At 37.0% G+C, this 288,358-nt stretch overlaps 3 protein-coding genes across 6 annotated transcripts; all 3 read left to right on the top strand.

Moving 5' to 3' along the window:
• The first annotated feature begins 129,703 nt into the window (after positions 1-129,703).
• Positions 129,704-142,558, top strand: LOC121314348 (translocating chain-associated membrane protein 1-like). The gene is made up of 11 exons (XM_041247500.1): positions 129,704-129,983; positions 132,927-132,990; positions 133,439-133,554; positions 133,682-133,798; positions 136,223-136,281; positions 136,748-136,832; positions 137,370-137,440; positions 137,534-137,638; positions 138,714-138,857; positions 139,172-139,329; positions 141,045-142,558. The coding sequence occupies exons 1-11, from the start codon at positions 129,861-129,863 to the stop codon at positions 141,107-141,109; spliced, it is 1,107 nt and encodes a 368-aa protein (XP_041103434.1). The 5' UTR covers positions 129,704-129,860; the 3' UTR covers positions 141,110-142,558.
• A 5,891-nt stretch (positions 142,559-148,449) lies between these two features.
• LOC121314347 (nuclear receptor coactivator 2-like) lies at positions 148,450-262,719 on the top strand. Of its 4 annotated transcripts, none has more exons than XM_041247497.1 (23): positions 148,450-148,554; positions 191,929-192,012; positions 215,693-215,800; positions 218,855-219,027; positions 226,244-226,347; positions 230,732-230,909; positions 231,815-232,003; positions 233,397-233,498; positions 234,366-234,506; positions 235,055-235,202; positions 236,336-237,623; positions 243,277-243,472; positions 245,352-245,546; positions 246,976-247,191; positions 247,574-247,703; positions 248,647-248,863; positions 249,536-249,826; positions 250,473-250,550; positions 251,066-251,318; positions 256,529-256,706; positions 257,866-258,055; positions 258,334-258,432; positions 261,492-262,719. In XM_041247497.1, exons 3-23 carry the CDS (start codon positions 215,712-215,714, stop codon positions 261,501-261,503), a joined length of 4,467 nt encoding a protein of 1,488 aa, XP_041103431.1. In that variant the 5' UTR covers positions 148,450-148,554; positions 191,929-192,012; positions 215,693-215,711; the 3' UTR covers positions 261,504-262,719. The 4 variants fall into 4 exon arrangements, with proteins under 4 accessions (XP_041103431.1, XP_041103430.1, XP_041103433.1 ...); XM_041247496.1 differs by having other exon boundaries at positions 246,976-247,197; XM_041247499.1 differs by having other exon boundaries at positions 148,451-148,554; positions 246,976-247,197; positions 248,647-248,812.
• Positions 262,720-273,998: 11,279 nt separating this feature from the next.
• LOC121313910 (PR domain zinc finger protein 14-like) lies at positions 273,999-278,311 on the top strand. Its single transcript, XM_041246692.1, has 8 exons — positions 273,999-274,623; positions 274,953-275,006; positions 275,105-275,265; positions 275,807-276,077; positions 276,699-276,901; positions 277,266-277,367; positions 277,537-277,756; positions 278,103-278,311. Exons 1-8 carry the CDS (start codon positions 273,999-274,001, stop codon positions 278,309-278,311), a joined length of 1,845 nt encoding a protein of 614 aa, XP_041102626.1.
• Positions 278,312-288,358: the final 10,047 nt, after the last annotated feature.

Here is a 288,358-nt window from a genome sequence, read left to right as displayed (position 1 = left end):
TATAGGTTTTTTTTTAGGTTTTTTTTTTTTTTTTTTTTTAAATTGGTCTAAATCTTAAAATTATAGATGATACAAAACTTGTGGCCATAGCTGTATAAATAGAGAATTAGGCTGGAGATTTAAATTCAACTGATGGTTAGATTGGATGACAGAAAATGTAAAAATGGGTCATCCCTCCATTTTTTTAAATTGCAGCAGTGCTCTAAAGGTGTTATGCCTAATGATTTAATGTATTGCATAAATACAATAGAGATACTGATTAATATGTATATATATATCACTTTTGTCTGGGCATTTGATTGATACATTTTAACATTCTACAAAAGGTAAATTTATACACAGCATTCTTTCATAGAATTCCTTATTTTTCTTGCTACTTTTACCAGACCCTCAGAAGGTGCAAATGGTCTTCTAAAACCTGCAGAGGCAAAAAAAAAAAAAAAAAAAAAAAAGAGAGCAACTGTATCTAGGTTTGCAATATTTAGTTTTTCATATGAGCATCAACATTTTTTACTCAACAGATGTAGGAAGCACTGGGCACAGAATGCATAATTTATTTTAACACAATGAAAGTAGTTCTTCTTCAACTGCAAGAATAGCATTACACCATTATAGTCTTTTCACCTGAAAGACAATGTATCTTCCTTTATTTTGCCTCACTTCCTTTCTTTGTCAGTAAGAGGTGTTTGTGTATTTTGCAGCACAACCTAGATGACATCCACAAATAATTGAATCACTGAATTATTTGTTTGTTTGTTTAGCATTAGGAGTTTGTGCCAGTTCTGTATCCCTTACTTCACAGCACAACATAGATGACATGCAAAAATGTGATGCCACCATTTTATTTATTTTCAAAACTCTGTTGTAGACATCCCATCAGGCCTCATCCTCTGCCCATGCAGATGAAAAGTGTATTGGAAATAGTGAGTGCGAGAAACCTTGGTCCCAAATGAATTCTGTGTACTATACTTACAGATCAACATTCTGTTGATTATTAGAAGTATGCCTGTCTATCTGAAGTGAGGTGAGTGACAGAGTGAGAGAAGTACAGTCATGGAAAAGTTCAGAGCTGTTTAGAAGCAGTAAGGAGAAATTACATCTTTAACTGCTTTAATCAGAAAATACATTAATTGGGAAATTGCTGCAGCTTAAATTCTAACAGTTGTGTGTCTTTCTCTTATAACAAGCTGAATCTCAGAGCAGCTGATTCAAATTCGGTGCCTTTCTGAGACAAGGGTGCAAGGCGGAGCTACAGGCACCTACAGACACAAACAGAAACAAGGTAGTTCACACAGTGACAGCGTGGGGAGAAGTAGTGGTGGAAAAGTTTAGAAGCAGTTAGAAATAAGGTTGATAGCTGCAGAAACTACACTTAAACTTACAAAAAAATTAACATGGCCTTCAAGCCAGTAATCTGTGACACCTGCATGATGTGTGAAATGTGAAAAAAGCCAGCACCGCTAAACCAAGTGTGTGTAAAGTTCTGCAAGATCCAGGACGTGCTTCAGCGAGTAAGTATGCTAGAAATGGAGCTGCAGGATATGAGCGAGCAACAGGAGTTTGAGGAGCTGGCACACCCGAAATTCTTGGAAATTTACACCCCTAACAGACAGAAAGCCACCAGGGAGATAGAAGAGGGTCGAAACAGCTGGGTTCAGGTAGGCAGAGGCAGGGGAAAAACACAACCACCAGAAATCAAAACGTCAAACAGATTTCGCCTACTTCAAAATTTAGATGATCAAAACCAACATCAAGAGAATAAAAGGCAACATCCAGGACCCCATAAACAATGCTGGCCAGGCAGCAAAAAGAAGGGAGGTCATGATTTTTGGGGACTCCATATTGAGAAACACAGCAAGTTCAGTGCGTAGTCTGGAACCCTTACTACAACAGTGTGCTGCCTTCTGGGAACCTTTATCACACACATCACTGAGAATGTGGACAGACTCCTAGATGAACAGGAGTCAACCCGGTAGTAGTTATCCACATCGGTACAAACAACATCGGGAGAGACTGACCAAAATCCCTGCAAAACAAATTCAGAGAGCTAGGAAAGAAATTAAAAGACAAGACCAAAACTGGTATTTTCTGGGATATGTGAACGTATGGGTTGCTGTGATTAGTGAAAGGGTGATGCAGGTGCTCCAAACAAAGACAAACAAAAAGTTCACCATTCAAGTTGATAATTTAATTCTCCTTAACAGCTTTCACCGATCAAGATATTAAAGCTGGCTCTACCCAACAAAGCGCCAAAATAAGGGGTTATAGTCCCGAAATAATGAATACAAAAACACAAACAGACACGTCTCCGGACAGTGCATGCTCTTAGTGTAGGTGCAGGGCTGGAACAGTGATGCTGGTTAGTGCAGGTGAATCGCTGGCCCAAGGCTGCAGCACCCAGCTCCATGCTTGATCAGTCTGTTGACAACAAAACTCACACGGTTGCAAAACAAAACACACACTTAACTCCGTTTCCCAAAACAGTCCTCGTTTCCTCCGATCAACCACAACAAAGGAACCGATCACGATGTTATATCCCCCTAATGTACCCTCAGCCCCGCCCCCTCCTATAGCTAGTTTAATCACATCTCCTCCATGAAATTTCGCTCACCGTACTAGGGCGATGACTCCTGGTACTGTGACGCCGTCCCTTTCCTGAATGGCCGGCTTCGGACTCCCCCCGGAATGAACGGCCCAACCATTCAGTACGGGGCACATAATTCCTGCTGTGCTGTGCTCTCACAGGTCAAGAGGGAGATTGTTGATTCAGATTCATTCGCTCTTTGTCAGATACTGCCGGCACCTTGCAAAGCACCATACGGACAGCTGGAAATAAATAAACTAAATGTACAGCTGAAATCGTGGTGCACACAGGAAGGCTTCACCTTCCTTGAACATTGGCCCACATTCTACAAAAAGGACTATCTATATAGGCGGGACGGACTGCACTTAAATAAATAGGGAACCATTCTATTGGGTGAAAGGATCCTCAAGGAAGTTAAGAAGCATTTAAACTAGAAAGGAAAGGCGGGACGGACTGCACTTAAATAAATAGGGAACCAATCTATTGGGTGAAGTGCAGGAAGTTAAGAAGCATTTAAACTAGAAAGGAAAGGGGGAGGAATCAACAAAAAAACAGAAGGGAGACTACATCAAAACAAGGACTACAACTCAGGTAAGATAGCCATTAAATATATTTATTTAAATGCTAGAAGTCTCGAAAACAAAATGTTAGAACTTTAAGCTACTGCACTAACAACTAACTACGATGTGATAGGTGTCACAGAAACTTGGTTATCTGAGAGTGATGGAGACAAATATAATATTAGTCGGTATACACTGTATTGGAAAGACAGGCAAAGGGGTAGCGCTATTCATCAAAAATATTCTTGAAGCCCAGGTGTTAAATCTGGAAGAAAAGAACAACGCAGAATCAATATGGGTCAGAATAACGGACAACAATTCAAAGGGAATAATAATAGGGACATAATATAGATCGCCAAATTCAGGCACCAAGCAAAATAATCTGTTATACAATGACATTAAAAATGTGTGCTGCAAAGGAGAAGCCATATCAATGGGGGAATTCAACTTCCCCCATATAAAATGGGAAACCAGGTGGGGAGCACGACAGACAAAATTGAAATTGTGGAAATGACAAATGACTGCTTCCTAACACAATTTGTCAAGGCACCGACTAGAGGGGAGGCATGCCTTCATTTAGTCTTTTCAAATAACGAAGGCAGAATAACTAAAATAGAGGTCAGAGAACCATTGGCAAACTCAGACCACAACATGGTCTCATTTGAAGTGCTTTTTAAAACCCCAAAAGTAATGACTAAAGCTAATGTTTACAATTTTAAAAAGGCAAACTATGAAGGAATGAAACAAAGACTAACAGAAGTAGATTGGAGTAAAATAGAGAAAACATTCACAGAAAGAGGATGGCTATTTTTAAAAAATGTAATACTAGAGGTGAAAAACAATTACATCCCAAAAGTAAACAAATCAAAAGCTAAAACAAAATGGCCAAAATGGTTTAATAGCTCAATTAAAAAAAAATATTCAGAGAAAAAAGGCACTTTACAGAGCATTTAAAAAGGACCAAGAACAAAGTACACCGGAAGAGTACTTGGAACTCCAAATGCAAGTCAAAAAGGAAGTTAGAAAGGCCAAGAGAAAGATAGAAATTGTTAAAACCAATTCAGAAAAGTTTTTCAAATATTATAACAGCAAAAGAACATTCAAATCGAACGTAAAATGTCTAAGAGTTACACATGGCAAAAACATGGATGAAGAGAAAAAAACAGCAAATATATTAAATAATTGCTTTTCACAAGTTTTTACAATGGAGGATACGGACAACATGCCCCTCATGTCAACCTGTTCCTATCCAGTTTTTAACAACTTTAGCATAACCGAGGCAGAAGTGTTAAAGGGAGTAGGACCTCTTAAAATAAACTAATCCCCTGGGCCAATACTCAGTACTCAAAGAAATGAAAGAAGTTATTTATAAACCACTAACCAAGGTCATGCAGCAGTCTCTTGACACAGGTTCTACCAACAGACTTGAGAATCGCAAACATAATACCAATCCACAAAAAGGGAGAAAAAAACGAACCAGGTAACTATAGACCTTTAAGTCTGACTTCTATTATAAGTAAATGTATCGAAACTATAATAAGATCCAAAATGGAAAATTACCTATATGGTAACAGTATCCTGGGAGACAGCATGGTTTTAGGAAAGGGAGATCATGTCTAACTAACCTGCTTGATTTTTTTGAGGATGCAACATTGACAATGGATAATCCGTAACCTATTGTTCCCTTTCAATTCGAAGACGACCACCAGCCATACTTTTGGGAAAAAGTATACCAAAGCCGTCGCAAGGGGGTGTGAGCGGACAGCATATGAGGGACATGTTGCTGCTGCCAACTAGTGTTGGTGGCGTGAGTGTGCAACCTCAAGAACCCTTGTGCCTAATGAATGCAGAGAGGGATCTACCACATTAAGTCGATAGCCCAGCTAGCCGCAATACAAATATCAGTCAATGAAGCTCCTCTAGAGAGGGCCCATGATGTAGCCACACCTCTGGTAGAGTGCGTGGCCACTCTCCCAGGTGGGGGTGGGCCGGCATTAGTGTAGGCAGTCGAGACTGTGTCCACAATCTAATGGGACAGTCACTGCTTAGAGTGGGCTTGACCTTGGGTCCTTTCACCATGACAGGCGAAGAGCTGGTCAGACTGATGCAGTGCTCTTGTCCTAGCCACATAACCTCTCAATGCCCTAAAAGGGCAGAGGGAATTCAATCTCCAGTCCTTTTCCTCCACAAAGGGAGGGGGATGGAAAGCCTCTAGTTTCACTAACTGATTCAAGTGAAAAGCTGTAATCACCTTAGGGAGGAAAGCAGGGTTTGTGCGCAACAACATTCAGTTTCCATTATCCCAAATACTTATACAGGAACTGTGCACTGACAGAGCCTGTTGCTCACTGACCCTCTTAGCGAAGGTGATGGCTAATAGAAAGGCTGTCTTCATAGAGAGATATTTCAACTCTATGGAAACTATAGGCAAACGTGGTCTTAGTGAGAGCCTCCAGTACCACATCTAGCACCCTTCAGAAAACAGGTCGCTAATATATGAGCGCCTGGGGACACTGAGTCAATGGGGACATGGCATACAGATATGGCTGCTAGGTATACTTTCAACATAGAAGGGGATCTACGCTAACAGATCTTGAACTGCAAAATAGTTGCAATAAGGACATAAATGGGGTTATTCATCAATTTCGAATATATACAAAACAGAGCGTACAATGAGGCCTGTAACAGACTGAATTCCGTTTCCAACTCAAAGACATTATAAACTTTGTAGCGAACACATTGCAATTCTTTATACATTCCTGTATACAGTTTTAAAAGAAAAAAGAAAAACATCTGACCGTTTGAAATTCTAAAAAACAATAAAATCATATGGTAAATTGTAAATATAGTATAGATATTTATCAACGATGCACTGATGTTTTATTTTTCAAAATAAACAAATGTTCATTTTTTTGGTTTTTTTTTAACAGAGGATCTAATAACTAAAAACATTATTGTGCACAATAGTTAAACAAAAAGGCACGATACTGTGATGTACTTTAGATACTGTGATGTATTTTAGTTTTTATCTGTGATCTTTTGTTGCTTTTGTGCATTTTCTTTTGCAAGTGAACTGTAAAATTAGGGCCTCATCAAGCACTATATTATGCAATTTTGACTACTGACTTGGGGTACTGTTTTAATTCTGGAAAGTGTGTTGTTATATATATATATATATATATATATATATATATATATATATATATATATATATATATATATATATATAGGTTTTTATAAATTGCATTGCCTTTTGTGTTTTACTCAGTTCTGTCCATGGATAATATTTAGATTTAGGTGTTTAGCTGTTAGGTCATTAAAGGGAAATTTTACATACCATCACAATACGTATAGATTTAAAAGTATGTATTGTATTACAGTTAATGTGTCGCCTCTAGTTTTGGCAAGTGATATTTTCAGGATCATATCGTTCTAAATTAAAATATACTTCTGTTGAAAATATAGTACTGTACCAACAAAACCAATACAGCACATCTAAATGGAAGCCTACTTATTTTAAACCAAAGTCCTTTCAGATATGTATTTTTTGTGTTCCCTGAAAAACGGGCAGGGGTTGGAACGGTCCAAAATGAAATAATCAGATGTGTGTCACACGCGTTTAACCGTCACAAGACAAAATTTTGTAGGGTCGGATATGTGAGTGCTGACTGCATATCTTTCAATATCTTCTAATATTGGTTGACTCGCATATAAAAATTCCAGAATTACAGTTAGTGCTGTTTTTAATAACCGCTTCTGAGTCTTTGTTCATACTTAATTCCTCATCTGAGGGTTGTGGAAATTCTTATGTGGTGAGAACTTCACCCAAGGGTTCAGACATTCTGCAAGAGACGTTATGAAGGGGAAGGCGAGCGGGGGTGTGACATCACAGGGATATAGTCAATGAGTCATACAGATTTCAGGCAGGGCAATAATAATATTCACACATATTATTCAATTACTAACAATTCATTGCAGCAATTCATCATTCCACAAATTGTATATACAGCACCAATAATCTATAGCAATGTCAAGCAAAAGAGGATCTTAAGAAAGCAAGATTTGTATTAAAATGTGTTAGAGAGCTTGCAGGCTATACATTGGCAGGCAAAGTTAGTTTTACAATGAGGGACAATATTGAGTTGTCCTCAGATCTTGAAGAACGTGCTGTGTGAGCAGCAGGAGAGATATTTTGGACAGTGACTATTTGAACATTTATATACTAGAAATAACCAATGGTACCTTCTTCTGACAGACATAGGAAGTCAAGTTAAAGCAGAACACAGATCAGAATGGTGTTTGAGATAATCACAGAAAACAATATATCTGAATAGTCTGCTTTGCAAAACAGAAGTCATTGTTTTTCAATATAAAGTCTACTGCAGTGGTTTTCAACTTTTATTTTAAATGAATATATGTGTACCCTTTTTTTTCCCGATCAGTCTTAGAATGTTTTAAATGTAAGGAACACATGACCTGAAGATGAAGATAGAGATCTCTGATATATGCAGAGACGAACATTGCTTTCAGGAGAACGTATTTGTATGGGGTGAAGCAGCTGAAGCGAAGAACGTTGACAAGGGATTCCAGGACTTCTTTAGTAATGGGCTGTTTGGAGGATGGACAACGGGTAGCAGGTCATTGCGTGCCTCATAGCAGCATTTGGTTGGAGGGGGAAAAATAACTCTAATTAAATTAAAGTAAAATTGTAATCTTGATAAGTAGCACTGTATGGCAGGGAGGGACAATTGTCAGTTTGAGTTATAGGTCGCTCGGGTAGTTTGAGAACCGAGTTAGCCCTTAGATTGAGGGTGGATTCGCAAATAAGGCAATCTTAGGAAGGGCACTTGATTAATAGAGAATGAGATCCTTGAAGATTGGACATGGTACTGATGGAGGGTCTCCCAGTATTTGACATGACCGAGCATGATTGAACTGTAATTACAATATATGAATGTACTGCCTTGCTAAATAATACAAATGACGATATTGAAAAGGGAACAATGAAGTTACATTTTTGTAAATGAGTGGATATCTGTAATGAGAAGCAGGTGTCTGGACGAGAATGAACGTCACTGCAATAGCTGCATGTATGATAAAATGCACAGTTTGTTTGCTTGATGGTATTGTTTGACGGTAACTTTGCTGTTCCGGATAATATTGTCTGACTTTTGTGCACAAGCAAGGTGTTGAAGTCCAGAACTCAATGTCATAAATTTTGAGGAGGAACTAACAATATGACTACATTTACGTGCCTACCTTGGTGAATTTTGAGCATGGAGTTTGTTGGAGCGAGGATGTTCAGCAACATCGAGTCCATAATGCGAAGGTAAGAGACACCACAAACACGACCTGCGGGCATACGAAACCAAATAAAGAAATGACAAGGAGACATAGACGAGAGGGCTATTTAAAGGAGCATTTTGATTACATATCTGATTAGTGGGAGGATTCCCCTTTTAGGTTCAGTGGGTATCCTCCAATCCCATGAGCAAGGCAGCTTTCCCTTTTACACCCTGGAACTCGAGAGTGGATGTCAGCGAGCTATCGACCTCCGAAGGACAAAAGCCTGCCCTGCAGGTATCTACTTGAAGATCACTGGGTGCCTGGCAAGCAGAGTTTGCTGTAGTGGAAACAGTTCTTGTCGGTTTTGTCTCCCTAAACCATGGGAAAGTCAGAGCAAATGCAATGCTCCCTTCGGAATCCCCATCAAAGATACTTCACACAGCCAGGACAGGAACCTGCACTGTATGACTCGCCCTGCACACCCAATGGCTATGCTTTAAACTGTAACTCTTTTAAAGTCAGATCAGTGTGTAAATTTTAGGTTTTGATGAGTTCAACACTGTCATGTGGTCCTAACCTAAATATTGTATTAAAAAATGTCTCCCATAACATAACACATAACTGTCCTAAAACATAACTGTTTATCTACTGTGTAAAACTAAACTAGCCTTTTAACAGACAGCTTTACTTGCTGAAGCAGATAGGAGTGGACACTACACTCTAGTAATTGAGACACAAGCAATAATTCTAACAGGCAATAAAAATAAAACACTTTACTAATCGTGTATTCTCTTTACAGCTGGCTCAAGTACTTATAACAACACTTCAGGACTGAAAATGCTTCTGAAATCCTAAGAGAGCATTTCAAAAACATCAAACCCTATTGCCACAGGGAGTTGAGTTAGTTTAAATAACACATGAACAATATTTATGAGCTCAATTTTATGAGGTGGTCAAAGAAAAGACCATCCAGTTTGTAACATAAGACTGGATGAAGAATAAAGATTTTTTTTTTCTTTCTAATCGCATTGGAGAATTAAGCATGCATGGAATTTTATTTAAACCCCTTACTCTTTAATATTTAAATGATGTTTTCAGATGGTGCCTAAATGATAATGCAGAGCAATGTACGGCAGCCAGGAGCAGCAATTTACTTGTCTGCTATTGCCCTTGCAAACTTTGTATGATTTTTAAGCCAAAGTGAGTTTCCGAACCTTTGCCTTTTTAAAAGAACAGCTAAGATTTTCTAATAGGTTTCATCATTAAACAGGTTCATCTGTGTGTTGTTTTCTATTGATTCATTACAGCTACAGTATAATGATATCAGACATAGCTGAAGATACATATAGTCCAATAGCTTCTTCAAATTTTGAAGCCTTCAGTATGGCAGTTGGCTCAATGAAACAAGGGGCCATATTTGTATGATTTTCAATTGGTGGAATGCAGTTAAGCTAAAGTTATATGAAAATACACCATACAATATGTGATATTTATTTTAATATCATACATAGACCTTTACTAACCACAAAACTAAATTAGCCACTCATATAAAATATGAATTTACTTTATTATAGCATCTAGCAGACAATTCATATTTCATAGACTTTTACCGGTGATATGAAATAAACTTTTTTAAATGATTTCTTCAAGGATATTTAGCCATAGAAGTCAACATTACATGAGGCAGTCTGCTGCCCAGCAGGGACATCTTTGCCCAGACACCACCCATAAATCCATAGCACGATGATAAACAACACTTGAGTGATTTATTGAAATACTCAGACAGAAATTTCATGCAGATTTACATTGAGAGTCACCAAGTTTAGAGTACCCCTATTAAAAAATATTATATTACAAATATATCAAACACAAGAACTTGATCCTATTGAGTTTCTCTACAACCAGAAATAGTTTTTTTAATAGTTGCATGTTACCTCAAACAGTTTCAATAATGTAGTTAAAGTCCTTTGTTATGTGAACAAGTCCTATTGTAAGCTTTTGAAAAATACTGTTTTTAAAAAAGCATGGAATATAAATTTGTGTTTGCAAGCTGCCTCTAAGTTTGTTCAGTGTTTTATGTACACCTGAGTGGTTTCTCATGTTGCATCAGGCTCCCAAGCAAAGCAAGTCAATTTGACATACAGGAACCACTAAAAAACACTTTGGGAACCATTAACCCCTGAAAGCAATGCATGGTGTTTCATGCCAATTGGATAAGGTTTTTTTATGTACATTAAGCTTCAACAATAACATGTATATGTGCATAAAGAGTCAACTTGAATTACTTGTGCTAAAGTATGTTCATAGCAAGTCAGACAGATGTATGGATAAATGAACAGACATATGGCCGGCCCCTCTAAATCCCTGTTCTCAGGAATAAAAACTTAACAGCTCTTACTAGCTTTCAAATAGTTTGAGGATCAACAATCCCCACCACCCTTACTGGGCAGTTTTAAAGATGTAATAGGCAAAGGTGCAGTGAAATACTTGTGTTTTTGTGTTTGAGGTGTACGTAAAAATGAATTGTTACAGAGTTTGAACAAAGCAAATGAATACAAATTTATTTTAAAATCAACAAACACTGATAGGTTACTGGGTAATTTTATTGAAAATGACAACAAACAAAAAACACCTTGTTGTAAGGCGCGTGTGATTAGAATGACAGCAAACACGTTTGTTTTGTAATGCGAACAGCCTCGAACAAGCTCATACAATGTTTCTTTTGGCACTGTTTGTAAAAAAAGATGCGTGTATGTTCAAATTCACACCTCAAGCTCTATAAACTGTGGACCTTGACTACATTTTTGCACGCATCCTCAGCTCATCTGTATTCAGGAAGTATGACATGATCGCAAGCTGTTGTTGCCACTGTAACGTTCACACTGCTTTTTGAAGAAGCAGGGTCATCAGTTAAAAACAATTCAGTATGTCAGTCACCTTAACTCACACTAACATGATGGTTTTTTTGGAAGTAGGTTGCAAACTCCTATCTCGCTTCAAAATGGCTTAGGGTAGGGGGACCCATTTTTCTCTCTAAAATACTGGGGAAAAATAAACAGGCTTCCTAGCTAAATCGGCACGTTTGTAAGTTTTCTTTCTGGCAAAAAGATGTTATCTCAGATTAAACTGATTACATATCTGCTGTTTAAGAGTATATTTATGCCGTGATGTGGACAAAATCCACTTTTTACTTTATTTATTTTATGTGTATATATATATATATAAGGCTACCTTTACGATATTACCATTTCTAAATTAGATTATAGATAATCAAGGTGTCTTAAATACAGCGCTCCATTTGGAAGTCCAGCCTACTTTGTACAATCAGTAGATTATTTAATAGGCGACATTTTATTCACCTCTGCTTGTCTGAGCAATGTAATGAGGACGAAACAGTTTGACATTGGTCAGTTGTATGTGCTATACAGTGATAAAAGTAATCAGAATGGAATCAGATGGGGGCTCCCCACGTGGTGCATCCAGTAAAAGCACTTGCATAGAGTGCAGGATGCACCCTTTAGTTTAGTTCGAGTCCTGGCTATTCCTTTGCCGATAGAGAACAGGAGCTCCCAGGGGGCGGCGCACAATTGGCCGAGCGCCGCCCAGGGGGAGGGAGGGCAGGTCGGCCAGGGCATCCTCGGCTCACCGCACACCAGCGAGTCCTGGCTGAATAGTGCATTTTCTTTGCAAACAGGGAAGAAAAGCATAACATACAAGAAGACAGGTTAACAAGGGACTATTCAGATAATGGAGGGGTTCTGATCATTTAAGTTTTACTGTAGTTTAAAATGCTGCAGTGGAAAGAGGGGTTTAGGTGTTTTTTCTCTGTTTTTTTTATTAACTCGAGCGCGAATCTCCATAGACTATTAGTGAGCTCAAAAGAAGCCTGTTTGCGAACAGCATAGAGCTTTTGAGATTAAGACTCGAGCCGTATAACAGGCCGAACACTAAAAACTTGTATAGCTCTACTTGTGATATAATGAGGTAACCTTTTTTTTTTTGTAATAATATTGGTCCCTATTTGTTATTTTACTGCTGTAATGACAGTGGCCTCACTGGCCTCACTTAGCAGATCAAAAGTTTTGCTTCCTCATATTTGTGCTGTGAGGTTCTGCCCCTCTGGGGGGCTTAATTTTACACAAGGACCTCCCTGGCTGGTGTTAATTGGTTCTGCACTCTTATGTTATGACTCTGATTCAAGCTCTCACTCATTAGCTTGAACCTCCCTGTGAGTTTAAAAATGCTATGTCCTCCAACTATTAACAAAAATAAGCTTTTTTTATGTTATTTTTTATTCCAGAACATCAAACGCAAAGCTTAATTTGACACTGCCACATTTTTCCTTCTGTCTGCAGTTTCCAGTTGTGTTTAAACGAGCTGAAAAGAATAATAAAACTATATGAAGTATTTTACAGTCTACCATTTGATCGAACCTGCCATTTATCATTTCTGGTGGCATCACAAACCAGCCCAGCAGTTTAAGTGTACTAGCCAATGTTTACTGTTTGGGAAAAGGAAGACAGACCCTATTTTGTTTATTGTAGAGTGCTTGTTTATTTCAGTCATCTAGCATAACTGAAATGGATCACAGGGTAAACTCAAACAAGATCAGGTAGATATTCTTGCGTGGACGATCCACATGTTAAGCCCCTTTCACAGTGGCATGTTCCACCTGGGTCGGACCCTGCCCGGGTCACGGCCCAGTCATGTGGGTCGGCTATTCACTTTTACATTGCTTTTTGAAGTAACAGGGTCAATAAGGGTTACAGAAGCAAGTACACAATGCCATGGAAGCAGCAACATTCACGTGACCACCCTTTCATCTGTTTGGTCTTTCAAGATGGCACGCTTGTTATCTACGCTTCCATCCAAGCTTCTCTGTCATCGACCCAAATGTTCATTAGAGCAAATGTTTCTTCATCCCTGCTGCAATCTGCCTCATGGTTTGTTTCAATCAACACAAATGTGGCTAAGCAGAATAAACAGAAATGTTCCTTTCAGAAGTGAAACCTTTAGCTGTGGCTGTTTGTTACTTCGTCTGGGGTACAATTCGTATAAGTGGCTTCACACTACACATGATTATGACTCAGGTACCAAAAAACCCGGGTAGGCGTGCCAGTGTGAAAGGGGCTTTAGAGATCTAAAATGAATAACTGCATGCATTTTTATTATGGCAAGTCATGCAAGCTTACTTTTATAGAAATGTCTTAATAATTATTTGTGATGACAGCTTTGTATTTATTTTTCTCTTTTTTCTTGGCTGTAATAGATCTCACTTCAAGTTGTTAGCATTGGAAGTCATAAATGCTGATACCTACTGAGTGTGTAATCATTGGGCTGAAAGCAGCAGTCCGACAGCAGCAAACAAAACTGATTAGGTTCTGCTCTGGCAGCAAGCCTTGTTTAATTGCTCACATATATTGTGGTTTCATGCAAGAATTACTGATTCTGGAGTATTGCATAATCTTTTTCATGTCTGTATTCAGAGCTGATGTGTGTCCAGACTGATTTTCCGAGCAATAAAAGCAGTAGTTTGGCTTGTCTGTTTCTTGAATGAGAATAACATGGTGCCCCACCATGAGAAATTCCTCCTGCAGTGCAAATAATGCATGAGGATACAAATATATTTAACAAATAGAATAATAGATGGGGTTTATGGTGAATTCACCGGAACCCTGAGATGCATTTATAACCTAAACTAATTCACTTCAGCACCATTTGTTATTTTTTATAATATATGGATTCCATGACTTTAAAGGTTTATAATCGAAGGCAGTTTTCTTTGTGGATTTTATTTCTTGGTCTCCAATGACTGATTCTCTAGCTTCTAGTGTAGGAAGTTCAAAAAGGACAGTCATCAGTTTTAAAGATTGTGACAGGGTGCTCGTGTCACATGTGTGAGTAACGGCATTGCAAGACAGAGGGACATGGGAGTTGGAGTTGAAACACCAGCACAGGCACGCAGGATTTCTTAAATACAAAAGAAAGTAAATAAACAAAAGGGGTCATGTGACGTTACCAGCAATGGTAATGCACAGACACATACAGCAAGCTGTGTAAAAGGCAAAATAAAACACAGTACATAAACTACAAATAAAAGTTGCCGCACAGGGTGAGCGCTAGCCTTAAAAATGAGGTGTCCCGCTCAAGGAACAGGCTACACTATGTAACCCTCACTATACATTACTTGGGATCCCCTAAACTAACCTACTTATGAGCCGGTATTCATACGACAACTCCTGCTGCTTCATATGGCCTTGGCTGGGGATTGACTTCACAAGAACAGCTTGCAGAGCGGACTCTCTCTTCCTGAGTATATGCAGCTCCTTTCGGTAGCATGGCAGTGCAGTCGCCCAGAGCGATCCCCACCGGATGTTTTTATGCTGACGGACATGCAGTCGAGACCCACCCACCAGTTGATTGCGGACCGGCACAGCCAATCAATCACTGCCCTTCCTCTCAACCAAACCGAGCAGACAGCAATTCTTAACTGAGTGCCTGTCTGTAAACAATAATTTAATCACACACAACAAACCAGTTACCCCATATTAATTACCAACACAAACTTTCCCATGTGCAGGACAATCGCCCTGCCACAAAGATGTACAGAAAATTTCAAGAACAATTGTTGAGAAAGTCATAAATACTCAATGTGTCGTCACATCACCTAATTATAATTTTTTGATGTAACATCGCTTCATTATGGTTTTGTTTTGTATTAGCTGAGATGCAATTATAGTACTTAGACATATATTATATACAGTATATACTGAATGAGATTTTGCTTGTGTTGGGGTATGAAAGAGAGGGGGGTGATACCAAAAAAAGTAAAACATATTTGGGGACATGTGTTAAGATCAAGTGATGTAGTGTAAAGTAGCACTCTGTCGCGGCACAAATTTAACCCCATCCCGAATGTATTAACTAGCCCAAAATTAATGAGGCACAGTGTAAACTGCTACATTTAAATGCAAAAATTCCTTTGCATCTGTGTTCTGAAACCTTCAGAATGGGCTACTGGTTGCACACATTAACAGACTAATATGAAAAATAGTGTCTCCCCTCCAAATGGGCTACCTCAATTAAACAATAGGTAGGTCATTTGGAGAGGCAACGACATGTGTTGACTAACAACCTGTTCCCTTTAAATTCAAAGATGACCACCAAGCAAAACTTTGGGGCTATGCCTGCCTTAGGTAGGTATTTGCTGAGCATTTTATGTCACCAGACACAACATAAGCTGCACTATTGGTGCAATTGCACCTCGGACTCCTGGGTGCTCACCACTGTGCACACCGGTTACGCATGGCAGTTCCACACAGGACCTCTTCCCTTTTTCGAGGGATCATGGTTACATCCATAAACGACCCTCTTCAGGCTCTGGCACTCAGGCAAGATGTAGAGAAACTACTTCTCAAACAAGCCATCCGTCTCGTAGAATGCACCTCTCAAGAAGAGGGGTTCTGCTCTTTTTGTTGCCAAAAAAGGATGCCGGCTTTTGCCCCATCCTAATTTAATGTACTACTTCATGTGTTATGCTACTATCATGTATTATGTATTTTCCACTGTATAACATGTATTATGCATTTCTCCTTATTTGAAGTATTATGGATTTTCTTGTTGTTACTGCATCTTGTAAAGCACTTTGTGATGGTGGTCCACTATGAAAGGTGTTATATTAAATAAAGATTGATTGATTTACTGTAGCAAAGCAATTATTTTATAGTTTCTACAAGATCTGCTAGAGGTGGGCAGGTCCCCCTCTATGTTGAAAGTGTACTTGGCAGCTGTATGCATGCCATGTCCCTGTAGACTCAGAATCCCAGGGAGCCCATATTTTAGCAACCCATTTTCTAAAGGACCCCCCCACCCACCCCCAGAGTGGAGTCTTTTTATTGGCCATCACGTCCTCTAAGTGGGTCAGTGTATGCACGTCAGGGATAATGGAAACAGGATATCATTACGCACAAACCCTGCGTTCCTACCTAAGGTGATTACGGCTTTCCACATGAAACCAATTAGTGGAACTAGAGGATAGGGAACTTGAATTCTCTCTGCCTAGTGAGGGCATTGAGATGTTATGAGGTTAAGTGAATAGGACAAAAGAGCTACGTCAGTCTGACCAGCTCTTCGTTTGCTATGGTGAATGAACCCTGGGGCAAGCCCTCTTGAAGTAGCAATTGGCCCACTGGACTGTGGGCACAGTATCGACTGTATATAATGAGGCCAGGCTACCCACACCTGGGAGGGTGGCTGCGCATTCTTTCGAGGTGCATCACTGAATGACATTTGTACTGCAGTTAGCTGTGCTACTCCACATACATTCACCGGGTTCTATCAAATCAATGTGGTAGTACCATCTAAACCTTCATTAGACACAAGGGTCCTTGAGGGTGCACATGTGCCCCATGAACACTAGTTGGCGGTAGCGAGGTGTCTCTCGTATGCTGCACGCTCATGCTCCCTCGTGACGGCACTAGTATACTTTCCCAAAAGTAATGGTTGGTGGTCGTCTTTGAATTGAAAGGGAACGTTATGTTACTTATCGTAACCCTGATCCCCACAATTCTCCCGTGATTAATATTTTGGGATTAGAGGTGTCAACATGTTTTAAAGGTTTACAAAACTCGAAAATGTCATTTTGTCATTCCGGGTTTTTTTTTTTAAAATCTATTTTGTCTACTTAATACTTCTTTTCGCCGCCAACACTGACCATTTTATACGTCTTGTTTCCAGTAGATGTTTGTTACATTTTCAAAGATTGTTTCAATAGTGAATCTAGTTACAATGTACATTTTTTAAGAGTTGACTCAGTATAGGCTAAATGTTAAAATGGGTGCTGTTCTTGATTAACTATCAATGATAACAGATTTTAGGCAACTTACATCAGTAGAATATAATGTAAATAGATTTTTTTTTTCTAAAAGAAAACGTTTTTTCAGCATTTTGGTGGTGCTAAAACAGCCTTAACTTGCCAAAATTGTTGTATTGTTGTAAGCATTATGGCCTTACTACCATTGCAAAGGCTTGATACATGTCCCCATTGTTTTTAGAGAGAATATTAGGTGACTCACCAGTCAGGGTATGTTTGCAGGGAAATGCTACATGCATAATTTAAAACATTGCTGTATCAATGGATGTTCTAACTAGAACAGACTGGTCTATTTGTTGTATATGGTGTTATGTATAAAAGTAATGTATTGTTTTAATATGAGATTATTAAAATAGAGCATTCAAATTCATATTATTTTCATGTATACGAAAGCAATGAGTCTTCTTACACATTATCGCGCTAAAGTAATAAAAACAGAGCAGTGCACGCATGATTAGTTCGAAATTATGTATCACTTCTCTGTGAAAAGGTTTGTTTCCTAGATAAAGCCCTTTTGTTGTTTTCGTTGATTTTATGATTGATAGTTTAAAGTTACGGCTTGAACTTTAGGAATCTATGAGTACATTGATATATGTATGCATATACTGTATGTACTGTAAGTATATAAGTATGTGTGTATGCAGTGTTTTCTATACATACAAACATATTGCATAGATTCAATAAAATGTCAACCCTGCTGAAAAGGAACTGTTGTGCAAATATGATTGCATTCTATAAGGGTTTAACGGGCGGATGAAGGAAGGAATGTGGTAACTGGCATTTCTGGTCTGGGAATATGGCAATCAGCAATATGGACACTGGCCAAATCCTCTCATAAGCCTGAAAATGCTAAAAGCTTTGGCGAGTGTAAACAAACTCTGCGTTCTGAAGAGAGGAGTCTTCTGGGACAGATCTGTTAACCATCAGTGGCCACGTTTCATCTCACCGCAGGTTTCAGGCATGTTAAAGGGAGCTTTGTGTACCTGCCTGCAGACAGGAGCTGGGAATCTGTGGCACAGGAAGCCATGGCCCTCCCCGTAGGCCTTGAAACAGACAATACGTACAGTATGCTATTCTTCACATCCCTTCCCCTTGGTTACCATTTAGGAACACAAACAAATAGCAAGAAAATTTACATTTTTAGGTCAGGGAAAAGGGATTATTTTCTTTAAGCAACATTTAATGCTAATAAATGCAAATAATATAATTCCATATTATGTTTTTGTTACAAACCAACACAAGAAAGGAAGGCACAGTTTTGAGTCTTTAAATTAACGTTTGATAAAGTTAACTTTTTCTTTTTTTTTAAAGAATATTAAGTAATTTGGCACTCAGATCACTTCATAAACCTTAAATCTTTTAAGCGATCACATGAAAAAATTATATTATATATATATATATATATATATATATATATATATATATATATATATATATATATATATATATATATATATATATATATATAACAACAGAACTGGCAGAAGGCACAGTTATTGTCCATTAAATCAACAGGATGATGGTCACTTTTGAAATCAGGTCTTAAAGGATGTTTTGCTTTAAGAATACCACTATTAAGAAATGGGAACAAGACTAAAAGGATAAAATATGCACAAGAACACAGAAACTGGACTATGGAACAATGGTCAAAGGTGCTTTGGACTGTTGATTGATGGACAACAACACCTGTGCCTTCTGCCAGTTCTGTTGTCAAATTCAACGCTTATCTTCAAGTATTGCTCATGCTTATTAGACAGCTTCCAGTCCTGGGTTTGTCAATTACAGATGATGTTTCTCTGTGCTTATTGATTATGCTTCAGATACCACACCTTGGAAATCAATAGATGCAAGCTATTTCACTCAGTGTTTCTCCTTCTTTATGCAAGTCAAGGTTGTTATAATAGTAGAAAACACTAGCGGAGGCTTTAAGTAAATTGTTGATGCTCATAATGCATCAGAGTAGAAAAATGCAACATGTCTAAGACTTTTGTACAGCAGAAATATGTTTCTTATATTCACTAAAGTATTTTTCTTTTTTTTTCTTATTTGAATGATTTATTGAGAATAGAATTGACAGGTGTGGTCCAAGATCTTTGTGGGGCAAGACCAGCAAAGGAGGTGGAAAGAACCAACACAACAGATTGAAAGAGGTACTGGAGGTACTGCAGATGGCTGTTTAAGAACAGTTTTAATGTTCATCACATTTACTAATGTTGCAAGGATCCAAAAAAATGTACTGTGTCTATTTTAAACCTCACACCTTCAGACATAATAGTTTCCTAGTGCTGTTGAAAGTGTAAATGAGTAAATGGGGTTTCACAGTAACATATTTTCTATTACTTACAAAAGCTGGTATCTTCCAACTCTGTGATGTGGTCTATGACAACATTCTTCAAATATGCAAGGCTCGACTAATTCACATTACAGGAAAGTTCAAAAATACTATTGGCATACCTGAATGTAATACCAGATTATTACCCCAAATGAACCACAGCAGACCCACTGTATTCCAGCAAAGGAAACACAATGGATTTGGAACAAATATTGCACACTGGTCCTGTACTCATATAAAAAGAGGTGACTTTGAAACAACATCTTTTTTTTGCCTTAGAAAAAAAGGAGACACAATATCCCTTATTTGACATAAATACATATCCAATAAGTAATTAGATACTTTGTCGCAAAACTTTCTAAATTATAAACCTACCATCACATGACTTTAATGGTGTGCTGTATCTGGTAGCCCAGCTATCTTCAACAGTTTGTGCACTTCATGCAGCTCTCACTATTTAGGGTATAATAGTTAGAAGTACATCATACTACACCAAAGCTCATGCTCAGCCAGCTTGATTGTCAGTCTTCATTTAAAAAATATCCAGGAAGAATACATTACCTTTTTAACCTTAACATAAGAGGATCCCCTAGGCGAGGCTGAGGGGACATTCACAGTCCTGACATTAAGTCTGTTAGTTCTACCCCTCATGAAATAAAGATATGTGGAGGGCATTAGTCTCTAGAGCTGACTTTTTCTTGCCCTTCACAAGCAATGTGATGTCCCTCTCAAACTGAGGGTATACATTCTTTCAAAGAGAAATACTCAATTAAAGACTCACATGTACTGTGAAGACCTTCGTTTTCTGAACCTTGGTACAAAAAGGGCCCTTTTCAATGATGACTGTGCAGTGGTATAGTTATTTTTCTTGCCATAATTAGATAGTGCTGTTTCAGTACATAAATAAAAGACTTTGACTTTTTTTTTTTAGGAAGACATTAATCTACATTAACAATCTTTGAAAACAGGAAATGTATTCATAAAATGGTTTAAGAAACTTATATATTTTTTTTTAATTACAAAGTAAAATATAGCTAATATGAAACAGTTCAAATACTTTTTATTTCTGCCTAAGTTGCAGAAAGATATGCAAAGTTGTTAAAATACTGAACAAGGTAAAACAGGGATGGGGATGGGGTTAAATCCCCTACCTGCCTGGGTCGATTGTGTTCAGGTGGCTGGGGTTGATTAGTTGATTAGTATAATTAATTATCAATCAGCACCTAGCCACCTGACATAAAAGGAGGCCTCTGCTTTCCATTAGGAGGAGGGGGCTGAGGAAGCAGGTTGGTGTTTGTGGGTTAGAAATTTTCTAAATCCAGTGTTATTTTTGAGAATTTTGCTTTTTGTTTTATTTGTGTTTAAATATCTTTATTTTGGCCCTTGTATTTTGTGTTTTTTGTAATAAAAGTATATATTTTTTTGAACTGCAGTCTGTCTCTGGGCCTCTATCCACTCGTCAGCCTGCCACACCATCCCTAATATTTTTTTTTTCCCTAATAAGTCTAAACAGTGTTCTGAACGGCTGCAGATCTAACTACTAATTCCCATTTAGATAATTAACAGGATCTGTTGTGTGCCTATGCTTTGTTCTCCAAAAGCTAATGTGTATAACAAGGTTGCATGACATAGTACAAGATTAGAGCCAATTGGGGTCTGTGAAACCAAACATTGCAGTAGTTAGCTTTTTAAATGTTTTTTAACCAAAGATTTTACACAGTCTGAAATCTTGTATGTCTGAAATTCACATCTTAAATGCCATAGTCTTCATATCTGAATGTAATATAATAGGATCAAATATTTCATAAGATCTCAATTCAGTCCAACCACAAAAGGCTTTTATTGTATTGTACACATATATGACAACACCAATCAGGAATCAGCTGGCATAAACTCTATTAGCAGGTAACTGTGTGAATAATTCCAAACCTTATTTTTTTTAATTTATTTTTTTTACAATCTATTTGTTTCTAATCCTACCCTAAAGTTTTTCAAATTATTAAGAAAATATAATTAGCAAGGGACACGCTAGGTGTTAACTTTTTTTCAGCCAATCAGACAAAATGAAATTTGTCATGGATCCTTGACAATGCTGAGAAGGATCAGTCAATCACAGGGTACCCTTGCTGATTGTTTTTGACCTGGTAATTTGAGAAGCATGTTCTCGCAAGGCTGCTTTTTTCACACGGCAATCCCTTTTGAATCCGTCACCTGCATCGCTTGGATGCCTGTAGGGATTTGTTTTTTTGTGTTTGTGCAAATAAAGTGGACCTGTTAATTCCCTTCAAAGAAAGGTTTGGCTGCCTTTGCTGAAGGTGGCACTAACTATTATTGACACAATTCACAGCCTGAAATTTAATCTGCAAGAACAGTACGACTACATCCTGCTTATTTATGTTTCAGAGAAAAAATGTGTTGCTGTTGTTGACAGGTACAGTAATGTTTTGACAGGTGAGTGTGTGTTAGGACCTATCTAAATTAAAAATACTCACTTGCACCAAATAAATTATGATGTGGAGAGGAGAGGTTTCGCAAAGCACTGTACAGTACATAGCACAAAAAAAGAACAAACCACAATGCATCTGTATAGCATATCACACACACACTGCCACAATCAGCCCATTTAAATAACATACTTAAATAACAGTATATACAATAGAAAAGCAGCAATTTTAAAGTTACATTAAAACCCACTAAGATAAGAAAGCCATTTTATAAAAGTGTGTTTTTAGTCTTGACTGTAATGGTTCCAGCTTCCCTAACAAACGAAGGCAGAGCAACCCATAATTTTGGAGCTCTACAAGAAAAAGCCCTATCTCTCGTGTTGCTTTTGTTAACCCTAGGAATAACCAGCAGCCCTGCATCCTGTGATCTCAGAGTGCAGTTTGGAAAATACAGGGTCAGTGATTCATGCAAATAACTAAGGCCTAATCCATTCAGGGCCTTGTAAGTTAACAGCAAAATCTTAAAATCAATTCTATACTGCACAGGGAGCCTGTGTAAATAGGCCAAAACAAGGGTTATATGTTCACTTTTCCTTGTTTTAATTCTAGCGGAGGTATTCTGTACAAGCTGCAAGCGGGATACCACATGTTGGGACACCAGAAAAAAGTGCATTGCAATAATCATTTCTCAAGGCATGCATTAGTCTCTCAGCATCAGATACAGAAATAATTGGTCTAAGTTTGGCTATATTTCTCAAATGGTAAAAAGATACTTCAGTAACTTCCTTAATATGAGTCTCAAATGAGAGATCAGGATCAAAGATGACCCCCAAACTCTTAATTTCTAGTTTAAGGGGTGTTTGGTAGGAGGTCATTTCAGATTGCTGTCACTGCAGGGATCTCAGAGGTGACAGAAAACAGGTAAAAGTGCAGATAAAAGTATTAACTAATATGTTACATCATGTTACAATATTCTTAACCAATATGTTAAATCTCGTTGCTGAAATCTGGGCTCATTCTGCCTTGCATATTTCCTTCAGCTCAGACAAATTGGATACACAATGCTTGATCACAGTTTCTTTTCAGATCAGTTCTGTGGTACTTCTTGATTATTGCTCCGATTGTGGATTTTGGTATATCATATTTCTTAAGGCTGTGTTCAAAGGTTCGAAGGTTTGTTCGGTATCCAGGAATTTGAAGACAGTTCTAAACCTTTGAAGGTTTGTCAGGCAGCATTCACACAGATGTGTATGTTTTTTTTCTGTTAACAGAAACAGTTTGACAATGTATGAATAACTAAAATCACACATTAAATGCAAAATTCCATCTTTTGATTTGAACAATGCATATTACTTAACAAAAGTTGTTGTATTGAAATCTACTACCAGATTGTTATACGCAGCAACTCTACATGGCGCAATGCATTGGAGCAAGTTATATTATGCCAAAGCACTGGGGCGGGGTAATGGGTTCCAGACCTTTGTAGGTCAAAATATACCCTTCGTTACAGCCCTAATAATTCTTTGATATTTTTCTGTAGTCATGCCCTTTGTTGTAGTTTGCTATCCTACTTCTTTATCTTGAACATCATCTAATGCAGTAGTCCCCAAAGTGGTGCCAGCGAAGCCAGGCCATCGTGCCCACGGCAGCTGTTCTTAACTTATGGGTCATGAACACATTTCTGGCAGGTCGTAGCGTGTGAAAATAAAGAAAGTTAAATACGTTTTCCAACAAAAGCGCCACAGCACTCAGGCTGACAGTGCTGCTCACTTATGATGTGTTTGTACGTACTCGACATTTTTTTTTTTTTTTCTCCCAAAAGGGCTTCTGCGTTACGATCAACCAATTGAATGTCTGCATTGTCTCTGCAGTAGCCAAATCATAAGTTAGCTGGGTGGGACATAAACTGTGTCTGTTTCAGTTACAGGTAGTGACAGTAAGTATAACCAATAGGAGAGTCAAATATCTGCCAAGTTTTACGCAGCTATCCAATCATAAGCAAGCAGAGCAAGCAAATGCCGTTCATGGTATTCTGCATGAAAATTGAAGGCGGGTCAGTAGCCAATGGGAAGCAGAGGTGGGTGTTATTATGCCGGGTAAGTACTGAATTTCGCCGAATGTTATTGAGAAAAATAATACATTTCAGTATGTAGAATTTAATTTTCTATCTCTATTTTTTTATTTTACCAGACAGTGGAAACACTGTAGTATATTTAGTTACGAATCCACTTTCTCTGAATAATCGTACTGGAGATGAGCGATCTTTAAAACAGAGTAGTGTTGACAAATTTGTCAAAATGAAACAAAGCAAGACGCTATCTATCCTCTTTTAGTTTATTCACGGTTATCAGTGTAAACATGCTATTTAAAAAATGTTTGCACTGCATATTTTATTTAAATTATTTAGAGAATAAGCGCAGCACTCACAATTACTGCCTGAGACTTGGCTTTATCACTGTGAGCCAAGAATAACTCCCGCTATATATATATATATATATATATATATATATATATATATATATATATATATATATATATATATAGAATATAGTTATATATATCCCTATATAATATATATATAATTACACACACACTCTGTGTATGTCACGAGAAGGCACTGTATAAGATAAGAACCTATGCAATGGTCAGTGTGCCCGCAAACAGCCAAGTAAGATCAATTTATGCCGTGCCCAAATTACTTTGAGGACCACTGATCTAATGTGTTGCCAAAACATTTTTCTTCAACAGATGTTAGACATAATTACCCCTTTTTTTGGCTATTGACTAATTAGTGGCTAATGTTCACTAAATGCTTATATTGAACATGTTTTCTTGAATTAGCGTTATAATATGTAGTTAGCCAATACTTTTATCTGAGACTGTACATTGTGTATATATATATATATATATATATATATATATATATATATATATATATATATGTGTGTGTGTGTATATATATATATATATCATTAAAGGGTATTTAAACGCTTTCTTGTGGACTTGTTAATGTTAACCCACCAAGACTGTAGTGTTTGGTGTTTTCTCTTTAATCTTTCATTAAAAAATTATTTTGTTTAAATTTGATGCCTGAAGACAAAAGGCAATTCATACAATATACAGTGGTGAATCTAAATACCACTGCTCTTTTTAAAATCCAGCTGAGGTGCTGCATACAGTCAAACTGTACTGTACACAAAGACATGGCTTAAATGTAGTAATAGCTACATTTCCTGTCTCATGCGTCCCCTTCCCCCACAACTCATACAAATGAATGTTTGATGGCTCAATGACTTTCATTTACTTTACAACCGAATGTGAAAGGAAAAGTGATAAATGAAAGCAATTAGTCACTGTCATGTCAGCAGATACTTTTTTGTACATCTCAAGCCAACCTGTCAAAGTTACTAATCAGTAAATCACAGCTTTCTCAATCTTTGAATTATTACACTGTAATGGCAAGGATGGAGGGTATGTCTCAATAAGCATTGCGAAATTACCACCGGAGTCAAAGGTTTTCCTCCCTTTTTATACATGTGGCCATTCCCCAGTTACCACTCAATTATCTAATCAGGGAATAGCCACGTTCCACCAGTGATTGTTGGCCGTTTAGTTTAGTGATTGTTTAGCCCTATCCCTGCCAAACTTACATTCAAGCGTAATACTATTTACTCCAGCAGGGCTTCCCCTCTGCCACACCCACCACTGACTAAATAGCTTCAGCCGCGCTGCCCATATGCAGAACTGGAAACACTATAGGGGGCACTCCACCTGAACCATTACAATACGTTACAGTATATTTTGTCTTGGAGACATTTCAGAGATGTATCGGACAAGCGTTGTTTCCTCTGGAGTTTAACATAATTCACAGAATTTCCTTTATTCACTTCCTGGGATTTAAAATGCCTGCCTCAGAACCTCAAAAGGTGTAAATGCAATTAAATCAACAGAGACAGTTACTGTTTCTGTACTCATTTGGTCAAACATTACACTTTGGTCAACACCCTGTATTGACCTGGATAAGTATTTTAATCTACGTATAGATTATAAACAACCCACAAAATCTTATTCTTTTGTTTTTCTTTCTAATACTGTATGCTTTCAATAAAGCTTTATTTTAACCCTAATTACCAGCAATTAGGTCTGATCATGCCACCTCTAGTTAATACACAAACATTTTTACCAACTTTGCCTCCGAACAGAGCAACAGACAAGCAGATCAAAATAACATCCAGATTTCAAATTATTTTCATATATTAGGTGGCATTCAAATTCAAGAAAATGCAACAAAAAATGTAATACAAATGTAAGGAACTAGAGAAATAAATTGTTATCAGTAACCAGTTATACAAATAACTGACACACTACTATAAGGCTGCAATCGTCAGACCTTGTGATTTTCTTTATGACGTTTCTATGTAATTAATACATCTTTGTCCCTTCATGTACGTTTTAAATAGGGAATGTTGGTTGTACTATGCCTTGATATGAATATGATAAATGTGTCTATCCTCTAAAAGAGAACACAAAACTCATGTCCATTCTTGACTATGGAATGTAATAGTAAAGTTTATGCAATCTTTTTTTCTGTCAATCAAATGTATCCCATTTCTTAATTTCCGGATTTGGCTCAAACCGAATAAAAACACAGCAACAGCTTCAGGCCTCTCTTCAACACGACTGTCATTTTTAATTTTAGCATACCCCTGTGACAGACTCAGTCTATTTAGATATAGAAAGATTGAAATACTGTTGCCAATTTTTATATCCTTTGGGATAAAAGTGCAACATGTTAAAACTGGGCCCGGTGCTTATCCCCCTCGACTAAAGCGATATACACCTCAACCAAAATTATTAGAAGAGCTACAGGCTGCCTCTTACTATATCATTTCCAGCTGCCTAGTGTGGTGCATCCTGAGGAAGGCCTAGTTATTTACTTCCTGCTACTGCTGCCTAATGGAAACTCACTTGTCAAGCTGTCATGCTAGAGGACAGCATTACCTGGGGCTGCTGGGCCCACTTCTTGTCTCGGAGCCAGTGAGAGCAGTTCATTCACACAGCCCTGTCAGCTTCAAGTCAGGGCATGTAATCGGTACCCTGACACAGCCCACCTTTCATTTCTCTGAGAAGTGCTCAGGGGTAGTGCAACGTGAAAAAAAGCCTTTCTGTCTATGGATTTTTTTTTTAATTTTTTTTTTGTCAACCAGCCAACATTTAAGTGTTCATAGCTCATGTCAACCTGTAACATTTTTACATTTGTTTCCCAGGCTTCAAAAGAAGACACAAACAAAGGACTTGTGACTTCAGGGTGTACATAGGTAGCCAAGAGTCTATTAGCTATCTCATATTTATGTTGCTGGCACTAGTTTAAATATTTTACTGGGTGGAGGTGGATGTTTAGGAAGGAAACAGAATTGTTAGTGGTTTCTCAGACTGCATGTTTGACGCCCGGGGATATTTTCTGGTTTTCTCAGGTTAGGTGCTACCGGTACAGGTAAAACAGAGGGCAGCTCCTCATTAAAGTATTTCAGAAGTGTGGTTTAAAAGAGGCTCTATGACTGTGTGTAATTAAAGAAGAGCCATTTTTAAAAATATTCTTTAGATGTCCTTTTAATAACACAGACAGTAGATTAAAAAAATGAAAAGTAAGACTGTCCTTCTGAAGGAAAATCAATAAAGGGTTTTTAAATGCTTTCCTGTGGACTCATTAATACCCACCAGAGATTGTCTGATTGTTGTTTTTAATACAAGTGTTTTGATTCTCTTTAATCTTTGATTAGTTTCATTTTGTGTAAATGTAATTCCTAGAGACGTTTCATTATCATTTACTGTTTATTGAAGAATATTTCTTTAGTAAAAATGATTTTATTTAAAAAAACAAAAAAATGATTAATTGTATTCTATTGTGGAAGGGTGGTGGGCAATTCATTGACACACACAGGAGACAGAAGGTTTCGTTGCAACACACGTGCTTTTGCCCAATTTTATTATTTTCATTCTTTTTTTTTTCTTTTTTTCTCTGTAGCCCGCAGAGGGCGCTGTTGTCCGTGGCCTGAGTACCGACAACGGTAGTCAGGTCCACAGTAATACCAATACCGGTACAGTCCAATGCTTTCGCACTCACAGGTGCTCAAATGAATAATGAAAACAAAAGACGAAAGAAAAAAGCAAAAATAAAACACAGTAATAAAACTACAAACAAAAGTGCTGCTTACGCAGTGCCCCACTGCTGCTATGCTGGTCAGCTCGGGTCTCCAGCCTATGCTTCTCTGTGCACTATACACTGGGGTGGCCAAGGTTCCCCTCACTGCACACGTCCCCTCGGATACATAACCATATATTTTAATAACTGGTTTGTTCAAGGCTGGCTGTCTTCCTCAGCTGTACTTGTCTGATTTTGGTCGCTCGTTCCAACCACTTGCATTCCTGTCTGGTCTATGTTTACACCGGCCTTCTCCGATGTCATCTCTGTGTATTCACAATCACGGCCACCCGAATGCATAACCAAGCACAGTACTTATGGGCCGAGCAATCCCCCAAGGCCCGCCTCTCAGCCACTCAGAGATGGAAAGCCAACACACCCTCTTCCCCACCTCTCCATGTCATCGTCATGACTGATAAGCTTTTTTATCGCGGAGGCCAGAGTAGCAGAGAAAATGCATCATTAGAGGAATTCACCAAACAATTAATTATAAACAAATTGTGTATTGGGTATGGAGTTCTATCATCATTTTAAAAGCTTTACTTATAAATATATATATATATATATATATATATATATATATATATATATATATATATATATATAAGCTATTATATATATATATAATGGAGTATATGTTACAGTACATGGTATACATGTTTAATAACTAATAACTACAAATACCAATGGCAATTGAAATGTATGTATTTATATACAGCGTACAATCGTCCATACTAAAATACATACTGAAGTAGATTTCATCATAAGAAAATAAATTCCAATCAATATACATAGATGACTTATGGTATTTTTTTTCTTTTTAACCAAAAAAAAAATCAGTGCCATCTGATAATAGTAAATCAGCATTTTATATGTGAGATGTTCTAAATAAAATATTAGTTTTTCTCTGCACGTGTGTGTGGCATATCCAGTTCCCATAATGCTGCCCTGCAAGCAGCTCCCCATCCCTCAACAAACTGACAGCTCACAGGTGCAGTGTGCTGTTGGTGCCACCCCTACCATTATACTAGACCTGTCTAAGCAGTGCCCAGATATACGCACAGTGCATGTATGCACACAAAAAGAACATTCATTTTGACGTGTCATCTTAGAGAAAGTAAACAGAGATGATGTTTAACAACATATATACAGTATTGGCTCACAAAGTGAACAGTATTAACTTAAATGGCCCTTGTTGCCAGATTTTTCCATTGAAACTAATTTTCATAGCCAAGTAATTCAGAAAGATGTATTTATTTCGTATTAGTGAATCAGATGAACAAATCTGTGGAAACACTATACTGCATGAATCAAACTAATCGAGCCAGTAAAAAGAATCGAACTGCACATCACTAGTTTTCAGGCCAGAAAAAGAGTGCGCCTATCAGTGGTTAAAGCCTGTTTCCAATACCACTAATAAATTATAACTTTAATACGCACACTTAAATTAACATCCTTTAGTAAATACCATGTGAATACAGCTCACCTCATTATTCTGAGCTGGATGCTTATTTAAGTACATAATGCATTACCATACAAATCACATATTAATTCTGAATAGAATTGCAATAGTAAATACGGAAATCATTAACGTGCACAGTAATTATCGCACACCATAAAGTTTAGCGCCCTTTCGTAAATGAGGCCCTTTGTTAGTGCTAAGAATTGTTATTTTGTGAGACCAGTCACAAAATGGACAGGTAATGTTAGTCAGTTTTACAGAGTCACAGTTATATAGAGGCATTTTTTAGTTTATAGTTGTGGGTGACAAACCGGACCAGCCATATGGTGTCATTACTCAAACCTACACAATTGACATTGAGTAAATTTATTATATTTTGGCATGCCATTGGTGCCTAAAAGGCTTTGCCATTGTATTTTCTTAGGGCTTGTCACAGAGGCTGATATATTTTCCCCTCTGTAGCCAGGTTTTATGATGGAAAATGATACAACTTCATGATTGAATTTCTGGATAAATTATTCACGCTTTGAACGCTTTCTGCACACAGAGCCTTGGAAAGAGTCCATCTCATTTAGAAAATGTTTGTTTCTCTTGTACTTGTACTTTTTTAAAAAATGTTGCTGATTTTTTTTTGTTATAAAATTGCTAAACTAAATTTACATAGAAGCGTTGTTACATTTTTCCCACCATGTCATATCCTAATACGCAATTAAATTGCTTAGACACAGTGATGAAACTGATCCTTCCAAGAGACGACATACCATCTGGGCCAGATTCTCATCAAGTAAGCTCTTCCCTGTGTCTTACAGTTTGAAATACTGCATTACACGCAGAATGATTTATCATCTAATTCCTGAAATTTCTCAATATTTGTTGTTATAGACATAGACCCCTTTCTAATGCCAATACCATCTGTAAGGATAGATTCTTAATTGAAAAGAATTTCAGAGCTGATGTGAGCGAGTCAGACAAATTCATCACCATCCCCAGGAGAAACGATTAATGTAAAGAAAACAGCTTTTTCTCCCTTTTACTACCTGTAGAAGCAATAAAAGATCAAGACACAGTGATATTGTAGTCTGTGCCATATTGTGTGGGTGAATAACTCTAGCATTACATAGTACATCTGCTAAGGAGTTTACAGTACGAAGCAGCCAATTAGTTTATATGTTATTGCCATTTTGCTTTCAATGTCTTTTGCAACACAGCACTTCACATAACATTTTTGTCTGATGTAGTTAAAGGCAACAGTTATCTATTTTTTATTTAATCTACCACCCACTCTATAAATCCCTCCTCTCAGAATGGGATCTAAGCATTCTTCTTTCAGAAAAAGAGGCACCAGAGTACAGGACAACTTACTGGAAACCACAAAAATGCAACCCACTTCTAAGAGGATAATTGATGATTCTAACAGCGTAGCATATGGTTATGCCAACAAGACACAAAAGGCTTGTTCCAAGAGATCAGCTTGCTCTGACCAAACAAAAAAAGAAACACAAGATTATTGTAAATGTGACCTGTTTTAATGAGTGCAGGGAGCCAGTCTTGAAAACTTTAAGCTTTGGGCAGGTGGCCTCTCTCTAGCATATACAGTAAGGTTTACAATTAGAAGCCTTTCAGGTTTGTCTGAAGATGTAAGATTAATATATTACAATCAATATACTGATGGACCTTATTTACATATACAGAAGTATGTTTTGAAATGTAGCAATTGTACCTAATTGTACAGAGGGCTTTACGTGCTACAATAGATAACTGAATATGACAATAGTGAAGCACCCAAAGAGCAAGACAAAAGCAGTTAACTGAAGACAAGGGCTATTAATTAACAGTGCTATTAATCCAAAAGAAAATATGTTATCAATATAAAGTTCCTCCCCCTAATCTGCTATATATATACCGTCGTTATAGGTATCTGTGCTGTAGTTTTTAAGTTACAGAATCGCAAAAAGTTCTCACAAATGAATAAAATTTGACCTTGTTTAAATATTTGCAGCCAACATATTAGTCAGTATATATTTAGTTTATATGCATTTTATATACTTTAAACCATAAGCATAAGCATAGTGTGTGTATATATATATATATATATATATATATATATATATATATATATATATATTCGTAATAGATCCTGTTGACCATGATCATTAGGCTATTTTGTTTACATTAAGGGATGACATGGTTGAATCGATTGTATGAAACTGTATCATTCTCCTGCTAATGACGTCATCTGATTAAATGTACATTTTTAAACAAGGTATAAATATAACTATAAATATAAATACATTAATGAATATATTCATGTTTTTATTAATAATCAATCACATAGATAAAGTAATATAAACGTAACTAAAGTATTCATATTTTAAAAAATTGCTAAAAATGTAATAGCCTAATAACAATAGCTTGTTTTATATATTAGAAGTCTATGTACACCCACCCCCTCACTATACCCTCACTATACTGCGGATTCGGATATATCGCGGTCATGGCGTTGGCTCCCCATTTTAACTGTCTAACTGCGCATGCCTTAACTGCAATATACATAGGCACTTATAATTACTGTTTGTTTTATTTTGTACTGCACACCACAAACAAAAATATACCAAACAATTAAAAACAAACCGTTATCATATACACATGCATTGCACAATAACACTAGCAAAAGTCACAGGGCAGTGACGTCAGCTCCCTAGCAACAAGCCTGTTTGGAGTGGATTCTTTCAATGTAGCGGGTGTGAGACTGAAGTTGATGAGAAGCAATTGCCCTCCGCTGTTCGAATTATAACGGTGCGCTGCATTTTATACAAAAAATGAGAAAAAGCGGGTTCCGTAGAGGACTTATATTGGACCCTGACACCCCAGATAAAACGAGGGCATGGTTTTACAGTATTTTTTATTAGCCTATTTGTTTTTCTGGGAGTCTCTCGCTATATCGGGGCCCTCGATCTATAACGGATTTGTATAGGACCCCGAAACCCGCCATATAGAGTGGGTGGTGTATATGTGTATAAGGTATCCAAAATGCGGTCCTACTTGGGAATGTTTGTTACAATAGTAGAGAATTGTTCTTACACAAAAACCAAGAGTTGCACCACAAATAAAAAAAATAAAAACCAAACTACGCTACGGTGCTGGGGGTTTTATTAAACAAACAAAAATAAATATTTAAACAGAACAAAAAAACACTGATATAAACAAAAGGGCACAAGGGCCAAAACAAAACAACACAGAACAATAAATACAAGTAGTATGCTGGTTACAACTCCCAGCATACATAGCAATTGTATTTTATATATTTTCAATAGACTTGTGGCTCATGTCACGTGTCTCGTCGACTGTGCAGCCAAACTGCAGGTCTTTTATGTTACGGCCGAGGGGTTAACTAGCTATTAAAAAATAATACAAATACTAATATAAACAAAGGGGCTGAACACTCCGCCACAATTGTTGTCGGGTTTTATTTTATATTTCATGCCTTATTAAAACTGAAAGCTTTGCTAAATGTTAGATTTTTATATTAGTATATTATATATATATATATATATATATAGATATTATATATATATATATATTATATATATATATACTATAGCGTTATGATATCGGTTTTATTACTACTTTAATTTCAGAAAATGTGGCTTTAGTTAGGGTTCTCATTTTAACTCGAGTTAGTACAGTAAATCTTCTACTTAGTCTGAAGAGTTTGATGGTTTCATTTAGTCCCGTATATATGGGGAACATCTTGGGGGCAGGAGTCATCTAATGGAGTTCGTTGCAATTGTGAACATTTTTTAATCTGCACATGGGGACTATCTGGAAGTTCTTCGTTTGTTGCAATTGATGCTAACTAGGATACTAGTTTAGTATCCTGGCGTACTCCACGAGATCGTCCACAGCTTTTTGTTTGTTGCAAATGACCCAACAAGTGCAAATGAAACCAAAATACTAATATAATAAATACAAAAGGAACCAAAACAAAATGTGCACAACCCCAACTAATTAAAGCAACTCATGACATTAGTACAAGCATGTAGTCAGTGTGTTACTTTGGCAGCTTTAACCTTGCAAGAATATCAGTTCATAATCCTGTTTTTATTTTTGTTTAAAAGGCATAACAAAGTTATCTTAAATCCAATGGACACAGGAATAAACATTTGCTGGATTGGTTTCACAAACATATACATATTTGCCAGGTGTATATAAATCCCAAATAGAAAGGCCTCTATTTTGGACTTCTTTGAATTGACTACATTGTTATTTTATGCCAGTGGATTATTTTTATTAATTGATTTTTTAAAGTGAATATTTTGTACTGTGTTTGTTTGGCACTAGATTGCATTCGTTGTAGTCAACTGATTAGTTTTAGACATTATAAAAGAATGGTACCAATTCTATAGGTGACCTGGAAACCGTAGGCATTGACAATGTCTTTGGGTACTGCAAGACTAGGGTACCTTGTTTGCCTTTTACAATTCTGAATTGAGTTTGGAAGGACGATGTAATAAAAAAGACTTTGAGAATATACAGTAAAACAATATACATTACAAACCCACACAGTAAACAGTAAATTACCAGTAGTAATTTTATTGTTACATTCGTCCCTAAATTAAAAGCCTATGTTTGGTTGGCAGGTATTCTTGACTTTTAGGGCTTCTGAAATATATAAAGCTTGTTAGATTCAGCCCAATTCAACCATATAAGGAGATGTTTCAGTCTTTAAAATCTGGCCAAAAATTTACCTCATACCTCAGACATCTAGAGGCGTCCTCTACCAAAATGAACCAAAATCTAGTTCTGCTAAATAATAGTTTTACATGTCTCTATTTATGATGAGTTAAAGTTAGCAGAATTAATTCCAGTTTACTTATTTTAATTTCAACAGGAATAGTGCTAAAGGACAAACTACGTGTACATGTAATGTCAATGGCAATGCTGTTGTCCAAGCACACTCACAAACCACATGTGTTATTACAGCACAATTACGTAATGTGTTTACTGAACTCATAAAATTGAATTCCTTATGAAATGAAATAGTAATAACTGAAAGTAATAATGCTTCCCCAACCACATGTTTATGTAATTACAATGTAATAATGTAGTGCATTTTGAGTGGTCTATGTTAATGAGATATACAGAGACAGATCTTTATACTATTGCTCATGAACCTGTTAGGAGTTTCCCCTCATGTGGCATTTGTGACCATTTATCTAAAGGAGTTGTTCCTGGTAAACTGACCAATAAAGCTTACACTATACACAAGGGTTTACCAGCAGTGTTATGGTACATCAGTCAAAAATGGTCCATTTTTTACATTATTGTAAAGAATGGTTAGGGAGGATGTTCATTAGGGAACAATGGTTAAAGGAAAGGGACTGTTTTGACTGCTGCACCCTGACACTACAGGCAGGAAAGCTGAAGTGTACACTATTAAATCAGTGAAATCCAATCTAATATGATGAAACAAAAATAAATATACAGTCAATTCTCATTAAAACAAACTTGAATTAGACAAATTTCTTGATAGTATGAATTTTCTGGGCAAAAAAGTCGTGGGCAAATTTAATAGTTGTTATTGTAAGTTACTCCTTATAATTCAAATTCACTGAACACAAATTTCCTGCTTGTGCAAATTATATCTACACACCATACTCCACACTGTTCGGGAAAAAAAAGATTTAATTGAGAAAAAAATTATATATTAAAAATACAAAACTGAAAGATCATAATTGGATAAGTCTCCACCCCCCTGAGTTAATACTTGGTGGAAGCAATTACAGCTGTGAGTCTGTTGGGATAGGTCTCTACCAACTTATCACACCTAGATTTGACAATATTTGACCATTTTTCTTTACAAAACTGTTCAAGTTCTGTCAAGTTCCTTGGGGAGCGTTGATGGACAGCAATCTTCATGTCATGCCACAAATTTTCGATTGGATTTATGTCAGGGTTCTGACTGGGCCACTCAAGGACATTTACCTTTTTATTCCTTAGCCACTCCAATGTAGCTTTGCCTGTGTGCTTTGGGTCGTTGTCATGCTGAAAGGTGAACTTCCGTCCCAATTTCAGCTTTCTTGCAAAGGGCAGCAGGTTTCCCTCAAGGACTTCTCTGTACTTTGCTGCATTCATTTTCCTATTGTCCTGACAAGTGCCCCAGTCCCTGCCGATGAGAAACATCTCCATAACATGCTGCTGCCACCACCATGCTTCACAGTTAGGATGATGTTCTTTGGGTGATGCTCTGTGTTGGGTTTGCGCCAAACATAACGCTTTGCATTTAGGCCAAAAAGTTCAATTTTAGTTTCGTCAGACTACAAAATCTTTTTGCCACATGACTACAGAATCTCCTGAGTGTTTTTGCTGCTTACTTCAACTGGGATTCAAGGTGGGCTTTCTTGAGTAATGGCTTCCTTCTTGACACCCTACTATACAGGTCAGATTTGTGGAGTGCTTGGGATATTGTTGTCTCATGCACGCTTTGACCAGTCTTGGTCATAAAAGCCTGTAGCTCTTGCAAAATTTCCTTTGGCCTCTGGTAGCCTCTCTGTTCAGTTTCTTTCTTGCTCGGTCATCCAGTTTGGATGGGCAGCCTGATCTAGCCATGGTCTTGATCTTCCACTTCTTAATAATCGTCTTGACCGTGCTCCAAGGGATATTCAAGGCCTTTGATATTTTTTTATACCCATCCCCTGATCTTTGCCTTTCAACAACTTTGTTCAGCAAAAGTGCCTTGGTGGACATGGTTGAGTCTTTGCTTTGAAATGCACTACCCAGCAGAGGGAACCTACAGGAACTGCTGACTTTATCCTGAAATCATGTGAATCCCTACAATTTAACACAGGCCACTTAATTTGGTGTGTGATTTTGAAGGTGATTGGTTACACCTGAGCTATTTAGGATTGCTATTGCAAGGGGGGTGGACACTTATCCAACCAAGCTATTTCAGTTTTTATTTTTAACTAATTTTCTACAAATTTGTAGAATTTTTTTTTTCATTTGGAAGTTGTGTGGTAGGATGTGTAGATAAATGAAAACATTTTTTTAATGCATTTTAGGCTATAATGCAACAAAATCCGATATTACGGGGTGTTTGACACTTGTAAAACTTTCCCCCACCTATTAACTGGATAAATTACCAGTATTCCATGTAGTATATATATATATATATATATATATATATATATATATATATATATATATATATATATATATATATATATATATATATGCTCTGGAAAAATATAAGAGATCACTGCAAAATTATCAGTTTCTCTGGTTTTACTATTTGTAGCTATGTGTTTGGGTAAAATGAACATTTGAGTTTTATTCTATAAACTACTGACAACATTTCTCCCAAATTCGAAATAAAAATATTGTCATTTAGAGCATTTATTTGCAGCAAATGACAACTGGTCAAAATAACAAAAAAGATGCATTGTTGTCAGACCTCGAATAATGCAAAGAAAATAAGTTCATTTTCATTTTTAAACAACACAATACTAATGTTTTAACTTAGGAAGAGTTCAGATATCAATATTTGGTGGAATAAATCTGATTTTCAAGCACAGCTTTCATACGTTTTGGCATGCTCTCCACCAGTCTTTCACATTGATGTTGGGTGACTTTATGCCACTCCTGGCGCAAAAATTCAAGCAGCTCGGCTTTGCTTGATGGCTTGTGACCATCCATCTTCCTCCTGATCACATTCCAGAAGTTTTCAATGGGGTTCAGGTCTGGAGATTGGGCTGGCCATGACAGAGTCTTGATCTGGTGGTCCTCCATCCACACCTTGATTGATCTGGCTGTGTGGCATGGATCATTGTCCTGCTGGAAAAACCAATCCTCAGAGTTGGGAAACATTGTCAGAGCAGAAGGAAGCAAGTTTTCTTCCAGGACAACCTTGTACTTGGTTTGATTCATGCCAAAGTTGCCTGATTCCAGCCTTGCTGAAGCACCCCTAGATCATCATCGATCCTCCACCTCATTTCACAGTGGGTGCGAGACACTGTGGCTTGTAGACCTCTCTCCGTCTAACCATTAGACGACCAGGTGTTGGGCAAAGCTGAATATTGGACTCATATGGGGGTGCTTCAGCAAGGCTGGAATCGGGCAGAATTGTCTTTGTGCAGGGCGCATGAATCAAGCCAAGTACAAGGTTGTCCTGGAAGAAAACTTGCTTCCTTCTGCTCTGACAATGTTCCCCAACTCTGAGGATTGGTTTTTCCAGCAGGACAATGATCCATGCCACACAGCCAGATCAATCAAGGTGTGGATGGAGGACCACCAGATCAAGACCCTGTCATGGCCAGCCCAATCTCCAGACCTGAACCCCATTGAAAACTTCTGGAATGTGATCAGGAGGAAGATGGATGGTCACAAGCCATCAAGCAAAGCCGAGCTGCTTGAATTTTTGCGCCAGGAGTGGCATAAAGTCACCCAACATCAATGTGAAAGACTGGTGGAGAGCATGCCAAGACATATGAAAGCTGTGCTTGAAAATCAGATTTATTCCACCAAATATTGATTTCTGAACTCTTCCTAAGTTAAAACATTAGTATTGTGTTGTTTAAAAATGAAAATGAACTTATTTTCTTTGCATTATTCGAGGTCTGACAACAATGCATCTTTTTTGTTATTTTGACCAGTTGTCATTTGCTGCAAATAAACGCTCTAAATGACAATATTTTTATTTGGAATTTGGGAGAAATGTTGTCAGTAGTTTATAGAATAAAACAAAAATGTTAATTTTACCCAAACACATACCTATAAAAAGTAAAACCAGAGAAACTGATAATTTTGCAGTGGTCTCTTAATTTTTTCCAGAGCTGTGTGTGTGTGTGTGTATATATATATATATATATATATATATATATATATATATATATATATATATATATATATATATATATATATATACTGTACTTACATACCTTTAAACCATTTAAATAGGTCACTCAGTTATTGAATTATTTCCATACGTCCCTCACATAGCCAGATGAATACTCTATTTACATTTATTCTTAAAATAATAATACCATTTGAAAATAGATTTTTAAACCTAATAAAAATGGTTACGTTCTGGGAATCCGTCTATAATGGTGTAAGTTTTTAAATTGGTTGAGACTGGCTGCCTGTCTCAAAAGACTGTATGGTAATGGATTTCAGCTGAAGTAATATGAGTTTTGTTTTGTTTTTTAAACATTTAGTATTTAAGAAGGATATGAAAAATGTGTGGTCCACAACTAACTGCCAATTACATTGCTCTGATCAGAAATCCGCTCACTGCCTGACAATCAGCTACAGTTTCCAGTTCACGTCACACACCCACACTCTTGGGGACCTTCCTTTTAATCCCTTGCATTTTCTTTAGCTTTTTCTTTGATGTCACAGCTTTAAAAAAGTAATATCTCTTGCTAGTGTAAATGCCTTGTCTCTGAACAAATGATCAGTGTCACCATATTTTATAAATCATAGCATGTGGCTCATTATAAGTCTATTCTTTGTTTATTGAAAATATGATCTATGCACCGTATAACAAGCATTATCACTACTACGTTATTTACATTGATACTAGTAAATCTACACAGATGGAACCGATTTTTCTCTCTCTACTGAGGAACATGGTGATTCCTTATATACATATAATCAAAAGTTAAAAAGGTACACAGTTCATATTATAAAAAAAATAATAACGAAGGCCAGGAAGTTTAATGTTCTACTTCTAACTCAAGAAACTGATGAAGATTGAGATAATTGTTTTATTACTCCAGAAGATCCTCAAGATGGAATTATGCTTAACTAAGGTGACACCCATCCCTAAATGGGCAGGACATTCCCGAAATGTAAAGATCAAGTCCCAGTCCCGGGCTTAATGCCTCTGGGACAGCATTTGTCCCGAATTCATAGACACAGTTCAATCATGCAGTTTAGCGCCAGTCAAACCATAGCATATCTGTTTATAGCGCATCATAGCACCGCCCCTGCCCCATTATTTTGCAATGCCCGACACTCGCTCGCTCGCCAGTTAAAAAAAAAAAAGTATGTTTTTATCCAGGCGTGCGCCCAGAAACCTTTCACATGGTACTCACAACTAACCACACCGACATCTCATCTCATCTCATCTCATGCCGATAACGACTCTGCATCAATATACTGTGAAGTGTTTCAGTCAGAGTGCTACATTTCTGTTCTTTCCTGAGTTTCTATTTTGAAAATGAATAAACACAGCGCACTGCCATCGAGACAGAACAGCAACTGCAGTGACAGCCAAATAGTCCACAACAATAAAAGCTACAAATAAACGTATTTGAAATACTGATTTAAAGGAAAAACTAGCTCAAAAATATTTTATGCTGGTTCCATTTCTAATCATTTTGATCACCCTATGCTTAACCTGTCAGTGTACAGGAAGTAAAACCCCCAGAATTCTAATAAATGAGGCCTACCGAAAATATACTTTTGAGTATATTACACTCTCAGAGCTTGTCTGACTTAGTTAAATGTGAGACAGCTGCAGACAAACGTATTGGCACCCTACACTTAATATAAGATAATTCAAGAAAAGATCTTAAATACAAGCATTTAGTGAACATCAGCAACTAATTAATATAACAAAGACCAAAATACTTTTAAGAAGTTTAACAAACCATCTTTGTAAAAAAATCAAAAGCACTTAAGGAATTTCAAATATTTGTTCATGATGAAAGTATTGGTACCCCTACTTTAGTATTTAGTGTGCCCTCCTTTTGCTTTTCTTAGGGCTTTCAGACATTGATGATAACTCTTAACCAGTATGTTACTTCTTGTTGGTGGTATCAGGACACATTCTGTATCATGGGTTAGGCCCTGTGAAAATCGCGGAAATTATCTTTAAAATTCACGGCAGGGTCATGGGTAAAGTATCGTATTTCACAGAATGTGCACAGAACTATATTATTAATTGTGTACAGGTTATTATTATTTTTTAAAACATCAAATACAGAGAAAAATGCACTGACATCGTTATTCAAGCACTTTATAATAGCTTGTGAAACGGTGTTGTAATTAACAGCCTGTAGGTAAAGTGTATCTGAAAGGATAGCTTTCAGTTGTAGTACGTCAGATGCATGTTCACCATTTAGTTATTGCAAAACAAATACAATGTGTAGCTCGTACTGATCTTGGGTATCAGTCAACACGTCAGTGACCACTAACAAGCAACCAGACTGTTTTACCAATTCCATAATCTCCTGCTTGTGATACTCGACAACTTTAGTTAAGTATTCATGTCTCAGCTGGGCTGATGAAGGAATCACTCCACCATTTGCTATACTCAGTCTGAAGAATTTACTTGTTTTTTCAAGAGGGATATTTGCACAAAGAAACGCCCCTGTCATGTCAAAATTTATTGTGTTTCGTGCTTCACGGTTTTCAGTGGAATTTTGGAACATGGAAGTCGCCGCTTTTTGTTTCTTTGCAAGCAGTCGCAGTACTGCTCTGGATTTCTCTCTTTCTCTTTCAGTGAATACTTGAATCTAAATGCCTGTCAACAGCCGATTCTCAACAGTGATCTACAGTAACGTTGCAGTTACTCCATCGTTATGTAAACCCCTGCTGGATGCTGCTTTACGTGATCTGCTGCAGATACATTTTTAGCCTTTTTAGAGACATCCATTTTCTTGTTTACAATGTGTAGTATTTTAATTTCCCGCCTAGATTGCATATAGTCACATGACATAATCACTGCACAGCACTGTGTGCATGGTGAATAGTACACGCAGGCACACAGCAGAGCTGTGCAGTTTCGTTAATGTGATTTTCTTTTGTATGAAATACAAATAATAATTATGACTTTTTTTTCTTAAGAATATTGTAAAAATAACTGTATTGGGCTAATTTCATGATTTCTGCATAGCCTGTGAATTCACGATTTACACGGGGCCTTAATCATGGGTCATTGTCGTGTTGGAAGATAAACATTCTGCCAATCAGCCTACGAACAGATGGTATCATTGTACTTTGTACAATGTTTTAATACATGTCTACATTCCTTCGATCTTCAATCACATCAATGTCTCCAGTTCCTGAGCTGCTAAAGCACCCCCATATCATGATCAAACCATCATGTTTAACTGTAGGTACAAGGTTTTCTTCATTGAAGGCATTCTCCTTTTTTCTCCAAATAATCTGTGGTCCATTTTTGTGGGAAAGTTCTAGTTTAGACATCAGACCAGAGAATTTAGTTGAAAAATGTATCAGATTCCTGATCATATTTATTAGCTTATTTAAGATGGTGTGTTTTATGAATAAGACAGGTTCTTAGCAGTGGTCTACATGTATACAACTCTTCTGTGTTCTGTGTCCTTCATACGGTTCTTTCATGCACTATTATGCCTGGTGCTTCTAAATCTTTCTTTAAGACCTTGGCTTTTAATCTTGGATTTTTTTACCTGCTCGGACGATTCTCCGATTTCCACTTTGTTCAAGCATTTCAGTTGAATTTGTTCTTTGATAATTGCTCTGATTTGTGGATTTTGGTATTCATATTTCTTTTATACTGTTCTGTAGCCATTTCCTTTGTTGTAGTTTGCTACAAGAGCTTTTCTCAGATGTGAATTCAACTCTTGTCTTGACCATCATCTCCTGTGTTGCCAAAACCTTTTTTCTTCAACAGATTTTGGAAATAATGACCTCTTCTCTGGCTATTAACTTTAATGCTGCTTAGTTACTGTGTAATGGTTTTAAATCAATATATATATATATATATATATATATATATATATATATATGATATAATATATATATAATATATATATATATATATTAGTTAGTTCTATACATTTTTATTGGACCATGTAAATGGTCCAATACTTTTTTAAACTGAACCTTTGTATTTTCAAAACAGTTGTAGTTGTCATTGTTAAAATATTCAACTTTATAAATTATAACTTAAACTGTAGTTTTATTCTCCTTTGAATGTTTTTGAACAGCTACTTCTCTAACAAATGAAAACAAATCAAACCTGCAATACAGTAGTGTGGCTGTCAGTTAAATATACAGCTAAAGAGATTTGGGGACCCAGACCAAATAAACTTCCAGTTTCTTAAGCAAACATTCCCAGCGAACAGTCCAGTTGGTAGGCTTAATTACATTTTCTCCCTACCAGTGCAATCAGTTTTGTGTGCTTTTTTTGTACATGATTGTAGGTTCTGAAAGCCGACTGAAAAAATATTCTACCTCCTTGTAATTTGGGTTTTTATTTTGTTTACAAGTAAAGCAGTATTGTATAAATACTGTGCATGGTTTTGATTTTACATAAAATTTGATGGCAAGACTCATCTACTTCAGATTCTTTACTAGAATCAGTGTGAAGAAGTTTGTCATCCAAGATATCTTCTTCTCCTTCTCTGCTGTAAAAATATTTCAGGTTGGTAAGCATTATCGGTTATGTAGAGAGATCTTGTATGCTGTTCAGTAATTCATGCGTTTTGAAGCCATGGTATACGGTAATCGGAACAATAGCTACTGAAATACTGCACCACATAAAAACAAAGTATCTCTAATGGCTTGGAGCTTTCGTGAAATGCGTTTTGATTAGGGAGTCATCCCTGAAGTTTCTCCAATGGGTATTTCACTGCAGTAAATATTTTTGGGTTTATTAACATTTTGGGCAATTTAGCATGATTTCAGTTGAGCTTTGTACTTTGGATAGCTAGATCTCCTGGCAGAAAACAAAAGAAAATAAAACTTTATCAACGCAATTCTAAGAAATATCCCAAACCCCAAACCAAAAATTAGGGTTTGTATGACATATATGACTACAAGAGCATTCTATTGCCCCATCAAGTTAGACATTTTCTGCCACCATATTGTAGCATACAAACCCTACAATATGGTGACAGAAAATGTCAAACTGTATTTTAAATCTTTTTTTTTTTTTTTTTTTTTTTTTAGTGTGATCAAGTTCAAGGAATTATGTTCTGTATATGTCATGAACTGTAGTACTATTAGCAGTAATCCACATACAGAGCACCAGTTAGCTCATCTGCTTTTTGATGGTTATGAGGTCACATGTCAGAATTATTTGGAAGGCTTCAATGTAATGTTACTAACTTAGTAACTTGGTAATTTCAGCAAGCACATTTAACAATTTAGCCTTGTTGTCAATTATATAACATAGAAGTTGTTATTGACAAGTATACTTCAAAGTCCACAACTGACCCTATGCATTAGCTGCATTGTGTGATATGTTATTGTTTCATACACAGCAGAGGGTTTTGTTATCTTTGCTTTACTGCAATTGCCATGTTTCTGTTATTCTGAAACAAACAATGCATTAAGAGAATTGCTAAAAATTCAGCTCAAATTGTCTTCAAGAATGAAAACTGTTTTTTGGGATCAGTCCATTTTTAATAGCTGCTGTGTGTACAGTAAGTTTCCATGGTCACAGTGTATAAGCAAGTATATCGCCACTGAAAAAAAATAAGTTTTCACAGTTAAATACATTTTCCTAGTAGATGGGTAATTTCACAGTTGGTCCAGATGTACACTGTAATATCTTTGTACTGTAAAAATTGTACTGTACAATATAATTTGGTTTTGGAGCACTTGTAAAATAATGCAAGATATTTACTGACAAGATATATAGTATACGTTTTTTTTTTCTTTCTTTCTTTTTTGGAGATAGTGCTGAAATGTACATGAGGATAAAATCAACTCTCCAAGCAACATTCAGGTTAACCAGTATCCACATTTTTTATAGGAACGTGATCATTTGCTGTTCAGAATAAAATATCTGTGTTCAGTTAATATTAAATCATTAGCTTTTTTATAATTGGTTCAAGGTATAAGTAATATAAATTATTGTAGCTGTTCCTTCATAATTTATTGTTTATTTTGTAAATGGATCTGGGATTTCCTCTAACCTAATTGGTCAATAGAACCTCAAATGTTTTCCTTCAAACTGTGTTTATTCTCTGTTCCAAATCAATCTGCCAGAAATTATGTATATATTCCTTTTTCTAATTTACCCTTTTCTGCTTGATTAAGAAAATCTCCAATGTAGTACACACCCACAGAATCTTGTCTTTCAAATCATATGGACTAAAAAAAGGCTGCTTCTGCGTCCTATACATTCAAGCTATCTTAAACTGAGTTTAGTAAATTAAGTAAAATAAATAAGTTAATAAATCGAGAATAATCTTTGGTGTGTCAGTGGAGATACAGTAACCTCAACAGCATTAGTAACTTTATTACAGCACATCATAACAACACAGGCACTGTGCTCCCTTCTCCAACACATTTGCATTTAAATATTGAATCTTACACAAATACACAAACTTGAACTCAAATCCTAAATAAAAAATAAAACATGTACTCTTGCTCTTTTATATGTTAAGCGGCAGATAAAATCAAACAGGCCACAAACCGTGCTCACATTTGTGTACAAGGTGGCTGAAATGAAGAAAAGCTACATATAAGTGAAATATTTTTTTAGTAAGTTATTATTTCTCTATAGTTATGGCCGTAAGTTTTATATCAGCCTATAGAATTAACTCATTTTGCTTCAAGAAGTGGAATGAAACCTACTGAATAATATTACTTTAGCATATTTAAATTACCATTGTAGTTTTCCATATACTTAAAAAGAAACTGACAAAAATTGAAAATGGTACTATTATTGTGGCTTCCAGTAGACTTTTGCGATATCATTTTGTAGTTTCTTTGATTACACGATGTTAAATAAAATATCTAAATTGTGTTCATACAGTTTTTTTTTTTTTTTTTTTTTTTTTTTTTTTTTTTTTTTTAATTATGCCTCAGTCCTAAAATTCTAGGTGATGCAAAACTTTTGGCCATAGCTGTATACCCATGACACAACATTGTGACCCCATCTTGGAAAAATGTAGAAGAAATACAGAGAAACTCAATTTTAATATTGTAAAGGCTTTCAAATTAAACATTTCTAACTGGGATATTGATGCCAGGAGGCAACCAAACCACACGTGGAATTCTGAGCAAACTGAATTACTCCTGGAATACGTGTTTGTATTCATTAGCAACTAAAACTAGGGCTGCATAATATAAAAAAAAAATCTAACCAAACAGAAAAACTTAAAATGTTTTTTTTTTTTCTTTTACTCAGCCATTTTCTAATAGCAATAGAGCCCTCATAAGAGGTCTTTACCATCTGGTAAGACTCTTCTCGCTATGTTAAATGCCCTTGTCTTTGTGTTAAATAGCTTAATATTAGTATTATGTTTATAAATATAAATAGAGATAACTGGTAAGATGCCTAGCCAAGTTAAATGACATACACAATGAGTGCTGATAAAAGCGATATTGTAAAGTGTTGCCATTTTTCATATTTTTTTTTTAATTCTTTCAATCACAATACACAGCAGAGACATAGAAGGGCAGTGTATGGGCTTTACTGAATTTTGCAGCAAACCCCTAATCTCTAATCAGGTAGTTCTAAAGTTCCGTTGCACCTTGGTTTAGATGCTCAGCCATCCCACTAGGTATTTATTTCAATCCTGAGCCCCAATGCACCCTTTATAAACTTTTCTTAGCTTTTTTTTTTTTTTTTTTTTTTTTTTTTTTAACACACTTAGACCATAATGCGTTGCTAGCTAATTTAAATACATCAATCTAGATTGATTCATCTGTTTAAAAAACCAGAGCAGAAAGTTCAATAGGAGGTCCCTATTACATATTGCTTTACTGTTATTATACGAGCTGAATAATTCCACCATACTTTTTCATTAAAAAGAGGGTCAGGTTGAAGAAAATAATAATGTTAAGTCACTATAATATCCCTGTTTTGAATTAAATTTGCAGTTAAAAAGAATTCCAAATTCTCTTTTTTTAAGCAAGTGATGTCAACCTTACCAATATGGAGAATAAAGCATGGTAGAAACTCAGTTTAGCATGGCTGATGTCATGAATGGGGAACTAACTATCTGACTGGCTGAAAGATCCTGAGCAGTCTATCGTTTTTTCTTCTGTTTCTTATAATGATTTTTTTTTTTTAAATTGCATAAAAAACCTCTTTGATGTGCACTAATGCTAAAACAAAACTGGTTTACTAAACTTTTTGTTTCTAATAGTTAGATAAACCCATTAAGTTTCAGAACTAAAAACATTCTACTCTAAATAAAAAAAAGTGATGGAAAATATGTGCAGGGGCCAAAAAATAAAAGAGGGATAAGTAAAACAAAACATAAAAAAAGAATAAATAACAACTTGCTTTATTACAACTGAACTAAACTTCCATCAGCACAATCAACCTTGTTCAAGAAATTTGCAGAGATGTAACAGCACAACATAAAGAGAAACTCAAGTAGGATGAAAGGCCCACGATGGTCCCATAAGAAGAAGCCTCAGACTAGGCAGGCTTAGGTTTCCTTCTCCCGGAAGTGAACTTTTTTCCCCCAGTGAAAAGACTTTCCTAAAAAATAAAGAAAGCATTTGAAAAGATGACAGGTATTTAATGCATTAAAACACTTATGGGGACAAGGGATGGAAGTGGTATTTTACTGTTAGTTCATAAATTCCTACTTAACAATGAATTAATGACTATATTCAAAGTAATTGTAGGGGAATAAGGGAATTATCTCATTAACAACATATATTATCATATTAAAATCCCATTGGCATCAAATTATTTCCTTAATAACTGAAAATAACCTATGAGTAGCAAAAAAAGCTTTATACAAGTTTTATAGCTGATACCATTTCAGCTTTTTATTGTAACGATTTCCATTAAGCTCCTTGATCAGCGTTGAGTTTACGAATCCACAGTCAGCAAGTCTGTCACACCAGTAAGCTTGAGATGACATCTGCAGGGCTGGCCTTTGTCATCCAGGGGACGGTAGATTGTCAACATCCACTGTCAAGCTCCTTGGCAGTGGGATTAGAGGACGTTCTACTGATCTTCAGTTCTCCTAGTGGGGAGCTGCTGCGAGGAGAGAATGTAATTCAGCATTCAAAATTGGGGAGAAAAATGAGTGGTAATCTCTGTCACCAAAGAAAAAATAATAATAATAATTGTCCTCCTTTTTGTAAGTAGTACGTAAACATGTATAATGACCTGTCAGGATGTGATGTGGTAGGTGAAAAAAATGCTGACCCCTTTGGGTGTCACAAGTTAATGAGCTCTTAAATACCCATGCAAAATACTCTGGCACTTCTGTCCATTGCTTAACACATGAGGTAGCCCAGCCTCTACCAGTTACATGAGCAAGCATTCACAATAGAATAATTTTGCCAGATATATCTTACATCGTTGAATTTCTCTGGACATTGTTACTTTTACACAATGGGGTGGCTTGGTCTCTTCCTAAAAGGGCTTTCAATGGTTATAACTGTCTGAAAGTGAACCCTTTGGGTATTTGGAGTCTCTGATTTTCAAAACAATTACTCACTGACATCAGAATATCACAGCGACTTCATGACTCCATAAATTAGATCAAATAATGGGCTAAAGGTCTTTGCGTTTTAAGTCACAAGCAATCAGACTCACTTGCTTTTCTTCAGCTCTGATGTCAAGAAACTAATTTTAAGAGCTGACATTCTCAAAGAGGTTAAACGTACAGTGATTATGTAATTATGATACATGGGATCTGTCAGGCTTAAGTTTAACATCACACAAGACATTTTTTTGTACACATTTTTACCTCATAATGGTTTTTTTCAATATGGTTAGAGGGTAGAGTAGAGTTAAGTACTAGTATGTACTTTGTATTATAGCTTAGAATAAATCTAAACAATGTATTTTTAGCTCTTCAGTATATCTTGTAATTGAGTGTTTAAACTTGGGGTGTACTAACACTTTGGTTAAAGCATGTTAAAGAGATCATAAATAGGTCTATAAAAAAAAAAAAATCAGTTTTTACCTATGCGTTGTTTCAACTTTCTGTAATTTCAAGTTTTCAATTTTCATATGCTGAGGATATTTTAGACTTCAAGGTTAAAATGCTGCGCTTCAAGGGTCTTGTCTCAAAGTAAAGGGGTGTGGTTTTCTGGCTACCAACACCTCACCCTCCCCTCTCCCCCTTCACTTCAACACATCAGCGTTGTTGTTTTTTAGTTGTTTGTACAATTTGTCAGCAAAGATATAGCCTATGTTTATCTAAAACTTAATCCTAGGTTGAAAGCTTCAGAACAGTAGACAGATGGTACTTTGCTGGGCATGTCGATATGAGACTTCTGAATAAACAGGTTTCAGGGCATAGAAAAGTCGATGTACATATTCAATTTTGTTTTTGTTCCCAACAACACAAAAATATAATGACTACATATTTTTAGTTTTGTTTTGTTTTGTTAAAAATATGGCTGTCATAAATCAAACAGGATTGTGTGTGTATAATTGCTTCCTCCCTCACAAACTAAAGAAGTCCTCTAGTCTTACTGTATGTACGAAATTATGAAATAGATTAATAATAATTTATTCTTTTTGGGGGGGTGTAAGTGGCTATATTAAAATACATGTGCACCAATCACCCATAATGAACTCTTCCATACAATACTGTAAAAAAAAAAAACGTTTTTCAGAAAGCAAGCAAACCTAGTAATTGTTTAGGTTCTGTTATCCTTTTAATATTTTTGCATTTCTGTAAACGTATTTATCTTATAATTAGGATATGATACTGTAAACTAATATCCCAGTATGTAAATGGTCATGTTTTTTTTTTATTACCATTGTGTGCTACAGAGCCAGCTGAAATGAACTGCTTTATTTATACTCTATGCCTCTACTTGTGTAAAAAAAAAAACAGTTTTAGAATGCAATAATTGTTATCACCAAAACAAAGTAGGCTACTGTACCAAGCTTGCTCAATGCACCCCCCCCCCCCCCCCTTGATGAACACGTGACACGTGAGTACCTTAGACATCGTAAATGTCTCCCTCTGACAACATAAATATTTCACAGAGACAAAAAATAATAATTAAATTCTAAAAGTTGGGTGACGGGTGATCAACTTTCACCCAGGGGGTTTAATATATACTGTATGATTTGTAGTCCCTGTAGATCTTGTGCAATTCTCCCAGGAGACAGATTGTTTCACACTCCTGAGTCAAGCCTTTGTTTGAGTTCCATTTTATTTTTTGTGGAAGTGGATGATAGCAAGTAGACACAGATGTTTTGTCCCAGCCCAGATGCTGATCACTTGGCCTGCATTGACAATGTAAGAAACACGGGCCCCCACACTTGCAGATGATCACATGAGGGGATGTATGCACAGTAATAATCCATTCAGAATGGAGAGCCCTTTCTTTCCTTGCAAAAACTGCAGTGGTGAGAGACCTATATATATCTTGGGCACTTGTGATCTCAAGCCATGAAATGTACAGTATTTATCATGTGCTTCTGAGATACATATGAGTCACTGTATGCATATATTGTTTATTGGGATGTTCAATAGTTGCATTTAAAAAGTAATGTAATATTGAAAAAATTAATTTTGATGAGTTGTTTTTATTTTGAGCTTTTGATATACAAAGTACAAATTTCAAGGGACCAGTAGTTCGGTAATCAAATCAAATCAAATCATTACTGTCATTTTTCATTGAAGTACTGTAATAGTAACACTGAAATCTAATTTCAATTACAGAACAATGAAAAGTATTATAAATGTAAAAGTACAGTGCATTTTATTGAAAATACTGTTGTAAGTGAACTTTAAAAAAGTATACATTGTAAAGGAACTGAACTTGAAATCTGCATGTCCCATTCTGATGGCAACTCTATCGCAACGTGATATACATCATAGGATCAGTAGTCCCAAAACAGCATTATAACACAGCGCGTTAATGTGGGGGCAAGTTAATGCATTTACCAATATCCTTCACACTCAGCCGTTCAAACTAGGACAATGAGTTTAATATGTATTCTTGTTCTTAACCAAAAATGTTTTTCATTATTGAACATAGAAGATTATTTTCAAATAATTGCAATCATGTGGTTTCTAATACTGTATACATTCCATTCTATTTCTATGCAGTTTATACAAATGAATTGTTTGTGTAGGTAGACCAAAGGCCCAAATTATCAATGTTAGAAACAGGTATGGGCAAGAAGCAACGTAGGTGATGGAAATAGATTCAAATAGTAAATGAAAAGTCTCAAAATACTGGCATGTTCCAATTGAAGTACTTAAAGATTTAGCTTTGGCAACTGATTTTGTATTATCCTAGTTCCAGTGGGATCATAACCAAGGGGTACCAGGAATGCAAAATCTAGAACACCATATGAACCCTCTAAAAATTGGGTAAAATTACCCTCTGGTTACATATTCCCTTGGTCCTGAATGTACATAGCTGTGCCTAAGTGCCATCACTTTACGAATGGAAAAAGTGTTATACACATTGAACCAAGAATTCCACAGGGGAGGAAAAGTAAAAATGTGGAAACCATTATTAGACCTCTTGCAAAAAAGTAGCTTTGATTAATATGTGCCATAATCTAGTAGATTGTTTTCTTCATGATTTTTATAGTTATTGTATGTGTGATTTATGGACTATTTTATTTTGTACTGTCTTTGTGCAATGTTATGGAAATACATTTAAACCTTTTACATAAGTGATATCTTTTGCACTATATTTCAACACTGGAATACTATTTTCCAAGAGTAAGGATGCTCGAGATATCATAGTTCTGCCTCACTGAGCACAAATGTTTCTAATTATTACACCAAAGATTCTTTAACATGTATTTTTAGGTAGTGACTGTAAAATCCATTGGGACACTAAGCCAATAATGGGCATGAATTTTTAAATAAGACAGGTAAGCTGACAATCACTAAACCAATTGCTTTTTAGAGGGATTTAACTTTATCGGGCAAAACGCTCATCTGTAGCAAATCACCCACATGTTGTTAATTATCAGGCTATTAGCCACAGGGATATTCTGAGTTTCAAAAGACATGTTCCCTTTCTGTCTGTGTGTGTACGTGTGCATAGGAATGTCTAGCAGTGTATACGTATTGAGGGGTTGGACAGAATATGAAAATATTGGATTACCAATGTTGTATTGACTTTACTAACAACATCTACATTGTGATGAAAGTCTTTGTCAATGGGTTAATTTTTTAATGGAATACATCATCCTTGTACCTGAGCAGGAATCACATTGTATCTGAAATGACTGCATGTGCCAAATTAAAGTATTAAAACAACCAAGTAACCAATATATTTTCAATACAAGAAAAGGGGGAGTGGGTAATGGGGACAATGCTAATTGGAGGTACAGAACTTGATTTTAAGACTGGTTAGCACTCCTTAAAGTGAGCTGAGAAAAAAGCAAAGCCCAAGTAAACTTCACCATCCAGAGTTTACCAAAGTTATATTTACGTTATGGTTATACTATCAATAAGAAAACGTACTTAGCAATTTCTGGTTCCAATTATTAATTTTCACTATCCAGCAAAGGCTCTCCACGTGGATGTGCCTTATAGCCTAGGGATTGCCGGTTCGAGTCCAGGCTATGTCACAGCCAACCGTGACCAGGAGTTCCTAGGGAGTGGTGCACAATTGGCCGAGCGCTGCCTGGGTAGGGTGGTCAGCAGGGGAATCCACAGCTCACCGTGCATCAATGACCACTGTGGCCAATAGGGCGCCTGTGATTCTGCAGTGGAGCCTCCAGATCTGTGTTGTCCTCCGGCACTATAGGTCTGGGGGCCTAACTGTGGATCCGCAGTGTGAAAAACGATGGATTGGCAAGAGCACGTTTCAGAGGACACGTGCTCCAGCCTCCGTTCCCCGAGCCGGTGGGGGGGTTGCGAGCGGTGAGCAGAGGATACAGATAATAATCGGGCACACTAAATTGGGGAGAAAATCGGGATAAAAAATTGGAGACGACTAAATTAATAAAAATTAATTAATTAATTAATTAATTAATTAAGAAATAACATTGTAATTTCATATGAACAAAGACATGATTTCCAACTAAATTGTTTAATTCATATGGAGTTTTGCTGAAGTAAAAAATGACTGCTACATTAGATTCCTATAATAATAATCTTTATATATCGCCTTTCATAATGGACCACCATCACGAAGCACTTTACAAGACTAGGCAGTGTGAACTATGCATCAATTACAGAGTCACTTACAACAACGTCTTACCCGAAAGACGGAGCACAAGGAGTTTAAGTGACTTGCTCAGGGTCACACAGTGAGTCAGTGGCTGAGCTGGGATTTGAACCGGGGACTTCCTAGTTACAAGCCCGTTTATATTAGCAACCTCATGAGGAATTCACATTTGCAGTGTATTTCAAACAGCCCAATGAGGAATGATTAACTGGGTCCAAGACAAGCAAACAATAAAGGATTTGGGTACCCAAACAGAGTTCAGAAGCAGTGCCCCAGTTAATAGGGACCCAGCACATGTAAACTATCAAAATGTTTAAAAAAAACAGTACAGCAATAAGTAGGCCGCACAGCAAGATGCAGTAATAAAGTACAATGTGTGCTAAAACAAATTAAATAAGCTCTTCTGTTCCTGTTAATGTTTTATAGGTTGGTTAGTTTCATTGATGTTGTCATTATAGTCTGCAAATGTTTTTTCTCAATATGTGCAGAGAGTTATTAAAACTTAAAGAAATGCATTTGAATCTGTCTGTATTTAAACACTACATTTTGCTTTGCTTACTATATGATTTAGTATAATCCAAACCTCTGAATCAAAACTAAGCCTGGGTTTTGCAAAACATGCCTTTTAATTTTCCATTGTTTACTTAAATTGCCTTCATATAATTTGCATGCTAGCTAAATTATCGTATAAATACAGTCTGCACAGGACATCTGTTGGTGATTGTTTAGCACTATGCCTCTCAAAACTGAATATGAAAATGTTGTTTTATTAACACTGTCAGGTTGGACTAATGTGCACTGTCCTTTCACTCAGATTTTAAATACTGAAAACGATTATTTAGAAAAATGATCATGATGTGTAAATCCTACATGGATGTCCATTGTTATTAGTTGAATGTTTACTTTAGAAAGGTCTGTGTGGATCAGTTTGCATGCAGTCACACGTCACTGCATGTCTTTTTGCAGGGGAACAAACTCCCCTGTGGATGTTTATAAAAGTTAAGTTAAAGTCTGTAATATAACTCTTACTTCAAGCACGTACTCAAAGTAAAAGTAATTAAAGACTTAGCAGAGTTACATACAATTACATAGCACTGATAAATAACCCCTTTAAAAAAATTGCTAAATTGTATAGTCGTTACTTTGAGGGATAACTATTTTAAGAAAAACACTAGAAAAACATTTTATTTTATAGTTTAACCATCTGCAGTAACAGTAGAAAAAAACTGTGATTTGGCAGTAGGTCCGTAGATACCTTAAGGTACAATGTTAAGATATTATAAGCAGAAGGCCTATTCCATTTGTTTTTTGTGCAACGCTACATAAATGACACCTTTTACCATTATAAGGGAAATTATGAATGTTGACACTTTTTTAAATTTTATTTTACAACCATACAAAACGTGTTGTTTGTGAAATATTCTGAATGTTTGTATAATGCTATTAAAGATCCAGTATCAAAGATCAACCTTCATAGTGTTCTACATGCATTATTTTTCAATGAGCCAGGCAGTTCAGGTTCGTTTTCTGGTTGTGCCAAGTTGCTGATCTTGATTTATTGTTCATATTTATTCAGTTTAAACATTGTTGTAATTACATTTCAAATGGTGTCAATGCGTAGCAGAATGCCACCAGGTGGAAAAAATGATTTAATGTCTGTAAGTAATTAAAGGGAATGAAAAAGCATGTGTTTATTTACTTAAGAGGCTCAGTCGTCAGTGTGTTAAATTCAAAGGATCTTTTTCATTACTTTAGGCCCTCAGTGTCCTTGTGCCAATACCCAAGTACAGTATTTGTCCTCTCAGTGACTTTCTAATCTATTTATATCTAAATCAGCACCAGCTTCCAGAAGGTAGGCATACTCCTGACCCCAATTAAAAGGCAAACATAAAAATAGCAGATTGGAGACCAGCAGAGCAGTATATAAGATTTTATGGAATGATAGGCTAAAATGGAAAGTCTCAATTAAGTTGTATTTTCTTCCAGGCTTTCAAAATCGTTTAAATATGTTAAAGTCCATTTCCAGATGCCTCCAGATAAAACATCTGCCAACAATAGTTGCTCAGAAGACTAAATATGCTGATAGCCAGCCAAATTCAATTTGTCATGTCATGATTGCATGGGTACAGTATCAGAAAGATAAAGTTATATTTTGGTTATATGCTTGTAATTAATTTTAATATGGATGTTATAATTCTGGATCACATGCACGTGTTATGGATTCTGATGAAAGGTCTTTATATGAATACTGGTTTAATATGAACGAATTGCATGTACCAGATAATGGAAGGAGAGATGCAGATGTGAAGATGTAGAGTGACTAGGCCATTACTATCACTCACCAGGTCAATTTCGAAAAAGGTTAACAGGACAACATCACTGGCAAGGCTGTTACGCCCAGGAAGGCAGACTCAGACACAGAAGTTGCAACTTTAAGCGCTGGTGCACACACTGAATAATAAATAATAAAACAATAAACAAAACACTGAAACAAAATAAACAGGCACGGAGGCCAAAATAAACAGTTAAACAGAAACAATACAAACACTTTTAAATACACGTGGTTTCAAGCCAAGCCACCACTTCCACTGAAACATGGCACTGTAAACTTCCCTAAACACCATCTCTACACCAATACACTAATGCACAGCACACTAAAACGAACCTTCACCTTCACTAGCACTAACATTAACACCCGTGATCACCCTTTCTATACACCTGTGACTGTGACTTAATTATCATCACGTATTCAATTTACGGCTCCAGCCACATTCCCAAGTGTTTCTGCAGGAAGGAATTTAAGCCCCTCCCTGCCAATCCAATATTTTCCACATCTTATACCAGCAGGGCTTTCACCTTGCCACAGTCTCTTATGTTTCAATATGTTCATTGAGCTGGTACAGACATCTTCAAGGTCCTGAAATTTGAGCTGGTTTAATTTGAGCAATCAAATATCAGCCTTACATATTTGAGTATCACAGATACAGAATTTACTTCTTTATTGTGAACCTTGAGGCCCACAACAAAGATACAAACAAACAATGTTACTTGAAGATGTGCCATCCAAGTACTGATCAGACCTGATCTGCTTTGACTCTGATGCACAGGGTCTTCTAGCCATCAACCTCTGAAGAAGTTCATCACAATAAATAATGATATTCACCACACAATAACTCACTTTAATAAAACTCATGCTGTTCATATTGAAGCATATAGATTCCTATTCCCCTGCAAACATGCCATGTTTGTTTTCTTTACAGATGAGCAGTATGCTAATCAAGGTAGTCAAATTAAGTGTTCTGTTTATTGATCTAATACAGGCAGCTCATATTTTCATACAAGCATTTTGAAATTTGTTTATCCGAAAGTCTGTTCCTGCTATTTTGTTACTAACAAAATTTTACTTGGGGTGTAATTAGGACAATTTTCAAACCACGTCACCCAAGAATCCAATCTTTCTTTTTCCTTCAACACAGCCTCATGTTTCACTCCTATGCTAACGACACCCAGCTCTACTTAAAACTCGACCCTGGAAGCCCCTCTGCCATGGTTTGGCTCTTGACTTGCATTCAAGACATCGAGGCCTGGATGTCTGACACTTTTCTTCAGCTGAACACTAGCAAATCTGAACTCCTTCTAATAGGATATAAAACTCAACTTAAGAATCTCAACATAGCTTCCCTGAACCTCAGAAACTGTTTGCTGCTGCTGTCTTTCCCCACAGTACGAAGCCTTGGTGTACTTCTTGACAGCAAACTCTCCTTTGATGCCCACATTTCCTCTGTGGTCAAATCTTCCTTCTATCATCTTCAAAACATCTCCAAAGTTAGGATCATTACCCCCCCCCCTGCCCACAAGCTGAGGCCTGATTGTTATCCCGAAGCGAAAAAGTGTATCACACTTGGAGAAAGCTTGTTTAGCTTCATGGCTCCATCTCTTTGGAACTCTCACCCAAGCTGGGTGTATGATGCTCCAACTGTCGCTCGCTATAAATCAACACTTAACCCACGTGTTCTTTTTTTTTACTGTGTAGCATGTATTATGCATTTCTCTGTATTTACAGTATTATGGATTTTCTTGTTCATGCACCTTGTAAAGCGCTTTGTGATTTCTACTATGAAAGCCATTATATAAAATAAAGATTGATTGACTGATTGATTGATTGAACTATTGTATGATATTTGCTGTCTTTCTAAAGGATTGAAACCATGTCATTTTTTCAACTGTTGTGCCCGTTAACTTTCTGTCTATAAACAGGTGGAGCTAGCAGAGTTGAAAGGTTATACTGTCACATTTAAATGGAATTCAATTTTATATTTCAGGTGGGGATTTATCTCTGCTGAGCCAGCAAAAGTTTTAATTTCCACTATGTGGATAAAGGAAATTCAAGTTTCGCTTCATACATGGGTATTTGATATTTTATATTTAAAGGTCAAACACTTCATATTCCATTAACTGTCTACGGAGCCACCAAGCCCCAGCTTTATCTCAATTTCTAAATTAAGAGGGGAGGAGAGATCAGAAACATCTGTTTGCCCACCAGAGTTAAAACTCGTTCTGTTCAGATTTGAATTGAAAATATATTCAAATATGTGTATCTAAATATGAATTTGTTTAAAATGTTAATAAATTGCATTCAAATATGAAATACATTTGTCAGTACTGTAGAGGAGAATGGGGGGGAATTGGAAAGAGTGCACACAAAATATCTGGGATCCAAATCGAGTATCTTCTTGATCTTGTTCTGATCCCTGGACCACACCTCCTAAAAGATGAATGATTAAGTTTTCTGGGTCCCATCCCTCATTGCCAATGCCAGATTAAACTATTTCGGGGCTCTGTACATTACTGTAACAGGGGATGGGTTGTAGCTAACTCCAGTCCTTCACATTCCATTGACTCCCACCTTTTACTCAAAATCATTCACATCAAATCAATTTGCAGCAGCAGGGAGATATGAATATGCTTCTCCAATATGACTGGATATGACATATGTCAATATACTGAGATCTGGTCATGTCAACACAATCCCTGTCAGACAGTGCCATGCACGAGGGTCAGCAGCCACTAAAGAGATAAAAAAAAAGGAAACAAAACAGAACTGACATGACAGCGAAAGCCCTAGAGCTGTGAAAAATTTCCAAGGATAAATATCTGGACTTTCTTCCTATGCACTGGGACACGAGACATTTGCTAGAACACTGGGACTCTCCCGATCATCTAGTGACTGCTGGCATGTATGCCCATTGCAATCCCTTATGATCTTTTTAAAAGTCTCTAAACTGAATGAAGATCATTCAGGCACCTTGAATCATAGTAACTAGTATAAAACCATAATTCATCTCTGATTTGACGCTCCTTTTGCCATTACATTGGCAAGACATATTGAACTAGATATAATTTCCTACAATTATTTGTTGTCTAGGATTATTATTATAAGAAGTAGAATTATAAAGGCGTAATCATGTTTTCCTGTTACTACATTGGCTGGATTGATTTTGGGCTAAACTCCAGTATGAATGATATTATGACATAATAAAGACATTTAATCAGATGGTCAGGAAAATAATTAGGAACCCATTAGAGTAAGAGCAGATGATTTTAAGCAGTTGTGTTTCTATTCATGTAATGGTGGCTGCTTTATGCATTTTACTCTGGAAGCCCTAATGCACATTAACTAACTGTAGTAAAATACTGTAAATCCAGAAATATTTGCAACCCTTTTATTATGCGTTTTTCGCGTATCAAAAAAAATCTCAAACATTTTTGGCGCATATACAAATGCTTCCAATGGTTGACGCATATTAAATTCATCCGACCACTAGAGGGCGTAAGTAGCCGACATTGCCAATATTGATGCAGACCTGAAAACTTCCATAATAAAGCCAAAGCATGCAAACTGGCATATGTTTGTAGTTAAGGAGAGCCATACTACAAGCACAAGTGATATTCCAGTGTAAAAAAAAACAAAAAAACAAAAAACAAAACCGAACTGGATTTGAAATTGTTTTTTCAGAATGGTTTACAGTACAGTAGCTTCGTATTTGGTACAATTTAGACTATCTTCTAAATAATAAATAAAAGCTACTGTACATGTATTCATTTTCATGTTTTGCTATGGTGTAGTATAATTCTGTCAAATCCATGCTCTTTTTTTTTTTTTTTTTTTAACATTCTACATAACTTTTCAGTGACCCTCTGTTGTAAATTAAAAAATAGAATGTACGGTTTTAAGATGCTATAAAAAAAAAATAAAAAAAATAAAAAAAACCAAAAACAAAACTGCTTTAACTTTGGTAAACACTTTCTAGTAGTATTTTGTTGATTTACTATGATATCAGAATTTGCATTCAGTTCTGTTTTGGAGTTAATATTGCACTAGTAGGCCTATACACTGTATACAGCACTTTAAATGCCTCTGAAGTTGTTTGTGTAGTTCTTGCATTAGAACCAGTTTTGGTTGATTGATTTTCATATTAATTTTCCTGTCAGTAAATTGTATTTTGAATGCAGTGTTGTGTGTATTTTTCTTTCTTTCAAACCCTGTGATAACCTATCGTGTTACATTTAGCCTACGTGTAAATACACAAAAAATGTTTGATTTTATTTTTTTTAATTTTTTTTCAGGCACATAAGGTAATATTAACCATCATCAGGTCTTCATGTTGTACATACAGTATTATGACATAGTATACAACTTTCAGGGCAACAGGTCGTCAACATTTCTGGAGTGAAATTGATCTCTAGGTGTGATTCGACAAATATTTTGGCCACAAATATTTCTGGGTTTACAGTATCTAAAAAAAAAATTCTAGTGGTTTAAAGAACAGTAAAACCTTAGTGGAAGCTTGGTAAAGCCAGGCTGATTTAATTAAAGCAGTGTAAAAAAAAAACAAACAAACATGGCTATCCATGGAAAAAACTTGGAAAACTGTAAAATAACGTGTATTATTGCAAACTTTAATAAGGGTATGGGCTCCACGTTCACCAGTTTATTTATGATTCTTGCTCAATAGGGCAGCCCTTTGATTACCGCTAATGCGGAAACTCTGAATGGTTTGAAGCTTGCACAGTGCATAATAAAGCTTTATAGCACCGGGCCTGAAACATTATAAAAGATGCTATTGACCTCAAGGTTAACTTATGTCAGGTAAGCCTCAGAGATAATAGACAAAGAGCATTTGTTTTACAGGAGGAATGACGAAGCATATCCTTGCAGTTCAGCATCCATTGCAATGACGGATTTTCTAATTCACTGCAGATTCTCATAAAACTGGGTGGCCAGAGCTCAGGGGATCCAACAGAGAGTCCATTGATACTGGGTGGGATAGAAGTAAATCCAAATGAACCTGGATTAATCTAAAGTAGTAAAGAGCCTTTACATCAGAATAAAATGAAGATCAATAAATGTAATGTTAGGGCATGATGCCAAGTCACTGTGATGAAAAGCCAACATTTGTGTGTTAGAATTTGTAGGAGAAAAAGTTTACTTTCACAAATCGATGTGTCTTTTTTACATAAATATTTACATGAGATAAACTTGTATGATTTATTTTCTGATTTACTTACACTTTTTTGAACATGTAGTTTTTACAGCACAGTATGTATTTATTGTGATATATTTTTTCTAATTTTTAAATTAATTTAATAATAATTTAATTAAGTTTTTAAATTAAACAAATAAACCAGTGAGGGTTAAAAGAATGTAAGTTATTTATATTTTAAATCTAATTAAAGCCAATTATATAATGATTTGTTTAAGGAAAAGTATACATTAACTTAGTACATAGGCTATTATGGTAATTTGTTTCCGGTCTGCTTCAATCCATGGGAAATCAGAAATGAGTTGATGCATACCTAACCAAGCTTAAAAAATGAATAAACAGTTAGCCTGCAGAAGCACAAACACAACTGTGAACAGCGGTCTAAAAGTGACATGCATTCACAAAAGCTAAAATCAAGTATTATTATGATCTATAAAAAATTGTTCATATGAGCTGTCCATAAAACTATTCTTCTATTTAGATAGTCATTATGAAGGAGTGAGCTGTGGATACACATACAGCAAATATTATTCGTCTAAATGTCAAGTCACAAATATATATATATATATATATATATATATATATATATATATATATATATATATATATATATAAGAAAGAGATAATCCATGACAGGGTGTGCGCTAAGACAATTCATGCCGCACGCCCTGGGTGCGTTGTGTGTCTTCAACCACCCAGGAAGTGCGAAAAGAATTGTCTTGATGTACAACCTGGAGTGGGTTATTTCGCTTATAAAATGGCAACAAAAAAAAAATTGAAAATAATTACACAAACTGGCTTTTTTAAGGAAAAAAAAAAGAAATATATTATGTATCCTTCCACTTGGAAAAAATAGTCGTTGAGATTGATTGTAACATATATTTTGATTACATTGAACATTGCCATTTATAGTAACATGTTTCGAGATGAGAAGACATTTGTGAATTGAATGCAGATTGATTTCTCACTTCTGAGGGAGGATTCAAGGAACAGCCCAACACTGCACTGCATTGGCACTCGATGGAGGGGCTTCTGAGTGTTTTTGGTTTTTTTGTAAGAAATTATCCTACTCAGGCTTTGCAGTCTTCAAGAGAAGCAGACAAATAATTTATGAGGCTGTTTTCACACTGATGCCGGTAACCGGCATAATTTCCCTACATTATAAACCAGCATTAGATGATATGTGGACTAAATGACTTCTGTGTCAGTTTGTATAGTGCTGCAGTCCTTCCCGTCCACGGAGAGCACAATAGAATTCTATTCCAAACCCGACCTTGTTTAAAAGGCCAACGGTTGTGTCAGCAGAGAGCAGGAGAGATTTTAATTTCGGAGGGAAATCGGAGGGTAGTGGTGTGATGAAGCTGTTGTGTTGAGTTTAAATATTGCATGCTGGCTAGTCAGTTTTATAAGGCCCTATTTAGTTTAATAAGTAGATGCAGCTGCTGCATATACAGTATATTACATGCTGAGTGAAACTCACTTGGTGATTTCTCAGATGGCTTTTGAATAGTGTTACTGCTACTGCTTGCCTCTGAGTTTTCTTTGTTCTGTTCTCTGACTAAATAAATACCACAGTATATTTGCCAATTTTTCTGTAATTCTTAGTAACAGAGATGAAAACAAACAGATTGCTGAGTGATTTAAATGCTGTTTCAGTTATATGTTGACATTTTTACCCTCAGAAACACTGTTTAGATATTTGTTACTATTACGGTATAATAATAGTAATAGATCAGGTAAGTAAGTTGGTCTATGATGTAATAGCTGTGCGGTAAGACAACTATTATCGCACGGTCATGTAATCTTGTTCAGCCAATCACAGCACTGCATTAATCTAAGCCATTTTATAAAAAGATTATAACAAACAGTTTACTAACAAGGTATATAATCACAAATACTTCTGAAAAAATAAACACAAAGGCCTATCAGTCAACTTTAATTCTCTGTGCAAACTCCTATATCACACCCGAATTTTCCATAATAGACTTGACTGGTTAAAAAAAAAAGCTAAGCTAACTTTTCCACAGTTGTGGTAATAGGTACATAGTATGGTATATATTTTTTCAGTGACAATGTGCACACCATCAAAAACATGATTTACTTTCTTTGACATGTTTTAATGGAATTCATTTACTCATCTTAACTCAACGCGTAATTCAAAGTTATACACGGGACTACTTTATAAGGATATTTAATAAAAAACACAACATTTTTTGCCTTAAACATGATTTTTTTTTCTTCAAATCCGCTGTTTTACCTGGATTATAAATGCAATAAGGCCCTTTAGGGCGTTCCTATACGTCAGGGCTTCTCAAACTCATGTCTAAACAACTTCTGCTTAGAAAGCACGGAAGTTCCCATTGAAGTCTGGTACTGTGAACAGACTGGCTGGGGGTGACGTCATTCCAGGAAGTGCCCATGTCACTGAATGACAATTTAGCGTTTCCAGCCCAGTCTCCATTTTCGCTTTGTTTATATTTTAAATAACACCTTCTTTTATTGGTTTATCACATATTTAACTGTTGTTTTTGTTGTGAGAGCACCTTATTACTTATTTGTTTGAAGCACATTTATTCATTTTATGTAAGTTACTTACCTCTTTTGTTTGTATTGCACGGAGCACTGTGACTGAGGAGAAACAGGAGTGTGACGTCATCAACCCACGCCTTATATAGACATTTCGTGTTAGATTTTGGGAAATGTAGTTTTTGAGCCAGTGCTAGTGCCGGTTAGATATTGGGGGCATCTGATTGGTCTTGAGCAGGAATAGGAGTGGCCAGCTAGGTTTATAAGCAGCACAGTATGAACCGGGAGACAGAGACACCAGGATACAGACTGGGAGAACTGGGAAGACTCATTGTACACCTTGTGATTGCTGACTGAAGTATTATTGGAATATTGGAATACTAGAGCTGGATCTGGATCTGGAACTGGAATTATTGGACAAGGCTGCGTTGGACTGTGGCTTCTACCTGGACAACGGGGTGTACTAAGCAAGTAAAGGAAATTGTGGTATGATTTTCTAATTGTCAGCAAACCTAGTTGTTACAGTGAACCGTGGTGCACCCTTTCTTCCCATTGTTTGTATTGATTCTGATTTGGAAGTGCTTCTATTTTTTTGTAGGATTTTACATATGTTTTTAATTTACCCTTTTTATATTGCCATTTTTTTCGTCTGTTTGGCAAGGTGTGTGATTGAAAAGAGCTTAGTCACTGTTAGAATAGATTACTGCTGCTGTTTTCTTTCTTTCCCTTTTCTCCAGGAGGGGGCACGTGTTAATGGGGGATTGTTCTGGTCGTGGAACAAAAGATGGGGATTTTGCAGAGTCGGCAAGACGCTGTTTACCTGCTCCTGGGGACTCAAGTGGAGATTGAGCGAATTGAAACTTTAGCACTTCAACTATTACAGGAGAGTTTTATTAATGTATCTTGTTACTTTGCTCTCTAGCCACTGTGTGGGGGCTTTTATTTTGTTACTTTACACCTTAGCTACTGACGTGGGTGTTATGGTCCGGGTTTTTATTTTGTGATTTTATTTACTGGTTTATTGTGCTGTTTTAATGAACTGTTTTATACAATGTAATTTGTGTTCGCCTATTGGTGTGGTGAATGTCTGTGGTGGTTCTCAACTTATCACATTTTAAAACTAACCTGTGTAAGCGTATTGAAATTCGAGTCCTGATGCCCGACTATCACCATCTGGCGTAGTTGGTTACCGGTAAACCAAAAATTTACTATAAATAAGGTATTAGAAAATAAATAAATTTCCACTTTCAGAATGATTGTTGGTGCCACTGTACATTGCTGATAACATAAAATTTTATTCAAACTTAAACTGCAGACTTGGCAAACTATAAAACTGCTAGTTGGTGCCTTAACCCAGTTCCTTGTTTAGTTGGAAGAAAAGCAAAGACTTTGAGCACAAACTCATTTTCCATTCTGTATCAAGTTTGCTGGCCTTGTGCAACTATATGCTGTGCATAATTTATTAGGCTGCAAGCCTCATTTTAGTAATAAAAAAGAAAACATACTTGGATTGAATAGCTTTGAAATCCAATTTGTTAATAAATAATTCCCTTTTACTTTATGCATCGTGTGCAGTGTATCCCTCCTGAGCTTATCGGAAAGTAACTAAATAAAATAATAGATTGCTGTGGAGACAAATTTTACAAATATGCAAACAAAATACTTCCACAGATTACCGTCGTTGTTTATGTAGGACACTCTTAATCTGATCCACAAGGAAAATACCTGTACAGTGTCAAAGTCATATATTGTATTACATACTCAACATTGCTGCTAGGTACAGAATAAAATATGATCTACTGGTTCCAGAGAGAGGCTTGCTTTGCTCCTGATATGCCAGCATTGGAACAGATTAGCTTGTTCCTTGCCAGCAGAAAAGCCTGGCAAATGCACATTAACATCCTTCCTTCTTCTTTGGACATACTTGTGTAATTGCTTGTCTTCAGGTACAAGGTGCTCACAGGAAGTCATCAATCTTTCATGAAACTGGTCTACCATTTCTTAATTCAGGCCAATACAAACTCAGGGAGGCATGCATACTCCTGCCATTGTATGCTTCAAGAGAAGGGATGTTTTAATGGAGGATACTTTTGATGAAATGATAGCTGAAAATAATAAAGCAGTTGTGTTAAAGACAGTAGGGGGGGGGGGGGGGGGGGGGGGGGGGGGGGCACCATTATTATTATTATTTCTATTCCACACACTTGGCAAACCCAGATGACATCCTAGTCAGCTATTAAATATTACAGCTACTGGAGATGGGACTGCTCCAGAACATATGTGCACTGTCTAAGACACTGCGTGCAGGTGCAGTACTGAACAGATTTTGTAGTCCATCTGGACAGTCTCGTCAGACAGATGCCCCATACAAAAAGCTTAAGTACACACCGCCTGCCTTCAGGAAATAAAAACAATAAGGAATACCTTCTGCATTTTGTTTAAGTTTCTAAATTTAAAGATTGATAGTGAAAATCGAGTCGCAAGAATTAACTGTTATAGCAACAAAAAGACACCTTTCCAGTAATCTTAAATAATCACTCACCCTAGAATCACATTTTAAACATATTAAACATACCTCATGTTTTGCTTTAAATAATTCTGCACATCATGTTTTTTTTTGTTATTTGGTACTTTTTAAAATCTGCTACGAGAATAGGTGACCACTAATTTAAATATATTCCAAGGGTATGACTCTATATCCTACATTGCACACACATTACTTTATTTTTTTATTTTTTTTTAATGGCTTAAAAATTGGTTTGCTTCAGCAACCACACTGCCTTCACTGAAAGCAGGTAGCTCATATTCACAAAGGGGCCTTTCATTTTCTGGGTCGTGCTTGAAGCTTCAGCTTTCACTGTATTATCTAGGTATTCTGCAAGTGTATTCATGCTGAAAATTCAAACAGAACTGGAAAAGCCCTTCAAAGTTTAGCTATGCTTTCAACACTCCTCTTTGTTTCTTTCACTTTCTTTTGCATTTTGTATTATTTGTTCGAAACTATGACTCTGGCTATAATAAGTGCTTGTTATTGTGCAAGGTAGTGTATGATTGTTTTTCTAAAAGAAAGTTCATGTGTGTTTTTAATTTAAGATTACCTATCAAACAGTAAGTAGTGCAGGTGCATCAAAGAGTGTTTAATTTCTAGTTTTGCAAAATTATTAGTATTTTCTTTTTCAAAAAGCAATACCACAAAATGGATATTTAATTGCATCCTGCATACCACCTAATGTGTCCAGCACGAGTCAATGTAATCCATTCCAGACATATGCACAACACTAGAAAAATAGGTGCAAGCAATTGAGCAGCTGTCAGTAAGATGCAGTGATCTCTTTAGATATCTTAATTGTTAGTCAATCCAAGTGCAACTTTGGTAACATCAATGTCAGAGCAGACTGTTCCCCACGCATCTGTGATTTATTTTTCTTTCATAGAAGGCTGATAAGTGTGAGAGTTCACAAAATGTTGGCAAGCTGAAGGAGTAAATTAGGCATGATTGCAGTAGTTTGCGGTTCCCCACAGCCCAGTCAGATAGTTGACGAATGTTCATAATTGCTACAGGTTTACTACTGTTTGTCATCTGCCACACCAGCTGAGCCTTTGTGCATTCTTTAAAAAAAATGTGTTTATGAACATTAAGGTTATTCACCGTTAACGCACTTTTACAACACATTGAGCAGCAGCGTTTTAATGTAGTAATTATTCTTAATAAAAATATATATGTACTATAGAAACAAAAAATCCCCCCTCCCCCGGCCCCCTCAGTAAGGTACAGTAGGCTGACACCGACAGTTGCTATCTACTAGAGATGCTGTAAAAATCAAGGTTACTTTCTTCATATATTATCAAAGGAATCACAGACCCATTGATGATCCTCTACTAATCCACAAATTATGTAACAGTTTTTTTTTTCTTTTGAAAACAAAAATAGTCAATTTTATAAACATCATTGACAAAAACCTTTCTTTAATCACCCATCTTCTATCCAATCCCAGTAACTCTAGTGATGACCTTACACCTAAAGTGAATATAAACTGACATCATGTCAGGATTCAGCTCCAAGCAGTCTGGAAAAGCATAAGTATCGTAATGCACAGAGATATGGTAAAGCACATTAAAAAGCAAGCCAAACCAGGGTAAACTATCATAAAGTATAACCACTGAAAGAGCACTGTGATATAAAAGTGCGAAGATATGATGCAAAAATACTGTGGTCAACTTCTCACACATCTTCCAACCTTATCTTAAACTCCTAGCACTAGAGATTGTACATCTCTCATTAAAACGGGAAAAAATACTTTTTTGTCAGAATCTGCGCACGTGGGATGAAACATGTTTAGTTTTCCCATGATCTTAGTTTACTCATGATTTAAGCGCAAAGACCATTGCCCCTATACATTCTTGGAAAAAAAAAAACATTAAAGTTATGATACTAATTGTTTGTACCATACGTTGAAGGTTTTGAGCACGAGAAACAGTTGGTTTGTTAATTGCTTGCATCTCTCTATTGGAAATGTACATGTTTTAATTGCAATTCATATTATATTAAAATCCTTAGACTATCATTATTATTAATATAGTTCAAAATATATTATAAATCAAATGTAAAAAAAATGACATCACATTTGCAATACAATCTTTTTAGCATGTCAATGCATTTTAATTTCAGTAACTGCATTATTAATATACTTCAAAACATATTATAAATCAAATGGCAATTCCATATAAACAAAATGGCATCACATTTGCATTGCAATTTTATTAACACGTCAAATCATAATTTCAGTAATCACATTACTCATAGAATTTTAATTGCATTTTAAATCAAATGGCAACATATTTCTATGTGATTAAAAAACAAGTATTACTACAATTTATAAAACAACTCACCCATTGTGTTCAGATTTTAACAACAAAATGACACAGATTTCACACTTATATATACATCTGTATTGCTTTAGTTATTACAATATCATACTGTAAATTTGTTTTCCTATTGTCAAGTATTTATGTTGTATCTATACACATATTTAAAATCATACATATTCCGATCGCTGTTACAGGTTTATCTGGATTTGAAATAATAACTAAAACTATTGCAGTCAAATGCCTTACCATTAAGCCAACCACTGATCAGCACCCAAAAGAATATTATATGGATATAAAGGCCCTTCCCTCACCTTTGTGTGGTTGACATATCAACTTCCATATTAACAGGAATCATCATTATAGATATTATTGACTTTTTTTTTTTTTTTTTTTTTTTTTTTTAATTGGCAAAAATGCTTCCAGTCCAGGACAAAACTGCTCGTACCGGCCATTAAAAGGGGTCTGATTTTCATAAACCCTGTATTGAAGAACAGCTCCCTGTAACAGTAAAATCTAAAATAGACAAAAGGCAGATACGAAATAGGAAACAACTCAAGTAACGTAAGATGAGGAAGCTTTATTGTCTCTGTGTCCATGTTGCAGGATAGAACACAGCCCTGCACATGAATCGGGGGCAGTGGATTATTATTTAAAAGAAATGTATTTTGTTTTTATTTTACAAAGTGTTTGTGTGTATTGTTTGGCAGCATGGATGGGGAAGCCCCATCCCACAAAAAATGGTCCAATTTTAACCAATTAAATAAATTTACCTGCTCGTTAGGAGGAGAAATAAAAGCAAAGGAAAAATGGGAGTGAGAGGGTGGTGTGGCAAGAATGAGAGCACTGTGTTGAACGCATCATTAGAAGCAGAGAAAATGAAACTGTGCACTCCATGTTATAGGGCACGGCATATAGAAAGTTTGGAATCAGGACACTTGCAGTTTGGAGCATCCAGAAAACCAACAGCGAATTCTGACTCAGTTGTTGTTCCAGTGGATTACCGTTGCCGGTATACAGGCTACAGACAACAGCACCCCCTGCTGGCTAAAATAAATTGAAAAAATAAATAAATAAAAATGGGCACCTTTGCTGTGTTTTCCAATACCAGCTTCTGTCTTCCATGTCAGTGAATACCTCACCCTTCCACACTCTCCCTTAGCAGTGTTTTGACATTCTCCCACGAATAGTACTGCTTGTTGTGTATCTAAAAACACTAACTATATCATACCTTATCTGAACGGGGCGGGATATCTTAAAAAAGGTTATGTTCAGTGATATTGCAGTCTTGTAGCCAGATTTGTTGTTGCTACTGACTACTAGAACTCGGGCGGGGGGTCGTGTTGATTGCCGACTGGAGTTGGCGCAGCCTACAGGGGTTTGCAGGTGAGTTTGTGTGTTTTATACTTCACTATTAAGATTTATTATTTTGAGTTGTTGTTTTGTATTATGATTTCTATTATGCTTTGAGTTGGTTTAGTGCAGGGCTTCTCAAACTCGGTCCTGGGGGCCTCCTGTGGCTGCTGGTTTTCATTCCAACCAAGCTCTCAATTACTGAACTAGACCCTTAACTGAACTGATAATTTACTTGTCTTCAGCTCTTAAACAGTTGCATATTTCAAGTTAGCTAGAACATTTAATAAGTAACTTGAACTGCAATTGTTTAAGAGCTGAAAACAAGTAAAAAGGTCTAATTAAGCAAATTATCAGTTCAGTTAAGGGTCTAGTTCAGTAATTGAGAGCTCAGTTGTAATGAAAACAAGCAGCCATAGGGGGTCCCCAGGACTGAGTTTGAGAAGCCCTGGTTTAGTGTGTGTTTTTATGCTTAGATGAGTTATAGTTTGGTTTTATATAACAAGCGCTTAAATATTGATTTAGTTCTCCTGTTAAAACCCCACTATGTGCGCCCACACTTATTGTGCGCATTTAACTTCCACTATATTGTATAATATACTGTACAACATAATTTTGTATTTCTGCTACTGTTTATGATTATTTACTGTATATAGGTTTTAACACATGGCATGTGATTGCAGATTTTAATTAGACTATTAAATAAACATTATTGACTTTTGTGCTTGTCTGTCGTTGGCATTCTTTGAGCACCCAGGTTCCTTCATTTTGTTTAGTACAGCCAGACCTTACTAGGCATCAAAGGTGGTGGCAGCGGCTGCGCTACCTGAACCTGTACGACCTCCCCTGTACTCAAGGAGTGATCGTTACACGTGTGTGTGTGAGAGAGACGGGATGCAGGAGACAGAAAGCAAAGCAAAACAAAACAAAAGTAAAAACAAAACAAATGCTACGAGTGCTGTAAGCTACAGCAGCATATTTGTTTAGTTGAGGTTCTTTGGTGAGCGAGATTTATTTTTGTTTAATCTTTTATTTTATCTTTGTGAGCAGTGTTTTCTGTTTATTCAATACCTGTGTGTGGTATTTATTCACCCGAGTAGCTTTGGTTTCTGTTTATTCACCCGAGCGCTGCGTGTGGTATCTGTTTATTCACCCGAGTAGCTGTGTGTGGTATCTGTTTATTCACCCGAGTAGCTGTGTGTGGTATCTGTTTATTCACCCGAGTAGCTGTGTGTGGTATCTGTTTATTCACCCGAGCTGTGTGTGGTATCTGTTTATTCACCCGAGTACCTGTGTGTGGTATCTGTTTATTCACCCGAGTAGCTGTGTGTGGTATCTGTTTATTCACCCGAGTACCTGTGTGTGGTATCTGTTTATTCACCCGAGTAGCTGTGTGTGGTATCTGTTTATTCACCCGAGTAGCTGTGTGTGGTATCTGTTTATTCACCCGAGTACCTGTGTGTGGTATCTGTTTATTCACCCGAGTAGCTGTGTGTGGTATCTGTTTATTCACCCGAGTAGCTGTGTGTGGTATCTGTTTATTCACCCGAGTAGCTGTGTGTGGTATCTGTTTATTCACCCGAGTACCTGTGTGTGGTATCTGTTTATTCACCCGAGTACCTGTGTGTGGTATCTGTTTATTCACCCGAGTACCTGTGTGTGGTATCTGTTGCTGGCCTGATGTCACTGCCCTGGCTACCCTATCACAGACTCTCGTATACAATTAAAGTAATCGTTGTGGTAGCAGTAGTAATAATAATAATAAAGTATACACAGTGGCAATAGAGTATCAGCTAAGCTCCGGACAGGCCTGGACAGGGCAGTTAATTCAACTTAAATAACACTCTTCATATGATACGTGTTATTTAAGTTGAATTAACTGCTTCCATATGTGTATGGAGCAAATAATACAGTTAATATATCTAAATAAATCTTGACTACGGCAGGACTCAAACCACAGTCATCATGATTTGCTTTCTGTCACCCTAGCAACTGTAGTTACAGCAGGTATTGCGTTACAAATTAAAATGTAGAGGTGACATTTCTGAAACTATCTCGCTGCTCTCAGTTTGTTTTGCCCCTCAAACAAAAGTTTTATTTAGATACATTTATTGTAACAGAATGTGTTTATGAAAGATAAAGCTTCACTAGACTGTTAGCGCTTACATAGATTCTAAAGGTCCAATACCAGACAGCATCAAAACAAATCCTTTTCAGAGACATGCCCCCTGACCCTACCCGTTATGGCTTCGCACCTTCGGCACTTGCTTTCATGGCTTTGCCACTCATTTCTTTTCTCCAAAAGCATCATCCCCCTGAATTCCTGCCTATGCCACTGCAAATACTGTTTAAAAATAACTTCAGAAAAATCCAATCAAGTTCAGCTATAGGGAAATAGTCTTCTGATAGAGCCCCTTGTTACAGTTTTTTAAGCAAACACTCTTACATTGGGTTCTGAACACCAGAGGATATATTTGTGTTCAGAACCGAAACAGAGCAAGGGGGAGCATATGAAGCATTGCAAGAACCTGTAATGTAACGGTGCTTCAAATGGACCGGTACTTATCTATATTCAATTTCTTAACCCGAAATATATCTAAAGTGCTTACAGAGGTTTTTGAAAGTTGACGCTACGTGCTTGAAAGCATAGAGCTCCTCGGGAGTTGTATTTCCCAAGCGTACAGTACATGATTCTGCTCCCAACCCACACACACACACACACACACACACACACACACACACACACACACACACAATGTTATGTATTATGGAATGGAGAACAGCTACTGGTATGGGGTATTCAATATATGACAATATTCCACATCAAGAAAATGTTTAGACCTATTCATAAAGCTTTAACAAATGTTTTAATAAAAGTTAATTAAATAAAAAAGAATGTTATAGAAAAGCTTATGCATGTCAAAGTTTATTAAAGTATACTTTTGTAGGAGGAGTTTGGCAATTGTTAGGGTCTCTGTAGCACCTGTTGATGAAAGTGAAACAGAAGAGATTGGTTTATTTTTCTAAAATTGTATAGTATGTCTCCATATAGTGTGTCAAATGTTTGAGTCTCAGATTGGCTTTTGAGATTATATATATATATATATATATATATATATATATATATATATATATATATATATATATATATATATATATATATAAAGTTTTTCTTTCACAAAGTAAAAGGGAATAGCTGGACTTGAAGGATGTTTTCACTGAATTAAGTGATTTGCTTGCTGACTACCCTATTTACTCATTTGCACCATTTTGTGAAAAGAAAACATAAAATAATGTTCAGAATCCTTAAATAGCTTGTAGTTTATTTCACGCTGAGTTTGTAACCTTGCCAGTTGTATTATCCTTTGGTAAATTGTACACAAGAAGAAAAAAGGGTAACCAGGAACCTGTGAAATGGTATAGGTCACGTGGTGTGACCATGGTGGTATCTCTTGCCATGCTCAGACCATTATTGAATAAACAAGGCAACTTATTTTTTTCTGTCAGTCAATTAGCACCCCATTACCAGGCAGGGGAGCTGAGAACAGCCGATCCTGCCACAAGGCCATAGTCTCTTCCAATTCCAGTAAACATAATAAACCTGCATGTCAAGTACAGTGGTTGCAGAAGTATTCACCCCCCTGCAAAGTTTTCACGTTTTGTTGGCACCTGAGCGTACTCCACGATGCTTTCAAATTAGACTTTACATGTAGAATCTACACAAACTACTCCACATTGATAAAGTTTAAAAAAATGCATATATAATTTAAACAAATAAGATGTACAGAAAAAAACATTATTCTCAGATGCATAAGTATTCGACTCCTTTGCTATTGCAGCCCTAAATCAGCTCAGGCGCAAGTGATTTGTTTAATAGGTCACAACATTAGTGAAATGGTTTTAGCCTGTATGTACTCATAAGAACATAAGAAGAACATAAGAAAGTTTACAAACGAGAGGAGGCCATTTGGCCTATCTTGCTCGTTTGGTTGTTAGTAGCTTATTGATCCCAGAATCTCATCTAGCAGCTTCTTGAAGGATCCCAGGGTCTCTGCTTCAACAACATTACTGGGTAGTTGGTTCCAGACCCTCACAATTCTCTGTGTAAAAAAGTGCCTCCTATTTTCTGTTCTGAATGCCCCTTTGTCTAATCTCCATTTGTGACCCCTGGTCCTTGTTTCTTTTTTCAGGTCAAAAAAGTCCCTTGGGTCGACATTGTCAATATCTTTTAGAATTTTGAATGCTTGAATAAGGTCGCCACATATTCTTCTTTGTTCAAGACTGAATAGATTAAATTCTTTTAGCCTGTCTGCATATGACATGCCTTTTAAACCCAGAGTAATCCTGGTTGCTCCTCTTTGCACTCTTTCTAGGCAGCAGTATCCTTTTTTATAGCGAGGTGACCAGAACTGAACACAGTTTTCAAGATGAGGTCTTACTAATGCATTGTACAGTTTTAACATTACTTCCCTTGATTTAAATTCAACACTTTTCACAATATAGCCAAGCATATTGTTGGCCTTTTTTTATAGCTTCCCCACATTGTCTAGATGAAGACATTTCTGAGTCAACAGAAACTCCTAGGTCTTTTTCATAGATTCCTTCTTCAATGTGGTTTAACTTGTAAATAATCAGGTATATAAAGACTTTCAAGCTGCAACTCACATAATGATCCAACAAAACAACCATTAAAAACAAGTCAGGGATAAAGTGGTAGAGAGAAGAAAATTTCAAAGGTGCTGATTTTCTCTCAGCACAGTGAAGTCCATCATTAAGAAATGGAAGATGCATCATACCACCCAGACACTACCCAGATCAGGTCGCCCTCCCAAACTGAGCAGCTGGGCAAGAAGGAAACTGCTTTGGAAACCCCAGTGTGTGCAGTAAAGTGGGACATGTTTGATGGGATGTCAAAATAAAAAAAATATTAATATTAAAAGAGATAACACTAAATCTGACTGCAAGCTCACTGCAAAATAGTGCAGATGTACTACATTTTTTTTTTCTTTTTTTTTTTTGTAAATCTGTTATGCCTTTAGTGGACTTTATTTGCAATTCTATTTAATATGTCCATTTGTTCTGGTAACATCTGTATCCATTTTGTTTCCAGAAAACATAAGAACAACATGTCTATATAGATTTCAATGTGTTAGCAAACATAATTCTGTAATGTCCTACTTTGCCAAGCACGCTGTCCCATTATAACTGAATCTCCAGATAATCTGGGCAAGGGATCTTCATGCAGCAAATTGCAGATTGTTACTTTTCAACAGCAAACCGTGTTTTAGTTCTTCACAAACAAAATAGAACACTTGAATTAAATACAATCTAACGTTTTTTTCTGTAAAGGTTTGACTTCACTGTGGGAAAACGTTAGAAAACTAAGTCGAGCAGACAAATATTTTGGTAGAAGTCTTTATCAGTGGCTTTACTGTTACAACCAATCATTTGATTAACTTGATTAGGGGTACTATATATGAAATATTTGTCTGCTTGACCTTTTTTTCTTATATTTCTACTTCTGATTTACTGTTTAAAGTTATGGATAAACAGTTTATAGTAAAGTTTAGCTGAGTTCACTCTATTCATGTACCCATGTTGTATCATCTTCTAATGCTACATCTCGTGAACTTTAAAGCATTTTATTTAAAAAAAAAAAGCTGTGTTTAAAATGTCTCATCGCATTGGCTCTGCCGCTCCTGGGGTTGGGGAGGTGGACTCCAGCTTAGACTGTTTCTCCTCACCGCTCTGCAGCGACCCCTACAGGCCAGTCGCTGAGTGAGCTTGGGGGCAAAGATTTACTCGTCTGGTCTTTGTCCTCCAGACGCTGGTAACGGTAACCCTAACCCTAACCCTAACCCTAACCCTTGAGTTCCTGGGTGTAAAAAGATGCCGATTGGCTGATGGGATCGAAGGACGCCCACTGAGCCTCAGGTCCCTGAGATGTGTGAGGAATCACCGTGGTGAAAGAGAAAAATGGTAATAATTGGGCATTCCAAATTGGGAGAAAATCAGGGGTAAAAATAATTGCAGATTCTAAATTAAATAAAACTAAATACATTGACTCACACTTTGCAAAACCAGTAAATCAGTGCAAAGATGGACTTATGATTATTATCAAAATGATGTATTACGTTAGGGAAAACAACGTTTGTGTTAGAATATTTTTTTATTTTATTTGCATTTATTTTTGTATTGTTGTAGACTGAGCAAACTTATAATTTAATACTGGAGCACTCTGTACTTATGAACAAAACAAACAAACAAACAAAAATCACCTTAATTTTCACATGCTTGAATAAGGCAGGATAACATCAAGTTTTAGTTGAAACTACTGGTGCTATTTTAATCAAATCTAGGCGGCAAAGTTTCCTCTGGAATGCAATTTTATACATCATGGAAAAGTCTTAATGTAAGGAACAGAGTGGATTTCATTAAATATACTGTTCACATGTTTAAATGCTTTTCAAATGCCTTTTTCATATGAGGTTGTGGCATTACCTGAGAGTGATGTATTTTTTTTTTATCATATTTTTGTTTGTATTTCAAATGCATGCTGAAGAAAATCACATTAAAACTCATTACATCATATCAAAATAACATTTATTGGATTTAAATTGCAATTAAAACATGTACATGTCCAGTAGGGCTGATTTACAAAAATCATCGTCACCTGGCTTCATCTGCTTGTCAAAACAATCTGTTGATGTATCTTGCATGCCCATAATCTATGTAATCAGATCTCCAGCAACCGAGGCATAGCTAGTTAATTTCTCACACCTCTTTTTGCATTTTATACAAAACTAAAAGCATATTTTATTTATTTATGAACCAAACAAAATAACAATAAACTGTGGGATACCATTTCTTGACAACCACGCTTTACTCTGATTAGAAGTTGTTTCCTATGACTGGTAAAATAATGAAACTGATGGAATCTGGTCTCCAACCATAGATGGTCTTTAACACACGCTTTACTGGTACCAGTGGAAAATGGTACAGGCAGTGGGAAAGTAAGAGCATCATGTTATATCACGAATTCCTACTGGTTGCTGTGGCTACACATCCTATACAGTGAATGGAAGATCACACAGGGGAGTGCATGGGATTGTTTTGTTAGCTGTAACCAGTGTTGGGGAAGTTGCTTTTAAAAAGTAATCTGTTACCGTTACAAGTTTCTTGAACAAAAATGTAACTAGCAACAGTTACTTCTCAGGCACAGTTTAGATTTTGCAGAGTTGCTGCAGAGTTGCTTTTTTGTTTGTTTGTTTTTTTGGTCAGGCTGCTATCCAGCTGTCAACCCACTCATTCCCTCCTCTTCCACCTTTTTTTAGCAAGGTGGTATAAAAGGGTGGTCATGTGCCAATAATTTCGATTATTGGTTAGATAGATAAATATAGATACCGCTCCAGGCAGAATTTGTAAATTAAAAGACAACTTCATAACCACGCATTATTGAAAAACAAAAATGAGATCTTTAAAAAAGGCTCAGATTCAGCAGATGGTTTCCTATTTTACTATTAGGATGAGCTCTAAACTAGTTGTAGAAAACCCTAACATTTCAAGATCACAGAGGTCTCTTCATCAGGTAGGCAAATATGCAACTGATCTTTAATTACCTTCTTAGGAAATAAATATAATAATAACTTATCTGGTAACAATTATTATTATTATTATTATTATTATTATTATTATTATTATTATTATTATTATTATTATTATTATTATTATTAGTGAAGATCTGAGGAATGTTTATTTTGGATTAACCTTTTTTTTAATTATGCTAGTCTATCATCAACACTGAAAAATATTAGATAGCATGTGGATTACAATATAAAATTACACGATAACAGAGTTTAATGTTTTATATATATGTGTGTGTGTGTGTGTGTGTGTGTGTGTGTGTGTGTGTGTGTGTGTGTGTGTGTGTGTGTGTGTGTGTGTGTGTATATATATATTATGCCGCTGTTATGATAACCCAGGACAACTGTAAGGTTCCTGTGTGGCATATAATCAACAAAAAAAAGAATGCAAGCACCCTTTTTGTAAGGATGCAATGGTGGAGAGTTGCTGTTGTAAAGATTATTACTCATGATAATAGCGCATAGTAACATCTATATACTTCCATATAACTTAAACAGTCACAGAAATCACATTGTTTCAATATACTAAATAATGTACTGAAATGGATTACAGTGCTTAAAATCCTAATTCAAACTTGTTTTTCTACTGCATCCCCACTTTGTGAGTCACCAGACAGACTGCAAGTCCAATAGCTGCTGGTTACCTGCACACATCTGATATTGCTGAAGCCCAGTGGAGCAGATGGCTATCACTTTTCATTTGTGAAAATGTAGCTCAAACAAACATAGCCTAAGTGAGGGTGCCTTTTATAACGTTTTAAATGTTGACATTGGTGAAACTGAAAGAAGCAAATGAGGGAAATCCCTTTGACAGTTGGCCCAGTAGGCCTGTAAAGATTACAAAGCTGCAATATCAAGCAGGCACAGCACGGTGCAATAGGGGAGATTATGTTTGAATGAATTTCATGCACTTGTTTTTTGTTTTGTTTGTTTTTGTTTGTTTTTTATTTGACATGGAAACTGTGTGATGGCACATCATGTGCACAGTGAAGTTCTCTTGTAATGAAGTTTTTCAGTGGTCAGCCAAAAAGCATGAGGTCTCCAACAGGTCCAGACCAACATGGAGGAGCGGGCTAGTGTTATACTATACCTTCAGAGACTTTTAAAGAGCAAAGAGAATGTATCCAAAATACAAACTTCACAATGATGATAATAGCCCAACTCTGATAATATCAGGTCCCAAGGTGTTGGGTAAAGCTCTGCAGACTTTGTCATCTGTTTTTATTGTCTTCTTGGAATGTTTATATGGTTTTCGACTAGTATTATGAATAGGTTAGTTAAAATGTAAAAAGACTCCCCACCTCCACAGTGTTGATTTAGGAAGAGCATCAGGGAATGTGCAGCACAGGATGCAACTTCAATATAAAATGGGCTTGCTGTTGTAACTTAGTTACCATCTCTGGATATTTATTTGTGTACAGGTTTTAAAGTTATCAACTGACACATTCATGGATTATGTGTTACAAGATGAGTCAGCTCCTCCGAGCCACTGCAACAGAGATTAGCAACGAATCAGTTAAGCGAAGATGAAGGAAGTGATTCATTTAACAAATAATAATAATAATGTATGGTAGAACAAAGTCAAAGCACTCACACATCTAGAAAAGGAAGACTGCCAGCTTTAACCTCAGCCATGTGAGGGAAAAAAAAAAAAGCGGAGTGAGTAATTCCAAAAACCGTGGTAGTGGTTAAGACAAAACCAAATCGTATAGCTTGGGGACATGTAGAGTATATAAAACTTGCTATATGTGTGGTGTAAAGTAGATGACATAACCAGGGAGTACTTGACAGAATAGGACCCAAATTAAAAAAGTGAAACTTAAGAGAAATACTGTATCTACAAAGGGACAATGGAAATAAATTAGGAGTAGAGAGTACAGGTACACACAGCTTGTCTTTGAGAGTCTAGCTACAGGGAAACATCATAGAGATATTTTTCAAGAATTCTAAATTCTCTCTACAACTGTAAATTGACCACCAACACAGTTTTTCCATTAATAATATATTAATACACTTACTTATTGTGACGTCAATCAGATATTAAGTTCTTCTGAGAAATTGGTTTAAATTGAATTGAAGTCAAAACCCAGTATGCTAATTAAAGCAACACTGAGTAATTTATGAGATATAATCAAAATGAATTATTTTTAGTCATGTCATCTGATCACATATCTCATATTACAGTGTTGTGGCACACCACTATATATATATATATATATATATATATATATATATATATAATATATATAGATATATATATATATATATATCTATATTTCCAAAGATAACTATTTCACACCATAAAAGAAACATATTGGGTAAAAAAACATCAAGGGAAAAAAATAATAATTTGATTTAGTTGATCTATTTTAACATTTCGATTGGCATGCAATACATTTATAGACATAAGATGTAGCCTTAAACTCATCCCTACAAACTACCAAATAAAAAACATAATTTGAAACCATTCAGCAGTATGCTCCTCATGTAGGGTGATAATATCCACAGTATACCTGAAACTGGAGTTAAACGCCTCTGTCTATGCACTGACATTACTTACCTCATAGTGAGCTCTCACAAGGAGTATGTGTTTACTGTCACTCAAATAAAAAGAAAATAACACAATTTATATATGTGGTTTATATTAGTAATGTGATCTAATAGCTGGAGCTTTGACACCTTTTCATCTTTCGGTAGTTAGGGTATATTACTGGTAAAGCTGGTTAATTCAAAGTTTATCCCAGTCCAAAATTGTTTAGGACTAGAATTGCCTTGCTAGTTATAATAGATATACCAGACTGCATAATCGCAGTTTTAAATGACATCTAACCTTAACAGTAATATTTACACATGATAAACAGACACATAGGGAGAGCTTGACAAGAATGCATTTACCTGACACATTTCATGTGAAAATGTGTGTGAAAAACAAAAACAACACCCCAAAAAAATCTATGCTAGTTTCTCCTGTGGTTCGATTAAAAATTGAGGGGGGGGGGGGGTTAACAGAAAGAAATGTGCAGGAATTGCAGCTAGCAAAGAATGTCTAATGCTGTAATGAAAAGAGTGCAGTTTTCATGTCGATCACACATTCCATGCAGATGTAGTGCCATCTTCTGGCAAAGCTGAGTAGCACAAGTGTTTCACACAGTTGCAGTTTATTCATGAAACATCTGTTTCAGAAACTATATGTAATAGGGCAACATTGGCTATGTTCACAACAACTTGTGGCACCCAGAGTGAATCATTCTTCTTCTAGATAGTTGATATTATGATACAGTATTTTTTTTTTAGATATTAGAGATGTGTGTTCTAAATGTGAAACGACTTGAGAGAGCAGACCAGTGCACGTCTGGCTCTGGTTTCTTGGGTCAAAATGCATCAAATGATCGTGTTAGGAAATGCTTATCGCACAACAAAACTGAAGGTTCAATAAAGCGTGCAATGAAAAAAAAAAGTCCATGATTGTCAAAAGTACATTCTCAGGCATTTCACGATAGACTTATCTGAGTAATCTCATAACATTAAAATGTTTGCATACATTTCTTTAAAAAAAAAAAAAAAATGCAAATACATTATAAAAAAAAAAAGCAAGGATGACAAGTAGAAGGCTCGAGTTACATCTGTTGTAAACCAAGATGGCCACTGACAGGTACGTAACTTTTGGCACCCATAATGAAACGTTCTTTTCTAGAATTTTGATGTCATCGTACGGTTATCATACTTTACTTTCTAGATTTTGGAAGTGTGCACTCTATGTGTGGAACTCCTGAAAGGGGTAGGCCTGTGTCAGTTTGGTACGATTAAAATCGTCCAATGGGTAAAAATGGGCCCAATTCAAGGGACAGATTAAAGAATCATCTTACTGAGACATAAATACACGTCCTTGTCTCCTGTAATCCCGTTGATGAGGGCCAATGAAATTCAATATAAAAAAATAAATAAATTCCAACCAGCAAATGAACATTGTTAGGAATTTCACAGACTTCTTTGAATAATCTCAAAACAGGTTCATCTGTTTATTCTGCACATTTTTTTATACATAACAATTATAAATACAATAAACATATTTTGGTGGGTGGAATAAGAACCAGTAATACAACCTTAAGCATAAACTTTACATGATAAGCAATGCAACAGAATTAAGACGGACAGCAGGTTTCATTGTCTAGGTATAAAGTCTTCTGTTTGACAATGTTTATGCACATTCTGAGTACAAACATAAATATGCAAAGGTTTTAACTGGGCGGGGGTCTGTAAAGCAGATGTTATATGATTATATGGCTCTTTGGGAGAGGAATCGGGAACCAATTAAATGTTTCTGATTGAACAAGCTGGATTCCAGCAGCCCATGTTATGAATTCAGAAGACATTTTGACAGGAAGACTCAATGCACAACCAGTGTGAAATGAAAATAACTGGTCAAATTTATAACCAGGGATATGTCAATAAAAATATCAAAACAACTGTGATTATGTTGAAAAAGATATTGCGGGAATGTATACAACAGAGCAGAAAGCTAGGGAAAGTAATGTATTGTGTGTTAACCTCTATAGCCTGATCAGTTACACACTTTAAGATCATAGCATTGAACCCTCCCATTGAAAACCATTTTAATACAAAATACTTCTCTTACAATAATTACTGTCGTTATAGCCTATTAAGAATAGTACATTTTTCACCAGACACATTGTTTTATGAAGTTCTGATGGTCACAATGCTGAAAAAACAAACAAAAAAAAAAAAAAAAACCCAAAGCACATAGTAACTTACATAATTAAAAAATAAACTTAAGTTGAATTAGTAGTAATGTTATGTTGACACAACTTTAGCACAGCACATTAAGAAAACTCTTACAACATGTGCTATGAGGAAATCTTAATGGAAACACATGACAAATAATTGAATCCTAGGAGATAAAAAAAAAAGCAGTGATGACCAGTAGAACACTCCAGTTACATCTGCTGTAAACCCGGGTGGTCACAATGAGGCTAGAAAAGCTGGAACCTTTCTATTATAGCATTCTAAAATCTTACAAAAGAAAAACACCCATTTTAATAAAATGCATGTTTAATTAAGGATATGTTCTTATGATACGTGATATCTGAAATATTAGCATATCCTTCCCTTGAGTACCATAAAATGACATCCACTGACACGGCACTTGGAAGTTTGTTTAAATCCATGTCAAAATGAAAAAAGAATAGGGTCAAGGGATTTTTTTTTTCCCTGGAATTATAGAGATACAACCATTGCTTGCAACCTTTACTTTCATTGTAAATGTAGTCTTTGGAAGTTTTTTGGTAATATCAATCTAAAATCTTACAGTCAATTTAAACACCCTTTTTAATGCAATGTGGGTTTGATTAATAATACAGTTCTTATGATGTGTGACATCCGAAATATTAGCACACCCATAAAGTGACACCCACTGGTGCGGGACTTAGGCGTTTGTTGAAAACCCATGTCACAAAGGAAAAATACAGGTTTTCAAGAATAATAATGCTGCTATCATAGCGTGCTACTTCTATTTTTGTGGTAAACAGCCATTCTCCAAAGTGTTCGTAACTCGTTTCTTAGTAATAAAAACAAACTTAAAAAAAAAAAAAAGTTCTGACTCAAAAAATCCACAGATGCCGGGAGTCATGGAAAATAAAAGGTCACAATTTGGCAGATCTTACAAAGTGCATCATATAAAATGTACTTTTCACCTTGTTTGGTAGAAGGTAAAGTATGTCAGCAAAGAGCATAATATTTTCTACATGGGAAACTATATTATCCATTCTCCAGTTTGCCTTGACAGAGAAGGGTAACAGAATTGGAAACTACAGTATACTGTACAAGGGCATGAATGGTTTGAGCACTTTTCTTAAATTGTTCATGGCCCTTTGTGAAAATGCATTTCATGTACTTAGTCCTCTGATGCTGATGGGTTAAATATGACATCAAAGGGGCTTTAATGCTTCACAGAAGTACTTCTCAGATTTCATCCTGGTATCAGGTTCAAAACTACTGCACGGTCCATTTTTTACAGTAGATTTAATGGATAACAGTTCATAATCAGATTAGCACTGGCTTAATGTATAACAAATTTCAGCAGACCAGCATCAAAGACTAGGTTATATTGTAATTGTGCTTAGCATCTTTTTCATAATTTAATATTTTACTGGTATCGAAGAAGAGTCTCCAACAAAAGTACAGTATATTCTTTGTGTCAAAAACAGGAAAGTACTGGGAGTGTAAATTTGAGATTAATTCAGTTTACTAACTGTATAAGATTTCTGAAAAAAAAAAAAAAAAAAGATTCAGTAAGATATTTAAGTAACATGACAGGTTTGGTCCTATTCTGCTTTTTCTTTCATTTGGAATCGGCAATTATTTTTTTTCCCCAATTATTTTTTTTATTTCAACCGGGCTGGCATGGGAGAGACGAAGACAGTTTCTTTTCACCCGCCATGCAGCTATCTCAGAGCTACAGCATCAGAGGACCATGCAACTCCGGACAACTTACAGGCAGGCCCGCAGGCACCCGGTCAGTCTAAAGGGGTCGCTGGTGCATCATGAACCGAGGACGGCTTGGTCAAGCTAGGCCCTCCCCACCCGCTCAGGCAATTGTACGCCACCCCTTGGGAACTCCCGTCCACGGTTGGCAGTGGAATAGCCTGGACTCGAACCATCCTGCACTCCACACAGCGTGCCTTTACCAGATGCGCCACTTGGGAGCCCCATAATCTGCTTTTTAAACAGTGGTGGGATGTAGATCCACGACAGTTTAATGCAATCTAATAGACCTCCAGGTAACTAAAAAATGAAACAGGATTAGACAGCATTACACCTGCCACAAGACTGTTATGGTTGTAGGGCTGATCGTGAGCAGCAAGGATACTTATAATTGAATCTAACTAGTCAGCAAAGTGCATATTTATTTATTTTTGATTCTCCTTAATTACAATTATCTACTATTGTTATAGTGTTATACGTACATGAATGTGTTTTGAAAATACAAAATCAGGATTTTTTTTTTTTTTTCTGCAGAAGACATCAACATATGTGGGATCAGTCAGTGCTATGGAACAAATGCTGTTCAGAAGCAAAGGGAACGTGAGTTTATCTTCAGGCTAGAAACTTTGGAACCTCTTGGAATGAACATTCTATTCTGACATAATCATGACATCATGCACAGAACTCTTGAAAAATAAGAAGTCTACTGCGCTGTGTTTACTTTTCTTTCTACACAGCTGAAGAATGGCTTTTATCAAAAACATCCTGAAATAAATATTTTTTAACCCTTTAGCCTTTTATGCACATGCAAAAATTATTATTATTTTTTTTTTTTTTTTCATTTTGTATATGTACTGCTATGGCCAAAAGTTTTGCGTCACCTAGAATTTTAGGACTGAGTAAATATATGATCATAATTTAGATATTTGATTTAATATCATGTACTCACGAAAAAACAAAATTATATTTCAAAAGTCTACCGGGGTCATAACAGTAGTACAGTATTTCATGTTAGGTTATAAAATATCACATAATTTAATTTGAAACAAAATAATAAGTGCTAGCTACAGTACAGTTAATGTACCTGTATTTTGAAGTGTATCTGAATAATTTATTGCAGCATTTTAAAAAGCAGAGGTTATATCAATAATTACACGCTGGTGACTTGGATGAATTTGAGCCACGGATCGTTCCATAATTTCCATTTCCATTCTACAGTTAGCAGGGTAGCAAATAAAATAGCTGAATTATTTTAGCAAATAAAATAATAATAATGCTTTATTACAAGAACACTAGCTAAGAGGTACAAGAATTATTAGTTAATTCATTTTAAATGTGTGGTCTCAAAGCAAAAGCACTGCCATATTGCCCCTACCAGCTTGCACAAGTTACTTTTGGACAAGGCAGATGCATTTAATACTGAAGAAGGCGCAATCCAACGTACAGGCAGAGACTGTGGTGCAAAATTAGTAACAAACTTGGTAACTTGCACTCGTCAGACCAGTGTCTCATAGAGCAACTTGGTGTGAGTAAGATATATCACAGGTATTTCAATTAATGTATTCTTGTTGTTGTTTAGAATCCCTTTTCATATGTTTTTCCGTTTCTCTTATTACACCATGTTGACTTTTTAAAACTCAGAGGTTTAAAGCACCCCTGTGGCCTCAAAGAGGCTCTCCAAATACTGCTGGTGCCAGAGTGTAACCATTAACCTGTCCCTCTGCAACTATACCCAAGATCCAGACCCACCTTAATCTCCTGTACATCACAGGGGTCTGTCTTGCATCCATGCTCGCTGCACCTCATTCCCTCCATGTGTAACGGGCAGTGTTGTGTAGTGCACTGCCATTATGAGTTCTGTTTCCTGCCAGCTATATCAGATGAGGTTCGAAGCTCTATAACCACAAATGCAGATGAGCCTGTCTCTTTTGCATAGTGGTTAAGATGCTTGCCTCCTGTGGGAAAGGTCTCTGGTTTGAACACTGCCTCCGTCTTGCTGCACATGTCATTTACAGATTAGCAAAAACTGCTGTTTTTAGTTTTGATTGAACTAAAACTTCAACAGATAAAGACATAATTAAAAAATAACAGTGCATTAAATTATTCTTGATTTATTTTTGAGGCAGCTTTATTATATCTTTATTATATGCCACTATACTTCTTTATTTTAGACTTATTAGAAAACAAGAAGAATATAAGATTGCTCCAGCTGGCTATATTGGTAGCTGGCTACCAGTAAATATCAAATCAGCAAGCAAGCAGTCCTCTTAATCAAGCTGGGGTTCTATGACTGCCAGGCAGGATGTGTTGATTTTGCCATTGCTGATTTCATGATGTATATTCCTCTATTGTAGGTGATTGCTGCGTGGGACAGACGTATGCTGGAGGTTTTGCCCAATCCTTCAAACTGGCCTAAGATAAATAAACAAAGGCAAACTACAATCCATCATGCTCTGTGTTGCAAAAACATAACCAAGGAATATGAAGCTTCTGTTTTCTATCTTTACAAACGGAACGGGTAAGACATCCTTGAAACAGTAAAACATGTCACATTGACTCAGGCCCTTTGTGGAGATTGTGGTGAAACACAAAACTCATTTGCACTCTGATTATAGCAGTAAGGTTTTTTATTTCAGAGTTATTTTTGTTTTTATACATGTGCTGTTTTAAATCTTAGCTAACATGTTATAATTCTTTCCATCTATACAGAAATCTTTGGCCTGCACATGTCGTCCACCAGCAATGTGCATGACAGTTTGGTGGGCCTTTTTAAATTGTTCAATATGCCTCTCATACCCAGAAAGCCTATTCTACAAGTTATTTGTACATGTTATGTTTTCCAAAGTGAAAACAGAAATGCTGAACTGAAGTCAATTAAACCCCTTCCCCCTTAATAACCATGTTTTTTGATAAGTGACTTGCTTCTGTCCTGGCCACAGAAGAAATTTTCAGCCTAGTGTATAGAGCATGGCTTCCCAAACCCAGACCTTGGGACCCCAGTGTCTTTTTGTTTGCATTCTAGATAAGCTCCCAATTACTTAACTAAACCCTTAATTAAACAATCATTTGCTTAATTTTAACTTTAACATTTTTCTCTGGTCCCAAAACGTTGCATACAAACAACCAACAAATGTATGTAACTTGAAATCTTTTTAAGAGCTGAGAACAATTAAAAAGGTAAAATTAAGCAAACTATTAGTTCAATTAAGGGTTTAGTTAAGTAATTGTGAAGTCCTGGTATAGAGCAAGTACATTTTAGTTTACTGGCCCCTCCTCTATTCCCCCTTTAGAAGAATTCAGCGAGTCAATGAGAAGCCATCAAGTCTATCTTGACTGCAACAGAGCAATAAAGATCCAGAACGTTCTGGTAGGTAGAATAGCCAATGCCACAATTACCACAGAGACTGACTTGAAACCAATTTGAAATCAGTCCTGTTCGTTTCCATGGGCAGCCTACCAATATCAAAACCATTTAAATTTGGACTGGTGGAGGAAGTTGTCTGTTTTGTATCCAAGACAGGTTTCAAATCTTGGTCTGCAGAAAAAAAAATGAAAAAAAAAACATGTAGGCAGAATGGAGGGCTGTGAATTAATTATATTATTGGGGAAGGTAGGTGAATTAATTTAATTTATAAATAGCAATAACATAAAAATGTGATACATACAGGAGATGAGAGTTCTGGAAAAAATATTCCTCTGTTCTTTACATTAGAGTTATTAAAAAAAAGAACAAAAAGTACAACTTACAGGTGGCATTTTCAGTCTCTGTGATAGTTGATTGGTAATAGATTATAAAAGTCACATCAAAGACAGATTATAAAGTCACATCGAAGATAGATTATAAAAGTCGCATCGAAGATAGATTATAAAAGTCGCATCGAAGATAGATTATCGAATAGTTTAGCGTCCGCTATTGCATGTCTACTGTTTTATTTATTTAAAAAGTTTTTTTAGTATAGTTTTACTCAGAATTAAAGACTGCAAAAGCAAATCAGTAGGTTCTGCAGTGCAGTTCAGAGCAATCGAAAGGTGAAATCAGATGATATGTTGGAAATGTTGGCAAGTATAAAAGATAAATTTGCCAAAATGTTATTATAGTAAGTAGATTTATATGATTATATACCTAGACACCTAGAAGCTGAGATATCAAGGGTACTTGTCAGACAGGAACTTGTGTGTTATTGTTCATCATCTCAAACATTCCCCATGATGAACTGAAGTTTAACTGGTCTCGATTTTGACTTATTACAGAGATTGCAGTAATCTCATTCTGGGAACAGGCGTGGACATTCTGAATACTGTATTACCAAGAACACCAATGGCAATATAGACTGTTGGTACTACAGTACGTGTCATAGGTGAAACAACCAGGGAATACAAATTGATCAATAGACAACCTTCCCTGAAATTGTATTGTAACCTGCAATATTTGTTGTGTGTACATCAGACAACAAAGTACGTTTAAATCAACAATTAAAGGACACAGAAACAAAAACCTGAACTGTTAATGTTTTTGGGGAAGGCGAATTACATTAAAATTTGATACATAATAATCTTCATGTATCTTTACAATCACCTCAACTAGACAGTCACTCGCTCTTTTGTGAGTGGAGGGGTTTGCTACAGAAGCTCATTGGTGGTTGGGCCGTGAAGTTAGTTATTAAGGGAGTGGAGAGTTAGCTAAACAAAAGGTAGTCAGAACTGAATGGAGCAGGTCATGAAGAGGCTGAACGGGTGCGCCATAAAGACTTCTATCTTTATATTTTCAGAAATTATAATTAGAAAGATACAAGCAGGCTACCCGAACCATATCATGTAGCTGATTAGCTAAAGTGGTGCTGCTTCAGTGAGAGAGAGAAAGAGTAAAAGGTGAGACAGTATGTACAGTTTAACTAATCACATCGAAACCAACGCAATAGCTTTTAGGATTACACACTCACAAGGGAGTACCACTGCCTCCTCCTCAAATCATAAATCCTGAAAGAAACTGAAAACAGTGTTTTGGAGACAGGTGAATGAAAACCATGTGTATGCCCAAGGCAACTTACCAGTCTGTCCTTCTGTCTGTCTGTCTGCCATTACCTACCTCTCTTTCTACATATATACATATCTGTCTGTATATGTACGTTACTCTGCCTCTCTGTGGGTCTTCGGTCTTGTCTAGTTATGCCCATTAGTTATATCAGTTGGCAACAATGTTTAGTGTGTTATCTTTGCTGTACTGCAAGTACCTACGTTTCTTAAAAAAAAAATAAAGCTATGTGTGCAAACAGAAACCATTAGCAGTGATTGATGGGTCCTTTATGTCGTTTCTGTGTGGAGTCCCTTCTGTTCATTAAAATGATTTAAAAACATAATCGCCATGCCACATTATACAAAAACACCCCAACCATGTCAGTCAGCATGCCGAAATAGGCTGCTTTTTCTCCTCTTCATATTTTTTTAAAAGTAAGTCCCCCGGTGTTGCATATGGTCTTTATTTACTGAAGAACACTGTGCCATTCTATAATCAGCAACAAACGGATTGCATTTAACTTACCTTTTTCATTGACCAATCTGTCATTGACAGGGCTAATTTGTTGTTGCATGTTCTGTGATTATCGAGGGCCAGAACACCACTGCTCTGTTTGCCACTAAATCTGTAAAACCTCAGAGTTAGGCAAACCCCCATCAGTAAGATCCCTACAAGACATTTATAAATTGCACATACTGCAAGTGTATCTCTGTATGTACTGGTGGAGGCTAGTCATAATAACTAAAGACATAGTTTATAGCAGTAATGATAAACAGCCTTTGAAAGTTGACTTTCAAGTTTATCATGTCTGTATAAATTGTGGTGAGGCTATTTTAGTTTAATCGATTGCTTGCATAATTTTGCAACAGAAAAAAATATATAATGTTAACACTGCTTTCTGATTGAAAACTATACTACGAAAGACTGATATATAATATATATATATTATATATATATATATAATATATATATGTATATATATGTATTAAAAAAAAAGTTGTATTTAGTTGCAGTGGTACCAAGTACAAACACACTCAATTTACCTAATGATGAGGATTCATGATACACAGTTTGAGGCAAAACTAAACATAATATTGTAATAAAAACCTGATTACCGTTGTTGGTATTCAGGCCACAGGCAAGAGAGCTCTCTGCGGGCAAAAATAAATCTGTGTACCCCAATGGTGTTTCAAAAGAAATTTCTGACTCCTGTGTCAATGAATTCCCCACACCCCTTTCACAGTACCATAATAAGGATTCCTGTTAAATACATTTGTAGTTTGTTTTTTATTACACTTCCTCTTTTTTTGTTGTTTGTTTGTTTTTTAAACAACAATGGTAATAAAAACACAAACCGCTCTTTAAAAGCTTTCAGTACAGCCACTGTTAATTTAAAAAATGTGTCGGATTAATTAACAGACAGTGAAGCAAACCTTTTTTTCAGGTGATATAATTAAGTATATTTGCAAGCAAAGGTGATTGAAATTTTCTTGACTTGGGTTTTAAGCTATAGCACCTGATAAAATCGTCATGAATCAGGATACTACGCGAGCAGTCACACACCCTTAAAATGTGTTCTAGTTTGTTCCACACACATTTACATTTCCCACGGGGACTGACTTGAAAACAATTTGGCAGAACATGGGTACTGTGAATACATTAGTTCCAGCAGTGATGTCAAACTGTGATGGGTAAACTGAGCAAATGCTCAGGGCCCCCAACTGAAAAGGGGGGCCCAGCAGTGATCTGTAAAAACATCATCCAATCTTTGAAGTCATATATTCAACACCTGAGAGTCTGCTTTGATAAATATGAATGCAAGGCCAATGCAAAAGCTCCAGAGGCGGATCACAGTGACAGCAGTAGAAACAACTAAGCTATCTCCTAACTCACTTTGAAAGAACTGCTAGTGACATTGTTCTTCAAGGAAGCAAGTAGAAACATACTTACCAGTCATCGACTCATTTATTGATAGTTTTGCAAGACAAAACGATACATACAAAGATATCAATGGTCGATTTGGTTTCTTTATGAAACTGAGGGATATGACTATCGAGGAAACCACAGAAGCTTGCCTCTCTTTATTACAATGACCTGAATAAAGCAGACCTAATTTCTAAATGTCAACATATCAAACAGTATGTCTCAGCAGAAGCAAAAAAATCAATATCCATGTCCAATCTTTATTCGAAGATAAAGACTGACAAGTTGAATTCCACATTCCCTAAAATTGAAATTGCTTCAGAGTTATGATGGTAACAAACGCAGTGAACAGTCAATTGGCTTTTAAAACACACAATGCAGAGGTGAATTGCCACTGATTGGTACTCAATTGTAAAGGTGAGGGAAGGACAGCTTTTCTTGTTTCAAAATCAACATGCTAATGAATGGGTTTACTGAATACCTGCCAATAAATACTTCTTAAAAGCCAATTCTGAGTAGGACCATCAGCACACCCCTAAATATTTGATTTTTATGCATGTTGTTCTCTCGTAAGAAATGGAAAACTTGTTTTGCGGAAGTATAAATCAGCAGTTCTCAAACTTTTTGTTGCTGCGCACCCCTTCCCCTCCCCACCCCCCCTCGCGCCCAACACACACACATACACACACACACACACACACACGCACACACACACATTTTCAAGTAAGGATGTACATGACCTGTGGCTTCTCTGTATGTGGAGGTGTTTTTTGGGTGTTTTTTTTTTTTTTTTTTTTTTTTGCTTTAACCAGTCACCGATCCATTGTAATAAGATCAAACTTAATTGTAACCAATGCTTACTGCAAACTTTGACATGCCTGGAGGTGTCAGCATAAAGATTTGTTTTAAGTTAATATATAATGTAGAACAGGAAATTTTGGCTGGTATTAAATTCGGCGGATTTATACGTTTTCACATCACATTCAGATTTATACTTTTAATTCCAAAAACATTTAAATAAATGTTTACTTAATTCACTGGTCGCTTACAAGGGCTTGAGTAGAGTAGTATAAAAGGGGTTTGATTTGAGGAACGGGGTTGCTTGTGTAAAAAGGAATTAGAGACATAAAGCTAGACAGCTTGAGAAGAAAATAGCTAGACAAGACTATTGATAATGAGAGACAGAACAAATAAAGACAAAGCTCTCAGTCCAGGTCGTTAGCCAGGCAGCATCTCTTAGCTGCTGGTTGAACAAGGAGAATGAGAAGACAAATATAAAAGACACTCACGATGAGAGACATAAAAGACAAAGGGATAGATCCGTCACTACTCAGTGTAGCATCCTCGGGCAGCGTGGCTGGCAGCTGGGCGGCGTGGAGAGTTAGGATAAAGTGTCTCTGGTATGTGTTGGAGAGACGAAAATAGAGAACCCCCCCCACCCTTGGCGGGGCCCAGCTCGGCAGGTGGGGACTCTGCCAACCAGAAAGGGCAGAAAGGTGCTTGGACCTGAAAAGAAACTAGGGAGATGGGATAGCAAGGTTGTGGACTTGGTGAGGCTAGCGCATAAGCAGCGACAGAATAGTTGTGGCCGGGGGTCCCCTCTAGCCAGTGAGGAACCGCTGGGGACGGCAGTGACTTGGGCTGGAGGCCACCCGGTCGGTCGGAGGACTGAAACTCACTTCCCCCCCAAAAGAAGGACCCCCGGCTCCCCGCAGCACCTCACCGTGAAGATAGGGAAGAGACCGCTGAGCCACACTCATAGATAAGAGAAAGCTGTAAAGAAGAGAAAATACTGGGAGAGGTTAGTATGACGGGCTATGGATTGGAGGCCATCCATGCTGTGGAGAGGAAAAAAACCCTCTATTGGGATACAATGTCTGAAGGGGAGGATCTGATGTACAACTCGACTTCTGAAGAGGACCACCACTCCATGTTTTTTATCAGGTGCTGATTGACTCCTGCTCATGCTATGGATGTAGCTGCTCTGATCCAGAAAGAGTGAGAGGAGTAGAGACTTGAGTATAGCCCAGTCTGAGTCAGGAGGGAGTTGAGGTGAGAGAAAAACCAGTGTCTCGTAATGATTGTTCTTGAGGAGTCAATAAAAAGAGGATCTGTAGGAAGACAGGAAATCCTGGAGGCGAGGTATTTGGTTAATGCAGAACTAGGACAGAGACACTAGTCAGTTTTTGAGAACTGAACGTACTGACTCTTATGGAGCTGATCTGTTTTGGAAGATCTGATAAAGAGAATGTAATGTCACACAATCCTAATGCTGCGAAACTTGCGGATGTTGGCACAGAGAACTCTGAGCAGCAAAGGAATCTGAAAAAAGCAGCTAAGCATAGTCCTTCCATAACGATGTCATCGAAAGGAGTGAAGCAACTAAGGCAAAGAGTGGAGATGAGAAGAAGAAGAAGAATATCCAAAGAAATGGGCTGTCTAGAAGTGAAGGAAAGAGAGAGGCTCTTCTCCATGTCTCGGATCGTTAGGCAAACCTCAGGAATGGAAAGGAGAGGGGGAGAAGGAATGGACTGAAGGCGAAACTGATATTGAATGCCTGATAGGTAGTGTCTGATGGAGGAAGAAGCGAGGTTGCGGGACAGTCTGAGATATGCGATAAAGGCCAGTAGGTGTTAAAGGTGGAGAGAGAGATCCGATTCTGGGCACAGAAGGAGGTGAAGGAGGACCAGGCAGTAGAGTAAGCCAAGCATGCAGATGGGGCTAGAGCGCTCTCCATAAAACAGCAGGCAGAATGGAGGAGATCAGAGAGAGAGGAGTTTAGATGAATATTAGCTGGCTGAACGGAGGCACCTGCTGCAGGTTGGGATCTGCTACTGGAACTAGGCTGTGAAACCTTGGGACCTGCAGGCGAGATAAAGCATCAGCGGCATTATTAAAGGAACCAGGGATGTGGCGGGCCTGAATAGTGACGTTATTGGTCACTGAGATCCAGACCAGGCAGCGGAGAAGCTGCATGATTGTGGGGGATGACGGGCGCCCGTTGTTCACTATTTGAACTGTAGAGGAGTTATCACTGAAGAATACGATTGATTTTCTGGGCCATAGGTGGCTCCAGAGCAGGGAGGCTACTACAATAGGATAAAGTTCCAAAAGGGGGGAAGATTTCAACTGAGGAAACAGGGAACGAATTTCCTGGGGCCAGGGACTTGAAAACCATTGTGATCCAAAGAATCCTCCAAACCCTGTGTGCGAGGCATCTGTAAACAGGAGCATGTCCGGAGCTGATCTGGCATCATCGTAAAACAGAGAAAGTCCATTCCAGTGGTTAAGGAGGATGGACCACATATCAATGTCTTTCCTTGCTTTGTCTGGGATGATGATGGAGGCATCGAGAGACTTCGTAGTGGTAGAAAGAGCGAGCAGATGGGAGATGAAAGTGCGACCTTGCAGAATGATGCAAATTGCATAATTGAAATGGCCCAAAAGAGATAGAAGGTTAGAAGAAATCAGCTTTAGACATATAACTTCCAAGGTCAGCTCATTGAATAGACAAGAGCAGCCTTTTCTGAGGGTAAAGATTAAAGAGTGAAGGATATCTATATATATAGGAAGCCAGGAAGGAGCAGCAGAGGGGCTCTTGAGGATCTCTCTGAGTGTCACGCAAACTGATGGGATAGAAAGAACTGTTGGGGAAGGGATGGAGTTGAGGCGTTAGAAATACTGAATTCTGGAGATGTAGGCTTTAATGGTGGGGGGGCTAAGAGAGGAGAATCCCTTGCAAGGCTAGAATCCGATGCTCATTAAATCGTCATGGGATGTAGTTGGTTTTTGAGTGCAGAAAGTTGGTAATGTTTCTATCCGGTACGATGGTTTGGTCGCTGGGGCTAAGGCTGTAGCCATGTTTTGGTGAGCAGACTGCAGAAGGTTGGAGAGTGCTGTATTTAGTTAAATAGCAGATGTTGCGAAGTTTGGTGAGGGCTGAGGTGGCAGCTGGAGCTGAACAAATATATGAAATCAAGCGCTGAAGAAGCTCAGCGTTTTTTGCGCCCGATTCTGGAAACAAAGGCAGAGAGATAAGATGCCGACCATCCTATGAGTTAGCGAATACGTACGAATACATAGATTTGGGTTTCACAACTCCAGTCATTCTCCTAATAGTGGAACTCTAACTCAAAATCAAGGCAGATTTCCAGTCTCGTACCACGTCTCTCACCATGTATTAATGCTTGTAGTATCTGAGAGGATGAGCGGACATATGACTAAATTGCTAAAGAAAAGCTGGAAGCTCTGGAAGAGGGCAGTTGTAGATTTAAACAGTAAACTAAAGTAACTTTCACATGCTGCAATAGTGAGCAGATCTGAAAAGGGAGCCAAGACTTGCTGTAGTGAGGAGATATTAACAGTAGAGGCAAGATCTGCTGAACGGGCAGAGATCCGAGGTTGTAAACGATGGAATGCTGTCAGTAGTGTGCAGTGGCCTGCTGTAAAGAGCAGAGAGCTGCTGAATGTGGTGGAAATTGATATTTGAGAGTTAAGGTTTTTTTTTTTTTTTTTTTAAGATGATGTTAGAGATGGGGCTGCCTTTGGGCAGAGATGAAGAATGCATAGATCTGATGCAGCTGCAGAACCTGAGAGGATGGGAATGCTTTGCTCTGAGGCTGCTGTAAAACCTATTGATTTGATCAGGAGCAGTCTATGAGGGTATTGCCTATTGCGGTGTAGGAGGAAGGTTTGACTGAAATGTTGAAAATCGTAGGAAACAGTTTCCGAATGTGACTGGTAACTCAAATTGAATGAAATGGACTTTGGAAGTTGTATTAAGTACCTTGATGAAGTTGGGGTAAATGAGGAAGAGCAAATCCAGGAACAGGAAGGTTGCAGGAATGGTCTGAAGCAGGGAAGCTGGAAACTAATGTGACGGTGGATTCTTAGCATCTGAGAAAGCTGATAAGGTTGGCTTCATGACCAGGTCCTCAAGGGGAGGGGCTTGGATTTGAAGAATTCAAGTTAATATGTAGCAAAAAGCTTGAGGCAGGAGGGGACTGAGAATCCCTCAGACTGACAACGAACTGCAGTAACTGATAGAAAGATTGGAGTGTGTGGGATTTGCAACGATAACAAAAAATTTTTATATAGCTTATGGTGTTATTCTGCCATATAGAGGTTAGATTGAAATTGAAACAATTGGCTTCAGTGAAGCAGGGTATATTTCGTTATTGCAATTAAAATCCTTGTTTGTGTATAAAACATTCGCTTTAGAACGGTTAGTGGTGTATACAAATAAGTTAACATAGGTCTACAAGAGGAGCTTGCAGTATTTAGATGTCACAGTTCAACGAGTTGAACTCGCTCTCACGTTTCAAAAGCGCAGCATAAGGAGCCAGAGGACTGCAGTACTGAGGCACAGAGTGCCTGTCGAATCTGCCTGGTCGCCAATGGCAACTTACCACTCGCAGTAGAATGCGATGAAGCATAGCCATGGTAACCATGGTGTGTGAGGCCTGGTGGAACATAGTTGTAATATAGCGGTGTCGTTGGAGCCAGTCTTTCTGATGAAAACGCAGACCAATTTCAGTAATGAAGCTGCGCTTTGAACGACGCTGTAGCCGGACTGGAGACTGTATGGAGCAGGAAAGATTAACACTGGAGCTCAAGCAGCTGAACAGAGAAGCTGAATGATGGGAAGAAGCAGGTAGGAAATAGTTGATAATATCTTGGCAGTCCTGTGCAGTAAAATGACCAACAGAAAAGGAGCAAGGTTTTAAATATTAAGCAAAGATTTTAAGTTGAAGCAGGAATTAACGGGTCTTTGCGTTTTTTATAAAATAAAAATAAACACAGACGGAGGGTTGAAGCAGTGCTGAGTGTATAAATAACATAAACTGACCCCCACCCCACACGGAAGTAGTTTGCCTGGCTAATCCTGCCCCCACTGAATATTGCCATGGAGGCGAGAGATGCTGAATCAAGCTATAAAACCTGAAAGCTACAGCGTCCACCTAAGGTTATCATTTAAATGTGTCTGCTAAAACCGTATCTCATTTACAGTGACTCTTTATAGCATCTAAATTACTCAAACCCTGTGGCTGCTATTTTTTATTGCAACTGAGCTCTCAATTACTGAACTAGACACTTAATTGAACTGATAATTTACTTAATTAGACCTTTTTACTTGTTTTCAGCTCTTGAATAGTTGCATATTTCAAGTTAGCTATAACTTTTAATAAGTAACTTGAACTGCAACTGTTTAAGAGCTGAAAACAAGTAAAAAGGTCTAATTAAGCAAATTATCAGTTCAATTAAGTGTCTAGTTCAGTAATTGATTACTAGGTTGAAATGAAATCCTGCAGCCACAGGGGGACCCCAGGACCGAGTTTGAGAAGCCCTGCTCTACAATGTCACTGCAGCAACTTGGAGAACAACAAGAAGGCCTTCTAATTATTTACTGTATTCATCGCTCTTATAATTTAATTTAATTTTTAAGAACCAGTGGAACGATCACAGTACTGCCATGCAGTAATTGTAGGGCAGTAATGCCACGTGTGAAATCTTTAACAATAAAGCCGAAATGAAAATGCTTTTATTTGCTTCAAAATCATTTCAAACTGGTTAATAGGCTGGCAAGCACTGTCAAAATCAGCTCAGTTTTATACGGGGCAAAACGTTTTAACGTTTTGTTTATTTTCTGGACTTTGGGGTACCTGCACGATGCCTGCATTAAAAGTCGTATCTACAACGTATCGACAATAACAAGCAACCATTTCAACAAGTCTGACACAACATAGTTGGCTGTTACTTAATTAAAATATTCTAAAAAATAACACAAAAATAATTAACATAAAAAAGAACTGTCCCAGTACCAGTTTCTGATCGTATCATCAATTCCACATTTTTTAAATCCATTGATGGAAATGTCGGGTCTACTTTTAATGCTTTCAAACCACTTAATGCTTTCAAGCCATTCTCGTATCCACTTTGACATGATGTTATTCCCCTTGTACTGTATGCGACCCTCTGATTGGTGGAAATATTATTGGCGATCCAATCAAAATAGCCAATAAAGCCCAAATAAAGTATCCACCCATTATATGGTATAGCCTAGGTTAAGATGTGCGCTGTAATAAAAAAAAATCAAAAACCCTGAACCTTCTTCTAACATCATATGGTTTTGACTTTGCGTGTGTTTTTTGGTGGGTTGGCAATGGGTATGCTCAACACCATTTGCATTATTACATTAAAGATTGCTTTGTGTGGTAAAACAATGTGTTTCTGTTATGCAAATTAATTGTGCAATGTTTTAAAATCAGTGAATACAATTTTAAGAGTCACTTGAAGCAACCACCAGGTTTTTTTTTTTTTTTTTTAACTGCCTCCTTAGCTGTTTATGATGTCAGCAATCATAGTGTTTTTGTTGCAGTTTACTCAAGTATTGTGTAATGTTTTGACTTTGAGTATGTGTTGGGGTGCTTTTAAAACTGAGATGATTGTTTTGGATTCAAGTAAGATCTAAATATATATCATATTACTGTTTGCAGATCCAGTCTCAGATACATATTAAGTACCGTACGTGGGCTCTTGTCAAGTTACAATTAGCTTGTGTGCCAAGCACAAGCTAATTGTACTGGAATCTTCTCCAGTCAGAATTTAATAATATTAGATCAGTATTGAATCCACAACCTTTCCCTCCATAGCCCATGCTAACCTTGAAGTCATTTAATTGGAAGCTGGAAAATTGCTTCCACCATTGTGACATGTTCTTGGAAACAGTTTTCCATATTAACAGACAGTGGAAAATTAAAAAAAATATATATATTTTAGAGAAATATGTGTATTGAAAGAAATGTGAGTTGGCCATAGAGTTCTTCCTAAAAACTGAAACCCAACACTTGATTGTAACAACCTTCTAGTGGTTTACCGCTGCACAATTTCTTCATTAAACCTTGTAGCTTTATAGGGTGCTCTTGACAGCAGACAATCGTTTGATGAAAGCTAAGTGCTCTTTTAAATAAACAAATAAAGAAGAATTGGATTCAAACTGAAAGAGTCTGTGTTTATTTGAAAAGCAACTACTGTTTCAGGAATCTGAGGTTCATCGACGTGTTTTGTAGGTGAGCTCACCAGCTCCACAGATGTCAGCCCATATATAAATATCCTAAAGGAAACGTTGTGCGTGGATTTCTTTTTTTTGGCTTCCACAATATTTTCACGATAGTCAAAACAAAATGAAATTTGTTTATTATCTAAAACTAATTCATCAGTTCTTGAGAGCATCCGACGTCCCCCCAGCATCAAATTAAACTTACTTGTTTTCTGGGACTGTCAATAAAACACACACCCACTAGAAATTTGTACAAATTTGACAATGTATCGTGTTCAGACATCAAGGATGTGAACATCATACACAAAACAACGAAAATGACGGTGAAATCTAGCAGCCAAAAAATGAATGTCAACATATACACATTCTAAGCATTTTGAAGTGGTCTGTCATTTTTAAAAGTTTTTTACAACAATTTTTTTTTTTCTGAAAGCAGTACAAAAAAAAAAAAAAGTTATAAACCTATGCTATACATAAAATGATTTGTTGAGATATGACAATATTATTCTTGTCCTTTGTGTATTTTTGTCATTTTTGAATGTAAATTGGAAATCTGAATTGCTATCATTTTCTTCTAACCAGGGTCTGGTTTTTCAAAATTTAGGAAATCTGATTTGTGTTTTTATCAGGATTATATCTTGAAATTGAGTTTTTCAACTAGCATTATCTTCCTGGGTGTGCACCTTAGCTTTTTAGAACTGTAGTTTAATTTATGCTGAAGTAAAGACAGGTTGGACCTCTTACTGTATTTAGATAATACAGTAAGATTATCTTTGCACTACAGTCCAGGTTTCTTATGGTTCTGTTCTGGGTGCACTTTAATGATCTGAAATAACAGTAAACAAAAATACAATTATAGTTTAATTCCACAAATATGTACAGTTTTGTATCCTTCACATTTCACCATCCATGTCTGTCTGAAGCCTGTTTATTCTACCACTTCATATACAGTAAAGCCAGAGCCATGATTGTTTTCTAATAGAAAACCTTATCAAAGCACCTTTACATTTTAATAGGAAAGACCCAGCCCAAATATCTACAATACCATTAACAAAATAAAATAATCTCAACCTGGCTGACATAATACTCTAACGCAACAGTCTGAATTGAAAACAAAATAAATAACATAGATAGATAGATAGATAGATAGATAGATAGATAGATAGATAGATAGATAGATAGATAGATAGATAAATAAATAATATATGTTTGGTTATTAACAGGTATTGTTTTATAATGTATTCTGTATTATATCAGATGCAAATGGTGTAGAAGCACTGCACCTTCTATAGAAATGGCTTGATAAAGTGTTTATTATTTACTTATTTATTTATTTATTTATTTGTGTTATTTCCAACAGGAATGGGAAGTAGCTTTTAGTTCAGTCTAGAATCACACTACCAGATTATTCTATAACATTGGTGCCACCTAGCGAGCACTCTTTGTAATTGCACATTTCGTACAGTACTTACATCCCCCTCTAACAATTGTTTGGAAGCACTGTACTTGATACCTTCCATCAGTATTTTTACATGCTAGACATATTGAGAATACTTCAGGCCCTATGCAATGATAGAATTGCAAGAGGTTTTTTTTTTTTTTTACAATCTTGTAAAGCGCTTTGTGATGGTGGTCCACTATGAAAGGCACTATATAAAAATAAAGATTATTATTATTATTATTATTATTATTATTATTATTATTATTATTATGTAAAATGAGTTATTTGATATTATGTAGACTATTACTTATAAAACGTAAACACTACACAGACCATCTCAGCATGGATGCAACTTTACATCTGAAAAATAAAGTACAAAGAAGAGAGATACAGTAAGATTCCTAATGTAGCAGTTTTATATTTTACTTTATTAATCAAAACAGACTTTTGTAATATGAGCTTCTGGAAAACTTGAATTCCAGGCTTAATTAATGGATTACCCATATTGGGTCTGATTTACTAAACTTTTCCAATGCAAAATTTTGCTCCACTGTTTTCTAAGTGATACATTCACAAAGCTTTAACTCATGACTTGTTTAAAGCATGTTTTCATGAATAAAATAAGTTTGATATTTATGAAACTGTAGCTTCCAGGGTGTCGGGATTGATGGTTTCATTAAAAACAGTTATAAACTGTTTTAGGAATATGAAACTTGATGTTATTCATAAAAACATTCCTTAAATAACCAAAGTCTTTGAAGATTAACATTAACAAATGGTACAAAGGCCCACTGTCTCACTGTAAATTTATTTAAGGTTATGTGAGAAAGTTGGGTGGATCTCAAAAGTATTCACAAACCTTGGAGTTTTCCACATTTTATTGTGTCACAACATGGAATCAAAATGGATTTAATTAGGAGTTTTTGCCACTGATGAACACAAAAAAAGTCCATAATGACAAAGTGAAAAATAAAATCTAGAAATTGTTCTAAATTAATTACAAATACAAAGCAGAAAATAATTGATTGTATAAGTATTCACCTCCTTGAGTCAATATTTGGTAGAGGCACCTTTGGCAGCAATTACAGCCATGAGTCTATTTGGATAAGGCTCTACCAGCTTTGCACATCTGAACACTACAATTTTTGCCCATTCTTCTTTGCAGAATTTCTCAAGCTCCGTCAAGTTGGATGGGAACCTTTGGTGAACAGCAATTTTCAACTTTTTCCACATATTGTCAATTGGATTGAGATCCGGGCTTTGACTGGGCCACTCCAGGACATTGACCTTTTTGTTTTTAAGCCACTCCAGTGTGGCTTTGTTTGTATGTTTGGGGTCATTGTCCTGCTGGAAGATGAATCTTCTCCCAAGTCAGAGGTCTCTTGCAAACTTCAGCAGGTTTTCCTCCAGGATTTCTATGTACTTTGCTGCTTCCATTTTGCTCTCTATCTTCACAAGCTTTCCAGGCCCTGACGCAGAGAAGCATCCCCATAGCATGATGCTGCCACCACCATGCTTCACGTTAGGGATGGTGTTCTAATGATGATGTGCGGTGTTAGGCTTGCGCCAAACATAGCGCTTAGCGTTGAGGCCAAAAAGCTCTATTTTGGTCTCATCAGACCATAGAATCTTCTTCCACTTGGTCTCAGAGTCTCCCACATGCCTTCTGGCAAACACTAGCTGAGATTTGATGTGAGTTTTTTTCAACAATGGCTTTCTTTTTGCCACTCTCCCATAAAGGCCAGTTTTGTGAAGCACCTGGGCTATTGTTGCCGTATGCACAGTGTCTCCCAGCTCAGCCATGGAAGACTGTAACTCCTTTAGAGTTGCCATAGGCCTCTTGGTGGTCTCCCTGACTAGTGCCCTTCTTGCCTGGATACTCAGTTTATGAGGACGGTCTGTTCTAGACAGATTCACAGTTGTGCCATATTCTCTCCATTTCTTAATAACGGACTTTACTGTGGTCCAGGGGATATTCAATGCCTTGGAAATGTTCTTATATCCTACCCCTGATTGGTGCTTTTGAAGAACCTTATTCAGGATTTGCTTTGAATGTTCCTTCATCTTCATGATGTAGTTTTTGTTAGGAAATGTACTGACCAACTGTGGGACCTCCCAGAGACAGGTGTATTTAACCTGAATCATATGAAACACCCTAATTGCACACAGATGGACTCCATTCAACTAATTATGTGACTTCTAAAGACAATTGGTTGCACCAGAGCTTATTTAGGTATGTCATAGCAAAGGGGGTGAATACTTATGCAATCAATTATTTTCTGTTTTGTATTTGTAATTAATTTAGTATAGTATATTAATTTGTAGATTTTATTTTTCACTTTGTGTTGATCAGTGGCAAAAACTCCTAGTTAAATCCATTTTGATTCCATGTTGTAATACTATAAAATGTGGAAAAGTCTAAGGGGGGTGAATACTTTTGGTGAATACTTTTGAGAGCCACTGTATAGCACTAGACCAATAATTACTATTTCCCCTCCTGCATTCCCGCTGTTTCTACTATAATTCCCGTCTGTATTACCTGCTGTAATTGTATGGGTCCCCCCTGTCCCCATCCCCCGCTCTGTATTCTCCACCGCTTCTTTGTTTACCTCTGTCTGTGTGAGTCAGCCTGCTTGTGCTTGTGATTGGTCCTGTCTGTGTGTGTTCCCATTGGTCCGAAGTGCACGGCTGAGGACCAATACGATGTGTCACTCTTTCCCTGATCTACATACGAGGGTGGAGCTAATGGTATAAGAAGGGGCTGGGCCTGGCATTACATTGTCTTAGTTGCTGTGGTTGTAAATGTCTTGTATCCTGAGTTGCTGTTCGGAGCTGTGGACTGGTGGGTGCTAAGAGAGCGTCCAATTAAAGGATTGGAACAAGGAACAAGCATCTCTCTGTTTCCTGCATCCTGTGAAACACTACAATATGTACTTCAGTACTGCGTGTGAAAATAAAAGTCAAGTTTAAAATACATGCACAAGTTAAATTTTTCTATCCTAGGTGAACGTTACCATGTGTGATTTGTTAGTACTGTTGACAAAAAACAAGGCCTTGATATCAACCCTTACTTTTCCTCTCCTTCAGCTAGTACAACTTACACTGAATGGAAAGCCTTTTTTTGTGATCAGAGGCGACTCGTGGCTGGAAAAACTGGTGGGGCATAGCACCGCCCCCCCCCCAAAAAAAAAAAAATTAAAAAAAGAAACTAAAGAAGTGAAACCTCACTCAAACCCGATGCACAATTTTGATAATTTGTTTTTATGCAAACATTAAGCTAGCTTTCTAACATTACCAGATTTCTCATCACAAACAGTTATACACCAGATTGTCACAATCAACAGAGCAGCAAACAACACTTTACAGTCAATGGAAGTATCGTTCCACGAACTACAGAAGTCAGGTTCGGTTTCTGTTGATGTCTCTGCAGTCGGTGGTTTAGCTTTTTTGTTGTAGAAAAAATGTACCTGTCTTTTTTCAAATCCTGACTAATTTAATTACTGTTTGACTGGCGCAGGACTGCTGGTGGTAGCTGCTAGCTTGTTGTCTTCAGACAGTTCATCAACAGTTTTTTGACGTTTAGACCAAAACAAATAGCAATTTTTTATATTATTTTTTCCTTTCCCCTACCGCTGGCCATACTTCATGTCTCTCACTCAGTGTTCCGTCACGTTGCGCGTCCGCAAACAGTAAAGTAAAGTGTAAGCTGTGTGCGTTGTCCAATCAGAAGAGTTCAAGGTTGAACCTCTTGTGAATGACAGTAAATAGCCCAATCACAAATAAAAATTTGAAACACGTACTTTGGCAGACAGCAACTATGTCATTGGTCAGTTGTGAGTAGCGATTCATGTTTACTAATTGGAAGCGGTACCGATTGAAGCATATTGAGGCCACCAAAAAAAATAATGTTTTTTTTTTTCCTGTAACGCAGTGGCTAAACCACGGCCTGGCAGAAATCTGCAGGGGCACATGACCAGCCGTGCCCCCCCTACGCATTGCCTCTATTTGTGATCCAGGATGATGTAGATCTGCAATATGAGCTGAGGGGTATTTCCAGGAAGGTCTCAAACAGTCTTAACATACTCAAGTCAGTTATTATGTTGAATACATCATTGTGGATATCTTGGCTGGACTGATTAATTGCCTTGAATCCCTTATGAAGAACGTCCTTGTACCTTGTAAAGGGAAAGAAAACAGCAAATGCAAGTTAGAATGAGCCATGACTCTCAACTGCACTTCAAACATTTCAATCAAGCAGCTTTAAAGTAAGCCCCTTATATTATTCTGAAAATAATCTCTGCCTTGGCTAAGCTGCTTAGCAACTGTAACCACAACACAACTGTTTCTCAAGTAACTAGTAACTTACAGTTATAAGACTGAGAAAATAATGTGGATGGAAAATCACTTTACTGTTACACTAATAATATAGATATTATAGTGATTAAATATATATATATATATATATATATATATATATATATATATATATATATATATATATATAGAGAGAGAGAGAGAGAGAGAGAGAGAGAGAGAGAGAGAGAGAGAGAGAGAGAGAGTGAGAGAGGTCCAGTCCCCAGGGGGGGTAATTCCCTCCCCCTGCTGAGAAAAGAAGAAACATGTGCAAATGCACATTTGTTTAATTGTTTTGTTAATTCTTTTATTAGTAATAATCCCCTGCACCTGGCTATCATTGTAAATTAGAGTCAGGTGCAGGGTATTTAAAGAAAGCAGCCAGTCTCTTCAGGGCTGCTGGTGTGCGCAAGTATAGAAAAGAAAGGTCGAGTAAAAACCTTTGGAAGTATGAAACTGTGTGTTTTTGTTTCTTTGTGTCAGGTAAATGCAAAATAGTTTAGGTTCCTTTTTGTGTTTTTAGATAGTGCTCAAAAATGAGGTAGATGTTTTGTTTATTTTTGTTTGGTGTGTGTGTGGAAGGGGTGTGGGTAATTCACTGACCAGGAGACAGACAGGTGTATTTGGGAAACACCACACAGGTGCCCAGTTTTATTTTTAGACCGGTTCTTATTTCTCTCCGGCAGAGGGCACTGTTGACCGTGGGCTGCCTATCAACGATGATAGACAGCACCACGGAAATACCACAGCTTGTACACGAACAGCAAATGCACTCGCAGGTGCTCAAAGAAATAATAATGAAAACAGAAGGCGAAAAGAACAAGGGAAAATAAAACAGTAATAAAACTACAAATAAAAGGTGCTGCACTCGGCAGCGTTATCCCGGTCGCCGCTACCCGCACGACCCGGATCACCGTCCTACTCTCTCGGCTATCTAGCCTGCTCTTTCACAATACGCCGGGGTCAGCACAGATCTCTCCCTGTTACATATCCTTCCCCTCAGAATGACACCACCGGTTCATTCGAAAATCTTACACCCCCATGCCTTCCCGAGAGAAAAAGTCTGCGTTTTGATGCAGCTTTCCTGCTCGGTGGACTACCCTGAAGGCATAGGGCTGCAAGGCCAAGTACCACCGTGTGATTCTGGCGTTGTTATCTTTCATCCGGTGAAGCCATGCTAAGGGGGCATGATCTGTAACCAGGGTGAAGTGTCGCCCCAGGAGGTAGTACCGGAGTGACTTGACTGCCCATTTTACCGCGAGACACTCCTTCTCGATGGTGCTATAATTTTTCTCGCGGGGAAGGAGCTTCCTGCTGATATACAGGACTGGGTGCTCGCTTCCCCGAACCTCCTGAGACAACACTGCCCCGAGACCTGTCTCTGACGCATCCGTCTGCAGGGTGAACCTCTTACCAAAATCCGGGCTGCATAGTACTGGCTTACTACACAGCCTCCGCTTCAAGGCGAGAAAGGCCCTCTGGCACGACTCCGTCCACTGAACCGTATTTGGGGCAGCCTTCCGGGTGAGGTCTGTCAAGGGAGCAGCGAGCGTAGCGAAACTCGGGATGAACTTTCTATAATAGCCCGCTAGTCCCAAGAAAGAGCGCACCTGGGTTTTGGTTGTAGGAACCGGCCAGTCAGCCAAGGCTTTCACCTTAGCAACTAGCGGTCTGATCTGGCCGCCCCCTACTCGATACCCCAAATACTCCGACTCACTCTTCCCAATGGCACACTTCTTTGGGTTAGCAGTGAGCCCCGCCTCCCGCAAGGATTGCAGCACCGCCGCTACCTTACACAGATGACTCGGCCAATCCTCACTGTGGATAACCACGTCATCTATGTAAGCAGCGGCGTACTGCTGATGGGGCCGCAAGATGCGATCCATCATCCGCTGGAAAGTGGCGGGGGCTCCGTGCAACCCAAAGGGCATGGTCCTGAATTGGTATAACCCGAAGGGAGTCGAAAACGCCGTCCTCTCTCTAGATTCCGGGGTCAGGGGTATCTGCCAGTACCCCTTCGTTAAATCCAGTGTCGTCATAAAATGAGCCGTGCCTAGACGCTCCAGCAACTCATCTACTCGGGGCATCGGATAAGCGTCAAATTTCGATTTCTCATTGATTCGTCTGAAATCAATGCAAAATCGAGTTGACCCGTCTGGCTTATCGACTAAAACGATTGGACTGTTCCAGTCACTTTGGGACTCTTCTATTACCCCCAGTCTCAGCATTTCGTCAATTTCCGCTTTTATTACCTGTCTTTTACGCTCAGGTATACGGTACGGCCTCTGGCGAACTAGCGCCCCCGGCTCAATATCAATGTGATGATGGGCTACTCGAGTCTGCCCCGGGACGGAAGAGAACACGTCAGGAAACTCCGCCACCAGACCGTGAGCCTGACATTTCTGCGTTGGTGTCAGATTCTCAGCAATCTGTACCGATCCTTTTCTTGCCAACACAGAAAGATCAGGTCCCAGGTCCGTGACGTCATCTGCATGCGCCACTAACAACGCCTCTGGTTGTAACCAAGGCTTTAAGAGATTGATATGATAAATGTGTTTCTCTGTCCGTCGCTCCGGCTGGCAGATCTCATAGTCCACCTTCCCAACCTGGCGTGTAACCTCAAAGGGTCCTTGCCACTTAGCCAAGAGTTTTGACTCAGAACTGGGTAATAACAGAAGTACCTTATCCCCCGGCTGAAATGTGCGCAACCGGGCTCCTCGGTTATACTGAGTCTCCTGTCTGTGCTGTGCCTGCTGCAAATTGTCATGCGCCCATTTTCCAACAGACTCAAGACGTTTGCGCAGGTCCAACACATACCGGACGGTATTGGTCGAATTGTCCTGCTGCTCCTCCCACATCTCTCTGACCAGGTCGAGCACGCCCCGGGGTCTCCGCCCATACAGCAGCTCGAATGGTGAAAACCCCGTGGAAGCCTGGGGAACCTCTCTGATCGCAAAGAGAAGGGGAGGAATCAGCTGGTCCCAGTAACGCACATCACTACGAATAAATCTGCGCAACATGTTCTTAAGGGTCTTATTAAAGCGTTCCACCAAACCGTCGGTCTGAGGATGAAACACCGAGGTCCTAATGGTCTTAATTCCCAAAAGCTTACATGTTCCGCGGATTAGCCGGGACATAAAATTGGTGCCTTGATCGGTTAGTATCTCTTTGGGAATCCCCACCCGGGAGAAAACCTTCACAAGCTCGTTGGCAACAGACTTAGCGGACATAGATCGGAGGGGAATTGCCTCTGGATAACGCGTAGCGTAATCCAGAATGACAAGTAGGTGGGTGTATCCTGCCGCACTCCTTTCTAGTGGCCAAACTATGTCCATCCCAATACGCTCAAACGGAGCTTCCACTAGGGGCAAAGGCACCAGAGGGGCTCGTGGAACGGCTTTAGGGCTGGCTTTCTGACATTCCCCACAACGCTCACAAAACCGCTTAACATCGCCATCCAGCCCCAGCCAGAAGAACCGTGACACAAGCCTTGCTTTAGTTTTATCCCTTCCCAAATGACCAGACAGGGGAATAGCGTGAGCCAGCTGCAACAAATCCTCCTTAAAGGGCTGAGGAATGAACAACTGATGACGCACTTCACCGGTCTGGGGTAATTTATCAACACGGTACAGTAGGTCTCGATCAATTTCAAAGTGGGGGTACGTGGTGGCGCGTCTGGGCTCGACCACCCGACTATTAACCACCGCCGCTTGGTCAAAGAGCCTGCCCAGCACGTCGTCACGCCCTTGCTCGAGTCGGAAGTCAAGGGAGCGAGCTAAGAAATCAGCTCCCATGGCTTCCAACTCGGGGTCAGGTCGGTCCCGAGCAGAGGCAGCCGAGCCAGACCCCTGCGCTGGCTCCGCGACCTCCCCCCCGGACTCTTCACCAACCGCCCCCACCTGAAACTTCTCCGACTCCCTCCATTGCCAGCCCTCATTCTTAGCGATCCGACGCTCCCGTTTAGTTTTACGGGGTTTAAATCTATGGCAAAACCATTCTGGATCGCGAAAGGGAAAAATCTCTCCAATTACTTCCTCTTTCTTAGCCAATAAGGAAGAGGGGGCTGTCAGGGCAGCCAACCAATCTTTAAACTGCTCACAGTCCCGTCCCAGAACTACTGGTACCGGCAATCGAGGACATAATCCTACCTGCACCTGCGTCACCTGCTGGCCAATAGTCATACACACATTTATCTTGGGATAGGAGCGGACATCCCCATGAATACATTTAATATGCACCCGTCCCAATATACGTTTATGCCCCGGTGAGACTAGGCTCTCCTGTACTAGAGACTGACCACACCCTGAGTCCAGGAGAGCCTGGGTTTTTGTACCATCCACTGTCACAGGAATAACAAAACCCGTGTGCTGAAGCGACTGAGGTAATTGAACGTGCTTACCTGGTCGGCTGAGGTCACACTCCATCACGGGGCAGTCCCGGGAGAGGTGGCCCACCTCCCTGCACGTCCAACACCTCGGTGGGCTGGTTTCTCTCCCCGAAGTTTTGGAAAGAGGGGAAAACACTGGAGCCATAAAAGGGGCTCGCCGATAAGGCGTCCGCGCGAGACCCCGGTCCGACACTGCAGCAGCCCGTGGGTATCCCCACCCTGCCCCAGTACCCGGGCCGGGAGCTCCCGCCGACACCCCCCGACCAAATCCTGGACTACCCCTTCCCCCCAGTCCCTTCGCCCTTTCCGGGGCCAGTTGAGGGGACGATCCAGCAGCCACACTCCTCCCGGGCAGTTTCGCAGGCGTTGGCTCCGCTGCCTGGTACTGCTCGGCAAGTTCGACCGCCCGGTCCAGCGTGTCTGGCGCCTGCCGCTGGACCCACAGCCGAGGTCCCGAGGCTAGACACTCCAGGAAGCGCTCCACCACGATCATCTCCACCACCCTGGCTTTGGTGTTTAGATCTGGATTCAACCAACCCATGGCGTAATCCTTCAGCCGGTGGGCGATGGTTCGTGGGTGCTCCCCTGCCGCAAATTGCTCCTCCCGGAATTTCTTCCGGTAGCCCTCCGGTGTGGCCCCCACACGATTTAGGATGGCTGCCTTCAGCAAGGGGTAATCCAGCATGTGCTCCGGGGACAGCGTCCTCGCAGCTGCTTGAGCCTCCCCGGTGAGTTGGGGCAACACATAGCTAGCCCACTGGGCTTGGGGCCATCCGGCCGAGATCACCATAGCCTCGAACACCTCCAAGTAGGCGTCCGGTCGATCCTCGGCCGTCATTTTGGTGGGTCTCTGGATGGAGTGGTCTGGAGCTGCGGGTCTAGCCGCCCCCTGTACTGCCGCGGTGAGCGTCTGGCGCAGGAGGTCCATCATTGCGGCAAACTGAGTCGCATCCATCGCTAGTCTGCTCCTTCTATAGTTGCACTGCTTGGGGCAGTGCCAGTGAATCCCACTTCTGACACCACGTGTGGAAGGGGTGTGGGTAATTCACTGACACAGGAGACAGACAGGTGTATTTGGGAAACACCACACAGGTGCCCAGTTTTATTTTAGACCGGTTCTTATTTCTCTCCGGCAGAGGGCACTGTTGACCGTGGGCTGCCTATCAACGATGATAGACAGCACCACGGAAATACCACAGCTGGTACACGAACAGCAAATGCACTCGCAGGTGCTCAAAGAAATAATAATGAAAACAGAAGGCGAAAAGAACAAGGGAAAATAAAACAGTAATAAAACTACAAATAAAAGGTGCTGCACTCGGCAGCGTTATCCCGGTCGCCGCTACCCGCACGACCCGGATCACCGTCCTACTCTCTCGGCTATCTAGCCTGCTCTTTCACAATACGCCGGGGTCTGCCCAAGGGTTCCCCGCTCTCTCTCTCTCTGTCTCGCTGTGGTTCTTTATTTTTCTCCCGGCTGATTCCCGGTCCCGAATCAAAGCTTCCGCACCCTTAGCGCGTCTAAGTGGGCAGACCTGAAGAAACAACAGAGCGTTATTTTATAGGACCAACAATCACCCAAGACCCACCTCCCAGCCATTCAGAGAGGGGGAAAGTCCACACACACCCTTTCCCACCTCCCCGTGTCATTGCCATGACTCACAGGCGTCTGTTGGGCGACTGCCGCCCTCTTCCTGCAGCCCGTGAACACGCCAGCAGAGTCAGCACAGATCTCTCCCTGTTACAGTGTGATTAAAAATAGTGTGTCAGCGCCGTAAAACTTCAGTGTCTAAGTCTGCAGGCCATGAAGGCGGGGGGGGGGGGGGGGGGGGGAGACAAGCTGCCAGCCACGAAGAAGTGGGGGGTGAAGGACCTCCCTCCATGGCCACCCCCATGGACACTGTGCCCTCCCTCTTCCAGGACTTTGGGACTGAGAGGGGTGGTGGCTGTTGGGGAGATGTGTGCATTGCACAAGGTGGGAGATAGGAGGCAGGGCGGTAGAGAGCCTTGCACATTATTAAAAAAGGGGCAGGACAAAGCCCTGCTATAAAATATTTTTATATGTGGAGGACTAGCAAGGTGCTGTCTGCCACGATATTGTATTGTTTTTATTTTGTATTTATTTTTAGAACTGGGTCTCCCCCTCCACCTCTGTGTTATTTTGTGTTGATTTATTATTTATTTGTATATATGACGGCGCAGCCATGTTTTTATAATTGTATTGTATTTATTTAAGACAGAAAGAGCCGTGTGTGTGTTTTGGCAGCTCGTCTTCTGCCAGTGTAATTAATAAACTTGTGCAGATTGTGGCCGATGGGTAATAGAATAATTACCAGCTAGTTAAACCCCTCGGCCATGGTATAGAAACCCTGTAGTTTTCCCTGCTCGAGGTGGGTGTTCGGAGGAGGAAAGGAAAGCGAGAGAAGAGAGAAAGTTAAATGTATAGGCTCAGTGAAGGCGATTGCCCAGCCTGACCTGTGTTTTTGTGTTCATGATTTGTTTTTGTTCATCTTTTGCTCTGTGAGCAGTGTTTTTGTTAAATTTTATGCCTTTAATAAAAGGCGCGCGCAGCGTCTTTTTCACTGCAGTACCTTGCCCTTGTTTCTTTCTCACATTCTGGCCTGATGTCACCACACACGTCATCCTGTCACACTGTTCAATTAAGTTCTCTATTGAAAACTGCAACAGAACAGTACAAGTTATTGTCAGTTGTGCTTGAACTAGCGATATGAAAATAGTGACAAATTACTGCAAACAGCAAATGAGAGAATTAATTGTTTGAGGATGTCCATGAGAATTACTCTTTTTATCATTTATCATATAATCATAGGCCTTTTGGTTACAGTACACTTAACTCACACACTCAAATAGAAGATTCTGACAATTTTTTGCTCGTTAAGTTTTAATAAGTCATTTTAAGAGAAATAAAGTGAGGAAAATACAGAAATTGTGGATTTAGTTCTAGGCTGTGAGTATCAGGTGTAGTAGCCACTAGAGGCTGCTAGAGGGTCCAAAAGAAACGGTGTTGAAATAATAGTAAGTTAGTTTGATAGTGACAATTAGGGTTAGAGTAGAGGTTAGGGTGAGGATCAGTTTTAGGGGTTGGGGCTAGGTTTAGGGGTTAGGGGTAGAGGTTAGGTTTAGGTGTTAGATGTAGGAGTTAAGTGTAAGTCACACATGATGTGGCATAGTCTGAAGTTGCAGCTGTATTTTGTTTTACTATTTTTTTGTAAATTTAGATTTTTTTTCGCATTTTTTTTCTTTAATAAAGGTCAAGGATGAAAAATTTGGTAGAATTTTGTGTCTTTGAGTGAGTGTTAAGTTCTTTTGCACCCTTTAGCAGCCTCGTGGCTACTACCTGGATACTGAAAGGTAATACGCAGTAATGTTTTCACCTATATTTCTTAAACCAATTAATCATTTCTGTATTTTCCTCACTTTATTGTTCTTAAAATGACCTATTAAAGCTTAACAAGCAAAAAAGAAATTGGTAGAATTTTCTATTTTTGAGTGTGTGAATTAAGTGTACCGTACCCAAATTTTGATCGCCCGGGAGGGCAGCTGCTCAATGCGGGGAAGAATGATTGTCATGTTAAAGGTAGTACGCTGGTACTCCTAGATCACTTCTATTTTCAGTGGTGCTGCTTCGGTAAATTACACGGCATAAAAAATTCAAAGACTCCCCTGCCTTTTCACTGTCGCACAAAAAGTGTGTCTACTACTACTTGTCACTTCACCTGTCGTATGCTAGATGGAGTGTTTTGATTTTCCTATGACATACTTGCGCGAAACAAAACAGTTCCCCCTGCAGGAATGCAAGAGAAGACTGGTGCCTCAGTGGTGGTACGGTAAGACTAAAGGGCTTTCTTAACATTTATTTTCGTATGTCAAAGTAGATAATGAAGATGTTTAACATATTGGAAAAGTCATCTAAATATTCAGTATACTCTATTAATATTTGCACTATTTTATTTTGTAAAATTACGCAAGCATCAACTGTGTTTGAGGAACTGCTGGAACAGAACAAGCCACAGAAGAGAACAAAATAATACATTCTTTTGTGAGGTTTTTGTTTTGTAATGCCTTTCTTTTTAGATATAAAGTTATTTTCAAAGCAGTTAGAGTTTTAGTAAGCTGACATTTTTCTGCAACACTTTATGTATATGGTACATGTATTATACTACAAAATGTTAATTTCAATTTAAATACAAAAATATCCTGAAAGTATACTTTTTTTCAGTTTTGTTTTATTTCTTTATTTATTCACCATCTCATCTGCACATAAACCCTCCGGGATTGATAATAAACTCAGTATATCAGAAAATTTACCAGCAGTTAAGGAATTAATATCCTGAGATGTAAGTGTATGTATGTTCCATGGATTTTGTAGTTACTGGTATGCGGACATCAAAAAGAATAGCAAGATGGTCAGAAATGGTGAGCTCTGTAGTTAATACATTTTTAACAACTAAACCACGAGAGATTGCCAGGTCTAGAGTATGACCATGATTGTGTGTGGGACCTTTTACATGCTGGATATAATCGAAGGAATCCAGTGGCCTCATACATTTCACAGAAGTGGAGTCAGATTCTGTATCAACATGTAGGTTAAAATCACCCAGTAGAGGAATCTTGTCATAGTTGACTGCAAGTCACTAAATTCAGCTAAAAATAACGGGTTTGACTTAGGTGATCAATATGAACAGGTAGTGTGACTGATGCAAATGGATTGCACTTCCTGTCATCTATCCACCCCTTCCTGTCTATTTGTTCAGGTAAGAATCAGGTGAAATTAGAGGGCTGCACCGCTGCGTGCATCAAGGACTGGGCTTTTTGTTTCTTTTTCATTGGTAATGATGCAACGGTAGAAGTTAAGTCATATATAATGTCTTTGTTATATAAGATACATTTCTTATATACTGTACATGCAGTACTGTGCATTGTTTGTTTTATGCACTGAACGTATACTTTTACTTGGATTGTGTAAATAGATTTCTGTGAAAAACTAAAAATTCTCACTTGCATACTGTTGCCTACTGTATCTGTGGAATATTATAAACAAATATTTCACGCCATAGCACATGATAAATGCCAGCTGTTTGCAGACACCAAGGCCACCTGTTATTTGTGAAAGGAAAACAAACCAGTAATCATTCGAAACTAGCTGCAAATCACTTTCACTTCCTTAAAACTAAACCACTACTTTTCTAGTAATAATATAGCAGATGTTATAAAATGAAATATGTCCCTTTCCTAGCTGTTTTATAATATACCTCTCTTGTAAGTTAGCACATTTTGCTGTTTATGCCCAGCCTATGCCTGAGTCATGCCTCAGCATGGTTAGCACTCAAGCGGCCTAGCACTACCAGATAATACTGGTTACCTTGTTTGGAATATTCAAGTGATTGAGCTAAAAATGAGTTGGAACAGAGGTTGAAAACGTTTGTGCTTTGCTTGAAGGGATCCTTTTCACACCTGGCCATATGGATGACCACATGGCTTTAGTGCTCAAAGAAGATAAAACAGTGTTTCCAGAGACTGTATTCTTGGGGAAGGGACAGCAGTGTTTGATCAACCTCTACGAGTAAGATCACCTCTACCTCTAAGCTGCTAAATGCCAGAACTGAAATTGATATATCCAGGTTTAGTGTTTCCCTTGACTGGCTACTGTAAAAGCTACTCCAGGAACTTAAGGCAGCATATGGCACTGATAAAGGTATTGAATCATACCTTGATGTACTGTTAGGTGTAAAGTTAGTTATTATAAATGCCAAACAATTAAGAATGACAACAGAAACGGGTTTCAAAAAACTGTTTAGTAGAAAGTTATAAACGTACAGCAATTAATAAATGACCAATATTAATCTTGCATTTCTAAAAGTGTACTTTTACAAAGATAATGAACCAGGAAAGAATACCTAATATAATGTGTGTAAGGCTAGCAATTATGGCACACTTGTATTCCAAACTGCTATAACAAAATATCAACATTGTAATAAATATATATTTTTAGATGTGAACATTTAGCATGACAACATAAATGAAATGTTTAAGTTTTAGGAATTTTGTAGTTCTGAAGTACTCAGTCAGCAATACAAAACTATATGTGTAATGCAGGTTCTAACTAGCAGGTAGTTTGAAGTACAAAAGATAAAATATGAACAATGAGTTGCGTGACTGTATAACAGCCTTAAATACAAACTCATAATATCAAGTCAGTAATGCATAGCCACAAGCATCTCGTCTCTGTTTTAGCTGCTGTAAAAACTCAAGTGATTTCACTATATGTTTGTGAATCCCACGAGTTTGAACATAAACACGTTATCTTAACTTCTTGCTTCTGTTTATTCAACCACAAGTCATGGACCAGTTGTACCAAGTGCTGGTAAAGAGCACAGATCGCTAACAGAAACTTACACGAACAGTAGATTCTGACTGTTCTCCGAGAGCACTCTGGAAACTTCACATCCACGGACCTTCTAAAAATTGTTTATAAGGTATTTTCATCTCACAATTCCAACATCTGCAGAAAGCAGTGAAAGGATGGGGACAGCTACCAAGACCCTTTTGTGCTATTAGGAAACTCCTGAATATCTACATAACGTAGGTAAACCTTGTGCATCATTTAAAGAAGCTGGAAAAAGAAGGGAGGTTATGTATGTTTTATTTTTCCTGAACATGATAGTATAACTGTTGGTATCTCAGTAGAACTATGACCATATAAGCATGAGCTTCGTAGTGGTCAATAAACCCTGAGCAGATGGGGTCATTTTTCTGCTTGAGATCCAACTGTAAATATTACATTGCAGGTTTTTTTTTTTTTTGTAATAAAGGAATAGCATATAAGTGAAGATGAGTGAAACCCTAGAATTGTGTTTTTTAAAGTTCTTTAATAATTTCTCTTTTTTTTAACTATATCTAGATATGGGTGAAATATGGCTGTTTATTTTTGCAAATGAATATGTCTTGCTTGTCCTTAAAGTAACAACCTCTGCATTGTGTTAAAGACTGATAATATTAAGTAACAAATACAGTGAAAGTTGTTTCTTGTTTGTTGTTTAACAGTATAGTTGTGTTATCCAAGGTGTAAATAGACCACTAGGAGTTCGAAAGCAAGAGAAGCATCACCTCAAGTAAAATGGAAAAGCAATCTATAATTTGTCTAATGGGCTCTTAGGTTTGTGTTTTTTTTCTCTTTACAATGTGCCTTATAATGTGAAGTTAGCATTTATGCATTGTTTTCCTTTGTATGGTATCTTTTTTATACAATCATGTATAAATTCTATTATATGAGCGAGTACAGACATGGTCATTTTTTGCCGCACATTTCAATACATACATTTAAGCAGTCTTTGCTTGAATATTCAAATATTTGACCCAGCACTCATTCAAACAAAGTCCTAATAGAGAACCTTCATAATTGCAACATTGCAAGACATTAACTTTGTACTTGTTTTTTTTTTTTTTTTATAATGCAGATTTAAAATGTTTGTTTTTGGAACACGATATCTTATTTAATAATTGATGTAAATAAAACACGATCTTATAATATAAATGTTTTTAATTGCATGTTAAAATCCATTTGATTAGTGAACCATTATTTTACAGCATGCATATTTGTTTGGAGTGTGGTGTGTAGGCAATAGATAATTCAGACATTTGTCACATTCAAAAACACCTTCATCAAAGCATTTGTTAGTACTGAAAGAAATACATTTAAATGTAATCTTTTGAAAAGTATATTATTGAGATACGGATTTGTTTTCCTTAAATTCAAGTTTGCTGCTTACTTTCAAAGCAAGAATCCGGAACTTACAGATTTATTAAGGTCTTTACTAAAAGGCTATTTACTTTCATTTTTGTTTATGTAAACTGAAACTATTAATCTTACAAGATAAGTTACATACAACTTAATTTTAATTAAGGACTGTTTGTATTTATTAACAATGTATTTATTGTTTATTTGTTTGCTTGTCTGAAATCTTTTAACTATAAATTAACTATGAGCAAGGCTCAAGAGTCTGTGTAAAGCATTTCATTAGTAAGCAGTGTTTTTTGAACAGGTATCTTTAATTAGTGTCAGCTCAGCCGTGTTTTATTTGTTGTTCCTTTATTGAGTGATAACACAACAGCTGTCCTCCAGAGAAAATAATTGGAGGGAGGTGTTTGATTATTGTATAATATGACATATATCTCGTTAAAATAAGACGACTTTGTCTCTAATGACTGTTATCTGTTAACACTTTACTATTCTACATCTGAGGATTAGGGGTGCAACAATTAATGAATGTATCGATTATTGATCATCTGTCCTTAAATTTCCCGAGCTTCCATTACATATTGGTGAATTGATGCATCAAATTAGAACCCAGTTTGAAGTTGCCGGGTTGCATTAAAAGCTTTGTGTGTGAGGGTGCGCTTCTTTTAGTGCTTGTACAGTAGATTAGCACGTAGATGCTAGGCCTCTACATTCGCGTTGGTCAAGTCAGATCAGAAGTAGGCCTATTGTATTCATGTTTTTTGATTAAAAATTTAAGGTAATACAGTTATAGTATTTTTTTTATTATAATGTTAAAGGGACATCCAATGCAGATGGACGCATATTCTTTTCATTTGTTAAAAACTCCAGTACTTTGAATTTCTTTTTTTTTACAATCGGAAGTGTTCTAATTTGAATATAAGTTGTGCTTTTTTCTTTAACTATTATGCAAAACAATATTTTCAATTGTTGGATCTTCTGTTAAAAAAAAAAAAAAACTAATGTTTGTTCTTTATTTTGAAAAATAAAACGTCAGTGCATCAATTATCATTGACAAATGTCTATACGATAATCGAATGGGGATCTATGTCAAACTTACCTATCTCTAACCTTATTTCTAGTATCCAATCAGCACAGTTGATTTACAGAATGCTGCTGTGCCTCTTCTTCTCACAAACAGTCTTGATAGCTTCCGAAAAACAAACAACACAACCCAGAAACAAATATGCAAGTGCTTATTTGATAGGGAACCACTGCTATTTTTTGCTGCCTGTAAACGGGGTGCAGTAAGGAACAACCCCCAAAAAAACACAGACGATGGATATTATTTTAGATTTCTCTCATATGGCTTACAAAATACATTTCTTTTTATTAGATACAAAAAATAATTTAAATATTTTTTATATAAATAATTTACCTGTCAAGGTTGCAGTATGTGGGTTACAGGTTATTTTGATTGCGATCAGTAGGTACATCTTGATCCCTGCATCATCTGTTTAGTTTGCAGCCACAGCCCAGCTCTTGCAGCTACTTTTAAAAGCTGTGGAATCTACTGTCTGTGCAGCCAGCTTGCTGGAGCTGTGTGTGACGATATTCAGTTAGCCCTGTCGAGTTGGCTGCACAGATCTGCAACAATCTATGAGACTAAAATGGCATCTTGTTACTAGCTAATTACATCTGTACACCATGAGCTTAACAATAGATGACAGCGAACTAATGACCCCTGGAATACAAAGACAAGCCTTTGTCGGCTAAACCTCACCAAGTGCCTGGCCTGAGGTGACACAGTCCCTGTCGTTTTTACCTTCGCCACCCCATGACCCCCCCCCCCCTACCTGTAGTCCCAGTCTCAAGATCGACAAGTTGGCACAGCCAGGAAGCAAACCTGTGCTCATCTGACTGTATGACCCTGCACACCACGCATCATGCCTTAGCCATCCATGGAACACACATTTTTTGACTGTGGCTATACGGTATGTGTGTTCTTAAATGGACACATTGAGAATACAGTAAAACCTGCACTACCGAACAGTATGTATTATTAAAGTGTGACCAGAATGATGGTTTGGACATATAGCCTGCATGGGTGAAAAGCTGCAAAAGCATGTTTTTTCATAGGATACAAAAGGAAAAAGCGTCTTTTTGGTGTTTGTTTCATTTTCTGCAAAATAATAAAAAAAAAAAAATACTGTAAGTAGGTGAAATCCTATATCTCGATGGGATGGAACATAAACAAAGTGTAGCAATTAGGAAAGACCACATTTATTATTATTATATTATGTTTTACAAAATTAAAAAAAAAAGTATAGGATATTGCCTTTCTTGTCAAATTCCAAATCGGTCTCATTAAAAAGCCATGAACAACAGTGCACCCCACAGTATATCACAACTAAATATCTTCCCAATCATTAGGCGTTCGCAGTGGAAGTCAGACATGCATATTATACTCTTATAACCAGTGCATTCCTCATGCCAACACTGTTCAGATTCAGAGCACCTAATTGAGTTGTCAAGCTGAGGATCCTCTAATGGGGTGAAACACACCAGAACTGCCACAATTATATTATCTCAATATATCTTTCAAAAATAGCTTTTTAATTGCCCAAGGCAGGAGTAAGTACTGGATAACATGTGCAAGGATTAAGTGTTTATAAATCATCTGTCCTTTTAAAATAGCATCCTTTCAGCACAATTAACAACATATCTGCCCATACATGTAACTGACAAGCAATTCCTGCAGTCAAATTAAAAGACATTTTCTTTAATTCTTTAAAAAATATATTTTAAGACCATTTCAATCCCTTTTAACTATTAAGAGACCAGTGGTTTCAAAATGCAATTCCAGAATTGATAATAATGCCTTTTACCCGTATTTATCTGGGATCGCTTGGTGTTTTTAGTTGAATGAATGATTGGGCTCTATTTGTAGTTCTGACTGCATCTGCAATTTAAGATGAACTGCAGACAGGAATCAATTAAACCAACAAAAAGGGCAGAACAATGAAAAAAAGTTTGCTATGTATATAGAGATAAAGGTTAACTTTTTTTTATCATAATCAGTAATGACTAAGTAGGTTTTCTTATACGTTTACAAAAAATATATATTTGGAATTTCTCCTGAGACCACTGGAAATGTTTTATACCGTTGATGATCATCTCTGCACTAGAATTATGGGGTTCTGGAACAGCACAAAAAAAAAAAAAAAAAAACTGCCTAAAGAGTTTCAGGTTCTGAAGATGAACTATTTAACAGCTTTTCTTGTTCATTTTTTAATTAATAAGGATAATATAATTACTATCAGAAGGAGTGCTCCTCCCTGAAAACAAATCAGCCCCCCAAAACCAAAATGATCTAAAATAAATCCACTATAGGTGTTCACTTGTTGTGGCCAGGGTAAAATACTTCTCTGAAATCATAACTATAAACCCAATGTTCTCTTTAAGACCATTGACCAAATCCTAGATCCAGCCACAGACAGATCTAACTCCCGCCCATCCTCCTTTCTTACATGTCATGTTTTCTCCTCTTTCTTTTGGAATAAAATCTACAACTATTCTACACTCGCCCACCACAAACCCAGTCTACTACTTGACCACCTTGACGCTTCTCCGGTTGCCCCTCCTGACCTCTTCTCCTTCTCTCTCCATTGCTGATGTTTCTGGCTTACTGTTGAAATCAACTACTGCCACATGCCCCCTAGACCCCTGGCCTACTAACCTTGTCCGTCTCTGTGCTTCTGATCTTGCTTCCTCCATTATGCACACTCTCAACCTGTCCCTGGACTCTGGCTCGGTTCCTGCTGCCCTTAAGCTGAGTTACGCAGGTACTCAAAAAACATTCCCTTGACCCGGCTGACTTATCTAATGTCCCATCTCCAATCTCCCCTTTCTCTCAAAAACTCTCGAAAGGGCTGCAGCCAGTCAGCTGATGAAACATCTCACGCACAACAATCTGCATAAATCTCTACAGTCTGGTTTCTGGCCGCATCACAGTACTGAAACTGCTCTGCTCCATATTGTGAATGATCTCCTGCTCAATGCTGATGCTGGTGCTCCCTCTGTGTTTCTCCTCCTTGACCTAACAGCTGCTTTTAACACCATAGATCATGGCATTCTTCTTGACCACCTTCAGAAGTATGTTGGGATCTCTGGAACCTGTCTCCTGGATGTCCTCTTACCTGTCTGGATGCATGCGGTCTGTTTTCTATGCTGGACGCAGTGGTGTTGCAAACCCAGTCATTTGCAGAGACCCCCAAGGATCTGTTCTTGGACCCCTTCTCTTCAATATCTACATTCTTCCCTTGGGTCACCTCATCCACCAACACAGCCTCATGTTTCACTCCTATGCTGATGACACCCAGCTCTACTTAAAACTCGACCTTGGTAGCCTCTCTGCCATAGTCCGTCTCTCGGCTTGCATTCAAGACATCGAGGCTTGGATGTCTGCCAATTTTCTTCAGCTGAACACTAGCAAATCTGAACTAGTAGGATCTAAAACTCAACTTAAGAATCTAAATATAGCTGCCCTGAACCTCGAAAACTGTCTGCTGCTGCCTTCCCCCACAGTATGAAGCCTTGGTGTACTTCTTGACAGCAGCCTCTCCTTTGATGCCCACATCTCCTCTATAGTCAAATCTTCCTTCTATCATCTTCAAAACAGCTCCAAAGTACGTCCCTACCTCTCCCTCCAAGATGCGAAGATACATTGTCATGCATTTGTCTCCTCTCAACTCGACTACTGCAACTCTCTATATGGTGGTCTCCTGGCACACATCAAAAATTGACTGCAGCTAGTCCAGTATGCCGCTACCAGGATCCTTACCAGATATGAAAAATGTGATCACATCACACACACACACCCCAACCCCTGCCTTTCCCAGCAGCAGCTACCTGTAAAGTTCAGGATTATTTTCAAAACTCTCCTACTCATCTACAATGCCCTTCATCACACAGGTCGCGAGTACCTCCTGAACCTGCTGACCCGCCATGCCCCTGCCCACAAACTGAGGTCCTCTGACTCTGGCCTGCTTGTTGTCCCCAAGCAAAAGTGCACCACACTTGGAGGACGCTTTAAATCAATTCTGTGGCTTGCTTTAAATCAATTCTGAAGACCCATCTGCTTTCTCTTGCTTTCCATGCTCTTTAAGCCTGATATCTGCTATTAGCTGCTGTATTGCTGCTACTATTTCATGTATTATGTTACGATCATGTATTATGCACTTTCCACTGTATTTAATGTATTATGCATTGTTTTTGTTTTACTGTATATAATGTATTATGCATTTCTCTGTATTTAAAGTTATATGGATTTTCTTCTTGTTACTGCATCTTGTAAAGTGATTTGTGATGGTGATCCACTATGAAAGGCCCTATATAAAATAAAGACTGATTGATTGATTGATTGATTTATTAGAATGCCATGAATGTAAGCTAAATTTGCTATGGCAAGTAACTCACTAACCTAATGGCTGCTAGTTGTGGTTACTATAACTGTATAATATGCAATACAACAGTTGTACTTTTTGTCATTTAATCTCTAACAAAGGAGGCTGCTGTTAGGGTTTACAGTACTCTGTCAAAATATAATCTGAAATATATATAGTTCAGGTTATAATACATATCTTTTATGTGTGTATGATAAAAAGAATGTGCATTTGATATTTAACTGTGTCCTTTAAACTCTGGCACACCATTAATGCAATGTTGCTGATGAGGTGTTATCAGCATAATTTGTTAAATAACTAATAAAGCTAATGGTAGAACATGATAACCGTATACTTTTTAATGCATGAACAAACATATAATTATTCAGGATAATAGGTTACATTTGCATATTTAACACTTACAAGCTACATTCCATTTTCTAATATAACATACTGTGTTGGTTGCATGTTTAGGTTAATAATGTCTTACAGGCATAAATTATAATGTTATTTCCCTTAATAGCATATCAAATAAATCGTATACGTTTCATAAAGACTGAAGTTAGTAATTAAAACGTTTGTTATAATGACAATAATAAAAAGCAGCACACCGTTTTAATTCGTATACTGTGGAAGGTAATTGCGTCTCATCAACTAATTTAATGTGTTGTCCTCTCCTTTCTCAAATGCACAAACCCACTGCATTGAAAGAACCAATTCCCAACCAAGGATAATAAATATTATCCTTGTTCCCAGCATAGGAGGCTTGTTGCTAGGGAGTGATGTCACTGTCCTGTGTCTTTTGTTACATTTTTGCTACTACAACTGAACAACTCGTTGGCTAAAAGAGAAACTGCTTCAGAAAGTAGCATACCTGTCAACACTGAGTTTTCAAAATAAGGGAACTTTTGTAAACTGAAATTGTAGTGACCTGAACTGAAGTGAATACCTACATAAGACAAATCATACAACTATCCCCCTTTATTGGTAGAATGATAGACTGTGATATGGTGCTCCTTCTAATTGCTTTTAAAAAGAAAAAAATATCAAACAGAAAAACTGTTTTTTCCTTTATTTGTGTCTTTTTGACTTTCCTGCAGAATATTTTGCCATTTGTGAGTCTGAGAACATGTGACTACTTCAGCAAAACTGAAATAGACAACATGTAAAGGTCTCTGCATATGTGACTTTCTTGATCTCTGTTTTTCTTTTGGAAATGAAAGATGTCATTTGAAGAGCTGGCTTTATGAGCATCATTGGCTTTTTGGTGTTTTTGTGATCTCTCGTGCTTACCACAAACATCTTTCTTGTTCCCATGTCCCACCGTTAAAATCAGTCCTGCATAGTTAGTTTACAGAAAGTATGCCTTTCTCCAAGAAGCTTTATCTATCTGTCTATCTATCTATCTATCGTATATTTAGGTACAAGGATTGCACAATCACTTCACGTGCAAATAAAGTGTGTATTAGGATGTAAACACGCCGAGTGCACAAATTAGTTTGCGTACTGGGATTCAAGTGAGTGATTAATTAGCAATTGAATCCCAGCACAGCTGTATATACAGATACACGGATCACTCACTCTGGGTTGGGTGTTTTCTGAGTGGAGAACGATAGAGAGCAAGAGAGTAAACTAAAAAGTAAAAACTAACAATTGCTATTCGTGCTGTAATAGCTCAGCATGATACGTGTTGTTTTGGGTTCATCCATCGTTTGTTTGGCTATCTATTTGTTTTGGCCACCACACCATTTTGTTTGTTCTGTGTTTCTGTTTTGTTGAAACCTTTTATTTTACAATAAATTTTTTACAAAAAGTTTAAATAAATAATACATAGAATAAAAAAGGTCTAAAACCTACTAAACAGCTAAAGAGGTATGTGATATAGCGACTGGCACAAATTATGGGAAAAGACATTGGAGAAGAATCCACAAAGTAATGTCTCAGATTTCAGGTGCCTCTTGTGCTATTTTATTCAGGAAGAAATAAACAAACTTTACAGTGGGCTTCTGGCCCTATAAAAAAAGAAAGCAACAACAAAAACCCTCTGGGAGAAATGATCTAGACTTTATGTTCTCCTCAGCCCCACCCTATACTAAGCTGTGGGGGAAGGCTAATTCCTTTTACCCCATCAAGTACTTAGAATTTTGTTGACCGTGTTCTACTTACTGTACAAACGTTTTCTGCAATTTGTCAAGGCCAGGCACAGACAACTGGCAGAGCTAACAATCATACTTGACTCATACCTGTAATTAGTGCTGCCAAACTTTCCACCTGCCCTTAACCAAGATGGTCCTGAAGCCAGAATTTCCACAGTGCCTTCATATACCCCAGGGTCCTAAAGCACCTATTTTGCTGCATGGCCAGTAAGCTCCCATCACAGGGTATAAATTTCTGAGAGTGCAAAAGCAACTCAGTTGTTCAGATGTTTGCTACAATAGCACACACATAGCAAGATGTAGCGAGCTAGTCATTCTGCTTGCTGCTGCAGATGATGTCAGGCACAGTTTTCTTGTAGGAATGAAATGCCACCACATCACACTGACCTTCAAATAAGCTGTTGTGGGAGTTGCTGTGTTGAAGAAATACCAAGAAAGATATGAATGCTGTACAAACTTTGCCAGACATGTTACATGTGTAAAACAGGTTTCTTAAATAGCTAAAGACACATTTTATTTAATATTTTAAAAAAAGCTTAGTTTTTATCAATACAGAATAATGTCAGAACATTTTATTAACAGTCAGAGATAACTGTCTTCAGATAAAATCGCATGAGAGACTGCTGTCACCAGTTACTTAGAACTGTGCATTAATTAGAAAACTGGATTCGTCAGTCACCGAATCCACAGTATTGAATTGCTTGTAATTTCTAATAATTGTTTATCCTTTGCAGGACACCCTAATGCCCACAATTCCTACATAGTCTGAAATAACTCGGCATAAAGAGCAGCGTAACAAGTTAATATTCATCCTGTATGTTGTATTTGACATTTTTAACATCTTAAGAGGATAATCCTGAACATATAAAACATCCATATATTTCCATAAACACTGTCAATTGTCTCAATACAGTAAAAGGTCTTATGTAAATGTGTCTTATCTTTAAGCCTGTCGTAAAAGGAAAGTGTTCCATAACTGCTGATAATGGCTGTTATTTACCTTTATATATGGGCATGTTTGTTTTTATTCAAAAACAAGATGACCTTGGAAATGTCACCAGCAGGAAATACAGAAATGAGCTGCTTCTTTAACTCACCTGCTAGAGTTCTAGCTTTAGGGCCACAAGGTCGATATCAGAGACCCCCGATCCAGGGTTGCAGTGGATGCCCTACATATGGAGGCAGGGTGGGTGTATATATGTTCCAGAAAGTTTTCTCTCTTAAGTAAAATATGTAATGCCTATTTGAAAGATACTTCACGCTGTAGTATTTCTGGTTCCATTATCCACCCTCTCCCATCTCCATTGTGCAAACATATTAAATAGGGACAGGTAGCAGATTTAAAAATCGTCTTCCCACCTGGTTTAACTTAAAAGATATGTTTTCTAGACAAATATATAATAACACATGGGCAACTGCTAGGCCAACCTCAGGCCACCTGCTGTTGGGGAGCATGGCAAAAGTAAGCCACACGGCCGGAGGGTCCAGCATCCATCCTGCCGGAGTGCTGCACACTATGGCTAGTGCTGCCCCTGCCGGAATTCCCCTGCAGAGGCCGGCACCACCCCTGCCGGAGGGCCCAGCACCACTGCCCCTGGAAGAGAGCCCAGCGTCACTGCCCCTGCCAGAGAGCCCAGCGCCACTGCCCCTGCCAGAGGGCCCAGCGTCACTGCCCCTGCCAGAGAGCCCAGCGCCACTTTCCCTGCCAGAGAACCCCGTGCCACTGCCCCTGCCAGAGGGCCCAGGGCCACTGCCCCTGCCAGAGGGTCCAGGGCCACTGCCCCTGCCAGAGAGCCCTGCGCCACTGCCCCTGCCTGTTTCTTTCTTCTTCTGTTATTTGGTTTTGTTTTGTTTGTAAATAACTTGCACAATAGCATTTTCATTGCTTTTTCCTGACTCTGAGTCTCTTTTTCTGATGCTAACGTGCTACATTCTGGTAGTTTAACAAACAGTCTTTATAAAAAATTTTTTAAAAAAGCACTTAAATTTCAAATATTTGTTCATGACAAAAGTATTGGCACCTTTACATTAAAATTCTGTAAAAATGTAATAGAACTAATTTAAGAATATATTCATTGATTGAAACCTATTACACATTAATTAAGCTGCTTTATAAAGTCAATAGTCAGAAAAAGAGGTACTTATTTCCAAAATCTGTTGACCGTTTTGGCAACATCACAGATGAGATGGTCAAGAGAAAGACCTGGATTCACGTTTGAGAAGAGCACTCTTAGCAAACTGCAACAAAGGGCTACAGAACAGTATCAAAGAAATATGGAATACTAAAATCCACAATGAGATCAATAATCAAGCAGTACCACAGGACAAATTCAGCTGAAACGCTTGAAAGAAGTGGACATCCAAAAAAAGAATGGGTACAGCAGGTAGGAGAATTGTCCAAGCAGCAAATACAAAAACCCCCAAAAATCTAAGATCACTAGCAAGGACTTAACAGTGCACAAAACAACTTTACAAAGGCACCTGAACACAAATGCACATAGACCTCACTGCAAATCACTTTTAAAGAAAATGCATAAAACAAGCCATCTACAATATGCCAAGAAATATGAACAGGAATCTGAAGCTTTCTTAGACACAATTCGGGGTCTGGAGACATTCATGTGATTGAATATTGACTGAATGCAGCCATGTATCAAAACATTGTACAAAGTACAATGATACCATCCGCTCGAGGGCTGACTGGCAGACAACACAACAACAATCCAAAGCATATGGCTATGTTAACTCTGGAATTCCTAAAAAATTTAAAAAAAAACTAGAGTTGCTAGCAACTATAAAGGCTTCCAAGAAAACATTGTTCAATCATCATAAATAATCGCTAATACAGCTAGCTACTTTTCCTATAATTATTTAATGGGCTACTTAAGTTGTATCGTGTACAGAGCATAATTAAACGTTAATTCCAATATGGCCACCAAACCGTGTGACCAATCTGCTTTCAATTTTAGTGGTTATTACTTTATTATGGGCCGCACAACTGTGCCAACATTCAACAGCATATGTGCAACATTGTTTTTGTTATGGGTCATAAAAGTCGTTTATCAATTATAAATATAGACGCCAAACCATGTGACCAAAACACGTCATTTTAAAATCAACAGTATTAGTTTGACCTTTAAGAGAGGTCAAAGGTCGTGGGTTATGACATTTTTTTCATAGAGCACGTACAACTTCCTATACGTGTTCCATTACAACTTTGACCATATTGGCACACCCTATGAGATAAAATTTAAATGTAAATTCCAATATGGCTGCCAAACTATGTTACTAATCTGCTTTAGATTTTAGCGGTTATTACTTTTTATGGGCCGCACAACTCTACCAACATTGAAGAGCATACGTGCAACTGTTCTTGTTATGGATCCTATAACAAAATTTAGAAAGGACCTTGTCCTGAGCAAACATGACAATTTTGGTGCCGATCAACACTGCGGTTTCTGACAAGAAGATCTTTGAATTACACTGTTTTGTTATGGATCATAAAAGTCGTTTTTTAATTATCAATATGGCCGCCAAACCATGTGATCAAAACAAACCATTTTGAAATCGACAGTACTTCACATTAACCGCTACTACCATACTCAGTTTCATGTCTCTAGTATATTGCAATATGGATTTATACCTTAATATAAGTAAATATAGCACTCGTGAAATTGTTATTTTGCCCGCTGCATCCATGTTTTTTTAACAAAAAAGTGGAGATTTTATAAAACTTAGAAAGGACCTTGTCCTGAGCAAACGTGACAATTTTGGTGCCGATCAACACTGCGATTTCAGACATCTATGAATATTTTGTACAACTCCAACACGGCGAGCAAACCAACCGTCCAATTGATTTTCTTTCAACGTTTTCTTTTTATAGGCCATTCACGCGTTATATGCTGACACTGTCAGATCTCCATCTTAAGTTGTTTTTGTCAACAAGAGTTTTTAAAATTGTCCAATATTTTCACGAGATGTAGCCTAGTGGCCAAACTGTGAACTTTTTCCACTCGCGGACGCTTCTGGTTGTCCACACATAGGCATCTACTTACGTATGCGTTTTCATGAGTCTGCGACAAACTTTTGGCGGAAAAATAATAATAATAATAACTAGAAATGCCAGACAGTTTTACAGCTCCCAAGCCCCAGTATCAGTACCCGTCTAAGCGTGTTTAGTTCTCAATGTGCCAAGTTTAAAACCAACAACTTCAACTGTTCCACAGAAGAAGATTTTGAAAGTTTTTTTTTTTTTTTTTTCAAAATTGCGTCAGGCAGCCATCTTGTTTAACGCAAGTTTCTTCAAGTCAGTTGTATTGCTACAGTGTCAAGGATGATGTTTGTGAAGTTTGGAGTTAGTCAAGTAAACCGTTTGTCAACGGAGGCAGTTTTAAATTTCAGACGTAAACATACACCTGGCGGCCATCTTGTTTTTTAAAACATAACCATTTTGACATAAGAACATAAGAACATAAGAAAGTTTACAAACGAGAGGAGGCCATTCGGCCCATCTTGCTCGTTTGGTTGTTAGTAGCTTATTGATCCCAAACGAGCAAGATGGGCCGAATGTATTTGACATATTTGTGTTCCATTGGTACTGGAACAATAACTACCATGTTTGGAGTTTGTTGGTGAAACGATGTCAAATAGCAGCAGTTTGCTGTTAAGGGCGCGTTTCGATAAGATTTGTGGCAGCCATTTTGACATTAAAATTTATCACAGCAACTTCTGCTTTGCCAGCTTGATGGATGCTGATGATATATGCCAAGCTTCAGATCAATTGCTTCACCCGTTCCTAAGAAGATTTCGAAAGGTTTTATCGAAAAATGCATCAGGGCACCAATTTCAAGGACGCAGCAGCAAAAAAATTTTCAGCATCTGACAGCCAATGTATCCAGCTTGTTACCTGCCAAGTCAGAACCTGATCAGTCACACAGATTTGAAGCAGCAACAGTTTAAAGTTTTGGGAAGAAAAATAAAACAAAACAAAAAAAACTTTAACAATAACAATAGGCTTCCCAGATAAAAGTTCTGGAATGGCCTGCCTTGGCAATAACCAGATCTTAATCCAATAGAAATGCTTTGAACTAACCTGAATGCAGCCAAGTATTGTGTATCCAGTCTAAATTGAAGGAAATATGCAAGGCAAAAGTCCAGATTTCACCAACACGATGTAAAATACTGGTTAAGAAGCAGCTGAAAGCCATAATAAAAGCAAAAGAGGACACCAGAGATACTATAGCAGGAACGAAATACGTTTGTTTGTTTGTTTTTGGTAAAGGTTATTTGTTGATATTATAGTGTATTTAGCTTTTTATTTTATTAAAAGTGGTTAAAGTTCACTAAATAATTGCCCTTAGGCTGCTACATTGAATTGTGGTATATTAAGAGTATGGTGTCAATACTTTTGTCGGCGATAGTATAGTCTACTACCACCAAAATTGTCTACTACCAACAAAATGTATTAAAATGCACTGGCACAACTACACTTCCGTCCTCAAACCAGAAATACCAGAAAAACAAAAGTGCATCATGTGGCAGTGTAAATAGGAGCGTAGTTGTGATCCCTTAACGAAATAAAACTAAATTAGTTATGTTATTTTTGTGCTATAGTATTCAGATACTTCACACGTATTTTAAACAATTTACAAAATGTTATTTAATTACATTGCCCAGTGATTCTAAATTGAAAGCCCAATTTTGAAAGAAAATATGCAGTTGTAACATTCAAATTTCTAATGTTTATTGTATTTATTATATGTCATTTTGTGAATGACTTACTTTCTGAGATTTTGAAAGAAATGTGGACTGGAAATGGTTAACACATTAGCGGTATCCACTATTTAACGCCACGCCGACAGGTGGCACCGCTTTGTTCAAGGCTAAAGAATGTTGCGTGGCTTTATAAAAGGGCCCTCTTTGAGCGCAGCTTTCCCTCATAAGCGTGTCGTTGTAGGAGGGAGTTGGTAGAGAGCAATTGCTTGGACGGCGAGATCACAGTACAAGTGTAGACGTGTTCTTCTGCTTGCAATCACAGGTTTCGCAGTAACGCACGCAGAAAGATCTGTCTTTGTAGTCAACATCTAAGAACATGGGAATCCGCAAGAAAACTAACAAAAATCCCCCGGTCTTTAGCCACGAGTTTATCATCCAGAACCATGCAGATATTGTTTCCTGTGTTGCGATGGTGTTTCTTCTTGGGCTGATGTTTGAGGTATGAAAATTAATTTGCTTAATTCGGTGCTTCTTCGTTTCGTTTTCGTCCTCCGTGGTAAATCGGAAGCGAGCGTTGAAGAACTGTAGCTACAATAGGAACCGGGCAGGGTGTCTGCTTCCTTTTTTGCAAATTAAACAAATCCAGTAACTAAAAAAAAAAAAATAATGTTGCAAATATACATAACTGTACTTACGTTGCTTTACAACTATTAACTTTCTGTAGCTTTGAAACAGTGTAAAATAATTGAGAACGTTCTTAGTTTTATTGTGTAAATATAACGGACAACGAAAGTTCTGTACCTGCTTGGCGAGATTCCCATAAACTGCTACAAATCTCCATGCATAGCGTAATACATTGAATATAAAGTATCTATATGTAATGTAACTGTTGTACTGCAGGTAAAGTACATATCAATGGTGATGTTTGAGAGGGTTACTGTTTGAAAGATGTTCATGTCTTGCACTATATAAGCTGGAAATCTTCATTTTCAGTGGGTGATGATACGTGGCATTCACTCGGTGACTGGGAGGTTGTCACCCAGTCTATTTAATAAACCTTAATTAATTGCAGGACACTGTCTGTAAACTATTCAACCGAGTATTTGTAGAGCTACATATTAATATTGCATCTGCAAGGTATGCAAGCTATCCGGGTATAGCGTCAAAGATTAAGTCATTCTGAGCTGCTGTGGTTAGTGGTGTATGTTGGGAGTTGCAGTCATCCCCTTAAGTTTTCTACGCCAAGGTTGATGTTTGTACTACAGCTCCCAGAGCAGCACCACGACCTTTCATGGCAATCGAGCAAATGGCGCGTGTACATATTGGGTGCGTTTCTCGGAGCATAAGCGTGAAAGAACCCACTTAGTTTCGCTCCCCTTAAACAGCTTAAACTGAGCAATGAGATCAGAGTGAGCGGAAAAAAGATGGCTCAGTTGCTTAACTCACCCACTGTAATCACTTGTATTTCGATACCGATTTAGACGACGTGTACTATTTGTTTTTAATGTGACACATTAAAGAATTAGTCTAATTGTACTTCTGTATTTGATGGAAAACGCTGCACCTGGAATAATCTATTTAGATTACACAGGGGGAGGAGAGGTGCAATATCAAATTGAAGTACCGTTCACAAACATGGAGCATTTTTGACACGTCAACTTTAATAAATATGGAGTTTGTAACTTTGATTTTAATTCCATACTATATGTATCCAGTACCAGTCAAAACTTAGAGTTCACTTGCCAGAAACTAGGTGTTTTTTTCATAATTGACAATGTTTTAAGTCGTATACTTTTCTGTAAATACTTGAAAATGAAAACATGTTACGATATACAAAACATAAGGAGTATCAAAGCAATGTTAAAGAAAATTGAAAATTGTCTCTAAATCTTGGATTCCTCAAAATAGCAACCCTTTTCCTTAATAACAGCCTCACAAACACAAGGCATTCTTTTAACAAGTTTCAGCAGGAAATCACAGGACATGTCTTCCCACCTCTTCTGCAGCAATTCCCAGAGATGTAGTGCACTTGTGGGTAGCTTTGCTTTGACTCTTCTGTCCAGTTCGTTCCATACAAGTTCTACGGGATTTAGGCTGGAGACTGGGCAGGCCAGGTCATTAGATTGAGTTGTCCTTCACTTTCCTTCTTCACCAGATAGTTCTTGCACAACTTTGAGATGTGTTTAGGGTCATTATCTTTCTGAAGAATGAAGGACTGCCCCACTAGCCGTAATCCTGATGGAATGGCATGCCTCTGAAGTATGCTATGATAGCCATGCTGGTTGAGCTTGCCATGGACTTGGTAAAGATCACCAACTCTGTCACCAGCAAAGCAACCCCAGACCATGACACTGCCTCCTCCATGCTTGACAATGGGAACCACTCATGCACTCGCCCTCTGTGCGTCTTACAAATACTCTGTGGTTGGACCCAAATATTTCAAATTGACTCATCGCTCCATAAGACTGACTTCCACTCCTCAAATGTCCAATGTCTGTGCTTTTTGGCCCAGGGAAGTCTCTTCCCCTTATTCTGCACTCTTAACAATGGTTTCTTTGCAGCAATTCTTCCAGTTAGGCCAGCTTCACGCAATCTCCTCTGAACAGTTGATGTTGAAATATCTGTACATCTAGTAGCATTTAGCTGAGCTTGTTTTTCAGGGGCAGTTAATCGCCGGTTTCGCAGACTTGTGACCCGCATGAACTTGTTCTCCGATTCTGACGTCACCCTTGGCCTGCCTGACCTTGTTCGGTCCTCATGAGTGCCAGTTTCTTAAAATTGTTTGGTCTTGGCCATGGCAGTTACACACACTTGCACAGTTCTTGCGATTTGTCTTAAAGATTGACCTTCATTTCTTAAAGTAATCACAGACTGTCTTTTCTTTGCTTAACTGATCGTATTTTGTCATTTTATGCTCCCTTACATTCAGGAATGACAAACTTGTGCCTATGCTACCTATATTTATAGTAATCATGGACCCTCACCTGTTAACAATAATAGGTGGCAAAAGGTTAATTAGGCAACATGCTAGTTAACGCAGAACATCTAACAGACACTTATACTTAGGCCAGTGTTCTAACACCGTGTTATACACATTTCAGACTTTAACTGACTTGGGCTTCAGACTAAAATCCCCTTGCTTTGGGTGACCATTTCATTGAAATTGACGAGATTTACATTTTCGTTTAAAAATTACATTTTTGATGCAATTCACTTATGATTATCAGCCTATAAGTACACGTATCATGTAATGAAATATTAAGTGTTTATAGACAATTTCATACAGTTAAAAGCACATTATATATATATATATATATATATATATATATATATATATATATATATATATGTGTGTGTGTGTCTGTGTGTGGCTCTTTGAGCTAAAAAAAAAAATATATACAATTTATTAAATAATGCACTGAATTGAAGATTCTCTGTTCAGGTTACAGCGAAGGTTGCTGTGATTTTCGTCACTGTCCAGTATAATGTCACTATCACAAGCAACGGTAAGTTTTTTGATTATTTGTTCTGAAATGCATTACTTACCATTTGGGCAATATTTACCTTGACTTGTCAAATGTGAAATATCAAATGGTTCTTCCTGTAAAGAGTAATAAAATGTCATCCTGAACTACAGTTGAGATTTGATATTGCGCTCACTTCGCCCAAGCTAGGTGTTAATCACTACAAGCTGTTACACAACTTTTGTGTGATATGCTGTATGACATGAATCAAGATTACTCCACTCAGATTGTATCAGGCCATGTCCATTCTGCAATAGTGAATTTAGTGAACAAACATTAGATCTACATTTTTATGCTAAACCACTTATTGTGAAAGGAATGTGCACATTGTGTAGAATTCTTAAATATGTTTATGTATAGATTTCACACCTTACAGTAAGTATGCAGCTGGCATGGAAATGGAATGATCTAACTTATTTTTTTTATATAGAGGGACCAGAAGAAACCAATTTTTTCCATCATGGGTTGAAAGACTTGGCCACAGTTTTCTTCTACATGCTTGTAGCAATTATCATGCATGCCATCATCCAGGAATATGTGCTAGATGTAAGTATGGAAAACTGCAGTTTTGACATTTGGTATTGATTTAAATGTTTGTCCACTTTAATAGTTTTGTGATAATAACATTGGCTGTAATGAATATTTAGTTAACTATTTTTTGTGTTTTTGATAGAAAATTAACAGGCGGATGCATTTTTCCAAAACAAAACACAGCAAGTTTAATGAGTCTGGACAACTCAGTGCCTTCTACTTGTGTTCTTGTGTCTGGGGAGCAAGCATACTTGTCTCAGTAAGTACTTTTATTTCTTACCAGTGGTTTAAAAAAAAAAAGATGCCAACTGCAGCCCAGCTGCAACACTTACTAAAATGACAAACCAACCAGTTTTTTAGGGATGTTTTATTTTGAAATTTATTCAAGTTTTAATTCTAAAACTGGGCACAGTAGTATATTTATCGCTAATTAATTTGTAAAGTTCGGTCAGTCTTGCTTGCAAGGGTGTTTTCATTCATAATGTAATTAATCACTACCAGCTTACTATACATTATGGCCTAGGCTACTACAGGTATCATTGAATACAAAGTCTTTTCCCAGTCTTTTCACTTTCATTTAATGTAGAAGGCTAGACTTCCTGAGTAGAAGGCAAGGGGGGGAAAATGGGGATCCTCCCTCAGCACAGATGCAGGTGGGAACCCCCCCCCCCCGAAAACTAATTTCCAGGTTTTGCATGGCGTCTAAAACTGCATATCCTGCACCTAAATAGGGACCCAAAATTCAAAAGTGTAACTTCGTTCATGTTTTGATTTTTGGCGTTGATTTAAAGAGCAAGTAAGTTATGTGTATGAAAAGTAATTGCAAAATTTATATTAGAATTAAAACCACAAACTTGTCTTGGCACACTGTAAATTTCAAAGTAAAGTCCATATATTTGAGCGAGCTCTGTTTTTTTGGTTTTGCAGTAATTGCACACAAAGTTGTGAAAGACCGAACCAGACACCAATGAAATGGAGAAATATTATTTTGGGCACAAAGTCACATTATATAGATACCATAATATCAAATAAGGCAGAAGAGAAAGATGTGAAGCAATTTCTAAATTAGACATTAGAAGCAGTATTGGTAGTACATTTTGAATACAGAAATTAAGCTAATTAAGCCACAAGCTGTAGTTTTTCTATTTTCATGTGTTCCATTTTCTCTTGCGTTTTATACAAGACAAATTAAGTGTCTAAAAATATTCATGGAACCAACCAGTCCTTATATTTTATTTTTAGTCTTCCAAGATTCGAGTACATACTTCCCCATGTCGGCGTTTCTTATTAACTACCAAGTCCGAGAATGCACAAGTGCATAAATACGTTTTTAAAAACGTGCTTGCAAGAACTGCGATTTCTACCACTTTAAATTTTACAGTTTTCAGAAGTTCATTTCTGTTGGATTTTCTTTAAAGTGTGATTTCTAGTGTTATTTCTTTTGTTTACTTGTTAACTGTTGCTCAATTAAAATAAAAACAAATAACAATGAATGTATTGCCATTTACTTAAATAACGGTGCTTGAAAGTAAAAGTCCAGTACATAGATGTCAAGTTATAGGTATATGAAATGGAAAAACATGGAAACTACTTCATATGGAAAAGAGTAATGTTGAAAATGAAAATCACTTTGGTGCACAAATTACACACAAGTGGTTTTGAATATTTTTTCATTTTATTACAGATTAGCATAAACCGATATACCACATTAGGAGATTAGCATGAGCTATTTTAGGAAAATTGGAGCAGCTTCCGTCTTTGGCAGGTGCTTGCAGTCTGCCACAAAACACTGCAATATGTGGTTTGCTAGCTTTAATTTGTGTTAAAGTACAGCTACTTACCGTAGAAGTCACAAATGTTTATGTAATTCCGTGGACAAGGGTAAAAGTTATTAACATAGATTATATACATTAAAGTCTTTCAATGTCAGTAGTTGTAGCTCAATTTTGCCAGAACATGTCGCAGATTGAGGCACCTGGCTCGATGAACCAGCTATACAGCTGTTGAGATCGTAGGAGTAAAAAGTTTCAAAGTGAAATTATGCAGCAAAAGATCTGATTGGTACATCTTGTAGCTCATATAAGTGATATATAAAACAAAACACACAAATGATGTCAGATGCATTAATTGTGCAATGTGTATAGTTTCCTGAATATGTATGTGCTAGGTTTCAGTTCTAAGTCAATGCATGACATTTTACATTGCTATAACATACTCTGTATTTCATACACTTTGACCAAAAAGCTGTTTTTTTCATAGAAAACGTAGGTTTTAAGTTATACAAATTCATAACTGCTGTGTGGTTACTGACAGGTACAGTATGGTTGTGCAGTTCATCTTTCATCACCAACATAGCTTGTAATCTCATAACTGATCGGTCCATTCACGGTGCCTGTGGAAATGTAAGCATGGAAATGAAATGCCCTCAGAGAAGGATTTTTATTTACTATAGCAGTCATACAAATTGTTGTAATTGCAAAATAAGCAGGCCAGAAATTAAATTTAGCATAACTGTAAGGGAACCCATGATGTAAATGTTATCAAGAGCAATGAGAATTGATTTTTAAAGCCTTGGTTGGCACTTTTCACAAATGTTCCTGGCATCAGTCTGTGTATGTTAATTACTTGGTATATGCTAAATACTTTATAGTATTTGTAGTAATTGTATTCCCTTTATCTACAGGAACATTTTCTGTCAAATCCTGCAAGTTTATGGGAAGACTATCCTCACACCTTGATGCTGTAAGTCAGTCATTCATAACAATTTGTACCGCAGTATTAAATGGGTAACAAATGCTGAACATTGATTCACAAACCCTTAAACCTGGAACTGAATTTCTCCCTTGTCCCCTGAGTTGCCCCCCATTGTAGGCTTAAAGCACGATATGGGCTTAATGTGAGGGAAGTTTACATTGCTACTGCTAGGGCTATCCCTTCCATGTGGATAAATAGTGGTCTCCAATGCAACTTTGCATCTTTTTCAGGTGAAGTTTTATAATAAGCTAACTTTCTGTTAAGAAGTTATGTATTAATTGAACCGCTGAACTCTTTGCAACAAGTGTCGGCAACATGCACCCTACTACAGCTGTAAATTCTGAATTTAAGCTAGAAGTTTTACACATGTTTCTTTGGACAATAAGCTGCTCTGCCAATAGTTTTTAGCACTTTATTACTGCACTATTTTATATGAACCTTCCTTTGTCTTCAGATTCCAGATGAAGTTGTTCTACATCTGTCAGATGGGATATTGGTTACATGCTTTACCAGAGCTCTATTTCCAGAAAACCAAAAAAGTGAGTATACATAATTTTCTAACCATGCACTGGCCAAGGTATTCATAAACTGGCTCGCATACCTAAGCTGTTAACCCAGCTTAACAGGCACTGTCACTTACACAGGTTAGTCATGGTTTAAGAATGTTCTGAGATTTTCAGCCTCCTCTGTGCTTAGACTGAGTGCATGATATTGAAGTACTGTACACTGTAAGCAAACTCCTCATCCCTACTTGTTGCATTGAATTGGAGAGGGCTTGTGAGAATTTGTTCACTAAAGCCTCACACCCACATTACACTAGAGACTTGTGTTGATGCAATATTACTTTAAATTGAGAAACTGCTGAACTTTGCATTTCAGCTGTGCTCACACAGTTCTGTATACTTTGATTCTGCACCGTATGGTTTACAGTGTTAAGTGCAGTGTGAACAATAAAGTTCACTTGGCAAACCGAACTGAGTCCACCTGAAGAAGTGGTTTGTTTGGCAATTTGTATTCTACCTTCTATTAGCATTTCTTCTGTGGTATCTTAACTTTTTACCTACCTATCTTATCAGGAAGATATTCTCCGCCAGCTTGTTTACATTAGCCTCTACCTTGTCCATATTGGAGGAGCTTATCTTTTAAAGTAAGTATACCAAACAAAGGGGGGTGGGGGAGCATTCTACTTCCAAGAGGGGGATTGCAGCATTCCTGTATGTAACATGACTTTGTTTTACAGCCTGACCCGCCTGGGATTGGTTTTATTGGTGCTGCATTACTTTGTAGAGCTCATTTTCCATGTTTCTCGTCTCGTCTACTTCAGCAATGAGAACAATCAGGCAGGGTAAGTTTTATGTTAATTTGATACAATGTTGTATTAAAAAAAATACATGAATTGCAAGTGCAGACTGTCCAGCTATTGCATGTTTTGCTGACTGCAAAATAAAAATGCTTCTGAAAGATGAAACTGCCAAGTCTATTTCTTAGTCTATTTCTATAATGGTACTACGCCATTATAATGTGACCTGTTATAGTGCGTGGCTGCCATTGCCCCCATAATGCAGTTTCACTTGTGAATGTTCCAGATCTACAGTAAAAGCATGGCAGATGGCAAAAAAAGAATCTTAGTGAAACGCAGTGCAGTGGATAGAATAAGTATCTGTAAAGTAACTAAATATAAAATAGATAAATGTTGCAAAATCCCATTGTGTGGATGGCTAAAAAGACAAAGAAAAACAGAGGTTTTCTTGATGATTGACTCTCAAGAGGGCTGCTGTAGGAAAAAAGTGCTGCACTACAGAGTGAGACAAGCTGCTGGGTGAATGTGCTGCTGTGAGTGCCAAACTTTTGTTTTTTGGTGTGGACTAGGCTAACGGACCAGGAATCATCCCATTAAATAATGGATTCCAGTATCTGCAAGTTTGTCTCCTTCCTTCATTTTCCACCGTACACTACAATATTTATTTGGCTTGTTGGCATTATAAATCATTTCGGGAATGAAAATGCTAATTCATTAAGGCGAAACACCAGTCTCCTAGTTCTGGACCCCAACAATTGCATTATATCTGGGTATATCCCATCATATTTTGGACAAGCGTAGTTCAATTTCTGTTTTATTTATTTAAACTACCTAGTAAGGATTTTGGCATTTATTAGTATCATACTTTACATTTAATGTTTTAAAGTCTCCAGACAAATGTGTTCTGAGAAACACTTCAAGGAAAGTCTGTTTTGATCCATTCTAGGTTAAGAGCTTGCAGTATAATCTAAAGGTTCAGACTTGCTTTAGGTAGTGTTGTTTTACCATTCCTGTACTACTGACCCTGCTGGTGCTGTATTTTTCATAAGTGTAACATGAAATGGTTCTGTGCACATTACATTTTTTTTCCGATTCTGATAACCATTATCTGTTCATGCAGTTTCACTGTTTGGGCAATCCTGTTTGTCCTTGGCCGGCTGCTCACACTGTCTCTGTCTGTCCTTGCCATTGGTTTTGGCCTTGCTGGATCTGAACAACAGGGCCTGGATCTCTCTCTTGGAAATTTCAACGTGCTGATTGTGAGGTATGTTTTCTTAGCATTGTAGAATTCATACTTTCTATGGCATTCTAGAAGCTGGGGCAGTGCACCTAAACTCCCTTTGCTCAGTAGCTACTGTGACTAATACTGAAACTAGTTGTCTTCCAGATGTTCCATTTTTATATGCTTATATTTTAAATAACTACCCCTGCATCAATTTGCTGTTTCCTGGATACTGGTTGTCAGATGTTGAATGCGGCTGGTCCAGTTGTATTACACTTTTTCTAAAGGTGGAAGTGCTGCATATGACACCAATGGTCCCTGTTTCTGATGAGTTTTTTTTTTTTTAATATGAAAAGGATTACTGTGCTGGTGGCTATCTGTGTCACACAGGCCTTCATGATGTGGAAATTCATCAACTTCCAGCTGCGCCGGTGGAGAGAGCATGCTCAGACACAGTCCATGAAAAAGAAACCGGTCCCAACTAAAAGCAAGTCGTCCAAAAAAGAAAATAAAGGTTGGTCATAAAGCAAACATCCCAATCTGTTTACTAATGAGATGACAAGTGTCAGCGAAGAGGGGTTATGTTAAAACAAATGGAAACAATCGTTACAAGATCCTGTGGGAAGGCACATGCTCGGATCAAGTATAATTAAGTGGTGGTTAACCATGGAATGTGATGTTCTGCTTTATTGTAGTCCTCATTTTGGAAGTTTCAAAGTGCTGCTGCATATTTTTTTTATATTAAAAATCCCATAGATAAATAAAATAAGAATTGAAATAAATAAAAATCAACTTGAATGTTCACCAGGAAAAAATAAAGGTCATCTTAACCTTGCAGTGTATCCATTCCATGCTCCCTCCTGCAAGAGCTCTGTTTTGGAGTGGGTGGTGAATTTTGCAAACACAATCTGCATTGTTGCAGGAGGGAGTGTGATCTGGATATACTATGATCCTTAGTGGTGTGTGGGTGTTTTTTTTATTTATTTCTTGAACGCTTCCTAGTAGTGTTGGGAAATGTATTTCAGTTAAATTTCGACCATGAGATGTGTGTTTTTTTTTTTTTTTTTTTTTTTTAAGTCAGCAATGTTTACAAATTAATCTTGGGATACTTGCAGCACTAGTGTTTTTTATAAAAAAGTACCACCAGCTTTTAACCCTTAAGTCCATTTATTCAGCACTTGTCAGGCGCATCTGGTCCAACTTATTTTCACACGTGCGGTTTATTTTACACGCTCTGTTTTTAAAATATTTTTTTCAGAGTAAAATTGGTTTAAAAGGCATTGAATCACAAAAGGACACAGTACTGTATCTCCAGCCAAGCCCCACCCCTTGTTTGCTGAATTTCACATACCTCTAGAGACGTGCATACTGATAAATCCTCAATAAGTCTTATCGGCGCACTCCTCAATGCGATCAAAGTCATTATTTTAATACTATAACATCTCAAAGCTCTGCAAATGTCTGATATTCTTTGAGCGCTGGATGCAGAAGCAGCTACCTCTATGTCCTTGTTATGTCGGTAGTGGATGGGGCTATGAGATATGACCTTGTATTTATTTTTTTAAATTCTCTGCTTTTTCAGGAGAAAAAAACTGAGACCTGTGCTTTTACCTCTTTTTGATGTCGGAAAGGGAAAGTTTGTAATGGCGGACCTGGTCCAACATAGGACCGCAAAGGGTTAAATATAGCTGTTTATTTTGCATAGCACTTTAGTAGTACCCTAATGGGACCACCCTAATAAACCACCTCCTTTGCAGTAGCCTCAAAGGCAGTTGTCTGCAGCAAAAATTATCCCATAGCTCCGTTACAATATAAAGCCTGTAGCAGAACCTTGAATGAAACTTGTCGAGTTCCCTTTTTTTTTTTTTTTTTTTTTTTTCCCCCTGCCCCTTCCTGCTGTGGTTATTTTGTTTAATCACAACAATGTTGTTCACGAGGTCTTTAGCGCACCCATAGAATCCAAATGTGTTTTGCATATGAATAAAGACTTTTGAATAATGCATGCAGCGCCCTCCCTGAACTCTGGGGAATGGCATGTGTGGCCATTGGAGTGGGAAAGAGTCTTCTCTAAACTGAGGGGATTGAGAGTCACAGCAGGAACTAGAACATGGAATCTTGTGCACACCCCCATCCGTTTATTTGTGTGTGCTCTTTCTCTTGCTGTCCTGTGTGTGGGCTTAATTGGTAAAAACTAAATATGCATTTAATGTTTTTATTAACTTTTTACAGCAAATGGAGCAGTGACTTCCAATGCAGCAGACTCCCCACGAGCAAGAAAAGAGAAATCATCATAACTTGATGCAACAGATTCCATCCCTACTATTTTCCATTCCAACTGTATCCATTCTATAGAGGAAAAACAAAGTCATCTGTAGACAACCAGTTCTGAATTTTACAATCCTCAAAACGCATGTTAAACTATAAAAGCAGAGAACAAAAATTAGGTTTGAAAGTGACTAGTCCAAAAAAATAAATAAATGCTGTTTGAAACATCAAAGCTTTTGGGCCATGCAAAAGTTGTTACTTGGATATTTAAAGTTTTCTTACATGCCTAATCCATAAGTGGTTGCTGGGGAACATGGCTGTTGCTTATGTAGAAATACTAAACCAAAATTATTTCACTTTTTTTTTCCCATATGTAAGTATCAATGTATTCATAAATATCTATGAAAAAGAACCTGGTTTCTCTGCAGCTAAAATGTGTTTTGGCCTTTTACTAAACATTTCCATGGAGATTTGTTTAATGAATTTGTTTTAATGCTTCACCTTGTGTTCATTGTATCATGAAGACCTTGTTAAACGTCTTGCTGGGGAGTAGCAAATTAACAATATTCTGTTACTTCACTAGTAGTCAGGTTGACAGTTGGGTATGCTTTCTTAGGAAATAAACATACATGTTGGACCTATCTTGGATTATTAGTCCACCGTAATTTTGTTAAACAGGTTATACACTTTTCTAATTCTATAATGTTGAGGAAGGGGTCATATCCAATATCATTGAAATCATTTTTTGACATTTCAATGCCCAGTAATTCAGCTCAGTTCTTTTAAGATGAGAAATGTAGTGAATCTATTTTACAATTTTCAATGATCAATCCTGGAACATATGTTTTATCCTTGCTTTAACATTATTGTATCAAACTATCGCTTGAACAAGATATATTTTTGAATAAAAGATATTTTATATTTATACGATTTTTGGAGACCACTGTCTTTTTAAAGCTATATGCTTGATAGTGTTGGGGGGGGGAAAGATAATCTAAACCGTTAAATGATGCTCATGGTGGTTTCGCCATGTTTCATTGTTTTCTGCTGTCAAATTCTTGTTATGCTTGTGAACTGCAGTGCATTGGCCTAATTAACATATTGTAAAACCTGTAACCTTAAAACTTTCCAAGTTGTATTTTGTATCCTATTCTGTATGTCGTCTTTTTTAAAGATGTTAAGGAAGAGCTTCAGTAATGGTATTCTGTGAGTGCATTGGGTATTGAGGAAACACATGAGCAACAGAAATGTCTGGATATAGTTGTGTTCTGTTCTGAAATGGGTGGAAGGATGCAATACATGTTAAAATAGACAAAACAATAAAAAAAGCAAACTAAAGCATCAAACTAATGAGCTGTTCATTAAACTCTACTTGTGCATGTGCCTTTTTGTTTTTATGCTTTTGGTTTGTGCCTCACCTGTTACAATGCTTGAACGTGAATATAAGACAATAAAATACAATTTAAAAGTAAGAACAGTGTTAAATCTGGACTTGTGTAATTATCCTCTTGCAAAGCAATTTCCTGATCTAGAGAACAAGTTGTGCAACTGAGCTTAAACTTGCTAAAGGCTGTTTAATTCGCACAAGCTATTGAGTGCATTGTCAATCTGGAAAGATGGAGAATCTCTGACTGTCAAGGTGTAACACTATTTGGATCCACGTGCTTTTTCAATTGTGATGAAACTTGCAAATTACATGCCTTATTTGCAAAGCTTATTCATGGTAGAATATGGAGGTAATATGGAGGCTGTGTGTTAAACTAACATTTCTAGTTAAATCAAGAAAAACACTTACTTGGTTATGAAACTTGCTATGGACCTTTAACACAAGTTATGGAGTGTATTTAAATCTGTTAGCTCATTTTCTTTTCCTTGCATAAAACTGGTTTGCACTAAAACCTGATCCTGCAGCTCCCATTGTTAAATGACAAGTTGAATGCCCAGCTGTGCAGGTTTGCAGTTTAAGTTCTGTAGACCATAAAGCTAGAAAGGTAAATGTAACTAAACAATTTTGTTTTTACTTTAAAAATGATCTGGAGGTTTTTCTTTTTTTTTTCTCTCCCAGTAACTCAATTGGCATTAGTAACGTGATGCATTAATCCCTATTAATATAACGATTATACTGTATTTACAGTATAATCGTAAATCTCGAAAACTACTCACTTCTAAATCTTTTGTAGTAATTTTTGTATTACTTTAGTATAAATACATGTTAATTTGGATTCATATGTTGTTTTTTTCTGACTTTATGTGAACGAAAAGACACACATTTGCCCGTTTTCCCATTGTCCTGGTCACAAAAGCAAAGTTTGTGGAGAATAGCCATTTTCTATACTTTTTTGAGGCATAAGCAATTAGGAAATAACACTTACTACCCTGGAACAAAAATAGTGTTACATAGTGTTATAAATATGTTAGTACGAGTGCATGTTTGGACATATGAAATACTTGTTTTACCCATTTGGTGGTGCTGTAGTGTAAATTAACATTTCTGTTACGCAATATACTCTCGAACTATTTCTGTTAGTTTTAATTATTTCTGGTATTTTTAATGGAGAAAATAATTGTTTGCAATTATGCTAAAGATATGTAAGTCACACAACTGAAACGCACTTTTTAATGGGCTAGCCATCAACCAAGGGACATAACTGTTCGACGTGTATTTACATACATAAGAACTCTTGTGGTCGTTTTAATCGTAGTACTATATGTACATTATTGCAATTAAATAAATGGAACTCCTGTTTGATATGCGACATCCTGTATGTAGTGTACATTTAAAAATCCGACTGTTAAACATGTAAAATCATCAGTCTACACCAGACTAGGAGTTCATATCTTCACATACGTGAAACCAAACACGCGTAACTAACTTGTGTGAGATATTTTGTATTAAGAGTATGTTCATAAATTGCACCCGCCAATGCGTCATATGATTTTACAATTCTGCTTGAGGAAGTAATTGTTGTAGCCCAGCCTGAAATTAGACACTTCTACAGTTACAGACGAGGTACAGTACAAACTCAGAGTTACAAACACCTTGGGAATGGAGGTTGTTCGTTATGTCTGTAACTCCGAGAATGAGTTTTCAATGGTTTTAATAAATGTGTACACCTGCTCTCTACAACCTCAATGTGAAGAATAATACAAGGATACTGCACAGTAATACAATACTCATGTCTTTAAATTAGTATTATAAATGGAAAGAAGTTACCATTGAAATCATAACTAGCAAGAACACTGGTTTAAACGTCCAGGAAAACCTGGGTTAACATTGTGCTTGTTTTAAACAAAATGCGTTCGTGCAGCTTGCTCAGTAATTCAGCCTCCTTCGCCTTGAAAAAAAAAAACTGCTTTGTTTAAAAGTAAAACGTGCCCAGTAATATTGCCTATACTTGATTTGAAATCTGCCTCACCTTTCTGAATACATTTGATATGCCAGTAATTTTGACTTCTCCATGACCAGCACGTTATGTAAACGCGCCTAACCTGTTGCATTGCACACATGATTGAGTGATTGCATACTTCCGGTTGAAAGTGGCAGTTCGGTAGACCGGTCAGTTCGTAAGTTTGGTGTTCGTAACTCTGGGGTTCTAATGTATTGCATGTCCTGCAGCGTTTCTTATTACATCACTCTCTAACCTGTAAACGTGTACTATTATATATATATATGTATATATATATATATATATATATATATATATATATATATATATATATATATAGAGAGAGAGAGAGAGAGAGAGAGAGAGAGAGAGAGAGAGAGAGAGAGAGAGAGTGAAAAAAGTAAATATAGTATACATTTAACAGTAAGTTCATGTTACCCACACGCCTAATTCAGTTGACTGCCCAGTATACTGTGGGTTAAAAGTGAACCAGTTTAACTAGTATTACAACTAAAATTTGACACTAACAGCAGTGACATAAGTTTATGGAATTTGTTAGTGTATTATTTGTTTTCCCTTTCATCTTTGAGCTGTTAGTCAATATGTCATCACATGCAACACAGATACTCTATAATTAAGGTGACTAGCCTTATAATACCAGAATCCATAGTCATTACCACTGCCCTTAATACCATAGTCAAGGGCGAAAGGAGTGCCTGATAATGATATGAAGAGGAAGAACTGCCCTGTCTTGAGCTGAAAAGTATGTAGCCCACTGAGTGAGCCATAATGCAAACCATTACTTACTTCCTTTATTTATTTATTGGTCCAAATGGTAACACCCGTCTAGGTGGACTATGCAGTTTTCTATTGACGTTAAGAACTATGTTTGCTGAATTGCTACACTCAGTGCTGTTTTTCGGATTTTTGAAATTAACAATTTAGTGACCTTGCCACTCATTATGTTTCACACTTACTTTGTGTTGCTATTTGAGTTTCCCCTTTCCTGTCTGCTATTTCTGCCCTTATGGACTTCAATTCCAGCTTGTCATATACATGTAGTGTTTGGAGGTAAAAGTAATGCCTTTTGGGACACAGTACCAATGGGTAATCTGTTACACTGTGTTTAGAATCAGTTGTTTAAAAAAAAAATCTGTTAATTGCTGTTTTGTCAAGCTGCCAGTCAAGGTTAAGATTATGCCTTGCTGTGTGTATAAATAAAAATATTGTTTAGATACAACCTATTTCAGTTTTTATTTTATTTTTTAGTAGTGTCCAAAACCAAGACCAGTTTGTTGAAAGTATAGATTAATATCAATTGAATGACTGCATGCTTTTACATCAGTATTCATTTTACACCAGATTTAACAGGTACAGTATATTGAAATCTCTCCCTGAACATGTTTGGAAAATAATAAAGACATTTTTATTGTAAGAATTTACTTAAGGCAGGGATGCAAAATATACATTTAAATGATAATTAGATAAACAGGTCTCCTGAATTTCATGAAACTTTGCATGCATATTTATTACAGTAAGTTACAGAATGTAAATGTAAATCATGGCATGTTCAAACGTGCATTTAGCCACTTCTTGTGAACTGCTCATCAAATTGTGAAGGAGCTTGCTGTATTGGCTGTATAGCTTCTGTCTTGTAATTGGTTAATGTAATTCAGGATATATCTTGGGAACTGTTAGTCTGATTTTTTTTTTACCAAACGTTTCATGTAGATTATCTCTTAATTTCCCTGAAAGGAACAAAACAATACATTTCATGTGTTTAATGCAGCAATGTCTGCAAACCCATTATGACCCACAGCGAGAGACTTCAAAGTCACTTTAAACATTACCCTTTTTATCTGCCCTGTCCCTGCTTCTGGCTGCTTCACTTCAGCATAGATTTTCTTCACAACTTAACTGGTTTAATGTTTACAGTTAGCTTTGTCTTCAGGGTACTTTTGAACAGTATTCCAATGTTGTGTATAATCACCTTTGTTTCATAGATTATATGCTAGCTCAACATCAGTCCCCCAGTACCCCTAACACTCCAGGTTTTTGTTTCAACATAAATATTTGTTTCGATTTCCAGTGAACATAAAAGACTACACTCAAGAGACAGTCTCTGAGACTGTAAATACTGCAGCCTGCATCTACTCTGTGTACATCAGACTACAATACAATTCAAAAAACAAAAACAGGTTGAACCACAAACTTGGACTGTTTAAGGGCACTGAAGTTAAAAATTCCTGAGTTAGAATATTCTATACTGTATAATGAATGGAACTTCTCAAGGGAGGATTTCTGGTGTAATAAAATATGTAAATTAATGTTACACAACAACACTTACATTAACCATCAAAACACTTCAAAGATGTTTTTCTTTTCCCTTTTTTTCATGCATTGCTACACAACTGACTGTAATTAATAAGTTGGCTGTGGGTGGATCTTACATAAAATGAACATTTAATTGGTTATATGTAAGAATGATCTCCACTCATATTATTGTCAATGTAATAAAATGCACAGACAGTGCAGAATTAAATGTTCTTAGCTTGGATTTATCACAGCTGTTTTAAAACCCTGCATTCATATACTTTGTCATACTGATACTCATAGAGGAAACAACATTACTGAATCCCATTTTATCCAATCTATAGTAAAATCACTACTCAAATCTAAAACAATGAGGCTTAAAGATAAGTAACCTAGTGTGCAACCCCTTTTACTCACTAAAACTAACAAAACAGTAATACAAAACAGGGCCACGGATCTAAAGGACACCTTGCTAATGTTTTTGATTATGTCCTTTTATATTACACCTATTCTGACAGTTTGAAATACAGAATAAATGCTACTTTTATATTGTTTGAATAGAAGGCACCACAGTAACTCACTGTTTAAAGTTAACTGACCGTACGATTTATAACTTACAAAAATATGCACAGGCCTGAGTAATTAAGGTGATTTACATACCCCAAGTGAGGTAAAATGGGACATAATGAAGTGACTGATAATGTGACTGATTAAAAAAAAAAAAAAAAAAACATCATTGGTCTCATCAAACTAAGCTCAAACAAGATGTTCACATTTTAATGCCATTAAACTATTGTCTTATCTACCGTTTCTCTTGTGATTCATTGTTTGTTTGCAAGTTACTGGCTTGCTGTTGTCATGGTGACCAATAGTTCCTATTTATAGCAGCTATAACACTGTTATTCACAGTCCTCATTTCTTCAGTAAGTAATTCTGTTGTTTTATTTCTTTGCTCACAATGTGTAAATAAAAGTTGTTTGTCTTGACTTTTTTAATTCGAGAACGGTATTAGTGAACAGTGCGCTGGGACATTGACAAAAATGAGAAAAATCACATTTGTGAAGGCAAAGGTTATTTAATTTAAGTAGAAAATATATACTATTTTATCTATTTAAATGTTGAATTGTGTGTGTGTGTGTGTGTGTGTATGTATGTGGGTATGCATTTTTCATGGTCCCAACAAATGAAATAGTTGATGACAACAATTTTAATCCACACGGAAGAGCTATTTTTGAGTAAAACTGAAATAATGTGGTTTTCCGATATTGTATGTTTGTGGAATAATTTGTTAGTGATTAATGATCTTCGTACTATAGAAAACAACTGGATAAGACATCAGATTCGTATTTTACAACCCCCTTTAAATGGCACATTCTTTCACAATGAGTCACAGTATGGTTATTTGTTTCAATTATTTAAAAGTACCGGTTTATCTATTTCCCTGCAACAAATAGTGTTCTTGTTTATTGATTATGCGTTTGCGAAATAACCTGTTCTGTTTTAGAAATACACTCACGAGTGTTTTGCATGTTTTCCATATCCCCTTTTCCTATCGATGCTTGCTGTATTAACACTTGTGTTTGTTCGCTGCAAGCTTGCTGTAGTAATTAATGAGTAGATACAGTGCCCGTAGTGTGTGGGGGAGGATCTCTTGTGAGATAAACAAGCAGCCAGTCATCAGGCACTACGAACATGGCGGCGGCAGACCGAGCTGCAGAGACGTTTTCCAAATGCGAAGGTCAGCGCCGGACATAACATAGAGGGTTTTAACTACGGTAAGTTTGCAAAAGAAAGTCATATTGTGTATCGCATTAACGGTGCAGAGTTTTCTTTCAATTTCTGCGGTGCATTTTTTGCACTGAAATCTTCTTGGGATCCAATCTGTGTTATGTGGCCGCGGTGTCACTGTGCCTCTCGTTTTTTTTTTCTGTGTCACTTTGGCTGTTCAGACTCTAGCCGACTACTCTGCCAGAGTAACGTACGACGAATGCTGAAATCATACCTTGATCTAGGCTAGTAGTGGTTTGGATAGCTTTTCTGCTAAGATTAGATGGTGCAGCTGCTCTCTACAAAATCAATTATGTGAAAAGTCAGAAGTTTAATTTGGTTACGACTTGCTCGTGATGGTGGTAATTAATAATAGAGACCGTGCTTGGCTGGGGCTGCAGTATTTTTTTCTTTTATTCAAACATTATGCAACGCATAGCTGAGTTTTGAAATGTATGTGAATAATTTCAATAAAGGCAAGAACCACTGAAAATAAATTTATATCCAAGTCATAGTGCGTAAGACGTAAATGCAATTTTTACACTATTTTTGATGGTTTTATTAAATGCAGGTAGCTAGCAAAACGGCACCGACACTTTTGTAATTGGTAAATTACAGCAACGCAATTATAAACAAACAACCACGATATAAAGGTTATGTTTTTTTAAACTTTTGACAATTTAAATCGCATAAAGTTGTCCACATTTATATGTGACGTGAACCTATTTTTTTTTAAACGAAACCTGAAATGACAGGAGGAGCCTGTCTGGTGATGGACAGATTTACTGTCCACTCAGTGCTGGAGTTGCTGTTCGGTGACGTGAGTGGCTATGCTCATTGCCCTTATCTGGACTTGATTCAATTTGCCTTTAATGTTAGCGCCAATTGCATTTCTTTGTTACGGTTATTCGATCTGTTTGTTTATAAAGCACGCGTGGTTCGTAGGAATAACACAACACGTGTAAATTGCATTAATGTTTTTTTTTTTAGGGTGGTCATATTTTCAGAACAGAAGCATGGCGATAATAACCAGACTGAAATATTGTAATCAACTTTGGGGCCTTTCTGCGTATGGTGGCTGGCGTAGTTTAATTAATTAGTTGACCATTATTTTGTTTTGCATTGCAATAAAATACATTATCATCAGGTGTCACGACGTTACAACTCTGCATTATCAACATGGTAATGGAAAATTAGCACAATTGAAAACTAAACCCGTTAAATAAGTTTGGTGGCAAGTATAGTATGCTTACATTTTGTGGTTGCACAGTGACATCTAATTAATTACGGTGGCTGACAAGTTGGCCTTGTAAACTTTTACAGTATCAGTTGATTGGTAACAACATATGCATTTGTGGACCCATTTTGTTTTCGCTGCACACGATTCTGAATATGCGCATTCTTGCATAGTGTAAATGTTTAATGTGTAATACAGTGCAATTATGTCACTAGTCAGGGGCGGCCCGAGTCTGACTGTAAGTGACTCATGCTTTATTGTGGCAATACATTGTAGATTGTAAACAATAAGCAGCCACCTCTAGATTGACAAGAGCCATTTGGAATTTAGCTAAGTCAAATAAATACTGGTAATTTGATGCATGCATTTGTTTAGGAAGATTTCCTGGTACAACTTTTTATTTATGTTCTTATTTATTGAGTGTTAATCAGTAATCACAGGTGTGACCCAGACTGATGCAAAGTTATCAAAAAAAGAAACACCAAAGTATTGGTACCCCTGCTTTAGGGTTAGCTTTTATTACAGCTTTTGGACGGTTATGATAATTCTTAACCAGTTTGTTGCATCTTGTTGGTGACTACTGGGCCGATTCTGCTGTGCATACATTATTCAGCTCAGCCAAATTGCATACACAGTGCTGGGCTACAGTTTTTTCAAATCAGTCCAAAGCTTTTCTATTGGATTGAGATCCGGCGATTCCGAAGGTCATTCCAGAACTCTCATGTTAGCTTTCTTCAAGAATTCCAGAGTTGACTTAGTCTTATGCTTTGGGTCGGCTTAGGAGCAGATAGTGTTGTTGTACTTTGTAGAATGTTTTGATACATGGCTGCATTCATTCAATCTTCAATCACATGAATGTCTCCAGTCCCTAAACTGCTGAAACACCCCCATATCATGATCCAACCACCTCCATGTTTAACTGTAGGCTTTCCCTTTTTTTTTTTTCTCCAAAGATACTATGGTCTGTTTTTGGGGAAAAAAAAGTTCTGTTTTAGCATAATTGTACCAGAGAATCTTGTTGAAACATGCTTCAGGTTCCTGCTCATATTTATTGGCAAATTTGACAGTTTGATTTATGATTTTAAAGTGGTTTACAACAAGGTCTACGTGCATACAACTCCTCTGAGTTCAGGTGCCTGGACAGTTATTTTGTGCACAATTGCTCCTGATGCATCTAAATCTATTTTCTTTGGGTGTCCACTGCTTTCAAGCATTTCAGTTGAATTTGTTCTGTGGTGGTACTTAATTATTGCTCTCATTGTGGATGTTTCTTTGATACTGTTCTGTCGCCATTCCTTTGTTGTCATTTGCTGTGAGTGCTTTTCTCACATGTGAATGCAACTGTTTTGTCTTGACCATCACCTCCTGTGTTGCCTAAATGTTCTTCTTCAACAAAGAATTGCTATTGACTTTATAATGCAAGTTAGTTACTGTGAAATGATTTCAATGAACGTATTTAAGTTACTTCTGTTATATTTTTAGACTTTTAATGTAAAGGTGCCAGTACTTCTATCATGAACAAATAGGCCTATTTTGAAATTGGTTAAGTGCTTTAAATTTTTTTTATAGGTTGTTTGTTAAACTAACAGAAATTGTGTATTTTGATTTTTGTCATGTTAATTAGTGACTAATGTTCACTAAATGCTTGTATTAATTCAAGAAATGCTATGTTATCATAGTGTAGGGTGCCAATACTTTTGTCTGCGACTGTAATTATGTAAAAGTATTGGGCCTGATCGAGCAATGCTTTGTTGTCTTGGCTGATTGTAGTGTGTAGTTATGTAAATTAATCCATATCGGGGATTAATTGTGTTTCAGATTTCCTGTGTTCTTTTTTTGTTACGTTTGTAGTTGATGCAAGATCAAAAACTATTAACCAGCTTCAGAATTGTATTGGTGTACTCTGTAGTGAACTGTGGGAGTAAAATCTGCAGTTTCACAAGCGTAAATGTTAAGACTACATCATGTTGCGGTTGAAGTGTCCTGTTTTTTGGTAGTGCCTTAACTTGGGTCATTTTAGTCATTGTTTGTAATCAATGCAAGCTGATCTTGGAAGGTGAAGTTGCTGATTTGTGGAGATTAATGTTTTTTTGTATATTCTTGAATAGGGATCTTGTGTGAAAGTCGTTCGAACATCACCAGGATTGGGCACATAGCTTAAACCGATTAGACATATAAAAGCTTGTTAAATTGATCATTTACTTACTGTAAAATTGCATGCTTTTGTGAGTTTGCATTGACTTTGGTGGACTTCAGACTTTAGACTGGGGGAATGCAGCTTTAGATGAGGCACTTCTGTAAGGGAGATGAGCGATCTTCTTTGTTTAAATTTACAATTTTATGTTTTAATCATAATAGAAATATTGATGAACAAAAAACATACAATAAAAAACTTTCTGATTTGTGGCTTGGCTCTTGTGCAACTGACAAAGAATAGACACTGTCTTGAAATGAATAAATGCTATAAGAAGCAAGTAAGACTCAACAAACATTTTCTTCTAATGTCTCCTGTCAATCTAGTTGGGTTAAAACAGACCAACAGTGGCTTTCAAGCATTGATACTATAAGAATCAGGGATTGGTGCGCCTCTCTAAATCAATTTTCACTAAAGTGCATCAAGCCCAGCCATTTTGCAAGTTTAGTGATATTGATAATGTACCCACTGATATGTTACCTACTGATCTGTCAACATGTGTAGCAGGAATGTTAGATAAACTGCCTGCTATTAATACAATTACATATGTATTTGCTACAGATAAACTGTACTGTAATTTGTTCTTTTGTGTAACCTTCAATTGATATAGGGATCAGCCACCCCCTCCCCCTTAAATACATAATAGGCATGGAACCATATTTACAGAGCATTTATCACAGTGCTAAGCTTGCATCAAAATTGAGGTACGTGTGGGCTCTTCGGTTATTTATTTGAAGATTTATAACAGAATATTTTTTAAGAAGAAACTGCTTTTAGTTTAGTACAGTGGTAAATGCTTTGTAGGTTTGGATTATGGTCTGATGTTAGTTGTAAATTGTCGTTTTTTTTTTTTTTAAAGATCAGCTCAGAGTTTTTAAGAGTGCTGTAAGTTGTTGTTATTATTATTATTTTGACGAAGCAATATTATCTTAAATTTTAAAAAGTGTTTAATTACTGGAAATAGTCATTGTAATATGGCGAGGAGCCCATACAGTTATTGTTAGAATGGAGTCTTCCCCTCTGCCCCTGTGTTATTTTGTATTATGATTTATTATTTATTGTATTTATGACAGCAAGGGCCGTGTGTGTGTTTTGGCAGAGGTGAGTTTTGGTAGCTCGTCCTCTGCCAGTGTAATTTAAAAAACTCGTGCAGAAGGTGGCCATCTCCCGATTTAATTAAGTGATTAATTTGTTGCTAATTGGGAGATGGTCACCTGCATAAAAGCCTGCAGCTCTCTGCACTCGGGGTGGCTGTTCAGAGGAGGCACGAGAGGAGAAATAATATATAGGATCAGTGAAGGCGATTGCCCAGCCTGACCGGTATCAGTTGTGTTCGTAATTATTTTTGTTTAAACCTTTTCTTTTGTGCTCTGTGAGCAAGTGTACCTTGTTTGTTTTTCTTCCTGCATTTGGCCTGACGTCACCACACATGTCCATCTTGTCACACGTGGTGTCAGTGGGACCAACCACAGCCTCTGTCTCAGACCTTCACTGATCCTATATATTTTAAAATTCTCTCTCCTCTCATTCTCCCTTTCCTCCTCCGAACAGCCACCCTGAGAGCAGAGAGCTGCAGGCTTTTATGCAGGTGACCATCTCCTGATTAGCAACAAATTAATCACTTAATTAAATCGGGAGATGGCCACCTTCTGCACGAGTTTTTTAAATTACACTGGCAGAGGACGAGCTGCCAAAACTCACCTCTGCCAAAACACACAGACGGCCCTTGCTGTCATAAATACAATAAATAATAAATTATAATACAAAAATACAAAATAACAGAGGGGCGGCGGGGGAGAACCTGTTCTAAAAATAAATAACTAAATAACTGTACAGGGCTCCTCCCCCAGTTAGTCATTTACAGTAGCTTCTAGCCAACAGAGTAAGAGCCTACTTGATTATTAGAAATAGTGTTGGAGATGAGCTTGGACCCTTTCGCCGTGCTACAGTTAAAACCCCTTAATTACCCCAGTAGTGTCATATAGGCTGAGGGTTCCCCTGAATTAACTAAAGGTTCAGAAATGGAGAGGGAGTGGACCGTCAATAGAAAGATAATGTTGCCTGTTCTAAAAGGCTTAGAAAGCACGTCGACTGATGTGTATGGATTTCTTCAACTGGAGGCAGGCAGTAAAACACCACTACTGTATACCAGTACATACCAAATGGGATTAAGAATATGAAAAGAATGCATGTTTTAAACCAAACTAATTGACACATTTTATTTAATTATAGTAATATATTGAAAAGACCAGTGACTTTTTAACCAAGTTCATATGACATTTGGATGTTCTGTGGTGCGCTTGTAAGATTTAATTCCACAGTCTTGCATTTAAGAAGCATGGGCCAAATATTCATGGTCCCAGAAGGAAAATCTAGCTTAAAGTAATAAAACCAAATAGATTGGATTTTCTTTAAACCATGTTAGTTGGTTGCACTTGTAAGTGCAGTGTTTGCTCCAGGATGTACAGTCTGAGGGTCAACGTGGCCCCCTCTCAGATTAAAAAAAATAAGAAACAAAAGAACAAAAAATAAAACTGTAAAGCTGTAGATACAACCAAGGTGTCTGTACAATACTCACTGTCACTTTTGGGGAAAATTATTGGGGAATGTGTCACAGTGATGCTGGTGCGAACTGTGTTGAATAATAATTTCCTTTATACTGATTCCAGTGGTGTTTTCTCAATGCAAGATGTATTGTAGGCATATATCCAGTGCTGTATAAAATCACATACACTGTATATATATTTATTATCATGCCGTTATAGGCCTAGGCGAAATGGCCAAGAGACAGTTGATGCTTAATGCATACTGAATTATTTTGGCCCTGAATTTTAGCATTTTTTGTCAGAGAAAAGACAAATTTCACATACTTTATAACGTTACCGTAGGCTACTTTGTTTGTTTTTTTAATCAATGATGCGGTTTTCATTTCACAAATCTACTGCACTTTGTCTATAAACTGTACTGTAGTACGCAGAAGTACACACTTACTTGCTAGGTCACTCCATATCTCCAAACATCAGACAGATATTTTGCCTAGCAAATAGATAAGCTACAGTAGATGAATTTCACAGTATTTTCATGCACAAATATAATGCATTTCTGTTCTTTCCTGAGTTTCCCTTTTTAAAAATGAATAAACACAGCATGCTGCCATCGAGATAGAACAGCAACTAAAGTGACAGCCTAACATTTCACAAATAAACCTGTTTGAAATACAGACTTAAACAAAAAACTAGCTAAAAATATTTTATGCTGGTTCCATTTCTAATCATTTTATTCTCATAATCACTACAACTAACCGTTACGGCCCCTGCCGCTCTTCGGGGGAAACAGTTAAAAAAAATAATGTAAATAAGTGTCCAGTTTTTGCATTTTGAAAAGGTGGTCACGCTAGGGGGGAGGTATAGATAAAACCAGGAAAGGGGACATATGTGTGTGGTTATAGCAGCTTGACTCTAGACACCAGGCCGTCTTTAATAAATAAAAAGCCTTCCAGTTTTCCTTGGTTATTTAAGCCCCTCTTTAGCACAGTTGTAGAGTACAGTTAGTCCACAATGACTACTGTATGGATGCATTACTTTACATACTGAATTTTTGCTCCTTTAAATAAAAATAAAAGTGATTGTGTTTAATCCCACTGCCCTGCAAACAAAAATCCCCATTGGATTCACTTCTGATTTCCTTCCTCCATTAGCGTAGTGTTTGCTCAGTCACTTCCTTTGAAAGTGTGCAGGAATTTCTTTTACTCTCTATGCTTGTTCCAATGGCCTTAAATAACAAATCCACACATTAGACTACCTAAGATTTGCTGATAGTCCAACATTAGTGCTGATCTGTGTCTGTGAAATGCATAGCTATGCACAGAAGATGTTGTGTAATGATAAACAGTACTATCCATGAGACTGGATCTTCTCTTGAGCTTAACTTTGAACTTGTTGACAAATAATAAATGCAAGGTTGGGTACAGTATGCAGGAAATTCAGTTCAGCTATGCGTATTCAGAACAGCTCCTAAGGCTGTGCTGTTCTGTATCAAAGTTCAATTGTTTTGTAAGAGGCCCCAATAGTAAACATCTGTATTTAAAAATAACTTTTTTTTTTTTTTTTTTTTTTTTTTTTTTTTTTTTTTAAGCAAAAGCCTGAGAATTTACTTTAATAAGTGAGTGATTTCAAAACATTTTTTACACTTGCCACTCTTTTAATACTGTGTGTGAAGGTATTGGTATGAAATGTATTTCTGTTTTTTCAGTAATGTGGTGTAATGAAATGGATAAATACATTAGTGGCACATTGTTATAAATATTTAGGACCTAATATTTTTGCTGAAACAATCCGTTTTTTTCAGTAAATCTTCATATTGTGTAGGTTAATAATTATTTTTTAATTGTTGCATTATACATAGTTGATTATAACATCAGTTTTATTTTCACACCCATTCAAGAAGTTGTATTTACATTCACAATGTAAGGGTGGCTTGTAATAAAAAATTGTACAACTTCTGTTTTGCTTTCTGGATACATAAAACCCTGTGGTGTGTGTAGAAGGTGCTGCAGAAGGTACAGTAACATAAGGTAATCTAAGAATACAGTGTGTAAGACCTTTTCGGAATGTAAAGCAAGTGGTTTGTGAACAAGGTGTTTATGGTTGTGTACAATGAGAGAATGGCCTTTATCATCATGTTGAAAGTATCTGTGATTTCTGGGCTTCTGCAGCATGTCTTGTGATGTGTCACAATATGCTGCACAACTTAAACTGTCATTTCTCTTTTGTGACCAGAGTTGTGTTTTGTGGGGGTGATTATCTGCCCAAGTTGACACTCCAGGAACAGTCTTGAGATGTTGACGTACATGCTGGTCAGCCATGGCATTGAAAGACAGTCCTTTTGCTTTCACATTGTTGTTGCCGAGTAGTTGCATGTCATGGGGCTACATACATAGCAGACTAGGGGATTTTCACTTTTTTTTTTTTTTTTTGGCCAGTCAGTATAAACACACAATGGAACTATGTTCGTTAACATTGCACTACTGCTGTTTAGATGTCTGTGTCCATTCCTTTTGCTGCCTTTGCATTATCTAAAGAGCAGTGACACAAGGGGTACTGTAGTAATAGGATTTTTTCACTTGCCTGCTACATTTCTCTGTTAAACAGGTTTTGCTAGCTGATCCAGATTCAGAGATGATCTAAATACTTCCCTCCCTTGGAGGTTTATACAGTCACATGACTGAGATGTTCAGTACTGTATGTCTCGTCTTGTCAGAGGAGCATATTTGTGTCTTAATCTGCAAAATGAAAAGAAATATCAGGCTCAATATGCAGGCGTTTATGCTACATTAGTATGTTAAAATGCTGCCTGTAATACAGTTACGGTAATATTTTGCTTTCACTTTCATGTGTTCGGGACGCACCATGGTGCATAGTGGAATGCTCCACTATGATAAGTGAAATCTGCTTGTAGCTGCTACCACGCTCATACTAAAAGCTACTGAATTAAGACATGAATGCTGTTTTAGGCTCTTGCAAGTTTAATTAGAATAGGATACATTTGTAAGCCAACAAAGAGATGATTCTCTGCAAAATTTGTGATGAGCAAATTTGATCATCATTGGGTGATGTTTTGAGGGTGCCTATCGTTAATATACTGCAGCTGATCTGTACAGTTTACTTATACTCCTTCCCCACCCTTTTGTTGTTCATCATATGTATGTCTTTGTGTTGCCATGCCTTGTGGGTTTGTCTCTTTTTAGTCTAATGTATTTGGACTGTAGCATACAGTAGCTTAAAAGATTCATATTTATTTGTTACTGTAATTATTTTTAAAGCTTAAGAACCTTAAACTAATGAAATAATCCTGTAAATCTTGCCTCTAATACAGTACCATTTGCTTTACAGTAGAGTAGGTCTCTTGTATGTGCACCTGGGAGTCAAAGGGAGTGTAGTGATTGGTTGTTTGGAGAAGCAGATGAGGTTCTTAAGTTCTTTTAGCAGACTGGCTTGAATGATGCGTCTTTCTCTGCATAATTTCCTGAACTTCCAATAAAAATAAAACAAACTAAAAGAAAATATTTGTATAAAATCAACATCTTACATAATCTGATTAGTACTGCATGCATGGCCACTTAAACACTCAAGTGAGCTTACTAGAGTCTTAAAAAGCAATCAAACCCTCAATCTGCAGCAATTGGGGATAATTTAATTACACTATCTACAGTACATTTAGTAGCTTGGCATTACTGTAAGCCCCCAGATTGAGATAGGAGATAAGGCTAACAGACTTCAGAATTCTGTTGTTATGGGAAAAGCAACTTCAGAATTCTGTTGCTATGGGAAAAGCAGTTTGAAAGACCTGTTCTAAGTGCTTGCTGTACTGTAATAAAGTGAAAGACAAGCGTACTGGTCACGTCATGAAAAGTGGTTGCCAGTGTATGAACTAAAATGAAAAAACAAAACACAACAGACTACAGTTATAATTGTAAATCAGTGTGGGTTAAAAAGATAACACGGAAGTCAGAGGATGTGTCATATTTCAATAAACATAAAAAACGCACCATTTTTAAAGGGAGGGAAATGTGATATACTAAAATGTCGTGTTTTTTTTTTTTTTTTACATATTGGTAAAACAGTCTACTTATCAAAAAAATCTAATCGGTTATGTGTTGCTTTTTTTGTTTTTAGTTATTTCTACAAGTGTATACAGTTTTATTTTCCTGACCTGAGGGGGTTTTAAAAGTGGTAGAAATGATTTTATATTTATTTGTAATAAATAGAAATAGTTAAATAGTTGTAGACAATCACATCTGCTGTACTGGGTCCCATTTCCTGGTGTTACGACTAAGGGCAGTGAAGCAAATACTGTAAACCAGGGGTCTCCCAGTGACCCACCTCAGGATGTGAGTTGACACGTTGACCTGGGTTGAGCGAGACAAAATGCTTGACTTCCGTTTGTGAGTCGACGCAATAACAAACGGCCACGCCTGTGTGAAGGTTTCACTTCCGTAAGGAACGTTTCTGTTTTAGCCTTTTTTGTTGCTTGAGACAAAACCTGAGCCAGATTGCAGCAGGGATGAAGAAACACTTGCTCAAATCAACATTTGGACAGACTGTTCAATCCAGAGAATCTTGGATTGAAGCGTCAGCAGCAAGCTCCTTCCGGGGCATTGATACATGTATTTTTTACTTGCATCTGTCGCTCAGGTTATCATTGCTTTATCAAAAGCAGTGTGAAATAGCATACCCGACTCGCATGACACCGGGTCCTGCCCGGGTAGGTTCTGACACAGCTAGATCATGCCAGTGTGAAAGAGGCTTAAATCATCAATGGCTAAAGATCTGGAACACTTGTTAATCTTGACTAATTAAGCCAGTAATTGGTGCAATTAATTAACAGAGAGCTCGGCTAAAACGAAAACCAGAAGATTCCTGTAGCTCTCCAGGACCAGGGTTGGAGACCCCTGTTGTAATCTGTATCTGAATGTCCATACTGCATTTACAGCAATGCTAAATTAAAAAGCTATACAAACCTGTAACAACTTACTTGGGAAGAATTGCGTGAAGATCATAACAGTAAGCGTAAAACACATGGTGACCACAAAAGTTACATTTATCAACTTGTTCCATTTCAAGGTATGTTTAAGGCTATAGAAATAAAATCTGTTACATAAGCAATTCCCCCACTGTATATTATAAAAATAGAGGCCTGCATAGGCGTTTGTTTTGCTAGGTACACTAGGGAGATGGCGAATGCCAGGAATCAATATGCTGGTATTAAGACTGTGTTCTCACTGAGTCTTTTTATAGGGTTTGGTCCATACTCCGTATGTTTGTGAAGTGTGAGCAACAGAGTCCTCTTGGGAAGTGAACCGTAGTTTGGTTTGCTTGCAAAACCTCAATGTGAATAACTGCTGGACTCAGTCCTTTTGCACATAGGAAATAAACTATACAAGGTATAGGTAGCCTGATTTTAGAAGTAAACATCATGTGCATAGTTTAGTTCATATTCTTAAACTAAATAAACTGCCAAATCAGTGAAACTGTAAAATAAAAAAAATAAAAAATAAAAAAGCTACTGACAAAACTGACTAGAACATATTTGTCAACATGATGTAGTAATTTAGTGTCTTCTCTGATGGTACTTCAATATATATAAATATAATAAAAATGACCATAAATCATACATGGACTCCCATATATTGCATTATGTAACACAATTTTTGTTCCTGGGTAGTAAGTGTTATTTCCTAATTGCTTATGCCTCAAAAGTATCGAAAATGGCTATTATTCCCCACAAACTTTGCTTTTGTGACCAGGACAGTGATATTTCAAAATATCACTATTTCCAGTGGGAAAACGGGCAAATGTGTGTCTTTTCGTTCACATAAAGTCAGAAAAAAATAACATATGAATCCAAATTAACATGTATTTATACTAAAGTAATACAAAAATGACTACAAAAGATTTAGAAGTGAGTAGTTTTTCAAGATTTACGATTATACTGTATTTACAGACACATTTGCCCGTTTTCCCATTGGAAATGGTGATATTTTGAAATATCACTGTCCTGGTCACAAAAGCAAAGTTTGTGAGGAATAATAGCCATTCCCTAGGCATAAGCAATTAGGAAATAACACTTACTACCCAGGAACAAAAAAAACAAAAATAAATTGTTACACGGTATTATCTTTCAAATTTGTATCTTTAGAATTGAGATGATGTCCTAAAACTGGGTATTTTTCCACAGCAAGTATTATTTTTCCCCCTGTCATTTTGGATACTGCCTCACCTTGCTGGAGCACATGTATTAAAGTTGTTTTATTGGTCAATTCCCTAGCTGTCACATGACCAATCACAAAAAATAGGGTTCAATTCAATTTATTTTGCGTTGCCCTGGTGTTTCCCCCGCGTCACTTGGTGTGAAAGCTTCTTCTCAAAAGTAAATGTTCTATTCATTTTGTTGCATCGCTGCACAGTTTCACTTGTTACATCGCGTCTGGTGTGTAGCAGCCTTAAGACAGGAACTGCCCAATCACTTATTCAATTGCCTGTGCCTTGAAGGGCGCTGTCTAGAGGCGCACTAAAGGCACACTCATTCACTGTTGTTAGTAACAGTCAATGGTTCTGTCTGCCCAGCCCAGGCCTTTTGCTGCCAGTCAAACTGAGGGCCGGCTTCAGCCTCTGCCCGCCAGCTAGCTTTTGAAACCATCTCTGACGGGTATTGACCAATTAATGGAAACACTGGGATGCCTGACAGTCCAGTTGAAGGCAGGCATTCGTTCTTGTGGTTCTGCTGACCTTATAAACTGCTTTAAATTCAGACACACTGGAGTGAAAAACTGCCTTGAATCAAAGTTGCAGATATCTATTGCTCTAGTTACGAGGAATCATGTAGCACATATTTTACAGTGTGTGAAACCTACAAGCACAGTCAAGACTACAACTGTGCTGTAATTCTGTTAAGTTGAAGTGACTTGTCAATTACAGTAAGTACAACCTCTTATTAAATGTTTTTTTTTTTTTTTTTTTCCATTGTTGAATTGTTGCTATTCTGTTGTAACAACTTGCTATTTTTCTTCACTTCAGCAGTGACTGGACAAATTAACTGCATGTGTTCAATGCAGATTTCTCCAAGTTAAACCACAGCTGGGAAGTGCAGTGGAGACTTTAGTGGATAGAAAAGGAAGAAGAATGTTAACTTGCAGGCAGCTACATTAAAGAATAAAATGTAACTTAGAAGTCAGCCTCTTGCAGCTCAAGCTGAGTTCATAACATATGTGCTTGGAAGTAGGCCGAGCGTGTGTGATCCTTGGCAAGGAGAACTGGCTCTGTTTTTTTCTCCGTTTTCTTTTCTCCTTCACTTCAGCAGTGACTAGACAAATTAAACTGCATGTGTTCAATGCGCTTTTCTTTCCGCACAAGTTAAAACACCACGCCTGGGAATTGCAAAGTGAGACTTAAGTGGATAGAAAGAAGAAGAATGTTAACCTTGCAGGCAGCTCAACCTTAAAAATAACAATGTAACTTAGGAAGTCCAGCCTCGTTGGGGCAGCCAGCGCTGACGTTCATAACAATGTGGCTTGGAAGAAAATAGTACGAAGGGAAAAAAATAAACTTAGTGCAAATACAGAGGGAGCTCTGCTCTTCACAGGCGGGTTACCCACAGGGCATCTCAGGTTTAACCAGTTGCAGAGTTGAGAAAAGGAAATGATCTATTTTGTTGTATTCCTGAAATAAACTAAGTTAGAATATTGTCTGTTTGTCTGTGAGTTACAGTTGCTTTCTTATGCTACATTTGTGGCACTACTGTACAGTGAAAACATATTAAATCACATGAAGGAAGCATTTTGGTTAACCCTAAATGTCTAAAAGATAACTTTTGTTCTATTTAGTCCTTTTTAGTGGCCATTTTATACTGTATTTACAAAGAATGTTTTATTGGTTTCCGCACTTGGAGGGTTTATCAAAAAAAAAAAAAAAGGCTACCATTGGAATGCTGAAGTTAATTTAAATGGATAAATAAAATATTTTATAAGGATTTTCTGTGGGAAGTGAAGTGCCATTAATTTGGGGGGGGGTCCTGGACAGGGTTTTCCCTGGCGTTTCTATTTTTGTAGTCCCTAGTGACTAGTCCTTTCAATAAACTTTAGTTACTGGAGAGATTCATTAGTCACTACTGATACAAAACTCCACTGTTGGTGTTGGTAGTAGTAGTAGTTGTATTAGAGTTACATAATGGACCTTCTTAGCCCTTACATTCCCGGGAGTCGGCTTAGATCCTTTAACTCTGGATTGTTAAAATGGACGGTTCCAAAACATGTTCCGCTAGGAGGGCGTAGTTTTAGCTGTGTTGCTTCTTTTCATTGGAACTCACTACCAACTTTTGTTAGATAATCCAGAACAGTAGCCACATTTAAAAATACCCTTTAGACACACTTTTTGATTTTGCTACAGCTGCAGTGTTTGTTATAATATTGTTATGATGATTGATTTCATCTCTATTTACCTATTTTATTTATAGAATTTTACTGATTTTAATTTTTCATTTTTTTTTTTTGTAATGCTGGTTTTTGTTTTGTACAGCGCCTTTAGACACCCAGGTGTGAAAGGCACTGTAATACTATTATTATTATTATTATTATTAGTTTATTTAGCAGGCACCTTTGTCCAAAGCGAATTAGAGACTCGCTGCACCAATATCTGAAAGCCTTCTCAAAGGCAAAATCTGAATTTGGTGTGTCCGTAGACATTTGCATTTGCAGGTTTACACATGTCCCTTGAAGCAGTTTTCTTAGATCTTGTTTTTATTACATTGTAGCGGCTGAAACCACGCTGGCAGTCAACAGTTGACATCAGTACTACATTTACAATGGAGGCGATGTTAGTTATGCAGGGAAAGCTAAGTGGTACTAGTGAGGTGCTGTTAGTAATTAGTAGGTTTTGGTTTGGGACTGAAAATAATGGTGACTTTTTATTGGAGCTCTTTGAAGTCAACGAAAGCAAGTCTGGGCTAATAATTTGTCTTTTTAATGTCACGGTAACCTCTGACGTGACTTAAGTGAAATTTTACTTTATGGATTGAATGTTTCTTACCTGACCTGGAGCATAATTAGATCCCAAAAGTCTGAATTTGGGCTGTTCTTGGAAAGGTAATCTGCAATCCACATAGCTGATCTAACGGCTTCCTTTTCTTTACTGAAGGAATTGACGATGACACTGTGTATATGGCTGCATTGCTTTTGCTTCAGTAGCAGCATCGTGTTTATTTGTACGGCTGTGTTTTGTTAAATTGTTTTAAAATATGTCTCGGCAGCTTTTCATAAATGCATTATTTTCTTTTTTTTTTTTTCGTAGCAATGGATTAACTATGGGGGGAGGGATTTAACCACAGATTCATAATTTTAAAATAAAACAAACTAACATACGAAAAGAAGCAGTCATCACTAGTGACGACTGGACTGTTTTTTTTTGTTTGTCATTTAAAAAAACATTCGGAATTGACGAGAGTGATGAGCGACAGCGAAAACACTGGTCTTGGAAGAGAAAGCCAGTACAGTAGCCACAGTTAAATTGGGCATGATTCCCAGAACATATGGATCACGCACACACTAACAATCTAGAGGAACAGCTTAGTAATGAACACAGTGCTCAAAAAGCAATTGCAGTCAGTACCTAACATTTTTAAACAAACCAGAGCAGATGTAGAATTAGGAATGCTTCCAGCTTTAAGGGGCCTAGTTGGGAATTGAATATCTACCTGATGTGCAATACAGTAAACTGATTCAATGTCCTAAATGTGGTTGTCACTGGCCGTTAGTGCTTTTCAGATGAAGTTGGTTGGGTAGTTTTAGGACAATTTTAATTTTTTTTTTTTTTTACTAATAATTATTTTAAAAAGCAATTGCCTTAAAATAAAATCTATCTATCTATCTATCTAATATAAAAAAACACCTGTTAAATCCACTTCAATCAGTGTAGTTGAAGGAGAGACAAGTTAAAGAAGGATTTTTAAGCCCTGACACAATTGAGACATGGATTGTGTATGTGTGTCATTCAGATGGTAAATGGGCAAGACCAAAGATTTAAGTGCCTTTGAATGGGGTATGGCTACGCTGCTGAGTTTTTCACGCTCAGCAGTTTCCCATGTGTATCGAGGATGGCCCACCACCCAAAGGACATCCAGCCAACGGCAGGCCAGTGGTTGAGAACGGCTCATTTGATGAAAGAGGCCAAAGGAGGCTGACACGAATTGGGCAGAGCAACAGACGGGCTACAGTTAGTCAACTGATAGTCCAGTACAACATTGGTTCCTAAAGACCCATAAAAGAATGCACAACTCGTCGTACCTTGACACGAATGGGGTATGGCAGCCGACGACCTAACAGAGTTTCACGTCTTTCAGCAAAACGCAAGAAACTGATGTAACAAAAACACTGGACACTGGAGGATTGGAAAAACATTGCCTGGTCTGAAGAATCCCGGTTCCTGCTGTTTCATGCTGATGGGAGGACTAGGGTATGGAGAAAACCACGCAAGTACATGCATCCATCATGCCGTGTGTCAACATTGCAGGCTGGTGGATGGGGTGTGATGGTGTGGGGTGTGTTTTCATGGCACACATTGGGCCCCTTGATAAAAGTGGAGCAACGTTTGAATGCCATAGGATATCTGAACATCGTTGCCAGTCAGGTGCATCCCTTCATGGCATAGGGTATCCATCTGGTAATGGATTTTTTCAGCAGGATAATGCCCGATGCCACAAGGCTAGTTTTGTCCAGGAATGGTTCAACGAACATGACAGTGAATTCAGCTTACTGCAGTGGCCTTCCCAGTCACCAGATCTCAATCCAATCGAGCATCTGTGGGATGAGATGGAACGAACTATTTGGAGTAGAGATTCACTACCAGCCAACTTGACACAACTGCGGGAAGCATTGGAGTAAACATGGGCCAGCATTCCATGAAATGAGGCTGTTCTGAGGGCAAAAGGGGGTGCAACTCAATATTAGGAAGGTGTTCACACTCAGTGTGTGTGTGTGTGTGTGTGATTTATATATATTTGGCCAGTGATCCAAAAAGAATTACCATTTCACGATTTGAGCATTTACAAATGATCAAAAAACTCAAATGAAAGGTTATTTTAATTGCGAAAAGAGTAGAACCCAAAAGACAGCTTCTTCAGTCTTTGAGTAAAGCGATATACTCAAATTGTGAAATGCTTTTTGAGCAAATACAGTTTCCCAAACAGATTTTAAAGATGCTGCTCAATCTGTGAATAGCGATTTTAATTGTGGAGTGTGAAAAATGGGCATCAAGTGAAATACAAACTTTAATACAATTTTTTTTATTTATTTATTTTTATTTAAAGAACATAAAATCACTAATTTGCAAGGAATTGTGGTAAGCAGTTAAGGAGGATAGTGATTTACAAAATTAAACTTCAGGCAAGTTTTAAATAACGTTTGTAATGTTCTTGCATTGTTATTTAGAAAATGTAGTTTTAGAAGAAAAAAGTAACACTAAAAATGGATACACAAAATCAAATGTCAATCCACGTTTGTCGAATAACTTTAAGTGAAAAAAAGAAAAGTATGCTTCTTAAGAGTTTTAATAGTCACATAAATCATAGGAAGGGTTGAACTACCACGTTTTAGAAAACAAGTTTTGCAAACCCCCGATCAGCACCAGACAGTGCCTCACCTGTGGAATAAAGACAGAGACTGCTTTCTGTCAGCAAGTAACCCTTCTTTAAAGGTTTTATTTGAGATGACAACATTTGCAAAATAAACCATATTGAGAGCTCCACTGGACTACTGAGTCTCATTTTAAAACACTGTTTTGATTGATTAGATAATAACAGGAACAATTAAAGTAATTCAGTTAAATTAGGTACATAGAAAGAAACCACAATGAGTCATTTAAAAAAACAAAACAGTCATATATAAAACAAACATAGAGAAGATCACTAAGGGTCATGATGTAGACACAGTATTTAATTTATCTGATAAAACATTAACGGGCTCAGTTTTGTTCTGGCAAGAAGATACATAAATATGGATGAGTTAATAACACAATTAAAAGAATGGGCAAGACGAATGAGGCTAGTGGAATATTTTTATAATGAAACACAGAATCAGAATATGTGTGCGAACATGGAATACAAATTAAAAGAATGCACCATCCAGAGGGAAGAAACAAATGGCTAGACAGGTATATTGAGGTACATTGAACTATGAATGAAGAAGCAGCGCTAAAGGAATTAACAAAGGATGATAGCATCATTATAATACCAACAGATAAAGATTCTGTGGTGGTAGTAATGAAGAAAGATGATTGTATAAATGCAGTAGCGACTGAATTGCAAAATATAAATACATATGACTAGGCCTATGTACAAAAACTAGCAATAACAGCGGCATGATAAAAGAAGTGAGAATTTTGGCAGATAGATTATATAAAAATGGGTTTGTATCGAAAATTTTAAAAATGACATGCTTCTGCAAAATCCAAGAACAGTTTTATTTAGAGGTAACCCAAAAATGCACAAAGAAACACCTGAATGCTTGTTAGCACAATTGATAACCAAACATGTTATTGCGAAAATAGCTGAAAGGCATATGCTGGCACATGTTGAAATCTTACCTAGCTATGCTAAAGATACTACAAATTTTTTAAGATTTAATAATATAAAGATTAAACTTACAGAGAATAGCATTTTATTTTGCATGGATGTAAAAGCATGTAGAGAGGCACTGGAAAATAATATGTATTTTACATTTGGAAATAGAAGTTGCAAACAAAATGATGGCACAGCAATAGGCACAATTAGGTATGCATTTTTCAAGCAAGTATATGGGCAGATAGGAGAAAATGTTATTGAGTAAATAGACAAAAAAACATTAGAATACATAAGATATCTGGATTACATATTTGGAATATGGAAACATGGACAAGAATATCTTGTACAGTTTCATAAATTAGCAAATTATACCCACCCTAACATTTCGGTGGATTTAAGGTTTAACACAAGAACGCCTTTGGTGCAGATTGAGGGCAACTTTACTGCTCTGCGATACATTGACAAGGTCCTTAAGTAACAGTTTTTCCATTCCCGCAAGCCAATCCAGAAGTGTTGATTTTCTAGCAGGACAATGCAAAATCCCACAGTGCTAGGATTACAGGAAAACAATGTCAAGGTCTTGCCGTGGACCAGCTTTTTCTCCTGACCCGAGTCCAGTAGAACATCTTTGGGACCAAATCGCCAGCGCCATCCACGGAAGACAACCGTGACCAGCGAACCTTTGCCAACTGGCTGCAGCTGCAGAGGAAGAGTGGCAGTCTATCCAGAGGCTGATCAGGTCTTTGCGTCCATGCTGCCAGGATTGTGTTAATGCTCAGGGAGGTCATACCCGATACTAACTTTTGTAATGTTTTTTATTTTGACAGTGTGTCATGTTTCATACTGAAAACTTATCCTGATTCTTTTATCTGTATTTTTGTTCACGTTTTCTGTGATTGATTGATATCTATGTTTAAAATAGTTGATTTTAAATCCATTAGACCTAGACCTGCATCACATACACACACACATACACTGCTGTGAAAAAGTCTTGGACATGTTGCGTTTTTCTACTTGAACTGACAACAGAACTGGCAGAAGGCGCAGGTGTCGTTGTCCGTCCGTCCATCCATCCATCAATAGTCGAAAGCATCTTTTACCATTGTTCCATAGTCAAATTTTTGTGTTTGTGCTTAGCCTTTGAGTCTTGTTCCGCATTCTTAACAGAGGTATTCTTACTGCAACGCATCCTTTAAATCCTAATTTCAAGAGTGACCTTCATACTGTTGATTTGATGGACAATGACACCAATGCCTCCTGCCAGTTCTGTTGTCAATTCAGTTCTTGTCTTTCTATTCCATAAGGCTATTATCTTCAAGTATTGCTCATCCTGGGTTTGTCAGTTACAGATGTACTTGTTGATTATGCTTTGGATACCACACCTTGAAAATAAAGAGATGCGAGCTATTTTACTCAATATTTTTCCTTATTTATGTCAAGGTGGTTATAATAGTAGAAAACACTAGCGGAGGCTTTGAGTAAATTGTTTTTATAATTTTGTGCCAAGGGTTCTTGTGGGTTTTAAAGGAGAGAGAGAGAAAAAACAACATATAATTTGTGCTGTGGGTGTTAATTTTAACTTTTTTTTTTTTAAAACATGTACACGTCAGTTTATTGAAAAAAGTATACTGTGTGTGTCTATATATATATATATATAGTAATGGCTGTTTTTACAGTGGTTCAGGGCAGACCAAGGACCCTTTGAAAGGGTGTCCCAGCTGTTTGCGAACCCCCTGGACTCCAACCTCCACATGTTTAGGCTGTTAGGTGGTCTAAAACAATGGGTTTGAACGTTATTTTCAACTGTAAAGTGAAGTGTCCTTTGTATTACGTGTCACAGTGACTGTCTAAAATATCATGAAAAACTGGACAATAAAGTTACATTTGAGACCCCACTGCTTGGGTATAAAAAGTAAGGACCTTCCTTTAACAAAGGGGAGAGCGCTGATGCCAAACTTTAATCAACTGAAGGAATTGACAATTGGAATAATTACCCCAGAAATGAACGAGTTTGAGACTTTGACAAACACAGGTAAAGAAATGGACAGTGTTTGTACCTATGAGAATTATCAGGTTTAAGTGTTGCAAGGTTGTTAGCATCTTGTTGAATGGAACCTGCCTGCTTGATCTGCAGAGACAAGTGGAACAAGACTGGAACCGACAAGACTTCCTCTGCCTTCTGTGTTTCATTGCCTCTGCTGCATTACAGAACGACATCACGCTGCATGTTTTAGCAATGTCTCAAAAAGCCTTCCACTATAATTGGTGACTTTTTATATTATTAATAAGAGGCAAAAGAGGAATTTCCTAAATATTGAAGATGCATAGCAGTTTCATCAATTCCAGGTTTTAGTACATGCTTCTTTGGCACCAATGTATCAAGTTCAGGCATGTCTTATTAAACTCCTAGTAAAACCATGAATGGATCGAGCAGCTTTGCAATAGGTGTCTTAATTCCATCCTTGGAGTGTCATTTTGTTTTGTAAGTAATTTGGTAGGGCATATGTTTTCATGTTGCTCCAGATAAATATATGTATTCTAATTATTTTTCTTGGCTTATTTAACAAACAAAAAAAAAAGAAAAACATCTTTTGAAAGCCTGTTGAAACACATACATTTCTGTATTTATTTTTTAACTCCAGGTAAAACTGAATCCTGGTTACTGAAAAAAGGTCTGAGCACTTCTCATATTTGCAGTTTTAATTGGTTATGTGATACAGTGCTGTTATGGTTTTTGTCCCCTCTCGGTGAGATAAGGTTAAAAGCTCTAAAACTACTAGTGCAGATGAGCCTGAAGGTAAGACGCTCGCTTGCTGTGTGCGGGGTTGCTAGTTCACGCTCAGCCTCTGCTCTGTTACACAGTGAAAGTTAAAAACAGTAGAACACTCTTTTCAGCATGTACAATATGTACACTGTATGCTAAACAATCAGCCTTTCCAGCAAATACACTGTTAACATCAATCCAATGTGAGTATATTGCAGCTGGATTCGCACAATAGTATTCCACTGTTGGATCTACAGTTTCTTGACGTTCAAACTGTCTGCATTATACTGCTATAAAAGAATAAACTCCTCTTACTTTCACTACAGTAAAATCGAGGTTCCCTACATGTTTTGAAGTACAGTAGCTTAATAAAACTAATTTAATTCAGGAATCAAGTGGGGTCTTGTAGCTGGTGTGCTAAATGTTTCGACAGTAATATAGTACAGTATTTCTGTTTGTTCTTTGGTACATTGGTGTTACCATTCAGACTTTGGAGGTGAAAGTCTGATTTGATGGATAGAAGTTCAAAGGATTTTTAAAAAGTTTGCAGTGTAGCAAATTCTCAGTGCAATCAGTTTTTTTTATTGTTATGTTGTTGCATTACTAAAATAGGTGAGGTGTTCTGCCAAATACAAGTCTAGAAGAAAAATTATAAATGTGGAAGTGGAGCTGACCAGAACAAAACCGAAACCAAATACTCAGGGTGCAGAGAGTCAAAAAGACACTGCTGTCCATTATTGCTGTACTTTAGATTTCAAACCATGACGTCACACCTTGGCTGAAATATACAGTAGAAATCTACAAATCCACTAAACTGGGCTAAACTATAGGCCTAATTTAAAGTGCTTGAAATACATGTGCATAAGTACAGTAGTGGTACTCAGTGTTTTACCTTTCTGATCCTCATGCATTTAACCTCCTTTGCCAGAGTCATCTTGTGGCTGAGGACAGTTCCGTTACTGAGTTGTTATTTATTGACCATGGCAAGCATAAGTTTTATCTGAAATGGTTTGCATAATAAAAAGTAAAAGCTTATAAACTATAGTACAGCAGACTTAACCTGGAGTCCATATCCTTGTCATTGTGTTAATTATGTAGAAGATGGATCGCACAACAATTGAAACTGCCTGACTGTACAGTGAATACCATAGTGCCCTTTTATAATGCACGCTAATATTTACATACTTTACCAAATACTGATATTGTACACAAGTACTTTTGCAGAGTTCTACAGTAACTGTACTGTAGAAACCAGAAACTTCTGTCCTGGTTAAACTGCAAATTTCAAGTCTGCTTTTATTTTAATGCTGTAAAAGTTTAGATATGATGGCAAAATATATTTCTTTTGATTTGGAAAGTTTTGATAGCTCAGTAGCTGTCATGTGAATGACTGGTTGGTAGTTTCAATGAAGTTCCACACAAGGACTGCATCTTCACTGAAATGAGTTTGCAGTGTCAGTGCAGTTTCTTGGTCTTTTACTTACAGTAAATTCTTGGAGGTCTAAACATTACGAATTGTTTGGTGCGCTCCTTACATTGGATGCAGTAGTACAAAATAGGTTGTGTCTTCTTGTAAATGGAAGGTGAAAATTAGCTTCAAAGAATATGCTTCTGTTTTCCACGGACATTCCACTCCATTTAGTGTTTATGACCAAGCCATGGAATCTGTTTATTTTGTGTTAAAGGTGTCTTCTCTCCCAAGCTCTAATGTGACTTCCAGAGCTGTGTGATTAGACCAGTTTCTTGTGACCAGACCAACCAGGGAACAACACCTGCTCAGAGTGTTATAGAGGCAAACATACTGCATGCTCAAGATTCACTGGGCTTGCAGTACATGTTTTACATTCCAGCCAGCCTCCAAGCAGACTGCACTTATTAAATGGATTGAACTGGACACATGAAAACAATTGGACATGAGAACTTTTTCTTGGTTGTGGGGGTGGGGCTATAGGAAAGAATTACAACATGTGTGCTGTGTTTTTGTGTTTATATATATATATATATATATATATATATATATATATATATATATATATATATATATTATTATATATATATATATAATGTATACACACACACACACACATAGTGCCTTGCAAAAGTATTCAGACCCCTGACCAATTCTGTCATATTACTGAATTACAAATGGGACATTGAAATTTCGTTCTGTTGGATATTTTATTTTAAAACACTGAAACTCAAAATCAGTTATTGTAAGGTGACATTGGTTTTATGTTGGGAAATATTTTTAAGAAAAATAAAAAACTGAAATATCTTGCTTGCATAAGTATTCAACCCCCACACATTTGTATTTGGTAGAGCCACCTTTCGCTGCAATAACAGCTTTAAGTCTTTTGGAGTAAGTATGTACCAGTTTTGCACACAGTGTCGGAGTGATTTTGGCCCATTCTTCTTGGCAGATTTGCTCCATGTTGTTCAGGTTGGTTGGACGACTCTTGTGGACCGCAATTTTCAAATAGTGCCACAGATTCTGAATGGGATTGAGATCAGGACTTTGACTGGGCCACTGTAGGACATTCACTTTTTTCTTCTTGAGCCACTCCATTGTTGCTTTGGCCTTGTGCTTGGGATCATTGTCCTGCTGTAAGTTCTTTAGCGGACTGAAGCAGATTCTCTTGCAGTATTTTCTTCTATTTTGCTCCATAAATTCTTCCTTCAATTGTAACAAGATTCCCAGTCCCTGCTGATGAGAAGCATCCCCACAGCATGATGCTGCCACCACCATACTTCACTGTAGGGATGGTGTGTCTTGAGGCATGGGCAGTGTTAGGTTTGTGCCACACATAGCGCTTTGAGTTTTGGCCAAAAAGCTCTATCTTGGTATCATCTGACCAGAAAACCTTTTCCCACATCGCAGCTGGGTCACTCTCATACTTTCTGGCAAACTCCAGACTTGCTTTCAGATGGTACTTTTTGAGTAACGGCTTCTTTCTTGCCACCCTCCCATACAGGCCAGTGTTATGCGGAGCTGTTGATATGGTTGACTGGTGCACCATTACTCCAATTCCAGCCACTGAACTCTGTAGCTCCTTCAAAGTGATTGTTGGCCTCTCTGTGGCTTCTCTCACAAGTCTCCTTGTTTGAGCGCTGAGTTTTGAGGGACAGACTTCTTGGCAGTGCCTGGGTGGTGTGATGCAGCTTCCACTTCCTGATTATTGATCCAGCTGTGCTCACTGGGATATCCAAACACTTGGATATTATTTTGTACCCTTTCCCTAATCTATGCATTTGTATTACTTTATCTCTAACTTCTGTAGAATGCTCTTTGGTCTTCATTTTCCTTCAGATTCACAGTCTTACCAATGATCCTTCAACAGTGGGGTTTTTATGCAGAAAATGTGACAGCAACTTTAATGGTTCACAGGTGGAGGCCAATGGTAAGGTAATTGTGTCCTCGTTAGGGCAATTTCTTTCATCGGTGCAAACTGGGAGCTTCCACAGCACAGGGGTTGAATACTTATGCAAGCAAGATATTTCAGTTTTTTATTTTTCTTAAAAATATTTCCACAACATAAAACCAATGTCACTTTACAATAACTGATTCTGAGTTTCAGTGTTTAAAAATAAAATATCAAACAGAACGAAATTTAAATGTACCATTTGTAATTCGGGAATATAAGAGGGGTCTGAATACTTTTGCAAGGCACTGTGTGTGTGTGTGTGTGTGTGTGTGTGTGTGTGTGTGTGTGTGTGTGTGTGTGTATATATATATATATATATATATATATATATATATATATATATATATATATATATATATATATATAATAAATATAAAAATAAAAATTGCGCCAATGGCCCCCTGAAATAAAAAATGTCCCACTGAATTTCTCTTAACACGCCCGTGTGTCCCCCTCTCCAGACACAATACCAATAAACACTGTTATAAATCACACACTTAAGCACTAGACACACTGTTGGATAACATGAAAAGAATTTTGAGTGCAGTATAAGATACACGTGTTTGTACACTCTGTTAGTTTTAAAAGGAGATTATCAGAGTAGGTATAGTAACTGGTAAATGCGAGATTGCATTTAATTGCACTGACAGCAACTGTCTGACTGCTGGACTAAACACAATCGCACATTGCTGGAGGAACCAGTGAGCTAAAGAGATAACATAGGAAGCACAAAAATGAAAGGGCCACCCAGATAACACCATGCCGTGTGAGCCAGAACGAGTTTTCTTTACAACACGTACAAAAGACCCTGCACAGGGTCCCGGGGTGATTGAACCCACAAAAGAAGGAAGGAGGGGGCTGAGGTCAGTAGCGGCTTCATCAAGGTGCACTCGGCTCAATTCTCTTTTTCATTAAGACTAGTATTGGAGACTTGTTGATCGAGGAGCCCTGGAGGATCAAACCTACAGTGTTGCATTATATTTTTTTCTGTTGGGTTCTGTTTTAAACTTAAGTTTTGCACCGTGCAGTTTACATATGAAAGTGTGTTCCTTACTGTTTTGCTTTGGGCGTTCTTTTTGTTTTCCGGAATTAAATATGTATATATTGAATAAACCAAACTAATATCTGAAGAAAAGGACTGTGCATTTCTTTCATCAAGAAACAACTACTCACTACTTTTAAGAACTACTTCACACACACATATCTTTGCAGTGAAAATAACTTATTTTCATTAAGTATAACGCTTAACCTTATTAAAAACAAATCTACATTCTGAAAAGCTTGAACCGCTAGCATTTAAGGGTCCTGAAGCTTCGTTATTAACTGAAGAGTTTAAACAGTTGCTCTGATTTGGTGTAGGAAAGTAAATGCAAGACTCATTCAAACAAGGAAAAACTATCATCTGAATAAAGTACTGAAAACAAGATTTGACAGTATTCTCAAAACAGCAGGCTGTATTCCATAGTGCTGTTAGTAAGCAAACTTGTTAAATTTGCAGATGACACAAAAATAGTAGGCGTGGCAAACACTGTTGCAGCAGCAAAGGTCATTCAAATGATCTAGACAAGACTCAGAACTGGGCACACGTGGCAGATGACATTTAATAGAGAATTTATAAATTAAAAATTTATAAAATATCATATGGGAGATTCTGAAATTGAAGAAGGAATCTATGAAAAAGAACTAGGAGTTTTTGTTGACTCAGAAATGTCTTCATCTAGACAATGTGGGGAAGCTATAAAAAAGTCCAACAAGCTGTTTGGATATATTGTGAAAAGTGTTGAATTTAAATGAAGGGAAGTAATGTTAAAACTGTACAATGCATTAGTAAGAATATACAAGTAATATTGTGTTCAGTTTTGGTCACCTTGCTGCTATAGAAAGAGTGCAAAGAAGAGCGACCAGAATTATTCCGTGTTTAAAAGGCATGTCGTATGCAGACAGGTTAAAATAATTGAATCTATTCAGTTTTAAACAAAAAAGACTACGCGGCGACCTGATTCAAGCATTCAAAATTCTAAAAGGTATTGACAATGTCAACCCAAGGGACTTTTTCGACCTGAAAAAAAGAAACCAAGGACCAGTGGTCACAAATGGAGATTATATAAAGGGGCATTCAGAACAGAACATAAGAGACACTTTGTTTATACTGAGAATTGTGAGGGTTTGGAACCAACTCCCCAATAATGTTGTTCAAGCTGACACCCTGGGATCCTTCAAGAAGCTGCTTGATGAGGATCAATTCAATTCTGGGATCAATAATCTACTAACAACCAAACGAGCAAGATGGGCCGAATGGCCTCCTCTTGTTTGTAAACTTTCTTATGTCCTACAGTTTTACACTTACAATTGTGTGGCTGTTTCTCCCAAAACAAAGAACCATAGCTTATGACTTTTAAAATTAAATCAGCGATAATAGTGTCACATCTTTCTCAATAACTTGACTGTACAAGTTTTAATTCCAAATTAAATTAACTAGGGTTCCACCTGTAATTTGTAACTTATGTTTCTCATCAATAAATTTACATATGCTGTTTTAACCCTTTGCGGGTCCTATGTTGGACCAGGTCCGACATTATAATTTTCCCTTTCCAGTTCGATGTCGGACCCTGTCCGAAATCATCAAAAAGATGTAAAGCACAGTCGTTTTTTCTCCAGAAAAATCCAAGAAAACCTTTCAATGGCCGAGTGAAACCGAAAAAAAAAAGGCCGTATCTCGTAGCCCTGTCCACTATAGAGATAACACGGACATAACAAAGGAGATAGCTGCTTCCGCATCCAGCGCTCAAAGAATATCACAGACATTTGCAGAGCTTTTTGAGATGTTATAGTAATAAATTGTAATATTGATGTATGTGAAAAATACAGAGAACAAGAGGTAGGGCTTGGTTGTAGATACTGTACTGAGTGTCCTTTTGCGATTCAATGGATTTTAAACCTGTTTTACTCAGAGGAAAAAAAATCAATTTTAAACAGCATGTGTAAAATAAACAGCGCGGTGAAAATAAATTGGACCTGAGGCATCTGACAAGCGCTGAATAAATGGACTGCAAAGGGTTAACTGTCATCGCTTCACACAAAGTAAACAGTTTTTACTTAATTATTATTGTTCAAAATTGAAGATTACATAACATGGCTAGGCAAAGGTCTGAATGCAGCTACTAACAATTACTAGGCACGAAACCCCAGACCCACAAGCAGATAAGAACTGGAACTTGAAGCATATGTGAAGTAAGATCATGTTCAGCACATACTAGGATAGAAACAAAAATGATACCCCTCTTCCCTCAGTATATAATGAGTAAAAGTTAAATATTAAATACATTAATATTCTTATTTTTGTAATTTACTGTTGTAATTTCTATATATTTGTGTATATAAATCAGTGGTCATGAACCCAAAATAAATGGTACTTTTCTTAACTTTTAATATAGTGTTTCAAACATATCTAAATCGGTCTTCATGAATTTATTAAACAAACATGCACATACTGTGCAGTGCTACAGTTACACCCCTGCTGTTTTTATGTATTTATTGTTAATAAATAGAGTATTGTAGTACACTTGTGGACATTTACCTAACCTGTCAAAGTTATTTTTAGCCTTCTTGTTAACGACCGAAAAGTAGGACAGTCTCGCGTTACGCTTTTTATCAGATATTACAGACAGTGGTGTAGTGATAAATAAGTTTGGAGTTTAACAGATAGATTGAACAAATAAACATGAACAGATTGATTGTTATTGTCTTTTCCAATGAGCATGCAGAGAGGCTACATATTGACCCTCGCTGAAGAAAATGGCCCCCTAAAATTTTGGGAGGGGGCCACATTGACCCCCAGTCTGTAAGTCCTGAAGCAAACACAGTGTGTGTGTCTGTGTGTGTGTCATATATATATATATATATATATATATATATATATATATATATATATATATATATTGATAACATTTTTGTATTTATTTTTTACAATTTAATTCTGCACAATTGTTTTTGTATATAAAATGAAATCAACCAATAAAAGATCTGCATTTTCTCTCTGAGGCAGACTAATCATAAATGAGCTGAGGTGATACATAAACAATTGAAGGTATTTAGTAGGTGTAACCAATGTGAGTCAAAGATCTACCTCTTGTTATACAGGTGTCCAATCATCAGTGAGCAGAGGTGGGACATATTTGGGAGTTTAACCAATGGGAAAGTAAAAAAAATATGCTCTGGTTTTATAGCTGTCTAATCATTAGTGAGCAGGTGCGGTGTAAGAATATCTGAATTTCGCACAGTATTGCTTAGTCTAGAGACCGTTATTGAGAATTGTATTGATAACTTTGAAGCAATATTTCGAATTGCTTTATAAAAATTTTCAGTCGGTTTTCAAGAATTTAACATCACAAATACCTGAACTGACACAGGTAGGGAAGGGATATACCTGGCACTTCCAAAATTGAAATTATAAAAGAGGGCACGATGAAGGCACCAATTCCTCAAATAGACGTAATTATGTGGAATTGCTTTCACTGATTTCTGACCTACGAGAGCATGTTTAAGCATCACTTGTCAATAGCCACAGTATTCTTGGGTGTGTGTAGTGGCTTAATCTCTGGTAGTACAGGAAGGAAGCTGAGTATGTACTGTAGCTATAATGGTAGATTAAACCACCGACGATGGAAACGGCTCAGCTGTCTTGTGTTTTCAGGAATGTGACTGACAGTGGCCCAAAAGAATGCTTGTTCTGTGAAAATGAAAATAATAATAAAAATGCTTTAAAAAGACCAAATTCGTTGGTCTAGTTTAGTGTTTTTTTTTTTGTATTACTATGCAGGACAGCCGCTATAATATCGTTACCTTTATTAAAATGTGCACAGATTAATCTACTGATTTTAATAAATTAACCGATCAAAATTTTTAATTGATTTGACAGCCCTAATAGATGGATGGGAAGGAGGGGATATTTAATTATTTTGTTTTGAAGGCTATTTCTTGATTTAAAAAAAATAAAAATAATAATTTCGAAGTCTGAATATAATGTAGAATTTTGTACAGTATTGTGTACTGTACCTCCTGAGGGAACCTTGTTGAAAGATACATTTTTATTTCTTAAAACCTGAAATAAGTGATATTTAACTTTGGAGTTGTTTAGAATCGAAACATGCTATTTTTAAAACGGGTATGCATGTGTGGAAGTGTTTGTTTTTCTGTCCAGCTCCATGTCTATTTTCAGATCTCTGCAGTTGCGACTTTTCCACTCTAGAATTGTGTCGTTTTCAAAAAGGGTTTTCATACTGCAGATCTGCCTTGACTAGTTAGCTGACGTGTTGGCTCGACTAGTTGTTGTCTGACGAGTTGACTCGTCTTGTTGTTAGAACACATTGATTTTCACACCTCCCAGCTGACTTACAAGGGAAACTATACTTTTATATACTTGCTTGCAGTTTCATATGGATATGGAAGTCTCTCTCAGCCATTTTAATAAATAGGTATAGCTCAAAGTGAGCGTTTGCAAGGTGGCCTGAAGTCTGTGTATTGAATCAATGATCAGGTGTTCTTTCAGAAGGGCCTGGGATGGGGATGGTAGTATGTTATGAATGTAAAGAATTGAAGGCAAGTTGTTTCACGTTCTAAGAGTCTTTCAATACATTTGTTGCAGTACTGAACATGCATACACATTTACCAGCATTTCTTGTTGCTGCTGTATGGCACTTCTGCTTCAGCAGGCCTTACTGCTTGTGTTACAGTATCAGTCGGGTCTAATAAATGCTTATTCACAGGACGTTTGTAAGCGGTCTTGAACGTCAGCTGTCCATGTTCATACCTTTTGTTAGCTGAATCAATGAACTTCAGATCTGATGGGATCTTTAACATTTGAAAGTGTTGGAGTGGGTAACAGTACTTGTGTCCTGGATCTACAGCTCTAATGTTTCATGTTGGTTGCAGTAAAAGAAAGGAAGGAAGAAAAGGCAATATTAAGGGAAACACAAACACAGTGACGAGCAGGGGTCCTAGGAATTTGTTTGCTGTGGAATAATGTGGAAAAACACTTGGGATGGGACAAAATACATGCAAGGCTTTTTTTGTTTGTGCGATAACCAAATCAATGCACTTACCATATGTAATCATCAACACAGGCAATTTTGCTTTAAATTTAAGTAAACATACTGGTTCAGTAAAACTGCTTCTGGTGTACAGAGGTCAGTGTTGAAGGAGGCGCACTGTCACATTCATGTTGGTAAGTGCCTGTGGTTTACTTCAGTAATGAGTCTGTTACTGATCACGCTGTTTTAAAGATGCCAAAAACGATAAAAATCACCCATAAAGACCTGGTCAATGATTTTGGTGACAAACTCGGAGAATGCTTTGTGTCTTAACTGTTATTCAATAGCACTGTTTGTGTATCTTGTAATGTGACGGGGTCCTTTTATTTAATTGCGGAATAACACAATTAATATTTTTTCCCCCCATAGAATTTAGTTTTTTTTTTTTTACTGCAGAAAGCTAGGATCCCTGGTGATGTGTATACAGTATATATAACATAAGTGGTGGTAGAGCAGTTGAGGATTAGCAACGAAAAAAAAAAGTCTTACCATTCATTTTCTGTGCCATAATCATGTGACTGAAAAACAAAAACTGCTTTGAGAGTAGGAGAAGGTTGCTCACAGTGGAGCTGTTCTGTGATTGGCTGCAAGTGAATGAAAATCCTAAACGATTGACCCTGTAGCAGCTGCAGTGGCTAATAGAACTGTGTAAAGCACGTACAGATGGCAGCGTTTTCAGCTCCCTCCTCCCTCCGGCTCTGCTGCTCTTGTGATCATGTTACAGGTACAGCAGGCACACATTGGAAAGAGCAGTAAATACTCTGTAGTACAGTGTGTCTCAAAGGGGATTGTCTTGTGCAATTTGCTGTGTATTGAGGCCAGATTTTTCTATGCTTTAGGAAGTTAGACAACATTTTTTTTTTTTATTTCCCAAACAGAATAAAGGCAAAGAATCCTAAATTATTAACCATAGACATTACAAACTGTACAGAGAATTGCAAACAAAATAGTTTCTACAGCAATAGAGCAAAACACCCCGCCATTCATCTCTGCTTTCCATGTGTTCACATTCCTGCGTGCACTCGCACCAACAAACAAGTGAGCACTCCTCATATAGTAATAGTGGGCCTGGTTTTGTTTACAGAAATTGCATATGTTTACCTGTTAATTAAAACTATATTTGTATTCATAAATCTTGTGTTTTCTATGTATTGCTGTATGCTGTTTACAAAGAAGTTGTTCATTGCATGCCATGGTATTTACAAACAGCTTTTTTTTGTTTATTGTGTATGATGTTTTGTGTTTTTGAAAAAGAATGTTTTTAATTCAATTAAGTATTTTTTTGTGTGTGTATGTATGTACATACATACATATATATTATATATATATATATATATATATATATATAGAATATATTACTGGCACACATACTCTTCAATCAGTCTTATTTTACTGGCACACATGGGCTTAAATGAGTCATGTCAATGTTGTATTTATACACCCATTATTTCTTTTTTTTTTTCCTAATAGTATTTTATAGCAATTTCATGGGTAAAAATAGCAACTGAAATTATTTCAAAATCTGTTATGGGTTAGGAATGGATTGTTTTATTCCCCGCCAAGAAAGCATGAGTGTTCAGTGGTTGAATTTCATTTTTAGAGCATACATATACTGGCCGTTCATATTAAAAGGTAATATTGAAAGGTAATTAACGTTAAGCCACGAACTGAAATTTGTTTCAGATGGCACGGTGAAAAGGAAAACGAAAGCTAAATACAATTTTGGTTAGTTCTTTGCACAGTTACAGAAGAGAGTGTATGGATGGGAGCAATAATAAACTGAATGATCTACTGTAGCTTTTGAATACTGTAGCTGTGGCTTTTTAAAATTTTTTGTTGCATTTTTTTTTTTTTTTTTTTTTTGCAGGTGTTTTGGTTGACTAGCATTGGCTGCACAGTATGGATGTATTGACGTGTAGGTTATTTTTCCGTTTGTACTGTAGCCCTGGTGCCTGTTCCCCAGACCTTGGTAAGCATTCCTGTAAACGAACCTTCCCCCTCCCAGAGGCAGAACTTGAAGCATTCTGGGCACTTAAGCTTCCTTATTAGAATCAAAAAATCTGCTTTGCCTCAAATGGGATGCCTTTTAACAAGACTCAAAATCAGAAGCATATCATGGCACAAAATGAGTAAAAAAGAGAAAAAACGATTTGACTGACCTAATGAAGGGACTTGCACCCCCCCAGGTTCTTGAAAGTAAGCGTGTTCATGCTGCAGCTTGTGTTTCTGTTGGCCAGACTAGATTAGCTTTTAATTCATGCGTGCAGTAAGTCACTGCTGCTGAAAATTGATTTAATGTGCTTTTGTCTCATTGTCTCGGACTACCTGATGCATGGAAGCATTTTAAACTCTTGAAGATAATTTTTTTGGAAACACTGAAAGGGGAGTTTATTGGTTGCAGGCCAATAAACACCTCAGTGTTTTGATCAGGAGCACAAAGCAGTACAGGGATCTTCTTTTAGCAAAACCGATTATTAGGGTTAGGCCGGCATTATTTCGCCAACAGACATTTCTGTTTATCTATAGGGACAGTACTGTGCAAGTCCAGCACTGAAGCAACATGACCACCCTGACCTTTTATTGGCTTTTACTTGTATTCTTTTGGGGTGTATTGGACATTACACGAATATCCAAAATGTACATTTGGAGAGTTACCCTTAAAGTTTTTTACCTTTTTTGGGGTGAACCCCCCCCCCCCAAAAAAAAAAAAAATCTGAAAAAAAAAAAAAAAAACTGAAATGTAGTATTCTTTTATTTGCTGTAGCTTCTGGTACTGAATCATAGCTTCTGACTCTGCATCATAACTCAATAAAAACACCAGCGATTTAAAAAATATATAAATAAATAAATAAGTGCAAATGAAGGGTGAATTTGTTAAATAATATATGTCAGTGCTCGAAGTAGTTTTCTGTAGGCTACCATAAATTAATGTCAATTAATGTTTTCCATCTATTCTATAGGGAATTTATATATATAAATAAATATATAAATTAATTACACATTACACTGCATTTCCCGCATTTCCATTTCCACCTGCATAAAAATAACATTACGGTATCATGTGAATCCAGACCCACGCTATAGTTCAAGATTCCCCCCCCCCCCACCCCAGGGACCATTTATTTATTTATTTTTTTGAATAATCCTGCAGTAGAACTATGCTTTATTGAAGGTATCATAAGGGTTTACTGTACTTAAATTAACAACCAACAACAATCATATTGTTGTTGTTATTATTAATGAACATGCAGACCAGTGCGGTCAAGCCCAATGCTAACAACTGAAGAGAGCAGACAGCAGAAAATACTGAAATTTATTATAAAACAAACTAACATACCATAAGAAGTTGAAAGCAGCAACATCACAAATAAATAGAGGAGAACGAGTCAACTTCTGAAAGGGAAGCGCCCTCAACATCCGAGTCTTCGTTTTCTGAGCCAAGGAGGAGGAGCCAAGGAAATTTCTGAGTTGAACTGGTTAGTTCAACAATCAGGGCTAATGCACTGCAGTTATTGTAGTCATAGCAGGCTGTTCCTCTTAAGAAAGAACCAGTAGTTAAACATAACAGTAGTGCGTCATGCAAAGGCTCAGCAGTATATTTTAGGAAAGCAAACACAACCTACAGAGCGGAGAATCTCCATGTGTTTTCATCAAACAGAATCAAACAGCAGCAAAGCACAGAAAGAGGATATGAGGAACACAGATTACTTTATTACAATGGAAGAGGTCCCTTTCACAAAGTATTGTCCAGTGCTGAAATGACCAGCACAATTGCTGCACAAAAGGAAAATGTACTGAAAACATAGCTCTTAAATGGTGTTCATTTGTGGTGGATGGTATATACATCTTATCCAGGAGGGAAAGCCAATCTGCTCAACACGCTCCATGCAAATGTTACATTTCACACTTTGTTTTCATTTTATTTAGAAATACATACTGCTTCATTTTATGATATGTTATTATTTATTGCTCTGGCAGTTAGTTTAACAAAATACGCCCCGGGGGAGCATTGGTGACACTGCCACTGACACATACATGTACTAGCCTGTTGAAAACATATTTGAAATGTATGTGGCTCATGAGTCATATTCTGTGTTATCAGACAATACTATGAGAACTACTACAATTACAGAATGATAGCTAATGTTAGATTTGAACGCTGCAAACAATTAAAGTCAGTAAAAGCTTGACTCTTACCGTTTCAGAATCGTTACTGTATTATGTCTCTGCAGGCTGGATTTTGATAACTTATTTTTAAAAACTAAGACTAGCATATCTTACCATTTTATTTTTCTGTTATATATTCAGTATATGTATTACTGTATACAATAACTGTTTATATATATATATATATATATATATATATATATATATATATATATATATATATATATATATATATATATATATATATATATATGTTACTGTTATTACTGAATTGCCACTGGGATTCTGGTAGTGCATTTTGTAAATTTGAGTCTGACTTTAGACAACCTGCTGTTTCCCTGTCCTTTACAGAGATGCTAGAACCAGGTTTGTCATCTAAATGAATGCTTTGCCTCGCAGGCTCAGACGAATAGCCTTTATGTTCTGCTGCTGCAGATGTAAATGCCATGATTAGAAGCACATCTGGGTCAACCACGTGACGTCACGAAGCTTCATTTCACTCTGAAAACATTTGGACTGCTTCATAAAGATGCACACACACAATATATATTTTTTTTTTTTTTATCTCAAATATGTTTTTTCTTTTTCTTTTGTGTAAGCAAAGGATAATTTGCTGTGTGTGCGTGTGTAAATGAATAATATAGCGCTGCACATCTCCACGTATCGCTACAACTGTTTAAATAACATATCTGTAATTACGCTTTTCCTTAATCTCCTGACAACTTTTTACACTTATAACTTTAAGGTTTGTAAGGTTTCTTTTCAAAAATGTCTGCTGTAGTGCACTGATAGTGTAAGGATTATTGCCAGGGGTTCACATAACTTTTAGCATTACGTTCTCGCATGAGTACCAGCAGAAATGGTTTGGTACACACCAAAATTAGGGGACGTCATCCAAGTTGCTGTCTTGCTCTGCCTCCTCTGACAGTTCAAACAATTGGGGTGAAAGTATCAGAGACTACAATAATAATAATATCTGAATTATTTCAGTATCCTACCACCATAATGCTGCCCTGGGGATTCAAAAGAAAAACAAACACTTTGTCACTTTTAGTGTTGTTGAATATGTTCGCACAACTATGTTCATATAAAGATATAACTGTGGGCGAAAAATATATTTTAAATAAATTGGTTAAATGTATTTTACTCGCATTTAAATCTAACAGCTTTCAAACATTGGCACCTCCTCTCACCCCCACTCAATTTGAGAAGTGAAGCTTCAGCAAGCTTCTTTAATGCCACTCCCTGTAACAGCATCCCTGTTCTCTGAATGGAGACCTTAATAGAGATCTCTGCTATCAATGGTTGTTTCAAGTGCCCTTTAAAAGAAAATTATTGATGTTATGAACTGGAGCGGTTCCACCTATCACCTAACATAAAAACTTCAAGCAGCCAATGATGACGCTAGCAGGGAGGGACTGTAGTTAAATTGGAACCTTCTCAGAGGTCGTTGACAGAGCCAGAAGTCAGGCACGTATGGCTCACCTTGCAAGTGTGAGCACCCTCTACTGCCTTTATGAAAAATGCTTTCAGTTAAAAACGTACTGATATGTAAGCATTTGTGTCTTAAAGAACACTATGGAAGTCCACATTTCTTTATTGGTTAACCCCTGATTATTTGTCAAACAGGTAACATAGCAATAACCGTTCAGGATGTGGTACAGAACAGAAAAGCCAGAGCGCTTGTTATGTTCTTGCAGTGATTTAGAGGATCTCAAACCCCAGTGCCCTAGAGCGGACATTTTGAACAGAGCTTTGAACCAGACTTTAAAGGTTATAAGTATAAAAAGTAGTCAGGATGTTAACAATGAAAAGAAACATTTCAGCAGTTGGAGCAACACGTGGGGACGTATAACACTATATTTTTTGGAACCCTGCTACTTACTTTTAGTCTTTTAGACGAGTAACTTTGAGTTTATTACAATTTAGGCAATTTAGGCAAAGTTAATTTTGTATTTTGTTTGAGAATATAGGTCCTGATTTTGAGGAAATGTGGTAAAAACACAAACATTAGGGCGAAGTGCTTTGCAATTGGGTAGGGTTGCGTTGTCCCCTTCATGTTGTAATTTTGAAGAGAGGTGGCTTTCTGTTAGCACTGACCAATGAAGAAAAAGTGGGAGTCAAAAACAGCTAGGAAATCAAGAGCAAGGTGCCAGGAGCATTTGTTTATAGCACTATTTGTTAATGCAGTATTTTGAAATGTTCACATTCCTTGAACAATTTTTCATATGTGATTGCAGTGTTTCGTTATATATTTATGAACATCAGTTATTCTTTAATGTATATATTTCCAGCCTTTTGCACGGTTCGTCCATTCTCCTTCCTTTATAGCAGGGGTAGTCACTAGGTGAACCGTAGTATATTTTTAATGGATGGCCAAGTTATATGCCAGTCTTAACCAACTTTCTTACGTCAGCATGGTACAATAGGGTATAGTACAGTACAGTAGGTGTCACTGCGATAGGAAGTATTAGATACACAGCGAGTGCTATGAGTTAAACAAAATGTACAGCAACAGTATTAGTGGCTGTAATGAAGTGACAGTGCTGTAGTGTGCGTTGGCAGCAGTTTGATCAGTTCCTGGTTTTTACTATCATTTCAATACGACACACTCAAGCTTGTTACTGTACCTATATACTGTGGCAAATCAATCCCATGTTAAAACCTGGAATGGGGGAAACTGCTATAGCACAGGTGTCTTATTTCCATCTCTGAGTTACTTCCAGTAGTTATTCATTTTTTTCAATATTCTTAAGATGTAAGATTCTAAAGGCCCGCCCTTCGGTGCACTTGGCCAAAATCAAAAAACTCACTTTTCAGTGATTTATTTTCTCCCTCACAACTTCGTGTGTGTTTATTGTTTGCAAGCAGTAGAAAAAAAAAAAAAACAAATGTCTGTGTGTGATATTCTTTGAGCACTGGAAGCAGCTATATTCTTTGTTTATGTCCGTGTTGTCTCTGTGATGCAGGTGCTATGTCTATTGCTCAGATCCCCCCCCCCTTTTTTTTTTCTTCTTTTTCTTCAACTTCTCTCTGCTCTTATCAGTCTCACCCGGCCATTGAAAGTTTTTTTTTGGGGGCTTTTTCTGGACAAAAAACGACTAGAGACCTGTGCTTGATGTCTTTTTGATGTCGTACCAGGAGAATTGTAATGTCGGACCTGGTCCGACATAGGCCGCAAAGGGTTAAAGGACATGTATTCACGCATTTGTCCCGCGCAAAAATATCTCCGCTTCACTTTTCAAGGAAGCGTCTTCATGTTTTCCGTGCTGCCATTCGGCCTCTCCTTAGCCCTTCAGACATATTCAAAGTGCATAGATGCCATCCTAGCCCCTTGCAGCTGCAGGGGATCAGGGTGTTGAATTACCTGGACGACTGGTTGAGCTGTCCCCAGTCACAGGAAGGGGCAGTGTCCCATACAGCAGTAGTGACAGAGCATCTGTCGAGGCTGGCATCGTCCAATTCTGTCAGTTTTTTTCATTTTATGATTTCAAGGTGAATAAACCTGGCTTATTTTGTGGGAATGTCACGTTCATACCTTCTGCAGATACTAGGTCTGTCAGCACAGAGATTGCCCAAACGTTCAGAAAGTACCAGCTAACTTGGGAAAATGTGGCTTCGACTTGCACAGCTTCTGCTTCATCATACATGCCAGGGATATTAAACTTAATCAGAAACCAGAACTGCTGCTCATCATATTCCACATGTAAATTGCATACTGAGATTTTTTTTCCCTGTGACTTCATTTTTTTATAATTTTTTTTTTATCGATATTTGTTCCAATTGAAAACAATTTAACTTTTTTTTTTTTTTACCCTATTTCTACTGTAGAGCAACTTGTTTTGTTGTGCAATTACATAGTGTAGACCTATTACTTGCAGCCTGCGGTCTCTCATGTGTTCACTTAATACACAGAGTACACAAACAAGTAAGGGAAGCCAGTGCAGTGTTATTATTATTTGTTTATTTAGCAGATGGCTTTATATCTAAGGCGACTTACAGAAACTAGGTTGTGTGAACTATGCATCAGCTGCAGAGTCACTTACAACGACATCTCGCCCAAAAGACAGATCACAAGGTTAAGTGGCTTGCTCAAGGTCACCCACCCAGTGAGTCAGTGAGCGAGCCAGGATTTGAACCGGGGACCTCCTGGTTACAAGCTGTTTTCTTTAACCACTGGACCACACAATCACACAGCAGTAGCGAGAGCTGGCCTGTGATTTTGCTACCTTTTAGTCATGGTTTAAAAAAAAAAAAAGGCAGGAACAAAAATGTTTAGAATGAGAGTAACAGGAACACATGATTGAATAGTTGATAACACTATTTTAAGAATTGGCAAGTATTAGTCATTTACTTGTAACTAACAAGCACTTAATAGATCATGTATAAGCACTGAATAGAGCTTTGCAAGGTAGTTGTTACACCTAGTTCCACACATGCCTTATTAACAGCTAACTGGGTATTAATAAAGGATTTGCACTTCCTATTCTGAAATGAAGTCTGTTCTTGTCCAGCTAAGGGCTTACTGTCTACTTTTTGATTGTAAATACCTTAGTAATAAAGCAACTAATCAAAGTGGAGGTTTTTTTTTATTTTTATTTTTTTTTTAAAACCAAGCATTCCTTTACTTTGTTTTGTTTTCAAACATGGATGCTACAGATGCTTTTTTTTATGTGGACATTTAAACTGTGACAAAATGTAATCTTTCTATTACTAAAAATACACAACAGCTTTTAATGATTAATTACAAACATAGACCTTCACCAACAGAACTTCTCATGTCCTGGCGAAAGCTAACAAGGTAGTTAGTAAATTATGTCAAAGATTAATGATACAAATTGTGCTGCTTTGAAAAGTGACCGTAAGAACTCTTCCCTAGTGTGTGAAAGTGGTTCAGAACACTGGTTTTAAAGCATGCATTTCAGACTTGCAGTATAGTGAACTCCAGAGAGACTCCTTCTGTGTGGGCCACGCCACTTTTCCACCCACCACTTCACTGGAATCAAGGATGAAAAGACACAGGGCGATGGTGTGGGGCTTCACCAAGCCTCTTATTTGGCAACTGTTAAACACAAACAGTAGTGCACGTTCCGCTGTCCCGCTGCATTCCCAGCTACAGCTGGAACAGCAGTACAAAGCAAATTACTTTCAATGTTTTTGCACACAAGTACATTACAACAACCCATTTCAAACATTATAACATGTTAACGAGTGAAACATCGCTTTCTTCTACCTTCATTCTCTATAGTATGTAATGTTATGGAGGAAGGATAAAGAACACGGTGAACAGCTTTCCAATATTTTATATCTTTTCATTGGAGTTATTAAACATAATTTTGTGTTTTTTATCTAATATGGAAATAATATAAACGTCGGTGATAAAATTAAAATGCAACTCTTTCTATCAAGGGCAAAATTAGGGGTGCAACAATTAATTCATGTATCGATTATTGATCATCTGTCCTTAAATTTTCAGAGCTTCGATTTACATATTGGTGAATCGATGCATCACATTAGAACCCAGTTTGAAGTCTCCTCTTGCCGGGTTGCATTAAAACCTTGAGTGTGTGAGAGTGTGCTGCTTTTGTTTCAAAGCATGTTGTGTTTGGATTATATGGCAGTATTGTATAAAAAGATATGTTGATATGTTTCCCACCATACTGTAAGTGGAATATTACCAAAAGCCAGGAGTGTGTCTTAGTTCAGTTGACACCATCTGACTATCTTGTCAGTCTTCGCTACCTACGTCACGTGATCTCCGCGTCCCACATGACCATCTACGGGAAAAATAGAATACTGTGCATTTTGCCAGCTTGCTGTGCCATGAGACACCTTTGTAAATATAAGCAATTAAAATGACGATCGTGCTTCACAGATCTCAGAGCCAGATCGTACCATTAATACCACAAGTATTACGTCCTTAATTTCCATCAAGCTGTCTTACAGTGGAATAAGAGATATTTCTAGGGCTAATTATGTCTTTTTCAACCCTAACCAGAGACCACAACTGAAAAATAAAGAGCCTCTTATTAAAATGATCCCCCCTACACCACACGGTATGTGGCACCACCCGCACTCGCAGAGTTTCTGCTGCGCTATAGTAACTCCCCACCGCACAGACACAACAAATATATCAACAAAGGAGAACAGGATCGATCTCTGATGTGCAATCTGATGAAAATTCACATACTTGTTCCTATCCACATTACATTCAGCACCTCTGAAGTTTTGTTGGTGAAGGTCTATGTTTGTAATTAATCATTAAAAGCTGTTGTGTATTTTTAGTAATAGAAAGATTACATTTTGTGACAGTTTAAATGTCCACATAAAAAAAGCATTTGTAGCATCCTTGTTTGAAAACAAAATAAAGTAAAGGAATGCTTGGTAAAAGAAAAAAACAGTTAGAGTAAACCCTCCACTTTGTTTAGTTGCTTTATTACTAAGGTATTTATGATCAGCATGCAGTCGGTAAGGCCTTAGCTGGACAAGAACAGACTTCACTTCAGAACAGCAAGTGCAAATCCTTTATTAACACCTAATTAGCTGTTAATAAGGCATTTGTGGGAATAAGTGTAATAACTACCTTGCAAAGCTATATTAAGTACTTAGAAATGATCTGTTAAGTGCTTGTTAGTTACAGGTAAATGACTAATATTTGCCTAATTGGTGATGCTTAAAATAAAGTTACCGGATATGGTATATAGAGAATGCAAATAACATGTAACACATGATTAAATATTATATATAGACTCTGCTATTTGCCATATAACCTTTATTTCTTGATAGCAAGGGTGGTTCCCACTCCAAAGTGAAAAGGTTACCTTTTGAAGTAAATCTCTTTTAATCTTAAATGCTGTTTTATTGCCAAATACTAAAATCTATTTTCCCCACTCCTCATTTTGGAAGTGCTACAGTTAATTAAATACAACTTCAATTTTAAAGCAAATTTTATGTTTTAAATTATTTAATCAATGAAGAGCATCTAGTGCATGTTATATTTTCTCATACTTTCAGTGGGAATTCAGAACATCTGTTTAGTGGAGACATGACTGTAAATACAGTAAATGGGCAGGTTTTAAAATCTCCATTCTAAAAATAACTGTTTTTGTATGATTAATATGTTAGAATTTCTGAGTATTAAGATATAATCCTAATTTTGAGCTATTCATGTCTATCTTAGAACTGTAGTGTGTAACACTAAACACCTGTGGAGTGTCCCATATGTTCATATACTGAGTCGTGTACAGTGCTGTACAGTACATGGGGCAGTCTGCTGATGCACTGTGCTGCTCACATGGAATAGTTATGTTTTTGTCCATAAATACTCTTAAAGAAAAACTAGTACTAGCATAGTGTATTTACAATATTACAATTTTAACCAGTTCATGCATGGCACCAAGACGACTTTAAAATTTGTTTCATAAAAGGATAAACTGTATAAGCTTTTACCAGAAACATGAAAAAAAAAATATACAGGAGAATGTGTTCATTTGTGCTGCAGCTAATGCACCCCATATAAGGAAAGTGACATCTATCACAACTGTATGCCTTCAATAGTACTTGCCTGAAGTTTTTAAAGAAACAGAGATTAAAAGCTAGAGTTTAACAGTTACATCTATCTGTGACAACAGCAAAGAAAAAACTAAACAAATGCAGCTACAGTAGACTATAGCTCGAACCCCGGTAATCCGAATGGACCAGAATGTTTGCCGAGATGTAAAACTTTGTAACAGCTGTCTCCCATGTTTTTAATTTTATTTTTAGGGACCATTACTGATTTCTAATTTTAAATGTCCTTCAAATCTCAGAGACATAAAACAAAGACTTAGACAAAGTACAGTACACTTCAACTACTATAGCATATGTTTTGTGGTTAGATTGTAGAATTAAAGATTTACGACATGCTCTGAATAGCGTCAAGTCAGATTTTCAAAAGGTTTGGTGGTGGTGGTGGTGGTGGTCGTGGTGGTTTCCTGTAGTTGTTAAAATAGGCAGCAATAGAGTTTAAGTGTGAAAAATCAATACAGTGTAACACATTTGTTTATGCAAATATCACAGTGGGGTTGACACTGTACGTGCTGTAGCTGTGGGATGGATTGCACTTTCTGTGGTTGAGTATACAGCACCTGTTGCCTTTCACCTCTCCAGCAGGAAAATTGTTCCTTCCCCTTACTGTACCAGTTATGCTATTCTGCAAGTAATTACTGCAGACTTTATTGCCAAGATGACAATATGTTTAACTCACTGCTGACTTGCAGCACCTATCCAGACTCGAATTGAAGGCCTGCACTGAGATATCCACACTTCTGCAGTTACTGTCACCTAAGAGAATTTGTATACTAATATTATTGATTCATAAATAAAAATAATATTTAACAAAGTATGTCTTTTCTTTTTTCAGTGTGAAGTTGATGATGACTAAAGATTATCATTTATTCTACTGCTGCAGAAATGCCTTGGGGGTGTTTTTTGGAATAAATCCAAGGTGAGCTTTTTAAAATGTACTTGACTAAATTGTCACGCTTTCCATCAGTTGCAGTGACAGCGAGTTGATTGCCTATTCAGCTGTGTACAATAATTGCACCCCCTCATAATAGGCTGTTAAAGATCACATATTAGATTTTGTAATTTTCAGATTATAGTTTTACGACAACCACTCTACATATTAGAAACAATCTTTTTTTTTTGCCCCTAGGATTAAAAGTAAATAAATAGTAGCTGTCTGCTGCTTCAGACCGGTTGTTGAAATGTTTTCCGTTTTTTGTTTCTTTTGATCTGTACTCTATCCCATTAAAAATACATTCAAGGTGCGTGTTCCTAGACGAAAAGGTTGGAATTAAAAGAGCTATAAGGTATGTGTTAAAAAGCTCCATCTTCTAATTTCCTTCTGCTGCGCATTCCACATCTTTTAATTTTACTTGCTTAGGAGTAAATCCCTTCATGTCAGACCCTCCCTGTTGTAACGCTGTGCTTAGGGTTACAGAACACCCTGTGGTGTTTACAGGAATTGCACACGTTACTTTTGCTGTGTTGCAGTTTAGCTGGGTTGTGTTGCAGTTTTATATTTTGAAACCTATTGCACACTCTTTTTGAATCCATTAATCACACATCATGGGTCATAAGTCAACCGGGGAATACATTTCTAAACATTTGCTCAGGAGCGTTCGGCTGAATAAAGATTATTCTCTTACAAGGATCACGATGTATCCAGATCATGCTCCCCTCTGCAGCAATGCTCGTTTTTTCTTCTCACACTATGCCACTCATTTCAGTCGGTGCACCAGCATTGTTGCAGAGGGAACATGATAATCTGGATAGACTGTGATGCTTGGTGGGGGGGGGGGATTCTTCTGGTGAACGTTTTCAAGTAAAAGTTGAAAAAAAAAAAGTAATTCCTTAGTTAATTTACCTATGATATGGGAATAAAAATATCAAGGATTATGTTGAAAAATATATTGCTGTGATATGGACAAGTGTTGTAAATACTGCAGGGTGTTCTGGAACACTAACAAAACTGACAAATGTCAGTTTAGTGAGCAAGTGTTTGCTATTTAATGAGAAAAGGATACAGACCATGTTTATAGTATATGGCAAGTTGACAACCCGACTAATCAGTTGTATTTTATGTTAGAGTCTGTTAAAAGGAACAAAAATAAAATAGAGTTGGATATTAATAAATCTAAAACACTGGTATTCATGAAACTGTGCTACTGGTCTAGAAACGTTTGCTAAATATTTGTGACCTTTAAATCAGTCCCATTGTAACATTATGCAATGAAAGTGTTGTGTGGGAGGTAAAAGAAGATGAAAGGCAACTATTTCTGTATTACAACATGGGGGGGTATCTTAGGTATTACAGTTGATGTCTGTAGGCAACTCAAAGGAACATTAATTTTCAGACTGCTGTGATTGTAAAAATGTGAAACACATTGAGGAGTCACTTCTAGATAATATTTTTGGATATACATAATGTGAAACTATAATGCACATATTGTGGTTTGTTTGCAAACTACAGTTACAAAAGCAACTACTCAACATGACGCAAATGAAATTAAATGTAGCCGGATATCGCAATGCTTTGCTTGTTTTGCTGACAGTGCAGTGAATGGGTGTGCCTTGTCATGTGACATCATTTGAAGAACAAGCTATTATTTCAAGGACAGAAAAAAAACCCAAAAACACGCCTCTGAGCAATGCAACAGAAGCGAGAGGAATTTGAGTTGTGCTGTGCTGTTTTTTCCTGGGTGAGGGGTGGGGGCTGGTGTGGGGTGTCATCTGATCAGTAGCTCAAAGGATTTACATTGGTAGTTTGTTTGCTGTCATTAGGAGCAGATGACAGGGGAGATAAGCTGCTGTTTGCGCACGTCCAGGATTAGCATGTGCTTCAGTTTACATTATGACAGGGCTGGCCTGGGCTGTGAGGGAGCTGCTACAGCATGTTAAGAATGATTCCAGTATTGCTATATGATAGAAATTGGAGTTTATTGGACCCATTGATATTTGTCATTACTTTCGCCGTTAGAACATGACAAAGCAGGTAAGGATTGAAAATGGTGTGCTATTAGAAACTGAAGCCAAGTACTGTATAATCTCATAAAATTAATTTACTTTGATAAGGTAAATACCAGACACAAATCAGTTTGTTTCACTTTAATGTTCATTTTGTTCAAGTAATCAAAGAAAACAAAATAAGCAAATATGTTTATCTTACCTTACCATTCGTATTTTTGATTGAATAGTAAGTTGGCAATGTGATATGAAGCATTTTACTTGTACAGTAGGCTGACGTTATAAATTATGCACTGGTCACTAATGATCAAAATGGATTTCTTTTTGGTGACTCTCTGGGAATTTTAAACAAATTACAGAATGGACATATGCTCACATAACCACACTTTGCAGCCTGCACTAATGGCACCATTGCTGGGAGCTTCATGGAGAGACCTGGGATTGGATAGGCATGAAGTGTGACCTAACTTTTGACCCCATTAGGTGGATATAGGAACATCAGTGGTTCAGTAGCTTGCATTGCAGCTGCCCATGCTGTCACATGCTCTGCTGATACTTCTTATTTGCTGTTTTTTTTGTTAAGCAGGATATATACAGTGCCGTGAAAAAGTATTTGCCCCCTGTCTGATTTTCTGCATTTTTGCACATTTCACATTGAATTTGGTCAGATCTTTTTGTGGGTTGTAGTAGTAGATAGAGGGAGTCTGAGAAAAAAAAATCGCCAAAGTCTGGTGCTGCTTCCATTTGTTTGGTGTGCAAGGTAATCAAACATGCAATCTTCAGGTGTGAAAAAGTTATTGCCCCCCCTAGTTAACTCAAACCAATTAAAGGGATAATTTGAGTCAGCTGTTTGAATACTTTGGTTAACAATCAGGCCTGATTTGGGCCAGCCCTGCCCAATATAAATCTGACTAATTTTGGCCCTTACCATCAGAGAAGTTGTCAGCACAAAGGTTCTAGAGGCACATCATGCCACGATCAAAAGAAATTGCTGAAGACCTCTGGAAAAAAAGTTGTTGATGCCTATTAGTCTGGAAAGGGTTGCAAAGCCATTTCTAAGGGTCTGGGGCTCCACCAAACCACAGTCAGGTGAGTCAAAAGTGGAACTTTTTGGCCAACATGGGCCCTGTTATGACTGGCAAAAACCAAACACTGCATTCCACGGTAAGAATCTCATACCAACGGTCAAGCATGGTGGTGGTAGTGTCATGATTTGGGGATGCTTTGCTGCATCAGGACCTGGACGACTTGCCTTCATTGAAGGAACCATGAATTGTGCTCTGTATCAAAGAATTTTATAGGAGAATGTCAGGCCATCCCTCTGTGAGCTGGAGCTGAAGTGCAGCTAGGTCATGCAGCAAGACAATGATCAGAATGGTTGAAGAACAAGAAATTTAAAGTTTTGGAATGGCCTAGTCAAAGTCCAGACCTAAACCCCATTGAGATGTTGTGGCAGGACCTGAAACAAGCAGTTTATGCTCGAAAACCCACAAATGTTACTGAGTTGAAGGAGTGGGCCAAAATTCCTCCACGGCACTGTGAGAGACTGAACAATAACTACATGAAGCGTTTGGTTGCAGTTATTGCTGCTAAGGTTGGCGTAACCAGTTATTGAGTCTAAGGGGGTGATTTACTTTTTTTACACAGGGGCATTGGGTGTAGCACAACTTTAATAAATAAATGAAATAATCATTGTTTTGTGTTTTGTTCACTTAGGGTCCCTTTTCTCATATATTAGATTTTGGTTGAAGATCTGTTAACATTCAGTGTCAAAAATATGCAAAAATGCAGCAAATCGGACAAGGGGAAAATACTTGTTCACAGTACATGTGCTTTTAGACTTGAACGTCGCACTTGTTTAATTTTGTGCATCACGACACTACCAGCTATACAATTTGGAAAAATAAAGCCTCAAACCTGTTGAAATTTAATTAATTTAAATGTGTAGGCTTTATTTTCAAAGTGCATCATCGTAAGTGCCCTGATATAAATATATGTATGAACACTAGCTTCACGTCCAAAAACACTACTTTTAAATAAAGGACTGCATTTTCCCCTAGAAGGAAATCATTTGATTTATTAAACCCTTCAATTGAATCGTCGATAGGACTATGATATGGAGAAAAAATAGTTCTGGAGGGAGAATGTACCAGATGTTCCTTTTTAGCTGTGAAACAAATTAATTTTGCTTTTGTTGAACAGCAAAAATAAGCGTTTTTCATAGGAAAGAAAATAAACGTATTTGTTTGTATATAAGAATAGTTGTTAGATTGATGTGTAAATCTGTACAATAACACCTGTTTTAAATAGCCACATACCCCAGAAGAGACTTTCAATTTTGGAAATTTAAAGAAACTGGTGTTATTTACATATCAGAGGAGTCGGACAAGTAGACATTTCTGATGGTCAAATTAAATCCTAATTAGCACAGAACTCCCTTGAAGTAGAAACGCAAATGACAGGCTTGATTTTAAACCTCTCTGTGTTTTGGGGAGGGGAAATGTCTTCACGCAAGGGGTGGTCAATACGATGTCATTGGGTACGCACTGCAGTTCGGTTGTGCCTGTTTCTGAAGAATCTTTCATTTATTCAGGGATATTGAGATTTTTGTAAAGAAGTCATCTGTGGTGGGGTGAACAGCCAATTATTGTCCCATCCCCAGTCCTTCCTCATTCCTAGAAAATGGATAACATGTTGTAGTACCAGTGCTCTTTTTTGAGATGGCTTGCTGTATTAACATCATTTGCTTTTATTTATCTATTCAAGCATCCCAAGATACTGATTTTAGTTTATGAATTAACAAAAAAATAAATACAAAAACAAAATGCTGGTGAGCTAAGTCTGTAACGGGCGATTTCTTACAAATGGCATGCTCCTCACTGGAGCATTTAAGTTATACTAAGTCATTGACAGTTGTCAAGTCTTTGTCATTCAAATTGTAGTACAGCTAATACTAAATAATAATCTTAAATTTTATGTAGCATCTTCCATAGTGGACCACGATCACAAAGCACTTTATAATATACGAGACTAGGGTATTTGAACTACGCATCAGATGCAGTGTTGCTTATAACAACGTCTCACCGACAGAGGGAGCACAGGGAGGTTAAGTGACTTGCTCAGGGTCACACAGTGAGTTAGTGGCTGAGCTGGGATTTGAACTGGGGACCTGCTGGTTATAAGCCCATTTCTTTAACCACTGGACCACAGCAATGGGGATAAATCCTGCTCTCTGGTTTGGCTGAGATGGTTTACGTAAATGGTGAACTAGGTACAGCAAATTGAGAATACCTTCTCCAGTAAAACCGTATCGTTACGCAGACCTAACACAAACTTTGTGGCTTCAAATATTGAAGGGTTTACACTCCATGAAGGGACCTCTGACTGTTTTCTGAATATAGTCTGAACTTGAGGGTGGTTATTGTTATTACTTTGTGAAGTGTCCATTTAGCAATGTAATACCAGCCAAAGAAAAATGTCAAGTGCAGCCAACTTCCTTACAGCTCTGTTAAACACACTTTTAGTCTTCACACAGGAAATAAACGGAACATGTTTTACTTCATCAAACATGCATTTTCCTTTAAAACTCCCTGAAGTTGTTTTCTTTAATGGTTAAATTATCACAATGCCATTTTTAATATTTTACATTTTAAGAGATGCCTGTTAATTATTGACCCATTCCTCCTATTTTAGATTTTTTTTTCTTTCAGAGTTAAAATAACTCAACAGTTTAATTATTTATATTTTCTGTATTCATAGGTAAATTGCCTGTGGTATTTATTTATTTATTTTTCGTTTGAAACACAACATATTCTTGTTTTTAATCTTTTGTTCTGTTTGATGCATTTTCTTCCTAGTAAAAACTAATGCTTTGTTTTTGATATTTAGTTATGCAGCAAAATGTAATTGAAGACATTGAAACAGTGCACTTGTGTGCGCCCCCCCCCCCGTAACATACACCCCATTTATTACAATGTTCTCATTTTCATCATCATTCAGTTTTTGTTTTTGAGATTTATTGTACCGTTAATGGTTTTATGCTATTGAGAAACTTCCATTAATAAAACGTTGCATAAATCTTATGGACAAAAGGCATTAATAGTTAAAGAGAACACACAGGGGTCTGTAATACTATGAGTTTCCTTTGCGTTACTGGCACAAACGATCATATCATCTGTTACTGAGCAGGGTAAAAAAGGCTTTGCAACAAAAGTGAATGATTGAGTTGGCATGGTGGATTTGTGGTTTAACTTTTCCTATAAAAGCATGATTAATTACTGTACGCTTTTACCTTTTTTTTTTGCAAAACAGCATAACAATTACGGTTTTATATATGTATTGTTCTTCACGCTCGCCTGTTTTCTTCCTGGGCTGTTCACTTTGGTAACCAGTCTGCTCGGATATGTTAATTGACTGTGTAGCACTACTGAATAAACAATACAGTTTGCTGTACGTATCTTGTGGAAATTCTGATCCTTTTCTCTGCCTCTGTGACCCTCACTCCTCACTACAGCGCAGTGTTTCCTTGAAGAGCAATAGGACCATGTTTTAATCTATTTGGACTGCTTTTGAGGAGTAAATGGTAAGGATTTTGGTTATTGCCTGTGCTTACAGTACACAGATCTGTGAATAAAAGCAATGCAAGTCACTGTCAAAAACCCATTTGATTTGAGGGCTCTTGCAGGACCGCGCTGGCTTTTTAAGTTGGGCTGATGCGAGCTGAGATATACGCCGCTCTCTAAATGGCTTTTTAAAGAACGCTAGCCAATAACATGACATGAGGTCAGTGGGTACAGTAAGTAACACATTTAACCTGCTTCCTAATCGTTTTTCCTTCCAGCTGAGTCTTGAAATGAAGGTATTTTAGCTCCTGTTCTGTTAAGACATAATTAATTAGGATTAGCTGTTCTCAATTAAAAGAAAAAAAAAAAATCTTCAGCTATTGTTGTGTTGCTGATTGTTAGGTAGACTATGCTGGCCATTTACACCCTAATGCTTTTATTATACAGTTGTTCTCTGTGGCATCTTGAAGCTTCTGTCAGCTTAAAAGATTCATGATCAGTTTTCGGTGAATGGAGTTGGCTTTTTGTTGCTGTCTGATGCTCCCACTTTAAGTCCATTACATGCAAGTAATTGTAAAAAGAGCTCATGAAGAAAAACCTTCAGCTGGACCATTAGTGGTGGAGCAGCTCTTCAAGGCTAGGCTAATGGTGAGGGGGAAGCTGGTGGTGGAGTCTGCATTCACAGCACTCCCTTGAAAGAGGCATCGTTCTGGTGCATAATCCACAAACAAAGTATTTTAAAAGCAGTTACCATGTGTGTTTTGATTTTATATATATATATATATATATATATATATATATATATATATATATATATATATATATATATATATATATATATATATATATACACACACACACACACACACACACACACACAGCTATGGCCAAAAGTTTTGCATCACCCTATAGAATTAACTAATTTTGCTTTATTAAGTTGAATGAAACCTGCTGAATAATGTTACGTTGACATTGAATTATGTATTGCTTTGTAGTTTTCCATATACTTAACGAAAGACTGAGAAATGAAAAATGTGTTATTTTGAAATCTAAGATGAAATACTTCCCTACTGTTATGGCTTCTGGTAGAATTTAGCAATATCATTTTGTAGTTTCTTTGATTACATGATGTTAAGTAAAATATCTAAATCATGTTCTTATACAGAGTAACCAAAAGTCTAATTTAAAATCTGAAAAATAGTCACCCATTATTCAGAATGCTACTGCTTCCCAAATCTTGCATTTGACAGATATTCTGCCATTATTCTAAAACCAAAATTCTGAAATACTTGTTGATAGAGTTCTATGTTTACTGGTCTGATTAACATCTATCTGTATGTATATCACTTGAAAAACATTTATATATATATATATATATATATATATATATATATATATATATATATATATATATTTGTTGTTCCTCCCTTTAGAGTGAATATTTCATGCTAAACACTTTTTTTTTTTTTTTTTAAGACCTGTGAGTCTTGAGGCCTTCCCTTGAGTGAATGTTTGAACCCTCACATGGTGAAATCCTGATTGTTTTTGTGATAACACAATGGCCATAGAGTTTCCAGTTCCAACACTAGTGACCTAACTTTGACCCCAGCTTACTTCCTGATACCCTTGTAATGGCAGTTTTAAAAGAAAGAGGAAAAACCATCTCTCTGCAAGCCTCTAAAAGTTGCTGCTGGAGTCTTCGCACGCTCAGCATTCTGTAAATATGCCGTTTTTGTATTGCTCGTTACAGATCCGTTTTCTGTTGGCACACCATGGTCCTGCCTACATCTGGACCTCTAATGCATCCTTGTGCTCCACATGCAGATGGCACCGGTTATTGTAGCAAAATCTGTGTTTTATGCTTCATACTGTTTACACTGTAGAATAAGTGGATTACCAAGGAACTTGTTTTTGGTTATGAATGCCTTGAGCTCTGATAGCAGTTAATGGTTGGTTGGCTGGCTGGTTTGATTGGATATCCTTGTTGTTGGCCATTTGGAGCCTATGTGAGCTGCGTTTTGACAGTCTGGCTTGTTCTTTCTCTGGAACAACAACATCAAGCTTGGTAACCGGTACATCAGGAAGCCGGCAGCATTTACACGGCAAGTGTTGGTCCCCTGTTGGGATTCAGCTCTCTTGGTATTAGAGAATGTCCTGAATTCTTTTTTTTTTTTCTTAAATATGTATATATAAAAATTAATTGCTAGTTATTTTATTATTTTCTCCCAGTTTGGTATATCCAATTTATTTTTAGGCTCAGCTCACTGCTACCACCCATGCGCTGACTTGGGAGCGGTGAAGATGAACACACGCTGTCCTCTGAAGCGGGTGCCGTCGGCCAACCTTTTTTTTTCCACACTGCAGACTCACAGTGAAGCCAGTTCGGAGCTACATCGTTGGATGACAACGCAGCTCTGTACAGCTTACAGGCAAGCCCGCAGGCGCCCGGCCAGACTACAGGGGTCGCTGGTGCGCAGTGAGCAGGGAATACCCTGGCAGACCTTAGCCTTTTTCCCCTCTACGGTCGGCAATAGAATAGCCTGTACTCGAACCAACAACCTCCAGACTCGGGAGCCCCCGGAGGTCTAGTTTCATTAGAATTCAGGACGAAGTGTCTTTTTGAATGGCAAATTTGAGAAACTCAGACAGGATTGTAAGAGAAGCAAGGTGGAGGTTCTGCGAGTGGTGGAATTTTTTTTTTTTTTTTTTTTTTTTTTTTTTAGGACAAGAGTTTTTTAGGTAGGTCTAACTGCAGCATTTTTCACTTTTGGCTAGGTTTGGGCTGGTATGGGACTTCAGATTTTGAGGGGCCTTCATAAATATTTCATAAAGTATAATTTTGTCTTTCTGGAGATTTATTTATGCAGGTGTCCCTATACACTATACAGTTGTTTTGTTTTAGTTGTTTTTGAATGTCAGGAAAACAACTACAACATGTCCTTGAAGTTGCAATATCATGTAACAAGATATTTTGTACTAGACTTTCACCAGGGTAATTGTTTTTTTTAAACCATGATTTGATAGAGATGTTTCAACAAGAGGGTGCTACTGTAATCGGGATTTTTTTGGGGGAGTGTTGTTGCAGTAACAATATAGCCACAGCAGTTGATCCAATTCATTTTTGTTTTACTACTGTACTCGTACTGTAGCTAGTCCAAATCACAGCATATTTTATGGGTCTTGATGGCAAAGGTAAATTGCATTGAGGTACTTTTAAAAGAACTGTAAAAACTGTTGGAAGTAGATAAAGAGTTTCATACAAATATACCGTAGATCTTCCAAAAAAGTTACTGCAGAATCAATTGTAGTGCTATAATTTGTCATTACTCACATAGTGGTGTCTAAACCATCCACTCTGGTGCCAAGGACTGACTCATATAATGTGTTCACAGTGCAAAAAAAACTATAGCGTCACTTATGGATCGTGGGATGGTGTCGGGGATGATGGTGCATGAAGTAAATAGCAGTGGTATCACTTTTCCCAGCCAGTGTTTGTGACCTGCAGATATTGAGACACATTACAAAATGTGTGTTGGACGTGAATGCCTTCCTACCTGGAATTAGGTGACTTTGAGTGTGTGAGATTGGGTAGGGGGAGGGGTTAAACAATGCACTTGCACTATTGTTCCTATCGAGCCTACTTGGAACTTGGTGGGACTTTTTTTTTTTCTCTCTCTCTTGTAGATCTTTCAACTCTCCTAATATTTGTCAGTTTGACCACAGATTTCCATTAACTTAAAAGGAGCAAGTCCATATGATGATGGTTATGACTATGAACAGCAGTAGGTCAGCTTGTTAAAACTACAAAACATACCAGTGAAGCACATTCATTTAAAAATTAAGAGGTAGTTATCTTGTTACTTCTCTGAACGCGTCTTTCTCTAGTTGGTGGATAGAAAAGGATGTAAAGGAGGATGCTCAGTCACAGTGAAAGCAGAAACCACTGTTTTGTTTATGATAAGAAACGGGAAAGGTTTGGGAAAGCATGCTCTATGCAGCCTGGATGTGACCACTTGAAAATGTATTAAAATAAATGTTAACTTTAAAGGAAGGAAAAAGATTGCCCATTGTGCTGCCACACTGGTATGTAATGGAAAAAAGCAATGACTGTGGAGTTTCATGCTTCTGTGGTGTTTTTTTTTTTTTTTTTTTTTTTTTTTTTATAGAAGATTGCATTAAAGTTTAAGGCACCACTGCAAGATTGAAGTTGCAAAATGCATTTCCTTTTTTTGTAATGGTTTTCTTTGTTTGATTTAATGTTCTATTAGATTAGGACAGCTGCGGTTAATGTTTTGATAGATCTAGATACAGTTGATAGATAGAAGTACAGTTCACATAGAATGGAATTTTTAAGTATTTTCTTGATTAAAAAAATAAGTGCTAACCTTTCTTTTTTTGTTCATTTATTCAGGTACTTCATGATATGTTACCAGTTTATTTTTTGTCTGCACAATCTTGTTAATTTTGTAGTTTTAAAGGCTGCAAAACATTGACAGACTTAAGTTTTGAATCTCAGCTTAAATACTGAGCAGTTAGAATTGCAGTGCTTTTAATATACCAGACTCAATGATTAGTAACTACTTATAGTTTTATTTGTTTGAGTTTTTCTGTCTGTTCTTTCTTTGCCAGTTATAGAAGTAGTCTAACCCTAAGAAAAAAAAACATGTGGCGAAGAGCTATGCACACATTTTACTAATCAGTTTTAAGTGAGCAGTCAATTGGTAAAATGTGCCTATAGTCTATATAGTACTGTAATTCACCAATTGCAAAGTTGACCTGTGAACTTGTGTTGGGGAGGGAAAACATTTTTAGACAGGCTTTTATTGTCTAGAATTGAATTCTGCTAATTTGCACTAATCTTGAATTATGTATTAAGTAATGTATTTTAACCCAACCTACAATACTTTCTTTCAACACCCTTGCGGAAGTTCAGACACCTGATGTCAAGTGGGCTCTTCAGTAAAAAACAAAAAAAAACAAAAACAAAAAAAACACCACTTTCTTTATTTAATTACATTTTTTACAACAGGACTGTTAATACTACTTTGCTTCAATCGCATGTAGTTCTTGCTAGTTTTGTAACAGTTGATTTAAAGAACCAGTCAAAATGTGTGTGTCTGCTTGACAGGACACCATTAGGCTTCATATGGTAAGATAGGGTTTCCTTGAGATCACTACCAAGGTTCACTGATCTTGCCTCCAGAGGTAGTTTTACTTGTGCTTACATCAAATAGGATTCTTCTTCTTAACGTGTGCTGTTCTTGCGCAGCCAAGCAATTGCTGAATCAACAGCTGTGTGTAAAACACGGAGACCACCCAGGAAACTTGTCAGCGGGCAGTCCTCCACAACGTGAAGATTTGTGTGTTTCTGCCCACATGAGCAGAGTGGGCTGTCTACGAGGCCCCAGTCATAAAGACATGCTGCACGCCGACCGTGACCAGTACGATATCGATTGAGTAAAGTCCAATCTTGGCGTGGCAGGTCGAAGCCGGGTGGGCGGTCTGTTGGGTCAGCAATGAGGAATTGGTTGCGAGTGTCGCTGTGGAACCACTCCTCTTGCCACTGGGTTGTTGATGACCAATCAGGGTCAGGAAGTGACAGCCAGACTGGACGTCTAGATTCCAGACGCACCTTTGGTGGATGGAGGATAAAGTCATGCAATGGTACTGCCGGGTTATCCTGGATCTTGTTGACGATTTTGACCACTGCTTCCTTGCGCTGAATGTGTGGAGGTGTGATGTTGCTCAGCACCAGTAGCTACTGGACCGGAGTTGAGCGAAAAGTGCCGGAGATGGTCCGCATTGCAGAGTTCAGCTGAGTGTCAATTTTCTTTGCATGCGAACTGCGACACCAGACTGTGGCACAGTACTCAGCTGTTGAGTAGCAGAGAGCAAGGGCTGTGGACCGGAGGACCGGTGTTCATGCTCCCCATGATATGCCGGCCAACATACTCAGCAAGTTGTTTCGTGCGTGGACTTTCGCGGCTGTCTTTATCAGGTGGTCGTGGAATGTCAGTGAACGATCCAGGGTAACAATGAGGTAAATTGGGCTGTGATCGCACTTAAGCCGTTTACCATCTAGGACTACATTCAGTTCCCGTGAAGCACTTGCATTGTGCAGATGAAAAACTGCTGATACAATTTTTGTGATGCTTGGTTGGAGTCGCCACTTTTTGCAGTAGTCGGATAATATCGCCATATCGATGTTGAGACAGTCTTCCAGTTCTTCGAAAGCTTGGGCTTGAGTGGCACAGCAGATGTCGTCCGCATACATGAACTTGCTAGATCTTGTACGAGGAAGGTCCGAGACATACACATTGAAGAGAGTGGGTGCGAGAACAGATCCTTGTGGGAGACTGTTCTGCTGAATCCGCCACCTGCTCACTTCTTCACCCATGTGTACTCGTATCCTCCGGTCTCGCAGCAGGAACTCCACGACATCTGGAACCCAAGCTGGCAAGGATTTTGCCAGCTTTAACAAGAGGCCTGTGCACCAGACAGTGTCGTACGCTGCAGTTAAATCCAGGCAAACGGCACCGGTTTTAAACTTCCGCTGGAAGCCGTTTTCGATGAAGGTAGCTAGAGCCAGGACTTGATCACATGTACTACTTCCTGCTCTGGGATTAATGCATTGTCAATGTACAGTACAGTAAAGTATTTAATGTGTTCAAGACAATAATCATATAGTGAAGAAAAGTGTTTTTTGAACTGTATACTGTTGTTGTTTTATTGATTTCAGTTTCAATAAGGGCCCCAAACCTGTTTTTTTTTTTCTTGAGGCTAAGAATATAGATACACCCACCCCTCGTCATATTGCCCCTTGCTATACTGCGGATTCAGATATATTCTGGTCCTTGAGTTGGCTACAGTGTAACTGCGCATGCCTTAGCTGCACTATACATAATCAACTTCACTAAGAATTATTGTTGGTTTTATTTTGCACTGCACATCAAACTAAAAAATAGAGAAGCATTGAAAACAAAGGATTAATATTGTACTGTTGTCATATACACACGCATTGCTTAGTAACACAGATTAAATATCTATGTGCTGAAGTGTTTTTTTAAGCAATGCACTAGCAAAAGTCACAGGGCAGTGGCGTCAGCTTCCTGGCAACATGCCTCCTATGTTATACAAAAAATGACAAAAAGCGGATTGCGTAGAGGATTTATATTGGACCGTGATGCCCACGATAAAACGAGGGAGTGGTTGTTTTTCTATGGATCTCTCGCTGCCCTCTATATATAGCGGATTTGTATAGGACCCTGAAACCCGCGATTATATCGTGTGGGTGCTGTATTTAATTACGTAAACCGTGCTGTAGGTTTTGACTGGTGAACTTTGAAGAAACAGTGACAGTGGATAGGAAAACAGCTGTCGTGTGCCTTGAAGTGGTCCGTTAGTTAGTCATTGTTAAAATTGACTACTTGATGGCCCAGATAGGTGTTTCATGTTCTGAGATGGCGACCCAGGAAAATGTAGCTGGATTTGTAAATTTGGCATGGAATGATTGCTTGTCAAAATATTGGTACATCCCATTTCTAAATGTATGTATTTATTTATTTATTTATTTATTATTTTAATGGTGACTTTTCATGGTAAGTCTGAACAAAGAAATATGAACTGAAATATCATGTATAATCCAGTGATGTGTTTTTAGAAAGCCCCATGATTTAATGTTATTTCTCTCTTTCGCTAGTTTCTCTCAGTATAACAGCTAGCAATTGTAGAATTTATTGGGGGAGTTTATTTTTGTTTTGTTATACCTATTTTATTTTATTTTTTAAAACATTCAGATTTCTTGACATTTCCGATGTACTGAAGCTAAGCTTTCGCAACACTTGAAAAAATTAACCCACATGTGTAATGTGTTTTTATTTATGTTTTTTCATTTTTTGGAAAAAGCAAAAAGTAATGATGCAATGTGGACCAATAGTTAATCACACAGTAAGGTGTGTGTTTCAGGATGGGTAGGATTACAGAGACAGCTTGCTGAGGCACTTCATTGCTGCAGTGCTATGCATTCAATTTCAATGCTTTGTATGACCTTTAATTGACTGAGAACAAGTTCACTTAGTCAGCACCTACTGTACTGTAGTAGGAAACAGGTCAGTCTTGCATAGGACCATTATGGTGCTGCAGTCGCACTTTGATTTTTAATGTTAACTCAACCAGTGAATTTACCTGTGTTGAGCCACTGTAAAATGTTATATGGAATCATGTTGCTAAACTAGACCAGAAAATAAACCAGATCCCCATAAATTGTTCTAAACATAAAATCAAATGCTTTTGGATTAGGATCCAAATTCACAATATCAGGCTGTTATACATTTTCTACTTCCAAATAATTACATACATATATATATATATATATATATATATATATATATATATATATATATATATATATATATATATATATATATATATATATATATATATATGTATGTATGTAATTATTTGGAAGTAGAAAATGTATAACAGCCTGATATTGTGAATTTCGATCCTAATCCAAAAGCATTTGGATTAGGATCCAAATTCATTGTACAGTATGTAGGCTATGCGATGAACTGTAAGATAGTCTGATGAAATGTGTGTACTGTGATTTTTGTTTATTTATTTTTGTAACTTTTTTTTTTTTTGTTGGTGTATTTCTTGATTATTTCAAAAGCACTACGGTATATTTCTTAGATATCACACCAGTTGTTAATACTTGTCAAATAATGTAATAATTCCCAACAATTAGTGTCAAAATTAGTCTTTTTTTGCTGTTGTGACTCATTCTGTAATCTAGTCTGCTCCACTTAAACAGAATGACGCGGCTTGCAGCTGCATAACCAAGAGCTGTCGAAGGATGTCATTGCAGGCTGTTTTATAGAGCTCAAGGAAGCAGAGTAATTGCAGGGTTGAGTTATACAGTAGGTCCCTAACATTTTGTCATGATGATTTGCTACCTGGAGACAGCAATGCCAGTAATGTGGGCAGATTTAACAGTATATATATATATATATATACGTTATATATATATATATATATATATATATATATACACACACACACACACACACATACAGTACCAGTCAAAAGTTTGAGTACACCTGCTTGAAACCAGGTTTTTCATGATTATGCTTTTAACTGTATAAACTTGTCTATAAACACTTAATATTTCATTATATGATACGTGTACTTATATAAGCTGATAATCATAAGTGAATTGCATTCAAAAATTTAATTTTTAAATGAAAATGTAAATCTTGTCAATTTCAATGAAATGGTCACCCAAAGCAAGGGGATTTCAGTCTGAAGCCCAAGTCAGTTAAAAGTCTGAAATGTGTATAGCACAGTGTTAGAACACTGGCCTAAGTATAAAAGTGTCTTTGTTAGATGTTCTCTGAGTTAACTAGCATGTTACCTAATTAACCTTTTGTCACCAATTATTGTTAACAGGTGAGGGTCCATGATTACTATAAATATAGGTAGCATAGGCACAAGTTTGTCATTCCTGAATGTAAGGGAGCAGAAAATGGCAAAATACACTCAGTTAAGCAAAGAAAAAAGTCTGTAATTACTTTAAGAAATGAAGGTCAATCTTTAAGACAAATCGCAAGAACTTTGCAAGTGTCTGTAACTGCTGTGGCCAAGACCATCAAACTATTTGAAGAAACTGGCACTCATGAGGACCAAACAAGGTCAGGCAGGCCAAGGGTGACCTCAGAATCAGAGAACAAGTTCATTCGAGTCACAAGTCTGCGAAACCGGCGATTAACTGCCCCTGAAATACAAGCTCAGCTAAATGCTACTAGAAGTACAGATGTTTCAACATCAACTGTTCAGAGGAGATTGCGTGAAGCTGGCCTAACTGGAAGAATTGCTGCAAAGAAACCATTGTTAAGAGTGCAGAATAAGAGGAAGAGACTTGCCTGGGCCAAAAAACACAGAAACTGGACGTTTGAGGAGTGGAAGTCGGTCTTATGGACCGATGAGTCAAAATTTGAAATATTTGGGTCCAAACCGCCGAGTATTAGAAAGACACAGAGAGGGTGAGCGCATGAGTTCTGCATGTGTGGTTCCCACTGTCAAGCATGGAGGAGGCAGTGTCATGGTCTGGGTTGCTTTGCTGGTGACAGAGTTGGTGATCTTTACCAAGTCCATGGCAAGCTCAACCAGCATGGCTATCATAGCATACTTCAGAGGCATGCCATTCCATCAGGATTACAGCTAGTTGGGCAGTCCTTCATTCTTCAGCAAGATAATGACCCAAAACACACCTCAGAAGTTGTGCAAGAGCTATCTAGCAAAGAAGGAAAGTGAAGGACAACTCAATCTAATGACCTGGCCTGCCCAGTCTCCAGACCTCAATGCCATAGAACTTGTATGGGACGAACTGGACAGAACAGTCAAAGCAAAGCTACCCACAAGTGCCCAACATCTCTGGGAATTGTTGCAGAAGAGCTGGGAAGACATGTCGGGTGATTTCCTGCTGAAACTTGTTAACCAAATGCCTCGTGTTTGTGAGTCTGTTATTAAGGCAAAGGGTGGCTATTTTGAGGAATCCAAGATTTAAAGACAATTTTCAATTTTCTTGAACATTGCTTTGATACTCCTTATGTTTTGTTTTGTACATTGTAACATGTGTTTTCATTTTCAAGTATTTACAGAAACATATACGACATAAAACATTGTCAATTATGAAAAAAAAAAACTAGTTTCCAGCAAGTGTATTCAGACTTTTGACTGGTACTGTATATATTAGTGCTGCATGAATGTTATTAATGTAATCGATTAATCTATTGATTGTTGCTTAGATTAATCGATCATTCAGATACATACCAACACATCACTCAATAGCTAGCAAGTTGAACCGTTTTTAACAGATCTGTATGTACCCAGTACAATATTTGTCTCAAGATGATTGGACTTGCTTTTCTATTTCAGCAACAAAAAATACTCTACAATTTCTAAAGTATCTAAAAGAAAGTATTAAATAAAGAATACTCAGCATAGTTGTGCTAACCTGGTCACAGTTCAAGTTGATTTTTGAGCATTAAAGCCTTCCAATTCAAAAATCAGCTCATTATTCAACAAGTCCATCTTTGGATTTACTGTGCACACTAACCTGGCTTTGAGTTTCAAAAAAAAAAAAAAAAAAATATTGAAATAAAAAGTTTCAACATGTGCTGCATTGTTTTGTTAAATAGCAAATCGCTGATTTGGTTGTACAATACTTGCCTCTAAAAACACCATCCCTCACTGTAAACCTCTAAAAACACCATCCCTCACTGTAAACCTCTACAAAATACCATCCCTCACTGTAAACCTCTAAAAACACCATCCCTCACTGTAAACCTCTAAAAATACCATCCCTCACTGTAAACCTCTAAAAACACCATCTCTCACTGTAAACCTCTACAAAATACCATCCCTCACTGTAAACCTCTAAAAACACCATCCCTCACTGTAAACCTCTACAAAATACCATCCCTCACTGTAAACCTCTACAAAATACCATCCCTCACTGTAAACCTCTAAAAACGCCATCCCTCACTGTAAACCTCTAAAAACACCATCTCTCACTGTAAACCTCTACAAAATACCATCCCTCACTGTAAACCTCTAAAAACACCATCCCTCACTGTAAACCTCTAAAAACACCATCCCTCACTGTAAACCTCTAAAAACACCATCCCTCACTGTAAACCTCTAAAAACACCATCCCTCACTGTAAACCTCTAAAAACACCATCCCTCACTGTAAACCTCTAAAAACACCATCCCTCACTGTAAACCTCTAAAAACACCATCCCTCACTGTAAACCTCTACAAAATACCATCCCTCACTGTAAACCTCTAAAAACACCATCCCTCACTGTAAACCTCTAAAAACACCATCCCTCACTGTAAACCTCTAAAAACACCATCCCTCACTGTAAACCTCTACAAAATACCATCCCTCACTGTAAACCTCTAAAAACACCATCCCTCACTGTAAACCTCTAAAAACACCATCCCTCACTGTAAACCTCTAAAAACACCATCCCTCACTGTAAACCTCTAAAAACACCATCCCTCACTGTAAACCTCTAAAAACACCATCCCTCACTGTAAACCTCTAAAAACACCATCTCTCACTGTAAACCTCTAAAAACACCATCCCTCACTGTAAACCTCTAAAAACACCATCCCTCACTGTAAACCTCTAAAAACACCATCTCTCACTGTAAACCTCTACAAAACACCATCCCTCACTGTAAACCTCTAAAAACACCATCCCTCACTGTAAACCTCTACAAAATACCATCCCTCACTGTAAACCTCTAAAAACACCATCCCTCACTGTAAACCTCTAAAAACACCATCCCTCACTGTAAACCTCTAAAAACACCATCCCTCACTGTAAACCTCTAAAAACACCATCCCTCACTGTAAACCTCTAAAAACACCATCTCTCACTGTAAACCTCTAAAAACACCATCCCTCACTGTAAACCTCTACAAAACACCATCCCTCACTGTAAAGCTCTAAAAACACCATCCCTCACTGTAAACCTCTAAAAACACCATCTCTCACTGTAAACCTCTACAAAATAGCATCCCTCACTGTAAACCTCTAAAAACACCATCTCTTACTGTAACCGCCTATAGAAAGTGTAAGGTGCTGATTTGAGCAGCTGTCCTAGTGCGTACTGCAATAAAACGCATAGGAGTCATATACAGGGTTATGTGTCATTTACAATATATCAAAATATGATTCTTTTAAATGTATGAGTGTCCCGATTTTATCCAGACTGCCCCTTCAAGTCACTGGAGTAATATATAGTTAAATGTCCGAAGAATCCGCCAGCTTTCTACCTTCATGAACGAACAGGACTAGATTCAACCAATGTGAGTGATACAAATATCTGGTATACTTGCAGGCCATTAGAAAAAAATTAAATCGGGAACATTGTGGCAAAAAAGTGTAAAATGTGTTGTACACACATTTTTTAGAGAAGCTCAAGGTAACCTAGTTATAATGGATGACAATATATTTTGCAGACCATTTATTTTAGAGTGCTTATGTGGAAAGATCCATAAAAAATAAACAGTTAAATACAAAAAAAAAAACACCGTTGTGCTGTAACATTAAAGTATAAAAGCAAGGAGACCCTCCAGAGGGATCCAGATATTGCCCTCTGTGTCAGGTCTTATTACATACATACAGTGATTGATAAACACATTCAAAACAATACCACATTGGTGGTGGTGTGTGCAGGGAAGCTAATGTTATTTTGGTGTAACTTATGTCTCGGGCACATCATATTTTTTGTATGAACTAATTTGTAATTTGTCTATTTGCAGATTTGGCTTGGAAGAACTCTTTATCAAATTGGTATAATATCACTGACTTGTCAGTCAAACCTGTTTTGATAGATGTTAAAATATACAAGTACTGGGACTCCTGAGTGGCGCATCCAGTAAACGAACTCTGTGCGCCATAGCCTGGAGGTTGCCAGTTTGGGTCCAGGCTATTCCACTGTCGGCTGTGGACGGGAGTTCTCAGAGGGCAGTGCACAGTTGTCTGAGTGCTGCCCGGTGGTGGGGAGGGCTTAGGTCTTCTGCTTAACGTGCACCAGTGACTCCTGTAGATTGGCCCGGCACTTGCGGGACTGCCTGCAAGGGGCCCAGAACTGCATGGTCCTCTGACGCTGTAGCTCTGAAGGTAGCTGCATGGCAGGCCTGCAGAGTGAAAAGAGGTGGACGGTGAACGGCACACATTTCGGAGGACGTGTGTGCTCGTCTTCATCTCTCCGGAGTCAGCGCAGGGGTTGCAGCAGTGAGCCAGACTTAAAACTGGGCAGTTCAAAAATGGGATGAGGATGGGGTAAAAAAAACAATTGCCAATTCCAAATTGAAAGAAAAAAAAAAGATATGCAAGTACTTCTCTCGTCTCTCAGTAGATGCTAGCATCTCTCCTGTGGACTTGCAGGAAGTTTTTGGCATTCGTGCCCATCTAGTACCCATCATGGCCAAACCTGGCCAAAACAATAGAAAATACATTCCAACATTACAATAGTTTAACATTACTAATTAAATCTAGCCATCAAGTACTGGCATCAGATGAATCTAAGTCAAGTTACTTTGTTTATTTAAAACCTGTACATAATTTAAAACAAAGATACCTGGTTGTACATTTAAAGTCAAACAGTACACAGAAAGTCAACAGTTGATGTTTTCCACTGAACTGCAGTCCAGAGTTGAAAAATAACTCCTTTCCAACTCCAAATATCTTGCCTTTTCTTATTAGTCACGGCGTTGTTTTGCTGTTACCCAAGTTTGGATTACTTCTTTTAGCACTTGCTATATACATTATTTTATTTCAGTTCACACATTCGCCGGTGCCATGCTGCTGTGTACAGTCATTACAGCGGAACTCATGCAGGGATGTGTTAACATTAGCTAAAAACAAGGCAATAAAATTGGCAACATTTTCAAACAGAATAGGATTTCATAATTAATTGGGGTCCTTACGTTTAATATGCAAATAACGGGTTTAAGACAAACATAACCCATGTTAAGTGTCAGCATTTAAAAAAATAAAGAAAGACTCGTTTGCTTCTACTAGTAGCTAATGTATAAGGCTTTTTTTGTGTACTCGAATATGTAATATACTATTCGAATAGATTTTTTATTTTTATTTTCATATAATCGTGTATTTGACTACACTGACCCATCCCTAATTAGGATTATTATAATTCAGTTTTAGAGTTGCTGTGACCATATGGTAATAGTTTGGTTGCGGGTTTACTTGTGAAAAAAATGAGTATCATTTGTACACATATATTTGCAAATCTTGAATACAGTATTTTCATTTTCTGACAAGCACACAAATGTGTGCATGTTTAATGGCTGAAGGAACATATACTGAAAGGCTTTGTTTAGCCACTTTCTCTTTCTTTTGGGCTCTCTTTGGTTACCATACACAGTTAGAAACATACTGAAAATAAAAACCATCATGAAAAAATATATGCATATATTGGGCCAGATACATTTGCATCGGGGCCAGTAAAAACACCACCTCAGTGACCCAAGGGGCCAGTAGTTAAAAATCTAAACGTAGAGCCCTGCATGTCATATGCTTTGCAATTATCCGTTGTCGATGTTACGGCCTCAGAAAAACCAAGCAGGTTAGTTAGACACAATGTCCCTTTTCTAAAAGCATGCTGACTGTTTCCGAGTATACTGTACCATATAGGTAATTTTCCATTTTGGATCTTATTATAGTTTAAATAAGTTTACATATAGTAGAAGTCAGTCTTATTGTTCTGTAATTACCTGGTTTGGTTTTGTCTCCCTTTTTGTGGATCAGTATTATGTTTGCAATTCTCCAGTCTGTCGGTACAACCCCTGTGTCAAGAGACTGTTGCATGATCTTGGTTTGCAGTTTGTAAATAACTTCTTTCATTTTTTTGAGTACTATTGGGAGGGTCTCATCCAGCCCAGGGGATTTGTTTATTTTAAGAGCTCCTAGTTCCTTCTCTTATGCTAAAGTTATTTAAAACTCGATAGGAACAGGTCGACATGTTGTCCGTATCGTCCTTTGTAAAAACTTGTGATATTTGCTATTTTTTTCTCTTCATTTATGTTTTTGCCATTTGTATCTCTTAGACATTTTACCTGTTCTTTGAATGTTCTTTTGCTGTTATAATATTGGAAAAAATTTTGGGAATTGGTTTTAGCCCCCTTGGCAGTGTTCATTTCTAGCTCTCTTGGCCTTTCTAACTTCCTTTTAACTTGCACTTGCATTTTCAAGTATTCTTTCTGAGTACTTTTGTTCTTTGGTCCTTTTTTAAACGCTCTGTAAAGTGTCTGTCTTTTTTCTCCTGAATATTTTTTTTAATTGATCTATTAAACCATTTTGGCCATTTTATTTTAGATTTAGATATGTCTACTTTTAGGATATATTTGTTTTGCGCCTCTAACACTACATTTAAAATAGCCATCCTTTTTCTGTGGATGTTTTCTCTATATCAATCTACTTCTGTTAGTCTCTGTTTCATTACTTCATAGTTTGCCTTTTTAAAATTGTAAACCTTTTAGTTATAAATTGTGTTTGGAAATTGTCATTTCTACCATTCCAATTTTCTCTGTCGTGCTTCCCACCGGGTTTTCCTATTTTACATGGGGGAAGTTGAAATCCCCCATTAGTATGGCTTCTCCTTTGTACATGCATTTCTAACGTCATTGTAGAACACACTATTTTGCTTGGTGCCTGAATTTGGAAGTCTGTAGCATGCCCCTATTATGCCCTTTGAATTTGTGTCCATTGTTGTGACCCATATTGATTCTGCATTGTTTTTTTCTTCCAGATTTAACTGGGCTATAACTATTTTTGATGTATCTCCGCCTCTTCTGTCCTGCCTGTCTTTCCTATACAGTGTACACCCACTACTGTTATATTCGTCTCCATCACGATCGGATAACCAAGTTTCTGTTTCACCTTGTAGTTACTTGATAGTGCAGTAGTTTCAAGTGCTAACATTTTAAGTTTTTGAGACTTCTAGCATTTAAATAAATACATTTAATGGGTATCTTACCTGAGTTGTTGCCCTTGTTTTTATGTAGTCATTCTTCTTTTTTTTTTTTTTGGTTGATTTCCCCCCCCCCCCCCCCTTCCTTTCTAGTTTAAATGGGAAAATTTAAAGCCATTGTCCCTGAGCTCAGTTGAATTCTACCAATTGTAACACAGGCTGTTGGCATGTTCTCATTTAATTTGTCAAACAAGTGACTTGCATAAGTGTAACATCACTTAATTTGCCTCGCACAACTTGACAGTCGAAGTCTGTATCAAACTTGTAGCTTGACACCTGAGTTTTGCAATGCATCTTAATGAGCTACCAGGGCCCTGGTAAATGCACTGCTTTGATGTAGCAAAGTATTGGCTGTGAAGTGTGCCATAGCTTGATTTATTAAAGGGAAGACACTTCTTTAAAATAAATAAAACTACATTATGTGTGCCCAAACTGACTTGAACTGCTTTTGCAACGTTCAACATTTTCTGCTTTATTTTTGCATTTATAATTCCTAAAAATGTCGTCTTGTTTTTGCATTTCTTACAGTTGCTGATATGCGTTGAGGATGAGTGGTGCGGGTGAAAATACCTCTGACCCTGCAAGGGCAGAGTCCAAAAAGCGCAAAGAATGTCCATCTGACCAGCTGGGACCCAGGTAAAAAATAGCCTTGGTTAAAGCTGAGGATGATCTTGGCTGAATCATTTTACATCAAAGAAGGGGCCCTGTGTGGTTCTGAAAGCATGTGTTAAAATGTTTTAAGTTTCTAGCTAACCTCTGTATCACATTCTGAATTTCTGTCATGGCTCTTCAGGTATGTAGGGTAATTTTAACCACCCAGCTTCCCATTTATTTTGGCAATTTCCATTTTAAAAAAGCTTTTTTTTTTTTTATTTATTTTTTGGCAGATTTTTCATTCTTGGCAGAATTTTCATTCTTATCCCTCGAGATAGAAAATGGCGACAGTTGACGTTTTCAAAACTTTTATATATATATTATATCTACTATATATATATATATATATATATATATATATATATATATATATATATATATATATATATATATATATATATATATATATAGTATGTAATGTATGTATTTGCTATTTTTTTTAAATACACACTTTTTTTATTGTGATTATGATAAATGGAAATACAGCATTTAAAGAGAACATAAATAATACATTAACAACAATGTGTTTACAATTGTAGCAGTGTAATATAGATCACAACATAACATCACTCCCCCAGCACTATAATAGCAGCACTATAATAACATTAAAACGCTTGTGGAGGCATATCACTTTTTAGGAATTATTTTTTGTGTGATTGATTTCAAAGCAGGCGCACTTCAAACCCTCATCAATGCTAATGTCTTTATCTAGCACACATACATCAGAAAACTTGCATCGCAAATTTTAAAATCACATCATATACAGTATTTTCCCCAGTTTCAGGCACAGGTGTATAGCGCTGTTATATGAATTATTATCTGTGTATAATAAATAAATGGGTCGTTTTGACCAGTACCAAACCTGACTAGTCTTCCTTACAGCCTGTAACACTAACAAATAAATAAAGAAATCTCCTCGTTTTATTCTCTGTAGATACACAGGCATCCATTTTTCACTCTCGGCTGTATATACAGTGCCTTGCAAAAGTATTCAGACCCTCTCACACTTTTCACATTTTGTTGCTTTAAAGCTTGCAGTCTTGACACTTTGAAGTAGGAATTAATATGTGTTATATACACAACCTACTCCACACAATCAAAACAAAAAGAAAGATGTAAATGGATAATTAATATGAAATAAAAATGGAAAAGTCATGATAGCATAAGTATTCAAACCCTTTGCTGTGACAAACCTAAATTAATTCAGGTGCACAAAATGACCTTATCGAGCCACATAATTAGTTGAATGGCCTCTGTCTGTGTGCAATATTAGTGGTTCTCATGATTTCAGAATAAAAACACCTGTCTCCCTGTGAGGTTCCTTGGTCAGGTAGTGAATTTTAAGCAAAGACTCAACAATGAAGATCAAGGAGCTTTCAAAGCAAGTCAGGGATAAAGTCATTGAAAAGCACAGATCAGGAGAATGGTACAAAAAAATTATTGAAGTCTCTGAATATCCTTGTGATCAGTCTACTCAATCATCAAGAAATAGAAGGTGCAGTGTACCACCCAGATACTGCCTAGATCAGGCCGTCCCTCCAAACTGAGCAGCCGGGCAAGGAGGAAACTGGTGAGGGACAACTTTGAAAGAGATACAGAGTTCAGGGGCTGAGAAGGGAGAAAATGTGCATCAGTCAACAATATCCAGAACACTTCACAAAAGTAGCCTGTATGGCAGGGTGGCAAGAAGAAAGCCATTACTAAAAATAAGCCATCTCAAAGCCTACATAGAGTTTGCAACAAATGTGGCAAAAGGTGCTGTGGTCAGACAAAACCAAATTGGAACTTTTTGGTCTAAATGCCAAGCGTTACGTTTGTCACAGACCCAACACAGCACATCTCCCAGTCAACACCATCCCTACAGTCAAGCATGGTGGTGGCAGCATCATGGGGATGCGTCTTCTCAGCAGGGACTGGAAAGCTTGTTAGGATTGAAGGAAAAATGGATGGAGCAAAGTACAGGCAAATAATAGAAGAAAACATGTTTCAGTCTGCTAAAGACTTAAAGCTGGGGTGAAAATTCAGCTTTCAGCAGGACAATGATCCAAAGCACAAGGGCAAAGCTACACTGGAGTGGCTTAAGAATAAGAAAGTGAATGTCCTTGAGTGGCCCAGTCAAAGTCCTGACTTGAATCCTATTGATAATCTGTGGAAAGACTTGAAAACTGCTGTCCATAAGCAATCACCAAGCAACTTGAGAGAGATTGAGAAAATCTGCCAAGAAGAATGGGCACAAATTGAACCAAGCCAGTGTGCAAAGTTGGTAGAGGCTTACCCAAAAAGACTTGCGGCTATAATTGCTGCCAAAGGTGCTTCCATCAAATATTGAGTTGATGGGCTGAATACTTATGCAATCAACATATTTCAGTTTTTTCTCTTTCTCAGTTTTTGCTGACATTTACTGTAACTTATCTTACCCTTAGAAGTCTTCCGTTTGAGCATTCAAGTTTTGAATAAAATATTAAGTTTAAAAAAATGTCTATGCATCATTTTATAATTTCATAAAATGGGACACCATAGGAAGGGGCTGAAAACTTTAGCAAGGCACTGTATACAGATGACCCGGTCTGTCAAGCACATTTCTTATGGACATCTGCCAGGAAAAAACAAAACTACATACATTTTTACAATACAGTTTTCTTATTTTTTCATTGAAGCACATTAAAAATACATGTTAAACTTTGGAGATGCACATATAAGCGCCTGCACGCTGTTGTCACGAGAATGGCCAATTTGGAGTCAGGTGGTTATAAATGAACCTGCAACACAACCTCCTTCAGCACATGATATTTATTGGAGGTCTTCCTAACAAGTACTAAATGCTGCAGATCCAACTCTGCAAAGCTAATTAGATATGACAAGCTTATATGAGTGCACAATGAGTGCCATTTCAGTGTTTCTCTTTCATGTAGGTTGCTTATTTTTGCCTTTTTTAACCTTTGAACAAGATGACTATTCAAAAGTAAAAATGTTCCTTTCCAGTAGTTTGTTGTGTTGCAATGAAGCAAAAGCATTTTGTTTTTTCTCCTTTTGCAGCCCTAAAAGAAGCACTGAAAAACGCAATCGCGAGCACGAAAATAAATACATCGAGGAACTTGCTGAGCTGATCTTTGCAAACTTCAACGATATCGATAACTTCAATGTTAAGCCTGACAAATGTGCAATCTTGAAAGAAACTGTGAAACAGATTCGTCAGATAAAAGAACAAGGTAAGAAACAAGGTCCAGACTGACCAGTGTATGTGTTAGAAGGCTAAGTTACACCTTACTATCTGTCTCACTGACTGACCAGTGTATGTGTTTGAAGGGTTAGTTACACCTTTCCGTCATCTGTCTCAAAACTGAAATGCCTCTTTTTTTATTAGTCCAATACAAGGTATCCCACAGACAAGTGTTTGCATATTGCTGTTTTTATTTTGTTGCTGTCATTTTGCCAGTAAATATTTGAGGTCTCTCTTTTTTTTTTTTTTATTGTGACTGTTTTTCTGGGTATTTGAGCTTTGGGTGTTTGTGCATGTGAATGAATGCACAAATGTTTTTTATATGTTTATCTCTGAAAGTAGTTTTTCTTTCTTATGTCATGGGGGAAATAAATAATTAAGTCATATTTATTTATTTTTAAAGTTGTGACAAGCATGCATTTATTAATTGGATGATTTTAATTCTCCCTAGTATTGAAAGATCTGTTCCTTTCAGGCAGAGGCGTGCTGATGAGTCATAATGATGATGCAAGTTGTTTGTGATTCACTGGATGTGGGTTATGTAATGTAAGGGTGAACACTGTGATGCACAATTTACAGAGCTCTTGCTGTTAGGTAGAATGACATTTACTTTAACAAAGCATGAGGACAGGAAAACAGATTAAACTACTAAAATAACCACTGCTAATGTTTCAAATAATGCAAGTTTTTTGCAATTTGTGGCCCAATTTGATTAAATTGCTTGTTCATATTGTGGTGTTTTTTTAAACCTAAGTCTCACAGTGGACTTGTCTTTATCCTGCACAGACAGCAGTACAGTGTATATCTAACACAGGACATACTCTGTGAAAAACATTTTAAACCCCAACTGTAATTTCTTTAGAAGTTTCCAAGGCAACCCTAAATGACATCCCAGATGAGCATATCATTACTTATTTATGCATGCATACAGTAGTCTTTCAGTAGTTGATGTTAATATTCATGTTCTCTTCAATACAATTTTAAAGCCTCAGTCAAAAAAAAAAGTTATCTTTGGTCTCTTGCCCTGTAGCAAACAGATCTACCATTCCGAGATATTCTTGTATGAGACGGATCCAGTAACATACAGTAACACATAAAAAGAATTAGTTGCAGACAAAATATCTATGTAGTTGTATGAGCTTGACATTCTGTAGGCAGTGGCACTGGAACAGTTTTTAAAGTGGGGTTGCTGAAAGCCATTGAACAAAACTAACCCCTGTATGTGATGGAAGCCGTGCAAAGCCAAGTGGTGCTGCAGCACCCCTAGTTCCAGCATTCTGGCATATAAAAAGACATATTTTTATATCAGGTATGGACTGTAAGATCAGGCCATGTGTCCTGGGAGTTCATTAAATATTTATGTGTGGCACAGACAGTCTACCTGTTGTAGATGCAATAAACGGAATACTCTGAATCTCTTCAGTATTCTTTAAGGTTGTAGATCAGTCACCAGGGTTGTATTTTGAAGGCAGATATTGCTACTGTTCAGATATTTTGAACAATGATGAACAATGTGTGTATGCTGTGATAGTGTTGCATTTGTTTTTGCAGACCAATCTAGCAAAATCTTTTACAAAATCAACAATTTTAGTACAGGTAACTGTACAAAATAAAAAAGGCGTTCAGAAACGATAATGGGTTTCCGAATCTGTTTTGACTTTTATTTATCTTGTTATAGTTCTGCTTAATTTTCAAAAACAATTTTTGTACAAATGTATTTAAAAATGATTCATTTATTTTAATACTGTACTTCATTTCTACAGTTTAAAAGAAATGCAAGCATAGTGTTTTGTTTGTTTGTTTTTTTTTTTTTTTTTAATTATTATTATTTATTTATTTTGCTGCTGTGGAAGTATTGATGAAATTAAATGCTGCAGCTGGGGAGAGTTTAAGATTGCATTATATGCAAATTAGCCATATGCTGTTCTGCATGCTCCATACTCCCCCACAGAACCACTTGTGCAATAATTGTTCAAGCTTTTGTTTGGGAGATTGTATTATGTACCACTTACTGCTACGTGAAATACTGTTTAATCCTCAATTTATTTATTTATTTTTTGTTGGTGGGTTTTTTTTTTTTTTTTGGTATTGTTTTTGGGAAGGTCGGACCTTAGTTTTAAGCATTAGGGTTGGACGATAATGACATTTTCAGCTGTCGATTATGTAAACTATTGTGATAATCATGATTATCGGCCGAATAAATAAAATATATAAAATTATTGTAATTTATTAAATTTTATACTTGAGCAGCATGACAACCGCCAGTCTGTCAGTGAGTTTAGAATTAAAAAAGAAAAAAAAACTAGACCGTATATTTGTCGAGTTTTTAAATTTCTGGTGGGTGCCCAGAACAAAGTGACTATAAAAATACATCTGTTGTAATTTGCATCTTAATAAATTATGTAGTTTTATGTTAATTCGAGAATGTTTACTTTCATTACAAATATTGGAAGTTTTTTAAAAGAACGGTGATTAATTTAATTTAACAAACAAAAATGTCCCTTCGTAGGGAAGCATAAAATATTTATTTTACTTGTTAGCGACAGCCTACGAGTATCTAAGATCCGATATATATATATATATATATATATATAAATATAATATAATAAGGTTTCCAAACACGTCGCGGAATGAATAAGAATATATATATATACATTGCAACGTCGCGCTTGTATGCAGACAGTTTAATAAAATAAACAGCCTATCCTTGTATTACAAGTTAACTCTCTTCTATTTATGCAAACACCCTTTTTTACACCCTTTATTTAGCATCACCATGGGAACAGATATACAGTATACACCAAAGGTTCTGAGCACCTGCTTATTTTTTTTCCGTGCCGTGCATAGGCTGCGTCAGAAGCCCCTTTTTTTATTTGTTTGTTTTTGCAGTTAAATTCATTTTATGTAAACAAAAAAAAAATCCTGCTTCAAAATGTTTGTTTAATAGTTAAAAGTTCCACTGTTCTACAGTAATTTTACAGTGAGCTAGCGTTTTATTTTTATTCTACAATATTCGTGTTTTTATGTTTAAAAATAAATGCTTTGCCATTGTACAACTTATTACCAAAATGAAACCATTACGTAAAGTTAAAAGCATATTGTGTAAAATCAATACTTAACTTTCCAATGTACGCATGCGCACACAGAGCATATTTGAAGCGTCACGCGACAGTACAGTATCGCATACTGATCAGTGCAAAGCCGCTTCCTGCTTCATTGGGTCACGGAAGATAATTGTAATTATCGCTAATACTTTTCAACGCGGTAAAATTATTGTGATTAATGATGTTATCTATTTATTATTCCAACTCTGTTAAACATTGCTATTCAATTTAAAGCAGATGGTTTACAAAAAAATAAACATGTGACAGCTTTGGTTCCTAGTGACCCATTGCAGAACAAACAGCACCATAGGACTGAAAGAGATTTTTGGGAAACTTTATAGTGGTTACAACATAAATGTCAAAAAAGCAAACAACAGTACTTCATTCTCTGATGTACGGCAGGAGGCAAGAGTCAATTGATTGATATAAAGACCTGCAGTGGTCAGTGAATGCAGGTCATATTTAATTGTCAACACGTTTGAAACTAGATCCCTAATTTGAACAAATTTGTCTGTTTCCTTTGAAAAATGAAAGAAGGGGGTGTATGTTATCTTCCCTTAAGTGAGCTTTGACTTATTAAAAGATTACCTACATGCAGACAGCATACACAAGTCTTCCACTGCACCATGCAAATCAAGTATTAAAGAGCTAAGGCAATTTCCACACACACAGAGTGAAGAAAGCTTCTGCAGCAGTCTTGTTTAGTCACTGCTCGACATTTGTAATGCAGTACATTTTATTCAATTTCAGTCTTTTAAAGGTAAAAACTGTGGAGCAGCTCACACCTCAATGTTACTCCACTTTGTTTTCTTTATTCTTTACTCTACTACAAATGCTGCTTCTGCCTTCTTTTACAGTGACTGCTGGATAGGTGAATGACCCTGAAGTTAAATATTTCAACTTAAAAGGACATGTTATACAAGCGATAACCAATGTATTTTCTTACCTCTGATTGTCACTGGTCCTTATATATTGGGAAGATTTTTTTTTTCCTTCCAATATACATTATTACATCAGTTTGTGATATGCACATATTTCAAATGCAATGCTATAAATTGCTACATCCTGGTACCTGTACAGTAGCTCACTTGATTTGAATGGTCTAATTTTATAGTTTTTTTTTTTTTTTTTAAACTATGTAGGGGTTAGGTACCAGGAAGCAGTAGCAACCTTTCATATTATAATGTTGTAATTAAAATTTCTCAATAGCCCAAATTAAACACAATTTTAACACATGAAAAGGTGTAGCAGTGGTCGTTTTGCTAGATAAGAATGAAGTGGATAGCACTTCTTTTAAGGGATGTGTTGATATTACTGCTGGGAACAGGAATTTCACATATTAAGTTGAACTATGCTGTGAAAAGGATATTAAGTTAGGTTTAAAATCAGTTAATACAAATTTAACATACTTACATTTTAAAACTAACAAACAAAAAATCAAGGTATGGTACTTCTTTATTTTATTTTTTATTTTGCTAGCTATTGTTATTATAGCATTAGCCCTGTGATTCATTTCTGAATAGTTAATAAATAAGTAAATAAATAAATAAATCTGTGTTTTTAAGATTGGTCATCAGTGGCCAAGGACACTTAATCCATCAAAGACTAGCAGAGGAGTGTTGAAAGTATAGCAGCCCTTCAGCAGCCCCTTGCATTGAGCTGGAAACAAAGCAACTAGGCAGGGCTGAGCTGGGATTGGCTGTGTGCGACTCTGTCAGCACTTTGAACAAAACCTATTACCTTAACAGAGAGATAGACAGAAAGGGAGTGAAAGAGCACACACACAGTACAGTTAGCAGCCCAGCCATGCTCCCTCTGAGTACCCAGTGAATAATTACACCCTGAAAAAAAAAAAAAAAAAGTGCAGCTGTGCTGTTTTGCTATGCACTGCAGGAGATTTCATCAGCCCAGTGATATATAGAGCATTAATGTTACAGATAAACACATTTGGAGAGCACAGGAAGGGCCCTGCTTTTTCGTTGTATGCTGTTGTCTAATGAAAGGGGAATATGCTGCAATCCTAGCTTAGCCATATGGCAGATTTTCTAATTTTAGTTGAGTGCAGATGTGCAGTTGGCTTTCTGTGGTTGACTTTATCTCCCAGAACCCATTTAAGACACTGTATGTTTCGCAGTGTACACTGGCACCTTATGTGTAATAAGATCACGCCTTGTTTTATTCTGTAACACAAAGTTAAAAATAATAAAGTCCGTATTAAAGAAATAGTCAGATAATACAGTGAGATGCACAATTTGAATTGCATGTGTTCTGCACAGGGTTTGGGGTTTTACACATCATTTTTTTAGGCTAATATTAGCTTGCATGCAATACAAAAACAAACAGTAAAAGTAGCATATTTGTACAATCCTGCTGATAGAGGCCATGCATGTGGATTCAGTAGTAAAAAATGTGATTGTGTCAGTAAAGAAGATGGTTGTCCATATGTTAAAACTGCTGGGCTAGATCCACATGTACAGTACCAGTTAAAAGGCTGAGTGCACCTGCTTGAAACCAGGTTTTTCATGATTATATATGCTCGTAACTGTATAAACTTGTCTATAAACACTTAATATTTCATTATATGATCCGTGTACTTATATAAGCTGATAATCATAAGTGAACTGCATTCAAAAATTTTATTTTTAAATGAAAATGTAAATCTTGTCAATTTCAATGAAGTGGTCACCCAAAGCAAGGGGATTTCAGTCTGAAGCCCAAGTCAGTTAAAAGTCTGAAATGTGTATAACAAGATGTTAGAACACTGGCCTAAGTATAAAAGTGTCTTTGTTAGATGTTCTCTGAGTTAACTAGCATGTTACCTAATTAACCTTTTGTCACCAATTATTGTTAACAAGTGAGGGTCCATGATTACTATAAATATAGGTAGCATAGGCACAAGTTTGTCATTCCTAATTGTAAGGGATTAGAAAATGGCAAAATACACTCAGTTAAGCAAAGAAAAAAGACAGTCTGTAATTACTTTAAGAAATGAAGGTCAATCTTTAAGACAAATCGCAAGAACTTTGCAAGTGTCTGTAACTGCAGTGGCCAAGACCATCAAACGATTTGAAGAAACTGGCACTCGCGAGGACTAAACAAGGTCAGGCAGGCCAAGGGTGAACTCAGAATCAGACAGCAAGTTCTTTCGAGTCACAAGTCTGCGAAACCGGCGATTAAAGTTGTGCAAGAACTATCTGGCGAAGAAGGAAAGTGAAGGACAACTCAATCTAATGACCTGGCCTGCCCAGTCTCCAGACCTCAATCCCATAGAACTTGTATGGGACGAACTGGACAGAAGAGTCAAAGCAAAGCTACCCACAAGTGCCCTACATCTCTGGGAATTGCTGCAGAAGAGCTGGGAAGACATGCCTGGTGATTTCATGCTGAAACTTGTTAACCGAATGCCTCGTGTTTGTGAGTCTGTTATTAAGGCAAAGGGTGGCTATTTTGAGGAATCCAAGATTTAGAGGCAATTTTCAATTTTCTTGAACATTACTTTGATACTCCTTATGTTTTGCTTTGTATATTGTAACATTTGTTTTCATTTTCAAGTATTTACAGAAACGTATACGACGTAAAACATTGTCAATTATGAAAAAAAACTAGTTTCCAGCAAGTGTTCTCAAACTTTTGACTGGTACTGTAAATTAATGTATAAAACATAAAACAGGTTAAGGATGTTAAGCAGCATAGTAAGCATTTAGGTCACATTTGTAGTTGATTGGCTATAATATCATGCTCCTTAGTGTTTTGCAATTTTATTGTGCAGCGCCATGGGATGCCTTGGCATTAAGAACGTCATTTAAGAGTAATTTGTATCGTAGCACTGCAGAGGGGCTGGACTGAGTCCCTTTCTTTATTCCAAATGCACTGTGGGATTCTCACATTAATAATTGGAAAGCTCTCTACTTCACAGAATCCACAATAAGGGAGCTAATTTCTCACCCAGATTGGACTTTTAAAATAGAACCTTCAAGCCTTTAAAATAAATTAGGGTCAAGCACTACTGTTCATCTTTTAGGAGGTTTTTCTTTTGTGAAAAATCAGTAATGTGTGGAGTAATGTGCCAAGTAAAATGTACCAATTCCTGTTTTATTGCAGAACAAGCTGCTGCAGCCAATGAAGAGGAGGTGCAAAAGGCTGATGTGTCGTCGACAGGCCAAAGTGTTATTGACAAAGATGCCCTTGGACCAATGATGCTTGAGGTGAGAGCACGCTTTCGGGATTCACGCCTGCCCTTTACAGGCCTCTTTTTTTTCCAATTAGGAGCACCAGTAGTAATCTTTAACAGCCCTTGTAATGTTTTGAGTATAAATCCAAGGCCTAGAGTAGTGATGCCACATTAGCAGCAGCTATCAACATCCAAGGGGAATGCATACATAGAAAAGAAGGGCATTCTCTTTAAGTCACATCTAGGTCTTTTTTTTTTTTTTTTTTTTTTTTTTACCTACATGTGACCTACATGACCTGATGTCATTGCATTGACCCCAACTGAGTGGTATCTGTCTGTGTGGATGATATTTTATTAGTAGTTCATGCAAACTAGCTTACATTACTTTCTGAAACATAACTGAACGATTCTTGACGTTAATGGGTTAATAACACTATGTAACACAATTTTTGTTCCTGGGTAGTAAGTGTTATTTCCTAATTGCTTGTAACTCAAAAGTATAGAAAATGGCTGCTATTCCACACAAACTTTGTTTTTGTGACCAGGACAGTGATATTTTGAAATTTACCTATTTCCAACAAGAAAACGGACAAATTTGTGTCTTTTCGTTCACATAAAGTCAGAAAAAAAACAACATATGAATCCAAATTAACATGTATTCATACTAAAGTAATACAAAAATGACTACAAAAGATTTAGAAGTGAGTAGTTACTGTAAATCACTTTCACGAATCAGCCCCCAAATGTAGTCTCCCATCATGTTCTCGTTATACTATCCTTGGTAGCGACGTTCAAAGTCCAGTATATCCTGGTGGAAGCGCTCGCCTTGTTCCTCCGAGTACGCTCCCATGTTCTCCTTGAATTTATCAAGATGAGCATCAAGGATATGGACTTTGAGGGACATCCTACAGCCCATTGTGCCGTAGTTCTTCACCAGAGTCTCAACCAGCTCCACATAGTTTTCGGCCTTGTGATTGCCCAGGAAGCCCCGAACCACTGCGACAAAGCTATTCCAAGCCGCTTTCTCCTTACTAGTGAGCTTCTTGGGGAATTCATTGCACTCCAGGATCTTTTTTATCTGTGGTCCGACAAAGACACCGGCTTTGACCTTTGCCTCAGACAGCTTAGGGAAGAAGTCTTGAAGGTACTTGAAGGCTGCCGACTCCTTATCTAGACCTCTGACAGATTGTTTCATAAGGCCCAATTTGATGTGCAGTGGTGGCATCAGCACCTTCCGGGGTTCCACAAGTGGCTCCCACTTGACGTTGTTCCTCCCCACAGAGAACTCGGTCCGCTGTGGCCAGTCCCGCCTGTGGTAGTGCGCCTTGGTGTCTCTGCTGTCCCAAAGGCAAAGATAGCAGGGAAACTTGGTAAAACCGCCTTGGAGACCCATCAGGAATGCCACCATTTTGAAGTCTCCTATGACTGGTTACAGGCGTTTCCGATTGCCTCGAACAGACTGGTCACATTGTGGCAGAAGCAGAGCCCATCTTGACGGGTGAAGAAGCTGGAAAAAAGTTGGTGACGCTATCTCTGATCTGCGACTTGCACACTTTCATCCAACAAGTTCCACTGCTTGAGCCTAGACGTCAAAAGCTCGGCATTGGACTTGGTGAGACCAAGATCTCTAATAAAGTCGTTGAGGTCTTTTTGGTTGGGGTAGTATGGGTTTTTCTCCTCAGCTCCACCTCTGAAATTGTCATCTGGATCTACAACGTCTTCCTTGCTCTCTGACTTGCTGTTCTCTTCTGAAGACGGCTGCTCTGTCCGGACGAGTGGGTACGGGGAGCTCATGGCAGTGTGGCACCGGGGCAATGGATGAAGGAAGGTCCGGATACGTGATAGCAGGTGCATTCTTGCCAGTCCGACGTTTGGAAGGGTCCACCATGCAGAAGTAGCAGTTGCTTGAGTGGTCAGTGGGTTCCCGCCAAATTCTTGGGATAGCGAACTTCATGGCTCTCTTTTCCCCTCTGTACCATCCTACAAAAATAAATTTATTTCACCCATGACTAATGTGTAAGAGATTCTCACAACATTTTTCATATGATATATTTTTTCAATAACATTGAAAATTGTAAAACATTTTAAAATTAAAAACTTTTACAATTTTAAGAATTAACAAATTTTATAACATAAAATTCTGAGCAACAATTGTCCATCTTACTCCAGAGTTTTTTTTTTTGCAGTGCTCTCAGGTGAAATGAGGTGCCCAGGGTTTGTCTTGATCCCCGACAGACATGCTGAAATATGCCTTGTAGGCCTCGCACATCTTAGCAGATGCTTCCACGGAGTACTTTTTCACTCTTGTCTCGATAAATTGGCTGCAGACATAGCAAAATGCGTCTGCCGGATGCTTGCAGCCTCTTGATGCCATCTCAGAAAAATGCAGATATGTATACACTTAGGCAGCTGGAACTAAACTGAACTGGTGGGCTTAAGGCCCCTGTATTTATACTAGTATTTATATTACTGGAAAGTTCTAGAAAGTTCTAGAAGTTACTCCAAGTTTACTCAGCACTGAATCTATCTGGAATGTTCTGGAAAATAGGTTAATTTCAAAATATCACTGTCCTGGTCACAAAAGCAAAGTTTGTAGGGAATAATAGCCATTTTCTATACTTTTGAGGCATAAGCAATTAGGAAATAACACTTACTTCCCAGGAACCAAAAAAAAAAAAAAAATTGTTACACGGTGTAATGAAAGCTGGCACATTTGCAAATCATATTTTTTTTTTTTTTTTTTTTAGAAATTGCTGTAAAAATGGAAAGTATAATAGTAGGTGGTTGGATTGTTTGTTAAGCATTGAAACACAACATGTTAAAGCTATCAGTGTAACCCAATAAACATTAAAGCCTTCTTAATCTTGTTTAGTTTTCTCCTGTTTTAGTATCTAATCTGTTCTGTCAGTTGATTTTTTTAGGCTGTGTGGGCAAACTTCACTATATAGACATACAACTACTACTAAATATACTATTTTCTGCTTGTAGTGTTGTCTTCTGATGTGTGTGAGGCAAGGGAAGTGCAATCCCTTCATGCAAGGGCAGTCATTGGCATGATTTAAAAAGCTCTGGGTGACAAAGAGCAGCCAAAGTAAACCCACTGATTGCTCTTTACTCTCAGTGGTCATAAACAGTCAGATAAATTAGTCTGCATGGCTGTAGAATGGATAGATGCTAAACACTGCCGCCTTGTCAAAATGTTTTCGCTGTTTTTACAACACCCTCCGCAAACCATGAAAAGCTTAGTGTTTTCCAAAGTGGAGTATTGGTGCCGATAGGATTGTTAAGACAGCTTTAGATCTCCGGATACTGTGTAGCAACTTTGTCTGGTAAATTGAGCTCTTTTCTTCACTTGTTTGTTTAAGCCAAGAGTCTTTTGTGGTGAAAGATCTTTTATTTATTTATTTATTTTTAACTATTATTTAAACTATGCATTGTGAAAGGCTGAAATTCAACAGTTTTGCAAACAAGAATTTGAAACTCAAAAAAATGTGTTCTAGCTTCTAATCTAAACAGTGGGGGACTGAAATGCTGCCACTTTTTAATCTTACTGTAACCTGAACTATACAATAAAAACAGTAAAAAGTTCTGCTGATGTTTTTATAAAAACATATGCCTTGCCAAACACCAACTTGGCATTAATGCACAAGTACAGTGTATTGCAGCATCACTTAGAGGTGTTTCTGAAAGGGTAAGAAGGCCTATAAAGGGGATTCCTGCTAGAATGTAATAGTACATGTCAATTGGGTAAAGAAAGTCAAATGAAAAACATATTTTACCTTTGTGTTTTAGCTGTCTCTTTAGACACTAGTGCGCATTAACTAATTTTACAATCATTTAGTTGTGGCAGGATATTTTTTTAATTGGTTTGGCCACAACTGCATGTCATAAAATATATGAGGCCATTTATCGTGATTGGAATTTCCATAGGGAATGATGCCATTTGATGAGGTAATTGAAACCAGCTTTTATGTAATGGCTGACTTGGGGCCATATTCATTCAATTATATTGCCCTAGTTTGTACAATCATCTGGTGCTTGTGGCCATGGCCTGTTACAGGGAGCAGTGGTTTTAAACTATGTGGTATTTACAGATGCAGCTCTCTGATCTGCTCGCTCTCTCTCTCTCTCTCTCTCTCTCTCAGCTGTTTGAGGTTGCTGTGCTGTCACACAAACAGAACATCCTTCTGTAAATACTGGTGTTTAAAAGTACTTTGGTATTGCTGAATTAATTTTTTTTTTTTATTTTAATTTTTTGCAAATTAAGTCAGGGACACACAAGGTTAAACAGAGTGGCTAAAGGTTAAAATTGTTAAGAACAGCTCTTTTTTTTTTGTATGCATGTGTTGTAGGGAGGTATATCACAAATGATGATGGATTCATTCATTTATTTATGCATTTTTATTTCCATCTCGCAGGCCTTAGATGGGTTCTTCTTTGTAGTGAACCTCGAGGGAAACATTGTGTTTGTGTCTGAGAATGTGACCCAGTACCTGAGGTACAACCAGGAGGAGCTCATGAACACCAGTGTGTACAGTGTCCTGCACGTGGGGGATCATGCAGAGTTCATCAAAAACCTGCTGCCTAAATCTCTAGGTAAGGGCTCCAGCACAGCATTGCAAGACTGTATTATACACCACAATTACTTGCTTGTTTATTGCTTTTGTATTTATGTATCGCTCTGTTTCCTTTTCATTCACATGTGTTTTTTTATTTTTTATTATTGAGTCTTTTTTTTTTGTAGTTTTGTATCCTCACTGTGTCACTGTTGGCTTTCATATTTAGTACTCTTAATTTTCTGTCCCATTTTTTGTTTTCTGTAACAATTATTTAGTAATTGATTGTCCTATGTAGCGACTGATAGTCCTATCAGAAGCCCCATGTTGAAAGTGCTATTTTGTGCTGGTGTTTATGTGGCAGGGTTAAACCCACAGTCATTGCTCTGCAGCACGAATGCAGTTCTTCCCCCTTCATACTGTTTTGTGCATAGCTGCTGTCATCTGCTGAGTAAAATGAATAGCTACGGAATGTTACTGCAGTGCCAGATTTCAAAAAGTAAATCATTGCAGCAAATGCATTTTATCATATGGGTATTGTTTCCTGATGATATGAGTGGGGTTGTTTTAGACACCTGTAGGTTGCAAGAAATTGACACTGTTTATCAAGATTTAAATAATGCATTTGCTTGTGGTTTTTGTGGTTTGCATGCAGTTAGTCTGTGATAAATAGTTGTAAAATAGGTTATGGCCAACTATCTTCAAAGGAGAAATTTTCTCAAATGTGTTTGTTTATTTGAAAACCCTAAAATTCATCAGTGTATGTGAAAAAGACACTTTTCAGCATTAACATTTTGCACAGGTTTTAATGCTTATATTTTAGTGAGGTGATGTTGTGCTATCTTGTCTATATAAATGTACCTTGCCATTACTCTCCACTTGGAGACCTAATTTCTCTAAATTTGCATCCCCTTTTTTTTTTTTTTTTTTTTTTTTTTTTTTAAGTGAATGGGGTACCCTGGCCAAACGAGAACCCGCGGAGGAACAGCCACACGTTTAACTGTCGGATGCTGGTCAAACCTCCCAGTGACTCAGACGAGGAGGGCCATGACAACCAGGAAGCGCATCAGAACTACGAAACTATGCAGTGTTTTGCTGTCTCCGAACCAAAGTCCATCAAAGAAGAAGGAGAAGGTGAAATTGTCGACCAAATGAAATACAATATCAGTATGAAAACACTAGCCTAAATATTTGTATACCTGACTTACAAGTTTGGCAAATTTAAGCATGGTGCTACAAACAAGCATTGAATTATTATTTTTGTGTAAAGGGCAATAAGTCAACTATTATACTTTTCCAGATATTTCATTGTGCATGTAACCCACAGGAAATATTGGGCAACTGAAAGTGTCACAGAGTCCAAGCACCTTTTAAGTAATCACATGGTCCAGAGCTAGAGAGACACACCAGGAGGCAAAGAGCAAAGGGAGCCAAATGAACCTCAGGGTTACACTTTACATCTCCTTCTGTAACTGCTGGTCCTCCTTTTAAATAACTGCACAGTCCTTAACCCTGACCTGAAATGGGGAACCCTTTAATTATACTGTGTGTTCTTTTTTCTGTTCTGTGGGACCTTTTGGAAATGAGTTTTGCTGTTTTTATTTGGCCCGTTTGCAGATTGTTTCCTGCCAGGTACTGTCACAGCTTTTCCTTTCAGCTTTGATGCCATTCGTGGCCATGTGCCAAAAATCAATACAAAAAAAAAAAAAAAAAAACACTCGAGGTGTTAAGAGGAAGGGAGCCAGCTAATATCAAAACACTAATCAGAGATTTACCACCGTACAGCGAAGCAGCTGCTAAAAAGTAGTTAAGTCAGCACGAGAAAATAACTAAATAAATGTTTTTATTCCCAAAATAACACAAGTATATGTAGGGTGGGTTACAGGGTGGATTGATTTAGGCAAAAAAATGATACTGAAGTCACTTAACCCCCTTGAGCTAGCAGTGCTGGTTGGCTGTCAAAAAATAAATAAAGGATTAGTTGGCCACTCTAAAATAACTACCTGTCCAGTGCAACACAACCAGGAGAAGTCCTTTATATATAACAGTGTAGTATAATGAGATAAAATGTGAAGGTCACTCTTCATCATTTTACAGATGTACACATTTTTTCTACACCAGCAAACCACTTTTTGCACTAAGAATCCTGGATAAAGATAAGATTAGTACCAGCAAAAAAAAATGTATGGCTGTAGCATAAATTAACCACTGAAAAATGCTCAAAGGTACACACAGTATCGTCTTCTATTAAGTGCTCTCTATTTAAAATGCACAGGTGCAGAGACAGGTGCAAAACAGTATAAGCTGGACTCTTCCAGTAATGATCAGTGGCTCGTACATCTAGCCCCTATAATACGATTTGGTATTCACCATCCTGATTGTGAGCTTTTCTGATAATCATCTCCATTACAAGGCTGCTACTTTTCCATGGCAACTGCACATGTTGTCCTCTATTAGTAAATGGAGACAGCAATTGGAAATGAATGTCAATTACCTGCTATTAGAAAAATGTTCTGTTCCATTACAGATTTGCAGTCCTGTTTGATATGTGTTGCAAGACGAGTTCCTATGAAGGAAAGGCCAGTCCTTCCAACTCATGAGAGCTTTACCACGAGGCAGGATCTGCAAGGTAAAGTCGATACAGGGATAGGTTTGGAAAGCATAAAGGGTAATTTTGATTCATAAACATATTTAGTGGGTTTCAGAGCTGAATTAATACATACTTCATAATACATAATTAATAAATAAAACAAAACATTTGTGTTACTGAGCTTTAATAAATAAGTCAAGTTAATTTAAGCACCTTCACATTCACCTTTAGTTTCCTTTTAAAATGAAAACAAATGAATGAGTTAAAGTATAAACTAAGCACTGGGATACATCTTTGTGAATGTGGTTCATAATATCATATACTCTACCTTTGTAATTAAGGCTGTAGTGACTGTCACTGTTCTATGAATGGTAAGTAGTCATTGATGCACTCTTAATGGGGAGGGTTGGCACTGCAAACAAGGATTAATCAGAATCAGGCAAGCTTGCCTTGTTGCACTTCTGTGGACTACTGTTCCCTGGTTTATAGTGAAGCACTTTTGTTTTTTGGTTCCACTGGACAATAACTAGGTCCTTATCTGTCCTGGCAGTGTTCAGTGGATGTCATTGAGAGGAATGTCGTGTTTAAAAAATGACTGCAGGCATGTTTAGTTTATTTGTACTTTGTTTCCGAATCAATTCCTGCTGCCACTCATAACTTGAGAAGTTCCCTGCATGACGTCAACCCACTGCCAGACAAAGAACTGGTCAAAACAAACTTATCAAGCTGTGAAACATGGGTCTCCTTCAGTGTAGTCCCTTGCCCCAGATAGCCTCTTGCTGACTGGTTGTCCCCTACTGTGGTCCTGCACATGGAGTACTTGTTATTAGTCTGCTGTAGTACCTGATACACTTCAGTCTGCTCCTAGGTAGGGTATTTCCTAACTTGCTTCCTCTCTGACACTAGGCAAGATTACATCACTAGACACAAGTTTGTTACGAGCCTCAATGAAACCTGGCTGGGAGGACTTGGTGAGACGATGCATTCAGAGGTTTCACCTGCAGAACGACGGGGAAATGTCATTCGCCAAGCGGCATCATCAAGAAGGTAACAAGTGCATTAGCGTCAACTGAAGTCTCTGTGTTTTAATTTTTAAAAATATTTTATGAAAAAGGTTGATTTTGTTTTTATCTATGTCAATAATATACACAGTGCACTATGTAGTTTTATTTATCAAATGTTAAAAAACTGTAAACCATAATGTCACACACATTAGGGCCATTCTTTCCGACTTTTTTTTTTTTTCTCTTTTCAAAGAGGTAAAACACCTGTTCATTTTGCAAAACTAAAACCAAACAACAGTCATATACTTCAAGTCCTCCATAAGCGATTTTGATTTGAATCTCGTTGTGTAACATTATGTTTTTCTTCTTTTAAAAAAAAAAGTAAAATAAAATTTCTAAAAAAAAAACAGCTGTTCACTTAAAAAAAAAATGAAGAAAAAAACCCTTGGGGGGGGGGGGGGGGGCATAATGTAGTAATACTGCTTTTGTTTCTGAATTTCAGAGCACTGTTAAATAATGAATGTGTACAGTTTTATTTTGACAAATTTAATTACCTTTTTATTTTTTTATTATTCTTTTTATGATACCAAGTTCTGAGACAAGGACAAGCTTTCAGTCCCACGTATCGGTTCTCTCTGTCCGACGGCACCATTGTCACTGCCCACACAAAGAGCAAACTTGTGCGATTTCCAACCACAAATGAGCCGCAGCTTTATATGTCACTACATATTCTACAAAGGTAAATTTCATTCTCTATCACATTTTGAAATCCAGCAGCTTGAAATAGTTTCTTTTTAAAACCACAGGGCATGTTTTTAATTTTCCAAGATGCATTTTTTTACAGTCTAAAATTAAAACAAAAACAATGACAAAATTGTATAGAAATTGGATGTGAAACGACAAGTTGTCAGGTGACCTGGAAATGTACACCTTAAAACATTTAATTTCATTTAAGTATAATCATGTTTGTTGTATTTTTGATGTTAGAATGCAGATTCTGCACAGTGATGTCTTTGTTCTTTCACTTCGTGGAAATTGCCAAAGCACATTTAAAATGCGTAACTGCTAGCAGGGAAATCCTGAACCGGAACAAGAATTATAGAAAAATGTTTGTAGTCAATATTGTGATAGTATCTCAAACTACAAACTTTATTTAACCCTCCTATTAGGTTTTAGGTCTATTTGACCCGACTAGTTTCCAATTAGCTTAAATGCTATTTTTTCTTTTGATTTTCTGTATAATATTTTATGACTTTTCTTAAGTTGGGGTCATGATCGAATACACAGAAAACAGAACCTTTGAGTTGTTTATTTTTTTAGAACAGGTGATGTATACAAATAAGATGTTTCGGGTCACTGTGACCCGTGGCATTTATCTATGTAGATTTGTGTGCAGGAATAAAACAAACTTCTTTAATTTGTTATTTTATTATTATTATTATTATTATTATTATTATTATTATTATTATTATTATTATTATTATATTTGTATTATTACCTGTGGAAATAGCTGCACCTGTCTGGAGATACTTATAAACAAAAAAACAATCAAACAATATATATCTACAAGGCAGAGTCTAATTTTCTCTGTCAGTATTGCAACAGCATCTCACTGGTAAAGACATTCCAAAAAAGGAGCTCCCAGGCTGGCAGTCAAACAAGTTTTATGACAGCTCCTGGACTAAAAGAGCATAAAAGAGTAAAACCTTTGCAAATAAAAACTTTTAATCAATTTAAGGCTGTTTTAAATCAGTTTGAAATTGCATCTGGTCAATATGACCCAAAACATAACAGGTGTACCTAAATGCTGAACTTAATAGGAGGGGTAAAGTTTATTTTCAATTTTTTTCTTCTCTCATTTTGATGTTGCAGAGAGCAGAATGTTTGCGGGATGAACAAGGATATGCCGGGACAAGCCATAGGAAAGCAAATGAATTCTGTCACTTCAATGACCCCACCAACCCAGGGAGGCATGCCTGCTGGAATGCCAGGTCAGGATATGACTGTAAGCAGCAATACAAACTTCAGAGCTGTTGGCGGGCCGAAGGATCAGACTGTTATGGGGCAGATGCCGGGCAGTAGGTTTGGGTGCCAGGGAGTAATGAACCACTCTCCTGGCATGCAGGCGGCCACTCCTCAGGGTAGTAACTATGCACTCAAAATGAATAGCCCGTCGCAAAACAGTCCTGGCATGAACCATGGGCAGCAAAACTCAATGCTGTCTCCCAGGCACCGCGTCAGCCCCGGCGCGACGGGCAGCCCACGCATCCCCCCCACTCAGTTCTCCCCTGCAGGAAGCTTGCACTCGCCAGCAGGACTGTGCAGCAGCACAGGAAACAGCCATAGCTATACCAGCAGTTCCCTTAATGCACTTCAGGCCCTCAGTGAAGGCCATGGGGTCACCATCGGGCAGTCTTTAAGTTCACCCGACAGGAAATTAGGTAATGCGCAGAGTTCTCCCATAAACATCAGCCCTCACCCGCTGACCAAGATGAGCAGCTCAGACTTTAAAGAATCCTTTGGGTTGTTTGGGGATCAGGCCCCCTCAGAGACGAGTCAACAGGAGGGGAGCTGCCATCCTGGAGAGCAGAAGGACAATGGCGAAAATAGTCAATTCAGCAGCGGAGAGAGGACCGAGGCACAAAACCGACTGCATGACGGCAAGGGGCCCACAAAACTCTTGCAGCTGCTAACCACCAAGTCCAATCAGATGGAACCTTCTTCACCTTTACCAGGTACTAGCGGAGACTATAATAACAAGGACTCCATGGGCAATGCCATAGTAGGGGGCAACCAGTCGGTTGGAGGATCTCTGGGGCATGGAACTTCACTGAAGGAGAAGCATAAGATTTTGCACAGACTCTTACAAAACAGTAGCTGTTCTGACTTGGCCAAACTTACAGCAGAAGCCACAGGAAAAGACCTCAGCCAGGAAGGCAACAATACAGGTCCTGGCACCGAAATGACAATTAAACAGGAGCCAATGAGCCCCAAGAAGAAAGAGAATGCGCTTCTTCGCTATTTACTGGATAAGGATGATACTGGTTTACAGGAGAAAAACATTAATTTAGGGGAGAGCAAGATAGACCCTTGTAGTAGCACTAAGAAGTCAAACACAAAGACGGAGAAACAGGATCCGGGCTATGAGCGATCAGAACAGGTAAGGTTGATGTTTTCTAGTCATGTCTATATTTTACCAGTTTGATCTGAAGGGCTAGTGTTGATTTTTCTGCAAGATTCTTTTATAAAATGTGAACTTAGAGAAAGACAGTGCCATCCGTTACAGATCGATTTGGTTACGACAGGCAGTCCTGGGTCTCTATTAAAAATAAATAAATAAATACATAATATTGTTACAGGTTGAATGTTGTTCTTGTGATGTGTGCATGTTTTTATTGAGTAAGTATTCTTTTCTTTACAGTCTCTCATTTACAGTGGGGAAAAATTGGCAAATGTCTTTTGCCATTTAAAATTTGCTTTAAAAGAACAAACATCCAGAAGCTTCACACACTGACCCTCATTCCCAGTACCAATCACTACTTTTCCTATAACAAAGTGGTTTTCAATGTGCAGTACACAAAGTCAATTCATGAAACCTCTTGAGGCTGACGTGTACCTGTTGAAATATCTGAGCAATTGATGCATTTTCTACACTAAGGGGTAGATGTACTAAAGTATTGTGTCCGTCGCAATTGTTGCAAACCAGTTGGAAGTGTAGTGTGAAATGTACTAATCAGATGCAACACTGTTAGCATTATTTTAACGAATGCTTTGCAGCCACAGTTCTTATTTGCACTTTAGCCTTAAATGAATATATAATTGTGGGCGTTCCTGCAGAAATTTGTAAAAACAGGGTGGAGATGCAGTGCAAATGAGGGATCAAAAATACTGTAATGATGTACTAAAGCTGCGGGCAGGGCCGGATTAACCTTTTGTGGGCCCCCATTTCATTGTGAAATCATTGTAAAAGACAGGAGATCGACACAGAACTTGTTCTTGACACATAATGTTTTTTTTTGTTGTTTTTTAGCTCAGCTTAAATATTTTTTCATCATTGTCTTAGTCACTAGTTCTTCCTCCATGCTTACTGTCCCGCTCTGCCTCCTCACCCATGCCTGCAGCAGAGCATGCACACGCTATATACTGGTATAGTACGCTTAAAACACTTGCGCAAAAAAACACTCTGGGGAGCATTTTTAGTGTACTTTCAAAACACTCACTTCAAAAAAGGTTTGGTTACATTCATAACACTACTTAGTTTAAAACAACACAGTACATGCTTTCAAAAGACTCTCAAGCTCAAAACACTCTACAGTACATTAAGATCAAAGCATTTACGGTGCATTTTACAGTTGTGTTATTACATTTGTATTTTCACCAAACGTTTTTCAGCTAAAACTAACTGAATTAACCAACATAAATATGTACTAATAGAAACTGTAACTGTACAAACATACTGTATCAAAATAGTTGAAATACAAAGCAAACAAAAAATAAAAATTACCAAAATTAACTATATATAAAAAAAAAAAAAACTACTGCATCCAGAAAAATACTCACAAACACACACACCATGTACACAGTAAATTGGAATCTATGGCTAACGGATGACCTTGTTTCAAGCATCCTGGTTTTGAGTTATTTTGCTACAAAAACAACAATCATTCTCAAGGGATTACAAATGTTTTTGCTGTACAACATGTTTTGAATGTTATCTTGTTAAATAACTTTTTTTATGAACAAAAAAAAGTTTAATATTATAACAAATATTAACATACTTTTGTGTACCTTGTGTTTGTACGTTAGTTGGCCATCTGTAATGAAAAAAACGCTTCCAATGTACCCTTTAAGTGCACCTGGATATTTCCCGTTTGATAAATAACTGGATATTTCTTGAAAGTTGCACACAGCGTTTTTATTCTTTGAGTTATTATTTCAGGAACAAGTTGGGCCCTTGTCAAGGATATAATATTGGCTCTCAAATGCAGTAAGTGTGGCCTCTGCAATATTTGGATGAAAGAACATAACATACTTTTAAAGCAGGCTATTTCTGTTCTTCCTGATCTAAAATCAGACCAGTAAAAATCCAAATGCTATTGCTGGTGGAGTTACAGGTATCTGGTTATTTAAAACAAACCACAACAGGTTTGGTTACACTTGCTTCTACAGTAACTGCAGTTTTTCAAATTAATATATAATATTTAAAAAACACTAAACAATGTGGGGTGACTTTTGCAGATGCATTTCAGTGGGATTGTTTTATTCAGAAGTACTACAGTATGTTACTTTTATTTAGAGTTTCACACACTGTGACCACAGTGCCACTACAGTCCTATAAAAATCATGAACCATATGGCTACAAAATTCAATATAGCAGGGATTGCAGTTAATGGCAGTCTTGTTGCCTGTGACTGCCAGAAAGTCCCCTGAGCGCCCAGGATCCTGGCTGGCTGTCAGGCTTTATTTTCCCAGCTTTGAGACCTATAGAGCCCTTTTTAAAGACACAGGAATTCGAATTGATTTGAGATGTGAGCTTTATATGGCTGTAAATGGTTGAAAGTCAGTAATCCTGGGATTAATGATATTTGTTGCATCATTTTATTTTGAAATGCTTCCATGGTACAAATAACTTACTTTAATTAACCTAATCAATCAAAAAAGTAAATGTGGAAGTTGAAGCAGCTTGTGTTGCCATAACTGGAGAGTTCCTTACCTGGAAATTTAACTGATCAAAAAAACAGTGAAAGCTCTCAATTCAGTAGGATGCATTTTACTTTCATTGATTTGCACGTGTAAGCGTTCTTTTGTGGAACTTTTATTGTTTTTTGGGCAGGATTTTGGTTTTATAATCATGAAACCATGTTTTCCGGATCCTACTTTGTCCACATACTATGCAAGGAAGATGGGTCAAATGTTCAAATATAAAATATCAGCTGTGCCTTCTGTAGTGTTAAGGAGTTTCCATTCTGAGAGCAAAAATATGGGCTGTTGTAAATAATTGCCCCCAAAGTTGCACCCACTGATGCCCGGTTTTTTATTGCTATATTTTTGCTTAACCTAGTTAAAGGCCAAGTCGTAACATTTCCTTGTTTATCTTCAAAAGCGAAACTTTCTTTGAAGGGAATGGTGTGACATACAGCTACCCTAAAAATAACAACTTGCGTCGCTGAATCAGATCAGGGGTGGAAAGTCTAATGGTTTTGCTGTAATGTAAAGCTTAGTGCTCAGAGATGTCCTGTCCCCTTTTGAAGGTTTTAGAACTGGAATACCATTATTGCACGACGTTTGTGTAAAAGGATTGGAGGTCAGCAAGGATGTTCTGTTTATTCATCTTCATATGTACACATATTACCAACAAATTTCTGTATATTACAATTATTTATTTTAAAATCATGAAGAAAACTAAACTTACAGTTCAGGCACATTTACAGGCAACATATAGATATGTGCCGGTGATGGATAGGCTTGTTTTTATAAAACAAAACGGCACGTTGGCCAAAGCAAGACAAAAATACACACTGAACAAACACTAACTACAACAAGTATCACGCTGTATTAAGCCAGCACGAGTAACAATTGTTACTCTTTTTAGTTTCTCTGCTCCTTACATTCCTCCTCTAAACAACCAACCCAGAATGAGCGATCCATGCCTCTGTTATGCAGCTGTGCCTGGCTTGATTGCTGTTAAACCATTCAGTCATAGCCAGGCACAGTCTGCACGTGAACTGCTTTGGCAGGTAATCAGTTTTTCCCTGCCTATGTAGAACAACAGTGACCAAATACATACATTTAAATAATAATAATATAACACCCTGTCACCAATACATACATACATATAACATAAAATATGCACTGGGGCAGGTGCCGTACATATGTTTAGAGTTGTACAGTAAGTGCAAAAAACTGTAAGGGCACTGGCCACTCTTTGCTGTAGCATACAGTTGTCATCTTAGAGGTACACGGCTGGAATACAGTCACTTGGGGTATACATTATCAACACGTGGTGTGACTAGCCGTCATTGAGTAATTAATTGTACATGTTGAATTTATTGCCCCCTCCCCCACCAAATGACATAACAGCAGAGTTTATCATACATTTTAAAATAAAAGGTGTTCTACAACAGACCAACAACTTGTTTTAGAAATAGACATTATAAATGTCAGGTTTTATTTTATACAGTGTGCGTTGAGGAATTAACAGTGTCCCATTGATCCCATTGTTCACAAAAAAGCCCTGATCTGTAAGTAATGTTTCATGAGCAGAGACTTTGGTTCATGCGTCAGCAGCTGATACAGTTTCTGACTGATCTTATCACTCACCCTTCTCGCTCCTGTAAACAAAGTTTCTCACTGACTGAAAGGCTAAGTAACAGTTGAGTGAATGCTGATTACTATCCCTGTCTCCAGTAGGAGCAGTGCAGCAGTTTTGCATATGCCCTTGTCTACCAGCTTTTTCTGTATAGGGTCTTTTGTCAATTATGTGTACCTTTTGTTAAGGCAAACTGTCACCTTACTGTACAAAAGGCCCTTATTGTCCCACACTGGGAATGCATACCCCTGGTAACAGGCATATGGTGAAGCTACTCTTCTTGTTGTTTCTGTTAGGGCACTTTCACACCTAGTAAGTTTGACCCTTTGATGCAGATTGAGGTGCGGTTTGGTTAGCTTGGAGTGATATGGGAAACATCTGAGAACCACTTGAAATGGTCGTCTCGGTTCTCTTGAAAGTGGACTTGTACGTTTGCCACTTTGCTCCGTTTAAGTTCACCACACCACATTGTCAAGAGAGCTGTATGCGTTTGGAAAGTGCAGTGTGAAACCAGTAGAACTTGTCTGCACGTGAACCAAACAGACAAATTTGAATGCAAGTTTGCTTGAATTTTTCTGGTGTGAAACAAACTGAAGCAAACCTGAAAAAAATGAGTCTGTTTGCAAGTGAACTACGATTCGAATCACTTGAAAGTGAACTAGGTATGAAACTGCCATTAGTGTCCGAATATAAGGGTTTAAGGAGGTGTCCGTTTCTGTGTCTTCATTTATGTCTAGCTTAAATTTTTGCATACTGTATCAGAACTGCTTACCCAATTATGAAGAACCTTGGTAAGGACATTCTTTTGCACATTGTCAGAATGTTGGGGATTCAGTTTACCTGTCAGTCTTTTCATCAGACACTGTTTCAACATTTTCATGAAAGTGAGATTATTGTTTTTATTTGCATATAAATCTGCATTGAAATCGAACCCTGCCAGTATTGTTTTTTGAATGTGCCATGTAAATTTCAACAGTTTTTACCAGCTTAGCAACAAAAAGGTCTTTATTCATTGTGTGTGTGTGTGTGTGTGTGTGTGTGTGACTTCAGTGAATAAGCTATTGCATGGCTGGTGTTAGAGAAATTGGGTTCAAAGGTTACTAGCAGAGGGAAAAGGGAAGTTCAGTACTGGCATACCTAAAACTGCAGTTTATTAAAGCTACCAAATAATCTTCTATTGGAAGTGTTGTTTTTTTTTTTTTTTTTTTTTTTTTTTTTTAAGTATAGTGCCCTCTTGTGTTGGTAGGCAAGACTGCACAATATTCATTTTCAGTAAAAACAGCTAAAATGAAGAAGGCTTCTTTTTGAGACCGGTCCAAAATTGGTTGAAAAGTATAGCATAGGGAGGCTTGATGGGTTTTTAATCCTGTGCAGTCTTGAATGGCTTAATTAAGTATGATTTGATTTGGGCTAGAGAGTTTTGAAAATGTTGGTAAAGTTACAGACATCATCAATGTAATTGTAATAAATGTTTCTTGTGCTTGTGATTTTTTTTCTTTTTCAGTCGAGTGAATTGGATGACATTCTAGATGACCTGCAGAATAGCCAGCCCCAGCTTTTCTCTGACACCCGGCCTGTTTCTGTATCTGCGCCGGTGGACAAACAAGCCATCATCAACGACATCCTTCAGATCACCGGGGAAAACAGTCCTGCTGCATCCCTGGGTCCACAGAAACAATTTCCTGGCATGCTGCAAGGCAGTAAGTGATATTTGATTTATTGCTGTATTAAAGAAATAAAAACATTGTATGGTTGCATGATTTTCAATATGTTTTTATACAGTGCTTCCAAAGACTAGAATCCATGAGGTATTTATTTTTGACCAGCGGTACTGTTTTTTTTTTTTTTTTTTTTTTTTTTTTTTTTATTTTCTCCAGTGTACCTGTGCTTTAAATGCTGATGCACTTAGTTTTAGTGATCGTAATGTTCTTTCCTATTATTTTGTCAATTAAAAAATAACATATTATTCACTTTGACCTATTTTCTTTTTCTTGTACAGAGTAAAAACAACTATCTTGATATCTGAGTGTTTCTTGGTAAACAGCTACTGTAGTGCACTGCAGGCTCACAAGCACAATCAGAGTTTTTTCTTGCTTTTACATTTATTTTGCTTCAATCTGTAATATATGTGACATTGTGGCTCTACCTCTTAATTAGAAAAAAAAATGTGGAGCAGTGATGCTGAGTGAATGTAGTTTTGACCTAGAATTTTCTATATGGCAATAATGAGAAATGGGATGAAACAGTTGAGCAGTCTGAAACCTTTAAAAAAGCAAGGCTTATTTCATTAACATAAAAATCAGTTTAAAAAAAAACAAAAAAACATCATGTTTAACATGGATAGTGGTGGGGAGAAAGAAAAAACTGTAAGAGACACCTTCAGTTTACATTCTCTTTAGACTTTTGTGCAGTCAAAGCTAGTGTACATGTACTGTATGTGAGCAGTATTTAAACCACTGATTTTTAAATGCATGTTATAAATAACAGGCATTCCCCCCAACTCCCACACATGTTAGCACCCACGCACCGTACTTGACAAGCAAACACAACACAGTGGCGAGTAAAACAGGAAAGGGGCGGTGGGGAGGGGTTTCCAGCACCTATATTTTTTAAAGGAGATGGAACAAAGTTAATGCATTTTGAGTTTACTGCCGTTTTCTAAAACAAAAGGTGAAGATTTGAAAGGTAAGTTAGTTTCAGTTTAAATAGATTCCTCCAGGACAAGATGTAATCACAGGCTGTGAAGGAAGGTGTGTGTGTGGTACAGTAAAAATTCTCATGAATCTGCAAATTACTTTGATCTCGGACCCAAATGCTTTTAATAAAGTGGACTTTATTATTTCAATGGCAACATCCTGGTAGTGTTGGGTTTTCTGTCTGTCTGTCTATCTATCTATCTATCTATCTATCTATCTATCTATCTATCTATGTATCTATGGATGAAGGCTATATTGGCATCCTGAAAAAAAGTGATACTACAGTAGTGATGTCAAAAAGTGATATACTTGAACTTTGACCCATTTGACTCCTCGAGACCATCACTTTCAATTCAAACACAAAATGTCTCATTTTCTATCACCCTATAACACCCACAGTACAGAAATGTCCATTAATGATCAACAAAATGAGAATACATTAAATAATAATAATAGTAAATAAAAAAATAAATAAATAAACACGTAAAGCTGGTACATTCATATCTCGGAGAAACTAAACAGATAACAACATAGAACGTCTGTACAGCACTAAAAAACATAATTACAAAAAAAAAAAAAAAAAAAACACACAAAAGAAAAACCCCGAACTGTACTGCTGAACCTCGTCGTCTTTAATATTAGCATCACAAGGGTAACCATGTTTTATAAAACATAATAGATGGGCCTCTTCAGTGAGTTACAGGAAAACAATTCCATCTCTGCTTTCTGTGACAGTTTATAAATCATTTATGGTGTCGCAAAAACCCTGGATGAAATTATTTTCCTCTAACTCACTGAAACCTGTCTATTATTCTATATCGCCACAATTGTGGCAGTACTTTGGCTTAGTGAAAAAGCTTTGTGTGTGTCCTTTCTGTTGCAGCCTTCAGTAACCCCAGGGCAGGCCAGCCTGGCAGAGGCCAACCTGTCCGTAGCATGGACGTCAATGTGCCGACTCAAGCCTCTTCAGGACCTTTCCAAACCATGAGAAACAACAGTCCGTATTCGGTCATGTCCCAGCAGGGAATAATGGGAAATCAGGTGATGATGTCAGGCCAAGCAAATTTAATAAACACAGGTTGGTATTGTCAAATTGCTTTTTAGTTAACCCAGATGCATTCCTTTTTAATAACATTCTTCATATTTACAGTTGCCTCCTGCTGTGTACAATGAGTTGTTGCAAATATTTAAAATATAACCACATTCCCTGGGCCATCAAGGTTATCTTGAAATGTGCAAAAGCTTTCAAGATAATAACCTTACAAAACAAAGTTTAGCATACCATAGATCTATTTGGGACATTTCCCCAAATACAATTACTGTACATTAAACATGAAAATTAATTGTATTTGAGGCCTGTTTTTAATCAGTATAAAAATGCAAACTGTGACATTTTATTAGTATAGCTTATCCATTTAGAAAGAGTCTTCAAGGTGGCAGAACCAGAGGGAAGTTAATGTAGTCTGTTTCCTAACGTATTGCTTTTTATTTCTGCCTCTGACAGCATTTCAGGAACTTATTTATCCAAAGTAGCCAAATGGATCATTTAAATGAATGAGCAATTACTTGAGGTTTCTCTAGTCCAGATTTTTATAATGCTGTAGATTTGAATAGTAGCCTTGTCTGGCATCCCCTTTTGGATTTGGTTATTTGAAAATACTGAAATGATAAAATATCACAGTCATGTCAGAGATGATGCACATTCATCATGCATGATTCTGTATTTTTTCATAAAGTTTAGTTAGTCCTTATGTTTTGCTTTTATTCTGGTGTGCAATATAAAGAAAAATGCTTGCCATAAAATATATTACCAAAATAACTGTTCTTGTTAACTGTAATTTCTTAGCAGAGGGTTTCTCCTTTAGTGGAAAAAGAAAGGATTTCCCCCGACCTGAGGTTTGTCTGAAATAAACGAGAATCGGAACCTTCCTGTCTGTAATTTCCCGGTCTTGTTAATTGAATAGCTTCTCTTACCGTGGTTCCCTGCATTTCAGGGTAAAACAGCTGTTTAACCTGCTTCTACACCTTTAGTCTCATAGTAGATAAAACACAAAAAAATGTTGTTTTTAAAATCGGAAGGAATGATCTGTAGCATAATATGGGCATTTGTTAAACGTTTAAAAACAAGTGCAATGACTGCTGTTATATTCTGAGGATTTCTTACCTTCTTTGGAAAGTAAAGACATTGACGTACAATACAGCAAAAGTGATTCACTTCCTGAGGAAGGAAGCAAAGGGTTACCCGCACACGACTTGACCCTCCCCTTTCCTGGTTTTACTGTCACAGGAACCACATAACATGCAGCTCTTTGTCAAAAAGTTTGCAGTGCGTTCGAGCAAACGGCTGAAGCTCCCACTATATATAGAGCCTGCTATGCTTGCACTGACTCCTGCCACCTTACTGTACATGCACATGTAAACCTGTGTCTAGCTCTGGTCTCAAACCGATTTTAGAGGATGTTTTTGCTGCTGTGGGCTGGATCTCAGTTTAGTTGCTTCTTGTACAGGGATGCTCGGTGGTAACCCTCCGAGAGCCAACATGCCGTCGGGAGACTGGGGGCCTCTGGGCGCTGTCGTCAACAGCACCAACTCGGCAGTATCCGGCACCATCAACAGACCAATGCAGCCAGGAGCTGGAGGCATGGTCCGAAACACAGCGCCAGGGGTCCCGATGAGGCCCAACAACCAGTCTGGCCCGAGACAGATGATATCTCAAATAATGGGTATGGGTAAGCTGAAACCACTTACTACTTTTTTTTTTTTTTTTTTTTTTCAAACTAGGACATATTGTATGAATTAAGATACTGTGCAATGTTGTGAAGAGGCATCACTAGCAGCATTAAAATAAAACTTGACAAATGCATCTATGAATAGATTGGGTACAGTATGGTGTTGGTAGAAGTCTGAAACATGTACTGGTAGTGGTGTGTCTTGTAGTAGTTTCAAGGAACTGAACCGGTAAACAAAAATATTATTTACACTACTATTCCTTTTAACATCTGTTTGATTAGATATTGTTCTGTAATTGTTGTGTCCGAGTTCACTTTTTGTATAATGAATTGTGTGTTTTGGAATCTGATACCAGTCTTTAACTTCTAAAACTAGCCCAACCTGATCTGGATATGGGAATGTCAGCTTCCCAGTTTACCCAGCAGCAGGTACCACCCAATCAGACTGCACCTTGGCCAGACAGCATGCTGCCCATTGAGCAGGGGCCCTTCAGCAATCAAAACAGGTAATGGATAGCCTAAGGAGTGAATCAAAAGACACTTGGGATACCCAAGAGCCAGGGTGAGCCAAGTACCTCACAGAGTAAAAGCATGGAAATCCTGTTCATTCAAGTTCATTTTGGTCCAGTGACGTGAGAACACTGATGGTCACAGAGAAGGAAATAGTCCCTGTTTCTGTTCTGTATTTTGTTATGTATATATGTGCATATTTTTATGTATTAGTCACTGTAAGCAAATTAAGCTAGGAGAGTCAGTAAGGGGGTAAGACTATGAATAAAGGGCCAGTTCTATCGCAGTTTGCGCACCACTGCTGCAATGTATACTCTTACAGTATACTTGTACAGTTTTCACATATTATTAATACAGGGCTGTAACAATTTCAGGGCCCTCCTGGTATAATAAATACATAATCAAATATCTTGTTGTAAAACAGTGCATTGGATGATGTGCGTTTGAATGTATAGAAAACAAATACTTCCTGGGATCCGTAAACAATGATATTCCCTGTTTGTCGACCGTGTCCCATCCCCCCCCCCCCCCCCCCCCCACTCATGGTTTCTGTTAATTAGGGTTTCTTAAATATCTGGTTTTAAGATATATACAATGGAGCCAGCTTTATGTATCATTTACAAGCTTACTCAACCTATCTCTATATGTCTACAGACAGAAACTTTTGACTCAATTTTGTTTTAAAATATCTGCGTCAAATGCTTTGAAAAGCCGTTGAATCTGTTCTCTTCAAGAGACTAACTAGTTCACAGGGAGGAACTTGGCCAGGCAAAAGTAACCTTTATCTTTAAGAAATTCTTTGTTTTTAGTTTTGTTTTTTGTTTTTTAATGCACATTGATTCTTCTTGAATTCTCGTTTGTGGAGGTGGATAGTTAGAGGAAAGTTATGTAGGTAGCTCAATCTAACACTCCCACCCCATGCCTTGTTTGTTCCTCCAGACAAGCCTATAACAGCTCCCAGGATGATTTGCTGTGCACGCCTGCAACCACAGAAGCCCTGACAGATGAAGGCACTCTGCTCAATCAGCTCTACTCGGTACTAAAGGACTTTGACGGCCTGGAGGAAATAGACCGTGCTTTGGGGATACCTGCGTTGGTCAGCCAGGTAATCTTTAAACCTGCGCTTCTATGTTCACGTGAAATCTGCAGCAAAGAGGTATGTCCCTACATTAGTGCACTGGAGGTAAAACATTTGTGCTTGTGCAAAACAAAATGTGTTTGGGGCCCCTTTCTTTTTCGCAGCTTAAATAGCAGCAGTGGTAATTTAGGTTGTTCTGCCTAAATGTGCAGGCGTTTAATCAGCCTGTTTATTAATTGGTTGATTTTCAAATATTTATCACCTCCAATTTGAATACATTTCTTTCTTTTTGTCTTCTAAAAAGGCAAGTTTTCATGTGCACTAAATACAAAATAGAGTATTTGTTGCAGCTGTTAAGAGGAAAGGGGCCATCTTCAAAACCATTTTTGATTTAAATCTGTCAACATTTGCGACCTACAATTTTTAATCTCCATTTAATAAATTAATCATGTTTTGCATGATGGGTGATTTTACATAGAGGACAACCACACTAGCACTTGAATTGGGTTTAAACTGATCACCAGCAGTACTGACTGTGTGGTTGACAGGGGTCTGGAGTGATTTTTAAGTACATTTATGGAGCCAAATTTCCCAAAATATGCTATTTGAATAGTAAGCACAATATGCAATTTAATTTGCTTTTAATTCCATGTTAATTTGAATAATTTGCTTCATGTATGTATTTATTTAGTTGATTTGATGTGAAAGCGTGGCCTGAAACACACTGTTTGTTGATGTCACTCTCCACAGAGCCAGGCTGTAGACCCTGAGCAGTTTCCAAGCCAGGACCCCAGTATGATGCTGGAACAGAAGCCTCCTATTTACAGCCAGCAGTATTCTGCTCCACCTCCCATGCCCCAGGGAAATTACCCTCCCATGCAGGATGCCAGTTTTCACACCTTGGCCAATCAGATGGGCCAGAGACCTGGCTACTCAATGTTGCGCATCCAGACCAGGCCTGGGCTGCGGCCCCCCGGCATGGTGCCTAACCAACCCAACCAGCTGAGGCTTCAGCTTCAACACAGACTGCAAGCACAGCAGGTAGTGGACATTTCTGATTCTGGATCTCTCTGCTGCCTTCTGTGTCCTCCAGAACCTGCAGGGATCCCGGTCTTCTGCAAGAAAATAGTTCAGGCAGTAATATTGTTTCATTTACTGTTTACCTGACAACACAGGGTGTTAGGCTACAACAACCTATTTCAGAATCCATTTTAACAAGGCAAGTAATGCATAAATAAAATGACAGTGTTAAGAATAAAAAATAAACTATACACCTGAGGACCCCTAAGCAGGATTAGTAGGTGTAGTGCATAGCAGCACTGTGGGAACGTAGTCTTGATCACCACCTGCTGGTGCAAGGAAGTATAACAGAGTTTTGGAGCAATGCAGTCCACATTGAATTCTAAGGGCAAAGGGAGTATTTTTGTATATATACATTAGATGGGACACCTTGCTGTATATCATATTGATTAAATATTACAATCTCAACTTTTAATATATTATACAGGTCAATAAAATTGAAAGTATTTTTATTCAAGCAGATGTTAGACAAGTTGTGTTAAACTTTTAACATAATTAGATTTGTGTTGTTTGTTTAAATACATTTACAAATGTCGGAATATCTGTCTAAATTATGGTATGTGTTTTTTTTTGTTTTTTTTTATATATATTTTGTTATTATTTTAAGAACCGTCAGCCACTGATGGGTCAGCTCAACAATGTCTCCAACATGAACCTACCTCTAAGACAAAACGTACCACCCCAGGTTAGTATGACACCCTGTGTAGGAAGTTGTTATATGTATTTCAATCCTCTATAGCTCTGTAAAGCAATTCAAGTTTAATCAATGAAATGGGTGTCAGTTGAGAGAGTAGTTCAATCTCTATACCAGTTTAGATTCTAGTTTCTCGGCGCATGTCCACTAGGAACCAGCCTAAGAGCAAGACGAAACATTTCTCACACGCAACTGAAGAACCAAACATGTCTGACTAGTGAAAAGTGACTGTACCAAGGACCCAAAGAAACAATGGGGCATATTTTCAAAGCATTTACTCTTTAATTAAGTTTTTGTTGTACAAAACTAGCATTCAGGTTTTCTTCTGTCATTTTTTGTCACATTAGTGTTGAATTTTTTCTACAAAAAAAAAAAAAAGATGACACCTTGTGTATCCTACTGTGTAATATTACTTATTTTAATGAATAAAGTGATAAAAGGGAAGGCTTTGTTTGTGATTACCTATCTATTTATTTATTTATTTATTTGTGTACTCTCTCTCTCAGGGAACCATCAACGCTCAGATGTTGGCTCAGAGACAGAGGGAGCTCTTGAGCCAGCACTTGCGCCAGCGCCAACTCGAGCAACAGCAGCGGCAGCAACAGCAGCAGCAGCAGAGAGCCATGATGATGCGGGCACAGGGCCTCAACATCCCGCCAAGCATGGCAGCAACGGCTTCTGGTGGGATGCCGGGCACCATGAGCAACCCACGGATCCCTCAAGCAAACCCACAGCAATTCCCATTCCCTCCAAACTACGGTACTGGACTTAAATCCCCACCACCCTCCACCAGCCCTTTCTCCCCAGTGTCCCCCAACCACCCTGGGTCACAGCTCCTCTCACACAGCTCCTTGCATGGCTCCCAGATGAGTCTGGCTAACCAGGGAATGATGGGAAACATGGGAGGACAGTTTGGGCCTGTAATGAGTCCCCAAATCCAGCACAATGCCTTCCAGTTTCCCAAGGGTCGTGCTTTTCTGAGTGCTTGTAGTTTAAAATAAATTTTATATATATATATATATATATATATATATATATATATATATATATATATATATATATATATATATATATATATATATATATGTGTATGTGTATGTATGTATATATATATATATATATATATATATATATATATATATATACATACATACATACATACATACATACATACATATACACACACATACATAAAGTCAATTGTCGTTAATATGAATTTCAAGGGACCATCAAAAAAACCAAATTGTTTTAATAACGATCTAAAGCCAAAAGCATACTGTCAAATTTTAATGAAGTTACAGTAACACTGAAATAAATTTCCAGTTACAGAACATTGAAAAGTATTATACATTTAAAAGTGTTGTGTGTTTTATTGAAAATACAACTGAAAGTGAACTTTTTAAAAGTATACATTGCAAATGAACTGCCCTTGAAACCTGCATGTCACATTCTGATCACAGGCATTTTTAAACCATGTATCCTCAACAGCAGGGTATTGAGCAAATCAGAAACATTGACAACTTGCATCCACAGTGTGCTCTTCATAAGCTTTTTTTTTTCTAGAAAGGTTGACAAAGTGTTCGTTGAATGGTGAAATCTGTAACAACATCTTTCGTTCTCTTGTACGCAAGGACAGTGCACATTTTTGCGTGAGCACAAGGGCAACTCGAAATGCATGATATGATCATTACTCCACAAACAGCACCAAAATACAAAACAAAGGTGCTAATGTGGATGCCAAGTTAATGCGTTTCCAAATATCCTTTACACTCAGCAGGTCAAACTTGGGTATTTTCATTTTATTCAGATTTTTCCCTGAGGAGGGCTCCAAAATAATTCACACTAACAGGAAATTTGTGTTAAACAAATTCTAATTATAAGAAGTAATTTGCAATAAGTGATTGCTAAATTTAGCCGGGACCAGGAAATGTGTCTAACCTGTGTTCGTTTTAACGAGAATTGACTGTATATAGATATGAATGACTATACCATAATATACTGGTATAACAGTACTTCTTTTTTTTTTTTTTTTTTTTTTTTTTTTTTTTTTGGCTTTGGGCAACAAAAGCGATTTCAAAACCTAAATTCCAGTAAACAGATTGTCTTATATTAGAATATACAAAGCACATATACAGTACCAGTCAAAAGGTTGAGTACACTTGCTGAAAACTAGGTTTTTTCCATTTTTTCATAATTGACAATGTTTTACATCGTATATGTTTCTATAAATACTTGAAAATGAAAACACATGTTACAATATACAAAACAAAACATAAGGAGTATCAAAGCAATGTTCAAGAAAATTGAAAATTAACTCTAAATCTTGGATTCCTCAAAATAGCCACCCTTTGCCTTAATAACAGCCTCACAAACACAAGGCATTCGGTTAACAAGTTTCAGCAGGAAATCACCCAACATGTCTTCCCAGTTCTTCTGCAGCAATTCCCAGAGATGTAGGGCACTTGTGGGTAGCTTTGCTTTGACTCTTCTGTCCAGTTTGTTTTATACAAGTTCTGTGGGATTGAGGTCTGGAGACTGGGCAGGCCAGGTCATTAGATTGAGTTGTCCTTCACTTTTCTTCTTCGCCATATAGTTCTTCCACAACTTTGAGGTGTGTTTCAGGTCATTATCTTGCTGAAGAATGAAGGACTGCCCAACTAGCCATAATCCTGATGGAATGGCATGCCTCTGAAGTATGCTATGATAGCCATGCTGGTTGAGCTTGCCATGGACTTGGTAAAGATCACCAACTCTGTCACCAGCAAAGCAACCCCAGACCATGACACTGCCTCCTCCATGCTTGACAGTGGGAACCACACATGCAGAACTCATACGCTCACCCTCTCTGCGTCTTACAAATACTCTGCGGTTGGACCCAAATATTTCAAATTTTGACTGATTGGTCCATAAGACTGACTTCCACTCCTCAAACGTCCAGTTTTTTCTTTGCTTAACTGAGCATATTTTGTCATTTTCTGCTTCCTTACATTCAGGAATGACAAACTTGTGCCTATGCTACCTATATTTTTAGTAATCATGCACCCTCACCTGTTAACAGTAATTGGTGACAAAAGGTTAATTAGGTAACGTGCTAGTTAACTCCGAGAACATCTAACAAAGACACTTTTGTACTTAGGCCAGTGTTCTAACACTGTGTTATACACATTTCAGACTTTTAACTGACTTGGGCTTCAGTCTGAAATCCCCTTGCTTTGGGTGACCATTTCATTGAAATTGACAAGATTTACATTTTCATTTAAAAATTAAATTTTTGAATGCAGTTCACTTATGATTATCAGCTTATATAAGTACACGGGTCATATAATGAAATACCAAGTGCTTATAGACAAGTTTATACAGTTAAAAGCATAGATAATCATGAAAAACCTGGTTTCAAGCAGGTGTACTCAAACTTTTGACTGGTACTGTACCTTTATGCTTGATTCTAAATATTAGTATAAATCGGATCATGTCATTCATGTCGTGTGTTGGGTATAACTAAACTAATTGGCTGTTGCTTTTACTTTTGGTGCTGAGCTATTGCTTTTTAAATGAACGTGTCTAATCACATTTAACCTGATCTGTCCCACTCCATGTGATGCTACTAAAACTTGTATGTGTCATGTTGTCTGAGGTGCTTGCTGTTGACAAAGGATGCATCTTGTTTGCTAAGGAGCCTAACCATCCCTAGTATGTATGCTACCTTTTTATTATATAAGTATATAAAAAGATAACTCCGTACGAGCTGAAACGGGAGCTAAAGGCAAAGCAGACATCTCTTGTTAAATCATTGAGTTAGTAATCACGAGTTTTGTAACACTGGAACAACTAGTTGCTAAAAGTAAAAACGTTAGTTTTACAGCTCCACTTTTATTTTAAGTAGGCCCCCTTCTCTTGGCTACCAAAAATGTGTTATTTCAAGTATGAAGTTCAGAACAGCCTACCGCACAGTTGTTTATTTTTTGCTTGGTGCTTTTAAGTCCATGTGGAGACTGTCCGCTCTATTGGTGTGTCCTATAAAATCTATATAATCAGTGTAACAAAAATACAGCTGAAGCGTGTCATATGAAACCTCCTGCTGCAGCAGGTAGTGGCAAGAATTCACTGGTGATGGAGCGGCAACATGAAGTTTATGAAAGGATTGTAAACAAACCGACTCAAACCAAGTTCTGGTTTCTGAAGTACAACTGTAGAAAACATGAGTAAAACGTTGTTCAGTCACTAGAAATAATATTTGAGGAAAAAAAGCAACATTATTGTGGGACACGCCAAGTTATTTATTTATTTTTAATTTAAGTTAAACCTGCTCTGTGCAGTGATCACTGTGAATGTATTTGGACAAACAAACACAAGTCAGATTAACAAACTCCAGCAGTATATTAAAATATTAATGGCAATTTTAATTTTATTCTTTTGATACATACACCTCGCGTAATATAGCCCACATCACATATTGGCACTTCGTAATATAGCCCACATCACATATTGGCACTTCGTAATATATAGCCCACATCACATATTGGCACTTCATGTACAAAACAGTTCCGTACAAAGTTTGCCGGCGAATCAAAACCAAATTATGCTCCAGTTTTTACCATTGTTGAGTGCGTTTTAACATTTAAATTCCAAAAGCAGGGCAAGGTATGTAATCGCTTCTGGTAGGACAAAATCAGGGTCAACAAGAATCCGCTTTGTGGCTTTCCTTTCATGAGAATCAAATCCAGAACTTCATGGTACTACGATTTGATACTTTACCATACTAGACCTGGTTGTGTTTTCCTGTGTTCAGATTTAATTATGCCCATTGTAAAATTGAAGCCATCTTATTCAGGGATGGAAGTAAGACGGTGTAGCAGTTCGATCCCTTCCAGGTTTTACTATGAGTTTTTAATAAATTGATCTTGTTAACTATAAACTGAGGATAATCAAACACATAATAAAAACTTGAAATGTTTGAAACCGTTCTGCAATAGGAGTCTTGTTTTCGTTCCTGTTATTCCTGGTTGTGGCTGGGTCATTTTCAGCTGGCTATGATAGTGTGTTGGTAACTTCTTGATCCAGTAGGCAGTCTAAATCCCTAGCATCATTTAAATATTGTGTTTTAGTTTCCTGTGTGTGAATTCAAAACCATGTCCAGCATGACACAGAAACTTTGTCTTGTAGTAATATGACCGTACATGTACACTGTTCCATCAGCTCTTTGTGTTATGACAACTAGATGGTCAGTTAAGACTTGTACAAGTGAAGTATTGAGGCCAAGACTGACGGTGGTTGGGAATCACTGGCAACTTTCTTTGAAATCAAAAGAAAAGATAATATTTGTTGTTAAAATCTTCTTTCTAGCTGCACTTTTACTACTTCCCTTGTGTGTAGTTGAGTTTTGATGTTTCTGCATGCACTAACATTTTTCAAAATAAGCTTATCTTTATACGGTTAATATTACACATAGCTGTTTAAGTGAAACACATCAGCCTGCTCTTCTTTTTACTGCTGTCAATGACAGGTTGAATAAGGGGTGCTGTAACTGTATGCAAATTTCCTGTCAATAGTGATAGTACACCAGCCCTCAACACCAGAGGTAGAGTCATTAACACTGGTTCTCCATTAGACAGCGCTAATGATATTGTAAATGTAAATGCACAACTGGTGGAATTTAAGGAATTATTTTGTTAGCTAAAACCACTGTATAACACTTGGCTGAATTTTAACCAATGCATTTGCCATATTAGTTATTTAATTTATTTTCCAATCACTCCTGGGCAAATTTTAAAAAGACTTTCCCGCCACTTTGTAATGTTGTGGCATGCAGGTGTTTTTGTCTAGTGTGTTGCTCAACTCGAGCACCATAACTAGTGTAAAGTTTGGCCTCTCAGTATGGTCTCTCTCTGTGGGTTGTAGTGCAGGAGCTACTGTACACATTGGTTTATCCATGCCTTGCGAGGGCTCACAGGCTGTCCGTTTGTTTTCAGGGATGAATCAGCAACCTGACGCAGGATTTGGTGGAGCTGCTGCCCCTCAAAGCCCCCTGATGTCACCCAGGATGAGTCACGCTCAGAGTCCCATGATGCAACAGCCCCAGGCTAACACAACCTTCCAGTCGTCGTCTGAGTTGAATGGATGGTCACAGGGGAATATGAGTGGAAACAGGTAAATTCCTCTGTGAGTGAAACAAGCAATGTGATTGGTCGAGCAAGGTTCCAGCTGTCCATATTTTGGATGGATATGGACAGATTGGAGCCTTGTCACATATTCAAAATCACTGTGCTGCCTCACATAATTTAAAGTACCGTTAACCATCTTTACAGTTAGATGTACAGTAACTACAAAACCGAGTGACCAATTGCTATCAAAAAATATCCCAACAGTAGTAAGCAAACATGCCGATTTTGGATGAAGAACAATTACATGAAGATAGCAAAATGAAAAAAAATAAGAAAAATTTGTAAAAAAAAAAAAAAAAAAATCTAAAAATAGCTGTCTTTCTGAGTCGGTATTTTTGAGTGCTGACGCAACTCCACCCCCTTGTGCGTCTTTTCAATGGCAATGTGCACAATATTTAAAAGATTTAGATTTACTTACTTTTGCATTTTTTGTTAAATTAATTTACACAGCTTATCTTAGTGTGTAGTTCAAAGTTGTAAACGGGACTACTTTATTGGCGAAATGATATTGAATTAAAAAAATAATAATAATAAATTCCCTAAACATGATTTTGTTTTATTTTTTATTTTTTTTAAATCCACTGTTTGACCTAGATTATAAATGCAATAAGGCCCTTCAGGCCTCCGGGCATTGTTTGTCTGTATATTTGACGTACAGCAACACCCTGCCGGGCCTTATTGCACACATATATTAAATTAATTGCAGAGAATAAATAAATCTATTAATATAGGGGATCAGGAGGGCAACAGCAAAGAAAGTGGCCACAAACGATTACAATTTTTAAAGAGAAACAGGGTGTCCCATTTTGCATTATACTGGAACTCAAAACAAACAAGCACAACAAAATACTAAACTCAAGTCAGAATGACAGCAATGAAATCTATAGTTTTAAAATTAGCAGGTCATAGGAACCACCAGTGAGTGCACTTCTCTAGTGCCATCCTGAACAGAAACATTCGGTAGACCTCGTCAAGACTAGTTTAAAAAAAGAGAGATGCACAAAAATACTCGAAAGAAAAAAAGTCAGAACACACATTTTATAGTATTAAATGAGAGAAAGGTGAGGCTTCAATGTACGAGGTGTACTTAGTTAATTGTTCTTTTCTGTTCAAGTTCAAATATGTTTTCTTTCTTATTTTGTTAGCATGTTTTCGCAACAGTCCTCACCTCAATTTGGGCAACAGTCAAATGCCAGCATGTACAACAACAATATGAACATCAATGTGTCCATGGCAACAAACTCCAGCAGTATGAACAACATGAACCAGATGTCGGGGCAGATTAGCATGACTTCGGTGCCTACATCGGGGTTGTCCTCCATGGGCCCTGAGCAGGTAAGAGATGCAGCCTTGGGCCTCCTTAACATGGGCCTCCTCTAAAAATGGGGCATACAAGACCAACTTTGACTCTAACAATACACATATTTCACCTAAGTTATTCAAGTTTAAAATATTGTATGCAATATCTTGCAACTGTCTATGAAGAAAGACAAGTTGGATAAGTAAATACTGACCAACCAATTAGACATAAACTTGTGTCGTCTATATACTGTCCTGCATTTTCTATTTTTTTTTTTTTTTTAATGTGATGCATTACACTCTCTTTATAACAGGTGAATGATCCTACTATGAGGGGAGGAAACCTCTTTCCAAATCAGTTGCCTGGAATGGATATGATTAAGCAGGAGGGTGACGGGTCTCGGGTGAGAAATGTGAATAACACTAAATAAGGGGAAAAAAGGACATATAACTTATAGGTTGCTCCATTCTATCTTGGCCAGCTTTATGTTCTTGTGTTTTATGTTCTAAATGTCTTTGCCTAACCCATTACAAGTTGAAGGCTTTCTAAGTGTTTGCCTACACTTTGTTGTGCTGTACTTGGAACAACAAGGTTGTGAATAATTTAACATAATGAGTTTTTGTAATTCTTCTAACAACAGTAATGATGGCAGGCAAATCTTAAAATGGCACTGTAATTAGTAGCATGCACTTAGTGCAAGGTTGGTTTTGTACTTGAGGAGGCAATATGTTAAAGGACAAATCCATTCCGACTTCAGGACTGTATACCTGTATGTAAACCAGACAGAAATGGAGACTGAAGCTGTACGACTAATTTGATACTTATGTATTGATTTTTCAACCTGGTTCGCAGTGGGCTAAGTAAACTCTTTAGGATCTAAATTATGCTTTGAAAAAAAAAAAGAGTAATGCCATCTACAATTTTACTGCAACAAACAAACATGCAAACATGCTTTAAACGTTTTTTGTATTGTTGTCTAGTGGTGTACAAAGAAGTGCAGCTGAAGACCTGTATTTCACAATTTATTTTAAATATGTTATAAATCTGCTGTTATGTCAACTGCTAATTAGGGGTGTGACGGTATAGTATGCCACGGTTATTGCCATACCACCGTATCAGGTCATTTTTTTGTAATCCCTTTTTAAATGGCTATTTAAAGAATACACTGGTCATCATTTTTTAACAAAATAAAATTTTAAAACAAATCTTAATGTTAAAGTGTTGTAGTTAAATTTCTTCTACAAAACTTGTTGAGAAAATAAAAAGTTTCCATCAATTTTAAAAATAAAATTACAGCAGAATGTCTGTATTTAATTACACCACTTTGAAAATCTCCATTTGCAAATAAAAAAGGTGCTATACATTGTACAACTAATCAAATTACAAAGGCAGAGGGTTGTTTTAATAAATTTGCACACACCTAACATGCACAATGGAATATTGAACGTGTGAATACATTTAAAAATATGTTAGTGCATTTACAGCAAGTTATTTTCACAAGAAGTAAGTTTGCTAGTGAGTGTGCTGTTAACAGCAACACGACTGCATGCTTATTTTATTACAGTTTTTGAGTTAAACGGAACAGATTTTCAAAAGGGAAAATAAAACCTAGGTTGCAAAGGGGGGTAGGGTTTCTACAGTAATACAGTGCATTTTACACATGCTATGTAAAATGCTATGGACAAACTGAGAATACAAAAACGCGCCGATACTGTGAACTCGGTAATCATAGTATAGAAAAGTGGTTGCGGTTTCATAACCGTGGCAGTTTATACCACGGTTTACGTAAAACTGGTATACCGTGACATCCCTACTGTGAATGTCTTTTTAAACCATTTTGATGTTGACTTCATATTTCACAATTATGCAAAATCTAATGGTACTAAGATGGTTGTTATGTAGTGGTCATATAACTTTTGAGTTTCCAGATGATAAAGATCTAACTCTTTGAGGTAATGGTATACTGAACCTGGTACACAGCAGTGTTGTATGATTCTCTAAAGCTGTAGCCAAAAGTTTTGCATCACCACTAGAATTAACAACTTTTGCTTCATAAAGTCTAATGAAAACTGCTGAATAATGTTACATAACATATTGAATTGCATACTGCTTTGTAGTTTTCTATATACTTAATGAAAAAGTGACATTTAAAAATGTGACATTTTGAAATCTAAGATGGAATCTTGTACTACTATTACTAGACTTTTGTGATAGCACTTTGTAGTTTCATTGAGTGGATGATGTTATATAAAATACTAAATTATGTTCATATAGTTTTTTTTTTTTCTAGGTGATGCAAAACTTTTGGCTGTAGCTGTAGGGTTAGTTTAGTCATGTACATTGTACAAGTAAAATAAACACTTTTGTAGCATTTTTTTATTTTTTTTATTTTTTTATTGAAGCTGCCACTGACACTGCCACACAGCCTTATTTCTCTGAGACCATTTGAAGTAGTGACTTCATACCTGCAGGTCTATGAATGTGTTGGTGGCCAGGGCCATGTGCTGAAAGAAATTCACTTCTAGAATAAAATACAAAATTGATTTCATCAATTTTAGTCATACTATTGGTTTTGCTGCATGTAACTCTACACTACCATGTGTGTGTAAGGCAGTTTCTGGGGACATTTTGTGTGTCACCTAAAGCTCCACAACCCTGAACAAATGCTGTCCCTTCCTTTTTTATCTTTGTTCATACAGATGTTGTGTAAGAGATTTAGATCTGAAGAACACTGCTATTAAAGCTTTTAAGCCTCATAAAACTGGATGAATATTTAACAGTAGAACAATCTTTTGTAATGTGAACCAATCTAATAGTGTATTAAGAGTTGTGTAATAACCTTTCCAGTTGTAAATAATTGTACTTGATTTATATTCCGAGAGTGCTATTGTAACTAACTGAGCTAAATAATTGAGTGTTTGTCCATTAGTGAAGCTTCATTTATATTAACAATCAGAACAGGGAAGGATGTATGCCTAAACACAGTTCTGTTTTTAAGACCTGGATTAATCTCACCAGGTGTAAGTCTGCTTTAAATGTGTATTTAAACAAAATGCTGCACAATGCATAGCTTGCACTGCTGTAATGTATTGCTTGTTGTGTTTTTGTTTTTTGTGTGGTTTCTTTTTAAAAATATATCAGCAAAAGTAAGCTTGTTTATATTTACATGTTGATAATTATGTAACTATGTATATTGTATTATGAGAAATGCTTGTTCCAGAAACCATGCAAAAGTTGGGATAAGTTGGTGAGGAAATGTCTGATTTACAGAGCTAGGTTGATATTTATCATGGTATGGGTAAATCGAAATCTTGAGGATAACAGCGCATAACACTATACTACTGTACATGCATTTTGTGAATCTAAATTAAATAGAGAAGCATTTAATAGGAATAAAAGGCTTACTTTAAATGCATTTAACTTAACTAATTTCTTTTTTCTTTCTTTTTTATATATATATTTCATCTACAGAAATACTGTTGACCAACACCACTACTGGGCCCTCAAAACATTTCCTGGCAATTCATTCAGTCAGTATTTAACAAGTTGACATTTATGACAACCAACCAACCAACTGGCTGATGGATAGCTTTGCCAGGCCTGCTCGTGGTAGGCTTCTCAATCAAAAGGATCTGAGGATTAAGGGGATAAAACAAGAACAACAAACAAACCCTGTTACAAAACATCACAAAGTAGCAACCTCCGCTTGCTTGGTCTCAAGTAAGCGAACTGAAAGCCAGTCAGTGTGTTCATTGCATTCACCGTAGTGTGACTTAGGTCTCCCCTGAACAACAAACTGATAGTGGCAACAGAATCCTTGTCAGATGAATGTATTCCTTTCTGGGGAAGATGACCATTCTCTTGTTCAGTTTTACAGTATACATGGTTTGCTTTTCTCTCCTCTGTCTTTCTCTCATTTGTCACTTTCTCCTTTTTTCTCTTGTTATAATGGGGTCAGAAGGCTTTTTGTCAGAATTCTTCACCGTATTTTAGATTTAAGCCTTTTGCTTGGCAGGGTTTGTTGTATGAAAAATAAGAAACTGTATAAACTTTAAGGGTTAATAAATGAATTAGCGAGGTTACAAAGAATTAATGGTTTGAAGAATATATACAATTTTGTAAAAATTGTTTAGTATAAAGCCAGACTTATGTAGTCAACAGAAAAGCATATGTGTATATATATATATATATATATATATATATATATATATATATATATATATATATCCATTTTGTTTCTATCCAATACTGATGGTTTAAAAAAAAAAAAAAAAAATGTGTCTAGATTATATGCCGGAAAGGGGCACTTGTTTCTTGCAGTAAGACCCCAGAATGGTCCTATCAGAAATATACTCCCATAAATGTTGGTCGTTATCATTTTGTCAACAGTTTTAATTTGGCTAAAATGCCCTTATAGGTTGGCAGAAATGTGATCCTGTTTTTGAGTAGTTCTGAATTTATCCTAACCTTTAAAATACTGTCCCAATATCTGGTCTTAAAGTTGCAATGGCGTGTCTTGTTGGGAATGGCATCTAGCACATGGAGGGTATGTTTCAGACTGTGCCAAGGAGGGGCGTCACATACATCAGAGGCTCCACTTCTACTGGCACATCTATTGAATATAGATATACAATGTATAGGTTACCACTTGCAGTGGTGCTGTGAGTTGAATTAACTGGGGGGGGGGGGGGGGGGGGGGGGGGAAAGAAAAATAGCCATAACTCAAATGTGTTGTGTTTTTTTTGTTTGTGTTTTTTTGTTTTATATAATTTTTGGATTTTTTTTTTCTTTTCATTTAGAGTGGAGTGTTTAGAAAACAAAAACTACTAGGTAGACAACTTTACTGTTCTGGTGTATGTAACCAAGCAATAACTATTACATGAGAATCTTTGTCTTACAATTTTGTACATTTATCTTTAGACAAGATTTATCCTGCAGTTCACTCAGAAAACAAGGTACTTCAGTATTAATTGTAGCTACCTTTGATCTCTGTGCTTCAGATTAAGGGTGTTCATGAATAATCGTTGTCTGCAGTACTCCTCTGAGGAGAGAATAATGTGTTGTTGATTATTTAATATATTTATTTTCTAGTAATTTTGATTCTTTTCTAGAAAATCACATCCCACCTTTTTAACAAGTCATGAATAAATGATTTCCCCTCTTCTGTTCTTTTTTTCATTGAGTCCAGTCCTGCTGGGCTAGCCAGAGAGAGCAGAAATATGTATGCCTTTTTAGTGTGAAGATAATATGTGAATAGTGTAGGAGATGGTATCCTACAAACCAATATTGTTTGAAATGTGTTCTCAAGCTATATAGATTTCGTAATTTATTTCAAGTTTTTCTTCTTTTTAGAGACCTGCTCAAGTGAATGTATAAACCAGAATGATCTGATTTAAAAATGATATCAAGACTTGTGAGAAATAAATTTCAGCTGATTGCTCACTTGGCCCATTTTTCTCCTATTTCTCTTTTTCTGGCTTTATATTTCTTTTTATTTTAAATGAAAAGGTTACTTGTTTGAATTAAGGACACCTATGAGTTGGTTAATCCTCATTTTTAGCTAGGTTGTTATAGTTGTGATATTTGACCCCTTGCTTTTCATAAGAGGATACAAAAACAATAGTGTGTCATTGATCATGTTCTACTATTATCTGGTGATTTGTGCAGTGTCATAGTTAGTTAATCGAAAATAAACTAACTTATAAAAGGCGGTATATATTGTATTTGCCAGGGAAACTAATCCACGTACACAACCACGATTCCTTCAGTGACTTCCCTTACTCTTCATTAGCTGCAATTCTTTTGGTGGTTCCATTTCTGTATATACCAGTATGTTGATGGTATAAGCATAGCCATTCCATTGTAAAACTGTAAATTATATTTCTTCTTGTTGTTGTGGAAATATACCTACCATTAGTGGTATGTGGCTTTATTGAGTTTCCCTTTTCACTTTGAGGTCACAATGTAGGAGGGGTTTGTTGCACCTCCTGTAACATCTGGAAAAAAAAAAACGTAAACAATGAACAATACTGTAGCTTATACCTTAGGTTCTCACACTGTACAGTGCATTTTTAAACACAAAATCAGTATATATGTACACATCAGCTGTGTGCTGTACATTACATTAACAAAACAACTTGTTTTTTGGGGGGTGGTTTGTAATATTTTCAGACAACCATCTTTTACTAAATTCAGTGTGTAAAAAATAAATAAAATTAAAAAAAAATTAAAGGAAAGAAAACTATTTTAGAATAGTCCTTTTTAGCATATGAACTGAATTTTACAGCTCTGTCTGTCGAATCCAAAGATGACACTGTCAGTTTTAAAAACATAAGCCATGAAGTGTTATGGTTAAAACAAAAACATTTTTATAGTACTTGTACAGGGACAGTTGTGACTGGGAGCAAATACCTTCTTTGCACACTGAAAAATAATTACAAAAAAAAAAAAAAAATAGATCATACAGGCTTTGATTCAATTTACAAACTTTTGTCTCTACTTTTGTTTTCTTTCGGATTTTAGGAAATTGTTTTATATAGTCTGCCAATTTCATAGAACAGGTAAAAGCTCAGTGTAAGAACCTCAAAATGCTAAACCTAGCATAATGCCTTAGATCTGGTTTTATGTCTTGTATATTCCTACAAAGCTGTCTGTTGTATTATATTTGTATAGTGAATTGTGTACAATATTGAATGGATGCATCATCAATTAATGTCTTTGTTGCTGGAAACAGACTACAGCCCCCTTGGCATATTCTGCCCATTTCTGCTGTTAATTTTCCATGTTTTGTCTGTGATCAGTTGTGGGTTATATTATTTGTACAATTGTTTCTCATTTAATGTCTGTATGAAAAGATGAGGCAAGGTTAAATCTAAGCAATATGTAAAATATATGGATTTTCTGGAGAAAGCTTAGTGTTGCAGGCTCATAGATGTATTTTTCCAGTTTGGTTCACACTAAACATCACCCTGTTCACCTGCATTGATGTTTGTAATCCTAGTGTGAGCATTTTATGCAAAGTTAGATATATTGAGAGAAATTTAAACACATTTATGCAAGTTGTTGACTAATGCTTTGCTGATGCTATTTGCTATTTGATGTTAAATAATGCCATTGTAAATAAATAAAGAATTCTGTTATTGCAACATTTAATAAAATGTTTTGACTGGGTTTTGCTTGGATTTGCAGGTATTTCTCCACATTTTGCTACAGTACATTTAATGAAGAATCACCAGGACCTCAATATACTAAAACACTGCTTCTGGGAATCATAACAGTCATACTGTTTTACAGTAGACACTAGTTATGTGGTAATGGTATGTCAGCTAATTTGCTTAAAAACGTCCCCTTTTATAAGACCATCGTTGAAAGCTGAAAGTAATATCCGATATCACACTAAAGTAAATCCAAGGAGGGAAAAGTACCTTTTTTTTTTCTCCACAAGTGTATACAATGCCTCAAATTCTAGAACAATTTAGTTAAAATGAATACACTTGTAATGTGCCCGATTGGTTGGCTTTTTCCCCCCAGTAGGCATTATTTACACTAACCTTCTAGAACATGAGTACAACATATAAAAGACTCAACAGTACTGTAACTAATGTGTGTTGGGTCAGTGGTGAACAACACAATGGGCATTACTTGTAATGGTGTTTTCTAGTACTGTACAGTATATATCTGAAAATCTATCCCCAATGATCTGAGTGCTCTTTCCAGCTTTGTGGTTGTTGACACAAGACTTCCAAAAGGGTCATCCATCTTAAATCAACATTCATTTATCCATCTTTAACATTATCCAGTGTTTACCATTCCTGTTGTGGTGGTAATTCCAACTGCTGCCATGAGGAAGTACCACATGGTCACTTAAAAACCACCGACCTTTTTTCTACTTGCACTATTTTCTGTTTAATAATGACTAACTTGTAAAATATTGACTGCTGATCTATACACTGCAGTAAATGAGTCTCCCACGAGTTTTTTTTTTTTTACTTTTTAAAACATTTTACTTGAATGTGGCTAATTTGAAACCGCTACAGTATAACATGTTTCCATGTAAGGTGAAAATCAAGTCCAGTCTCAGTCCATTTGTTCAAATAGTATTTAAAAAAATGTAGCCTATTTGTTCGATTGTTAGGTGTTCTATCTTTTCAGCTCTAATACCGTTGGTGTTAATCTTGACATTTACCAAGTTGGGCTAATTCAACTCTGAACCTTTTAATATAATTTTAAATAATAATAATAATAATAATAATAATGAAAAGGCCAGTTTTTGAAATGCATATAACTTTAAAAAGTAATATGATTTCGTTTGAATCCTTTCACGGGGGGGGGGGGATACCCAATTTGTAGCTTGCAAGATAATTTTAAACGTTTTTATTCACCACCAGTTTTCAACATGCAGAGTCAAAACACACAAACACTAACAAAACAAATAGTGTAGAAAATTTTCTGAATAGCATTACTGTTTAAAAAATTACTGTCGCGGACGCAGCCGATTATTTGTAACCCTGCTTGATAAAAGCGGGTGCAGTTAGAGGTACAGACTATCACACTTAATGCCGTGTTTAAAGAAACATAACTGACGGCGGTCTTGCACACTGTAAACTCAGGACGGCCAGCCCGCCATCCACACACAAGTAAATTAATATTTGTTTTTGGATTAACATTGAGCCGTTTTAGCTTCGATATGTAAAACGGTGTTATGTCTGTATGACCCCGCAGTCAACCCTTGCGTTATAAATGCAGATTATGAAAGCAATTGCTTCAGAAACTTCATTGAAAATAATATTTTAAAATGTGCTACAATTTACTAACTCAACATAGGTATTAAAAAAAAAAAAAAAAAAAAAAAAAATAGAAGAACATATTACTTCTGCAGGTTTTATATTAATTCTCCCCATGTCCCGATTCTTGTAACTCTTTTATTCGTCGAAACTAAGCGCAGATGTTTAACAGTTTAAATATTTATACTTTTAAAATTATTTTTTTAAATCCCGGTGTGATTTCTGTACCCATTTAAACTAAATTGCATCGTCGTTTTATGATGTTTTAAATTATTTCGCTCGCAGGCATTGAACACAAAAACTGTTCGTATAACTGACCTCTGAACACATTCTCTCCAGAGTGAGAGAACCTTTTAGTGCGTGTTCTAATGGAAATTCTGAAACAGACCTCTTTCCTTCAGTAACCCATCCAGTCTAATAAATGTTTTAGCCGGCAGTATTTATGTATGTGTTTGTTTGCTTGTTTTATTTTTGTACCTTCTTGTTTTTATGGTTTATGTATTTGTTTGTAAGTGTTTTTTTTTTTTTTTTTTTTTCACACAATTACATGTAGGCATCAATTCCTGCAATACATACAATATAAGTTTTATAAAAAGTCAGTATTTAAAATTAATAAAAAAGCTTTTGGGGCTATATTCTCAAAGTTCTTACCGCTGTGTTAAGTTAGCATTCTTTTTTTTTTTTTTTTGTATATTTTTGTGTTTTGTGTTTTTTTTTCGTCTCCAAAAAGAAAACCTGTTGATGTTATTAACCCGGAGCTTCCAAGTGCACCCGTGTTTCTTGGTTATAGCAGTTTGTTTCTCGTTTTAAAAATTTAGCACGGTAGGTTTGTGAATATGGCCCAAAATGCTCAAAATGGGAAGTAAAAACAATATTTTGTTTATTTAGCAGACGCCTTAATCCAAGGCGATTTACAGAGTCTATGGATGTGTGAACCATGCATCAGCTGCAGAGTCACTTACAACAACGTCTCACCCGAAAGACGGAGCACAAGAAGGTTAAGTGACTTGCTCAGGGCCACACAATGAATCAGTGGCTCAGCTGGGATTTGAACCGGGGACCTCCTGGTTACAAGGATTTTCCTTTAACCACTGGACCACACAGCCTCCTGCAGTCTTTTGTTGAAAGGTGCTCATTTCAGACTAAAACTTCTTTTTTTGTTGTTGAAAATGATCTTTTGAATAACGCCATTATTCATATTATTATTATTTATTATTATTATTATTATTATTATTATTATTATTATTATTATTAATAACTTTAATAATAATAATAATAATAATAATAATAATAATAATAATAATAATAATAATACATTGCTTTGTGAAAAGAAAAATTAATCCGGAAATTAAACACTGTCAGGTAAGGGATGGGTTTCCTCGGTCTGTTGATGCAAATTCAAATATTTATTTATTTATTTAAAACTCGGAACACTCCTGGAACATTCATGTCAGCGATGGGAACAAATGCTCCTATTGCCTAATAAAGGCGCAATCAATAATTAAGCACTGACTAAGAACAGACTCTGCTTTTATTTACAAGTCACCGATTCGCGTAACTGCTGCAATCTATTCGAGTCTGTTTAATTATTTATACTTGCATTGTTAGGAGCTATTGAAAAATATTGAGCATTTCTATATGCAGTCCAGTTTATATAGGACATCATGAGTTTAAGGAATTTGTCAATGACGGCCAAAATTAATAATGTAATGTGGACGTTTTTCCACCTTTTAATGGAATTTTAATTTTAATAATGGAATTGCATATAGGCCTATATTTGTAACAGTTTCTTATTTATGCCACGTGTGCATCGAAAGCAAAGATCTATTTTTGTTCATTTCGTGTTATATTAACATATTTAAAATTAAAGCCACATTCATTACTATATTTGGTTTCTGGTTTACTGCTTTATTAATAACCACACGTACTTTATTGGTTTTATTTTATTTAGTTTTTTAGGTTTATTCTAAATTTATTTTTTTGCTATATTATTATTGTACTATGCTACTACTACTAGTATGATAGAAAGTTAGTATGGGATTGAATATCAGCACAAAAGCCACACATTACGGGTACAGAAAAAACCTTGCTGAAAGAATTACTCAATTGATAAATGAAATGTATTCAATAATTCAATACTTGTATAAATACATCTGAATTTTATTTGTGATTTCCATGTTGCACTGACTGTATTTTGTGTTGTGTTTATTGTATTCATTTTTACTGGAATCTTGCTGTTTCATATAGACATTATCAGAGATTTAAAGTGCACTTTCAAGCAGTGATAGCAAGTTATGTGTTGGCAGAGGGCCTTTCGGTTACGGAAATTCTAAGTTAAGAAATGAAGTTCGATGGTGAACTTGAACAGCTGTCAAAAATTTTTGAACTTTAGGACCAGTTTCACCACGCGACAAAAAAATAAATAAGCCAGTGTAATTATTAATTTCCGTACAAGACATCGAAGTTGTTATTAATTAGGGCTCTCTTTTTTGCAAAAATACGTGTTTAAAGATTAAATGCAAAATACCAAAATGCAAGTACCGTCACAAGACCACGAAGAGGCGGTGATGAGACCCGTGAGACCACAAGAAAGGAGGTGTACTGAATTACCAGCATAGCATTTCAATCATCGATATCGCGACAACAGCCGACACAAAACAGCACTGAAACCAACATAACCACGTGATTCCAAATGGGTGTTTCACCTTTGGAAGAGGTTGCTTCTCTATGGTCTTGACAGTACGCCCAGTTAAGGAAAATACCCTTTTCTTTTTGTCGCACATGACTGAGAACAGCAGTTTGTTATAGTCTATATTTTAAACAAAATTGTCCTTTTTTTTTTTTTTTTTTTTTTTTGTTTAAACACAAATAGGTGTCCTTATTCAAAATAACTTTCCAGGTTGCCTGATATGATACAAATGACAACTGTGTGCTGCAGCCCTAGTGTAATCATGTCGGCAAGTTATTGAACACCTCTCTTTAAATGTAGAATCAGTATCCGAAGAAACTGTCAAAATAAGCTTCCATATGGTTTAATTATGTACAAGTAGTGTAATACGATTCGCTGTCCTTTAGCTAATCGATATATATATATATCATATTAAATGAACCATATACTATATGATTTTAACAAAATTATCTACTATATTATATATATATAATGTGTTTACAATATCTATCTATCTAATTACAACATGGCATTGTAATTGTTATTTATCAAAAATTATGGCACAATAATTGTTTCAACACACACACTAAATAAATAAATAAATAAATACAATCAAACAGGAGGCCGGGTTTGACTATTTTGTATGAAAAGTGAAAAAAAAAAAACTAATTAAAGTTGCAATCAAAAAGCTTTGTAATGGTTCCCATAGCGACTGTAAAGAGCACAATATTAGACTAATACTGGTTGCAATATTATAATTGCATTCAGGGCAGAAAAAAAAAAAAAAAAAAAGATTAGAAGGATAACATAATTACAATTACAACTTTGATTTTACCATGATAGCAGCAAATTGAACAGAACAATGCTCATAATGAGACAGAGATAAATCAAAGTTGTTGGTTTTTTTTTTAATTCACTTTTTGTGGGTGTTTAGTTTGTGAGAATTGCTTTAACAGTAAACAACCAACTGGTTAATACGTATTAATATAATACAAAATCAAGTCCTTAATCAATAATTTATTTAAATGGAAATCTATCATCTCTACATTCTAAGCTACAGACTTTAAAAACATTTCAGGGTTTATTTTACTGTTTTAGGTGCGTCTATAAAGTACATTCTCGGATAATAAAAAAATAAAAATAAACGCTTGCATAGAATGTAGTTAAATTCTTAAATATTTGAATTGCAGTGTATTTAAATAAATATCTAACTAATATAACAAATTAAAATATCATCACATGTATAAAAATACAGTAAGCCTAGCAATCATTTGTCAACATTTGAATTAGCATTGAGGAGCTATAGATCATGAGAAGGGTTACGGTTGTCAGCATATTTGCCATAACATGAATAATAATAATAATAATAATAATAATAATAATAATAATAATAATAATAATAATAATAATAATTAGAAAGTAAAAAAAAAAAAAAGGTTTTGAAACCCATTCATTAGCAGAGTTAAAAGAAATGTTTTCTAGTCGGTCAGCTGTAAACCGTAATGCATAAAAAAACACGTCCAAAATAAATAAAATATTCGATGAACAGAATGTAAAAAAGAAATGTACAAACAGACCGACAGCAACAAAACTGCACTATACACTGTCTTGGGTTATTACTATTCTCTCAGTAGCCTTAAATCTGGTTTTGCAACAAAATTTAACAAAAGGAAAGCTACTTCGAAACATGCAGGTTACTTCGGAAATGCGATGTTGCGATATGTGGGATGCCTTACAATAATAAATACAGCCTGTGTGTGATCAGTGGAAAGAAGGTTAGTAATAATAGTGCGTTAAAGTGCTGTCCCCAGGGGCACACGGAGATGAGCTGATTTCTGACCAATAGGTGCAAAGAGGGAGGGTTGCATCTTCCCTGGTCCCGGTCTCTCAACACGTTCTCCTTTAACACCATCTGCCTTCAGTTTACATCGAGCAAGACACATGTAGCAACTCTTAAAAAGAACGCCCTCCAGTGTCACCAGCACCAAGGCATCGCTTATATAGGCATCTAGGCTACTTACTACCTTCATGTGCAAAAATTATAAAAAGACCAGTGCGAATGGAAAGGAGCTCCATGAAGGGATAATCTGGACTTTTTCTTAATTAGGCTACAAACAAAGACAAGAAGGTAAGCGATGCTTTCAATTGTTATAATATTTATCTTCATTTATATTGCCTGGACTATCATTAGTTTTAAATGTGTGTTTTTTTTATTATTATTATTTTTGTTTTGTTTTGTTTTTGTCATTATGTAAATATATCACAATATTCTAAATTACACTCTGTTTTTTTTTTTTTTATAACTTGTTTTCGTTTAAAATATTTTTGTAACATTTTCTTTCATTTTCTCTCTTCAAACAATGATGATATTTTAGATAAAGAAGTAAATAATTCAAGCTTCTAGGTTTTGTAGCCTATAAAATCAATGCATGTGTCGGAGGGTATTTAACTTGAGGTCCCACTTCTTACCCAATGCTTACTGAAGGAGTTCAAATGTCTTCATTATTGGTGACCTTTCCGATTGACCCCATGTTCTTTAATTTAAGTGTCACGACCCTGCTTTGTTTATATTATTGGCGGCTATTGATCTGGGCGTTAATATCAAAATTATTAGGAATTAAGGTGAATTTAGTATGATTATATCTGTACATAATTATATGTCCGTATTGTTTGAGCTACATCATTTTTTTTAAAAAAGTATTTCACACTAATATTAAACAACTTTTACCGTAATTAAAAAATAACTGGGGAAAAAAAAAGAAAACATGTCCAATATTGTGATAAATTTACCGTACGATTGCGGTATTAATGGTCCTAAAAAAAACTAAACAAACGAATTTGAGAAAGTCATTACGTATAATGTAATACTGAATTCAAGCTACGAAAATTAATTTAAACAGATTTATACATTTATATTTTTAAAGATGTATATTTATCAAAAGTACTGTTTTCCCAGGTATTTTAAAGTTCATGATTGTTTAGAAAGTGTTTCCAGTGTCTTCTGCACCCTTAAGCACTATAGCACCCAACTGGGCTGGATGTGAGTGGCATTGGTGGAGTCACCCATGATCACCGAGCGCAGATTCAGCAGTAAATTGCGGTGGATGTATTTTTCTTTTGTTTGTGCCCTTGTCCTTTCAGTAAAATAGCTGTGGGCTGTTATTTTATCTAGCTTGTTAATTGCTTCTTTTCTGAGATGCCACGGCAATAGGACCTTATTGTTCTTGTGGCTATTGTTGATCTCACATTGAAGTTTACGTTATGTCCTTCCACACCTAGATTTCAGATTGGTAATGCATTGGGGAAATTTAAAATTATAACTAGCGTGACTAAGGGTTCAGCCGTTTCAAATACATTCCACATATTCGAGTTTTTTTTTTTTTGTTTTTTTTTTTCCTGTATTTCAATTTTTTTGAGAATTGTGCTTAAACAAAATCCTAATTATTATATTATTTCAAATACGCATATTTAAAATTAAATTATAGGCTATCTATTAATCATTTAATTGGTCAGATTAAATTAAACAACGTTAATTTAAACAGAAAACGTCTAAACAGAAAAAAAATATCCCAATTAAAGTAAGAAACTAGATCTTTTTTTTTTTTTTTTTTTTTTTTTTTTTTTAAATAAATTGCATCCTCTCAATATAATATTATTTCACCTCATCCCATTCTGGATTTGTTTAACTCAATGATCCCACAAGCTGAATTAACATTTTTTGAGTGATGTTCCAAGTCTACACATATATTCAAGGATAAAAATGCTTATAAAGACATGTTGCATTATTAGTGTAGATGGTGCTGTCGTTTTCTTTCGTTACGACTTTAAAATTTTGATCTCAGAAAGGTATTATTAACAAGTCCAATTGTGACCGTTCAAAATTTTTCGATCACTTCATTGATTTTAATTACCGTGCTGATGTGAAACGAAAAAAAAAGTAGGTGATAGAGGGGCTGGTTGTCACGCTTTTTACTCTCTATTATTTTCCTCAATCTGGTGACATGCTGCGAGGCTCTGTTCCTCGTTATAATGAAGAACAACTCTTCACCTACACATTGATTATTTTTTATTTCAGCATAACTTTATTCCAAATATGATATTTAGACGGTTGAAAATGCGCCGGTCACCTGTGACAACCTGTCCCATACTGGGATTGGTTGTCACAGCGTATGTTCTTGCTCACACAGTAGACAATAATGCAACATTTTCAGTTTTTCTTTCTTTTTTTTTTTTTTTTAAATAACATTACGTTTCTCCTGTATGCAACGACAGAAAAAATTGTATTTTTTACTTTTTATGTGACCATTAATAATACAGACCTATATATACTTGAAATGTTGACCCGTGCTACTTAATACCTCAGCCTCTCCCACTACTGCTACTACTACTATACACATACATTATATATAAAAATGTTTTTTTCTTTCTTTTTTTTTTTTTTAACAGATATCTAAGGTGTCATCAAGCTGCACATAACCAAAACCCATAATTTCTCTTGGATACCCATCCCGTTGCTCTCTTCTAGGGATGTCTTTGTCAATTTCAAGCGCTCCTACAGTAAAGCATAAGAGCTACCATTTAGAAACTCTTCAAGGCAGCCCAGTCAGAATACCGGGTTACTATTCAACAGTGTTGCCCGACTCGCAATACATGGATGTCTTCAAGAGCACTCAGAACACCTTTCACCCCCTAAAGTCGTTAGGACAGCTCGTTACTGACACCAGTTCAGTTATACCTTTTACTTTCAACACAACTCCATCCTTCCTCAACCACCACCAGACCCCAACTCTGCACGGGCAGATCTACAGCATTTTACCATCAAGGCTGCCATTCCATAACAAGCTACAGCCCGCGATCCACAACCACATCTGCCCCGAGAACGAAGACGCTGCTCCGAGGATCACGGCGCACGTTGGTTCTTCATCTGAATTCACTACACCGCTGAATGATAAGTCTACGGCATCCTCTTCGTCTCCCTTAGGCAAAGAAAATGGTTTCCATCTGCACTACAGGGGCCCGAGAGTCGAGAAAGAGCACACTTTCAATTTCAGTGAGGAAGACCTATTTGCAGTTTTGTATGGTTATTCCAAAGCGGACAGAGAAGAGTCCGTTGGTCATGCAATCTCCGGACTCAGGTTTCCCGAAAACAGAGGTATATCTTTACTTAATCTAAATATTGCACGTTTAGCCTTGATTACTGTCAATTCAATGGATGAAGTATAGACCTATAGCTAGCTGTCTGTTCTGAACATCTACAATATAATTTGTGCCATTAGAGGTTGCTGGAAAGAAAATACACCAGATATGAAATACTGATATAGGTGTTGTCGACAGTGACTATAATATATTTAATAACTTCTTATAATATTCACTAATTAAAGTTGTGTTTCAAATGTTTATCGTTCTATTCCGGATACGTTTGACATTGACATTTAAAACGGAGTCCTATTCGTTAAACAAAATATGTTCTATTTATTCCAGTTTCGGACTCCCAGTATCACCTGCTGGATGGAGAATCTCTCAAGCTTCCAGAGGGTGAGTAGATAAACATAACTGACATGTAAACATGACGTTTAAAGATAGCAAGACCCGTATGATAAATTCACTTGATATTAATACACGTTGTTTCACAGGTTTGTCAGTTCTTCAGACGGCATATGGAGGAGTCCCACAGTACGGTGTTTTCTCCACTACAAACATAATTCCAAAGGGGTTTCGGTTCGGGCCGTTCCAGGGCAAGGTGGTCAACACGAGCGAAATCAAAACATACGACGACAATACGCTCATGTGGGAAGTAAGTCCAAATAATTAACAACAAGAAAACAACTTGCGTGATAAGACCGTATCACCAGTTGCTATCACATTAGAATATATGTAAATATAGTCTTTACACCTGAATAAACACATCTATATTTGAATTAGGGTTGGAGTGCTGTCATATTCTATATAGTATATTTTTAGAAATGCTGGTATGGAATGCTATCAGTAAAGGCCTTTGCACACATTTCTTCTCTCAAATAAATATTTTATTTGGCTCGGGATCAAACTTAAAGTCATTTCTTGTCACGTCTTTCTCAACTAATGTGTCGTGGCAGAAATGGGAGAACAATAATTTAACCCTGCATTAAATATCTTCGTTGTCAGGGTTCACAAACATGTCCCTTCATGCTGACCGGTAATATTATTGCCACCACCATGCTGAATTCGGACCTCGGACGGTCACGACGGTTACCCAGTTCCATGTTGCAGATCTGTATACAATGCTAAATGTTTCAAATCTCATGTAATAAACCTAGGCTATTGTGTATTGAATGTTCGAATTGTTTTTCTTGTAGATATTTGAGAATGGCTTACTGAGTCATTTTATAGATGGCAGAGGATCATTGGGCAATTGGATGTCTTTGGTGAAATGTGCCAGATTTCCAGAAGAACAGAACCTTATAGCAGTCCAAAGCCAGAGTCAGATTTTTTACGAGACGTGCAAGGAAATTCGCCCAAAGCAGGAGCTGCTGGTCTGGTACGGCGATTGTTACCTACAGTTTCTGGGAATCCCGCTAACATTAAAGGAAATGACCGACGGAAAGAGCGCGCATCACCAAACTGAAGGTTAAATCACTTAAAACGATTTTTTTATATATATATATATATATATATATATATATATATATATATATATATATATATATATATATATATATATATATATATATATATATATATATTTTATTGATTTACCTGATCAGTTGGGTTTGACCTGGGATTGTGTTGTGTCAAAATGCCATTACCTGGCTAAGGGGTTGCTAAAAGGTTATCTATTTGAACATTTAAAGCGACTACAACGTGCATTAATAAAGACTCAGTGATGTAGATTTCTGTGAAGAGAGTTAAAAGGATAGTGTAACAAAAAAAATGGATAAGAAATATGGTTATTGTTATAAGTATTACTAGGCTGCACCCATAATGCAAAAGTCTCTTTAAAAACGAATCTGATATTATGCTTATATATATATATATATTAAAATGGATGTATTAAAATTGTAAAATCGTGCGTAAACTTAAATAATACAACATTTAAATGTTATAAGTTGATGTGGCTGGTTTTCCTATTCCCTATCATATTATATTATAGTCCAGCATTACTTGGACCTACTACACACGCTGACACGTATATTGACATGGCATGGACTGGTTTCCTTATAATTTATTGTATTTATGTATGTTTTGCAGATTGCGTGGAAGGTTTCAAGTGTGAGAGATGTGGCAAGGTGTTCGCCTACAGGTATTACAGAGATAAGCATTTGAAATACACCCGCTGTGTGGACCAAGGAGACAGAAAATTCCCCTGTAATCTGTGTACCAGATCCTTTGAAAAAAGAGACCGCCTCAGAATTCACATTCTGCATGTACACGAGAAACACAGGCCACACAAAGTAAGTTACTGGATTGTGTAATATGTATGTTGAAAACAGTGGGTGCAACATGTTGTAACACAGTTCATATTTTGAAGTAGGGTTACCATGGAAGTAAATAAAACTGGGGTATCAGATTCCAATCTCAACAATACTTTTTTTTTTCCTATGGCAAAACAAAAATATATTGAGCCTCTCTGAATTATTGAAGATGTAATGACAATGATTTTTAATCTATAGTCAGCTTTATAAAACCATGCCCCCCCTCCCCACCCACTTTATCTTTATGCAAGCATCAGCTACAGAAAATGCCCCCCCCCCCACTTTTGAAACCAAATTTACGCCATGCTTCTAACATTATCCATGTTGTATTTGTTTCCTGCAGTGCTCTGTGTGCGGAAAAAGTTTCTCTCAGTCCTCAAGCCTGAACAAACACATGCGTGTGCACTCGGGAGAACGGCCCTACAAATGTGTTTATTGTAACAAGGTACGTCTCTCAGTATCTAGCAATTCAACAAGGGGCCTTTGTTAATAATACATATTATTATACAATGCACTTACATTCCACAGAAAGTAGCTTATATGTGCCGTACCCTAATGCCCACATGTTGACAACGTATAGTCTTATGAACGTTCTCTTGTTTCACATTTTGAAGGCTTTCACAGCTTCGAGTATCCTGCGCACTCATATTCGACAGCACTCGGGCGAGAAGCCGTTCAAATGCAAACACTGTGGCAAAGCCTTTGCCTCCCACGCAGCGCATGACAGTCACGTGAGGCGCACCCATGCAAAAGACAAGCCCTACACGTGTGATGTATGTGGGAAGAACTTTCTGGAACTACAGGAGCTCAAGTACCACATGAAGCTTCATACAGGTGAGGGTCCATTTTTTAAAATTTGTATTTATTTATTTATTTTAATTTTTTTTATGTCATTTAAATGTATGAAAATGGAATAAGAATATATATTTTATTGATATATTTTGAGCAAGCTGTAGTTGTTTTAGTTTTTTTGTTTTGTTTTTACAAATAAATAATAAAGTAAATATGCAACAATTTGTGAACGTTTCTTAGATAATAACTAAGCATTTTAAACAATGTGGGTTAAACAGTCGTTGAACTGTCCCCATTTAAATAGTATTAAATTCATATTAACACTTCTGAATATTAGTAGATATTCATATTTTAAATTTTTGTTTTTGTTTACTCACATACTGTGCAGATAGACCACTGGTAGATTCATCCATGACACCAGACTTGCACAATACATCAACAACCACAAATGAATCTATGGATAGAGATGATCTTTACACCATAAACCAAGGCAGCAGGAATGAACAAAGTGCATGTTTAGAAGAAGATAACTACAAATACAGATCAAATACTACAATCACAATGCTTCACCCAGAGGACTACAGGCCCTGGAATTAAATATCACAAATCTCTTTATTGATTATCTACAGATGCTTCTATCAATGTATGCTTTTACAAAGGATACTGTTGCATATTAAAACTGTAAATGTAAAAACAATTCTGAATTTATTATGTATTGTATTTGTTTTCTCATCTGTTTTGAATTTACTTTATTAAAAAAAAAAAAAAAAATTGTTATTGTTTTTTCTTGCATAAATGTGTATTTAATATTGCAAACATTTTTTTTTTCCCCAGAAGCAGTGGCCTATATGTCTTGACACAATTTAGCTACTAGCTGGAATGTTATAATTTTGCACATAGTTTTACTAACTTGTTTTAATATCAGATTTTGTAGAACTACAACATTTGCACAAATAAGATTTCAATTGAATTTCTTAATGCACACAAACAAATTAACTACTGTGTTGTGAATATTTAGTCATTTGTAAAACTTTTGAAGTTTTTTGTATTTTAAATGTGCATGTTATGCATTGGCATAGAAGAATGCTTACACAATGCTCATAGCACATGGCTAGTGAAAGATTTATTAAAATAACTGATAAGCTCAGGACACTATGCAATCATTCATTACCTCAATTAAATTGTGTGTTCCGTGTCTTTAAATGTCTTTAGAGCATTGTTTTCTTGTTTTTTGTGTGTAAATGTAAAGTTTATATGTCCATTAGAAAAATCAGTAGTCACTTAAAAATGGACAGTTTGATATATTGCAAGCATATGTAAATATTCATTTTATAGATATGTATTAAGTCAAACTGTAAGGCATGAATAAATAACTATATCTGCAATGGTTTTTTAAAGTGTAAAAAGCAGGCAAAAAAAAGGACTATATATATATATATATATATATATATATATATATATATATATATATATATATATATATATATATATATTATTTATGATTTTCTTTACATACGAAAACTGGTAACCTTTTAGCTTGTAAATTATCATTTTATTTGTTCAATACTGATGGTAGAAATGTGCTTTGAACAATTCTCAATAATAAAAAAGCCTATTTAAATGCAGCCTTTCTACTGCTTGTTTAATTTATCGATGCATTAATACTTTGGAACGTGCCAAGGGACAAATGATTGTGTCTTTATGTGTTTTTGAAATATTTCATAATAAACTACGACACCAAATCACTGAACAATTGTCATCGTACAAACGTTTCAGAAGTGGAGATGGCAGTAGTCACATTTTGTTTTCTTAATATAAACTAATGAAAAAACACTCTGAATATCTTATTTCATATTTATTATTATCACTATTGTTACTATTACAATTTATGGTAGTATAACTGTTTCAGTATATGGTACTTTAACAATGGTGGGACTTAATATGCATAGCTAGCAAATCTATTCCTCATCATTAATTTAACCTTTGTGACATGATAACCCCACATAATGACATAAATCTGAGCAAAGCTAGCTATTTGGCAACAATGTCATGTGGTTTACAAAAGAGAGAAGAAGATAAGAAGAGGTCATAAAATTGTTCTGCACCCTGATTACTAGACTCACGTGTGTGTGTGTGTGTGTGTGTGTGTGTGTGTGTGTGTGTGTGTGTGTGTGTGTGTGTGTGTGTGTTTTAAATGGATGTCAAACAAAAGGTTTCTGTTCCCCTTTTGAAAGTTAGTCACCAGTTAACAAAACAAAAACATTTTGAACGCAAATCATTTTTTTTATCCTTTTAAAAATGATTGTTTAAATCCTGTAGGAGTTGCAACCCACATTTTATTTGTTTTACAGCCAGAACCATGACCGTCATAAATCAGCTCATTTGTCTGTTGCTCTTAGGGTGCCACTTACAGCGATAAACAATGTAATTTCTTTATAAAACCTTTCATTACACCAGAAATGGCATAGGAAACCCAGCATAGTATGCAAGATTTTTACCAGTACTAAACTCATTGGAACTATATAAGACCAAAAATATTATCTTATTTGAATTTGCAGTGCAGTGACAGATCCAACTGCTGTATTTTCATTGTTTTATCATCAATTATATTAGAACATTTGTTTTTTTTTACTACATGTGACAAAAGAAAAAAACATACTTTTCTGATTGATAATTAAAAAAAAAAACTTGCTATCTCAAAGGCAAATACAACATTGACTTTATTCATTCCCTTTATGCATATGAGTTTTTCATAGTACTGCTAGAAAAGCAACATTATTTTAACAAATTGTAGCTCTATAGTCTTTAGATTGTTAGACAGCTAGATATAGTACATAAATAGATGGATAGATAGATTTTAAGAACATTTTACATAAGTACAGACATAAAACATAAAAACAGAAATATAGAAACCCTTAACAATAAAGTGCAAAAATGTAACCAATACAGTACAAACAAAACAAACCATTAAATTTGCTCTTTTAATTTGAAACGCCTCACAATAAGTTTGTGTTGAGCAATGTGACAGCAAGGCAGCAGCGAAGGCTTGGAAGGTGTGTTTCCCCTCACTTGATGGGTCATCATGTTTGCTCAGTGTCTTTAAACATCCTGTTGTCATGCTGCTTCAGGCTAAAGAGATGCCCAAATCAAATGAGAGGAGGGCTGGAGAGCTGCTGTGTTTTCTTTAAACTTTCATCTGGCACACTTCCCAAAGGATTACTGTAGATGTGAAAAGCAACTTACATTAAAGGCAGTGGAAGCCGTTTGCCAATTAAAGCAGGAATATTCATGAAAGTGCGTACTGTAAAGAAGGGGGTATATTTCCACAGGGATTTCCTCAGCTGTTTTGACTAGGTCTTCCGAACCTACAATGCCCATTATGTTACATTTTATAATGAGAGAGTACACACACCCCTGTGACCAAAAGCTATCTTGTAAAACAGAATAGTAACATCATTATTTAATCAGGTCTGTTTTATTCTTACACACAAAACTAAAAAATAATAATAATAATAAAAAAACAGTTATTTGGTTTATAGTCCATATTAGCATTGTATTTCTACTTGTAATAATATTAATAGTGTATCAATTTTGTATCTTTAACAACAGTCAAAATATATTAAAATGCATACAAAACCTTATTTAATCCACCAAGACAGACTGACAACATGCATTTAAAAACATTTATGTTAAAGTAGTTTGGTAATTGGTCACACTATGTAGAAAGCGTTATACACTTGTTAGATATTTACATAAAACTACTTAAAATATAATAGGTCATATTCACAAAGCCTTAACCACATGGCTAACTTAACACCAGTGCTTTTCAAAAACAGACAGGAAACTAAATGTTGAAGTTAAAAGCTTCATAAAATAATCTCCTACATGTACCTTGCAAAATAAGTTTCATGTGAGTTCTGTATCATTTGAAATATATATATATATATATATATATATGGTGCAAAATAAGCACAGTGGAATAATAGATGTGTGCATATGGCCATTCCCAAACCACGGGGCTAAATTATACACTTAAAGAGAAAGTTTTACTGAATATGTTCTAATAATAATTAAGTCAACCCTATGTATTGTACATTTATTTAAATGATGTGACTTATTGTGGATGATTGTCATCCATAACTTAATTGAAAACTCATAGAAATCCATAAAATTAGTAAACTGCTGTCATGCAATAGTAAATCCTTTATACCAGCTATAGATAATCAGCCATTAAATGTAAAAAACAGAATCTTTTTTTTTTTTCCTTTTTGCTTTTGATGGTGTTAACCACTAACTTAAAACAGACAAGGGGGATCTGAATGAGAAGGCATGAGACGAGCCATTCTTTCAAGGCATGGCAGCACTGCAAATGTTGCCATGTTTTCAATAGAGGGGAGAAGCCAACATGAAGAAGAGTGAAAATTAACAATGCACAGCACCAAATGACAATAGATTGAGAACAATAAGGGGGTTCTGCATTAAAAGAATGGTGAGTGCTGGAAACAAAGACTGTCCCAGTGACATCTGCTGCCCTTTGATTGTTCCATCATGTTACCAAATGTCAGAATTTGTTTTTCAGAGGTTCTGGGCAGCCCTTCATTGCCCTGCATGACAAAGTTGAAGCAGCTAAAAGATATTGTTCGTCTGGGCCATAAACAAGTTAAAGCATTTGATGTATTCTATCTCCAGAGCAGTGTTATGACTGATGGGTGAACTTGAGGATACTGGGCAAAAAAATAAAAAATTTAAGACCCTATTCATGAAGCGTAAACTCACACTTTATTGAATGGCATTTTTAAAGAATTTTTTTCAATGTTCTCTGAGGTTAGATTGAGTTTTTAATACTCACCCAAGCCTCTTTAGAAACAGCTTAACTATTCAAAATATGCCTAAAAAAACATTTAAATAATACAAGATATTTGTATTTTCTATTTTGTCAAGTGCCTTAAAAACAAAGGGCTTAGATACATATGTTTATCCATGTGTATGTACAGTATATATTTAGAATTTCCCTAAATATTAAAGAAGATCTTGTGCAAAGGGTACTGAAAGTTCTACATGGTTAAATGTTTCTTTGTCCATTAAAAAAAGTATCTGTTCTTGATTAAGGCATTTTGATGAATACTTGTGGACTCTCATATGCCATTTAAAACTTCAGTCATCATTTTTTTTATATGCGGTGAAAACCCATGAGGGCAGGGTCAGAATGTTTACTCATTCAGCAGATATATGGATACTTGCATAATTACAGTGAAATTGATGTCACTTATTATAAAGCTTTACCATAAAGAAGTGGATTGAGTGGAAATTAACTTGATATAGATATCATAACAAGGTCTTTTATCAGTGCTATGTTATATATATATTTTTTGAATATGAAGCCTATTCTTTTTATGATGAAATATGCCACCATACAATTTAAAAGCTATTAATAACAACACACAATTTGGACACACATTAAAATATATAATTGATCAGAGTGTAATATGATTCCTATGGAATGTGTCTTGGATGCATAGAAATTCTATATGTGTACATAAGCTTCAATAACATGTACAAAAATTATTGACTTACTGACACTTATTATGAAGTATAATCCATAAATCGTAAACCTTCTAGGGATGCAGAATATGAAAGATCTTGAAAATAAAAGGAGACACTGTAATTTACTAAACCAGTACATGACAACTTTTCTGAGAAAAACAGGAAAAGGATCGCCGTACAATGGACTCGCCATGCAAAGTTAATATTCACGATGACTGGCTAAACACAATAGTAATGGAAGATAGTCAAGGGGGAAGTAATGAAGAGGTCAGAGGTTGCCATTCATTGGACTATTTAATTGCACCCAACAGTCTAAATGCAAGAAATATATGATCTTAAGCAACTAAGTGCCTAAATCAGCCATCAGTGGCAGTCCCTCCCTAGTATACTGCCATTGAACGCATATAGATTATCCCTACAGGGAGGTATCGCGATGTAATGGTTTTATAAAGATAACTTTTTAGCTTAAATTTTAAAAATCCCACCATCTGTCAATATGAAATGCATACACTAAACACAGTGGCGTGGTAAAACCAGAGTTCCACCAGCATGCTGTGTGATTAGTTGATTTAGACCCCAGCTTTGCTGGCACTATCTGAATTTTTATACTTGAGTTTATAGACATTGATTTCTCAGTTAAAATCCCAATAGCGCAAGCTGTCAAGTTTCACCCCTAGCTGCGCTCAGGAGATCAATGTTTTGTTTTGTTTGGGTTTTTTTGTGTGTGTGTTTACTCTATTAATGATGACAAACACAAAGTATAATTTTATACAGATTTATATCATTGCTGCATGCTTTGAAAGCATTAAGTTGGGTAGAAATAATGCAAGAATTAATATAGTTTATAAAGGAAAAATTACAATGTGATGATGAAGAAAATGTAATTTTGGTATAGAAAATACTTTGTTATGATCAAAAATAAACCATCTGGACCCAGAGAGCTAATTGTCTGGTATACAGTTGTAGTCAAAAGTTTAATTATCCCAATGAAAAGTTATAATTTCTAGAAATTTCTCAAAAATAAATAATTATAAAAACAATCTTTTGTAGCAAATGTTTTGCTTTTGTGGATGAAGACAAAAAGTTGCAAGAAATAGTTATTTACAGTTATTTATTTCAGCAATTTCTTGCAAAACTCCAAAAATGGTAATTCACAAGTATTCATACCCTGACAAGAAAAATGAAATTAATAGCTAGTTGAGGCACCTTTTGCAATAATAACCTCTTTTAAACTATTAGGATATTTGTCAATGAGCTTTTGGCATGATTCGTTAGTGATTTTTGACTATTCTTCAATGCAAAATTGTTCCAGTTCATTAAAATTTCCGAGGACTTCTCATGTGCACAGCCACCTTCAACACATAGCAAAGATTCTCAATCAGATTTAGATCAGGACTTTGACTAGGCCATTCCAGAACCTTGATGTTATTCTTCTTTAACCATTCTGAAGTGGATTTTGATGTGTGCTTTGGATCGTTGTCGTGTTGGAACATCCAGTTGCGCTTTGAACCGAGTTTTGTGGTAGAGGGTTTTAGATGATTGTCCAATATCTTTTGGTATGCTATGGAATCCATTTTACCATGTAATAAAACTAAATTTCCTGTGCCATTTAGAGGAAAAACAGTCCCATAGAAGGATATTACCACCTCAATGCTTGACAGGAGGTATGGTGTTCGTTTCTTTGTATGCCTCACCAGACTTTCTCCAAATGTAACGAATAAATAGCTGACCAAATTTCTTGATTTTTGTTTCATCGCTTTTTGACCAGAACTCATATCCATCATTTAAATGCTGTTATGCAAATTTTAAGCAATTGCCCTTGTGATGTTTTCCTAAGAGTGGCTTTTTCCTTGGCCTGTGACCATTGAGACCTTCACTCACCTTCCAATACTCGACCCTGTGGTTGACATGGAAACCCCAGTCACACTTACAGCCAATTCACTATGAATATCTTTGGCTGTCAATCTTGTTTTGTTATTAACCTTCCTCACAATTCTTCTATCTTCCAGATCAAGGGAGCGTTGTGACAATACCATGAGTCTTTTGAACTGGGATACTGAAATGCTTATAAATCTTCTCCAGATTTATGACAATAAATAATTTTCTGCCTAAAGTCTTCAGATAGCTCTTTACTTATTGGTAATGACAGCAATCATCCTATGCCTAACCCTTTTATACGCTCTAAGCATGTTCACCTACTTTCCAGTATTTTCTAGACTTTTCTAGAATTAGGTTCTGCATTATCATATTGAAATGTCTAGACAATACTATCATAGAATCAAAGGGGATTAATAATTTTGAATTAGCATTTTTGAAGTTTTGCAAAAATAAATAAATAGACATCTATTTCCTGTAACTTTTTTTCCCTCATCCACAAAAGAAAAACTTTTGCTACAAAAGATTTGTTGTTTTCGAGAAAATTTGAGAAGTTTCCATTAGGGAGGGTCAATTTTTGACTACAACTGTATATTATGCAGCAAGTTCAGAACAGTTTACATAGAAAACATACAATTAATACAAGACATTGAGGTAATTCAATAAGGTTCAATAACTACTGTAAAAATAATAGCATTTATTGTGATTAATTTACCAAACTATTAGTACAATGTATATCAGCTGTGTGCATATTTTTTAGGGCTGTAGGTTTCTCTCTCTCTCTCTCTCTCTCTCTCTCTCTCTCTCTCTCTCTCTCTCTCTCTCTCTCTCTCTCTCTCTCTCTCTCTCTCTCTCTTCTATCTGTTTCTCTCAAAATACTTTTCTAAATGAGAATTTATCTTGTGTGGGGTTTTGGACTTCCTGTCTGCACTTTCTATATCCAGTGTTCACTTCAATAGCAGTGCTGGCAAGAGTATGGTGATCCTCCCAGGAGAAGCTTCACTTTTCAATGTGTTTGACCCACAGACTCTCTCTAAGTGGCTACCTGTCAGTTCTTATTTCAGCCATACCTCAGTGTGTACAGGAGTGCTGACCACTGCCTGATATATTACCTGTATTGATCCCCTAATAGCTGTCAGCATGGAGAAAGAGACTATTCTAAGACAGCCTTTAGGCTCTTAGCTGAGTGGGATCATAAATTCCCCCATTAAAGGTCCTTCATTCAATAACACTTTTTTTCTTTCTTTCAGAAAAGTCAAATAGTCAACTTTATATATTTTTTAAAACTTAAGTAAAACACTTCATTATGCCACTGTTTTTTTTCCATAAATTGCATAGGAGGAAATGACCTACAACTGATTAGAAATTTGGGATTGTGGGTATAAAATGAACATATCTGTATTCTTATGTATAGAAAATAAATAAAACAATAAAAAGAGTGAAATGTTGGCAGGACAAATTCTACGCCCCACATCCCTCGTCTTTACAGTACTGTAAATAGCAACATAATTTAAGACCCCAAACTTTGCTTAATTTAAAAATTCACACAAGCCTTATATGAACCCAGTTTATATCACACACTTATGCAAATACTGTTCAGAAAACAGGCTGATCAAATAAAGCCAGAATCTTTAGCACATTTGCTTTTGAATCAGAACAGCAGCATTGACACAGAAATAATGTTATGCACCCATAGGAAAAGAGATTGTTTACTGGATAAATAGAAGATCAAACAGAATAGATCTTATGCCTATTGCTTACAGGAAAGAGGACCTGATGACTGGAGTCCGAGGGCAGATGGCGAGTGGCTGGCCACTGGATTCCCTGATTAAATGCTGGAATTACATCCCAATGGGACAACTTACCTTCACACATGTTGAGCACAGAGCAAGGTAGGAATTTGAAGGATGTTTTCTGTTAATTCATCATGTAAACCAATTACAGCAAAATCTGAACACTGATTGTGTTTTTTGTGTTTCTTTTGTGCATCTTGATTATTGTTCTGCCTTTGTATACCTATAACCCTTCCTTTACTAATGTGGTGTACCCGTTGTGATGTTTATGCTATGTTCTCACAACAACTTACAGAATGGTTTCACTGGATAGAAAGGAAAAAGACCCAAATTAAATAAATAAATACATCAATAAAAAAAAATAGCATATGTATTTTGTGTTATAATGAACAATAATCACCATAAGGTAGAACTAGAGCATTAAAACCACAGACTAAGCAAATGTAACTGTGTCATAAACAAAGGTAGGTATCTGAGGTGGGTAAACCATCCACAATAACACTGCAGGTCAGAATAATTCATAATAGAAAACACTGTCATTAAGAACTGATAAAAAGTCCTCCCCCTTTTTTTTAGGAGGAAGTTAGTCTTCTGAGTAACCAAAAGTAAAATCTATAAGACCCATTTTAAATTTGATAGCCTTCCAAAATGAACTTCACAGATTACTCAGTGATACTAACCTGGCCCCAACACCTGTGCACATTGTTTGTTTGATATGTTCTATTAAATCTGTGGCTATTGTATGAGGTAAGTACTGATAGCTTTGACCCCAAAAGCAGAAACCAATGCAAACTAGCTAGAAGATTGAAAAGCAATACATAGGGTCTTCTGGTTGCTGGTGGAATCATAATAGAGTCTCCAATTACTTCCAAAGCTCTAGCCCCTGCAAGGTGGATTTACATCTAAAACCAACCTAGCCAACCACATTTTGGCTACTAACTATCGTTTAGGCTCTTAAAAGAAAAACTGACTGAGCAAAATGTTTTTTTTTCAATCTTCATACATGTTTTATCATTGATATCAACCTAGTCAGTTGTTTTTTTTGTTTTGTTTTTTGGCTTTTAAATTATACATATATTTTTTTTCCAATCTTAAAAAGACAATGCTTGTTTACACTTGTGAATAAAAACCTTTTGCAAGCATATTTTGTGTTTCATGCGCAACACTCTTTTGTTCCTCTTCCACGGCTATTTCAGCTTGTGTCGAAAGAAGAGCTACAGGGGCATTAAGTGAAGAAACTGAATGCATTTGTAGAGTTAGAGACAATATAACCTGTACTCATTCCCACTGTGACTGTCTATACAACAGGCATCTTTTCTTTCTTTTTATATTTGTTAAAGAACCAGCTGATTTGGAGCTCCCTACAAAGAGACCATCACTTGAGTTCATGCTCTACATACACCACTACTGTGCTTCTGAATGTACATATCAA

This window comes from Polyodon spathula, chromosome 4 (assembly GCF_017654505.1).
Source record: "Polyodon spathula isolate WHYD16114869_AA chromosome 4, ASM1765450v1, whole genome shotgun sequence".
In the NCBI taxonomy this organism is placed as follows: Eukaryota; Metazoa; Chordata; class Actinopteri; order Acipenseriformes; family Polyodontidae; genus Polyodon; species Polyodon spathula.
Note: the sequence above shows the minus strand (reverse complement) of the source record. Positions and strands in the feature narration are given on the sequence as shown.

Bases quoted from the DNA above. Each gene is read 5' to 3' on its own strand.
- LOC121314348 (XM_041247500.1), top strand. From the start codon at position 129,861: ATGGGAATCCGCAAGAAAACTAACAAAAATCCCCCGGTCTTTAGCCAC. The intron at 132,991-133,438 runs GTAAGTTTTTTG...TTTTTTATATAG, and splicing joins TGTCACTATCACAAGCAACG to AGGGACCAGAAGAAACCAAT. The intron at 133,799-136,222 runs GTAAGTACTTTT...CTTTATCTACAG, and splicing joins GAGCAAGCATACTTGTCTCA to GAACATTTTCTGTCAAATCC.
- LOC121314347 (XM_041247496.1), top strand. From the start codon at position 215,712: ATGAGTGGTGCGGGTGAAAATACCTCTGACCCTGCAAGGGCAGAGTCC. The intron at 235,203-236,335 runs GTAAATTTCATT...TTGATGTTGCAG, and splicing joins TCACTACATATTCTACAAAG to AGAGCAGAATGTTTGCGGGA. The intron at 247,704-248,646 runs GTAATGGATAGC...TTGTTCCTCCAG, and splicing joins CCCTTCAGCAATCAAAACAG to ACAAGCCTATAACAGCTCCC.
- LOC121313910 (XM_041246692.1), top strand. From the start codon at position 273,999: ATGTCTTTGTCAATTTCAAGCGCTCCTACAGTAAAGCATAAGAGCTAC. The intron at 275,007-275,104 runs GTGAGTAGATAA...GTTGTTTCACAG, and splicing joins ATCTCTCAAGCTTCCAGAGG to GTTTGTCAGTTCTTCAGACG. The intron at 276,902-277,265 runs GTAAGTTACTGG...TGTTTCCTGCAG, and splicing joins AGAAACACAGGCCACACAAA to TGCTCTGTGTGCGGAAAAAG.